General features: G+C 37.0%; 3 protein-coding genes and 1 pseudogene across 3 annotated transcripts in view; 1 reads left to right on the forward strand and 3 right to left on the reverse strand.

Moving 5' to 3' along the window:
- Positions 1–11,540: 11,540 nt before the first annotated feature.
- On the reverse strand, positions 11,541–88,297 carry LOC150090384 (tRNA (guanine(6)-N(2))-methyltransferase THUMP3-like). Its single transcript, XM_090390295.1, has 7 exons — positions 87,950–88,297; positions 54,060–54,598; positions 35,569–35,638; positions 30,861–30,976; positions 23,447–23,534; positions 16,843–16,980; positions 11,541–11,657 (listed from the first exon to the last, which is right to left on the reverse strand). Exons 1-7 carry the CDS (start codon positions 88,148–88,150, stop codon positions 11,541–11,543), a joined length of 1,269 nt encoding a protein of 422 aa, XP_090246421.1. The 5' UTR covers positions 88,151–88,297.
- LOC150090385 (5S ribosomal RNA) lies at positions 77,375–77,495 on the reverse strand (annotated as a pseudogene).
- LOC150090386 (ribitol-5-phosphate xylosyltransferase 1-like) lies at positions 88,278–175,133 on the forward strand. The gene is made up of 6 exons (XM_090390296.1): positions 88,278–88,416; positions 146,493–146,711; positions 153,276–153,375; positions 163,364–163,669; positions 168,865–169,035; positions 174,713–175,133. Exons 1-6 carry the CDS (start codon positions 88,278–88,280, stop codon positions 175,131–175,133), a joined length of 1,356 nt encoding a protein of 451 aa, XP_090246422.1.
- Positions 175,134–225,246: 50,113 nt separating this feature from the next.
- Positions 225,247–286,189, reverse strand: part of Gat (sodium- and chloride-dependent GABA transporter) — a 144,873-nt gene continuing 83,930 nt past the window's right edge. The window contains exons 2-13 of the mRNA XM_090389844.1: positions 267,262–267,393; positions 263,674–263,926; positions 257,126–257,258; positions 254,967–255,101; positions 248,909–249,012; positions 247,178–247,302; positions 243,879–243,991; positions 243,283–243,414; positions 240,333–240,435; positions 234,636–234,736; positions 234,109–234,276; positions 225,247–229,041 (exon numbers count right to left, since the gene is read on the reverse strand). Coding sequence (XP_090245970.1) covers positions 228,943–229,041; positions 234,109–234,276; positions 234,636–234,736; positions 240,333–240,435; positions 243,283–243,414; positions 243,879–243,991; positions 247,178–247,302; positions 248,909–249,012; positions 254,967–255,101; positions 257,126–257,258; positions 263,674–263,926; positions 267,262–267,393 — 1,598 coding nt within the window. The 3' untranslated portion in view covers positions 225,247–228,942. The remainder of the gene's footprint in view (positions 229,042–234,108; positions 234,277–234,635; positions 234,737–240,332; positions 240,436–243,282; positions 243,415–243,878; positions 243,992–247,177; positions 247,303–248,908; positions 249,013–254,966; positions 255,102–257,125; positions 257,259–263,673; positions 263,927–267,261; positions 267,394–286,189) is intronic.

Raw genomic sequence — 286,189 nt, forward strand, 5'->3', positions numbered from 1 at the left:
CACTGATGTTTCAGCACTCTTATGTGAATATTGCAAAGAGGATTACACACTGACACACAATGGCAGTCTGTTTATACATATATTTTTAACATACGAAATTCTTATTTCTTATACTAGCACTTTGCAACAGATTAAATATGAAACACTAAGTTCAGAAATTAAAATTTGAATAATATATTTTGTTTCCCCAACATATTTGGAAAAAAAACCTAACACATTTTTATTTTTACTTATTAAATTTCATTTATTAAATTCTGCTTTTTTTTTTAATAAAAAATAATATCAGTAAGACACAAAAACTAGCAGCTATTGGGTATAATTAATAACAGTTTTAAATATTTGAATCATTAAGTTATCTAGATTTTATGAGCAAATATTGGGTCAAGGTAAATATGATACTGTGGCTCTTGAAAACTTTCAAGGAACCACAGTATCACAGTTATACATGGAGATAAATCTTTAGTAGTATAAGTAGGACAAAGTTATATGCAGAAAAATGACGATATTAGTGGCTGTATTATTCTTAAAGTTAGTATTCAGACAATTCCAGCCATAATATGTCAGTACAGGTGGCCCTCATTTTGTGCTGATTCGCAATAGCACCGATCACTAACCACAATGCCATTTTTATTTATTTTTGCAATTTTTTTATAAATTGAAAGTTTCAAACTGTCATACAAAATTTGTCGGCATCGTACTGTGCTATGTATCATTCACGTGACAATCTGAGCCAATCAGCAATTAGCGCATTCGTATCAGAGACGAGAAAGATTCCTGCCTTCAAAGTAACCGCTCGTGGATGCAGGTAGTAAAGGTCCATGTGGTGAAGCATTCAGCTGGTTGTTGTTTACACTATTTACACGTGTTGGAAATTTATTACGCTAACATTTTTTTATTAATTGTGGTATTAAATAATAATAATAACAGTGATAGCCGTGTGCAGTTTTTTCCAATCGTGTTATAAAGTTTTTAATTTAATAGAATAAAGGCACGACATGTCTGTTAAAAGTAGTTAATTGAATCCTAGTGCAATATTTGGAGGATAGAATCTGATGAAAGTCACCCTGTGTGTAGGGCTATAAATATGCCTCCATAGACTATTACTACAGCTATGAAGAATGCTAATAAAATAAAACAATCAATGCAAAGTGGTAGGTAAAATTTTTGGTGCCCGGAACCTAACCCTGTGATTTCTGTTCGACTTCATTATATAAATGGTTCCATTTGCACCTGTCCCCCCCCAGGAACCTAACCCTGACATAAATTGAGGGCTACCTGTATACTTAATTTATAAATTGTATGTGTTCTAAATCAGCTTTTTTCTCGTCAGGCAGCAAAACCGGAGTTTAATTTGGGGGGGGGGGCTCCATTCTTCATCCAAGGCTGATTAATCAGCACTAGGTAAAAGAAATCTTAGAAAAATTTCATATCAACAGAATTCAAATCCAGACTTTTCCACTCAGCAAGTGAAATCACTAATTCAGTTACAGAAGTTGCTTATGCAGTGCAGGGGGGGGGGGGGGTTAGAAACAGATTGATATAAAAATGTTTTATATTGTACAAAGCAATCTAGTATTAATGCAATATGTGGAGGTGTGCCTCTAATATACAAGTGTGGTTTACTATTGTCAATAAAAAAAATTTAGTATGAAACAGTCAAAAATTGCTGTGCTAAGCATTTAACAAATTGGACATGTGAAACTTGATGTTTTCTTGTTCATACTGTAGCGCAAACACGACACACTAATAAATAGTATCCTACACTCATCTACCTTTCCTGGCCCTTACATGCTAAGTGCATATGTCCAATCCAGCCATTGACTACATGCATCTGCAGATGTCACGAATGCACAGACATGAAGATGCACAAAGGTCACCATTCAGTGGCTCTTTCAAAAGTTCTGAAACCTTTTGATTCTAGCACTCACACACATATTCTGGGCCAAGTTGTATACAGTTATTATTCACAACTGACAGAGTTATGTATATAGCTCTGCCAGTGGTTAAACTGAAGAAAGATTAATTCAATCGATAATTTTTTTTTTAACTTTTATTACTAAGCTTTTTTCATTTAAGTGAAAAAGTTTCGAACATATCAAGCTACAACCCCTTCTGGAAAGATACAGTATAGTCATGTAAATCTGCTTAGAATTCAGCAAATATTTTTATATTAACTAAAGCTATTCATTTTCAGTTTTTAGAATTTATTAGTGAGAGTGTTTTCACTCACATTTGCAAAATTTAAAGAATTCCACTAATCTAACATGACAATGTAATTCAATTGTTTAAATTTTTCTTAAAACATCTTTTCACTGTCAGATCTGAGCAATTTGCTTTGCTGCATTAAGAATTGCTATTTGTAAACAACATCTAAAAATATAAAACCATTCATAACAAATTCTTAGTGATATATGCAGGAAGATTACTTCACATTCATCAATAAAAAACAATATTGTGGTCATTGTATAATATTTATTAACATTAAATATTATTACAAGCTTCTGCTGGCATTTCACATTTAAAATGCTACCAGCTATTTTCCTGTTATAGTCATCTATATTTTAGTATCATAATTTGTAGATTTACAAAGGCTCAGAATAGATCTACAGACATCAAATGCATTACAGAATAATATTATTTGCACAAAGTTAAAAAAGACACTTCCCACTGCAATATGTTGGACATACATGTTAACTACTATGCCAGAACATAGTACTGCATCAGTGGGGCAATTTATACTATTAAACATGGTGATTTTTTTATTCATTGTACTAGTTTATTCATCTGAAGAACATAAAATATCGTTTAGAAATAGAAATTAAACTACATTTAGCAGTGTTGGGAAATCCACATCATAACATGTTCAATATATCCTCCACATTTATCAATAATGTGTTGCAGTCAGAGTGTGAAGTTGCAAAGAACATTTTGTCTTCAACCACTTTCTTCAGCAAAGGAATGGTTTGTGGATTATTCTGAAGCAGTCTTTGAGATAACACCAGATAAAAATCATATGGTTTTAAATTTTAAATCAGGTGACATTGGAGACCATGCCAGTCCTTTTATATACACCCCAGAATAGCAGCTATAAACCACCCTGTTGTCAAAAATTTCACCCTGGGACTCCAGGAAAACTCCTGCAGTATTCAATGTTGGCAAACAAATCTCCAAACCTTTCTAAATGACATTACTAGTACAAAACATTTGAAGCTTTCAAAACTGCAAAGAAAAGAAATAGTATAACGAATAAAAAATCACCCTGCACAAGAACAAACAGCAGGAAGTTTTTGATGACACATGTAGCGAAAGCAGTGAATATTTATCATTAGTTACAGGACACTTATCTGGATCTCCGTAGCCGAGTGGTCAGGAGCGGGAGTGCAGTAGCATACGCTCTTTGAGTAGATGGGGGTTCAAGCCCGACTGCTGAATACGGTCGATCTGCCAACCCACAATGGACCAGCATGGCAGATTATGTCCATTTCCCTCAGCATGAATTGTTGAGGAGGCTTCCATTCTGCAGTGGGTTGATAATGGCTGCACTTTACCTTTTTTACCTTATCTGGATCTGCAGATCTGATATTAAGCAAATTATTGGGAAAGTTAAAGAATTTTGTGTGTCTTCATTATGTTTGCAAACTGTGTGTTTATTACTGGTTGTCCATTTTCCAACAACTACAGGAGTGATGCCTTGTACCTTTTCTTGAAAGGGCTTTGATATGCTCCTTTCATCAACAGGATTCAAACCCAGATTGTTCCAACTGGGTGGTAATTAACAGTGCCACTATCTTGCCACAAGTGCTCCTACAGTGCCACTATAAGTCAAGACCCTTTTTATAGTAGATGCTGCAGGACTTTAGATATGCTGTCTCCTCTCAGTAAACAGTGATAAAATATTTGGGGTGATGGAAAAACCTAGAGTAGACAGAAGTTTCCCATTTTTTAGGGACATATCGCCAAGCTACTCAATTCTTGCATTTCATTTGTACCCTTATTAGTTCTGGTTATATAACATTTGATGTTATACAAATTATCTGGAAAAAAGTTATAAATTTGTCTTATGTTTGAAATTGGTAACCTACAAAGGAAGTTATCAACTACTTAGCTATAAACTGTTTTTAACCTCATCTTATTCATCTACATTTAAAAATGAGTCATGGTTGTATTTTTAACAAACCTCAAGAAAAGTTTTTTTTTCATTAAATGAAAAATTCACCAGGCAAATTATGTTTATCACGATCAAAAGTAATTAATTTTTAGGAACTAATTTTGATCCTTTTCATAAAATGTTTATTATTAAATAAGCATACGAATGGTATAGTTCTTTAAAATTAATGCCCAAAATTTAATATAAACTGATTATATAAAATGAAAAACAGTTCATTCTGTAAATATATTTTCTACAACTTCCTTTAGAAAAAGATTTTGGCACTGATTTCAGTGTGCAAAATTAAATTCCCTAAGTTGTGGATATCCTGAGCCACAATGTTTTTTTTTTTTCTCCAGATTGATCAGTGAAGAGTGAAACTGTCTATTTAGGCATAGGGCACAATAGCTCAGTGCATTCATATTTCAGTAATCACACCTCTGGTTTTAATTACCAATGTGTTAACTTGGTTTATGTGAGTGCATAAACTGAACATATCTGAAAAATAGTCACAAAACTGTTTATTTATATCAACTTATTTTCAAATAATTGAGTCATTTATATGGTCTCCAAATAAATGGAACAACCTCTATGATGAACTTTCAGATACACAAAGGCAAATCATAGTAATATCAATCACAATTTATGGCACCAGTAATTTCCTTCGAATGTTATATTTTATTATTTCAAACTTAGTCATACTGGAAAAAAAAACTGTTCACAATGTGTTTTATTAAAAGTTAAATTTACTAAGCCCAATAAAAAAGATTTGCCAAAAAGGAGTAGAAAAAAAAGCTCAATTAGTCTGTACAGTATATTTCTTGCACCCAGTCCAAAATTTATGAAGAAAAATTTTTGCTGATAGATGCTTTACATGTATGTATATATTAAGTGTATGTATGTTCATTTGTAATTTATATTTACCCCCTCGGAGAAAATAAATTTCTGGTACTTGTACTAATGTATTGCATTATTCACTGTAAGTTTGCTTATATATGTAAATATCTTTTAGAAAATTAAAGTTAGTAATTTTTTAAGTTTGCAGATGTTTACTTTTGCAAAAGTAAAACTCAATCACCAATTATTTAATGACATATTTTCTTCAAATAACTATACCATACACAACTGAGAAGAAAAGACAGCAAATAGACTGTTAAATTTTTTTTTTTTTGTATCAGAGCCAAGTAGTGATTAGATTCATCGACAGCAGTGCTTTCTATTAAGGCATACTAGATGGGGATCACAACTCAAAAATATCTTGGATGTATCCAACCAAAATAGTTTAAACACAAAATATAGTTTCAAAGAATTTATCTTGGAGGCTACTAGGCTTTGCATACCAACTGGGAGGTGTTCGGGCGTTTAGGCCTAAATGGATGTCAGATGAACTAAAAAGACACATGGCAGAGAAGAAAAATGCATGGAATACATATAAATTAATGGGTGACATGGAAGCCTATGATAGGTATAAGCTGGTCTGTAACCAAGTCACAAAGGAGATTAGGCAGGCAAAGGCAGATTATGAGAAATCTTTGGCAAAGGAGGCAAAGAAAAACAACAGAGTTCTTTACCTATGTAAACTCTAGAAGGAAAGGGATGAATCAGATTGGTCCACTGGATAGTGATGGTTCAACTATTGATGATCCTGCTCAGGTGGCTAACAAACTAAATGAATATCTGCATTGCATCTACATTCACCCATGAGGAGTTATTCAGAGAGGGGAATGCCAGAAGTGAGTTAAACTCTGACAGAGAGCTAGATGATTTTGTAATAACAGAGGAAAGTGGAGGAGAAATTGTTGAAGATAAACATAAAAAAGGCACCTGGGATGGATGGGATCTATCCAGTTATATTAAAGGAGGCAGCCAAGGAAGTAAGCAGACCCTTAGCCATAATTATGAGAGCTTCTTTGGACTCAGGGGAGGTACCCATGGACTGGAGATGTGCAAAAGTGACATTGGAGGCAAACTGCTGCTATGGAAAAAGGGATGGATGAGTGTGAGAAGACAGAGTGGTAATCAATGGACACTGTTCATCATGGAGTCCCTCAGGGTTCAGTGTTGGGTCCATTGTTGTTTTCTGTATTTATAAATGATATTGATGATGGTATATCAAGCTTAATGTCCAAGTTTGCAGATGATACGAAGATTGGCAGGGTTGTTAAGGACACTAATGACAGTGCGCTGCTGCATCAGTATCTAGAAAAGCTGAGCAGATGGGCGGAAAGGTGGCAAATGAAGTTTAACATTGACAAATGTAAAGTACTACATATGGGAAGCAGTAATCCCAGAGTAACGTATCAACTCTCTGGTACTACACTGACAGTGGTAGAGAATGAAAAGGACCTGGGGGTAATTGTGCAGGCAGATATGAATTTTTCTGAGCAGTGCAGACAGTCTGCAAGAGTAGCTCATAGTATCTTGTCAATGATATACAGGAATTTTTCTGGCAGAGATAAGGAGGTGATTATCCCCTTGTATAAGGCAATGGTCAGGCCACACCTTGAGTACTGTGTACAGGTCTGGAGGCCTCATTTTAAGAAGGATATAGAGCTGTTGGAATGAGTATAGAGAAGGGCAACAAGATTAATGAATGGAACAAAGGGTTGCTCTTATGAAGAAAAGCTTAAGTTTTGCAAATTACAGTGACTGGAGACTAGGCACCTGCGAGATGATCTGATTGAGGTGTATAAAGCTTTGAATGGTTTGAGCATGCTCAATGCTGATGGGATTCTTCCTCTTGCTGAGAATAATCACCTGAGAGGACATAAATTCAAATTGAGGAAAGACAGATGTAGGATTGATATGTGGAAGTTTGCCTTTAGCCAGCTGGTAGTTGGTTGGTGGAACAGGCTTCCATCCTTTGTTGTGGAAGTTGATAACCTAAATAAATTTAAGGCTGAGCTGGACAGGTATTTGGAACGAATGGAGGGGTGAAATGGGAGTGGTTTTTTTTTTTTTTTTTTTTTGGCTGACCCTGCATAAGCTTGCTTTCTTGCATCATATGCCTCTACTAATGCTAATATGTACTTAACTTATATATACATTATTAATTTTTAAAATTATGGTACTACTTGGGAGCATCAGGTTTGTAGTGACCCCAACCAATATCCTCATTTACACTATTTAAAAATTTAATATTCAAATCTAATTGTCATTAGAAATAATTCCCACACACACAGGGTGTTTCGTTACATGAACCATACTTTAAGATTGATAAAAAAAACAAAGAAACAATGGAAAATGTTTGTGTAAACATGTCTGATTCTGAACAGTTACAAAGCCATGGCTGTTTGAACTTTCAAGAATGGTCATCAAGTTTTCAAAAGTGAAAAATAAAATATGAATAAGCAAATATGTACCTAGCATCATGAATAAACATTTTATTAGGTATGTGTCTGCTCAATTCATCTAGATATGGCCCACAATATGAAGCACTCTCTATAAGAACAGACATGGCACAAACTAACTGGTGTGCGGATGGTGGAGACTTAATGGAAAGATTGTAAATGTTTATAAATAGAACCTACAAAATCCCATCCCCAAAACACCATGATTGGTTGCAGGCCTTCTGGTTTTTAGATTTTGGTGATCCCAAAATCAAAAAACCAGATCCCAGTTATATATGGGAGCTCTTAAGGTGCCCTTTGTAATGCTATTAGTTTTAAATGACATGGGAAAATCTGGCTGATATAATTGTCACCAGCATTGCTTCTGGGAAAGGAGACAACTTTTTTCTTTGTTTTTTTTTTTAAGAGATCCAACTTTATCCAGAACAGTCCAGAAATTAGTTACTGTCTATAGCATTCTTGGACTTTTACATTTTGATAACTAATTTATGCATGTTATACAAGGGCGGGTCAATAAGTAATGCACTATAAACTTACCATCTTTATTATCTGAGATACTGCAACCATACTTCACATACATAAAATACAGTCTTTCAACTTTGTGAAAATATCACCCAACGTAAGAACCACTACACTCACTGCATTTTCTCCAATAGGTCTTTTGGTTTTCAGAACTCGATTTTTTGTTTACTTTTTTAAAAGTTTCAGAACACTTTTTCAGTGACACACTAATTTAAATTGAAAAAGAATGTTGTAGATTCTCTGTGAAAAAATATTTTTCCTTCATTAAGAGATTATTAGTCAAGTGTGGGAATAAACTTGCATCTAAGTTTGTAGAAGCTTGAAAAAATTTAAAGGACTAGACAAATTATTAGAAGGTACTGTCAAATAAACAATTTTTTTTTTTTTTTTTGACTGATGCAGCTTTCTTCCTTGCATCATTTTGGTAATACTAAATGCTTATCAACACTGCATTCCCCAAAAAAGTAGAAGTATACTAGAAGAACATGGCATACAATGCAGAATATTGCAATTTACTGTTAATATTTTTTTTTCAAACAAATAGCTCTGTTCAAGTCTAATAAAAATGTCAACAAATTTCAGTGTAACAACACATCTAGCAATGGAATAAATAATACATTAGTTATGTAGTAATCAATAATAACTTAAGTAATAATCAATAGTTCAGCAGTTCAATAAATATGTTACTGTTAAGGATAAGGTTCGTTGGGAGAGATTTTGGAAGATACTGAAAAAACATAATGCTACAATTGTAGCTTCAAGAAATGTCTTAATTGTCACAGTTACTTACTTGAAGCAATTTATGCATGCTCTCATACAAAATGGACCTATGCCTTTGTTAAATATGATCTAGCTATTGCACCCTGAGGTGCCAGTTCTAAAGTAAGGCTCAAATTTTTTCAGCGATTTTTCTGATCACTACAGAGATAATTCTACATAGCAGATCAAATGTAGTTTACAACCAAGCACATATCTGCCTAAGTGAACCAATAAAATGTGATTTTTGGGAATCTGATTTTGGAAAAATAACAGTTTGGTGTGGATTTAGTACTTGAAGCACCATTAGCTCAATATTTCTGTAAAGAATAGTAACCAGTGCTTCCTATTAGCAGCTGCTTTATGATGATATAATTCCTGTCATTGAGATCTGAGAGAGAGAGAAGCAAAACATTTTTTTAACAAGATAGCACATAACTCCACGCATAAATGCCATCCTGGATGTGCTTTATGAACATTTTGGTTCTTGAATAATACTGAGCTACTTTCCACAATAGCATTAATGTGATTGGTTGCTCAGGCTGAAGCAAATGTTAAATTTTTTACATTCTACACTTACGATGTATAGAAATTAAAGGGAATAGTTTGGAAAGTACTTAGTGTATGATGTACAGCATGTTTAAAAATTGCACAGAAAAAAACCTAGGAGCATATTCAAAAATATAAAATAATAAAGAAAAGGTTCCTATTAACATATGTCTCAAGAATCTTTCCTTTCAAATATTAAACAATCTTAAATACATAATACATAGAAAGCTCTAAAAGGAAAACATCTAAAGTAGCTGTTCAAAGTGACATCAATTTTGTTCAGTGCAGCATTCAGTGTGAACAAATCCACAATTCCCAGGTATGGCTTATTATTTAAGAACAATGAAGGACTTAATGGATTCATCAGCTTCCAAAATGTAATTTCCCAGTTTTATCATGCAAAATTAACTGAGAAATTGCATTTCTGTTGAAAACATTTGAGTCTGTTTTGAGAAAACATTTGAGATAAATTCTGATATTGTTAATGGTTTCAGCAGCTTCCAAAATGTGATTTCTCAGTTTGTCAATATAAATAGGAAAAAACATGGATTTTGTGTGAAGGACATCGTACAGGGCTGTTCCAACCAATTTGTCAGTTACTGTACTCTGTATTTAAAAATTCAAAACCATCATGGGCAAAGTGGTCTGGTACACTGTTGTGCATAAACTTCATCTCCTGCCAATTTTTGGGAGTGGAGCATGCCTTCCAATAGTTTCCACAAATTATACCACAGAAAAATGTAGGTAAATCATTCCTGAAAGCACTGCTGGTAATAAATAAGAACCAATATGAACCCAAAGAATACTACACCAAACATTAAAGGAAAATGTATGTTGATAATCACTACTGACAACAGTGTATGGATTTTGTTTGGCCTAGGGATGAGTGCTTCAAGAGTTGAGAATTCAATTTCTTATAAAATACGATTCTTCTGTAACCAGCTAGCTGAGAAATTGAGGATCACGTGTATACTGCAAAGTGAGCCACTCACAAAAGTTTGTGTTTATGCATATCTTGTAACAATAATTCTTGTACAGGCATACTGTGAAATGTATCAATTGCTGTTCATGTAATCATCTCTATGTGCTTTCAAATGAAACATTTATGCAACCTGATAAGCTCCTGGTAGGAAGTATTTTCAGCATGAAGTATTTGCTCTTTAATACTTGCAGTTCATTGAAATCTTCCTCTATCAGCATATACTTATAATGGTTTCAGCATAACTGTTTCTCCAAGTTGTCTCTCCACAGCCGCAAATTTTTTATGATTTGGTACCTGTAGAGGTGAAAATTTTTTGGCATATCTATGAACAGCAGATATGGAATTCTTTTAAATCCTGCCATAATTTAAAATCATATCAACTTAGAAAAAGTAAAGAGATTTGTAGTGTTACCCATAATATCAGTTTGACAAATGTCATACTGTAAACAACAAGGCAATCGCCATTGAATCTGAAACAAGTAACAGTGACACTCCTAATATGTATTGTGTTACACTGGCTACTGAATAACTAGTATAATTCATGCAGGAGAGAGAGAGAGAGAGAGAGAAAAAGTCTGTCTTATGGTATGTATGTTTTGTAATTTATGGTTAATGTTTAATTATCTTGGAAATTAAGACTTTTGAGACATATTTATAGGAACTTTTAAGAAAATGCTTCTGGATTTGTTACATGGAATTTTTGAATGTTCTATAACTTGAAACCGTTATTGGTTGGCTGTTTAGAGGTTTTTTGGTGCATTGACTATATCAGTTATAGTGTTCAAGTTCACATGGCTCACTGTGTATTTTTGTAAAGAGGTACAATGAAAAAGTTCTCAAATGTCAAATATGCATAGTGACTTAAACTGATTAAACTTAAATTTTCTCATTACTTTAGACTGTTTCCTAACAATTGTCACATCTGCAATTTGTCAATCCACTTATGTTTTTGGCAGGGAAACTGGAGCAACACACAAAAACATTTAAAAGTTTATAATACTAGCAAACAGAGAATAATTCTGTTCCAGTTTTAAAAGTCAGAATTCTATACATGTGTGTTGAACAAGAAAAGTTGTATACACATTGGAGGAATAAATATGAAATTAAAAATAATCATAATAAAATAAGATAATGCTCAAACTACAAATATTTTATTGTTTCCAAAAATAAGTAACTCTGAGAAAAGAAACAGAACACTAATATTAACACTAATCAGAACAGAACACTAATAATATTATTCTTGTAAAATAAAATTAGTTCGACGAAGTACAAATACACATGCTGCAAGACCTCCTATGTTAACTCCCAACAAACGTGCCTGATGCCAAACCTTGCTGCACAGTCTTATGGCCTAAAAAAAAAAGTGGATATTTTTAAGATTATTACTTCATAAGCTTGAAAACTGCATTATAATAAAGATGTAAACTCTACATCACAATGATAGTTACTTTTTACATATACAGGCATATTTGTATAAAATGTTCACATAACAGTTATCAAAAAGAAAAGCAGTACATTTCAATGAAATTTTATTAATATTTCACTGAATGATATAACATAAGTGTCATCATCAAATCTGAAGGGTATTTCACAAGTTGTCAAAAGAAAGTGAAACCAATGCTAATTCAATATCAAATGCCCATTGGGAAAATAAATAGCAAAGTCTTGATTGTAGATCTCACAACAAGCAGTCTTGTAGGGAGATCTGAAGAATAATTTATTAATAAAAGAAAACAAATAACAATCTTTGTATTTGAAAAAGAATTTCATAGAAAAAGCTATTTTAAACAACTGAGAATGCATCAATTACAGAATGAATTCAAAACAAGAAAGTCTTCAGTCTTTCGCACACTTATCAGTTATCAACTATATAATATCAGTGTACATACACCATAGTTTACCCATAAATTTAAACTATGTATGTAGTGTAAAAGGCATCATTTTAATTGTATCTCATATTGTGGCTGCCTTTACAACGAGATACCAGGTATTGCACTACTTTGAATAAGTAATGCTTCTCTAGTAGAGAAGACTACTGTTATTTATTCTCAGTGGATACCACCACCCAGACAGCACCGTTTCAAAGCTGTTGGCCTATTATCGGTGGGTGGGCAGGTACCTTGGTAATGCAACATGCCATCAGTTGCGAAGTGATTCCACAGTATGAGAGATGCACAAGGCATAATTATATATCCACTGAGAATAAATAACAGTAGTCTTTCTCTACTAGAGAAGCGTTACTTATTCAAAGTAGTGCAATACTGGTATCTTGTTGTGAAGGCATCCACTATATGAGATACAATTAAAACAATGCCTTTTACACTACATACGTAGTTTAAATTTATGGGTAAACTATGGTGTATGTCTGTACACCGTTATTATATAGTTAATTAATTAAATAACCCATATATAATTATGCCTTGTGCATTTCATCTTTAAATACTTACCAGTTATAAACAGGGTTTTTCAAGAAATTACGAAAAAATGATCATATCACCTTTAATAATAATTATCTTATTATTTTCCTTCTAAAAAAAGTATATGCTCCAATACAAGGACCTTCTGTTTGGAGGCAAAGGAAAGGATCATACTATTTCAATGGATAACAAAGTAGAACCATTATTATATGTTTTCATCCACTTGTAAAGTAATTAAATTAGAAATTTAAGGGAGAAAAACCTAAATGAAACTGAGATTTTAACAGTAAATCCTTTGCAGACAAAAGGAAAAACAGTAATTTTTTTTCTTATTTAATTAGCTGAGAGCATAAGATAGAAGAGTCTAGAATAAATTAAGAATAAATGTAATAATATCAAGTTATTTAGAAAAGCGTTTAATACTGATTAATGACTGAAGCATAGTAGCAAAACAGGTGAGAATCAGACCAAATTGAACTAGGAATGCTGTCTGAGGATGGATGACTGCAGGAACTAACGAGATTTTGGCTGTGTTGAACACTAATTTTGAAAGCTACGAAAGAAATGTTACTGATGTATTCATTTATTCAAGGAAATTAAGAGGGTCCATCTTTGGCAATAATGACTGCTCCAATGTGTTTCAGAAGACATTATACTAATTTTTGGTAGTAGTTGTTATTTGGTTTTCAGGAGCATTAGCAGCTAAGGCCATATTGCTCCGGGGATATGCGGAAAGGTCATTCCCTGACCTTTCCGTATTTGGTGGTCACGGGCTCGAACCCCGGTCTAATCAAGAAGCGTGTGCTAGGCACTGCTGCTCCTGCCCACCTGGCTACGGAGGCGCCAATTTTTGGTAGAAAGCTCATGTAACTGTGCTCTGCATTTTCTTTAAATTGGGTTTGTGAGCTCTGCTAAGAAAGAGGACCACTTTAGTCTTCTGTATTCAAATTCATCCAAAAGATGTTCAATTGGATAAAGCTCAGAGCTCTGTTTTGGATGCTGCAGAATTCCTATGTTATTCTCTTCCAGCTATACATTACAATCCTTGCTTTGTGACATGGAGCATTATATTAGAAAACATAAGGGCCAATTCCCTAAAACTAACACAATTTGGGACTCAGGAGTTGTCCTAAACATCAATGTAGGATTCAGCATTTGTGGTTTTACATAGACTTTTACAAATGGACTTGGTCCATATCATGAGAAATGACCCAGACCATGACCCCCCCCCACTTTTCTTCACAACTTTGCTGCAATGGGCAAACACAGCTCAGTACTAAGGGTTAAATATATATGTAACATTTGTTGTGTTCAGTCAAAGGTTTTCTTTTCCTATACTCTGCATGGCTGCTCATTTAGAATAAATAAATTATTCACTGTTTTAACACTACTAATTGAGGAGTAATGGGAAATGAGCAAGTTTTGAAATAATCTGTCTTGGTGGTATATTGAAGTTTTTAATGAATAGTAGATTTGCTTCTTTTGGTGATTCTATTCAATTAAAAATGAAATAAGTAATTTTAGGTCAAGTTGTTGATAGCTATATTGTTCTAAAGTGAGAATAAGCCTAAGCTTCATCACTGTCAAAGGCAGGAATATGGCATCTATCGACAGAAAAAAAAAAAAAAAAAAAACAGAACACAGTAGTATATTATTATCATATTATAGATGCTTATTCATTAAACAAGTAAGAAATTACGCCAATCTTTTTCGTGGAATGCTTCCAGTCAATTCTCTCCCAAATGTGACAAATAAAATAAGATGAAAAAAAAAAAAAAAAAAAAAAAAAAACGAATTAATGAATTCCCTCACTCATAGAGATACGACCAAATCAGATGTGCAATGGAATCGAAAGCCTCAACCCAATCCCGAAACATATTACACCACTGCAGCAAGACCATGAGTGCGAGAAGACATTGTGTCAGAATAAATAGTTAAAACTGCTTCCGATAATAAATAATCAAAAACACTATTAAAATTAAAAGGATTAAAAGTTACTATTTGGATGTTTCCCTTCCTTAAGCAGACCACGCTTTTTGGTTGATCGCCGTCTTCACAGGATGGGAATTTTTTCCACGAAAAAGATTGAGGTTGTTGTTGTTGTTATTTGTTTTTTAGGAGCATTAGCAACTAAGGCCATATTGCTCCGGGGATATGCGGTGGTCATTCCCTGACCTTTCCGCATCCTCCGTATTTGGTGGCTCACGGGCTCGAACCCTGGTCTAATCAAGAAGCATGTGCTACACACTGCTGCTCCTGCCCACCTGGCTACGGAGGCACCAGATTGAGGTAATCTCTTATTCTTAACTTGAAAGCAGTTATCTGCTACTAAGTTGAAGAAAGGCATTCCAACCTGGTATGTATTTCAACTCATCACAATTATGTTCCATGCTCATCGTGGACTAATGTTATTAGTGGAGTCCCTCAGGGTTCAGTGTTGGATCCATTATTGTTTTCTGTATTTATAAATAATATTGATGATGGTATATCAAGCTTAATGTCCAAGTTTGCAGACGATACAAAGGTTGGCAGGGTTGTTAAGTACACTACTGACGCTATGCTGCTGCTGCTGCAACAGAATCTGGAAAGGTTGAGCAGATGGGCTGAGAGGTGGCAAATGAAGTTTAACATTGACAAATGTAAAGTACTACATATGGGAAACAGCAACCTCAGAGCAATGTATCAACTCTGTGGTACTACACTCACAGTGGTAGAGAATGAAAAGGACCTGGGGGTAATTGTGCAGGCAGATATGAAGTTCTCTGACAGTGCAGACAGGCTGCAAGAGTGGCTCATGGTGTCTTGTAAATGATATACAGGAATTTTTCTAGCAGGGATAAGGAGGTGATTATTCCCTTGTATAAGGCAATGGTCAGGCCACACCTTGAGTACTGTATACAGGTCTGGAGGCCTCATTTCAAGAAGGATGTAGAGCTGTGAGAACGAGTACAGAGAAGGGCAACAAGATTAGTTAACAGAACAAAGGGTTGCTCTTACGAAGAAAGGCTTAAGTTTTGCAAATTACTGATCTGATAAAGGTGTCTGATCTGATCTGATAAAGGTGTATAAAGCCTTGACTGGTTTGAGCATGCTCAATGCTGATGGGATTCTTCCTCTTGCTGAGCATAATCACCTGAGGGGGCATAAATTCAAATTGAGGAAAGACAGTTGTAGGACAGATGTGCGGAAATTTGCCTTTAGCCAGCGGGTAGTTGGTTGGTGGAACAGACTTCCATCCCTTGTTGTGGAAGTTGATAGCCTAAATAAATTTAAGGCTCAGCTGGACAGGTATTTCAAACGAATGGAGGGGTGAAGTGGAAATTTTTTTTTTTTTTTTTTTTTTGGCTGATGCTGCATAAGCTTGCTTTCTTGCATCATATGCCTCTACTAATGCTAATCTCTTTTTTAATATATTAAAAAGTCATGGAAGTTATTGAGCCCTGTAGCTCTGAATTTTTTACAAATTCTTATTTGAGATGCTTATTCAAGAAAAACAATACTGCCTTCTGAAATAAATAACATTTGCCTTTATAATAGCTGTAATTTATCTCTGATGACTATGGGAATACCTTCAACTGATTAACAGTACTAGGCAGCTGATATTTTTCTCCACTACTTGAAAGCAGTTATCTGCTGCTAAGTTGAAGAAAGACATTTCAACCTGGTATGTATTTCAACTCATCACAATTATGTTCCATGAAATTCCAGTTGGGTCTGTGTTGGTAGGAACAATTTTTTGGTGTCACCCCCTTAAATGACATGCCTACAAGTCTGACATTGTGGCTCAGAGCATTATTATGTAGGATATGTTTTCATCAAATTGCTATATATGAATTAAAGAGACAATGTTATGTGTGTGTGTTCACCAATTAAAATATTTACTGAACTACAATTTAATTTTGGAAAGATTAGCTCAAAGAATGTGATAACAGTTAGTTTAGTTTCTTTAGTGGGAACAACAAAAAAAAAAAAGAAAAACTACTCTAAGGAAAGTGAAGTTTTCATTTTGCCACTTAGTTTCATTACTTTGCTATTCCAACTGGCCATGGATAAGTTCTCAGCAATTATGATTAAAACTGGAAATGATTAAAAGATGTAAAATAAATAGGAAATGCTTACATTAAAGAGACTTCTCTTATCATGAGTGAGCAGAACAGCCCGGCCTGTTGAGGGTCGACTTACTCTTGCCATCTCTTTTAGCAACTTGGGGTATAAAGCACGGTTATCTGCCTTTGATCCAAGCCTTTTACCAAATGGCTAACAGCAATATGGAAAAATAATCAGAATTATATGAAAAACATAATGAAGAAAACAAAGGAACTAAAAATTATTTTTAATTATTTTACATAAAGTTACCTAGTTTAGTTATTAAAGATTGCATAAACTAAGAGGTTCCTATCTGCAACAGATTTTCACCACTAAAAATAATGTTTATGTACACAGATTTATTTATTATTTTCCTTCTAAAAAAAGTATATGCTCCAATACAAGGACCTTCTGTTTGGAGGCAAAGGAAAGGATCATACTATTTCAAAAGTTTACCATTTTATATATTTTAAAACAGTTATAAAGTTACTACAAAAAAAAAATAAAATAAAAAGCAGCACATTACGGCACACACTTGACTGTTTTCATAAAACAGTCAAGAGTTAAGTTCAATAAATGCTATACATTGTCTATGCCTATCCCATTTTTAAACTTTTATTTTTATCAATGCATTTATTGATGAATAATATATTAAAACTCAGAAATATAAAATTAAATTTTGATTGATGAATAATATATTAAAACTCAAAGGTTATTACATAACAATTTACTAAAATAAAACATACATAAACAATATTATTTTGTTTTTGATAACTAATTTATTAATCAGAGGAAGCGGAAAATCTTCATGTAATGGACCAGTTTCTAAAACCATTGTTCATATCACCCAATTTTCTCTTGAAAATTGGACAATCTGATTTTACAAAATATATAACAAATTATATTACTTGTGCATATGTCTGCTCTGATATTCCCCCTCAGAGACTTAGAAATTTGGAATTTCCTCTCTCCATTCTCTGGCTTAAAATCTCTCTACCTCATTTTGTCAAATTCATCTGCCTCTATCATTCTCTCAACTCCATTAAACACTTGGAACTCTTTTTTTTTTTTTTTTAATTCCTTTTTCTTTGAAACTTACTTTCTCTAGTCTAACTTTCCTAACAGTGAGGTAATTTTTCTTGGTGATTTTATTGTTTAAAATTCCAGCTTGTTTCTATTTCCTAGTCACACTGACCCAGCTGGTTGAGATGCTGCTGCTTTGCAATTAGTAATGACCTCACACAGACTTCATTTACCTATCAGAATACCAGACAAGCCTAACCACATAGCCAACATTCTCGATCTTTTTCTCACAGACAACATTTTCAAGTACACACTCAAGGTGAGTGGTCCTTTAGGCACCTCATATCACAACTTGGTGATGATCACTTCTCCAAAATGAGCATTTTGCTCATGGCCATTCTCAGCCTGGTCTTGTTTGCTACTATAAGAATGAAAAACAGAATAATCTGCAAGGTTTCTAATCTTTTCCTTGAATTACTGTTTTAAATCTCCCAATGTCAATGTTGGCTCAGATCATGTCAGTGAAATTATTCTTATAGGTTATCTAAACCTAGGTTTTCCAATAAATGTGCTAAGGTTGTTCAAGATATGATTGTTGCATATCACAATGGCATGCATGCAAATCTCCAGTTCATTTTCTGCCTATGTAAAAGTTTGCAGCAGTTGCAAAGCAATTATTAATAAGTCAAAACTAGATTTTGAACAGGCTAAGAGTAGAAAACTTGTTTCTTAGCCAAATGGTAGTCGAGTATTCTGGTCTCTTGCCAAAGCTATTATCCACACCTTTTTGATTATTGGTACTCCTATCTCTGTTAAAACTTCATGGTTCTATTGTCACCTCAGATAAAGATAATGCCAACTTGCTAATATATAACTATTGCACTGATGATCTTGGTAAACCACTTCTTAACCATTCCCAATACACTCCATTTAATGACTCCTGTGGTCTTCCATCAAAAGGAAGTCAGAAGAATTTTGAACAATTTTGATGCCAAGAAAGCTCCAGGTCCTGATGATATTTCTCCACCTTTTCTCAAAACCTGTACTCCTGTGTCATCATTTTACACTCTCTTATTCCACTGGGATTTTTACTTCTGCTTGGAAATTTACTCATATACAGCCAGTTGCTAAAAAAGGGTGACAAATTCCTCCCATCCAATTATCATCCCATTGTACTTATTTCTACTCTTTCTAAATTAATTGAGGAATCCATTAACAGCCCCTAAACTATGTAGAAACTTTCCTCTGCTCAATCTGCTCAATGTTGCCAATATGGATTTCATTCAGTGTTGACTGACTGGTGATATGCTGGCGTATGTTACCCATCTATAGATGAATTCAATGAAAAAGTATTAGCATGGGCATATGATGCAAGAAAGCAAGCTTATGCAGCATCAGCCAAAAAAAAAAAAACCACTTCCATTTCACCCCTCCGTTCGTTCGAAATACCTGTCCAGCTGAGCCTTAAATTTATTAGGCTATCAACTTCCACAACAAGGGATGGAAGTCTGTTCCACCAACCAACTACCCGCTGGCTAAAGGCAAATTTCCACACATCTATCCTACACCTGTCTTTTCTCAATCTGAATTTATGCCCTCTCAGGTGATTATTCTGAGCAAGAGGAAGAATCCAATCAGCACTGAGCATGCTCAAACCATTTAATGCTTTATACACCTTATCAGATCACCTTGCCAGTGCCTAGTCTCGGAGTCACATTTGCACATTTCCAGTCTATGGGTACCTCCCCTGAGTCCAAAGAAGCTCTCATAATTATGGCTAAGGGTCTGCTTACTTCCTTTGCTGCCTCCTTCAATATAACTGGATAGATCCCACCCACACCAGGTGCCTTTTTTATGTTTATCCTCAACAATTTCTCCTCCACTTTCCTCTCAGTTATTACAAAATCATCTAGCTCACTGCCAGAGTTTACTTCACCTCTGGCATTCCCCTTCCTGAATAACTCCTAATTGAATGTAGATGCAAAATACTCGTTTAGTTTGTTAGCCACCTGAGCAGGATCCTCAACTGTTGAACCGTAAATATCCAGTGGACCAATCTGATTCATCACTTTCCTTCTAGAGTTTACATAGGCAAAGAACTCTTTTCTGTTTTTCTTTGCATCCTTTGCCAAGGATTTCTCATAATCTGCCTTTGCCTGCCTAATCTCCTTTGTGACTTGGTTACAGACCAGCTTATATCTATCATAGGCTTCCATGTCACCCATTAATTTATATGTATCCCATGCATTTTTCTTTTCTGCCATATGTCTCATTAGTTCATCTGACATCCATTTACGCCTAAACCTTGAACAATATTTCTTAGTTGGTATGTAAAGCCTAGTAGCTTCCAAGATAAGTTCTTTGAATGCCTCCCATTTTGAATTTGCTGTTGGTAACATCATCAGTTGGTCCCACTGTATAGAATTTCAATACTGTCTCAGACCATCGCAGTTGCCTTTACAAAAGCAAAAACCCTTCCCTTTACCCCTGATGGTAGTTACCTCTTTGAGAAAATCCCACTTCAGCACACTGTGATCTCTGCCACCTAGTGGTTCCTTTATCTGCAGATTCTTAATGCATGAAGAATCACTACTGATAATCAGATCAAGAGTATTACTCCCTCTAGTTGCCTCCCGAACATGCTGATGTAGAAAACATCAGCATGTTCGGGAGGCATCATCCAATCATCCGATAAATACACAAAAGCCTTGCTAGTGTGTGAGTGATGAACCCACAAATTCTAGTCAATATCTGGGAAATTCAAATGTCCTTTATAAGACTCTCTGATTTACTGGCCCACTCTATTTCCGTGTTGGTTTCTTATTATACTCATCAGAGTCATTAGGCCTATAGCACACTCGTACTCTCAATTTTGATCTCCCAAAGATTATGTCACACCAAAGTGACTCGACATTGCACTGTTCAGCGATATCGACTGGCTTCACTTCCTTGGATTTTATGTGTTTCTTAACTAATAGCATAACCCCTCCTCCCTTCCTATCCTTGCTGTACACATTGTACTCCCCAATTTCCAGTTCTGCATTCCTTATATCTGTGTGACACCACGTCTCTGATATCCCAACAATATCTGCCTTTGATATTTTGAGCAATACCTCAACTTCATCAAATTTATTTACCAAACTCCTAGCATTGGTGTACACGCAAGTATACCTGCACCTGTTCCTATTCTTAGCTACTCTAACACAACCCATGTGTTCACTTGTACTGCAATGACTCCCAGCAGTCTCTGAAATATTCTGCATCTTGTTTTCCAGGCTGCTGTTCATTCCAATAGAAGCAGTGCAAGAATCACTTTCACCTCTGCCAGTGGCTACTGTTAATCTATTAGTCCTTGTATCCCCCCCCAAGCTAGCAGTTTTCCGACCCATCTAACACTGCCCCGATAGCATCAGCAAATATTCTTGCACCCTTTATTTTTAAGTGTATCCCATCTCTGTAGAAGCAGTCACTCCTGCTAACAAGTACAGATCAGGCTGAAAAAAATTCTACCCCTTGAGCCTTGCACAATCTTTCCAGGGCCGAATTGATCGACAAGGCTCTCATCATATACTGCCTCCTATTGTGTCTGGCCAGAATTGCAGACACTTTCAAATTCATCCCTAATTCACGGCTCTTTTTCAACAATGACTCATACTTGTTAAGTAATTCTGCTGGTCTCCTACTCTTAATATCATTAGTGCCAACGGGTACAACTATATCACCTTTTGTGCCCTTAAAAGATGATATCTGCTCTACTCAAGCAGTTGCTCTTGACATTTCAAAGACTTGATCATGTTTGGTACAACAACTTCTAAATAAGCTTCCATCATATGGATTGTCAAGTGTTTGTTGTAATTGGGCATCCAGTTTTCTCTGTGATTGCTCACTGCAGGTGATGGTAGATGAATCTCTGTCTTCTGACTTCACTAATATTGATATTCCCAAGGTTCAATTCTTTCTCTCTGACTGCTCACTGCAGATAATGGAAGATATTTCTCTGTCTTCTAACTTCTACACTAAATTGGTGTTCCTCAAGGTTCAGTTCTTTCTCCCACTCTTTTCCTCTTGCATTTTAGTGACTTTCTTCCACTGACTGGAAATCCCGTCCATAGTTTTGCTGATGATTGCACAATGCATTCCACCTTCCAGATTGAGAAACTTGCCCTGCAAAATCAGCTTCAACTTCTCAAATATTCACTACAAATTTCTTAAATGTTGATCTCCAGTGGAGCAAAGATAACTTAGTTAATTTCCATCCTTCTTAAACTCAGTCCTGTCATATCTCACAAATGTGATCCTTCTGTTCCTATGCTTATGTTCAATGACACTCAGATTTCTAAACAAGATCATGTATCTCTATTACAGATTACCCTGACTTCTAATCTCTCTCCCTCTCGGCATAAGCACATTGAAAATATAGTTTCTTCTACATCTAAAAAACTGGGTTTTCTCTTTCACTCTCAGTGTTACTTTTCTTCCACACAGCTACTCACTCTGTACAAATCTGAAATCTGCCTGACAATGGAATATTGTCAGGCAGAAGAGGCCCAGAAAGAGACAGTATTTCTCAAACTGCGATAGATGAACTTTCCCTTGGGCAGAGCATTTATGAAGATGAAAAGAATGATAAATTTAGTTTAGTATTGTTATTAATAGCGGCAAATGATTCAAGAAAGCAAGGTTATACATCATCATCCAAAAAAAAAATCCCATTTCACCTATCCATTCCCTCCAATAATCTGCTAGTTCTTCCTTGAATTTATTCAAACTATCCACTTCTGCAACAAAAAGTGGAAGCTTATTACAGTAATCAACCACCTTGTACAGTAATTACAATAATTACAGTAATCAACCACCTGGCTGAAGGCAAACTTCTGCACATCTATTCTGTAACCATCCTTCCTCAATTTGAATTTATGCCCTCTCACATGCATAGTCTGAACAAGAGGAAGACTCCCACCAGCACTGAGTTTGCTCAGTGCAGATTAGTTTCCCTATGCTGTAACTTGCAGAACGGAAGCTTTACTTGATAAGAGCACCCCTTTGTTCTCCTTCTCTGTACCCATTCCAGCAGCTCTACTTCCTAAAATGAGATCTCCAGACTTGCATGCAGTACTCAAGATGTGGCCTGACCACTGCCTTGTACAATGGGATAATCACCTCCTTATCCCTGCTAGAAAAATTCCTGTATATCATTGACAAAACCTAATGAGCTGTCCTGGAAGCCTGTCTACACTGCTCAGAGAACTTCATATCTGAATGCATGCATAATTACTCCCCCCCCCCAGTCATTTTCATTTTCTACTATCCTGAGTGTAGTGCCACACTGTTGGTACATTACTAGGGATTACTGCTACCATATGCCTAATTTTTCTAGATTTGTTGGCTTAGCATACCTTCATTACTGTCATTACTTCACACTGCCAACCTTTGTATCATGAATGTTCTCATGAATATCATTAATAAATACAGAAAACAACAATGGGAATCGCCCATTTAGATAAACTTGTCTGCTTCCTGGAAACACAAGCCTCTCATAATTATTGAATATATACATATAAGTTTACATAGAAATTTAAATTTATTCCTTGAGGGAAGGATAAAAGCAGCTTACCAAATCAGTAACGAATACATCTATAGTTCCATTTTGAAGTGGTAAGTTACATACATCCCACTGGAAAATGTCCAACTTGATCTCTGATCTGAAATAGTTATTGGATTATGAATGTTTATTTCCTTATCAGATCCACTAAATGGAAATATTTTTAACATGTTAATCACCATAAATGTAACAAAAAATATAATTACTGTGACCTATCAAAAAAAAAAAAGAAAAAAAAAAAAAAAAAGTGAAACTAAAATCATATCTGGGTCTGCCAGGCAATATAGATTCATTTTAAATTAACGTATTAGAAGATGAAATGCACAAGGCATAATTTAATTTAATATAGTTAATTTTACATTAAAGAATATGCTGTCTATGATGTTACAATAGAGTGATACTAATTGAACAATAAGGCAAATCATGTAAATTGTTTGCATGGCATAAATTCAATTAATTAAATTAGTTAATTGAATACAACTGTTAATTAAATTACATGTCTCATCACCATGAGACAAATGTTGTCTCATGGAGATTAACATGTTAAGGGAACAATCTATTTAAAGTAAAAATTGGTTCTCAAGTCATTGTGTACATTCTTCCAGTGGCAGCAGCTAACACTGCCACTTGATTTATCCTCCACTGCAAGGTCAAAAATAGTAGATAATACTATCAGGGAATGCCTAGTGCACTGAAGTGACTACTCAGGTATGGTGTCCATGCCACACAGTGGAATGAATGGCTGAGCCCCTGTGACACTAAGAAATATTAGATGGCTCTCAAAATGTGGTCCAATACAACTACTTTTCTTAATGGCTGGAAGTGGCAAGAGCCAAGTATAGCCTGTAGAGTAAAACTCCAGACAGACATTAAGTCTAATGTCTGGCAGTTTTACTTCTTTTCTATTATAAAGTGAACATGCTATTTAAAATCAATGTGCACAGAAAGGTCCAACAGTCCTTATATTTTGAGGGTACAGCTTAATGGTTTTTATAGATTGGCCTCCAGACCAACCACACCAATTGGTAACAGCCTAGAAGGCATCTGGATATTGCCTAATCTGCTGCTTCAACTCTTCCAACTAGAGGTAGTCAGATTATATATGCAAGGAAATTATCAGAGATTGATTGGCTGTTTTGTGGTTGTATAGCACAGAAGCATTCTGCAGCTATAATGTATCAAGTCCATGGTTACAAACAATTGAATTTATAGTATAATACCTAAGGGTAGAACAATAAATAACAAAAAGTAAAGAGATACATGTATAGGCTGTACAGGGTCTAAATGTACAAGTATAAACTGTATGCACTACCAGGAAAATTATGGAGTTGAATATATTTTCCCCAGAAGCATAATGTGGTCCTAGTTGTCTTAAAATCTCATATCTTCATATAATGCCCCCAGCATAACATTAACTCATCTATTTTAATATATTATGAATACATTAAAATCTAATCTGCAACAATGGTTGCAGAATAGATGTATAGAAATTTGCTTTACCCAACAGATGGATGACTGCTGGAACAAACTTTTGTCTGATGTTGTAGAAATGGACAGTTTGAATAAATTCAAAGAAGAACTAAGAACCAGACAAACTGTTGGAGGGAATGGATAGGTGAAAGGGGAAGTGGTTTTTATTTTATTTTTATTTTTTTGGCTGATACTGTATAAGCTTGTTTTCTTGAATCATTTGCCACAACTAATACTGAATGAACTAAATCACCCAAAACTATCCTACTTCATTTCACAGAAGTAAGTAGTGTAAACTTCTCAGTTCTATTCACAATGTCTATGAGTAATTTGCTACATCCCACTTTTCTGGCAGCATCTAAATCATCGGTTACCTCAATTTGTCACCCACATCATGTGTTGTAATTAATCAAGTTATGATTCCTTCCACTTTAACCTGACCTAAACTGCCATTTTGATCTCCCCTGGCTCAAAATATCTTTATACCATTCTGTTACTTTGCTTCTATTGCTCTTAATTCTACCCATTACGTCAAACATTTTGAATTTTTTTCTTTGAAACTTCACTTGTTCAACCTAACTTATCTAATAGCAAAGTAATTTCTTTCTGTGATTTTAATATTCACAGCTACTGCTAGCTTCAATTTTCTAGTTGCTTGTTTGTTTTTTTTTTTTTTGGTTTTTAAGAGCATTAGCAACTAAGGCTATATTGCTCCGGGGATATGCGGTGTTCATTCCCTGACCTTTCCGCATCTTCCGTATTTGGTGGTCACGGGCTCGAACCCCAGTCTAATCAAGAAGCGTGTGCTACGCACTGCTGCTCCTGCCCACCTGGCTACAGAGGCACCTTTTATAGTTGCATAACTTGGTGAGGCTTTTACTATTTACTAATAATCATCTTACACAACTTGTTAATTTTCATAATACATAAATAAAATAAGTACCAGAAAATCTGAACCACTCACCTAACAACTTTGAATTTTTCCTTACCAACTCGTGCATCAAGAACACAGTCAGATCATCAAAGGCAGACAACTATGGTCCCATAGGAAATAACTATTGCTGGTGACCATTGTCAAGGAAACAGGAAACATCATACAAAAAAAAGATGGCACTGGCATATGATACAACACCAGCCAAAAAAAATAAATAAATAATAATAATAATAAAATCATTTCCCATTTTGCCTATTCATTCCCTCCAAATTGTCTAGTTCTTCCTTGAATTTATTTAAGCTATCGATTTCTACAACAACAGATGGAAGTTTGTTCCAGCAATCACCCAATCACTGGCTAAAGGAAAATTTTTACACATCTATTCTGCAACATCTTTCCTCAATTTTTTTTATGTCCCTCTCTCCTGTGTTTAGTATGAGCAAGAGGAAGAATTCCATCAGCATTCAGCTTGCTCAATCCATTCAAAGCCATAACCACCTCAATCAGATCATCTCATAGGTCCCTAGGAAGAAAAATGGGATGCTAGCCGGTTAGCTTTATCCTTGGCTGAAGTGACAACAGAACCATCTGGTTTTGACAGATGTGGGAGCAGAGATGGGCAAAAGTTGCGGCCAATAGCTTTGGCAAGAGACCAGAATGCTCGGCTACCATTAGGGCAAGAAGCATGTTTTCTACTCTTAGCAAGTTCAAAATCTAGTTTGGACTGATTAATAACTGCTTTACAATTGTTGCGAGCTTTGGTGTAGGCAGAAAATGAAACTGAAGAATTGGAAACAAGCCAATTATGATATGCAACATTCTTCTTTTGAACAGCCTTAGCACATTTATTGGAAAACCAAGGTTTAGATAAAGGACGAGATTTTAAAGTAGAGTGTGGAATAAAGGATTCCATTCCTAGAAGAATAATTTCACTGACACGATCTGAGCAAATGTTGACATCAGAAGTTTTGAAACAGTGGTCCGACCAAGAAAAAGAAGAAAAGAAATCTCGCAGGTCATCCCATTTTGCATTCTTGTAATGCCAAACAATATGAGGTTGGGATTAGCCATGAGATAAAGGCTCCATTGGAGAAGAGACAATCATAAAGTTGTGATCTGAAGTATCTAAGGGACCACTCGCTTCGACTGTGTACTTAGAAGGGTTGTTTGTGAGAAAAAGATCAAGCATGTTGGCTGTGTGGTTAGGATTGTCCGGTATTCTTGTAGGTAAATGAACAATTTGTGCAAGGTCATTAGAAATTGCAAAAGCCTCAGCATCTCGACCAGCTGGGTCAGTGTGACTAAAAAACAGAAGCCAGCTGGAGTTTGTGAACATTAAAATCACCAAGGAAAATTACCTCACTGTTAGGAAAGTTGAACTGGAGAAAGTCAAGTTGCAAAGAGAGGAAGTCAAAGAGCTCCAAGTGATTAGTGAAGTTGGGAGAACAACAGATGAATCTGACATAATGAGGTAGAGAGATTTTAAGCCAGAGAAGATCGGAAAGAGGTGATTCCAAATTACCAAGTTTCTGACAGGGAATATCGGAATGGACATATGCACAAGCACTACCTTTGAGGCGAAAGGAATCATACAGTGAATAATTTGGGGTGATTATATAATTGAGCAGTAGTTGAATTAACCGATAACTGAGATTTTGTCAGAAAAAATACATGGGGTTTGGCAGACTGCAAGTGGAAATGAACTATGAAGTGTTTGGGAGGTTTTGATTTTTTTGCAATAATTGGCTTTGTTCTGTCTGAGATACTATGTTCATGAACATTTTGTACATTTTATTAATTTTGATCATTCTAGATCCTCTAGAAGAATGAGAACAAAGCCTGTAATTGCTCACAGCAGTAAGCATAACTTGTTTTGCTGTTGTCTTATACAAACTTATGTGACACAATTTAATTATTTTTTTAAAATTAAAGGTGAAAAAGAAGAAACGATTGAGCTACACAGCAATTTAGGCAAAAATAAAGTATTTTTCTTATTTGTTAAACTATGCAATTCAATTGTTTATTAGACTGAAGTACATATATGTAATTACCAATAGTTTCTGTTAATCCCCATTTAAAAACTTTATCCATTTAAGGTTTGCCTTTGGCCCAAGCCTATCCTTAAATGATAACACTGCTGTACTTTGGTGGTCTTTTATGATTTCCTAAAAGGTTTTCAATCATGGCCTTGAATGCATCCCTGGCAAGGAACTCTAAGATCTAGAGTTCTTTCAAATGTTACATCTTTAATAAGCTACCTGATCCACACACCATGAATATTCCTCTTTTTATTTTTACCTCACTTAATGACTAAAAAAATTTTCAATTTCATAGAGGTTATCATAAAATTCAGCTAGACAAATGGTGACAGATGCATTTTTTAATGAAAACTTTGGGAGTAAATGGAGGATACTCTCTCTCCCACCTGGAACTTGATCCCAATGCAGAATTCAATCATTTACTGTGCAGTCTGGATTTATTTTATAAATCCAAACTGCAGAGTCATCAAATAACTGGTGAACTCCACATTTCCAATGTATTGCAGTATCTATCTCTCCCTGATGTTTTGTGTACCGTTAATGTGTAACAATGTATGGACAGGGAAAAATATAAGTTCTGACACCATATTTCTGTCCACCTCTGTCAAGAGCACTGCATATCTAACTGCATAAAATAACAGACATTTTCATTGTATAGTAAAACTAAGTTCTATTTTGTAATTTTCATAAATTCCTTTGTAAGGAACTTATTAATAGCTAATTAATAGAAATTACGTAATAGCTAATGCTATTTTATTCTATTCAAAATTACAAAACCTGAATTTATTATACAGATTAAATCCTGTTGACCAAAAAAACACAGATGAGGAAGTCCTAAATTTTCATAAAAGAAATATATATTTTGAAGAACAACAAAGTTTGCTGAGAAGTTCAGAAAAACATTTTAGTGCCTTCAGCAAGAAAGTCACATTCCCGAAAGCCTGAGAATTTCTTTCTAGTTTTTGAATTAAAATTATTCAAAGATTATCAAGTTATAAGATGTAAATCTAAAGATGAAGACAAACAAAACTCTTCACCAGACATACTCCATGAAGAATATCACCAAGTTTCAGGAGGCTCTGAGATCCTGTGAATAAAATAAAGATGTACACAGGTATATAATATGATGTGCATTCTTGGTTTGACCAGAAACAAATCTTACAAAAGTAGCAGTTAATAATGTATCTCTGGGCTCCCTTTAAATCATGTAGAAATTGCAAAAGGCATTAATCTATGCAACTGATACAGTTAAAATGTGAAGCCCATTCCCGATCACCAATTTTGTACCAAAAATTAATCTCAGAAGCTATTTCCCACAAATTCATTTATTGTTAATTAAGGACAGGGGTCAATTCTTCGAAATTACATCTTCGGAAATATAATATCACATCATTAACTGTGAAAATAAAAAAAAAAAAAAGCACAAACATAGCACTATACAGGTAGTTCTTGACTTTACGAGTTAATTTGTTCCTCACGCGCTTGTAAAGCCGGAATTTATTTCCCGTAGATATAATGTTAAAAATAGGGGTTACGTTATCAACAATGAAATTAGTTAGCTAATTAGTTTATGTTTAAACAATGACTGATTTATCAAAAGAAATAAAAACGTAGCCTGTAAAATCAAGCAAATTATAATAATAGAGAAATTATTTACAATTTACAAATGTTTATTCTTCCTCATCATCGACTAAATGCACACTCGTTGATCACTCATTATTGGCTCGGCACTCGTTGGTTTGTTGCACAAGGAGCCATCTTCTTCAGGCGCCTCAGCAGCCAGGAGCGGCAGTGTGTAGCACACGCTTCTTGATCAGACCGGGGTTCGAGCCCGTGACCATCGCATATCCTTAGAGCAATATGGCCTTAGTTGCTAATGCTCCTAAAAACCAAATAACAACAACAACCATCTTCTTCGGAAATGTTTCAAGAGGCATTTGTTTCCAAGATCTCTTCTAATTATAAATTTCACGATTGCATGCATAAGAATTTTTTAATGGCACACACACAAATTGCAACTAACACGATTCGTGTGGAGTAACAAGTTTAGGAAGCTTAAAAAAAAAAAAAAAGGAATGAAGAGAAGATTCTGAAAATTTTTTGTTTTTTATACAATTGAAGATTTCAGTAAAGGGGAAACACATTTCACCATAATTACGTAAAAAACCACAAATTCCAACTATTGGTATTTTCACAATGCAAGAAGATCGAGTTTACTACCTGTTTATAATTGCTTGCACTAACAGAAAAACCCAATAAACCGGAAAGTGCAAATTGTTTTATGGTAGTGACCTCCAGAAATGTGCTTTAGAAAAATATCACAAAGGCATTTAAAACTGATTCTTATAACGGAACATATGATAACGATGAAAGTGTATTGCATTTTAATGATTTGAATTGGTAACTAATACAATTTACAAACCACGCTCATGACCTTTTATATGCCCTTAAGGTCACACTTGTGACCTTAAAAATAACATTTTAGAGAGATAAATAGCTTAGTTATACAGCAAAAATTTCAACTTCCAACATCTTGAAACGAATTACCAAAAAACAATGTGTTATTGGGTTCACATTACGATATGTTAACGATACGATGGCGTCTCTGGAATGGATTAATATCATAAAGCTGGGTACACTGTATTGTATAGCTACGCACGTGGTTTGAAATGCAGTATTTATGAATGTTTAGCATTCATTTTTTGCAATTAATGTTCATATTTTCGATTTTGTTGATACTTGGGGGAAAAAACTCTTAAACCCGAGAACTCGTAAAGCGAGAACTGCTTGTACCAAAAGCTATTATTAATATTGCTAATATCATTTTAATTGTCTAATAATTTGCTGCTTTCAGACTTGGTTTTCAAGTAAAGGATCTAAATTTATAAAATACTTTCATTTAAACTCAAAGTCACTAGTACAGTTAATTCTAAAAGTTTGAGGTATCAATAGTAAATAACAGAACTGAATGAAAGAAACCTACCTTCCTTGTTGATTTAAATTATTATTGACTGATTTCAAATTAAGGCTTATTCTGGAACAGGCCAAGTGGTGATTGTCTCCACACAAATAATAAGCTTCAGGCCAGTTCAAGGCTGCCTACTAAAATCAATATGGCATGTAACGAAACTGGATTGCATGATAGCCATTTAAATGAAATTCAGAAATGGTCAACTTATTCAACATCTCAAAAAACATTATCTTTAGTTAAATGTCAGTTTTCAAGCTTTAAGATTGGGGAAAAAAAAAAGCCTTATAATAATGAACTGGTCAATTCCACCAGAATTTTACTTTCTGTAGAAACAAAGGAAAAATGTATGAGTTGTCACTGTATAAGGCAGAACTTTGTCTACAGCAGGTGGAATTATCTCTGAGACGTGTAACAAGCAGTTTACTTGTTTGTGTGGAGAAGATTGGGGTAAGAAATTCTTAAATATCTTTGGATTTCACACTACCGATAATAATATATGCAACTATCAATAGTAATAATAGAGTTGGTAACTATCTGACTATTAGTCAATCCGACAGTGACAAATTTCCTAGAAGCAATCAGGCAAAATGGAGTACCATAATCAACGTTGAGAATATCACAACCGGACCAATCCCCATCACATAATGCCCTGAGCTCACTGTGGTTCTGTCTAGCACTCAACCCACCATGCTCAACAACAGCAAGTATGGATATAACCTCTAAGAAGAAAGGAAAAACCTGTACACCCTCTCCCACCTGATATACATGGAGGCATCAAGCTCTATGTGGCAACCGAGAAGAAACTCCAGGTCACTGAAGAATTCAGGAATGATATCACGATGGAATTTGGTCTAGACAAATGCAAGGCCCACAGATTGGATCAGGGGAAGTTATTCGGCCAAAACTACCAGCTGTAAACTGGTAAAAAGATTGAAGTCATGATGGGGGGGGGGGGGGGAAGAGACCTACAAATACCTGGGGACAATGCAGGCTCAGCAGTTAGAGTACAAAGAAATCAAGGCCTGCCTGACTGAAAAATACCATCAGAAACTCACAAATTTGCTCAAAGTACAGCTGAATGGAGGGAACATAGTTAAAGCCATAAATACCTATGCAGTCCCAGTGCTAACATACTCCTTTCGGATCATAGATTGGACTAACGTTGAGCTGAAGGATATCATGAGAAAGACAAGAACAATGATGACCAAGAGCTGCCAACACCACCTGAAGTCAACCGCGGAGAGATTGAAGATAGCTTAGAAAGAGGGAAGAAGGGGCATGATAGATGTCATCGAGCAACAGAAAACAGTGATAGCTAACCTGAAGGATTACTTCCAGAAAAACACAGCAGCACTCTACCAGGCCATAAGGAAGATAGACAAGTGGCATACTCCACTCAACCTAAGCAAAGAGTCCCTCCTGCCTGGATGGGGCAAACGAAGCTAGAAAAATGGGCAAAGAAGACACTCCATGGTAGATATTACAATGACCTCTATCAAGATCACAGATAAAATGGCTTCCAATGCATAGCTCACAAGCAGGGCACTAGTCCCCGAGACTGAAGGATTCGTGCTTGGCATCCAAGATCAGATAATCAACACCAGAAACTATAAAAAATACATATCCAAGGAGCCCGGAGTGTCTGATGACACACATCAACAATGCCACCTGGCCTCAGAAACAACCCAACACATCACCACAGGATGCAAGGTGATCAGCCAGATGGAGCAGACTCATAGACACGAGCAGATGGCAGGGATAATAAATCAGAATCTAGTGAGGAAATACCATTTGATCAAAGAAAGTATCATTTTACAAGTATGAACCCCAAGCAGTACTAGAGACCCTAATCCACCAGCTGTACTGGGACCACACCATAATAATAGACCGGACATAACCCTTATCGACAAGAAGGAAATGGTTACCTATCTGATTGACATAGCTGTGCCCAACACTGACAACCCCCAGAAAACTGACTAGGAAAAGATCAGAAAGTACATGAACCTAAGATAGGAGATCAAAGAGATGTGGCATATGCAACAAGTAATGACCATCACGATCATCATGTCAACCACTGGTACGGTGCCAAAGAGCCTAGATAACAATCTAGCAGCAAAAAGTTGCAATCCTGAACACCTGTAGGACAGTCAGAGTTCCTTGACCAATAGTAACACCAGACATAAGAACCACCCTGTGTGTTTGGCAGTACTATGTGCCCATCACAGAGTGGAACCCCCCAATCAGGAAGAAATAATAAAAGAGCAAATATTATTAAAACTGATTATTTTATGCAGAAAAACACTGATTGTTCTGTCCATTATGTTTTAGTGAACAGCAGATTTTAAACTGCTAGCTTCAAAAATATACACAGGTGGATAGAACAGTTCAAGTGCTTTTCTATATATTAACTAATTCATACAGTTTTTGCTATATTAAATACTGTAAATTGATTATCTTATTTTTGTTTTTATAGTATGATATAATTCTTGATATAGTTTCATGCAGGATATTAGTAATTTAATAGGATTTTTCCTATTAAATACCCAGTGTAACTTTGTGCATACTCGGTAACTGCAGTTTTAAGATTTCTGAAATTCTGGAACTTGAAGTAGCCTAATTTTTTAAAATGTAGTTTAATCTCAAAGAGAAGCTTGCTAATCCACACCTAACCCAGCATCTCTGGAGCCATTACATTGCCAAAGTATGTGAGTGTGATGGTTCATTTCTTGCTCTGTGCATTTCCACACAATTTTTTTTCCCCCCTGGAAGATCTTGGTTTCATCAGCAAGGAACAGTGAGTGAGCCCACTAAAGTATAAAATGAATGGGAAGAAGGTACCAGGGAAGTGGAATATAAACATGATGACAGACAACTGCTGGTCTTTGAAAAGACAGACATTTGGTTTAATACATAAAAGAAAAACCAAGAAACATTCATAAGAAACCAAAAGAAGTAAAATTTGTTTCAAGGAATTTGGAAAGCATGCATAAATGTTCACTTCTGTATGGATGTTCTTTTTTCTTTACTTTTACTGAGTCTCATTCATTTTATTACAAATGAAGTATACAAATTGTCATTTGGATAAAGAACATAAATTTTCAAAATCAGGAAAGATACGTTTTCCTTTTCCTCTGATTTGTGAAATATCCTTAAGTGATTAAAAAAAAAAAAAAAAATTCCAATTTTGATATCAATATAGCATTCCAGGGAAAGAACATAACAACAAGTCAGTTAATCTATGTGGTGCTTTACATTTCAGGCATGTTATCAAATAGTAATAATTCATGATTTATAACAAAACAAAAAAGAAAAAAAGCAGTAACTTATGTGCAAATCAAGAACATTTTGTTTCTATGCATCCATCACAGTGTCCATTCATTCCTCCAACCATCACAAGGCCATAAACATAATATCTAGTGCTTTAGCTACAATATACAGATAGCCTAAAAAATAATTTCTGGATTTTAATCAAAGTTGGGAAGATTCAGCAAATCATTCTAATACAGTGAAGAATAAAAATTTTATGAAAATCCATGCACTGAGAATTAAGGCATTACATGTGGATGGATAGACAAATAAATAATAAATGCCAGATTTCTATTAGTCTGATTTTAACGAAAATCGGGGTGGCCTGATAAATCTTTCTAAAATACCAAAATATGAAATCTAATGAAAATCCATTTACTAGGAGTCAAATTATTACATTTACATGAAAAAAATAAAATAAAATAACAACAATAAATAAATAAATAAAAAAATAATAATTGCTGGATTTCTATTGATGGCGTTTTAATAAAACTTGGGATGACTTCGAAAATCTTTTTAAAATGCCCAAATATAAAATTACATGAGAATCCATCCAACAGGAGCAGAGTTATTAAATACAGATAGATGGAGATGGTAAGACAATACATTCATTATGCATAATATGCTAACGCACCTAATAAATAATTGCCAGATATCTACTGGTCCAGTTTTAATTATATTTAGGAAAGCTCAACAAATTGTTCTAACAGAATGAAAAAAATTTCTTGAAAATCCACCACTGGGAGTAAGAGTTGTTATACATGGATGAATGGACAAAGAAATAATTGTTTGATTACAATTTTAATGAAATTTGGAATTGCTCCACAAATCTTTCCAAAAGGCTGAAAAATAAAATTTTCATGAAAATTCATCCACTGAGAGTCAAATTATTATATACAGATAGATGGTTGAAGAAATAATCTGATTTCTATTGGTCTAATTAAATAAAATATAAATTTGACCAATAGAAATATAAAATTTCATGAGAATCCATTCACTGAGAGTCGAGTCATCGAAGGGATGGATAGACATGGCAAGGACAATAGGTGTATTATGCATATATACTAATATGCCTAAAAATAGAAATCCCATTCAACAAGGGTTTCAATTTGCAGGCCTGTGTTATTTGTAGGCTTGTAACAATTGAAGATCAACAATTTTATTATTTTTTATCTTGCCAGTTGCAAACATAAAACAAAAAAATAATAAAATAGTAATGTAAGGGGGAGATTACTGATAAGTTCAGTAATCATTAATAGTAAGTTTCATTATAATGGGGATAGCTTATATAAAGGTGATAATCATATATTTTGATACCAGCATTATTTTAAGATTCAACTATACAACTCAATAAATTTTTATATCATTTCAAGAATGTTTTGCTATTTTTAAGTCATTCTGTCATGATACTTACCTCAAGTGGTATTGATCCTCCTCCACACATGGGATCACACACAATTTCTCTACACTTGATCGAGCAAAGCCTAGGAAAAAATTTTATTTTCAAAGATCTTCAAACCTTTTTTCTTAAAGAATATCGTAAAAAAATATCTAAATACTTAAGTATAAAATTAGTTTACATTAAAAATACAAAAAAAGAAAAAAAAAAAAGCTTTGAGCATGGTACCTGAAGTAATATCACAGAATAAGAATGGGTAAATTAGCACAGCAGTGTGACCTAAAATATCGGATACATAAGATGGAAAAAATAATAATCTGGAATTTGTATGAATATAACACGAGGTTTATACTACTGCTAACAGAAATATTTGCTACTGCATACTGTAGCAAATATTTCTGTTTAACTGAAACCATTTTCTATGGATCTCCTTTGGCTGGGACTACCTTATTGCTCCCCATCATGCACCTGTGAATAAATTCATTCCTAAATCCTAGTCGGCAAGGCAAATCATTTAGTATCCCCATTCAAAAGATTCATCTTCTATAAGGTTATTCAAGAATCATACCACATGCTTATATTCGACGTGCATATTGCATCTATAGTTTTAAAATGAAATGAAAATGTTTAATACATTTCTTTCTGAAATAGATTTGAGTAACTTCTGCCATCTTCAAGTTGAGTATATGATTTGATAAAGAATCACTTTTATTTTCTTCTTTGTTATAGCAGCCTGGCTGGGTAGAGCCAAAAGTGCCCTCCCCATACTGACTGACTAGGCCCCCACACAATTAGTTTTCCTAATAGTTAATATGGTCTTGTGTAATGACTGAACGTTATACTCAAGCATGGACAAATAGCCAACCATTTGGTGAAATGCAATTATAACAAAGTGATGCATGTGACCAAAATACAATAAAATCCAGTTACAACAATTTCCTTGGGGGGGGGGGATATGAACCATTTTGCTGTATTCAAATTTTGTTTAAAATTTTGAATTTTTAATATTTCTGAAAATTATTTCAAAAGAACCATTTTTTTCAAATAAACTCTGCTGACTTTTATTATAACATATAGAAATACTTTACTTAAATATTGACTTTAAAATTAATAATAAATAAATTGATAAAGTACATACTATAAAAGTAAAAGTATTTCTTCAGAGATGTTTTGAATGTATATTATATTTATAATTACTGTATTGTACAAAGTTTTAATAACCCCAAACTTTTAAATACTTTCAGAAAAATGGTACAGCAAATTTAACTTATAACTTTGCACATATTAATACACTGATTTTTGATTTTAATATCAAATGGTTTTTGTGAATTAATATGAAAACTAGAAAAATGGCCCAGAGCCTTAATATGAAAATTCAACTTTAGTGCAATCAAAAATATGTATTCAAGTTGCACTAAGTTAAAAATTAGATTAATTCTAAGATTTTTTATTTTTCCCAACAAGGAAGCAACAGTTTTCTTTGATTTCAGTTCCTTCCCCCGCAAAGGGGAAAAAAAGTAACTAGTAAAAGTATGTAGTTACACAAATTAATCGCATCTTGTAATTAGTACCTTGTAGTGTATTGCATGATAGTTGAATTGTAGTGTTTTCATTGTGATAAATAAGTAGCTGTTGTTGTTGTTATTTAGTTTTTAGGAGCATTAGCAACTAAGGCCATATTGCTCCGGGATATGCGGTAGTCATTCCCTGACCTTTCCGCATCCTCCGTATTTGGTGGTGACGGGCTCGAACCCCGGTCTAATCAAGAAGCGTATGCTACGCACTGCTGCTCCTTCCCACCTGGCTACGGAGGCGCCTAAAAATAAGTAGCTCAAAAGTTATAATCACATAGGGTGGCATATATTTTTTGTTTTTAGTTAAGATAATTTAATTGATAGCCAATTTTATTATCTATAACTACTTTATAACGTTATGAATATATTGGTAAATGGCAATACATACAAGGTGAACTTGCTAGCATAATACATATTACTACTACATAAACTGTGAATAGTGTTATAATTGCATTTAGCTATCTATTAGTTTAATGTAGTATTCTCAAATTAAAATGAATTTAATTGAAAATCATGCTTCTGACTACAGCAGCAGCAAAGGAAAAAGCTCAATGTAGCAGGAGTGCTATGGCTCAGGGAGCACTGACGGGGCAGTTCTATAAATCGCGGCCTTACAAAATGTGTTACTTGTTTGGCATTTGCAAATCTGAAACAGGACATGTAACAGCTGAGGGAGAAGGCTTTGTGCGTGTTCAGTGCAAAGAGTGCAAGGAAACTAAGCATGAACTCAGCATTGTAATGGGCATTTACGAGACCCTGAACAGGGTGAATACTCTCAAAGGCATTAAATTGGAAGGGCCATCAAGCTCTCAGGTACTCACCGCAATGACAGAGCTTACACTTGTGCATCGAACAACAGAAAAACAATCCCCAAGGCAGATTATGCTGGTTCCATGGGAGTGACTTTACTGTCAGTGAAATATATTGTGCAAAAAGGATGGGTGGAATAGGACCAAAGTATGTCTTCTGGGAGGGAGGGGGAGCAAACGTTGATGTTGTAGAGCAGATGATTCTTTTAAGGGCATGAAAGGTGATACTGTTGTACATGTTGGCACTAATGATATTCTTAATATCATTAGTGCAAACTACAGTACTGCCAGACCTTAAAGATCCAAATGTGCATGTCACATTGTTTAAGGATTTTCTTTTAATAAATTTTATTGCACTTAGATTTTTTCATAGAGGGATAAGATTTTATTACACTAAAGTGATATTTTCACTATGATGATATTCATTAAAATGAAGTATTTTTACATAAGATACCATTTTACATAAGATAAGAAACCAAGACTCCCTTGGATAGCAAAATTTTGGATAATAGAAACAAAACTTTTTCTGCTCTTTTTTTTTTTCTTTTCTTTATAGAGCTATATAATAAATACCATATATTAATTTTTATACAAAACTTATTACATATGGTAAATGCTATAAAAAAGTAGCACCTAAAGTACTTAGTACCATGCTTGGGTTGAAGGTTGAGAAGATGAAAAAAGACACTTGTTCACATTAGACTAATTTCTGTAGATTGTAATTTTCAGGAAATACACGTGAAGGGGGGTGGTTCTAGAAAACAGAAATTTAATGAATAAATGAGAAAAGCTGGTTCTGTGAGTTTAAGTTGGACAGTAAAAGGATGCTGACTGGTTGTGGCACATATTCAGACTGGTTTGAAAAAAAGAGAGCAGGAATTATTAGCATTAGCAGAGGCATATGATGCAAGAAAGCAAGCTTATGCAGCATCAGCCAAAAAAAAACGATCCCATTTCACCCCTCCGTTCATTCCAAATACCTGTCCAGCTCAGCTTTAAATTTATTTAGGCTATCAACTTCCACAACAAAAGATGGAAGTCTGTTCCACCAGCCGACTACCTGCTGGCAAAGGCAAACTTCTGCACATCTATCCTACAACTGTCTTTCCTCAATTTGAATTTATACCCTCTCAGGTGATTATTCTGAGCAAGAAGTTTGTTTGTTATTTGGTTTTTAGGAGCATTAGCAACTAAAGCCATATTGCTCCGGGATATGCGGTGGTCATTCCCTGACCTTTCCGCATCCTCTGTATTTGGTGGTGACGGGCTCGAACCCCGGTCTAATCAAGAAGCGTGTGCTACGCACTGCTGCTTCTTCCCACCTGCTGAGCAAGAATCCCATCAGCATTGAGCATGCTCAAACCATTCAAGGCTTTCTACACTTCAATCAGATCACTTCGCAGGTGCCTAAGTCTGCAGACACTGTAATCTGCAAAACTTAAGCCTTTCTTCGTAAGAGCAACCCTTTGTTCCATTCACTAATTTTGTTGCCCTTCTCTGTACTCGTTCCAGCAGCTCTACATCCTTCTTGAAATGAGGCCTCCAGACCTGTACTCAAGATGTGGCCTGACCATTGCCTTATACAAGGGAATAATCACCTCCTTATCCCTGCGAGAAAAATTCCTGTATATCATTGACAAGACACCATAAGTTACTCTTGTAGACCGTCTGCACTGTCAGAAAAATTTGTATCTGCCTTCACAATTACCCCCAGTTCCTTTTCATTCTCTACCACTGTCAGCGTAGTACCATAGAGTTGATACGTTACTCTGGGGTTACTGCTTCCCATACGTAGTATTCTACATTTGTGGTGAACCTGAAAATAAAACGATAAGATTTGCACAGATTGAAACAATACCAAATAAATTTTGAAAAAAACGTGTTTTTTTTGAAAAACGACCAAGGTGTTATATTTCCACCTTGGTCGTTTTTTCAAAAAAATTTTTTAAAATTTAATTGGTATTGTTTCAATCTGTGCAAATCTTATCGTTTTATTTTCAGGTTCATTCCCCCCCCCCTTTTTCTTTCACAACATATATCGCTCCCAGGGTATACAGTATATTCATTAGTTTTAATTTTATACATAAAGCTTGTTAACATGTTCTACCTACAATATTTTATACTTAAAATATTTTATATATACATACACAGGCACTCCTCGACTTATGTAAGGGTTGCGTTCCCCTGGAACACAACCCTTATTTTACGTCAGAATTTCCCTAAACGCTTATGCAGCACCTGCAACTATGCTTACTGAATTTGATTGAAGCAAAAAAGAAATGTTCAATGTACATGTAAATAGAATTATTTATTCAATTACAAAAATTTCGAAATTATAAAATTGTAAAAAAAGGGAGGGTACAGGCATAATGTCAGCAAGTTTTACCTTTCGAGCATCGTTGCCAGAATCAACGTTTCCAACTTATAAGTACACCACTGCAGAGGTTGAGGTCTGTGGAAATTTAGAAGGGGTTTTTCCAACACATCACAAAATTTCTCTGCTGCTGCAGAATAGGCACTGGCAACTTCACTGCATACTTAAATGTTGTTGAAACCAGCACAATGCTTGAACCTATTAAACCACCAATTGCTTACCATGAACTTTACTTGGGATTCGCTGTACTTATCCTTAATATCTTCATAAATGCTTGTTCCTTTTACTTCAATGGCCATTAGACTCAGGGGCACTCGCTTCTGAATCTGATTTTCCATCCATATTATTAATAGCTCTTCCATCTTCATTATAGCATGCTGTTTTGTGATCACCATTGATCTTAAATGCATAGATCCTTTAACATGATCTTTTACACACACACACTGTCCTTTAAAATAGCATTCACTGTTGAAGCAGAGAGACATAATTCTAGTGCAATAGATGACGAACTTTGTCCTGCTTCATACTTCTTTTTTTTAAACCAATTTTGTTTCGTTTCCTAGCACTGCCGCCACTTGCACTTTCCCTTCACCATTGTAATAACTAAATAGGAATGAAGAGAAGATTCTGAAAATTTCTGTTTTTATATGATTAAAGATTTCAGTGAAGGGAAAACACATTTCACCATAATGATGTAAAAACCCACACAATTCAACTTATCAGTATTATTGCAAATGCAATAAGATCGAGTTTAGTACCCGTTTATAATTAGATGCACTAACAGAAAACCCCAATAAACCGGAAAGCGCAAATTGTTTTTGTTTTATGGTTGTGACCTCTAGAAATGTTCAGAAAAATATTAACAAAGCCATTCAAAATTGATTCTTATAACGGAACATATGATAATGATGAAAAGGTAGCGCGCCATTATAAAAGTTACCTTTTAGAGAGATAAATAGTTAGTTATATAGTGAAAAATTCAACTACCGAGATCTCAAAACAAATTACAAAAAAAAAAAAAAAAAAAAAGTGTTATTGGGTTCACATTAAGATATTTTCACAGTACCTCCATTTATTCCTATGGAATGCAAAATATGTTTCAACAATTTTTTAAAGTTTGCACCGGCTGGCAAAAACTTACGTAAAGTCAAATTTATGGAAATCGAGTATTATGTAAGTCGGAGAGTGCCTGTATATATACATACACACACTTTTTTTTTTTTCAGGGCGTGACTTCCCTACTTGGGCACACTATTATAAGTATAGTCTCACAATTGCCTTATACAGTGAGATTATGACCTCCTTATTTCTACATTGAATGTTCAATAAATCATGAAAGGGAAACTATGGGAAGATCCATAGTGCTGCCTGCTTACACTGCTTAGAGTACTTCTTGTCTGACCACATCAGGCCAAACTGAGTACTGTGTACAGGTCTGTAGGCCCTCATTTTAGAAAGGATGTAGAGTTGCTAGAATGAATACAGAGAAGGGCAACAAAATTGGTGAGGAGAAAGAAGGGATCTTCATACCGAGAAAGGTTTGAGTCCTGCAAATTGCATCGTCTGGAGACTAGGCACCAGTGAGGTGTATAATGCCTTGAATGTTTTGAGCAGGCTCAATGCTGATGGGATTCTTCCCCTTGCTCAGATTACAACCTGAGAGGGCATAAATTCAAATTGAGGAAAGACAGACAGTTGTAGAATAGATGTGCAGAAATTTTCCTTTAGCCAGCGGGTAGTTAATTGCTGGAACAAATTTCCATCTGTCGTTGTGGAAGTTGATAGCTTAAATAAATTCAAGGAAGAACTGGATAAACTTTTAGAGTGAATGGATGGGTGAAATGGGAAGCGTTTCTTTTCCTTGCATCATTTGCAAGGAAAAGAAACATTGGAAGTGCTTCCTTGCATCATTTGCCTCTACTAATGCTAATGCTATTCTAACTCCTCAAATCACTTTCTTCCTCTATTGCTTTCAATTGTACGAGGCCTGTGCTTCTACATCAGGCATGCTGTCCCTGTGACCTTCCTGGGTATTACTTAATTATTATCAATGTCACTGTGAATTCCAAGGCAGAGAAAACATGCTGTTGGTATCTTTTGATACAGTGTTGGCAACACAGATGTCCTTTAAGGGTCTTGTTACTTTAAAGTTCATCCCTAAGGTTCCCTTTGCCATGTTAAGAGTCCACTCAGAAATGGTTTCACCCTGGTCTGTACACTCCCTGCTTACTCTCTGGTCATGGCTTTCTTAATGCCAAACTTGCAACTTTCAACCTTGCTGAATCATCACTCTGTTCTTGTGGCACCCCAGAAGACTGGGAACATAATTTATACCACTTCCAGCAATACCTAGATCATTGACAGAACCTTCTCTCCACTAGTGTCACTGTCCCTGGAAATGAGCCAGACTTCCTGAGCACCAGAGAAAATTTCCAGTCCCTGCAAGAATTTGCTGGTCATGCTTTTGATCACCAGATAAGCCTTCTCACCCAACTTCAGGATACCTCTTGCTTTCCTAGTGGAGACTCCTGCTGGCACTGTGTGGATTATATATATATATATATATATATATATATACAGTGCTTTTATTGGGATGGTACGCCATACTGGGACCTTTATTAACAGTGTGCCATTTTGATGTAATGCACTTCGAAAATTGTAATATTCCTTAAATTTGATATTCAAAAATGCTTAAAATTATTTAACTAAATTTGCATTTTTCACTGTCTATTGTTAAGATATTTTCTATATAAAACTGTATAACCATTTTTATAATTCTAAATTACTCAGTCGGACCTCTGTTTAACGAAATCCTTTTATAGCAAATTATTTTGAATTCCCCTTAGAAGCTACATTTCAAATACTTTCCGTTGAGCAAGAAAATTTTCATACAGCGAACAGATTAGGAGAGTATATACTCGGTACGCACTGTTCGCATTTCTGGCCTTCAGGCAATTAGTGCTGCTGCACAAATTAAGAGGGCTAAAGGGATTACCATTCTACAACTTAGTGGTACCTGGTAAAACCTATTCGACCACCTGTCCCACATACGGAGAAGTCGCACTGGTCAGCAGTGAGCAGATTAAGGTGTATTCCCAATGGGCTGTGGTCCACTTTCTATTGCAGTGGTATCAAAACTTTTCCTGTACAGGAGCCATATTAAAAAAAAAATCCGAGGTTAGATTTCTTTAGTGTGTTCCTTTTTCCATATCTTGTTGCATGTAAAAGTAAAACTGAAAATATTCGAAAATTTTATTAAGTACAATACACAATTACATTTAGTGAACAAAACTTTCCTGGTGGGCCTTAGGTTGGACACCGCTATGAATCAACTGTAAGCGTTCCGTTCGAGAATTAGGAGGGAGTGATTTTCTTTTACCCCGACAAATAATCATCTATTGTTTCACAAAGGTGTGTTATCCAAATTTTTTCGCAAATCTTCTGTATCTCTGTTTACATTTTCACAGTAAAAAAAATTCAAATTTAAGAACTAGTGACAATACCAATGACGAGAGAAGGAAAATGAGGACAGCGAAGGTATTAAACCTTCTAAACGTGAAATGATGGCATTTGGTGAAACTTAAGTTAAAAAATTGTCAATTAGGTTACAGTTAAATGAAAGAGATACAATTCGTGGATTTCAGGAATACCTAATTGAAAAGATGGTTTCAGAAGAATTGAAGCATTTGATGGATGCTCTGAATACGATACCAATTTCATCGAGTGAATGTGAACGAGGATGTTCACAAATGAATCTGATTGTCAGCCCAACCAGAGCTTCGTTGATGACAAAAACAGTTTCTTCACTACTGTTTGTAGCTCCCCCACTCTGACCCACTTCGTACCAGCAAAATGTCGATTCGTGGCTGTTCTGAAAACGTCATTAAGCAAGAGATACACAAAGAGGAAGAAAAGAAGTCGGCTGAGGGTGTCGAATGAGAACTTAATAAAAATTTGGAATATTCTACAAAAACTTTATTATGAAATTATTTTTATTTATGTTATTTATTTTTGCTTATTATTTTTAGGGGCTGTAGTCTAACGAAGGACCTTTATAATGCCACTCGGTTGTCTGTCTGTCCATCCGTCTGTCACAGCATTGTATCTCTGGAAACACTCAACCTATTGACTTGAAATTTTGCATTTATTTGTACATCATGTGGGCCAACATAATGCCATATTGATCATTGTTGAAAAAACATTTGTCTGAGAAATGGGATGGGGGTAACAAAAATGTCGTCAACAACCTATAGCTTATTATACACCGTTGGAAAGAGCTCAACGAGTAGGTTTAAAATATAATTTTAAAGTATTTTTAAAATTAAAAATGGTGGCACCAGACAAGAAAATGGAGTAATTTTTGTGTCCACCCCCTCTATTTCCGTCGCTAATGGAGCTAAAAATTTAAAAATCACATTAGCTATGCATTATTCGATGCTTATCAAGGGAAAACTATTCCGAATGAAATCTATTATTTAATTTTTGGGTTAAATTTAAAAAAAAATTATTGCACTTCGATAGTGCTCTTCTTTGTACTAAGCAACTCTCCTTTTGGTGACAAAAAGGTTGCTAAATAGTTAGTTATAAAGGTCATTTATAAATTTTGCGACGAGAAGTATTTTTTTAACAATTTTCAAAGCTGGAGTTGTCCCGGGAGGGAGGTACTCAGAGAGCCGTGTTGAGGCGGCAGTGGTGGGAAGGTGCCTTCGTGGAATCTTGCACGGCCCTCACCTGCCAGGTGCCTCCGTAGCCAGGTGGGCAGGAGCAACAGTGCGCAGCACACGCTTCTTGATTAGACCAGGGTTCGAGCCCGTGACCACCAAATACAGAGGATGCAGAAAGGTCAGGGAATGACCACTGCATATCCTTGGAACAATATGGCCTTAGTTGCTAATGCTCCTAAAAAACAAATAACAACAACAACTCACCTGCCAGTCGCTTCTCCCACCCTTGTCATTCACAACAACTGCAAAGACTCAAATAGACAACATTTTCGTTAGTTCCTCAGTTTTAGGCCAAGCCAGGGTACTAGAAACTTTTTTCAGTTACCATAAAGCTCTCTATTTGAGATACAACACTAACGACCATTCGTAACTACGGAAACTTCATCCCGAGTGCCTGGCATTCAGTAATTGACCGATTTATTTACTTATTTTACTCATATTTTTTTAATATACTTGAATAATAAATTTATGCTTAATAAACTGTGTTAATATACTAAATTTGTTCTTATTCCAAAAACATTACTACAAAAGTAACAATATCAGGAAAAAAAAAAACTTTTAGAGTACTTTTCATATCCTTTTAATTTTAAATTTTTCCTGATAGCAGAAAATGAGTACCGGCACCTATTTTTTTTTTTATTTCATATATAAAAATAATTTTATATATAAAATTATTTATTTATTTATTATTATTTTATTTCATTTTTTATTTATTTACTTATTCATTTTTGCTGGTACCTTGGGGCGGGACTTTTTTATTTAGTTATTTTTTTATTATTTACTTACTTTATTTTTGAATTCTTTGCTCTGATGCTAGGACAGTAAGAGCTGTAAACCAGAGGGTTCTGAGGGCGGCCGCGTACATGCGTAGTTGTGGTCTACCTTCCCGTGGTGTAGGCGGGCAACACACACACGGCCTTTTACAGAGGTCTGTATTCATCACTCACAGCGTACCAAGGCGGAGGCGAACTGATGTTCAGATGCTGTCCTACATAAGAAACCATACATGTCTACTGCTTTCAACTCACCAAATATATAAGTGATTTTTGGGGTTGCTATTCTTGAAGTGTAAGACCTTACATTTTGCTGCATGAAAACATAACTCACTTTTCTGACGATCCTTGAAGGCTGCATGGACGAGACATCATTGAAGATGCACTCTGCAGTGGGAGGCCTGTTCCCATGTTGACACCTGCAAATGTGGATGCCATTCATGACCTGATCATGCAAGACCACAGAATAACGCTGAAGCGCATTTAGATTTTGACAGCAGGTATAAGGAAGTGATTATTCCATCATATAAGGCAATGGTTAGACCACATCTTGAGTACTGCATACAGATCTGGAAGTCTCATTTTAGGAAGGGATGTGAATCTGTTGAAGTAGATGCAGAGAATAGCAAAAAGAATGGTGTGGGGCGAAAAAGGATGCTCTTACCAGGGAAGAGGCTTCAGTTCTGCAAATCATATCTGGAGACTAGGCACCTGTGAGGAACTGAAGTCAGACCGATTGGTCCATAGTTACCCACTTCAATCTCAGAACTGCCCTTATGTATTGGACATACACTGGCACTTCTCCAATTGGTCCTTGAGGTTGTCACAGACATTCTCTCAGATATGCCAGACAAGCTGTACTTGCTACCTGGGAGTCTAAAACGCTGATGGAACTGATATTCGGGTGACACTCAAGTCAAGTGGACCCAATTTCGGCGAAGTCCGGACGGTCTGTGACAGCCAAATCCTCTGCTTGCACCTTCACGATGGTGGGACTGTTAGTAATCCTGGGTATAACCCCCATGCACAAGTACATGGTGGGTGACCACCCAGGTGTGAACCAACGTAAGCAGGGGTCGAGGTGTGGCGCCCACACCACATGGAGGAACGCCGCCCCTCTATGTTACCAGGCAGTACTAGGTGGAAGATGACTCTCATCAACCGGTGAAATACCACCACTTTGCTTATTGGAGGCTTGAAGTGGTGGAACCCATGTTTAGTCTCTAGAGCTAAGTTCCGGTCAACCCTTCCCTATCTCTTCCATCATGCAGTATGATTGATGACTTTTGAGGTTATGATAAACGTCGTGGCGAGATCCAATATTCCTTACATTTCGAGGGTACAGCTCTAAAACGGTTTTCGCAGGCCGGCCGCTAGTTAGTACACCGGACCGGACCTATTCGTAACTCTCTAGGAGGCTTCCGGATCAGCTAGTGTATAATCTTGCTACCTCTACTCTGCCAGATAGTGACTGGAGGGAGTCCGAGTAGTGTGTATGCGGGGAGCATTGTCAAGGCCACGTTATGTCAAGGATCTGGGTATATTCTTACCACACGTACGCCATATCCAAAAATTTCATTACTTCATACAGCATGTCCCACCCACTTTTTCTTACTATTGAATACACCATGAATTGTCAAACTAATAGAGCAAGCTTATCTGCGAAAAGATCTAAACCTCCCAAGGACTTCCTAATTCATTTCACAAATATACGTGGTCTCAATTCTAATCTCAACGATGTCCATTTCCACTTGTTGCAGTCTGCCAAACTTCGTGTACTTTTTCTGACAGAATCTCAGTTATCGGTTGATTCAACTACTGCTCATCTCAGATGCCCAAATTATTCGCTGTATGATTCCTTTCGCCTCAAAGGTGGTACTTGTACATATGTCCGTTCTGATATTCCCTGTCAGAGACTTGGCAATTTGGAATCTCCTCTCTTTGATCTTCTCTGGCTTAAAATCTCTCTACCTCATTGTGTCAAATTCATCTGTTGTCTCTACCGTTCTCCCAACTCGACTAATCACTTGGAGCTCTTTGACTTCCTCTCGTTGCAACTTGACTTTCTCCAGTCCAACTCTCCTAACAGTGAGGTAATTTTCCTTGGTGATTTTAATGTTCACAACCCCAGCTGGCTTCCGTTTTCTAGTCACACCGACCCAGCAGGTCGAGATGCTGAGGCTTTTGCAATTACTAATGACCTAGCACAGATTGTTCATTTACCTACAAGAATACCGGACAATCCTAATCATACAGTCAACATGCTTGATCTTTTTCTCACAAACAACCCTTCTAAGTACACGGTCGAAGTGAAAGCTCCTTTAGGCACTTCAGATCACAACTTGGTGATTGTCTCTTCTCCAATGGAACCTTTATCTCAAGGCTATTCCCAACCTCGTGTTGTTTGGCATTACAAGAATGCAAAATTGGATGACCTGCGAGTCTTCTTTTCTTCTTTTCCTTGGTCGGATTACTCTTTCAAAAGTTCTGATGTCAACGTTTGCTCAGATCGTGTCGGTGAAATTATTCTTGCAGGAATGGAATCCTTTATCCCACACTCCACTTTAAAATCTCGTCCTTTATCTAAACCTTGGTTTTCCAATAAATGTGCTAAGGCTGTCCAAGAGAAGAATGTTGCATATCGTAATTGGCTTGTTTCTAATTCTTCAGTTTCATTTTCTGCCTACGCCAAAGCTCGCAACAATTGTAAAGCAGTTATTAATCAGTCCAAACTAGAGTTTGAACAGGCTAAGAGTAGAAAACTTGCTTCTTGCCCTAATGGTAGCCGGGCATTCTGGTCTCTTGCCAAAGCTATTGGCCGCAACTTTTGCCCATCTCTGCTCCCACCTCTGTCCAAACCAGATGGTTCTGTTGTCACTCCAGCCAAGGATAAAGCTGACCTGCTAGCATCCCATTTTTCTTCCAGCTCATGTATTAATGATCTTGGTAAAACACCTCCCACCATTCCCAACACACTCCCTCCATTCAATGCCTCCTGTGGTCTTCCGTCAAAAGAATATCAGAAGGATTTTGATGAATCTCGATGCTAAGAAAGCTCCAGGTCCTGATGGTATTTCTCCACTTGTTCTCAAAACCTGTGCTCCTGAACTTACTCCTATTCTTTGCCGCCTTTTTTCACTTTCTTATTCTAAAGGTGTTTTTCCTTCTGCTTGGAAATTTGCTCATATCCAGCCAGTTCCTAAAAAGGGTGACAAATCCCTCCCATCCAATTATCGTCCCATTGCAATTACTTCTACTCTTTCTAAAGTAATGGAGAAATCAATTAACCGCCAACTCTTAAACTACCTAGAAACCTTCCATCTGATCAACGATCACTAGTATGGATTCTGTCAGTGTCGATCCACTGGTGATATTCTGGCTTATGTTACCCATTTATGGACTAATTCAATGGAAAGGTTCGGTGAAACACAAGTAGTTGCTCTTGACATCTCAAAGGCTTTTGATCGTGTTTGGCATAAAGGTCTTCTAAACAAGCTTCCATCTTATGGTTTGCCAACTGTTTTTAGTAATTGGTTATCCAGTTTTCTCTCTGATCGCTCACTGAGGGTGATGGTTGATGGCTCTCTGTCTTCTAACTTCTCCACTAATGCCGGTGTCCCCCAAGGTTCAGTTCTTTCCCCCACTCTTTTCCTCTTGTATATCAATGACCTTCTTCCATTGACTGGAAATCCTATCCATAGTTTTGCCGATGATAGCACATTGCATTCAACTTTCCATTTTGAGAAACCTTGTCCTGCTCAATCAGCTTCAACTTCTTGAAAATCTGCTACCAATTCCTTAAATGCCGATCTTCAGGTAATTCTCCAGTGGGGCAAAGACAACTTAGTTGATTTCAACCCTTCTAAAACTCAGTCTTGTCTTATATCTCGCAAAAAGGATTCTTCTGCTCCTATGCTTATCTTTAGTGACACTCCAATTTCTAGGCAAAAGGATATCTCTCTTTTGGGGATTACCCTGACTTCTAATCTCTCTTGGCACAAGCACATTACAAATATTGCTTCCTCTGCATCTAAAAAACTTGGTTTTCTCTTTCACTCTCGGCGTTACTTTTCTTCCAAACAGCTGCTCACTCTGTATAAATTGCAAATCCGCCCTGCCATGGAATATTGTTCCCACATCTGGGGTGGTGCCCCCAAAACCTCTCTCAGGCTTCTTTATTCCATTCAGAAGAGGGCAGTTAGGTTAATTAATGATTCATCTCTAACAGAGTCTCTCCACTCGCTGTCTCATAGACGCACTGTTTCTGCTGCATGCCTCTTCTACAGATACTTCCATGGGCACTGTTCTTCTGAATTAGCTTCTATAATTCCCGCTCTCTCTTTCAAAACAGTCCGAACATGTGCCGCCACCAGCCAACATCCATTTACTGTCCAACTTCAAACCCACAGAACCAACTTTTCATCTTCCTCATTTATTCATTCAACTGCCGTTTTCTGGAACAACCTTCCTTCATACGTATTTCCTGAAAATTACAATCTACAGAAGTTCAAGTCCAATGTCAACAAATATCTTCTTTCGTCTTCTCAATCTCCAACCCAAGCACGGTACTAAGTACTATAGGTTCTAATACCTCTCGTGTTTGGGGTTCACATAAAAAAAAAAAAAAAAAAAAATCCAGAGGAATCTCTCCAGAGTCCAGTGAAACCATAATTAATCTTAACGGTTGAATGCACTTTCTGGTGGCCTCCTTCAAAATCACTGGGAACATGCTATAAACTCCAAAAGCCTTAATGCACAAAAGTTTTTCTAATAAATAATCATTTAATTTCACACTTGTTCAGCCTCACTCACCAAGTCTCTTCTCACTATGAGGGGTCTTTTGTCTGTAAAGATCAATGCAAAGTACCTGTTCAATTCATCAGAACATCACTTAGGTTATCTAAGGCTTTTTCACACCCAATTCATTTTCTCCTTCTTTGTATTTACATACATGAAAATGCTCCTTGTTCCCATTCTTTGTTCTCTTAGCCAGTGATTTCTTTGGCCACAAATTGTTTCCATTACATGAAGATTTACAAATTATAATGAGCAACAATGTATACTTGTGTAAAAATATATAAGTAATAAAATTACCCCATGGGCTCACATCTGGTGAGTATGGGCTTGGCACACCCAAGGTCCTGAGCTGGATATCATCATTCTTCATTATTCTTTTCTTTCTTGGTGATTCCCTTCTACTTCTCTCTCTCAGGGTAATTCAGAAATTTTTTTTGGCTGGTGCAGCATAAGCCTCAAGCCTCCTTGCACCATATGGCTGATATGACATAATAATAAAAATTGTAAATACAGTAATATTAACTCATATCTTTCTAATCCTAAATATGCACTTTTAATTAAGTTTAAGATTTTATATTTGAACATATAAGATGACTTGCAAATTTTAGATGATTTGTGTGCAGCAGAAATTATAAATCTCATAATGATTCTAACATTTTATAATTTTCTAGTAACAGAGAATTGTGTAATGAGCACAAATTTCAAAAAAAAAAACCAAACCACAAGAATGTATATTGTGGGGGGGGGGAGAGAACGTTTGCAGCCCAATATAAATCGCAAAGCATTTCATAAGAGACAATATTGCCAATCTGTGCTGTGACCCTTCTTGTGTGTTCACAGAAAATTTCGGTTATGTTATGTTATTTGGATTTTAGGAGCATTAGCAACTAAGGCCATATTGCTCCGGGGATATGTGGTGGTCATTCCCTGACCTTTCCGAATCCTCCGTATTTGGTGGTCACGGGCTCGAACCCTGGTCTAACCAAGAAGCATGTGCTACGCACTGCTGCTCCTGCCCACCTAGCTACAGAGGAGCCAGAAAATTTCAGGTTTGTAACTATATTCTTCTCCGTTACAGAGGGCATTGAAGTGTGGAAGGTGAATGAAGATGGTGACTGTTAAGAGCATCATGCAGTCATTGAGTACCTTCATTTAAAGGGAATGTCACTGAAAGAAATTCATGACGATATGCAGCAAATGTTAGAGGAACCTTGTCCTTCATGTGCTAGTCAAAAACTAGGTTGCAAGATTTAAGTGTGGATGAAAGTGTTGAAGATTCACGCTGCAGTGGGAGGCCTGACACCTGCAAATGTGGATGCCATTCATGACCTGATCATTCAAGACCGCAGAATAACAAATTTAGCACACTGAGAAAACATGCAACATCTCCCAAGAGTGAGCTCACGATAATGTGGTGAATGTTTTAGGAATGAAGGTTTTTTTGATGTGGGTCTCCAAAGCACTGAATCCATATCAGAAGCAGAGAGAGAGAGAGAGAGAGAGAGAGAGAGAGAGAGAGAGAGAGAGAGAGAGAGAGAGAGAGAGAGAGAGACAGAGAGAGAGAGAGAGAGAGAGAGAGAGAGAGAGAGAGAGAGAGAGAGAGATGTTTCCATGAGATTGTGCAGCATTTTTAAGCTAACAAAGCTCAGTTTTGGGGGTAGTATGTTACTCCGTATCCAAGTGGTCAAGAGCATGAGTGCAGTAGCACACGCTCTTTGAGTAGACTGGGGTTCAAGCCCCTGACTGCTAAATACAGTCGATCTGCCAACCTGCACTAGACCAGCATGGCAGATTATGGTCCATTTCCCTCAGCATGAATTGTTGAGGAGGCTTCCATCCTGCAGTGGGTTGATAATGGTTGCAGTTTACCTTTTTTTTTTTATGTTACTATAGACAAAATATGGGCACCACTTTGATCCTGTAATGACATCCATCTTCTGGAATGTAGAAGCCGTGACCATGGTTGATTTCCTGGAACAAGATGTCACTATCAATGCTGGGTACTATACTAGACTACTGACACATTTCTGCAAGGAACTAAAGCCTCCAGAGGCAAGAGAGATTGGCCAAAGGAATCATCTTGCATTTAGACAATGCACTGATGCACATGGTGTTTGCAACTCAGGCAACACTGAATGACTGAATTCAAGCAGTTACAGCATCTGCCTTACTCATCATATTTGGCTCCATCAGAATATTTTATATTTCTAAATCTCAAAAGGACAGGAATTTGGCAGTGACAATGCTATGATGTATGGATTGAGCAGTCTCAATGCTGATGGGATTCTTCCTCTTGTTCAGATTGCAAACCTGAGGGGGCATAGATTCAAATTGAGGAAAAACAGTTGTAGAATAGATGTGTGGAAGTTTACTTTTAGACAGAGGGTAGTTGATTGCTGGAACAAACTTCCATCTGTTGCTGTGGAAGTTGATAGCTTAAATAAATTCAAGGCAGAACTAGACAAACATTTGGAACGAATGGATCTGTGAAATGGGAATGGTTTTTTTGGTTGATGCTGTATAAGTTTGCTTTCTTGTATCATTAGCATTAGTAGAGGCATATGATGCAAGAAAGCAAGCTTATGCAGCATCAGCCAAAAAAAAAACAGAAAAAGAAAACCCACTCCCGTTTCACCCCTCCGTTCATTCGAAATACCTGTCCAGCTGAGCCTTAAATTTATTTAGGCTATCAACTTTCCACAACAAGGGATGGAAGTCTGTTCCACCAACCAACTACCCGCTGGCTAAAGGCAAATTTCCGCACATCTATCCTACATCTGTCTTTCCTCAATTTGAATTTATGCCCTCTCAGGTGATTATTCAGAGCATAGAATAATCTTCAGGTGATTATTCTATGCTAAATGCCCATCGGTATTGAGCATACTCAAACCATTCAAGGCTTTATACACCTCGTGTGCCTATGCTAATGCTAACTGGCTTGAGTCAAAATCTTCTGAATTTTTTTGCAGTGGGTTATGAAAGCTAGTGGAAAGTGTGTTGAGTTAAGGGAAGGACTATGTTTAAAAAAAATATGTGGGTTTTCGTAACTTTCCAGCATTCCTTTTCAACTTCCCCTCATACATAATCTTGGCATCATTTCTTGGAAGCTAACTGCTCATTACATGTGGGCAATCTCCTATGTAGACTTTCAAGTATGGAAATGCACTTCATTTAATTGACATACACACAAAAAACTAGTTACCATGGGAAAAACATGAAATAAATCCAGAAAAGCCCACAACAGCTTTATTAACTAGCTGGGATGAAACATAATTATTATTTGAGCTTTCTAAATTTTTATTGTATTTATGGTACCATTATGTAATAAAGTTCTGATGAAATATGAAAATAAATTCTGGAGATTAAATAGTTAAATATTTTAAGACTTTAGATGTAATTTTTCTTTCATTTTAATATATACTTTTTCAAATATTACCAAAGAATTTTTTGTTTACCTTACTAAGTTGTGGGCAATTGTTGATCTAAGTGAGGTAGGTCCAAAGTGTTTTAGATTCCTCTTGTGCAAACTTTCTTTGGTAAGAGCAATACATACATACATATCATCATTGTCAATATTTAACACTACTTCAATGTCAAACTTGGTCATATCCACTTTCCAGTGAAAGCTATCATTCACAGCACCTCCAAAATATGCTGCTGCCTCCATTGATGTAAAACAGTGATTTTGCCCACTTCTGTAACATGTTACTCTAAACTTTGGCATTCTTGTTTTTATTGATTCTATATCATCTCCTTGTTCATTTTCATTATCTTTTGCTTGGTAATACAAAATATTATCTTTTATTAAGTGCAGTGGTACAGTATGATTATATCCATATATTTCCTTCCATACTTCTAATCCTGTAACCCAATCAATAAATGGAACTTGAGATGTTAGCTTTTCACTCACAGAAGTTTTATCCTGTGGAAAGGCAAAGTTTTTTATGTTTTGTATCACAACAAAGACATTGTCTACTCCTTTAAGTTCTAAGACCTACAGTTAAAAAAAAAAAAAAAAAACATAAATAAATAAATGGTAAAATAATAAATATATTCAAGTTTTCAAAATAATGAAATTAAGTGCCTGTGCGGCATTGTGTAAAGTGGCTTAAAAAGTTTGTGAACAAGGAATGTATAACCAACCTGGTAGATTAAGCTCCTAAACACAGTAACCTTCAAAATATTATCCTTCAAGCATATAATAAGTTTTTAGAGATAAAGTTAGCAAAAGTCTTATCAAATACTGTTTCGGAATTAAATAATTTTATAATATAATTTTATAATCATTTATAATAACAGAAAGTAAGATTGCAGAGAAACAGCTGCACATAAAAGTGAATGAAGCACGTGGGGCTGAGTAACCCAAGAGAATCTCCAAGCATATTAAGAGAAGCTGACCTTTGGTCATAATAATGAGAGCATCCCTAGATTCAGAAGTACCTAAAGATTCGAGATGTACAAATATGAGTATATTCCCTATTCACAGGGGTGGTTCAAAGGATCAAGGAATTGCTTGCTATATATAGCAGTTTAACCTCTGAGAACATGGAAAATAATGGAATTAATAAAAGAAGTAATGCAAGAACACCTTGACAGGAGTGGAGTCATAAGAGAATTACAAAATGGGTTTTTTAATGGGAGACCATTAGCAGAGGCATATGATGCAAGAAAGCAAGCTTATGCAGCATCAGCCAAAAAAAAAAAAAAAAAAAAACACACCTGCTCCCATTTCACCCCTCCTTTTGTTCCAAATATCTGTCTAGCTCAGCCTTAAATTTATTTAGGCTATCGACTTCCACAACAAAAGATGAAAGTCTGTTCCACCAACCAACTACCCGCTGGCTAAACGCAAACTTCCGCACATCTATCCTACATCTGTCTTTCCTCAATTTGAATTTATGCCCTCTCAGGTGATTATTCTGAGCAAGGGGAAGAATCTCATCAGCACTGAGCATGCTCAAACCATTCAAGGCTTTATGCACCTCAATCAGATCACCTCGCAGGTGCCTAGTCTCCAGACATTGTAATCTGCAAAACTTAAGCCTTTCTTTGTAAGAGCAATCCTTTGTTTCCATTCACTAATCTTGTTGCTCTGCGCTGTACTCATTCCAACAGCTCTACATCTTTCTTAAAATGAGGCCTCCAGACCCGTATACAGTACTCAAGGTGTGGCCTGACCATTACCTTATACAAGGGGATAATCACCTCCTTAACCCGGCTAGAAAAATTCCCCTATATCATTGACAAGACACTATGAGCTACTCTTGCAGACCATTTGCACTGCTCAGAAAACTTCATATCTGCCTGTAAAATTACCTCAGGTCCTTTACATTATCTACCACTGTCAGTGTAGTACCACAGAGTTGATACGTTACTCTTGGGTTATTGCTTCCCATATGTAGTACTTTACATTTGTCAATGTTAAACTTCATTTGCCACCTCTCAGTAGATCTGTTCAACTTTTCTAGATCCTGTTGCAGCAGCGTACTGTCATTAGTGTCCTTAACAACCCTGCCAACTTTCATATCATCTGCAAACTTGGACATTAAGCCTGATATACCATCATCAATATCATTTATAAATACAGGAAACAACAATGGACCCAACACTGAACCCTGAGGGACTCCACTAATAACATTAGTCAACAAAGAGCAGTGTCCTTTGATTACCACTCCCTGTCTTCTCCCACTCAACCATCCCTTTATCCTTAGCAGCAATTTGCCTCCAATTAGTATTAGCCACATGGTGCAACCAGCCAAAAAAAAAAAAAAAAAAAAAAAAAAAAAAAACCAGAATAAAACAATGATAAAAAAAAATAATAAATAAATAATAATAATTAATAAAAAAAAAAAAAAAAAAAGGAAATTAAACCTATCATCCTATGTGCTTCCCTGACCCAAAGGTACTAATCCAGATGACCTTTGAATTTCCCCAAACTGTCATCCTCTACCACCCATGTAGGCAACTTAATCCAGTAATTTATAACTCACTGGCTAAAAATAAAACTTCCTGCAGCCCAATCTAAACATCTCCCCCCATAACTTGAATTTATGTCCCCTAGTTCTAGCATCATTTATAATCTTGAAAATTACGTCCTCATTCATTTTACGGATGCCTCTCAGAGCTTTAAACACCTCAATCAAATCTCCTCTAAGGTGTCTAGTTTCCAAACTCTGCAACCCACATATTCAAAGTCTTTCTTCATAAGGACGCCCTTTTGCCGATCTCACCAGGTGAGTTACCCATCTTTGCACCCTTTCAAGAAGCTTGATGTCTTTCTTTAGATGCAGTCTCCATACTTGAACACAGTATTCTAAGTGTGGTCTAACAAAAGCCTTATATAATGGGATTATCACGTCCCTATCTCTACTTGCAAAAGTTCGATAGATCATCGATAGGACACCATGGGCCTTCCTTGAAACCTGTTTACAATGCCCAGAGAATTTCATGTCTTACCGTATCGTCACAGCCAAGTCCCTTTCTTCCAGTACTGGGTTTAGTTGAACTCCAACAAGTGAATAAGTTATTTTGGGATTACTGTTTCCCAGGTGTAATACCTTACACTTTGTTGGATTAAAGCATAGCTGCCATTTTTCTGACCATTCCTGAAGTCTATCTAGGTATCTCTGAAGAAGCTCAGCTTGACAGTGATCATTAACTACTCTAACAATTTTAACATCATCTGCAAATTTAGACATCACGCCCTCTATCCCTTCATCGATGTCGTTTATGAAAATTAAAAACAACAGTGGTCTTAATACTGATTCTTGGGGAACCCCACTTCTTACATCAACCCAATCTGGGGAATAGCCATTTATCACAACCCTCTGCCTCCTGCCCTGAAGCCATCCTGCTATCCATCTAAGGATTTTCCCAGTGATTCCAACCCGTTCCAGCTTATAAGCAACCGCTCATGTGGGACTGAGTCAAAAGCTTTGCTGAAATCTAAATAAACAATGTTGAAATTATTCCCTAAATCCAGCTCGTGAGTGACCCTTTTGAAATAGCGAACCAGATTTGTTAAACGTGATTTTCCCTTTACAAAACCATGCTGAGTATCCTTGAGAATTTCAATTCGATCCAAATGATCTTGAATTCCACCCTTGATCATTGCCTCCATGATTTTCCCTACCACTGAAGTCAGACTGACAGGTTGTTAATTTTCCACTTCACTCTTAGAGCTACCCTTATGTATGGGAGATACATTGGCACTTTTCCAATCCAAGGGAATCTCCCCAGAGTCTAGTGATGCTCGCGTAATTAGCCTCAATGGTTCAATTCACTCACTTGCCGCCTCCCTTAAGATTATAGGGTATATTCCATCAACTCCAGGAGCCTTACTGGCCTGTAGGCTTGAAAGTTTTTTCATTAAATAATCTTGCGAAATTTCAATATCATTAATTACATATTTTTGAACTTCACTCCCACAATTTTCCATTGCCACAAAAGGTTTTTCATTTGTAAATATCGATGCAAAATAACTGTTGAGTTCATCTGCAACTGCAGCTGGTGTATTTAATACTATCCCCCTTTCCCTTACGTAAAGGTCCGATCTGGTTTGTCCTGCTCTTCTTGGCATTTATGTATGTGAAGAATTCCTTATCCCCCCCCTCTTTGCTCTGTTTGCTAGTGATTTCTCATAAACTGCCTTTGCCTGTCGAACCTTTTCTGTGGTTCTATTACAGATCATCTGGTAGCTGTTATAGGCTTCAGTACTTTTTATTGCTCTCTAACTTTTCCATGCCACCTTTTTCTGCTCAAGTAATGTGGCAACTTCACTATTCATCCAACTTGGAACCCTCCTCGTGGAGTATTTTTTTTAATGGTATATACGCATTCAAGGCATCTGTGATTAATGTTTTAAAAGCATACCACAGTTCAAATGTATTCATTCTCTGCACGATATCTACCCAGTTAATAGAGGCCATGTAGTACCTTAAGGCATCATAATTTTCTTTTCTGAAATTAAAACCCATTCCTTTGCCTTTTACTGCTGCTACCTCTCTCATCATCTTCCACCGTAGAACTCCATGATCACTTCCTGCTACTGGTTCCTCTACTGTCAGCCCTGTTATGTCATCTGATTCATGGGTGATGATGAGGTCTAGGACATTCTTTTCTCTAGTACTTTCCCTGACACACTGATACAAATAACAGTCATCTAGTTGATTTAAAAATTTTGTTCCCCATGTCGAGTTTCCTTCCCATTTACTCCAATCAATTAGAGGCAAATTGAAATCACCCATAATAAGACATTGACGCTTACTTTCCCATTCCATTTGCATGTAGAGGCTTTTGTCATAATCTTCACAATCACCTGGTCTGTAGATTACTCCTACTCGCATTATACCTTTGTTTCCAACTATCTCACACTATACAGATTCTATACTAGCATGTGAAACATCTGAATCCGGGAAAGCTATCGTCACACTCAGGCTGCTTCTGATAAGAAGCATTACCCCACCACTCCTTCTATCTACCCTATCCTTCCTAAATACATTATACAAGCATTAGTGAAACTCATCATCCCAAATTTCCGGGTGGCACCACGTCTCTGTAAGCCCTATTATGTCTGCGTTACTTGTTTTAACCAGCAGTTTAAATTCGCTCATTTTATTGACGACACTTCTAACATTACTATATAAACAATTACAACTTGCTGTTCTTGTATATTTAACAACCCTAACAAAACCCTTGAAGTTTTTTAGGCTCTCTTCCCTGGCATTAGCTACCCACTCACTTGAAATGTTTCTACCTCCAGAACATCTAGATAATATGCCCAGTTGGGGTAGCAGATAAGAACTCTTAAGGTATGTGCAATAGTTACTTTGACCAATATTATCAGATAAACACATGTCAGGATTATGCACATCCCCCCTAACTAGAACTAGCAGTTTCCCTGAACCTTTAAGGTATCCTCAATAATACTGGCAAAAACTTTTGCACCACCTTTGTTTAAGTGTATCCCGTCTCTACAAAACAAATTCCTTCTACCTACAATGCCACACTGCTCCAATTTGTGCAGAAGTCTTTCATGTGCAACAGTATCAAAAGCCTTTCTAAGATCCAAATATATGATATCAAAGTTATTCTCTGCATCCAGTTCCTTCGTGACCACATCATAGGAACTGGATGCAGGAAATAACTTTGATATGGGATTTACTCAAAGATCCAACTACCATCAGGGATAAAGGGAAGAGTTTTTGCTTTTGTAAGGGTAACTACAATGGTCTCAAACAGTTTTTAAATTCTATACAGTGGGACTGACGATGTTACCAACAGAAAATTCTAAATGGGAAGCATTCAAAGAATTAATCTTGGAAGCTATAGGCTTTTATTCTTCTCCATAGGTGAAGTGTTACTTTTTCAAGGTAGTGCAATACCATAGCAACTCATTGTGAAGATATTCACAATATGAGATATAATTCAAACGGATGATTAAAACTACCATGGTAGTAGAAATGATGTGTGTAAATTACCCATGCATAATTAAACTCCATTAACTACACACTTTGAAGAAAATGGTGAGGAAAAGTTCAAGAATGTCAGCGTATGGGTAACAAACTGACATTCTAGTTGATAAATGAATAAGTTTTGTAAGGTCCTCATTAAGAGAATTTATGCATAAAAAAGCCCCTAGATTTATGTATGAATCTATAATCTAAAAATAATTAAATTTGCATTGAAATTCTTATAGAGCTAATTAAAATGACCTGTTAGTATTAGAGTAATATATTCTAATTTTTTTCTGTTATCAGAAGTGAAGGTGTGCCTTCTGTAAGAAAGAGAATTAGTTTACAAGAAGAGAAAGATCTTTAGAGAGAAACACCTTTAGATGTAATGTGATCATACAGTATTTGTTGCATAATGCCAATGATGGAGAAATGGATATACCAGAAGAATTACACATCCCATCCAGATACTTGAATTATTTTGCCAATCTTGCTTGTTATTTTGTCATAAACTTGCCCACATATCAGTCATCATTTATTTCTAGCCATACAAAACTTTTAGCTATCCTGGTAGGCAGATCACTTGTTCAGTTATAAACTAAACTTAAACATAATTTGTGTAAGGTAAATTCTTAAGTTTATATTATTACATGTGCAGAGGAACTTCAGAAAAGTTTTCTTGATGGATTAAATCAAATTATTCATATTGCTGAACATACATCGTATCTTCTTCAAAACAATTAGAATGTAGACCAAACAAGTTGTGACTCAGGTTTGGATAGAACACTTAGCATTAGCATTAGTAGAGGCATATGATGCAAGAAAGCAAGCTTATTCAGCATCATCCAAAAAAAAAAAAAAAGCACAACCACTACTCCCATTTCACCCCTCCGTTCGTTCGAAATACCTGTCCAGCTGAGCCTTAAATTTGTTTAGGCTATCAACTTCAACAACAAGTGATGGAAGTCTATTCCACAAACCAACTGCCCGTTGGCTAAAGGCAAATTTCCGCACATCTATCCGACATCCCTCCTTCCTCAATTTGAATTTATGCCCTCTCAGGTGATTATTCTGAGCAAGAGGAAGAATCCCATGGGCATTGAGCATGCTCAAGCCATTCAAAGCCTTATACACCTCTATCAGATCACCTCGCCGATGCCTAGTTTCCAGACTCTGTAATTTGCAAAACTTAAGCCTTTCTTCATAAGAGCAACCCTTTGTTCCATTCACTAATCTTGTTGCCCTTCTCTGTACTCGTTCCAGCAGCTCTACATCCTTCTTGAAATGAGGTCTCCAGACCTGTATACAGTACTCAAGGTGTGGCCTGACCAATGCCTTATACAAGGGAATAATCACATCCCTATCCCTGCTAGAAAAATTCCTGTATATCATTGACAAGACACCATGAGCTACTCTTGCAGCTCGTCTGCAATGCTCAGAGAACTTCATATCTGCCTGCACAATTACCCCCAGGTCCTTTTCATTCTCTACCACTGTCAGCGTAGTACCACAGAGTTGATACGTTGATCTGGGGTTACTGTTTCCCATATGTAGTACTTTACATTTGTCAATGTTAAACTTCATTTGCCACCTCTCAGCCCATCTGCTCAACCTTTCCAGATCCTGTTGCAGCACCATAGCATCAGTAGCGTCCTTAACAACCCTGCCAACCTTTGTATGGTCTGCAAACTTGGACATTAAGCTTGATATACCATCATCTATATCATTTATAAATACAGAAAACAACAATGGACCCAACACTGAACCCTGAGGAACTCCACTAATAACATTAGTCCACGTTGAGCAGTGTCCATTGATTACCACTCTCTGTCTTCTGCCACTCAACCATCCCTTTATCCATAGCAGCAATTTGCCACCAATGCCACACTGCTCCAATTTGTGCAGCAGTCTTCCATGCGCAACAGTATCAAAAGCCTTTCTAAGACCCAAATATATAATATCAAAGTTATTCCCTGCATCCAGTTCTTTTGTGACTACATCATAGTATCCAATCAAATTGGTCAGACAAGACCTGCCCTTAACAAAACCATGCTGTGTCTGAGCTATAACTGAATTCTTGTCCAGATGATCCTGCAGTGCTTCTTTAACCAGTGCCTCCATTAATTTTTCTGGAACCAAAGTTAAACTAACAGGTCTATAATTACTTGTGTCAGCCTTTGATCCTCCTTTGTGAATTGGGGTTACATTTGCACATCTCCAGTCTATGGGTACCTCCCCTGAGTCCAAAGAAGCTCTCATAATTATGGCTAGGGGCTTGCTTACTTCCTTTGCTGCCTCCTTTAATATAACTGGATAGATCCCATCCACCCCGGGTGCCTTTTTTATGTTTATCCTCAACAATTTCTCCTCCACTTTCCTCTCAGTTATTAGAAAATCATCTAGCTCACTGCCAATGTTTACTTCACCTACAACATTCCCCTTCCTGAATAACTCCTCATGTGTGAATGTAGATGCAAAATACTCTTTAGATTGTTAGCCACCTGAGCAGGATCCTCAACTGTTGAACCATCAACATTCAGTGGACCAATCTGATTCATCCCTTTCCTTCTTGAGTTTAAATAGGGAAAGAACTCTTTTCTGTTTTTCTTTGCATCCTTTGCCAAGGATTTCTCATAATCTGCCTTTGCCTGCCTAATCTCCTTTGTGACTTGGTTACAGACCAACTTATATCTATCATAGGCTTCCATGTCACCCATTAATCTGTATGTATCCGATGCATTTTTCTTCTCTGCCATATGTCTCATTAGTTCATCTGACAACCATTTAGGCCTAAACCTTGAACAATATTTCTTGGTTGGTATGTAAAGCCTGGTAGCTTCCAAGATTAGTTCCTTGAATGCTTCCCATTTTGAATTTGCTGTTGGTAACATCATCAGTTGGTCCCACTGTATAGAATTTAAATACTGTCTCAGCCCATCATAGTCGCCTTTACAAAAGCAAAAACCCTTCTCTTTACCTCTGATGGTAGTTACCTCCTTGAGTAAATCCCACTTCAGCACACTGTGATCACTGCCACCTAGTGGTTCCTTTATCTGCAGATTCTTAATGCATGAAGAATCACTACTGATAATCAGATCAAGAGTATTACTCCCTCTAGTTGCCTCCTGAACATGCTGGTGTAGAAAACAATCATCCAATAAATCCACAAAAGCCTTGCTAGTGTGTGAGTGACGAACCCAGAAATTCCAGTCAATATCTGGGAAATTAAAATCCCCTACTATAAGACTCTCTGATTTACTGGCCCATTCTATTTCCCTGTACAGTATCTTATTATACTCATCAGAGTCATTAGGCCTATAGCACACTCCTACTCTCAGTTTTGATTTACCCATGCTTATGTCACACCAAACTGACTCGACACTGCCCTGTCCATCGATATCGACTGGCTTCACTTCCTTCAATTTTATGTGTTTTTTAACTAATAGCATAACCCCTCCTCCCTTCCTATCCTGTCTATCCTTTCTGTAGACGTTGTACTCCCCAAATTCCAGTTCTGCATTCCTTATATTTGTGTGACACCATGTTTCTGATATCCCAACAATATCTGCCTTTGATGTTTTGAGCAAAACCTCAAATTCATCAAATTTATTTACTAAACTCCTAGCATTGGTGTACACGCAAGTATACATGCACCTGTTTCTATTCTTAGCTACCCTAACACAACCCACGTGTTTACTTGTACCGCAATGACTTCCAGCAGTCTCTGAAATATCCTGCATATTGTTTTTAAGGCTTCTGCTCATTCCAATAGAAGCAGTGCAAGAATCTCTCTCACCTCTGCCAGTGGCTACTGTTAATCTATTTGTCTTTGTCTCCCCCCAAGCTAGCAGTTTTCCAACCCAAAAAGATTGCAGCAACTATTGTTATTTCCAGCACTTTGCAAGTTAGAAGTCTAAGCTAACCCAATTCTTGAACACATAACTTACTATGCAATTATGTTATTTTTCTATAAACCTGCCACATGCATCAGTAGTTTCATTTACTGTTAGTGATATAAAATTGTCTGCTATTTATTGGTGAAAGATTGCATCCTTGTTGAGTCATAAACCAAATTTAAATATAATGTCTATAAGGTTATTTCATCAGGAATTGATCAAAAGGGAAAAGAAAAATGCATGGGATGCATATAAATTATCAGGCTACACAGAAGCCTACGGCAGTTTATGAGAAATCTTTGGCAAAGGACGCAAAGAAAACCAGCAGAGTTCTATACTTATGTAAACTCTAGTAGGAAGGGGATTAATCAGATTTGTCCACTGAACACAGATGGTTCGACTATTGATGATCTTGCTCAAGTAGGTGATAAACTGAATGAGTATTTTGCATCTACATTTACACATGAGGAGTTATTCAAGAAGGGGAATGCTAGACATTTATCAAACTCTAACAGGGAGATAAGTGATTTGGTAATAACTGACAGCAAAGTGGAGGAGAAATTGTTGAAGTTAAACACAAAAAGAGGCACCTGGGGCAGATGGAATCTATCGAGTTATAATTATGGAAGCAACAAGGGAAGTAAGTAAGCATTTAGCAATAATTATGAGAGCCTCCTTAGAGTCAGGGGAGGTCCCCATGGACTGGAGATGTTCAAATGTATCCCCAATTCACAAAGGGGGTTCAGAGGGTGACACAAATAAAGACCTGTCAGTTGAACTTCTGTTCCAGGGAAAATAATGGAGTCACTGGTTAAAGAGGTGATACAGGATCGCCTAGACAAGAGAGCAGTAACAGTTCACACACAGTGTGGGTTTGTTAAGGGGAAAATCCTGTCTGACCAACTTGATTAGATACTATGATGTGGTCACAAGGGAACTGAATGCAAAAAATAATTTTGATATCATATACTTGGATTTCAGGAAAGCTTTTGATACTGTTGCACACTGAAAGCTGCTGTACAAATTGGAGCAGTATGGAATTAAGGGCAAGTTACTGCAATGGAATTAAGGGCAAGTTACTGCAATGGATAAAGGGATGGTTGAGTGGGAGATGGCAGAGAGTAGAAATAAATGGACACTGCTCTATGTGGACTAATGTTATTAGCAGAGTACTCCAGGGTTCTGTGCTGGACCCATTGTTGTTTTGTTTATTTATCAATGATATCGATGAAGGTATACTGTATAGTAATAACAGTAATAGTAATTATGGCATGTGATGCAAGAAAGCAAGGGTATAAGCTTATGCAGCATCAGCCAAAAAAAAAAAAAAAAAAAAAAAAAAAAATTCACACAACCATTCCCTCTAAATATTTGTCCAGTTCCTCCTTAAATTTATTATTTAACCTATCAACTTTCACAATGACAGATGGAAGTTTGTTCCAGTAATTAATCACCTGCTGGCTAAAGGAAAATTTCCACACATCTATTCTACAGCTGTCTTTCCTCAATTTGAATTTATGCCTCCTTAGGTTCGTAATCTGAAGAAGTGGAAGAATCGCAACAGAATTCAGCATGCTCAACCCATATCAGGTTTAATGTCTAAGTTTGCAGACGATACAAAGGTTGGCAGGGTTGTTAATGACAGTAAGCTACTGCAACATCATCTATAAAAGGTAGGCAGATGGGCTGAGAAGTGGCAACTGAAGTTTAACATTGATAAATGCAAAGTACTCCATATGGGTAGCAGTAACCCAAGAGAAACATACCAACTGTGTGGTACTACACTCACGGAGATGGAGAATGAAAAAGACCTGGGGGTAATTGTGCAGTCAGATATGAAGTTCTCTGAGCAGTGTAGACTGGCTGCCAGAGCAGGTCGTGGAGTTTTGTCAGTGATATATAGGAATTTTGCTAGCAGAGACAAGTGGTTGAGCCGACGGGGCTAGCCAGGTGGGTAAAGTGCCTGCTTGGCAACCCAAAGGTCGCGGGTTAGAATCTCGCCTCGGGCTTGGATCAGAGTAAAATGCAAAAACTTTGGGAGGTGCATTATGGCCACAGAAGCCGATGCACCAACAACTAACAAAAAAAAAAAAAAACAAGTGGTTGATTATCCCTTTGTACAAGGCAATGGTTAGGCCACACGTTGAGTACTGTATACAGGTCTGGAGGCCTTATTTTAGGAAGGATGTAGAGTTGCTAGAATGAGTACAGAGAAGGGCAACAAGATTGGTGAGAGGAACAAAGGGGTGCACTTACAAAGAAATGGCTTAAGTTCTGCAAGTTTCAGCATCTGGAGGCTAGGCACCTGCAAGGTGATCTGATCAAGGTGTGTAAGGCCTTGATTTGTTTGTTATTTAGCATTAGCAACTAAGGCCATATTGCTATGGGGATATGCGGTGGTCATTCCCTGACCTTTCTGCATCCTCCGTATTTGGTGGTGACGGGCTCGAACCCCGGTCTAATCAAGAAGCGTGTGCTACGCACTGCTGCTCCTTTCCACCTGGCTATGGAGGCGTCTTGTAAGGCCTTAAATGGTTTGAGTAGGCTCAATGCTGATAGGATACTTCCACTTGCTCAGATTAAGAACCTGAGGGGAGGCATAAATTCAAATTGAGGAAAGACAGTGTAGAGTAGATGTGCGGAAGTTTGCCTTTGGCCAGCGGGTGATTGATTGCTGGAACAAACTTCCATCTGTTGTTGTGGAAGTTGATAGCTTGAATAAATTTAAGGCTGAACTAGACAAACATTTGGAGAGACTGGATGGGTGAAATGGGTTTTTTTTGGCTGATGCTGTATAAGCTTGCTTTCTTGCATCATATGCCTCAACTAATGCTATAAACAATATTTCACAAAGAAGGAAGATGGTTTATGCAGTTTTGTCAATGATAAATTCAAGATTTAGAAGATGTGGGCTTAATCTCAATCAACATAAAAACTCTTCCTTTCTTCTCTTTCACAGTCTTATAAGTAGCTTCTTTTGAACAAACCTGACAAGATATCATTATTATTATTACTAGCCATATAATGCAAGGAAGCCTGAGGCTTATGCTGCACCAGCCAAAAAAAAAATTTCCGAGTTACCCAGAGAGAGAGAGAGAGAAGTAGAAGGGAATCACCAAGAAACAGAAGAATGGTGATATCCAGCTCAGGACCCTGGGTGTGCCAAGCCCATACTCACCAGATGTGAGTCCCTGGGGTTTATTTCCTTCTCTTCAGAAATCATGTTTCTAGTCACTCACTGAAGACTAGACTAGGTATTTTTCTCCATAAACTGGTCCAATAATTCAAAAGGATTAAATATTTCACCAAACTATTTAATGCTTCAAAAAAGCTGTAGATGTGTCTTGGTGTTTTGTTTTGAAGGAGTATGGTAAACATAAATCTGATCTACTTGCAGAGAGCCATTTGTACCTTCTGTATGCAAAGTTTGAAAAATATGCTGAGTTATGCAATTTAGTTCAAATTATGCTCTTGAAAATGAAACATCTTCAAAAACATATGATGGATCAATTTTTCAAAAAATCTTGTCTCTCTAGTCATTAAGTAACAGCAAAAATTTCAGCATCTCTACCAACCGTGTCTGTACAACTAGCAAGCTGAACCTGAATAAAATCAAAATTTGTACACATTATCTGCATTCAGTTTTGATCATGCAGAGATTTACTGCTCTTAATGTGTTGAGTGCTGAGTGCTTGGCACCAAGACTTGGGCTTATGTTAAACTTAGAGCAAAATACCATTGTTGTTAATACCTTCATTAAATTTGAGAGCATCACCAGAACAGGTGACTCTGCTTTACATTTAAAAATCTGAGACCGAGATTGCAAGGGTATTTCAATACAGTTGAAATAAAATTAAAATTCTATGCTAGTACACATTACCTGCATTCAATTTCAATCAAGGGTAGGCTTTCTGCTCACACAAAGATCAAGTGCCAAGTACTTGATGCTAAGGACTGGATGCATTGAAATATCCCTGCAATCCTATAGTATTGTACTGCATAGATCAAACATGGCCCCATTCTATGGGTTAAAGATAAACATGGCTATCACCATGTTTTTAAAATGGAAGTTTTATTTTCCTACACCATTTGTCTGTTCATTTCAACAAAATACTTTATTCACAGTTAAGCATACATTCACTATCAAAGGCCGACTGCCAGCTAATAAGAAACCAGCTGCTTCGAAACAGCTATCCCACTGTCTCAGATTTTTAAATGTATAGCAGATTCACCTATTCAAGTGATGCTATACAATTTTTATTTTTTTATTTTTTTTTTGTTAGTTGTTGGCGCATCGGCTTCTGTGGCCATAATGCACCTCCCAAAGTTTTTGCATTTTACTCTGATCCAAGCCCGAGGTGAGATTCGAACCCGCGACCTTTGGGTTGCCAGGCAGGCACTTTACCCACCTGGCTAGCCCGGTCGGCACTATACAATTTAAAAATATATTAGGAAGAAATGAAGATAATGGTATTTAAGCCTTAGTGCTAAGTACTCAGTGGTCAATATTTAGTGAGAGCTTGCTGATTTTATTTCAACTACTGCACTGAAACAGCCGTGAAATTCTACAGTATTAAACTGAAACCAGTTGGAGTTACAAACATTAAAAAGCTCTATGGAAAGTTACTTCACTGTTACAAAAGTTATACTAGAGAAAGTTAAATTTCAAAGAAAGAAAAAAGTTCTTTCTGAGTGACAATGTCAAGTTGGGAGAGTGAAGGTCACAAATAAGTTTGACTAAATGGCTAAAGAGATGTCGAGCCAAAGATCAAATGTAGGACATACTATATTAGGAAATCACTGAAAAATAATATCGGAGTGGACTTATGCATAAGTGCCGCCTTTAAAGTGAAAGGAATTCCACAGTGACTCATTAGGGCAGATAAGTGATGGTCAAGGAAAGTCATAACCAAAATTCTGTTAGAAAAAGTACATGGGGCTTAGCAGATTTTATATAAAAATGGACATTACATCAGTAAGATCAAGTATATATCTGTGAAATTACTATTATTATTATGGGCCATATGGTGCAAGGAAGCCTGAGGCTTATGCTGCAACAGCCAAAAAAAAAAAAAAAAAAAAAAAAAAAATTCTGAATTACCCTGAGAGAGAGAGAGAGAGAGCGAGCAACGGGGAACTAGAAGGGAATCACCAAGAAAGAAAAGAATAATGATATCCAGCTCAGGACCCTGGGTGTGCTAAGCCCATACTCACCAAATGTGAGCCCCTGGGGTCAATGAATTAGGAAGTTCAGGAATTTTATTCTTTTTGCAGATAAAGGAAGAGAGTTAAGTATTTAAAGCCCTAAATGAAAAGGCTTTTAAGAATTCTTCTGGTCTTTGATGAAACCACTATACCATCATAGAGGACAACTATGACTGCATGGTATTTGCAAAGCTTTGCTATACCATCTTTCACACTTCTTTATGATTTTATACTATTCAGTTCAGATCTTGACAGAGGTTGTCTTCTTCATTGTGAACCCTATGAATGGTGAGTGATGGTAAGCTTCTTAGGTACATTTTTCAAAATAGTTCTGAACTTCATATCATCCTGAAACAAGTCCAAACCCAAAACCAGAAATTTCAGGTTTATTTTTCCCTGATCATGATTTTCCAGTGAGGCAGTAAAATCACAACAACAGAAGGAATGCTTGGTGGAAAAAAAAAATTTCTCTATGTTTAGTTTTGCGAGTAATTCACACACAACTAAACATAGATGATGAAAAAGCTTTGTACAGAACGATAAATAAATCAGATATAAGTGGTTATAACCTTCATACTTAGAGGAAGGCAGTAAGCAGAGATTAAACTAGACGTTATGGAAATACATAATTTTTATTCATATTCTTGCTTTCCCAATACTATTCAAATAAACAGGCTTCACTTACCATATTCTTAAATGGTTTGTCACTGTTGGGTGTTGTTATTTATATAGTGCAATAGCATATAAGAGTACATTGCACTGAGTGAATTCATAGACCAATTTGTTTTGCATACTGAAAAACAAGGAATAATTCATTGGGGGAACCTACTCCTTCCACCTGAGAATAGCCCCATATGAAGCCTCAATTAAAGTCCCAAAAGGTGTTCATTCTTGAAGACCTTTCCAATTCAGGATGGAATTTGAACTCACACCTATCTAAATAAGTGATAAGTGGCAAATAACAAAATGAAAATGGCAAACCATCCTCTGCCATACTGTCATGGAGGAGAGTGCTATTCTGCCTTTTTACCATTTGGGCTAAATAAGGAATAGCAATCACTGTCATAAAATCCCAAAACACAGGCGCGAACAGAACACTAAGTAACAATCATGGATTATAAACAAAGGTATCCCAAAAGGTTCAAAAAATGCACCCCTCCCCACCCTGCTGTTTGTAGTGGACAGCATTTGTATATGTAATGTTCAGTTCTTAATGCAGTTTTCTCAATTTACAGCCAAAGTCCTAAAACACTGTTTCTGTCATTGGCTAGCTTAATTTTTAAGAAATGCATGTCAGAAAGTAAACAATCTAACTTTCCTAACAGTGAGAAAGTTTTCCTTGAAGACCTCAATGTTCACAACTCTAGTTGGCTTCAGTTTTCTAGTTACATAGATCAAAATGCCCAGACTTTTGCAATTACTAATAACTTCACAGCGTTTATTAATTTATCTAATTGTCAATGAGAAAAAGATCAAAGATCTTTTTCTCATGTTTGTTTGTTTGTTATTTGGTTTTTAGGAGCATTAGCAACTAAGGCCATATTGCTCCGGGAATATGCGGTGGTCATTCCCTGAACTTTCCGCATCCTTCGTATTTGGTGGTGATGGGCTCGAACCCCGGTCTAATCAAGAAGCATGTGTTACGCACTGCTGCTCCTTCCCACCTGGCTACGGAGTCGCCATCTTTTTCTCATCAACAATTCAAAGTATGTAATAGTCAATGTTAGTAGTCCTCAAGGCAATTCATTTCACAACTTTAACATTGACAAATGTAAAATACTGTATATGGGTCATACTACCCCAGGGGCTCCATCTGGTGAGTATGGGCTTGGCACATCCAGTATCCTGAGCTGGATATCATCATTCTTCACTCTCTCTCTCTCTCTCTCTCTCTCTCTCAGGGTAACTCGGGAAATTTTTTTTTGTTTTGACTGGTGCAGCATAAGCCTCAGGATTCCTTGCACCATATGGCTAATAATAATAATGACCATAAAGACCATTGCATCAAGTTTTTTCAAAACTGACTATAGTTATGTAATAAATACAAGATCAAACTTTTAGCAAGACCATTCTAAAAAAATAATACAATAACAGAAATTTGTTGTGAAGACCAAGTTTGTTCTACTGTAAACATAAAGAATAGTAGTATACACTGTCTAGTTATTTAAAGAAATCTCCTTTTTTAATAGATGTTCTGTAAATATCAATGTTTTTAACAATGAATATGAAAACAGAAGACAATATTCACTAAGGATTGATAGCAGACAGACAGAACGCTTCATGGTGTTTCAAATTTGAAATAAATTATGAAAAAAAAAAAAAAAAAAAATTGAAAACTGAAGTAAATAATTCTATCTAATATATGTGCATTTATTTAAAAACTTTTTATAAACATAATAAGCAGAAATATATGCACATGTATACATTTCAAATTTTGTGCATTCAATGATTTTTTAAAACTAGAAAATGGAAGAGACTAACAGTTTCATCTTTATATTTAATGTTTATAATGCTATTTTTTTTTTTTTTTTCATTTTCAGCAGAATTAATTATTTTTTTTTGAAAATAAAAGATGTAAAAATCACAGCATTTTTTAATAAAATGATTCATTAAAAAATAAAAACTTGCATCCAAAAAAGATGAAATATTAGTATTGTCAACAGAATTCAAAAAACCTAAAACCCTTTTCAGAAATTAAAAAGAAAATTAAATTTTTTTTAATTTCTGAACCTCATTTGTAACACCTGGGGGCATCACCAATGTTGGGTTAAATATTCTTTGTTGACTTCTATCACAGACATGGTGTCACACAGATATAAGCAGTGCAGAATTGGAATTTGGGGAGTACGATGGATACAGAAAGTCAAGACAGGATAGGAAGGAGGAGGGGTTATGCAGTTAGTTAAGAAACAAAATCTAAGGCAGTGCATCCAGATGACATGGGTGGACAGTACAATGTACACTGGGAAAGCAAAAATGAGGGAAGAAGTGTGTTATAGGCCTAATGACTCTGACAAATATAATGAACAACTGTACAGAGAAATAGAGTGGGCCAGTAAATCAGAAGACGTATAAAGGAGAATTTTAACTTCCAAGATATTGACTGGAACTTGTGGGTTGTACACTCACCAGCAAGCTTTTGTGGATTTACTGGATGGTTGTTTTCTACAGGAGCATGTTCGAGAGGCAACTAGAAGGAGTAATACTTTGATGTGATTATCGGAAGTGATTATTCATGCATTGCAAATAAAGGAACCAACTAGGTGGCACTGTTCGCAGTGTACTGATGTGGGATTTACTCAAATATGTAACTAGCATTAGGGGTAAATGGAAGGGTTTTGCTATCGTAAAGGTGACTACAGTGGTCTAAGACAGTTTTTAAATTCTATACAGTGGAACCAACTGATGATGTTAAATGGAAAGAATTCAAGGAATTAATCTTGGAAACTACTAGGCTTTTCATACAAACTAAGAAATACTATTCAAGGTTGAGGCCTAAATGGATGTCAGATGAACTAATGAGACATGGTAGAGAAGAAAAATGCATGGGATGCATATAAATTATCAGGCGACACAGAAGCCTATGGTAGATATAAGCTAATCTATAATCAAGTAACAAAAGAGATTAGGCAAGCGAATGCAGATTATGAGTTGTTGTTATTTGGTTTTCAGGATCATTAGCAACTAAGGCCATATTGCTCCGGGAATATGCGGTGGTCATTCCCTGACTTTTCCGCATCCTCTGTATTTGGTGGTCACGGGCTCGAACCCCAGTCTAATCAAGAAGCGTGTGCTACACACTACTGCTCCTGCCCACCTGGCTATGGAGGAGCCCAGATTATGAGAAATCTTTGCCAAAGAATGCAAAGAAAAACAGCAAAGACTTCTTTATTTATGTAAACTCTAGAAGGAAGGGGAGGAATCAGATCGGTCCGCTTGATAACAATGGTTCAATTGTTGATGATTCCTCTCCGGTAGTTGACAAACTGAATGAGTATTTTGTATGTACATTCACACATAAGGATTTCTGTAGGGAAGTGAAGGTCAGAAGCTTATTAAGCTCTAATAGGGAGCTTAACAATTTTGTAATAACTGAGAGCAAACTGGAGGAGAATTTGTTGAAGTTAAACATAAGAAAGGCATCTAAGGTGGCCAGGATCTATCCAGTTATATTAAAGGAGGCAACAAAGAAAGTAAGCAAACACTTAGCCATGACTATAACAGCATCCTTGGACTCAGGGAAGGTTCCTCATCAACTGGAGATGTGCAAATGTATCCCCAATTCAAAAAGGGGATAAGAAGGTGACGAGTAATTACAGATCTGTTAGTATAACTTCTGTTCTGGGAAAATAATAGAGTCATTGGTTACAGAAGCACTGCAGGATCATCTAGTTCAGCATTCAGCCTAGTATGATAGTTGATTGCTGGATGGTATTAAGATTTCAGTTATAGTTCAAACACAGCATGGATTTCTTAAAGGGAAGTCTTATCTGACCAATTTGATTTAGATTTCAGGAAAGCTTTTGATACAGTTGAACATAAAACACTGCTGTACAAACCTTGTTGATCTGTATTTCTCAGAGTGGCTAAATTTTCTTTCAGTATGGATCCTGAGAACAGATGCCTCTTTTATTTTGTACTGCTGTACAAATTGGAGAAGTATAGTATTAAGGGTGTCAAGACTAAACTCAGGATTTCTAAGAGATACAAACTAAAAGTTATAATGATTTATGCACCAACATCGAGCCATGATGATGAAGAGGTTGAAGAAATGTACACTGAAATTGAGTTTTTTAGATGAGCAGAAAACCCACTACACTATTATCATGGGGAACTTCAATGCTAAGGTTGGAAAAAGACAAAACAGTGCAGAAAGAGGAACTATAGGAAATTTTGGAATTGGTGAAAGAAATAAAAGTGGTGAAAGACTTGTGGAATTTGCAGAATCTCAAGGATTGTTAGTAATGAACACTTTTTTCAAGAAAAGAGTGAACAGAAAATGGACATGGCAGAGTCCAAATGGATTAACAAATAATGAAATCGACTTCGTCCTCACTAACAGAAGATATATTGTGAATGATGTTACCGTCCTGAATAAGGTAAATGTTGGAAGTGATCACAGAATGGTAAGATGTACACTTGATATAGATGTAGGAAAGGAAAAAACTGACTCGAGTAAATAATACAAAGGTCTTTGAAATAACAGAGGAGGAGAAAAAGCAGTATGTACTGGAACTTAAGAACAAGTTTGAGCTTCTGCAGACTGCTCAGGACCAAGATATTGACGAGGAATATTACAACTTTCTGAAAGTGATAAAGCCCAAGAAACCTATAGGGAAACAGAAATCCAAAGAAGAAAAAATTAGTCAAGAAACACTTGTCATGATGAACCGAAGGCGAAAAATGAAGAGCAAGATAAACACTGACAAGAAGAAAATTGAGTATACTGAGTTATGCAAAGCCATTAGAAAGAGACTCAGAGAGGACATAAGAAGATTTAACACAAGAAAAGTAGAACAAGCATTAAGGGAAAACAAAGGATTTAAATCAGCAGCCATGAGCAGTAATACAGAAAGACAAATGATACTAAAACCGAAGAATAGCGATGGTGTACTTATAAACAGCAGAGAAGGCATAATTCAAATAGCAGAAAACTACTATAGAGAATTATACAAGGAGCGAGGGAATGATGCCAGCAGTGGGGAAGATGGATTGCAAACTAGCAACACATACGACATACCCGATATTCTTCCTGATGAGGTAGAACATGCATTGAAGAAAATTAAGAATCAGAAAGCCCCGGGGGAATATGAAGTTACTGTAGAGTTGTTAAAATTGGGAGGAAGAGACAAAACAAAAACTGGCAAGGCTCTTCACAAAGTGCATTAGAAAAGGTGTGACGCCTAAGCAGTGGAATAATGCAATCATAGTTTTGCTGCATAAGAAAGGAGATAAATCAGAAATTGGAAATTATAGACCAATTAGCTTGTTATCCCATATCTACAAGTTGTTCACAAGGGTTATTACTAACAGATTAGAAAGAATACTTGATAAGAATCAACCAAAGAGCAGGCTGGCTTTAGGACAGGATTCTCAACTATGGATCACCTTCACGTAATATCACAGCTAATGAAAGCAAATGAATATAAAACACCATTAATGCCTGGCATTTGTGGATTATGAAAAGGCATTTGACTCCATACAGCATAAGGCAATGTTTCAGGCACTGGAAAGACAAGGCATTGATTCCCCACATATTATGATTTTGAAGAAAATATATGAGAATGCTACCTCCTTTATTAGACTAGACAAAGACAGTAGGAAATTTAAAATCGAGAAAGGAGTTCGACAAGGAGACACAATATCTCCGAAGCTGCTTACTGCTGCCCTTGAGGAAGCTTTCAGAAGATTAGACTGGTCGCAGAAAGGAGTCAATGTGAATGGAGAGTACCAAAACCATTTACGATTTGCAGATGACATTGTGGTCATAAGCCACGATCCCAAAGAATTAGAGGAAAATCTTAAATCAGTTATGCAGAGTTAGTAAGGATTTTGGACTAAAGATGAATATGGCTAAAACAAAAGTAATGATGAACAGGTATGTCACAGAAAAGGAAATAATGATTGAAGGAGCAGTAATTGAAAAGGTGGAGTCATATACTTATCTGGGACAAGTTATTAGCTGTAATAATGATAAATGGCTGGAAGTCAAGAGAAGAATAAATTTTGGATGGATAGCATTCAGGAAATACAGTCACATACTGAAGAGCAATATAACAGTTTGTCTGAAACGTAAAATAATGAATCAATGTATACTCCCCACCATGACTTATGGAAGTGAAACTTGGGCACTCACCAAAAGAATGGAAGAGAAGCTGAGAACTACACAGCAAAGAATGGAACGAATTATATTGGGAATCAGACTGTTAGATAAGAAGCGAAACACATGGATTAGGCAGCAAACTCAAGTAAAGGACATTCTTATCAAAACTAAAGAACTAAAATGGTCTTGGGCAGGACACATAGCTCGAAGACATGATGACAGATGGACTAAGAAAATAACAGAATGGTACCCAAGAGGAGCTAGAAGAAAACCTGGAAGACAAAGGCGGAGATGGATAGATGAAATTCATGAGTTTGTGGGTAGTAAATTGATGGCCAATGCTCAAAACAGAAGGAACTGGAAAGTTGCTGGAGTGGCCTTCATCCTGCAGTGGATTGAAAATGGCTGATGATGATGAGTATCAAGGGCAAATTGCTACAATGGATAAAGGGGGATTGAGTGGGAAAAGACAGTTGTAATTAATGGACAGTGCTCTTCGTGGATTGATGTTATTAGTGGAGTTCCCCATGGTTCGGTGTTGGGCCCACTGTTGTTTTGTATATTCATCGATTATATTGATGGTTATATCAGGTTTAAATGTCCAAGTTTTTAGATGATACAAATGTTGGCAGGGCTGTTAGTGACAGTAATGATTGTAAGTTACTGCAAAAGGATCTAGAAAAGTTGGGCAGATGGGCTGAGAGTGGCAACTGAAGTTTAACATTGACAAATGCAAAGTGCTGCATATGGGTAGCAGTAACCCCAGAGTAACATACCAATTGTGTTGTACTAAACTTAGGGTAGTGGAGAAAAAAAAAGACCAGGGGTAATTGTGCAGTCAGATATGAAGTTCTCTGAGCAGTGCAGACAAGCTGCCAGAGCAGGTCATGGAGTTTTGTCAGTGATATATAGGAATTTTGCTAGCAGAGACAAGTTTTTGATTATCCCTTTGTATAAGGCAATGGTCAGGCCACAACTTGAGTACTGCACAAGGGTCTGGAGGCCTCATTTTAGGAAAGATGTAGAGCTCCTGGAACGAGAACAGAGAAGGGCAATGAGAGAGGGGAGTGGAACAAAGGGTTTAGCAAGAAAGGCTTTAGTTCTGCAAATTGCAATTTCCGGAGACTATGCACCTGCAAAGTGATCCGATTGAGGTGTATAAGGCCTTGAATGTTTAGGTAAGCTCAATGTTGATGGGATTCTTCCTCTTGCTCAGATTATGCACCTGAGGGTGCATAAATTCAAATTGAGGAAAGACAGTTGTAGAATAGATGTGTGGAAATTTGTCTTGTAGCCAGCAGGTGGTTGAGAATCTATTACAACAATAATAATGAGATGTACAAAGTACAGTTTGTTGCAACCTACCCATCACAGCCACAGGCCAGTGGTTAAATATTCAACTACACCTGGTATTCCCAGTTTTGGCCACTCTCCCAAGTACTAACCAGGCCTAATGCTGCTTAACTTCGGTGATCGGAGGAGAACCGGTGCATTCAGCCTAGTATGATAGTTGATTAGCATTAGTAGAGGCATATGATGCAAGAAAGCAAGCTTATGCAGCATCAGCCAAAAAAAAAAAAAAAAAAAACCCACTCCCATTTCACCCCTCGGTTCATTCGAAATACCTGTCCAGCCGAGCCTTAAATTTATTTAGGCTATTAACTCCCACAACAAGGGATGGAAGTCTGTTCCATCAACCAACTACCCGCTGGCTAAAGGCAAATTTCCGCACATCTGTCTTTCCTCAATTTGAATTTATGCCCTCTCAGGTGATTATTCTGAGCAAGAGGAAGAATCCCATCAGCATTGAGCATGCTCAAACCATTCAAGGCTTTATACACCTCTATCAGATCACCTCGCTGGTGCCTAGTCTCCAGACACTGTAATTTGCAAAACTTAAGCCATTCTTCGTAAGAGCAACCCTTTGTTTCATTCACTAATCTTGTTGCCCTTCTCTATAATTGTTCCAGCAGCTCTACATCCTTTTTGAAATGAGGCCTCCAGACCTGTATACAGTACTGAAGGTGTGGCCTGACCGTTGCCGTATACAAGGGAATAATCACCTCCTTATCCCTGCTAGAAAAATTCCTATATATCATTGACAAGACACAATGAGCTACTCTTGCAGCCCTTCTGCACTGCTCAGAAAACTTCATATCTGCCTGCACAATTACCCCCAGGTCCTTTTCATTCTCTACCACTGTCAGTGTAGTACCACAGAGTTGATATGTTGCTCTGGGGTTACTTTTCCCATATGTAGTACTTTACATTTGTCAATGTTCAACTTCATTTGCCACCACTCAGCCCATCTGCTCAACCATTCCAGATCCTTTTGCAGCAGCATACTGTCAGTAGTGTCCTTTAACAACTCTGCCAACCTTTGTATCGTCTGCAAACTTGGACATTAAGCTTGATATACCATCATCAATATCATTTATAAATACAGAAAACAACAATGAACCCAACACTGAACCCTGAGGGACTTCACTAATAACATTAGTCCACGACGAGCAGTGTCCATTGATTACCACTCTCTGTCTTCTTCTCTTCAACCATTCCTTTATCCATAGCACCAATTTGTCTCCAATGCCACACCACCGCCCCAATTTGTGCAGCAGTCTTCCATGTGCAACTTTATCAAAAGCCTTTCTAAGATTCAAATATATAATATCAAAGTTATTCCCTGCATCCCGTTCTATTGCGACTGCATCATAGTATCCAATCAAATTGGTCAGGCAACACTTTCCCTTAACAAAACCATGCTGTGTCCGAGCTATAACTGAAGTCTTGTCTAGATGATCCTGCAGTGCTTCTTTAACCAGTGCCTCCATTAATTTTCAGAAGTTAAACTCACAGGTCTATAATTACTTGTGTCAGCCTTCGATTTTCCTTTGTGAATTTGGGTCACATTTGCATATCTCCAGTCTATGGGTACCTCCCTCGAGTCCAAAGGAGGTCTCATAATTATGGCTAATGGTTTGCTTACTTCCTTTAATATAACTGGATAGATCTCATCCACCCCAGGCACCTTTTTTATGTTTATTCTCAACAATTTCTCCTTCACGTTCCTCTCAGTTATTACAAAATCATCTAGCTCACTGCCAGAGTTTACTTCACCTCTGGCATTCCCCTTCCTGAATAACTCCTCATGTGTGAATGTAGATGCAAAATAACTCATTTAGTTTGTTACCCACCTGAGCAGGATCATCAACAGTTGAACCATCAATATCCAGTGGACCAATCTGATTCATCCCTTTCCTTCTACAGTTTACATAGGTAAAGAACTCTTTTTTTTTTTTTTTTTTTTTTTTTTTGTTTGTTTGCATCCTTTGCCAAGGATTTCTTATAATCTGCCTTTGCTTGCCTAATCTCCTTTGTGACTTGGTTCCAGACCAGCTTATATCTATCATAGGCTTCCATCATATTAATGTTACCCATTAATTTATATGTATTCCATGCATTTTTCTTCTCTTCCATATGTCTCATTAGTTCATCTGACATCCATTTAGGCCTAAACCTTTAACAATATTTCTTAGTTGGTATGTAAAGCCTAGTAGCTTCCAAGATAAATTCTTTGAATGCTTCCCATTTTGAATTTGCTGTTGGTAACATCATCAGTTGGTCCCACTGTATAGAATTTAAATACTGTCTCAGACCATTGTAGTCGCCTTTACGAAAGCAAAGACACTTCCCTTTACCCCTGATAGTAGTTACCTCTTTGAGTAAATCCCACTTCAGCCCACTGTGATCACTGCCACCTAGTGGTTCCTTTATCTGAAGATTCTTAATGCATGAAGAATCACTACTGATAATCAGATCAAGAGTATTACTCCCTCTAGTTGCCTACCAAACATGCTGATGTAGATAACAATCATCCAATAAATCCACAAAAAAAAAAAAAACCTTGCTAGTGTGTTAGTGACCAACCCATAAATTCCAGTCAATATCTGGGAAATTAAAATCCACCATTATAAGACTCTGATTTACTGGCCCACTATTTCCCTGTACAGTTTCTTATTATACTCATCAGAGTCATTAGGCCTATAGCACACTCCTACTCTCAATTTTGATCTCCCAATGCTTATGTCACACCAAACTGACTCGACACTGCACTGTCCAGCGATGTCGACTGGCTTCACTTCCTTGGATTTTATGTGTTTCTTAACTAATAGCATAACCCCCTCCTCCCTTCCTATCCTTTCTGTACACATTGTACTCCCCAAATTCCATTTCTGCATTCCTTATAACTATGTGACGCCACATCTCTGATATCCCAACAATATCTGCCTTTGATGTTTTGACCAACACCTCAAATTCATCAAATTTATTTACCAAACTCCTAGCATTGGTGTACTCACAAGAATATATGCACTTGTTCCTATTCTTAGCTACCCTAACACAACCCATGTGTTTACTTGTACCGTAATGACTCCCAGAAGTCTTTGAAATATCCTGCATCTTGTTTTCCAGGCTGCCGCTCATTCCAATAGAAGCAGTGCAAGAATCACATTCACCTCTGCCAGTGGCTACTGTTAATCTATTAGTCCCTGTATCCCCCCAAGCTAGCAGTTTTCCGACCCACCTAACACTGCCTTGATAGCATCAGCAAATATTCTTGCACCCTTTCTATTTAAATGTATCCCATCCCTGTAGAAGCAGTCTCTCCTGTTAACAAGTACAGACCAGCATGAAAAAAATTCTCTACTAATGCTAACACATCTATTCATAACAGTAAACTGCTTAAAATAGTTGTCTTCTTTCAAAACTTGCCTTATCCAATGATGGTTCTGTTTTAACTCATTATATCCATTTGGCCAGTGACATTATTATTATCATCATTAGTTATATGGTGCAAGGAAGTCTGAGGCATTTGTTGAACCAGCTGAAAAAAAAAAAATTCCTGAGTTACTCAGAATGAGAGAGAGAGAGAGAAGTTGGTGGGAATCACCAAGAAAGAGAAGAATGATGATATCCAGCTCAGGACCCCTGGGTGTGCCAAGCCCATACTCACCAGATATCAGCTCCTGGGGTTGCATGCTCTCTTTTCTCTACCATTTCATATAGTTTTCTCTTAATACTTGCATTAACAGTTAACTTGTTGACTTCATCCTGTGTGTATGTTTATTGTTTTCCTGTTTGTTTCATAAAATTGTAAAAACAGTTATTCTAAAAGTGTCATGTCTAAATAGTACATATCTGCAAGGGATGCACAATGTATGGCACAATCCTCCTAAAGTGCTGGCTCCACCAGGCACTAGAGCAGAGCCAGTCCCACATAGGAGCCCCTGTGATCAAAATAATATAATTTTTTTTACTGCTACATAATGATTACAGCTTATGTGATTCCTCAGAACATGCTTTAGTCCCCCCCCACAGAAAATCATGGGACTGCTCCTGCATTGGGAAGAGGGTTACTGAGCTGAGAAAATCACTTGGTATTGATGTTGAAGTTTTCTTTGTATTGAAATTGCCATTGTTGTTTAGTTAAAAAAAAGGTTAGGTTTTTACGGGACTTTGGGAGGGATTCAAGCAAAAAACGCACTTGTTTTTAAAAATTTGCATTTCAGTGTTGTTGAAAATCAGAGTAAAGAAGTTCTCCTAGACATCATTAAGACTTCCATTTAACCCAGTAGTAGTATAGGGCCGGATTGCTGGAAGTCATATGTTTGTCTAGGTGATGAAGGATTTCAGCATACAGCTGTTAACCACTCGTTTCACTTCAGCGAGGCTGAAACTGGTGCTAACATTAACAGTATAGAGCAGCGTTTCCCAATATTTTTTGAGTTGCGACCCCCTTTTATGATAGCCAAGTAACCTGCGACCCCTGCTACATTTGCATAAAAAGGCATTTTTAATAGGGTAAAGAAAACACATTAAAAATAGATTTTTCAGAATATAATTCTAACCTAATATTTAGTGCAATAGTTGTACTTGCATCTGGGCAACCAGCTTCAAAATTTGCGGCTGAGTGTTAAAGCCAACCTCATGTCATCCTCAATGTTCAGTCTGTTTCTTGCCTTTGTTTTGATATCAAGAAGTGTTGAAAATCCACTTCAGATATGTAGTGGATAGGCAGAGATATGTAGAGGTAAATGGAAGTGAAACTCGAAAGGCAAGCATGGTGACATTTGGATATGACTGATACATAGCACACAAGAACTGAGTCAGCAATTTTTCATAAAACAAATTATATGCCGAGGAATTGTTTGGCAGATCCAAGAATTCATCCTGTGCTTCATCAGGAAGCCTGGCTACATTCAGGGAAGCAGAGAATGGGTTTCGTACCAGTGCAGCTTCTTTTTCTGTAAGCTCAGGGAAGTACTGGGCACCTTGAAAAGGAATTTCAGCGGTAATCTCCTCCTTCAGATTCTCATCCAGTTCATCTTCAGATTCCTCTACCAACACTGCAGAGTTTTTCAAACATGGCAATGTTTCCAAGATTTACTTTACGATGCCAGTTTTGCAGTTTGGATACAAATGCCTGAAGATTGTCATGAAATTGGATAATGTGTGTTTCCTTTCTCCGAAGTTTCAGGTTCAGCTTATTTAGTTGATCTAAAATGTCTGCTAAGTAAGCAACTCTTTTCTTCCAAGCTTCATCATTAAAGTAATCCAGAAGGACATGTTTCCCTTGCACTTCATGAATTTGATTTCATCTTTCAACTCAAAGACATGATTGACAACATTTCCCTTTGACAACAAGCATACAGCAGTGTAGAAAAGAAGAAACTTGTGATCAGAATTCATATTTTTACAGAGTTCTTTAAACAGACGGGTGTTGAGGGCTCCAGATTTGATGTAACTCACAATTTTGATCAGAGAATCAAGTACTTCTAGCAGAGGAGCTGGAAGAGTCTTACTGGCAAGACTTGCCAGTACGAGCACCCAGAATCATCTGTCCAGGTGACTGATGCTTCTGAGTAGTCAAGAGGCCAGAACATAACAACAGAGGCGCCTCCGTAGCCAGGTGGGAAGGAGCAGCAGTGCGTAGCACACGCTTCTTGATTAGACCGGGGTTTGAGCCCGTCACCACCAAATACGGAGGATGCAGAAAGGTCAGGAATGACCACCGCATATTCACGGAGCAATATGGCCTTAGTTGCTAATGCTCCTAAAAACCAAATAACAACAACAACAACATAACAACAGAGCACACAATACACACAAACATACGTCACACACATATCTGGCCCATTTGCAGTGATACTGTTCTTCACAGAGATACGAGGCAGAGTTGAACAAACTTTCTAGGTGCCACCCTTACATATACACATGTCCACACATTGCCAGTAAGTGGCTGGTTTCTATCAGCGAGCGGCTAGTATCTATCATGGCAGCAACTAAAGGTGGTTGACTATTGGCGAACTAAGTTTGTGCCAGTTTGCATCAGATGGCCCATCACGGACATTATTGAATTACATCATTGCAAACATGGCGGTGTCAGCAAAACATATAGGGTGACCTTCAACTGCGCTAAGAGAGCAACTCACCTTTATTTGACAGTTCGTAATTCACACATTGAGACACCAATTAAAAATGAATTTTGCATCATAGTGAATATTTTTTTCAGTTTACTATTTGTAACAGAATTTTATTCTAATGATAACACTGCATTTGCATATTTTATTTTTAGGGAGTGAATCAAGTTCTGCCGCGGCAAAAATTTGAAAAAATATTAAAGGCCTGCCATAGCAAATAATTAAAACAATATAAAATGCTTAATATGTATGAATACGGTGGGCTTTTAATATTTTTTAAGTATCTGCTGTGGTCACTTCCTTTCATTTATCAAAAATCAGTGTTACAACCACTAGTAGAATATTGCAGTGTAGCCATATGCCATATTGAAATAAATAAGCTTTGAAAAGCTTTGTGATGAAATTTCCTATAAAAATAATCGCAACTAAAAATAACAGTGGGGTTTTCAAAGCTTATTTATTAATAAGCTTTGCAACCCACAGGTTGGGAACCCGGGGTATAGAGGGTACACAGAGTGGTATTAAATGGCTACTGCCATCAAGAACAGTAGATGGTCAATTTGGCTCCTACCTCGCAGAGTTTGTGGCATTGTAGGCACTCTTTCAGCAGTGATATTAGTATGAGTTTTATCAATGCAATTTGTGAAGTATACCAGCCGGCATGTGAGGACTGATGGGGCGAGTTTTCTTTGTATTGAAGTAGCTATTTTTGTTTAGTAACAAAAGGTTAGGTTTTTATGCAACTTTGGGATGGATTCACGCAAAAAACCAGTCGTTGGCCATGGCTAGGAGTCACCACGTGAGTTTTCTTTGTATTGAAGTTGTCATTTTTGTTTAGTGACAAAAGGTTAGGTTTTTACGTGACTTCAGAACGGATTCAAGTAAGAAAATGGAATTTTTTTTAAGAATTCTTATTTATTTTCAGCTATTTTAGTTCTGCATTGCCGTTTCTGTTTTTCTTTGTTTAGGCTGCAACGTGTTGGGATGTCACATGACTTTGCAGTGTCACATGCGGGCGAGGAGGAGGAGGAGAGCAGCAAGTGGCACCTGCCAATCACTGCCTTCTTCCTGTCTTTTTGTCGAAGTACAGAGGAGTACTCACGATCTGAAGTTCCAGCCAAGGTTGATTTACAATTTAAATGTCATCTTGGTTTGCGTGTACAACTTTAATTAGTAGATTGAATACATGGTGATTGCATTGTATTCCATTCCTCCCATTTACAATCTCTGAAAAGTATGTTTCAAACTGTTTTTGCAAGTACGATAAACTTACTTATACATCACCTAATTGTTTTTTGCTTTTATAAGTTTATTACATTTGTATTATATACAAATTTTAACTAACATGTAGGTTAATGCAAAAGCATCACTTTAACATAGCCATCTACCAAAGTAGGTAAATTAATTAATTAAATTGGCATCGTTTTGGTTATATTTCATATTGTGAATGCCTTCACAACGAGTTGCCATGGTATTGTACTATCTCGAATAAATAACACTTCACCAATGGAGATGACTACTGTTATTTATTCTCAGCGGATACCACCACCCAGACGGCACCGCTTCAAAGCTTTTTGGCTTCTCTTTGGTGGGTGGGCAGGTACCCTGGTGTTGCAATAGTGATATAGACTATTTTATAATCTATCACTGCACACCATCAGGCATCTCTCATATTGTGAAGCTATACTACATAACTGGGTTGCCACTATTGTAACACCAGGGTACCTGCCCGCCAGCCCACCGACCGACCGAAGAGAAGCCAACAAGCTTTGAAACAGTGCCATCTGGGTGGTGGTATCCACTGAGAATAAATAACAGTAGTCTTCTCCATTGGTGAAATGTTATTTATTCGAGGTAGTACAATACCATGGCAACTTGTTGTGAAGGCATTCACAATATGAGATATAACCAAAACGATGCCAATTTAATTAATTAATTTACCTACTTTGGTAGATAGCCATGTTAAAATGATGCTTTTGCACTAACCTACATGTTAGTCATTCTACCTCGTAGCATGAGGCCTTTGCCCTTAAATATTCATCATCATCATGAACTTGGTCCGGCTTAGGTCTTTTAAGACCTGTTCCATTGTAACTCTTGGAGGTGGTCTTGATCTCGTCATCGTTGTCTTGGTCGACCACCATCTCTCTTGCCTGTAGGTTTTGGGATCCGGTCTGGGTTCATTCTTTCTATGTGGCTGATCCATTTTTCCTGATACCGTTTTATGTCATTTACTACGTTATCTACTTTTAATTTCTCGCGGATATCTAAATTTCTTTGGTAGTCTAGTCTTGTAAAGCCTAATAATGGTCTTTAAAATCTCATTTGTGCTGCTTCTAGTTTGTGTGCATATTTCTTATTTATGACCCAAGTCTAACAGCTGTAGAAGAGGGCTGGTTTTGAAGTGATATTGTGCAGTCATAATTTTGTTTCAGTTGTCATTTGTTTTCCGAAGAGGCATTTAATTGTTCCATTCATTTTATTATATTTTTGTAGTTTAGTGTGGATGTCTTTCCCTTCATTTGATAATAAATTTCCCAAATAAGTGAAGTCAGATATTTGTTCTATTATTTTATCATAAATAACAATTTTGACTCTTTGTATGTTTTTTCCACATAATCCCACTGATTTTGTTTTTGAGGTGGAGATTTTCATCTCGTACTTTTTACCTATTTTATTAAGTTCATTTGCTGCTATCTGTAGTTCATCTTCAGATTTTGCAATTATAACTTGATCATCAGCATATGATATAGTTTGGATTTTATTCCTGTTGTTCAACTGTATTGTTAATTGTTTGTTTCCATTCTTTAAGAATTTTATTGATGTAGATATTAAATAAATTTAGTGATAGTCCACATCCTTGTTTCACTCCTTTCTTGGTGTTAATTGGGTCTGATAGTTGGCCATTAGAATATTTTATACAGACTTTTGAGTTTTTATATAGGCTTTAGATCGCTTTCCGGAGTTGGGTTGAGATATTTTCTTCACATAGAATCTGTCAAAGTTTTTCTTGGTTTATATTGTCATATGCTTTTTCATAATCAATAAAGAGCAGAAATGTTGGTAGATTGAATTCTCCTCTTTTCTCCAAAATTTGTTGTAGTGAGAAAATGGCATCTGTTGTTGTTGTTATTTGGTTTTTAGGAACATTAGCAACTAAGGCCATATTGCTCCGGGGATATGCGGTGGTCATTCCCTGACCTTTCTGCATCCTCCGTAATTGGTGGTGACGGGCTTGAACCCCGGTCTAATCAAGAAGCATGTGCTATGCACTGCTGCTCCTGCCCAAAAATGGCATCTATTGTGCTTCTCCCTTTTCTGAACCTACATTGTTCTTCTTCTAAGAATTGTTCACTGTATTTATTAAGTTTATTCTGTAGTATATTAAAGTATAGCTTTGTGGCAGTTGACAGCAGTGTTATCCCTCTGTAGTTGTTAGGGTTATTTCTGGAGCCTTTTGTGTAAATTGATTACTATTCCTGTTTCCCAATCTTTGGGTATCTGTTGCTTATGCCATACGATGTTAAATAATTTCAGCAGTGTTTTTTAGTAAGGTGCCCCCATATTTAAATAGTTCTACATTCAAGTTGTCTATGCCTGGGCGTTTTCTGTTTTTTGTAATATTAACTCTAGTTCTTCCATTGTTATATTTTCTTCATCTTTGGTTACCACAGATTCATCTTCCAATTCCGTAGTGCCTGGGTTGTACCATAGTTTGGAATAGTGTTGCTTCCATTCTGCTTGGGAGATAGAGTTGGTTTTTATTTGATCATTTGTGTCTAGTTGTAATTTCTTAAAAATTTTAAAACCTCTTCTCTGTGGGCCCGTGATATCACATTCTAAAGATTTAACAAATTTATCCCAGTCATCTCGTCGGATTCTTCTGGTTAGTTTTCTGACTTCTGCTCGAAGCTTTTTATATTTTATGCGTAGATGTAGGTCTTTAGTTTGTGGGAATAGTTTATAGGTCATTTTTTTCTCATTGATTGATTGTTTCAATTCTTCATTCCAAGTTCTTAGCCAGTTTTTATTTTTTATAGGTTTATATCCAAGACTTTCTTCAGCAGCTCCCAGAATTGATTTTTTCATGTTTGACCAGAATAAAATATTAAATAAATATTTAACATTTAGAATAAAACCTTAAATATTTTATAATACAATTTTTAATAATTTTTAGCTGTGTTGTCAAATAAATCAGTCATAAAATCGATTCTGCTGCTTTAAAATTCGTTGTAATTTATAGTAAATATTTCAATTTCCTCATTACAGTTTAGTGCAGGGACATATTTATTAAGTTAACTTAAAAGAACAAGTAAAACAGAGCAACAAATTCAATTTACCCCCCCTCCCCCCCAAACACTTTTCCTGAGAAATTCCGAAAATTGGATAAGGCAAGTTTTGGAAAAGGATGCCTCATGCATGGCATACAAGTAATAAATAAGTAAAAATATATGTATAAATGAAGTCAACTTAATGGAAATGTGAACTTACCTCTGTCACTCTGTTCACAGGAATATCAAAAAATATTCTTCCCTGTTTGACATTTGCTGTAGTCTTTAACTTTTCCTCGCATTCTTCTTTTGCTGTCGATTCAAACCCTGTAACAACGGTTGCTTCTATTGTACAAGCTTCTGCCGGCGTAAGATTTTTTAACTCCCAGACATTATCTCCACTCGCGTTAGCAACTGCCATTTAACTTATTACCAGCTGTAAAAAAAACTAAGGTTCATTTAACTCACTTCATGAAACTTTTCCGAATATTCCATTCTGCTTCTACATAAGCGCCCTCTAGTCACCATTTACATCTCAACATGGCGCTATGCCTGTCACGTTGAAAAGAGTTACTGTGGCGGTTTTTGCCATCTATTGTATATTGACATGTTATACAGCATATGTATTGCTTGTGAAAAATTCTTTTAAAACCAAGAAGACTACACAACGAGTATGGTCGTTGCCTGGTAAGAATAAAGTTAAAGTTGATCATTATAGCCCTCTAGTGTGCAAAAGGAATAATCTCATACTGTACTTGTCAAACCGGCTCGGCGTACCTTTGCTTATTCTTTAAATAACAGGAACTTATGCGTGATTGCATTCCCGATATGGGAAAATCCACGTGCTTAAAATTTTACTTCATTTTCGTTTTTTCATATGCTGCGTGAATATAGGCTGATATTTTGTTTAGAAAAAGTCCAATGGAAATGTTGTTTTCATTTCAGTGACCAGTAATGAATCAAGCAATTTTTTTATGTAGATTCAGATATACACACATATATACAATTATTCTCAAACTGATTTGTAACATCTAGGTTTACTGTATTAAAGCATCACAAGATAAGCCAAGGATTCAAATGTTTTGAATGAATAATTTTTCTGTTCAGTTTATTTCCTCAAAATTAGCTCACGTTTTAATTTAAGTAGTGCGGTTTCAGACTAAGGTATTCATAATCGGAAGTGCTGTTTATAGATCAAATGAATGGATTTGGAAGTAGGACGTCTAGACGTTCTACCGAAAATAATTTGTTGGTCTTTAAAAATATGTATTAATCAAAAGACCATGCGTATATGATACGGTAAATAAAGACATTTATATTTATTTATTATTTCTACTTATCACAGAATTAAATGTGAAAAAAAAAAACATTTGGCTGTACTCCAGTGATTTTACAATCCGTTCTTAATTAGGTTGCACTCTCAGTACATAGAGAATATCATAACATATCCGATTTTTAAGATTTTTTTTTTAAATACCTGATATTCCTTAATTTTTTTTTACAAAGTTCATTTTCACATTTAATTCTTAAAAACTGATTTAAAAAATTCATTCTTTCTAAGAAACAACCTGTAATAAGTTATTATCTTTAATGAAATATATATTTGGATAAACATTACTATCACATAATTTTAAAAAATCTAGCTTATTGCAACTGATGTTGAGGCAAATGAACTTTTCTTTAAAATGATCTTTTCAATTACTATCAATATGTAACCTGAAGTTAAGGTGCATGCAGTCTTAAAAATTTGCCATCTTTAAAAAAAGTTTTATAGATTTTTAATTGTTTCGAAATCCAAATAAATCATGATTTTTGCAAGGTTTACTCTATAATTTATATATATCTTCAATTTTATAAGATTCTCCTGTATCACTAATTTGTTTGTTATTTATGCATAATAAAAAAGTGGAAGTTTCTCTTAAAATTCTTATTTTAAATTGCAAAGTATATTCAATTCTTTGTATATACCTGAGGCTGTATTTAGCAGCATTTTCGAAACCTGACCATTCTATAAGGCAATGGTCAGGCCACACCTTGAGCATTGCGTACAGGTCTGGAAGCCTTGTTTTAGGAAGGATGGAGTTGCTAGAACGAGTACAGAGAAGGGCAACAAGATTGGTGAGAAGAACAAAGGAATGCCCTTACCAAGAGAGGCTTAAGTTCTGCAAGTTACATGCAGTCTTGCATCTGGAGACTAGGCACCTGCAAGGTGATCTGATTGAGGTGTATAAGGCCTTCAATGGTTTGAGCAGGCTCAGTGCTGATGGGATACTTCCGCTTGCTTAAATTAAGAACCTGAGGGGGTACAGATTCAATTTGAGGAAAGACAGTTGTAGAATAGATGTGTGGAAGTTTGCCTTTAGCCAGTGGGTAGTTGATTGTTGGAACAAACTTCCATCTGTCATTGTAGAAGTTGATAGCTTAAATAGATTCAAGGCAGAACTAGACAAACATTTTGAGCACGTAGATGGGCGAAATGAGAAGGGTGTTTTTTTTTTTTTTTTTGGCTGATGCTATATAAGCTTGCTTTCATGCATCATGTACTTATGCTAATATGAAAATCGTTATCATCAAATTAATTATTATAAATGCTTTTATTATTATTATTATCTTATGGATAATAATAATTATTTTTATAGTTTAATTAAATTCATGAACACAAAGATGCATTTCTGTTATTTAGCTTTAGGTGTCAAAATGCCAAGCAGTTGCCCTCAGCATTTCAAACGCTTTTGATTGTGTGTGACATAAAGGTTTTTCAAACTTCCATCTAATGAATTTCTGCCTGATTTTTGTAATTGGCTATCCAGTTTTCTCTCTGACTGCTCACTGTGGGTGATGGTAGATGGCTCTCTGTCTGCTAATTTCTCCGCAAATGTTGGTATCTGCAAGATTCAGTTCTTTCTCTCATTCATTTTCTGTTGCATATTAATCACCTTTCTTTGACTTGAAAATCTATCCATAATTTTGTTGATGACAGCACATTGCATTCCGTCTTTCAATTTGAGAATGCTGCCCTGCACAAAGAGCTTCAGCTTCTCGAATATCCCCTACCAATTTCTTAAATGCTGATCTCCAAGTAATTTTCCATTGGTGCAAAGACAACTTAGTTAATTTCAATCCTTCTAAAATCAGTCCTGTCTTATATCTCACAAAGGGATTCTTCTTCTGCTCCTATACTTATCTTCAAGAACACTCAGATTTCTAGACAAGATCACATATAACTTATAATATCCTACGTAACTTTTACTTTTCCCAATTTTTAAATCACATGTATAATTATTGTTCCTAGTACTTGTATTGTACTTAGCAGCAATAAAGAAATTTAATTAATATCTCTATTAGGGATTACCCTGACTTATAATCTCTCTTGGCATAAACACATCACAAATATTGCTTCCTCTATATCTGAAAAAAAACTGGGCATTCTCTTTTCACTCTCTGTGTTACTTTTCTTCTATACAGCTACTCACTCTGTGCAAATCTCAAATCTGCTCTACCGTGGAACGTTGGTGGCGATGCCCCCGTAGCCTCGCACTTTCAGGCTTGTAGACTCCATTCAAAAGAGGATAGTTAGGTTAATTTATGATTCATTTCTTACACAGTCTCTCTGCTCTCCCTTTCATAGATGTTTTCTTTCTGCTGCATACATATTCATGGGTACTGTTCTTCCAAATTGGCATTATAATTCTTCCTGTCTCTTCCAAACTGATCTGAACACATGTCGCAACTAGTCAACATCCTTTTACTGTGTAGCTTCAAACTCACAGAACCAACTTTTCTTATTCCTCATTTATCCCTTCAGTTTTTGTTTTCTGAAACAATCTCCCTTCACACATGGCAATTTCCTGAAAATTGCCATCTACAGAAATTCTTGTCAACAACTGTCTTTTTATCTTTTTTTTTTTTTTTTTTTCTTTTACCTTCTCAGCCTTTAACTCATGCATGGTACTAAGTACTGTAAGTTATAATACCTTTCATGTTTGGGGTTTTCATAAAAAACCAAAACACACACAAACACAAGCTTGAAAAATTAGGCAGATGGGCTGAGACATGACAATTGAGGTTTAATATCAACAAATACAAGATATTGTATATGAGCAGCAGTAATCCCAGAATAATGTGCCCAATTGGGTGGAACCATACTCAAGATCGTGGAGAATGAAAGAGACCTAGGAATAATTGTACAGTCTGACATAGAATTCTCTGAGCAGTACAGACATGCTGCTAGGTTCGTGTGGTTTTTTCAGTGATATACAGGAATTTTGCTAACAGGAATTGTCCTGTTGTATAAAGAAATTGTTAAGTTGCATCTTGAGTACTAACTGTTCAAATGGGTGCAGAGAAGAGCAACAAGATGAGTTAGCTTTAACATTAGTTGAGGCATAGGATACAAGAAAGCAAGCTTATATAGCATCAGCAAAAAAAAAAAAAAAAACCTTCCCATTTCACCTATCCGGTCACTCCAAATGTTTGTCTAGTTCAGCCTTAAATTTATTTAAGCTATCAACTTTCACAACAACAGATGGAAGTCTGTTCCAGCAATCAACTACCTGCTGGCTAAAAGCAAACTTCTGCACATCTATTCTACAACTGTCTTTCCTCAGTTTGAATCTATGCCCCTCAGGTTCTTAATCTGAGCAAGTGGAAGTATCCCATCAGCATTGAGCCTGCTCAAGCCATTATACACTTCGATCAGATCACCTTGCAGGTACCTAGTCTTCAGATGCTACAACTTGCAGAACTTAAGTCTTTCTTTGTAAGTGCACCCCTTTGTTCCTCTCACCAATCTTGTTGCCCTTCTCTGTACTCGTTCTAACAACTCAACATCCTTCCTAAAATGAGGCCCACCAGACCTGTATACAGTGCTCAAGGTGTGGCCTGACCATTGCCTTATACAAAGGGATAATCACCTCCTTGTCTCTGCTAGCAAAATTCATATATATTATTGACAAAACTTCATATCTGACTGCACAATTACCCCCAGGTCTTTTTCATTCTCTACCTCCCTGAGTGTAGTACCACACAGTTGGTATGTTTCTCTTGGGTTACTGCTACCCATATGGGAGTACTTTGCATTTGTCAATGTTAAACTTCAGTTGCCACTTCTCAGCCCATTTGCCTAAATTTTCTAGATCCTGTTGCAGTAGCATACTGTCTTTACTGTCATTAACAACCCTGCCAACCTTTGTATCATCTGGAAACTTGGACATTAAGCCTGATATACTTTCATTGATAAATACATAAAACAACAATTGCCCCAACATCGAACTCTCTGGAATTGCACTAATAATTAGTTAGGTGGGTCGGAAAACTGCTAGCTTGGGGGGGAGACAAAAACTAATAGATTAACAGTAGCCACCGGCAGAGGTGAAAGAGATTCTTGTACTGCTTCTATTGGAATGAACAGAAGCCTGAAAAACAAGATGCAGGATATTTCAGAGACTGCTGGGAGTCATTGCGGTACAAGTAAACACATGGGTTGTGTTAGGGTAACTAAGAATAAAAATAGGTGCATGTATACTTGCGTGTACACCAATGCTAGGAGTTTAGTAAATAAATTTGATGAATTTGAGGTATTGCTCAAAACATCAAAGGCAGATATTGTTGGGATATCAGAGACGCGGTGTCACACAGATATAAGGAATGCAAAACTGGAATTTGGGGAGTACAATGTGTACAGAAAGGACAGGAAGGGAGGAGGGGTTATGCTATTAGTTAAGAAACACATAAAATCCAAGGAAGTGAAGCCAGTCGACATTGCTGGACAGTGCAGTGTCGAGTCAGTTTGGTGTGACATAAGCATTGGGAGATCAAAATTGAGAGTAGGAGTGTGCTGTAGGCCTAATGACCCTGATGAGTATAATAAGAAACTGTACAGGGAAAAAGAGTGGGCCAGTAAATCAGAGAGTCTTATAATGGGGGATTTTAATTTCCCAGATATTGACTGGAATTTGTGGGATGGTCACTCACACACTAGCAAGGCTTTTGTGGATTTATTGGATGATTGTTTTCTAAATCAGCATGTTCGGGAGGCAACTAGAGGAAGCAATACTCTTGATTTGATTATCAGTAGTGATTCTTCATGCATTAAGAATCTGCAGATACAGGAACCACTAGGTGGCAGTGATCACAGTGTGCTGAAGTGGGATTTACTCAAGGAGACAACTACCATTAGGGGTAAAGGCAAGGTTATTGCTTTCGTAAAGGCGACTACGATGGACTGAGACGGTATTTAAATTCTATACAGTGGGACCAACTGATGATGTTACCAACAGCAAATTCAAAATGGGAAGCATTCAAAGAACTTATCTTGGGAGCTACTAGGCTTTACATACCAACTAAGAAATATTGTTCAAGGTTTAGGCCTAAATGGATGTCAGATGAACTAATGAGACATATGGCAGAGAAGAAAAATGCATGGGATACATACAAATTAACACGTGACACAGAAGCCTATGATAGATACAAGTTGATCTGTAACCAAGTTACAAAGGAGGTTAGGCAGATTACGAGAAATCTTTGGCAAGGGATGCAAAGAAAAACAGCAAAGAGTTTTTTACTTATGTAAACTCTAGAAGGAAGGGGATGAATCAGATTGGTCCACTTGATATCGATGGGTCAACTGTTGATGATCCTGCTCAGGTAGCTAACAAACTAAATGAATATTTTGCATCGACATTCACACATGAGGAGTTATTCAGCGAGGGGAGTGCCAGAGGTGTATTCAACTCTGGCAGTAAGCTAGAGAATCTTGTAATAACTGAGAGTAAAGTTGAGGAGAAATTGTTGAAGATAAAGACAAGAAAGGCACCTGGGGTGGATGGGATCTATCCAGTTATATTAAAGGAGGCAGCAAAGGAAGTAAGCAAACCCTTAGCCATAATTATGAGAGCTTCCTTGGACTGAGGGGAAGTACCCACAGACTGGAGATGTGTAAATGTGACCCCAATTCACAAAGGAGGATCAAAGGCTGACACAAGTAATTATAGACCTGTGAGTTTAACTTCTATTCCAGGAAAATTAATGGAGGTACTGGTTAAAGAAGCACTGCAGGATCATCTAGACAAGACTTCAATTATAGCTCGGACACAGCATGGTTTTGTTACGGACAAGTCTTGCCTGACCAATTTGATTGGATACTATGATGCAGTCACAAAAGAACTGGATGCAGGGAATAACTTTGATCTTATATACTTGGATCGTAGAAAGGCTTTTGATACTGTTGCACATGAAGACTGCTGCACAAATTGTTGCTATGGATAAAGGGGTGGTTGAGGGGGAGAAGACAGAGAGTGGTAATCAATGGACACTGCTCATCGTGGACTAATGTTTTCAGTGGAGTCCCTCAGGGTTCAGTATTGGGTCCATTATTGTTTTCTGTATTTATAAATGATATTGATGATGGTATATCAAGATTAATGTCCAAGTTTGCAGACGATACGAAGGTTGGCAGGGTTGTCAAGGACTCTACTGACACTATGCTGCTGCAACACGATCTGGAAAGGTTGAGCAGATGGGCTGAGAGGTGGCAAATGAAATTTAACATTGACAAATGTAAAGTAATACATATGGGAAACAGCAATCCCAGAGCAACGTATCAACTCTGTGGTACTACACTGACAGTGGTAGAGAATTAAAGGGACTTGGGTGTGGTTGTGCAGGCAGATATGAAGTTCTCTGAGCAGTACAGACCGGCTGCAAGAGTAGTGTATTGTCAATGATATTTAGGAATTTTTTTAGCAGGGATGAGGAGGTGATTATTCCCTTGTATAAGGCAATGGTCAGGCCACACCTAGAGTACTGTATACAATTCTGGAGGCCTCATTTCAAGAAGGATGTAGAGCTGCTGGAACGAGTACAGAGAAGGGCAACAAGATTAGTGAATGGAACAAAGGGGTGCTCTTACGAAGAAAGGCTTAAGTTTTGCAAATTACAGTGTCTGGAGACTAGGCACCAGCGAGGTGATCTGATAGAGGTGTATAAAGCCTTGAATGGTTTGAGCATGCTCAATGCTGATGGGATTCTTCCTCTTGCTCAAAATAATCACCTGAGAGGGCATAAATTCAAATTGAGTAAAGACAGATGTAGGATAGACGTGCGGAAATTTGCCTTTAGCCAGCGGGTGGTTGGTTGGTGGAACAGACTTCCATCCCTTGTCGTGGAAGTTGATAGCCTAACTAAGTTTAAGGCTCAGCTGGACAGGTATTTCGAATGAACAGAGGGGTGAAGTGGAAGTGGTTTTTTTTTTTTTTTTTTGGCTGATGCTGCATAAGCTTGCTTTCTTGCATCAAATGCCTCTACTAATGCTAATGCTTGACCACGAACAGCAGTGTCCATTGATTACCACTCTCCGTCTTCTCCCACTCAACCATCCCGTTATTGATTGTAGCAACTTACCCTTAATGCCATACCTTTACAATTTTTACAGCAGTTCGCCATGTGCAACAGCATCAAAAGCTTTCCTGAAATTCAAGTATATGATATCAAAATTATTTTTTGCATACAGTTCCTTTGTGACCACATCGTAGTATCTAATCAAATTGATCAGACAAGATTTCCCCTTAACTAACTCATGCCATGTCTTAACTATTACTGCTGTCTTGTCTAGGTGATCCTGTATCACCTCTTTAACCAGTGACTCCATTATTTTTTCCGGAACAGAAGTTAAACTAACAGGTCTATAATTATTTGTGTTACCCTTTGTGAATTGGGGATACATTTGCACATCTTCAGTCCATGGGGACCTATCCTGACTCTAAGGACACTCTCATAATTTTGGCTAAGGGTTTGCTTGCTTCCCTTGCTGCCTGCTTCATTATAATTGGATAGATTCCATCTGCCCCAGGTGCTTTCTTTATGTTTAACTTTAATTTCTCCTCACTTTGCTCTCAGTTATTACAAAATCACTTATCTCCCTGTTAGAGTGTGATAAACGTCTGGCATTCTCCTCCTTGAATAACCCCTCATGTGTGAATGTACATGCAAAATACTCATTCAGTTTGTCAGCTATTTGAGCAAGATCATCAATAGTCGAGTTAAAGATACAAAAGTATATTCGTACCATGAAAGGCATTAAATGAATTCAGAAAACTAAATGGCGATCACATCCTCATCTTCCTTGGATGGTTGAGGATAGATGTGTGAAAATCTGCTTTTAACCAGAGAGTAATATTTTGGAACAAACTTCCACCTGGTGTTGTGGAAGTGGGTAGTTTAAATAAATTTAAGGAAGGCTTAGACAAATTATTAGAAAAGTTAGACAGGTCAGATGGGTAGGTTATTATTATATAAGTTGCCAACCTCTACTATGACAGATTGAAGTTTATTCCAACAATCAACCACCCACAGGCTAAAGGCAAATTTCTGCACATCTTTTCTACAAGTGTCTTTCCCCAATTTCAATTTATGTCCCCTCAAGTGAGTAATCTGGGCAAGAGGAAGAATCCCATCAGTATTGAGCTAGCTGAAACCATTCAAAGCCTTATACACCTCAATCAGATCACCTTGCAGGTGTCAAGTCTCCAGATGCTGCAATTTGCAGTACTAGTACTTAACCCTTTCTTGATAACAGCAACCTTTTGTTCCATTCACTAATCTCATTGTCTTTCTCTGTACTCGTTCCAGCATCTCTACATCCTTTCTGAAATTAAGCCCTTTCGACCTGTATGCAGTACTTAAGGTGTGGCCTGACTATTTCTTTTACTAAGGGATAATTACCTCCTTATCCCTACTAGTAAAATTCTGGTATATCAAGACCCCACTATGTGCTCTGGCAACATGTCTGCACTGCAGAGAAAACTTCATATCTGACTGCACAACTACCCTCAGGTCTTTTTCATTTTCCAGTACCTTGAGTGCAGTACATTTCTTTGGGGATACTGCTACCTATGTGCAGTACTTTACATTTGTCAATGTTAAACTTCAGTTACCACCTTTCAGCCTATCTGCTCAACTTTTCTAGATCCTGTTGCAGTAGTGTACTGTCATTAACAACTCTGCCATCCTCTGTATCATCGGCAAACTTGGACATTAAGCCTGATATACCTTCATCAATATCATTGATAAATACAGAAAACAACAGTGGGCCCAACACTGAACCCTGGGAGACTCCACTAATAACATTAATCCACAAAGAGCAGTGTCCATTGATTACCACTCTATCTTCTCCCACTCAACCATACCTTTATCCATAGCAGCATGAATAAGAAAGTGTTGCCTTCTTCATATATAAGTTGAACATTGTATACATTCTTTGTAACATTCCAGAAATTGTCATAGTTTGTAACGATTTTATAATATCCTCCAGAATTAAATTTAAATTATGACGAGCATATGGTGTATAAAATTCACATGGCTTTCCTTGTGATATTAGAGCTTGTACACCCTGCCTCTTGCTTTTCATATTTGCCCCAATATCATGTTTTACTTTTACAGTTCAAAATAAACCTGAATCTACAAGTTGTTGTTTTTAATATTCTAGTTACATTAGGCTTTAGCCCTAAATGCGTCTTATTCTAGTTACATTATTTAACTAGTAGCATTCTATAATTTTTGAACACCGTGGTTATCCATTGGGAGAAGACAAAAGATTACCGATAACTGCTCTCTCTGTGAAATATGTTTAAAGTGTTATCTGAGAACTGAAAAGTACTTTATTATTTATGACTAATTAATTAATCATTCATGGAATGACTTGAGGTTATGTGTTTCTCCTTCATAGACAAAATCAAATTCAAATTGAGGTTGGATGGTTGCAGAATAGATATGTATGGAAATTTGCCTTTAAATAGCAGGTAGTTGATTGCTGGAACAAACTTCCATCTGGTGTTGTTGTTGTGGAAGTTGATAGTTTAAATAAATTTAAGGAAGAACTAGCAAACTATTGGAGGGAATGAATAGGTGAAATGGGAGGTGTCATTTTTTATTTTTTTTGGCTGTTGCTGTACAAGTTTGCTACTCTGTATCATTTGCCACTGCTAATGCTAAGCTTAATAATACATTCTTCTAAAACTAGTTCAGATTTCAATACCAGTTTAATTAAAACAAGATTTCCATTTTGTAGTTGGATTATGTTCATTATTGAATGCTAAATTTTGCCTATACAGATGTGGTGAAAACTGTAATAACTTTGATTTTGTGATTATGTTCAAGCTTTGATTAAGCTTGAACATAGAAATTATAATAACTGATAAACTTGATGAACATTCTAGTTTCTGAAGCAGAAAAAAATAGAATATTATAAAAATGAAACACTAATTACTACAAAGCAAATATAACAAATTTGCTGCATTTGTTTATGGTAATTAGTGTTTCTTGTGGTTTTTATAATAAACAGGGATATATTTGAATGAAACTAAAATGAAGGCTATAATGATAAGTAGAAACTTGAGTAGCAGCTTCAAATATTTTTAAGTAGGTACACAGTTCAAACACTCATAAACAGAGATGAAAAATATTGCAAATTATATCAGATGTGCAGATTGGGCCGAAAACAGAAAACACTTGTTGGCTATCAGTTTACATTCAAGAAATTCAAGTGAAACAAGGTACAGGGTGAGCATGTGTTATTCATCACATTACAATCCACTGTAAAAAGAGATATACATCAGATTGAGAGAAGTGGTTTATTTTATTTGAAGGAATGACTCAAGTTTTGATATGTATTTAGGTTTGATATGGGCTCTATTTGTGACCTGAAAGATATTAAAACTATATTCACTTTCATGCTAGCTGTTTTCCAGCATCTGTGGCATCAAAGGACAAGACTCCATTTTTAATGTGTGCTTGGTTTCATTCACACTTTGAACTCTACTGCAATGTACTTGTTTCTTAACATACTCCAGAATTAAAAAATCCAGAAAAATTGTATTTGGAGAGCAAGGAGGCCAAAAAGCAGGCCCTCCTTGTTCAATCCATCAGAGTGAATATGTGTTATCCAGGAATTCTCTAACTTCTTTTGGACTCCAGTTTGGACGAGTATCTCCTGTTGAAAAATAACATTTAGTTGCAATTTTTCATCTGCTGTATAGTGCAGTGCAGAAGCATATTACGTTAATTGATCATGTGACAACAAATAGTGCACCTCACATTCAACTTAGGACTATCCCTCTCAAAAAACATGGGTTTTCATTACCCCAAATTCTACAGTTGAATTAATCAACTGTATTAACACAGTTCAAAGATTAACTATTAATCTTTCTAATTATATGAGTGTAATGGAATCTATCAAAGATATTTTTCATAATCGAATAATAGGACTAATCAATTATTCCCATCACCGTTGACTTGTTTTTCACACTAATTAAAATCTAAACCACGCTAATGTTTTTGCAATATTGTGAAGTTTTCACTTATTAAAATGACATTTCCTACTTTAATGTTTGCAAACGGATTGAATTAAACTAAATATGGAGTGTTACTAATTTTAATCGTTACTGCATATAAATTAGCCACAATAGATATTTAGCATTAGCATTAGTAGAGGCACATGATGCAAGAAAGCAAGCTTATGCAGCATCGGCCAAAAAAAAAAAAAAAAAAACCACTCCCATTTCACCCGTCTGTTCGCTTAAAATACCTGCCCAGCTGAGACTTAAATTTATTTAGGCTATCAACTTCCACAACAAGGGGTGGAAGTCTGTTCCACCAACTAATTACCCGCTGGCTAAAGGCAATTTTCCACACATCTATCCTACATCTGTCTTTCCTCAATTTTAATTTATGCTCTCTCAGGTGATTATTCTGAGGAAATGGAAGAATCGCATCGGCATTGAGCATGCTCAAACCATTCAAAGCTTTATACACCTCTATCAGAGGTGTATAAAGGAGATTAGGCACCTTGCCGGTGCATAGTCTCCAGACACTGTAATTTGCAAAACTTAAGCTTTTCTTCGTAAGATCAACCCTTTGTTCCATTCACTAATCTTGTTGCCCTTCTCAGTATTCGTTCCAGCAGCTCTACATCCTTTTTGAAATGAGGCCTCCAGACCTGTATACAGTACTCAAGGTGTGGCCTGACCATTGCCTTATACAAGGGAATAATCACCTCCTTATCCCTGCTAGAAAAATTCCTGTATATCATTGACAAGACACCATGAGCTACTCTTGCAGCCCGTCTGCACTGCTCAGAGAACTTCATATCTGTCTGCACAATTACCCCCAGGTCCTCTTAATTCTCTACCACTGTCAGTGTAGTATCACAGAGTTGATACGTTGCTCTGGGTTGCTATTTCCCATATGAAGTACTTTACATTTGTCAATGTTAAACTTCATTTGCCACCTCTCAGCCCATCTACTCAACATTTCCAGATCCTGTTGCAGCACCATAGCGTCAGTAGTGTCCTTAACAACCCTGCCAACTTTTGTATCGTCTGCAAACTTGGACATTAAGCTTGATATACCATCATCAATATCATTTATAAATACAGAAAACAACAATGGACCCAATACTGAACCCTGAGGAACTGCACTAATAACATTAGTCCACAATGAGCAGTGTCCATTGATTACCACTCTCTGTCTTCTCCCCCTCAACCATCCCTTTATCCATAGCAGCAATTTGCCTCCAATGCCACACTGCTCCAATTTGTGCAGCAGTCTTCCATGTGCAACAGTATCAAAATTCTTTCTAAGATGCAAATATATAATATCAAAGTTATTCCCTGCATCCATTTCTTTTGTGATTGCATAATAGTATCCAATCAAATTGGTCAGGCAAGACTTTCCCTTAACAAAACCATGCTGCGTCCGAGCTATAACTGAAGTCTTGTCTAGATGATCCTGTAGTATTTTAACCAGTGCCTCCATTAATTTTCCTGGAACAGAAGTTAAATTCACAGGTTTATAATTACTTGTGTCAGCCTTTGATCCTCCTTTGTGAATTGGGGTAACATTTGCACATCTCCAGTCTATGGGTACCTCCCCTGAGTCCAAAGAAGCTCTCATAATTATGGCTAAGGGTTTGCTTACTTCCTTTGCTGCCTCCTTTAATATAACTGGATAGATCCCATCCACCCCAGGTGCCTTTTTTATGTTTACCCTCAAAAATTTCTCCTCCACTTTCCTCTCAGTTATTACAAAATCATCTAGCTCACTGCCAGAGTTTACTTCACCTCTGGCATTCTCCTTCCTGAATAACTCCTCATGTGTTAATGTAGATGCAAAATACTCGTTTATTATTATTATTATTAGCCATATGGTGCAAGGAAGCCTGAGGCTTATGCTGCACCAGCCAAAAAAAAAATTTCTGAGTTACCCCGTGTGTGTGTAAGAGAGAGAGAGAGAGAGAGAGAGAGAGGTAGAAGGAAATCACCAAGAAAGAGAAGAATGATGATATCCAGCTGAGGACCCTGGGTGTGCCAAGCCCTGGGTGTGCCAAGATCCTGGCCACCTGAGCAGGATCCTCAACTGTTGAACCATCAATATCCAGTGGACCTTTCCTTCTAGAGTTTACATACGTAAAGAACTCTTTTCTGTTTTTTTTGCATCCTTTGCCAAGGATTTCTCATAATCTGCCTTTGCCTGCCTAATATACTTTGTGACTTAGTTACAGACCAGCTTATATCTATCATAGGCATCCATGTCACCCATTAATTTATATGTATCCCATGCATTTTTCTTATCTGCCATGTCTCATTAGTTCATCTGACATCCATTTAGGCCTAAACCTTGAACAATATTTCTTAGTTGGTATGTAAAGCCTAGTAGCTTCCAAGATAAGTTCTTTGAATGCTTCCCATTTTGAATTTGCTGTTGGTAACATCATGAGTTGGTCCCACTGTATAGAATTTAAATTTAAATATAAATATTGTCATTTAAATTTAAATTTAATTAAAATTAAATTTAACATTTAAATTTAAATGTTAAATTTAAATATTGTCTCAGACCATCATAGTCGCCTTTACGAAAGCAAAAACCCTTCCCTTTACCCCTGATGGTAGTTACCTCTTTGAGTAAATTCCACTTCAGCACACTGTGATCACTGCCACCTAGTGGTTCCTTTATCTGCTGATTCTTAATGCATGAAGAATCACTACTGATAATCAGATCAAGAAAATTACTCCTGCTAGTTGCCTCCGGAACATGCTGATGTAGAAAACAATCATCCAATAAATCCACAAAAGCTTTGCTAGTGTGTGTGACCAACCCACAAATTCCAGTCAATATCTGGAAATTAAAATCCCCCATTATAAGACTCTCTGATTTACTGGCCCACTCTATATCCCTCTACAATGTCTTATTATACTCATCAGAGTCATTAGGCCTATAGAACTCCTCTCAATTTTGATCGCCCAATGCTTATGTCACATCAAACTGACTCGACACTGCACTGTCCAGCGATGTCGACTGGCTTTACTTCCTTGGATTTTGTGTTTCTTAACTAATAGCATAACCCCTCCTCCCTTCCTGTCCTTTCTGTACACATTGTACTCCCCAAATTCCAGTTTTGCATTCCTTATATCTGTGTGACACCGCGTCTCTGATATCCCAACAATATCTGCCTTTGATGTTTTGAGCAATACCTCAAATTCATCAAATTTATTTACCAAACTCCTAGCATTGGTGTACACGCAAGTATACATGCACCTGTTCCTATTCTTAGCTACCCTAACACAACCCATGTGTTTACTTTACTGCAATGACTCCCAGCAGTCTCTGAAATATCCTGCATCTTGTTTTCCAGGCTGCTGCTCATTCCAATAGAAGCAGTGTGCATATTTGCATATGCACACATTGTAGTAATAACAGTATGTTTTTTTGGAAGCATTAGCGACTAAGGCCACCGTATGTACTGTCTGTAAATTGCATGTGTTGACGTCGACTTTCTGTTTGGACGAAAACTCTAGTTTCCGGGAGAAAAACCCATGCTACTCTCGCCTGAGACTAACTAACTCAGCCATGTTATGAAAAAGGCCTGTGAAAATTACTCCCGTCATCGATGGGACTCTAACTTGGGTCTTTTCCACCCGGTGTGGGGAGGAGGCGATCCTACCAAATATGCAACCCACATATGCAAATGCATATAATTTGCATATGTGAAATTATTAGAAACAATGCTGGTTAGGTGTCCTTTTTGTTTCCATTTAATGTTATTTTCTTGCTGATATATTTATTTCGTGTTAATTTTTTAAATTATTAAATCAGTCTTGGACGTGGTAATCGTCACAAATGGCATCACTACAATGACTCTTTTGGCAGGTTTTTCAGAATTCTGTCGAACATTCCGGTTTGAAGATTCGAAATTTGGCAACTTACAGTGGTGGACAAAAAAACTGCATCACCTTAAAATAAATTAACATTTGTCATGAAACGTATAAGATATTGTTTGATTTAAATCATTTTGTTTGTCGCAAAGTAAAGGCATTGTGTCACATAACGCAACTATTGTATCTGACAGTAATTGCAAGGTTCTGCATCAGCCGTTTCTATAAATATGATGTTGGAAAGGTATACACGCTCATTAGTATCCTGTTTTGCGGAGATGTAGGCATGGCTCCATATGTTCAGTTGACACCAAGAAAAAAAAAAAAGAGTTGCTGTTGCTCTGCCCCAGGGAGGGCTTTCTACACGTGCTATCGCTGATAAAATAGGCTGCCACCAGTCAACAGTGTCCCGAATGCTGAAATTATTATTATTATTAGCCATGTGGTGCAAGGAAGCCTGAGGCTTATGCTGCACCAGCCAAAAAAATTCCCGAGTTACCCTGAGAGAGAGAGAGAGAGAGAGAGAGTGTCAGAAATAGAAAGGAATCACCAAGAAAGAGAATGATGTTATCCAGCTCTGAAACGTGTTTTAGCCCAAGCACGTCGCTTGCCCCTCGTTTGTTGGGTCAACAAAGGCTTCTTCTTGGGCTGATAGGCATAGCTTGAATGTGAAGTGATATGTCAGAACAAGAAAATCTGAGGCATACCATCCTGACTGCATAATACCGTCTATAAAGTTCTCCGCCAGTCAGATGGTGTGGGGATGCATAACAAGCAAAGGGGTGGAACGAATTAAGTTTATTAATGGAACGAAGAATGCAGAAACCTGTACTGCTATCTTGGAGGAGTGCTTGAAACCTGTTATTAAGGATCACCACACAGACGTCCAAAACTGCATTTTTCAACAAGACTCAGAACCTTGCCACACAGTAAAATTGGTAAGTTTTATTCTGTTTAGATTTAATGAGTTTGTCTTCTTGTCTCACAAGGCTTAAAACATACTTACACCAATGTTTGCCCTCGTTTTCACCCTTAAGGTGCAATCATACCTCAGAAATGCTAGCATTACAGTGTTGGATTGGCCCGGCCCCCAATAGTGTAGATTTGAATCCTATTGAAAATTGCTGGTACATAATGTCGTCTAAAATTGCTCAGAAGAAGCCAACAGGTAAGATTTAGCTGCAAGAGAGCATTGTAAGGTTGTGGTACCACGAAAATCTTCAACCCTATATCGAGAAGTTGATTAACTCTATGCTAGATCGTTCCAAGGCTGTAATTGCAGCTCGAGGAGGAACAACAAAATATCGAGGACTTATTTTGCTGATTTACAGTACATAATACTATTACGTTAACTTATCATTTCAGTTTGTAAACGTAAATGGAATAAAATGTGTTTTACTTGTCATGATTTCTCATATTTCCATTAATTACACATTTTACTCTTTGAGAAGATATTTATGGCAATTAGGTATATTAGGTGGAGTCTCTTTATTGGATTTCGTTCATAGAGATATATAACCCATCTAACAAATGTATTTCGAACATTTCTGCAACCCACAATGCAGCGCAAAACACATTACACAGTATTTTGCAAAATTTACAAGTGATGCAGTTTTTTTGTCCGCCATTATATGTTATGGCTTTCTTTATAGTAATACCCGACAGGTTACCTCCCGTTTGTGGATTGGTGCTAATATCGAAAAATTTCCAAGCTTAAAAAGATTTTTGTTGATGTGGGGGTTCCAAAAGACTTGTTAACTTCCGGAAGGGGGAGTTTTTTTTTTTTTTTCCATGCCAGAATTAGGGATAACAGTTTCCATGATTGGTCCACATGTGTTGGTTATGTTACAAAAAAATACATTAATGACTTTAAATATAAATTAGCATTCAACAAGTATTAATAATAGTAAAACAGTATAGTGGTTAAAAAGAGTAGTTAAAAAAAAATTAGCAAATGTAATAATAAAATTGATGTAAAAACATTTCAAGCGTAATTCTTTCGATTAGAAATGCCTATTTATATAGGCATTTCCATGCGCTTTGAATTAATATATTGTTTATATGTTTGAAGTGAAGGGATCGTTTCAGTTGGCGTCTAGGACTTTTAAAGTTGACTGTGAAGTTTCGATGAAATCCAATGCATCCGTAGCGAAATGAAATTTCTTTACATCTAAGCACAGGCAACTATGGATAATGGAGCTACAACTGGAAATTTTTAACAACCGGGGGGGGGGGCGGATTCTGTAGACGGGATGTACTTTCCTTATACAAGGAAGCCCATCACCATCTGCCACTCGTTTTGAGAGGTCTGTGGTCGATTCTCATTGGAGACTGGAGGAATTTCTGCAGTCGCATAGATAGCACAAGACTCAAATGAACCGTGAACACACTTGTATAAACAAAATAACACGTACGACTACTGTATGAGTAATAAGCTTAGGTCAATTTTATATATAGGATAGCTCTTTCCATCCCTTGGGTTGTCGATTATGGCTGCAGTTTAAGATAAATTTCAGTTTGGTTAGAATTTGTGTTATGCAAAATGAGATTCTAAAAGGAACATGACCAAATATGATTTAAATGTAAACATATCGCTTGCTTAATGTAGGTGTGCATTAATACTGTTATCCGGAAGTGTTTACTTTGATGAGTCAAGGCCAGCTTAGTACACGCGAAACTCCATAATCAAATATACTGCGCAACAGTTTCGTTTCATCACTGTTACTGGCTGCTAGGATGTTTTTTTATTTATTTCTGCTACGTGTTCTGTCGTCAATGTACCTTCCATCATACTTTTCCACGTCTTAACTGATAAATTGCCCCTTCACTTAAACTTGAATGAAATTACCCACATTGCAATGAATATAGTACTTAATACAGTAGACTTTCAGAATAATGGCACCTTCGGGGATTCGAAGTGCCGTTATTTCGATTTTTCCGTTTACTAAAAAGTTTTATTTTTAATATACAGCCACTCTCCGGTTACGTAATACTTGACTTACGGAAATTCAACTTTACGTAAGTTTTTGCCGACCGGTGCAAACTTAAAAAAATCGTGGAATTGTATTTTGCATCCCGTAGGAATAAATGGAGGTATCGTGATGTGGACCCAATAACACATTGTTTTTTTTTTTTTTTTTTTTTGGTAATTCGTTCCAAGACCTTGGAAGTTGAAATTTTCGCTATATAACTAAGCTATTTATCTCTGCAAAATATCATTTTTATAATGGAAATTGTACAACACTTTCATCGTTATCATATGTACCGTTATAAGAATCAATTTTGAACGCCTTTGATATTTTTCTAAAATACATTTCTGGAGGTCACTACCATAAAACAATTTGCACTTTCCGGTTTATTGTGCTTTTCCTTTTACGCAATCTATTATAAACGGATAGTAAATCGGTATTATGGTGAAATGAGTTTTCCCCTTCACTGAAACTTAAAAAAATCGTGGAAGCGTATTTTGCATCCCGTAGGAATAAATGGAGTAATTGTGAAATCGTAAAAATATCTTAATGTTAAATATCTTAAAACATAAATAAATTTTCAGAATCCTCTCTTCATTCCTATTTACTTATTACAATGGTGAAGGGAAGGGAAGCAACGGCAAGTGCTAGGAAACAAAACAAAATTGATTTAGAAATGAAGATGATTAATTAAGAAGTACGAAGCAGGACAAAGTTTGTCATCTGTCGCGCGTAATTAGGTCTCGCTGCTTCAACAGTGAATACTATTTTAAGGGAGGGACAGTGCGCTATAAAAGAACATGTCAAAGGATCAATGCATTTAAGATAAACAGTGATCACAAAACATTGTTCAGGTGAAGATAAATAATGAGTACATATTATTAACTTTCCATCCATATTAATAATGTGGATGGAAAATCAGATTCAGAAGCAAGTGCCCCTGAGTTTTCAAGCAAAAGCAAGAAGTATTTATGAAGATACTAAGGATAAGTACGGCGAACTCCAAGCCAAGTTCGTGACAAGCAACTGATAGTTTAATAGGTTCAAGCATCACGCGGGTTTCCAAAACATTAAAGTAAAGTATGCGGTGAAGTCGCCAGTGCCGATTCTGCAGCTGCAGAGAAATGTTGTGATGTGTTGGAAAAAAACCCTTCCAAATCTCAACAGCCCTCAACTTCCGCAGCAGCGTGCTTATCAGCTGCATAGTTAATTCTGGCAACAATGCTCAAAAGGTAAAACTTGCCGACGTTTATGGCTGTCTCTTTCTTTTTGTAATTTTATAATTTTGAAATTTTTGTAATTTTTCCTGTGCATGAGATAAAAAAATTGAATAAATAATTCTATTTATATGTTCATCGAACATTTCTTTTTTGCTTCAATCAAATTCCGACTTATGCAGAGTTCCACGGAACACAACCCTTACTTAAGTCGGGTTATGGCTGTATTTATGCAGAAATAATGAGGCTAAATAAGAAATAGAGACATTAAGAATGCAATTTTATTAACTGCACATAAAAAACAAACATGTTGACGATCAAAGGTTATATTCTGTCATTAATTGTTATGGGCCTTTTTCACAGCTTGGCTGAGTTAGTCGGTCTCAGGTGATGGTAGAATGGTTTTTTCTCCCCTAAACTCTGGTTTTTCGTCCAGCAAAAAGAATATCGACTTCAGAACACACGCATTTGACAGACAGTATATACGTTGTAATATGGCCTTAGTTGCTGATTCTCCTAAAACCACATACCACACACCCTTTTTTCATAAGCACATCAGGTGCTTCCGTAGCCAGGTGGGAAGGAGCAGCAGTGCATAGCACACGCTTCTTGATTAGACCGGGGTTCGAGCCCGTCACCACCAAATACAGAGGATGCGGAAAGGTCAGGGAATGACCACTGCATATCCCGGAGCAATATGGCCTTAGTTGCTAATGCTCCTAAAAACCAAAATAACAACATAAGCACATCACATATTGTGTGACATCACACAAACCATATGTGATGTGGTATCGCGCTCAGCATTACTTATCTGAACAGTCAGCCAGTGCAAATCTCAAATCCGCCGTACCATGAAATACTGTTCCCACATCTGGGGTAGTGCTTAACATAATTTGTCTCATGCTTGTAGATTCCATTCAAAAGACGGCAGTTAGGTTAATTAATGACCAATCTCTTACAAAGTTTCTACAGTCATTGTCTGATAGATATTGTGTCTATAGATACTTCCGTGGGCACTTTTCTTCTGAATTGGCTTCTATAATTCCTCCTTTCTGTTCCAAACCACCCGAACACTTGCTGAAACCAGTCATTTATTAACTGTCCAACTTCATACTGACAGCGCCACCTTTTTTCCCCTCCTTATTTATCCCTTCAGCTTCATTTTTCTGTTATGACCTCCCATTGACGTATACACTGAGTGATTACTGAATTATGACCACCTACCTAATACTTCGTAAGCCCTCCTTTTGCCCTCAGTACAGCAGCTATCCGACGTGGAATCGATTCAACAAGATGTCGGAAGAGTTCGGGAGGTATGGCTAACCAAGCTGTGTGTGTAATGTGTTCAGCAATGGAGGTGATTGGTGTATCTAGACGCCTGATATGCCTTTCCATAGTGTCCTACAAGTGCTCTATGGGATTGATATCGGGGGAGTTCGGAGGCCAATCGATATTCCGGAAGTCAGAACTGTGTTTCTCAAACTATTCTTGCATAACAAGTGCCCAATTGCTCGGCTCATTGTCATCTTGGAAGACACCATCGCTATTCGGGAAAAAGGGTAACATAGCGGGGCGTACACAGTCAGCAAGCAGTTGACGTTAGCGGAGAACACTGATACGGTCTTCGACATGCACTAGGGGTCCAAGTTCCTGCCAGTAAAACATGCCCCAAATCATACAACCACCTCCACTGGCCTGCACTTTTGATACCATGTATGATGGATCAAGAGCCTCATGTTGTTGATGCCAAATCCGTACATGACCATCCACGGTGTGGAGTAAATAACGTGACTTATCTGACCAGCACACCTTTTTCCAGTTTTCTAACTTCCAACTTACATACTCTTTGCACCAGGTGAGTCTTTTACGCCGATGAACCTTAGTTAGGAGAGGATGCCGTAGAGGTTGTCTGCTGCATTCAGTGCGAGCATGCGTTGCATGGTCATGCCAGAAATTGTTCCGGGTTGGCCCATGTTGTATTGGGTAGTCAACTCTTCAACAGTGCTGCGCCTGTACGAGTCGTCGGACCTGACACTCACCTCAAATATCAACCTTTCGCTGACCTTTGCAGTTTTGCCGTCGGGTCATTGTTTAACTATTTTGACGCCAGTTCTGGTACACTTTAACTACGGCGGCTCTCGAACACCCCACCAGTTCAGCCGTTTGGGAAATTGAGGCACCAGCTTGTCAAGCAACCACTATCTGTACTTTATCAAAGTCCGATAAATCCTTCCTTTTGCCCATCATGCTCGGAATTTTACTATCTACTGAACCACTGACACCTTATTCACCAAGCAATAAGATAAAGAATGTCAACTCGCTCAATTACTCCCAGTGCCACCAATTTCGGACCTATAAACTAACGCAGCCATCAAAATCCACAGAGTGTTAAAGCGCATGCCCATTGCTAATAAAATTGGTACTGGTTTGAAAAGATTAATTCGTTGAGCGTAGCGAGTTCATTTTCCTTTGCATTTTGGTTACTATTATTATAATTATTTGTGTATTATTATTAGCGTAGCGAATTAATTTTTCATTACATTTTGGTTACTATCATTATAATTATTTTTGTGCATTATTATTATCTTTTTTTTTTTTTTTTTTTTTTGTATTTGTCTGCTGACATTATGAACGAGAAGTGCCTCTCATGCTGACGTTATGAAGAGAAGTGCTTCTCATGTAATAAATCTGGAGTGTGATTATACTGATTTCCGAAAGAACGTTTAATAGCTAATTATTAACTAATTCCAAACTAATTACATTAATTAATATGAATAAGAGGTAAGCAGCAGTCATTATCAATCCGCTGTACGAAGGAGCCTCCTCAAACAATTCATATTGAGGGAAATGGACCATAATCTGCTATGCACTGGTTAGCAGATCAACGATATTTAGCGGTCAGGAGCTTGAACTGCAGTCTACTCAGTGTGTGTGTGCTACTGTACTCCCACTTCTGACCACTCAGCTACATTAATATGAATAGTGTTATTGATATTAATCAAAGTAATAGTTATAGTAATAGTAATATTGAATAATTAAATAATTTGAATTTATAGATGTAAAGGCATAATTGGGTTGGGAAGTTTACTCTTCCCTTATAAAATGTGCAGTTCTACATACTGTATATGCCATTCCTGCTCATATTAACCTTTTTTTTAAAATTATCATCCATGGTTTTAACTTATTTTTTTCTGAGTTACTGACTGGCTGAAAGCAGTTGGTAAGTATGATAGTATTTGACATCAAGATAATTATGCATCATTATATGGGCTGAGAAGTGGCAACTGAAGTTTAACATTGAAAATTGCAAAGTACTGCATATGGGTAGAAGTAACTCCAGAGAAACGTACCAATTGTGTGGTATTACACTTAAGGTGGCAGAAAATGAAAAAGACCTGGGAGTAATTGTGCAGTCAGATATGAAGTTTTCTGAGAAATGCAGACAGGCTGCCAGGGCAGGTCATGGCGTGTTGTCAATGATATACAGGAATTTTGCTAGCAGGGAAAAGGAGGTGATTGTCCCTCTGTATAAGGCAATGGTCAGGCCACGCCTTGAGTACTGCGTGCAGGTCTGGAGGCCTCATTTTAGGAAGGATGTAAATTTGCTTGAGCATGTACAGAGAAGGGCAACAAGATTGGTGAGGAGAATGAAGGGATCTTCTTACCAGGAGAGGCTTAAGTTCTGCAAATTGCAGCAGCTGGAGACTAGGCACCTGCGAGGTGATCTGATTGAGGTGTATAAGGCCTTGAATGGGTTGAGCACGCTGAATTCTGATGGGATTCTTCCACTTGTTCAGATTACGAACCTAAGCGGGCATAAATTGAAATTGAGGAAGGACAGATGTAGAATAGATGTGCGGAAGTTTGCCTTTAGCCAACGGGTGGTTAATTGCTGGAACAAACTTCCATCTGTCGTTGTGGAAATTGATAGGTTAAATAAATTTAAGTAGTAACTGGACAAACATTTAGAGGGGATTGTTTTGTAATTTTTTTTTTTTTTTTGGCTGATGCTGCATAAATTCACACACTTTCTTTCTTGCATCACATGCCACCACTACTACTATTATTATATAATAATGCTAGACTGTGTGGAGCTCATCTTTATGATTGGTGTTTTACAAGCACTGAAAGGGAAAAACTTATCAAATTTGCTTGGCCAAATACTGAGTTTCTCCTTCAACTGATTGTGAGGCATTCAGTCCATGTTTTTCAGCCATGCTCAAGGCTTTTGCTTTTAATGTTTACCTTCAAAGCCCAAGTACTTAAGTTATTGAGAAGGAAGATGAATTTACCAAGCAGAAAAACCCTGAAGCATTTAATGTTGAACATTGCTAATAAGCCAGGATTCTGCCCTGTTTTGCTGAATTGTTTAAGGAAACAAATAACAGCTATGCAGAAAAAAGACAAACTGCGCTTGCAATGAATAAACAAAGTGCATTATCTAATTGTGAAAATGATGATGCTGCTGTTCTTCTTGGCTTCTTAAACCATACTGATACTTTGCTTGAATTGGTACACCAGGATGCTAGTGAACCAGTAAGTCTCACTGACAAAGTGAAAGAGTCAGAATCAACCAGGTACAGTCAGGATATGGATATTTTTGATTTGATGAAAATGTACTGGCATATGTCTCAGGTTACCTAGCCAGAAATATTTTAAAGAGCAACAATTGTGAAACTTACTATTAGGCCCAAAAGATCTTGATATTGAAAAAATGTTGTATTTTAAAGATTTTAATGTGAGGAGTATGGATTGAAATGGCCATCAAAGGAATTGTTGAATACAATGATATGTGTAACAAATATCTTTTTTTTTCTGAAGTTGATTTGGTATTTCATAAGGAAAATTTTGTAAAAAAAACATGTTTGTGATAAAACATGTTTTATTGACCTTGAGTGGATTGGGAACTGCAAGCACAAAGATAATATGCAAAAAGTGGTGATTCAATCTTTCTTGAAAATTATGTTAAAACAAAAAGTGAAAAATGTGAACTTGGCTTACTGGTCTAGTCCAGCATCAAAATCCCTTAAAAAAAAAAAAAAAATTGAAATATGTTAAACACATGTAACTGGGAAATGTTAAACATGTGCTGTGAAAGCTAGAGGGAAAAATTGTGTCATGATTTTTTTATTAGAGATCAGTTGTATCAAAGCAATATTAACTGACTTATTCTGAACTACATAAACATGACAAATCCACAAATAAGATGCAATTTCATTTCAATTGGATGGAATTCTATTGTCTGGTGAACTCCAAACCACTGAGGTGTCTTCTTCTGGTTTTCAGAGACATTCCAAAGTAATCTTCAGAGTGTCTCTGAAAGCTGGACCTGAAGGTTATTGTAAATATGAAAAATATCTGTTCCTTTTTTATTAAAAAAAAAAAATAGTTCAGAATTGGCATCATAGTTTAAAAAAAAGTTCTGATATTGTTGAAGATGACAGCTGCCACTTGTTTTAGTCTAGTGAACTGTCCACAAGAAAGTCTTAAGCATGTTTCAGAATCTTTATCTGTATCAGTATCTTTCTTACAACTCCAGTATGAAAATTATCTGAATTTTGATGCTGGAGTTGTAAGAAAGATACTGATTTTAGTATTTGCAAAGGAAGCAAAGCTTATCTCTCAGTAACAGCATATCATAGCATCTTAACGGTTTATGAAATCAAGGATTGTATTGAAGACTGTAACACAGTGCTTTATTCTTATTAATTTATTTGTCTATGTTGCTTGCTTGTACTGGGCATATAAGTCTTACTTTTAATTTTATGACAAATCAATATGCTTTGTCTGAATCAATATGAACTGGCCTGTAATATATATATATATTACAGGACAGTTCATGTGATGATATTACCATTTCTATTTACAGAAGACAACATATAATTCAAATCTTTCATACGTAATGAGAAACTTTATAAATTAAAGGAATTTGAATAATAAAGTGTGAAGTTTGTCATTTTTTTTGTTGTAAAGCTAACTCAAATAAATAGTCATCTAAATGAAAGAATGCTAAATTTTGTTAAAGAAAATAACTAACAGCAATAAAACAGTCAAAATTTAGTGACATAATTTTATTCCAAATTTTTCACTGATTCCAGATTCTTTGTATTTTTGTGTACTATACCAAAAAAAAAAAAAAATTATTAGTAACTATGGTTAGCAGCTATATGATGCAGTGTTCATTTCACAGGATGCCATAATAAAAGTAATAAATAAATAAAGGAAAAGAATTAAATAAAAAAATCGGAAAACATACGTAAATTACTATGTATATATACTTGAGAAAAGAATTTAAATTATAAAAGGGGGAGGAAGAAAAAGGTAGTGGGGTGAAAACAGGTTTGAACTGAGGAGGAAGAAAATACCCGCTGTTAGCGTTACCACGCAGCTATCATACCCGATATTTTTACTTATGTTATATTTTGTTATTCTTCCGTCTTTTACACTGCCTTTTTTTTTTTTGTATTGAAACAATAATTAATTGTGAATATTTCATACTAGGGCTTGCATAAAACCGAGAAATTTCAAAACCGAGTTTAACCGAAGTTTACTCTTAAAACCGGTTTTAAAACCGATTTTCTCAGATTTAGGGAAAATAATTAAAAGCTTATAACACAGGTATTTATTTTATCTTGGGTAGACTGTACAAATCGTAATCAAATATTTTAAACAAAATCTATCACCTCTTATAGTAAAAAAAATAAAAAATTAAAATTAAAATGCTCCAAAAAAGTAACCAGCTTGAGATTATACAAAATTACAAATTGTATTCAAATCCTTTGAATAAAAACTATCTTCTCGTATAGTAAACAAAAAAATAATAAGCCCTACAATAATAATAATAAATAAATAAAAATAATGTGAAAAAAACAGCTTGGGGAAATTACTATTTATTGCTCAGCTTTTTGCTGAAATGATCCTTTAAAAAACACAGTATATTAAGCATTTTTCCTGATAGACTTGACCTTATTTTTATGTTAAAGAGACCAGTGATCGAAAACACTCTGTCAGATTGGACACTTGTTGGTTTAATGGTCAGCAGTGCTCTATAAACTTTCTCCAGATTTTCATTTCTACTGCTAGTTGCCTCCAAAATTTTAAATTCTTTGCTGATTTCCAATTCACTCGGATATTTTAGGCTCTTCAGTTAATTTCTTTATTACACTATCATACTCTCGCATGAGTGTATCTCCAACATCGGAACTAGACGAGTCTTTGTTTTCTTCTAAAAGAACAGTTCGTTTATTTTCAGTTTCTTCTTTCAACGCTAAGACTCCTTCGGAATGTTTTGCAAATAATCTCTGATAAATCTCTTCAGCATGCTTTTTCAAAACTTGCTTACTTGGAAAATCAAAAGTTTTTGAACCTGAATCTTCTTTCCTAAACTTTTTGGGGTTGTGTAGATAGCTCAGCAAAGCCACAGTTTGGCAGTTTCGTCTTGCATTGTAACGCTGCAAAGGGCTTTGATGAAACTTTAAAGCAAATGAGTTTTCTGCTGTATCAAGCTTAGCAGAAATTCTATTGAAGACTCGGCTTTAAGTAAGTCTATCTTCTGAGGTTGTAGCCTTCAGAATCATTTCAACTGGTCGCTAAGTTTCACATAGCAATTCAAGTGTTTTCCAGTCATCGTCAGACACAGCTTCAGTTGACAGTACTGCATATAGAGCATTTGGAATGCAATTTTTCAATTTCAAAAATTTCTCAATCATATAGAATGTGCTATCCCATCTAGCCTTGCAATATAATATAAGTTTATATTCTTTAAAATTTGCTTTAACAAAATTTTGTAATGTCATTTTTGGTAGGCGATTTTCGAAAAAGCTTGCAATTTTTTCTGACTTTGTTAATAGTTTGTGCAGTATTGGCCATTGGATTGAAGAAATAAATGAGCTCATCGGTAAAGTCGGTTTGATAAAGCATGCCTTGCTGTCTTTCTTCAACATCACTACTTTCTTCATTATTTTCATTTTCTTCGGGAGACTCAGAGACTGTGGAACCATAATTGATTGCTTTTTCATAAAGTACATCTTTTTTTTTTTTATGAAAACCCCAAACACGAAAGGTATCAAAACCTATAGTACTTAGTACCGTGCATGGGTTGAAGGAGAAGTATGGGGGGGGGGACGCCGGAAACTTTACTCTAGAGACTAAACATGGGTTTCACCACTTCAAGCCTCCAATAAGCAAAGTGGTGGTATTTCACCGATTGATGAAAGTCATCTACCACATCTATAACTGACAGATGTATACAATGGGCTATACATTGTTGATGATTAGGCGTAATTTGCTTGCCAAACTTAATCATCATTGCTGCTTCATCGGTGGTGCAGGCAACAATATCGTCATCCAAGTTCAAACCAAATTCCTTCAAGTGTCCATTCACAATTTGCTCAGTTCTTCTGCTATCAAGTGAACCATTAATCTCAATAAGACCTAACGACCAATGATTGTCTTTTGAATGCACATTTATATTCATATACAGTTTATTTTGTATAGACGTATATTCGTCAATGAATACCGTGCACCCAAAACCAATGAATTTTTGAAATGCTGAATGAGTTCTTCTTTCTTAGTTTTATAATAATTCAGAACCATATTTTTAATTCCATTCACTGAGGCTGGTGGTAATTTATCGTATTTATTTCTCTGAAGGTGAAGGCTTGATTGTATAAACTCACTCTTGGCAATTGAATTAACAGAAAATCCATCTAAAGCAGCTAATTTTGAAATATCTTCTTCCATAGATTTTTTTAACGATAAAGTTTTCCAATGTTCTTACCATTTTTACGGGAGGTTCACTGTTATCTTGTTTAATGTCAATCTGATGCATTTTCTTTAAATGCAACATCAAAGATGATTTAGATCCTTCAGACGACTTCATTATCTTCTGACATTTCGAACATTGTGCTTCATCTTTGCTTTTTCGAGCAAAATAATTCCATACATTTGATTTCATCTTAGACATCTTAAGAGTAATAAATATTAATTAGTAGGAATTTATATCACCGCAATTTTAAATAAAAATATTGAAGATAACAAAGGCACAATACTATGCGTCACTCCCGCAAGCACTGAATGAAGAGTCTAAACGAGGCAAGTTTCAAAATTTTCAAAAGAAATTTTTTATTTATTTACTTGCAATTTTTTTCCCCAATTAAATCTATTGTATTTTCAAGATTACATAAAAGCTAAATTTGGTGACGCTGCTTTTTGGAGAACATTTGATCGCAAATTTAATAGGAATAAAGAAGCAAAAAACTTTCTACGATTGAAATTTGATGCAGTATTCAGCGAATCTGTTTCTAGTGGGTAACCATCAATAAGGCGCGTTCCACAACTCACTCAGTCGTAAATGAGTACACCTGCATCGTGCCATGATACAGGTGGGAAGATAAAAGGTACCCCTCCTAGATTTGGACCATTGCCCATGAAATTCGTACCTAAACATAAAATAAAATAAAAACATGTTTAAAACAAAGCAGTTGAACGATCCAGACAAACGAACAAACGAAAGAAAATGTGCGTAACAAAAAACTATATTCGAGGGCTAACTAAAAAAATATTCGAATCCGGTTATAGAAGCTCGGTTTCGGTTTTAACAACTCAATATGAAAACCGGATTTAACCGGTTTATAAAACCGGTTTGCAAGCCCTATTTCATACTAATAATCGGTGAATTGATATATTGTCCATCGCAATTAGAAAGCTGTAGAAAATTCTCCGCGCATTCATTGCAATGTTCCAGCCTGTTTCTTAGGTCCTAAATTGGTGGCGCCACTTTCTATGCATTTTAATGTGTAACCGGAATTAACATTATCGTCTATGGGAGTTGACACTGTATCTTGCTACTCTGTGACCTTATCTATGCTACGTAGGTCGACTACTCCGCACTCTCGTACTTCACGTGGTCAATGGGTCGCATTCAGTTTTCATACCGGTGGTCATAATTCAATGATCACTCAGTATATATACACTGAAAATTGCCATCTACAGAAATTCAGTTCTAATGTCAAGTATTTTCTTTCACTCTGCCTTCATCCCACGTTCGGTACCAAGTAGTAGTAGTGGCATGTGATGCAAGAAAGCAAGTGTATGAGCTTATGCAGCATCAGCCAAAAAAAAAAAAAAAAAAAAAAAATCACACCATTCCCTCCAAATGCCTGTCCAGTTCCTCCTTAAATTTATTCAACCTATCAACTTCCACAACGACAGATGGAAGTTTGTTCCAGCAATTAACCACCCGCTGGCTAAAGGCAAATTTCCGAACATCTATTCTACATCTGTCTTTTCTTAATTTGAATTTATGCCCCTTAGGTTCGTAATCTGAACAAGTGGAAGGATCCCATCAGAATTCAGCGTGCTCAACCCATTCAAGTACATTAGGTTCTAATACCTTTTGTGTTTCATAAAAAAAATCCTTCCATTTCCCCATTTGATTCCATCAATTTTTGAGATTAAATGTATTGAAGTGTAAATTAGACTAGTTAAATTTTAGGGAAAAAAGCCTCAAGCTATGTAAAATTCTAACTGACATTGTTGCATTTGCGTCGTGTACTACGTAGTGGAATTTTAAGACAAATCGAAGTTTGTACATTAGGCATCATTATTATAACATCTCATATTGTGAAATCCTTCAGTACAAGTTGCCTTCCTTTTATACAAGGGGGTTAAAAAAAAAAAAAAAGATTTGTATTCACCCAGAAGTAGTTGTGATATAAAGTTGACATTTTTTGTAGATAAATGGGCCTGTTGTACTAGATTCCATAGTAGATAAATAGACAAATTCTGTATGATCCAGTAAAGTTTAAATAAATGATAAATGACGTAGCTTTCAGGGTTAAATGGACCCCTTCTTGAGCAAAATTCTAACGCGGTAAAGACGTTAGAGACAAATTTAACAGATACTTTATCGCGTTAGAATTTTGCTGAAGAAGGGATCCGTTTAACCCTGAAAGCTACATGTCATTTATCGTTTTAAAACTTTACTGGATCATACAGAATTCGTCTATTTATGATTTTTTTTTTTTTTTTTTTTGTTTGATACCTTGAAATCTCTATAGCGATTATACACATTTTTGTTTGGATCTGATAATTCTTTTTTTTTTTTTTTTTTTTTTTTTGTTTGCAGCTCTGAATGACTGATCTGTATTCCACTTTATCTATCACAATAGATAAAGTGGAATGTACGTATGTATGTATATACATACTTCGGTGGCCCCTAGAGTAAGGCCAAATCCATCTAGTATCACTTTCTAGTGTTATTTGAACTACACAGATAGTCACTATAAGGTATGTTCGTGTCAGACGGCACCTGGGATTTCTCCCATCTCCGCGTGTGTTTGCTGTATCGAGGACAGTGCACTGTCAAGCTCCGTAGCCAGGTGGGAAGGAGCAGCAGTGCGTAGCACACGCTTCTTGATTAGACCGGGGTTCGAGCCCGTCACCACCAAATACGGAGGATGCGGAAAGGTCAGAGAATGACCACCGCATATTCCGGAGCAATATGGCCTTAGTTGCTAATGCTCCTAAAAACCAAATAACTAACTAAACTAAGCACTGGCAAGCCAGAGATTTGAAAGTTTGTGGGCCATGTCTGTGATGTGTTGTGCCCATTGTTTGTCTGGTTTATTGGCCGCCAGGCCCTTAGTGGTGGCGAAGGGGTGGGAGAGAGACATTTACTTCATTCATAATCTGCATTCTCACTCCACTTGCATTTTTTTTTATTACTTTTTTCTTATTTTATAATTTTTTCCCCCAAGTTTTATATATATGGTAACCAGAAGAAACAGAACATGACAAAACAGAAAATGAAAAAATGGAACATGACAAAACAGAACGGCGTAAAATAAAAACATTTATTTTTGTCGTATCTCGATATGTCGTATCTATTTATTTATGAAATATCTATATAAAACAAAATACATGTATATAGATATTTCATAAATAAATAAATAGATACACAACACTGCCATGATTCTAATCCACAAAAAGCACAGGCAAACATTTTAAAAGCTAGGACGAAGCAAGACATGAAGGCAGTTGGTGCAACTCCGAGGAATGTTATGGGAAATATTTTATCAGAAGTGAATAGGGATGTTTTGGAACACTTACCAAAGCAATCCTCACTCACGCGAAGTCTTTTTAAACATAAAGAAACTACTTATATTCCCAATCCAGTTACAACTGATTTTCCTATCCCACAGAAGTATGCTCACCTCATTTTGCATGATACGGGAGCTGATGACCCAGAAAGAATATTGGCAATCGGGAATGATGATCTGCTCTCAGAATTAGACAAGGATGTCATTTATGGAGACGGAACATTTGATAAAGCACCTAGCATGTTTCAGCTGTATACATGGCATTCTAAGATTGGCAATTCGTATCCTCCATGTATTTATTTTCTTTTGCAAAAAAAAGAATATGGATACATACAACAGAATGTTTACCATATTGCAACAATTGGTGCCCAATATATCATACCCCAAAAGATTCTGCTGGACTTTGAAAAAACATGTATGTCTGCTGCTCAAGTTGCTTTTCCACAAGCAGAAGTAAAAGGGTACTACTTTTACCTTTGCCAGAGTGTTATTAGGAAGATCAACAGTGTTGGCTTAAAGGAAGTGTACGAGCCTGATATTGACATGAAGTTGAAACTGAAGTCCCTACCTGCTCTCTCCTTTGTGCCAATACAAGATGTAAGAACTGTCTTTGACCAACTAGTTGCCACATTTCCGGATGAGGATAACTACAATGAAGTTCTCACATATTTCTTCTCAATCTACATCGAGGGAGTTGCAGGAAGATCACCTCTCTTTCCAATTAGAATATGGAATCATTTTGAGGCTGCTGCTGAGAGATGTCCTAAGACTACAAATTGTTGTGAAGGTTTTCACAACGCCTTAAACTCATTGTTTCATTGTAGTCACCCAAGCATTTGGAACCTATTTGATGGATTAAGACGAGATATAGCTTGCCAGCGATTATTATTAGCCAATGCCCATACAGGTCGCCCAAAAGTCAGAAAAAAGAGGGATGATACCCTTAGTAATCAAGTGGCAATAGTTGTGCAGAAATATCAAAATCAAGAAGATAAATTTAGGTTTTTATGCCGAATGGCCAACCTGCAGTGATTGAATTTTTTTTTTTTTATATATATTTCTTTTATATTTTGTTTTATATAGATATTTCATAAATAAATAGATACGACATATCGAGATACGGCAAAAATAAATGTTTTATTTTTCCCCTGTTCTGTTTTGTCAGTCCTCTTTTGTCACAGTTCTGTTTCTTCACTGTTTTGTTTTGTTACTGTTCTGTTTTTTCATGTTCTGTTCTTTCATGGAACCTACATATATATATATATATATATATATTTTTTTTTTTTTTTTTTTTCACTCGCACTTATTCATCTTTTTCTCATACACCAGGGGAGGGATGCAATGATGTGTAATGTAAATTTGAATACTAATTAAAACTAGGGTTAGTGTGTACTTAACTGTAGCATTTATGGTTTGTGTTATTTTTCTCATACACTTACACTTTCATTCATTCTTCTAGCTCTCATTTCATTTATTTGACTCTTGCTTAGTCACCAGGGAGCAGTCAACACATGGACAACTGGTACCTGTCCCTAAGAACACCGAATCGGTCCCTGGTCCGCTCATCTGTCCGTGCTATCTGCACCAAAGTCCCGCACCTATCGGTACAAGTGCTAGACAGGTGGGTGCCAGCAATCCTGCTCCCAGGTTGCCCACGCCTAAGAGCCAGCCAAAAAAAAATAATAATAATAATAATAAAATAAAATAGAAAAAATCATAAATAAAAACAATAATAAAAAATATATAATAAAATAAAAATAAAAAACCTCCATCCCCTAATACACCGACCCGACCACCTAATCCAGCGTCAGCAAAAAAAGGATAAAGTGGAATACAAATCAGTTCCTCTTTCTGCAAGGTAAAATACCCAAAAGTCACCCAGCGACATTTCATTAACGAAGAAATGGTCGCTGTTTATGGAGAAGACAGAGAGAGAGGATCTTTATTGCAACTAGATGAATATAATATAGATAATGCTGCAACTATCCTGTCACGACCAAAGGCCAGGGACTCACTACAGAATTAAATAATTAATTATGAACATACGATATAAAAGTAAAAAAATAAAAATGTAATATGCCATGATGATTCCTCACATGATACAAGTATTAACTGTATTTACAACGTTACATCACGTAAGGTTATGTTTACAATATATAGCATACGTGAATGCCATTCATATCTTCTATGAGTATATGCATCGATGTCCTCTTGTTTACAGTAGTATCGGCGTGGTGAGACACGTAAAGTGTGTTTAGGGTCAAACGGCACCAGGGGTTTCCCCCATCTCTGCATGGTATACATTGTCTTGTGATACAGAACACTGTGAAAGCCAGAGATTTAAAAGTATATGGGTATTGTTTACTTGTAGTGTTGTGTACCATTGTTCCTCTGGCCATTTAGCCGCCACACCCCTACTGAGGCCCGACATTGCCCGCACTTTGCCCCGTGGTGGCAGACCAGGTACACGAGTAGTTTAGTCACTCTGGCAGGTCCTGCCACCTAATTTCCTGAGATTTCAAAGGCTAGGACCTAAAAAGAAAAACACGTAGCAAACGAATTTCGAATTTTATTATAGCACAGGAGAGCTTGGCAGGTAGTGTGGAGAGGAGCATGAGCTTGCTCTTATTGAATTTGGGATTTTCGCTCAGGTTACAACATTATTGCACCTTGGTATAAACAATTCTAATGTGAAAGAACTTCATTGCATGATCAAGAAATCCCAGGACCAACAACTACTGTAACAGAAGAAAGTGTTGCAAAAACTCAGGCATTAATCTTGAAAGATTGCTATATTAGCGTAAAAGAGCCAGCTGCTTTTGTCTAGTGATTGAAAAAGTGTAATAGATGGTTTGTTTCAATCTTTAATCACAAATTCTTCTGGGTGAATACAAATCTTTTTTGAACCCATCGTACTTCGAATAAGTAACACTTCCCCATTAGAGAAGTCTGTTTTTACCCATTCTCAATTGAGTACTGTCAACCACCGATGAGAGGCTAGGTAGTATGGAAATGGCCCCTTCTGGGAGGTAGTACTCAACTGAGAAAAAGTAAGGGCAGACCCTCCGTAATGGGAAATTGTTACTTATTCGATAGGCAGTTCCGTAGCCAGGTGGGAAGGAGCAGCAGTGCATAGCACACGCTTCTTGATTAAACCGGGGTTCGAGCCCGTCACCACCAAATATGGAGGATGCGGAAAGGTCAGGGAATGACCACCGCATATCCCGGAGCAATATGGCCTTAGTTGCTAATGCTCCAAACAACCAACAAACAAACAAACAAACTTATTCGATGTATAAGAGGAAGGCCTTGTGAATGGTTTCACAATACGAGATGTTATAATATTGATGTAATGTACTGTCCTAAAATTCAATCATGTAGTAATTGGCAACAAAACATTATGGAAATCCTATTGTCTCGAAACTTGATACTACGACTTGTTGGACAAGACAACTTTTGTAATCGAAACACGCTAATATCCGTAAAATCGGAAAAATTCTAACTCATTGTGATTTGCTGTTGTGTAGGGTCTGTGACCACATTATAAATTAATTTTTTAAAAGGCAATTTATTTATATTTAATTATATTAAAAAAATTCATCCTGAGACCTTAGATTGCCTTTTAAAAAAATTAATGTAAAATGAGGTCACAAATCCTATACAACAGCAAATCACAACGAGTTAGCATTTGTGCGATTTTACGGATATTACCGGGTCTCGATTACACAAGTTGCAAATTTGCATCAATAATGATGCAAATGGACAAGACATGATGGGGTATATTCATTTATAAAATTATGTATAACCATAGCTAAATTTTGCCAAATCTGTTTATATGCAGTTGTCCTAGAAGGGGGGGGGGGGCACGTTAAATTTTTGAAATATTATAAAGGTGAGCAAGATATACAAGTTTTGAACCTTCTGATCTAGGATGTCCCCCATCCTATTGCTCCCGAGCACCGTTAACGAAAAATTATTTTATCGACAATCGTTTACTGCTTCTTTGACTACGTAACAAAGTTCCATCTATGTTTCCGCTTTCCCCCGCCGTCTTACATGAGAGGAGAAAAAAAAAAAAAAAAACTATTATATTAGGATGACCCGGTAATTTCTTACATATACCCGTATTTGTGTGTGTAAATTGCGTGTGTTCTGCGGTCGATTTGCCTGTTTTTGCTGGACGGAAAAAAAAAAATAACATTTTCTGGGGGGAAACCTTGCTATCTACGCCTGAGACCGGCTAACTCAACCACGGAGTGAAAAAAAAAAAAAAATCATTAAAGTTCCTCGCGTCATCTACGGGATTCGAACCCGGGCCTTTTCCACCCGGTGTGGGGAGGACGGTGACGATACCACTGTGCTATCGCGCAGACACATGAAAAATAAAAAGAATTTTCGGGACTGTCAAAAAATCAGCTATTTACTGCTTGACGAAGTAACAAATTTCGATCTTTGTTTCGCCTTTTCGCCACCGTCTTACATGACAAATAGAAAGAATTTGGGGGACAGTTACAGAATCAGGTAATTTTCAAGGTAGACTGTAATAGTACTGTAATTCTTCCTTGGCCTCCTTTCATCATTGAGACATATAATACTAATTCATGATGTTTTAGATTCGTGCACGCATTACATAGTACTTGGCTAGGATTAAACAAAATGTTATTAAAACAATGCGTATTGCAGTGAAAAAGCCGTGTGAGAAAGGCTTATATTCGAATCCTGTGAAGACGGGTCGATCTTGGGTGGAGTTTGAATGCCCACCGTCCTGTAAACTCGGGTTTTTCTCCAGCAGTACAGTCAACGTCCATAGAATACCCAATTTACAGACACGGTACACTGATACCTCATAGCCTTATTTGCATAAATGAAATATGCAAATATTTCAATACATAAATGAAAGCAACACTCCTATGGAAAGGGTGCAGTGCACGCGGAGCGGATCTCAGATACAAAGCCCCCCCCCCCCCCATGATCCTGGCAGTGACGACTGGGAATCCCAAATATTAATTTTTGCACTTCCCTTGATGATGTTGTTTTTTTGTGGGTTTATGGCGCAAGAGCTGCTTCGGCTATATTGCGCCCACTTTCCCTTCCTGAACTGTATTATGAGCCTTATACCAAACTGTTGAGAGAGTTAGGGTTTATTATTTTCCTAGCTGCATTCCGCCAAAAATTCATTGTTCTGTTATTTTTAAGCCCTCCACGCTGCACATTAACATCTTCATCCGACTTCCTCCTTACTCTTGGTATAAACAGGCTCTCTGTCGTCTCACACTTCAAAGCTTCTTGTGCCCCATCCGTTTTAAAGCGATCTATGGTAAACTATTTCGTTGCAAGAAACGCCGCTCTACGGCCGCTGATATAAATGAAAGCAATACTCCTATGGGGGAGGGTGCAGGATCCAAGCAGGTGGCGCACCTAGTGGTAGCCAGTCAATGTCCCACAGTCCTCTTCCGCTCAAATAAGGTAAAACTGGGTAAAACATCGTGTAAAACCAGGTTTACACGAGGTGTGAACCATGGTTTTAGAAACTGTTGTGAACGCGACTTCAACAAAATTCCCAAACTGTTTCGTGCTATATTTAATCCTGTTTGATGAACTAGTCTTGAAGCTTCTCGCTAGGAGTGAGTGTATTCTGAATGTTCAATTGCATTGAATGCTCTTAAAACAAAGTCTTAATTTCAAAATGAGCGACGATCTGATATTTCCATTATTTACATGTGTATAAAGTTCTATAGAATACTCAGCATGAAAAATATCGAATCTGTACAGGGAATTGAGACATCATTAAATATTGAATATTTCAGACCAAAACAAGTTGCAATGAAATTTAAAAATTGAAGGAGTTTTACGTTTTGAGAAATTGTGGGTTCACTGAAGTTATGTATATGCGGCATTCTCAATATGTTTATAAAATTGTCTTGTCAAGAATGTAATCTCTTAGTTCTTAGCTTATGCGGAAACTTCACAATTTTGGCTATGATTTGATTGCAAATAGTGAATAAAAATTGGCTCGAACAGTTGTACAATATTGTAGGCTATAGGCTTTGCCATTCACGGTTCTGCCATATGGCGTCGGTGTCACTGGCCAGTCTTTTTTTTTTTTTTTTTGCGCTTTCTGGTTTGTCTATTCGATGTGAGATACGAAAAAAAAAACGTAATAAGCTGCTTCGGGAAGCAAACCCTATCTTTAGCAAGGTCAGCACCTGATACACGAGTTTCCGCGTTCTTGCCGACTGTGCCAATTACTGTGTATATTGGTTGTGTCTTGTAGGAGTAAAGACTTGATTATATGACGGCATTTTGTTATTGATGGAATCAGGAAATAGCAGCAGCAGCGAAGTTTATGGCTACTGAACGCAATCGGGGCTCGGAATGGACACCAGCGTACTGGTACGCTGTTTCAGTTCGTCACATGCATCGGTAATGTTATCTATCAGCTTGATTATTAAAACAAAGCGCCTTTTTGATCCAGCTGCTTCTGTTTTCTTCATTTGGTTAGAGGAGACTAACCCTCTAATGAAATGAGCCGAGTGGTCAAAGCCATAGTGTAGAGGCACGCGTATTTGAGTGAGTCGTAATTCAAACTTCGCAGTTGGATTCAATCCAACTGCGATGTGTGGATTATGTGCTGGATTATGTTATATCCAACGGCAATGTGTGGAATAACTCGTTTGGATTTTGACTAGTTTTGGTGTTCAACTCTGTCTTCACCTGTTTTCTGTTTATGTATACATTTAGTATTACTGGATTTTTTATTTGCATGAAGGCTATTTGCCCTGATTTTTATGCATTAATTCGAAGATTTATCTAAAATCTACGAATTAACTTCAGTGGCTTGCTATTAATTGCCTTCGTGAGAATATCCACAAAATTTTTCCTTGTACATAGAAAGAAGTACTCACAGAGTGTTTGGCCGATTGCTACTATCACATTTATGTTGTCGCTGTATGGAAAAACACCGTATCCATCTCTGCTTTATTCTGTAGCTCATTTTGTATATTCTTGAGTGTTGCGAGGTTTGTAATCGTAGACCTGCCTTCAAGAATTGCGTGTAGGTGCTGTTGGCGATGTAGTGCTTCTCCAGAGTTGAATTAATTGATTTTTCTGTGATTTTTGGCAATGCACTATTTGTTGAGATTGGTCCGAGATCTCTGGTTGATTTAGGTTTCTTTAGCTTCGGTAGCAGTCTATATATCAGGATATCAGTAATGAAACGGCTGCAGATTTCGATTAAAAGCGGTATCTTGTCGAGTCCTCTCATTTGCTTATTTGGTCATCATCATCTTCAGCCATTTTCAATCCACTGCAGGATGAAGGCCTCTCCAGCAACTTTCCAGTTCCTTCTGTTTTGAGCACTGACCATCCATTTACTACTCAAAAACTCATGAATTTCATCTATCCATCTCCGCCTTTGTCTTCCAGGTTTTCTTCTAGCTCCTCTTGGGTACCACTCTGTTATTTTGTTATTTTCTGTTATTTTTTGGTAGTTTATTGTGACTTTCATAACCAAATATTCTAGCTTATTTGGTAGTTTATTGTAACTTTCATAACTTTGTCCTTATTTATTTTTATGCAGTCTATTATATCCGCGTTCCTTTTGTTAAATGAGGTAACTCGCCATTTGTTATCTCCTAGTTTTTTCTCAGTTGACTTGTTCTACTCAGTTTTACCAGAGTGTTGTCTGTCTATACAAGCCTATATGACAGCGTCGCGTTGCCCAAGAACCAGGTATCTCATGAATTCTGTCCTTTCAGCGCACATAAATTCCCTGAATGATATAAAAAAAAAAAAAAATCACTGTCTCGTGAGTAATTTTATCCGCGTCATTTACCTCTAAATTTAAAATGTGAGCCAAGCATGGTACGAACCTGGCACGCGGATTTATATATATTTAAAATTCTTTTCTGTAAAACTGCATGTTTCTGTGGTGTGTTTGCCCTATTGACCCCTTATATTGTGAATATCTAAATTAAGCGTTTCTAATTCTTTTAATAAAAACATTAAAAAAACCTTCTCCCTTTGTATCTGTAATAGGGGGCAAATCCCAAAAGATATTCTGGTATTTTGTATCAGTAAATGACAGAAACATAATGACCATGGTTAATTGTTCGACATGGTCAACGTCCGGCGTGCGTGAAATAATATTTGTTATAATAATTTTGCTTCTTTTTACTAAACCCATTATTTTTTCTCTAATTTTGTTAGCCAATCAAGATATTATTTCATTTTGGAATTTATTACCTGAATAATGAGGTGTGCGACGATTATTGGTTTATCGGTTTTTGATTTAGGCAAATAATTTGCAAATGTTATTGCAAATAACACTATCAAATTTTTGAAAGCATTTCAACAGCCTTAAAAAAAAAAAAAAAAAAAAAAAAATATATATATATATATATATATTTTTTTTTTTTTTTTTTTTTTTTTTGTTCCCAAAATATATATTTGCATTGTGGTCACAGAAGCGATGCGCCAACAACTAACAAACAACAACTTCATAGCAGTGTTGTAGATCAGAGTATTTTATGTAATTTTCTTCTTTCTTTCATTATTTGCTAATACAAAAGACAATTGATTGAATTCGCAGAATCTTTTTGGATCGGTTAACTTCATATTCGTTTTACTAAATACTGTACTTTGCAACAGAAACAAAATACGCTGTTTAATTTAACAGAACAATTTAGCCATTTGTGTTTATAATAATTGATCGAAAAACATTTTTCTGTATTGGTCTCTTGCAGTAGCGTATCCAGGTATCATCTTAGGTGAGCATGCGACCAGATCCAGGGTTCGTCATAAGGGGGGGGGGCATGCTGAGCAGTTTTTTCCTTTCAGAACGCCCCCTGCATTCTTTTTCTTTAATTTCAAATTTTTGGTTAAGGGGGCATATGCCCTCTCTACCCACCCCTGAATACACCCCTGGTCTCTTGGAAAATTAAAATTTTTGTACTGGACCCTTTGCAATAATTATTTCAATAGTTCTATTCGTGACCATAGGTTAGTACGAACCTATGGTCACGTACCCGGATCAGTGATATCAAACGAAATAGGTTCGAATTCAATTTTGTCGTCTTCCATATCAATTGATTTTTGAATTGTATCTTCGATATTACCATTTATAGCTTGAGTTTTTGTTGTATTATCTTCAGGTTTATCATCTATGTATAATTATTATTATTATTTATTTATTAGGGTTATCCGGAATGTTATTTCATCTCTCAGTGTGTATTGTGTCTGTAAATTGCATGTGTTCTCTGATCGATTTGCCTGCTTTGCTGGACGAAAAATCCCTGGTTATGGGGAGAAAACCTTGCTATCTACCCCTGAGACCGACTAACTCAGCCACGGAATGAAAAAAGCCCATAAAAGTTCCTTGCTTCATCGACGGGATTCGAACTCGGGCCTTTTCCACCGGTGTTGGGAGGACGGTGACAATACCCCTGTGCTACACGCATGGACGGTTTATCATCCATTGCATCTTGTTGTCCATTTTCGACATCAATAAATTTATTAATTGCATCTTTATTTTCTTGATCTCTGTTACATCTTGATTGTTTTCCAGCATTCTCCTCGGCTTGGAGTTGGTCTACTTTATTTTAGCTGCTACATTTAAAATATTTGTTTACTGAACTAAATAACTTATTTCCTTCATCTTTCTTTTCTAGAACAACAGGCAAAATTTTATGATTTTGTTTTCTTGTGGGTTTTTCCCTTTTACTCTCAGACATCTATTAAAGTTAATTAATCTTAATATTTACCTTTAGCTAATGAAGCCTCGTTAACATTATTCATTATGTTCAAAAGATATTTTATTTAAATATTTTAGTAACTATTAATAAAATAGTTATTTCACTTGTGACAAAACTATAAAAGAGTTTTAAGATGGAATAGTGGAAGCGACCGCATTCATGTGTCAAAAAAAAATGGACAGTATCCAGTGGTACTTATTTTCGTGTAGCGAGGAGTAGTGGCAATATTAGTCAAGTATAACTGGGACTTTTTCTATAGTGGGGAACAGCATTTTAATGTGTGCATTCAGGCACTTCAAAGGCTACACGCCTTGAATGCATGACGCTTGGAAGTATTGGCAAAATAGTAGTGGTGGTGGTGGTTTGGGTAGGGATGACTCAAGATTTCACACTCTCAAGTATGTAATCTTGAGTCTCACTCTCAAGTGCGTTTCTAGGGTTTTCTAAAGGAACCCAAAACAGTATTCTGGGTTTCCGGAGAATCATAAGCTTTAACCATCATGTAGCACAAAAACAAACATTACTTTAATCATAGTGCGCGGGGAGGGGGGATTATAGCTCTTTTATCTTCTACCTGGGACCACACCTATACTCTATTTATGTGCATCATTAACAGCACACATAATTATAATTTTTTTTTTATTCTTATCCATTAAAAGAATGGTTCTAATTATTAAATTTAAAAATTTCGATTTTAAAAATTCAAATATTTGTTACTAGCAATGCGTGTAATCCGGAATTCTGTGGAATGCCTAAACTTACTAGACAGTGTAAAAAAGATAACACTTCATACATTGTTTAGGCGTTTTATATAATTCCGGGTAAATTTTGGACTATATGTGAGATGAGAGTTACATGAGCCTGTTCATTCCTGGCACCTGTCTGCCGGCTCCCTCACCCCGCCTGTTTGATCCAGAAGTGTTTGAGATGGCGGAAAAATCAGATAGTCAAGTACAAGTACAATGAAAGAACGTTTTTACACTGGATTAGCTCTAAAAGAATGGAATTTAAAAAAAAAAAAAAAACAGTGTTTTTCTTACGGATGAACATTACCAGGAATTAGTGAGTGAAGTATGTCATGCTAAAAGCGAAATAAAGGAGCCTCGTCATTACTGGTTGTTAAAAAAAGTATGTCGTAATAGTGGTTCAGCAGAAACAAAAGCTCATACAGCCTACAAAGGAAGTAAATAGTGCTGTTGTTTTTGTGTGTCTGAGAGTGAGTTGTTTGATCTGCTTCATGAGACACATCAGTCGATCGGGCACGGCGGGCAAGATCGTATGATTAAGGAACTGTCTAACAGGTACAAGAATATTACTCGCTTTGATATTGGACTGGTATATCCAGCTGTGCGAACCTTGCCAGCAAAAGCAGAAGGACTGTAAGGAAGTAGTTGTGGTTATGCCAGTAATTTCTTCTGAATTTAATTCTCGTTGTGAAGTCGATCTAATTCACTTCGACCCACCCCGACGGTGAGTACAAATTTATAATGGTTTACCAGGATCATCTAACAAAATTTGTAGTGCTTAAAGCTCTGTCAAAAAAGAAAAAAAAAAGCTGAAGAAGTAGCGTACATCACCAGTAACACCTACACTACTTGTATAATGCGCTACCTGAGCAACAGCTCATCCGCGCTTAAAATCTTTAATTTTATCTTTAATCGATCCTTAGCCGTGCCCCCTACTTGACAAGTCGAGTTTTGGGGACGCGTTATCGTCCCTTCCCCCTTTTGTGTGTCTGAGAGTGAGTTGTTTGATCTGGTTCACTTGCTTTAATGGCAAACGTAAAAGCATTTAACTCCAAACGATTGTGATTCTTGTTAGCCAACATAACTAAAAATACAAAATAAGAGGTAGCGTACAATCTGAGACATTTTTACGCAATATGGCCTTAGTTGCTAATGCTCCTAAAAACCAAATAACAAACAACAAACAAACATTTTTACGCTTATTGGTGCACATTCGATCCGATAATGGCAGGGCGTTCGCCAACAATGTTGTTTCCAGCCTTAAGGATTACTGGCTCCAACTGTGCATGGGAAACCTCGCCATGGCCATAAGATATAGAAAACATGCTCGATACATGGTTGAAGGATGAAAAAAAAAAAAAAAAAACTTCCCATTGGAGTTAAAGCATACGGATTTGTACAGTTAATGAAAAATAGAACCTAACATGCCGGTATCAAGAGATCACCGTATGAGGCTCTATTCGGCTGCAAAGTTAAGGTTGGGTTGACATCAAATCTTTCTCAGGGAGTCACACAAACCAATGAAGACGAAGAAGGCTTGGAAAATATTATTAATTCAATTGAAGTAAACAAGAATGAAGAACAAGAGATATAACAAAAACGATACCATTTCACCAGTTTACTACGAACAACCACAGCATTTCAACTCAAGTGTCAGAATCCCTTGACGATTCTTTATCACTTCCTTCCCCTATAATGGAAACATCTTCACTTATCTGTTATGTGTGTTCTAAAGCTACGGGTGGGGCTCACCAGTGCCCAGTCTGTGTGAACATTCATGTCATCTGTGGCAACTCTACTGGAGGCGATGACGAGGAAGAAGGATATGGGGCAGCCATTTTTTGTCCTCTTTGCACTAAGAACAAAAATGCTTCTAACGGTCGACAATATATGCACAGGATAACCTAGAACAACAGGCGGTGAAGAGACTGTCTGACAACAAGTTTCCGTCAGTTGAATAAAGAATCACGGCTCGAGTTCCTGTACCTGAGATAGATTAAAGGTCGAGGAGATGTTCACAATATTTTGGCCGTCTTAATGGAGTGAAGGTTTCTCTAAGTTGGGGACATCACAAGGAGTCTTAAATCAATTATACATAAGATCACAGTTTTCATTATGCTGAAAAAACTTAATTTCATTGGAAGACATCTCTGCTGACAAGGAAGTCTCACTAAAGTCATGCCGACCGGGCTAGCCGGCTGGGTAAAGTGCCTGCCTGGAAACCCAAAGGTCGCGGGTTCGATTCCCGCCTCGGGCTTGGATCAAAGTACTGCGAAAATCTTGGAAGGTGCATTATGGCCACAAAAGCGTATGCGCCAACAACTACCAAAAAAAAAAAAAAAAAAAAACTAAAGTCATGTGCAACTCAGTAATCTACCGATACTGGCTAAGGATTTTTGAAGTGCATATGCAAAACCAAGTGCCAAACAGTGAAATGTTTTTGTATAAGAAAATAAAGATACTATGTAAGTGTCATTTTAGCGCTGCTTGCTGTAATAAATAATACCCGAAAGGCACTTATCAAGAATAATTTTTAATATTTTTCTTGTTTTTGTCGGATCCACAATTTTTTTTAAATCAAAACATCAATACATTGTTTTAAATGATTTTATTTATTTGTTAATAAATGTCATTTAATGAAGTAAATTTGTTTTATTAATACCTCTACCTAAAATATTCTCGGCAATAGTATATGTAATGTATATTATATATTAGTATATAATATACATACACGGCAATAGTATATGTAATAGTATATTTACTCTATGCTGCTGAAATTTGGGCGTCAGCGGCACCATCAATAAAGAAACCACTCTTTGCCACAGAATTCTGGCTCCTAAAGTGGGCCAACAGGAAGCACAACCTTCCAGCTCTGATTCACACCACGCAGCTTGCCAACTCTCTCGGGATTCCACGGCTTCCCACCTTAGTCGAAGACCAACGCCTCCTAGCAACAGTCAAGATGATAACAGGCATAATCGCAACACCTTCATTCTGGGATACCTGTGGCTGGAGGATCCCCCCTGCTGCCCTTAGGGCCAATCCTGAGCTCTACTCGCATTCAGCGCGACTCCATCTCTCGGACAGGTTCCTTCCTCAGCAGATGTTCAAGCAAACCCAGGCACTTGACGCCGACCTGAACAAATTCGCTATTGACCGGACTTACAGGAAAAAAATTATGTCTAGTAGGACTAATCTGCATTGACATGTGTACCTTGCATCTGTTCCTGTCTGATTGAGCTGGTGCTCTTATCTCGATGTTAAGTCAGCTCAATCAGACCTAACTCTCGTAAGGAGTTCTCTCCTTTGTATAAAATATGTTTTCTTTTGTAAAATTACCTGTTTTTGTAAATTAATTGTTCTATTTTCCCGGAAGTTTCGGGAAGTTGTACAAATGTAAACCCCTGGCTTTTTGGCCGTGAAGGGCATTAAAGATTATCTCTCTCTCTCTCTCTCTCTCTCTCTAATGGCTAGATATTATATACATTTCCTAGGCAAAGTATGAAATGCAAGAGTAAAATTTATTTATTTCATACTTGCCTAAACCACCTAGGAACTGTGTACAATGCCTGAATTACACACGTTGCTGGTAACATATTCATATATAGCGTAAGATGAATTTTAACTTTTTGAGCTCAGTCCGTATTTAAAATGACAACAGACTTAAATTCGCCTGTTCGTACTAAATTACACATAAAATACGAATGCCATTTCAAAACTTGTTTTATAGAATTCTACTTTTGTTTTAAAACTTGCAATGTCCAATGCCAATATCGTGCTCTCTTTTCTCTGAATGTCCCAATGGTCAGGGCAGTGAAGTTTTCACCTGTCCCAGAGAATTCGTGGTTTCCGCGAATTACGACGTGTGTTTTTGCTTTTTTCTTTCCCTCTTTCTTTCTTTCTTTCTTCTTCTCTCTCAAGGTTCCAAGAATTTAACTGCCTTTCTAAATTTCCACGAATTTTTATAAATTTTTTTGCCTAAAATTTTGTTTGTGACGTCACAATTTTTTGTTTTGAATTTTCCGGCTGTTTTTAGGCAAGCGAATCATAGAATGGCCTAAGAGCAAAATTACTACTTTAATAACTACAGTACAATGTATTTTACTAAAGAGTTTAGGGCTGAAAACCTCAGACGACGGCGGGAGATTTACTTGACGAACAAGTTAGTGCAAATCATCATTTTAGTTTGTATTAAATCACTGAGGTAGGTGAAATGGCATCGTTTTTGTTACATCTCATACTGTGAACGCCTTCGCAAAGAGTTGCCTGTTATCGCACCACCTCTAATAAGCAATGCTTCCCCAGTAGAGAAGACTAATGTTACTTATTGTGGGTGGTGGGCGGTTGTTTTTGGTGGTATCCGCCGAAAATAGTAGTAGTAGTGGCATGTGATGCAAGAAAGCAAGTGTATGCAGCATTAGCCAAAAAAAAAAAAATAAAATAAAATAAAAAATTCACACAACCATTCCCTCTAAATGTTTGTCCAGTTCCTCCTTAAATTTATTTAACCTATTCCACAACGACAGATCGAAGTTTGTTCCAGCGATTAACCACCCGCTGGCTAAAGGCAAATTTCCGCACATCTGTCTTTCCTTAATTTGAATTTATGCCCTCTTAGGTTCGTAATCTGAACAAGTGAAAAAATCCCATCAGAATTCAGCGTGCTCAACCAATTCAAGGCCTTATACACCTCAATCAGATCACCGCGCAGGTGCCTAGTCTCCAGCCACTGCAATTTGCAGAACTTAAGCCTCTCTTGGTAAGAGGATCCCTTCATTCCCCTCACCAATCTTGTTGCCCTTCTCTGTACACGCTCAAGCAAATCTACATCCTTCCTAAAATGAGGCCTCCAGACCTGTACGCAGTACTCAAGGTGTGGCCTGACCATTGCCTTATACAGAGGGACAATCACCTCCTTTTCCCTGCTAGCAAAATTCCTATATATCATTGACAAAACCCCATGACCTGCCCTGGCAGCCTGTCTGCATTGCTCAGAAAACTTCATATCTGAGTGCACAATTACTCCCAGGTCTTTTTCATTTTCTACCACCTTAAGTGTAGTACCACACAGTTGGTACGTTTCTCTGGGTTTTCTTCTACCCATATGCAGTACTTTGCATTTGTCAAGGTTAAACTTCAGTTGCCACTTCTCAGCCCATCTGCCCAAATTTTCATTAACAATCCTGCGAACTTTGTATCATCTGCAAACTTCGACACTAAGCCTGATACACCTTCATCAATATCATTGATAAATATACAAAACAACAGTGAACCCAACACCGAAATAAGTAACATTAGTTTTTCTACTGAGGAATTGTTGCTAATTCCAGGTAATGCAATAACAGGCAACTCGTGAAGGCGAACCTCTTTTCTGATCCATCCTGACAGATCATAGTTTATTTTAACCTACAAATAGAGTGAAAATTATCGTAATATATGTTAAATATTTCTGTCAAGTTTAGTTCGGGGGCCAACAATTTGCCTTAAAGAACAATTAAAATAATGTAGCAAATAAAATTGAAAGTTTTCTTTCGTTTTCTGAAAAAATGTGCAGAATAGATAAGACGAGTTTTGGAATGGTACGCCTCATATTATATATTCAATTCCGAAAACTTCTTAATACTTCATTTTTATGAAGTATTAGTATATTTTTACTGACTTTTATGTTCAAGTGAGATTTTAGCTGAATTATACGGTAGGCTGGAAACACTTAAAATTTTCGCGTTGGTTTCATAAAACTCTAGGTAAACCTAAGTTCCTACTTATCGTTTATGTGAAGATGCTGTAATTATAGATAATGTTTTCCTTCTGTAAATCAATCAAGAGAAGACAGTGTGGTAGTCTTCGATAAATTTTTCCTACTATCAGACTGGCTGACAGATTTACTATTGACTACCAAGCTCCAGTGTGTCTTCTAACGAGCGCCTGTCAGTTGTGATAAGGGCAGAGTTTCACGGTGTTCTGGCTACGGTCGCCTCACCCCGACACCCATTAGAACCCTCCTTTGTTGGTGGAACGAGTAGGTCGTTTCTAAGACTGGAGAAAATTTTAGGATCGCCTGCTGCTCCTTTCTGTCTGGTTTATATCTCTGGCCTTTGCAGACAAGGACTGACGGTTATGATTATAAGAAGCGACAGTTTTCTATGCCGTCCTTTCACCAGTTAGGAGAATCGTTCAGTAAAGTGCGATAAAATATTTCATCGTCGTATATTTGTTGACAGAAAATTGCGTTAACCATATGAAACCACAAACATGGAGATAAAAATAAATAAACCATCGCTGATCGAGTGGTCTTGAGGATTATAAAATTAAAATGAAACAGATACAAAGTCTGGAATATGTACAGTACGTCAGTTATCAAACTTATTCGCGAAGAGAAAAGAACACACAAAGTAGACATTATGTCACAAACTGGAGTGGTCATGGAAAGAGGACAAGTGGTTTTATAAAATATTTCTAAGAAAATGAATTTTTTATTAGAACTTTGAAAATATAATAATTCTTGGTTAAAGAATTAGAAACAGGAACGGCTTTTTATGTACTACTACCGAACAACCTAAAACCGACTGGAACTTGGTCATGAAATCACAATCTGTGATTTTGTCACAGCTACGGGCATACCACAGTTGAAATGTGTGAAACAGAAACAACATAGTGATATTTGTGAAACATGAAAATTCCACAGGTATTATCAGTTTTAAAATTTTTAATGCTGAATCATTAAAAATCGCAGAGGCAGATTTATAAATTTGTAAATACACAAGCTCTTTGAACCCTATGCAAGGATTAATTTCTTTGAGGGAAGATTGTTGCCGGCAATAAAGGCTCCGCCAAAAGATGGATTCCTGAGCTGTAATTTAAATTTTTACTTTCTTATATCAGTGTTCTGATGCAGAAAGAAAATAGTGGTTCGTTTAATTATAACTTAAATTAATTAAATAGATATGTATATATATAATATTTATAACTAATTGTACAAATTTTAAAAATTAAAAACGAGAATGATTGTTTTTCTTGACATAGCCGAGTGCACTGTGTCCGAGTGGTTACTGCGCGAGTGCAATAGCACACGCTCTTTTTTAGTGGACCGGGATTCAAGCCCGTGACTGCTAAATACGGTTAACATTTGTATTGTTTGATTTATTGTAAACTCCACTGACTTGGTGGTCTTGCCGGAGTATAAATAAAAACATTACTAAAAAAGTTACATTATCATCTAAATAATGTAATAGGTTACATTATCATCTAATATTTGTTTTCAGTCATAAATTATAAGAAATTGGATGATAGATAATTCTGATTAAACCCTTTTTTTTTTTTTTTTTTGTAGTGGTATCAGTTGCAACTGTTTTAAAATTCCAAAATGTATTTTCTTCTGTGTTAAATGAACATGCAAAATATATTAAAAACTGTTTACAGTTGCCTACAATTTATTATTCTTTATTGAAGAGGGATACATAAGACTGCACAAAGGCATCTTATAGGCATGAGTCTTTCTTGTGCTTTTCTTAGAAATTTCAAATTAGAAGAAACCAAAAGAGATAAAAATTGAAACAGATTATAGTCATCCTCCATCCCTTCTCCTAGTGTTTACTCTGCACCCCCTCCCTCCCTCCCCTTCTCCTTTCCCCAATAAAAATTGCCTTGTTTGCAGTCATCATCCATATTTGCTATGCCCAATGGGGGTACAGGTCACTGTGGTACTAAAAAGGTAAAGTGCAGCCATTATCAACCCACTGCAGGATGGAAGCCTCCTCAACAATTCATGCTGAGGGAAATGGACCATAATCTGCCACGCTGGTCCAGTGCGGTTTGGCAGATCGACCGTATTCAGCAGTCAGGGGCTTGAACCCCGGTCTACTCAAAGAGCGTATGCTACTGCACTCCCACTCCTGACCACTCGGCTACGGAGGCCTTATCAGCCTCTAATTGACTATTCTCTAACATACTTGGTGATTCCCTTCTACTTCTGTCTGGGAGTGCACTCAGGGTAACCAGGGAATTTCTTCTTTTTTTTTGCTGGTGCAGCATAAGCCTCAGGCTTCCTTGCACCGTATGGCTAATAATAATAATATTATTATTATTATCCTGTTCCATGTTTGATTTGTCACCATAAGAGTTAGCCCTCCTTCATATAATGCACAAGTCACCAATTAGTTTTCTTTGCAATCCATAAGTTAAAAAACAATGGAGCTCATCATGGCATTGGTTAGACCTGAGCAACCTGCCCATATAGATGGATTAAGCAGTAACTTATGGTGCTAAATTCAATGAAAAAAGCAAAGGTAAAATGAAGTATAAAATAAAAATACAAATAAAATGATGATGTTATTTCTATTCCGATTGCTTACTGAGGAATTATGAAACAATTAAGTTCACCACATTTTTGAGAATTTATTAATATGTCAAATATTATATTTAATGAAAAAATAAACATTTTAGCAAAATATTTTATTACATACACACACACACATATATATAAAATTTTATTGTGTAGAAAGTGTGAAGAAGAATTGTTTTAAACCTATTGAATCTACAGTATACACCAGAAGTGAACTCGACTAAATGGATAAGGAACGTAGCAATATATGATATGAAAAAGAAAGAGACAGGAAATTAAAAATAAAAATAAGAAGTGAATAGGCGACCAAAATAAGCTTACATTGCAGTGTTTTCACAATTTCAGTGTCTTTATCAGAGGTCATCCACAGAAATTATGAGAAAGACGGCAATGTTCTTGCTTCTGTTTCCGACATGTTCTGTATGCTGTGGTACACGTGTGCTGTACCCACGTGTTGAGAACGAAATTTAAAAAATTTTTGCGGTAAGAATAAGGTCTAATAAATTGTGCCAATAAATGTAATTATATTAGGTAGGGCATACAGATCATGGATGACCTTAAAGAAGCACGTAAAAAGAATTGAAAAACTAAAGTAATGAATAGGCAGGAAGAAAGGAACTTACTGACCAAATGACCAAGATGGCGGCGTGCAGGTATGCTACTGGCTCCTAGCATTCTTAAAAAAAATATATGGTATGGTGTCTGTATAAATTGAAATGAAATGTGTGGTGAAGAAGAATGCTGCTAAATACATAGTGCCCAAACTGCCCAGGATAGTTGAAAGATATAATAGCATACAAAGTAGCAGTGAAAAGTAGCTAAACTTTATTGAGGCGAAAAATAGATTGGGTAAAGGAATAAGGTAGTGTCCCGCATATTGCGTTCGGTAAATTAATGGCTCACAGGACATAAGAAGTAGAGGCAAGTAAAGCAGAAAGATGACTGAAGTAGAGATAAGTAGTTGGGCTCGGGTAGTTCAGGGTTGCAAACCCTTTCGTATAGTTAGGACCCGGAACGATGGTCTGGGAGTGAGTGCACTCCCAGACCATCGTTCAGGGTCCTAACTATAGGATGTGATAAATACATGATGCACTCACTCCCAGACCATCGTTCAGGGTCCTAACTATAGGTTTGCAACCCCGAACTACCCCAGCCCAACTACTTATCTTTACTTCATTCATCTTTCTGCTTTACTTGCCCCTACTTCTTATGTCCTGTGAGCCATTAGTTTACCTAACGCAATATGCGGGGCACTGCCTTCTTACTTTACTCAATCTATTTTTCGCCTTAACAAAGTTTAGCTGCTTTTCACTGCTACTTTGTATGCTATTATATCTCAGCGTTCTTCTTCACCACACATTTCATTTCATTTCAATTTATACAGACACCATACCATATTTTTTTTTTTTTTTTTTTTTTTTTAGGAATGCTAGGAGCCACTAGCGTACCTACACATAAATATACCGGCATGCCACCATCAGTTTTACAAGGTAACGGTAAGTCCCTTTCTTCCTGCCTATTCATCACTTTAGTTTTTTCAATTCTTTTTACTTGCTTCTGTAAGGTCATCCATGATCTGTATGCCCTAACTAATATAATTACATTTATTGGCACAATTTATTAAACCTTATTCTTACTGCAAAAAATTTTAAAAATTAAAAAATTTTAAAGTTTTGTTCTCAACATGTGGCTACAGCACACATGTACCATAGCATACAGAACATGTTGGAAACAGAAGCAAGAACATTGCCATCTTTCTCATAATTTCTGTGGATGACCTCTGACGAAGACACTGAAATTGTGAAAAACATTGCAATGTAAGCTTATTTTGGTCACATTTTTAATTTCCTGTCTCTTTCTTTTTCATATCATATACTGCTACATTCCTTACCCATTTAGTCGAATTCACTTCTGGTGTATACCGTAGATTCAATATGTGTAAAACAAATCTTCTTCTTCACACTTTCTACATACAATAAAATTTTTTATATATATACATATTCTGGTTGTTGGGTATGTTTTGCAATTCAGTGTCTCTGATCCATAATCAATGTTATCTTCCTTTTCATACTGTTACATTCCACCCTCCATGATTACTTAGCTTCTTAATACAATTATTCTTTTATTATATATATATAAGTGCCTATTGTCTTCACCATGGCCTTCTCTCTCTCTCCAGCTGTCTGCCCACATGTAATAACTCTGTTCCCAGTGGATGGAATTTCATGAAATTTATATTTGGGTCTTTAGAAAGATTTGCCAGGCCATTTCAAATTTTGTTAAAATGGACTGATTGGAGGAATGAATGGGAAATATGGTGGATGTGCAGAAAGGAAATGTTCTTGGCTTGCACATAGAGGTTGCTTTTAAGAAGCTCATTATTTTGTTATAAGTTTGCTAATTAGAAGAAGAACAATAACTTTATTGAATACATAAAGCACATCATCATGCTTTATGTATGTAATAGAACACCCTTCACAGCTACAAGCCAGGAGTTTTATTACTATTTGCTTATTATATTAATCACAGTAGAAACATGAAACATGTTTTGTTTCCAACTGAAATATTTCAGTTGGAAATAAAGTGCAGTGTGAAATCGTAGTAGCAACCTATTACAATCTGAAGCACATTAGGTGTTTGTTTAATTTATCACATCACAGAGTATGAAATATGTATTGCATTTCATGTGTTGTGATTACAATGTATTATAAAATATTGAGGATTTTTTTGGCTGCGAGGTATGTGCAGTGAAGTGAAAACATTTCTTTCATATATTATTAACTCGTAACCAGCTGCACAAAAAATTGAAATCCCTTTCTGCTCATGGGAATTTGAAAAATCAGCAAAAAATATAGTAATTTAAAATTGTTCACTATTTTGACGCCACCTTTATTTTAAATCTATTCTGAAAAATCCATTTTTATATTAATTAATTACTAATTAATTGGCAGCAAGGTAATTAGTTATTTACTTACTCAGACTCAGATATAAGTGATGCTGAATTTGAATATGGGGAGTACAATGTATATGGGAAGGTACACAGGACAGGAGGGGTGGAGGGGTTATGCCCTTAGTTAAGAAGCATATTAAATCTGAGGCAGAGCATCCAGTTGACATGGGTGACCAGTGCAGTGCTGAGTCAGTTTGGTGTGATATAAGCACTGGGGAAAACAAAATTGAGAGTAGGAGTGTGTTATAGATTTAATGGCTGTGATGAGTGTACCAACAGCTATACAGAGAAATAGTGGGCCAGTAAATCAGAAGGCCGACCGGGCTAGCTGGGTAGGTAAAGTGCCTGCCTAGCAACCCAATGGTCGTGGGTTCGAATCCCGCCTTGGGCTTGGATCAAAGTACTACAAAAAACCTTGGGAGGTGCATTATGGCCACAGAAGCTGATGCGCCAACAACCACCAAAAAAAAAAAAAAAAAAAAAGTAAATCAGAATGTCTTATAATGGAGGATTTTAACTTTCCAGATGTTGACTGGAATTTTTGGGTTGGTCACTCACACACCGGCAAGACTTTTACAGATTTTTTTGATGACTGTTTTCTACAGCAGCACATTAGGCAACAAGAGGAAGCAATACTGTTGATCTGGTTATCAGCAGTGATTCTACATGCATTAAGAATCGGAAGGTAAAATACCCACTGGGTGGCAGTGATCACAGTGTACTAATTAAAGACATCAATATTGTGAAGAGTAAAGGAAAAAGGCTTTTGCTTTCATAAGGGTGACTACAGTGGTCCTAGACAGTTTTTGAATTCTATGCAGTAGGACCAACTGATCATGTTACCAGCAACAAATTAAAAAAAATGGGAAGCATTGAGAGAAGTAATCACAGAAGCTATTATGCTTTTTATACCAATGAAGAAATACTGTTCAAGGCTTAGACCTAAATGGATGCCAGATGAACTATTGAGACAAGTGGCAGAGAAGAAAAGTGCATGGGGTGCATATAAATTTTCAGGTGATTCAGAGAAGCCTGTGGTAGATATAAACTAGTCTGTAATCAAGTCACAAAGGAAGCTAGGTGAGCTAAGGCAGATTATGAGGAGTTTCTGGCAAAGAATGCAAAGAAAAACAGCAAGGACGTCTATGCTTTTATTAACAGTAGAAGGAAGGGACTGAATCACATTGGGCCACTTCATGTCAATGGATTAACTGTTGATGACCCTGCTCAGGGTGCTGACAAATTGAATAGGTATTATGCATCTGTATTCACACATGAGGAAATCTGGCTTCCTTGGACAACATGACTTACATTAATGATAATTTTCTTAGCTATTACTGTTAAAAATAGTAGTTGCTTTATAAAGGTGTTATATAGCAAGTGTTTTGAATGTAATGACATAACTGCAGCTTCATTGATGCTTATTGGCTTGCGTGAGGTAAACAACCATAGAAATTTACCTGGGCACAGGTATTTATTTCATGATTTTATTATTTTAAATCATTTACTACACCTATTATTTTATTTTGAATTAATTTTTTCCCGTGAGTACAAATGAACAAAATTCAAGATAATCCAATGGCCTCACTTTACTAAGTTTTTAATAAATACCCACTAATCTGTGTTTACTCTCTTAACTCTCTGACTATTCTAGAGTGGTGGGGGATGGAGGTTCAAATTATTGACAGTCAAAATATGAAAATGTTTAGATGTCTCATTCTTTCATCCTTACCTCCATGCAGTAAGCTGTTCATTTGATTATAGCAGTGTTTATTGTCAGCTGATAAGGAAGATGTTTTCACATCTCAAGATGTATGTCAAGATTTTGGATTGCCTTGTCCAATGGTGTGTGTATGTCTTAAATTTTGCTTTAAAATTAGAAAAATCTTGAGTGAAACATTTGATGTTAAAGTTGCATATAGGGACTCTGCTATTGGCTATACACAGGTTTCCAACTGGCACCATTGTTTCAAAAAGGATTGGAAGTCTGTTGAAAGTGATCCATGTTCTGAATGATCCTCAACTTTGCAAATTATAAAATTGTCTCAGGTGGGAACTTTGATACAAAATGACATAATTAACTATTTAACATGCAATTAATGACAAGACATTTTTGAAACTTATAATAACCGGAGATGAAATATGGGTATGAAGCAGTGGTATAGAATAGGTTTATGGGTATGATCCCACTGGGAGACTTCTCCTTCCCCAGAATTGAAATGCATATCAAGTTCACAGCAAAATGAAGGCCACGTTGTTAGCATTTCATGACCATGGCTTTGTTGTCCACCAAAAATACATTACACAGGCACAATTCACCAGATATGACTATTTTTTTGTTTTTTTTTGACTGAAAAAAAAAAAAAGAAAAAAAAAAAGAAACCCACAATCCTCAAAGAGTGTCTCCTTGATGACATACAAACAATAAAAAAACAATGGTTTAGTTTTCAGCAGTTTTGAAATTGACTTTACAGAGTTTTTCCAAGAGTGGGAAAATTACTGGGCTAAGTTCGTTGCTGAAGAAGGACACTGTTTCAAAGTGGATTAAGTTGCCCACCTTAAACATTCTTATTATATTGTAGAAGTATTTTTGAAGAGAGCTTGTAGTGTCAGCTGATTGCATTGTTGTAATGGAAAATGTACCTATTATTAATAATTTAATAATACTAATAAATTATAATCATTTAATAAATGTAGCAACTGCTACATTTGAAAAAGTATCTGTAAAATTGTTTTTAAAAATATATTGTAACACTTCAAATGGAGTAACATTGTCTTTAATATAAATTTGAAGTACTCTTAAGTTCTTCAAATAATGCTAACCCATCAATATCAGACTCGTTATGATCGGTGTCACCTAATTTATTACGTAAATCTTTGTAAAGATTTAAGAAATCTTATTACCATTTTTTTAATTCAGAAATATTATAAAATATTTTAAATATTTCTACATGTTCTTTCATATTTGTAAACCATTCAGTAAATGAGAAAATTGTTGTGTCCATAATTTGAAAGAAAAAAATAATTTTGAAATTTTGTTGCGGATCCTGAATAGCTTCCTCTCTACTTTCATAATCGAAATGACATCTTTTCTATCTTTTCCTTACAGTGCTTACTTCTGGAAATGAAGCGGCAATGCCAGTAATAGTAGCCATATCATTAATTTTTTTGAATGCTTCCTCTTTTCTATTTACTTGAAAATATTCCATGATTTCCCATTGGTAGGGGTGTAAGGCAAGGATGTGTCACGGCCCTGTACTATTTGATTTATACGCAGAAGCACTGATGAAAGAGTTCAAAGAAGAGCAGAAAGGAGGTGTAAAAGTAGAAAGGAGGAAGATAAAAACAATAATATTTGCAGATGGCTAGATAGATTGCTAATAATGAAGAATTACAGAGCTCCTTAGACATTTTGAACAGCACAATTTTTTATTTATTTCGTATGATGTGATCAATACACGAAGGAACTAGTTTTTTCTTGCTTCCTTCGTGTATCGTGGCCGGGATATCCAACCAACCGGTTGGTTCGGCACCATCGTGATATCCAGCCCGAGGCGGGAATCGAACCCGCGACCTTTGGGTTGCCAGGCAGGCACTTTACCTACCCGGCTAGCCCGGTCGGCAACAGCACAATAAAGGAGTAAAATATGAAGATTAACAGCAATAAAACCAAGGTAATGTTAATTTCAAAGTGGCCGGAAAGAAGAATCAATACAACATTAGATGGAATAATATTGGAACAGGTCGACAGATACTTGAAGCATAATGACAGAAATTGGGAAAAGCCTGGAAGAAATAGAAACAAGAATTGCAATGGGAAAGAAGCATTTAGTAATAGAAAAGAACTATTGAGAATAAATTTCAAGGGGAATTAAGAAAGCAAAGTTTATAAGGCTGTGGGAGGAGTTAGCAAAATGAAAGAAGCCAGAATTTTCACTGTTATAGATAATTCCAGAACTTGGGGTTATAAATTCAAATTACAGTAGAAGAAGTTTAGATTAGATTAGATTGTAGACAGTTTTCTTTTAGCCAGCAAGTCGTTGATTGCTGGAACAACTTGCTTTTACAGGTATTGAGGCCGATAGTTCGAATAAATTCAAAGGTCCACTGGATAGTTTCCTATGTGAGGAGGGAAACAAATAATTCGTATTTTCTTATCTACTTTTTTTTTTTTCCTGCCAGTGCAGCAAAAGCATGTGGCTTTCTTGCACTATATAGCTATTATTTTTAATAAGTTCATGGTAAATAACATAAATTAAGATGTTTGCAGTTAGTGAGGATTATATCCCGTTTCAGGATAATGTAATATGAATTACACTATCATCTAAATATCCCATATTCATCTTTCTGTTTTGATTAATAATCATATAATATTCTCTGCCATTAAATTTAAAGAGAAAATGAAATTTTTTAATATTTGTTTGCTTTTAAGAATGACAAGTATATTAAATTAAACTTTATTTTTTAATGTTTCTTAAATAGAAGATGAAGAAGAAGAGTGGAATCCATGGGGAGAAGAATTTGAACACGAACAGCAGCATCAACAGAATCCATTAGTACGAAAAACCCATGATAGGTGGTGGAACAATCGTAGTTTAGACTATGGTAAACAGTTTCATCGACCTAAGGCTGAAGACTCAACGAAAGTGGACAGTCAAACATATAGTCTCAGTGTGGAAATATGGGGTAAAGCAGCAATTGGTGAGTATTTCATAAAATAAATTTTCAGTTTATACTATGAGGGAAGTTTGAAAAGTTAGTGGCTTGAGCATGCGAGCCTATTAGTCTAATATTAAAAATTTCTGTACTTAACGTATAACACTTCAAATAGTAGTAATCCACCAAGTTTCATGCAGTTTCATTAATATCTTTTTTTAATTACAGTTCCTGAAGTCAGCAAAGTTCTGTGAATGAGGAACGATGAACAAAATTGTTCACCATGCAGTTTTCCAATAATTGGGAAAAATGAGACTAACACCAAAGGCAATTCATGAGGATATGGTTAAGCACTGGGGAAGGATGCCCTTCCTAATCCATGATTAAGAAGTGGGCAGCAGAATTTAAACAAGGAAGGGAGAGCCTGGAAGATGGCCCACAATGTGGGAGACCTACAATGTACATCACTCCAGAAGTTACTGACAGAGTGCATGAACTGGAGATGAGTAATTAATGAGCGATAGTTCTGTATATTGTTGTGTCTTAGGCATCTCATCTGAATTTGTACTCATAATAACAGAGGTTCTCACTATGAAAAAGTCATCAACATAATGGTTAAGTTGTTTAAAGTACATTAAAAATGCACAAGAGTTGTCAAGTCAAGTGAACAGTCGCATCATTTTCAAGCAGATCTGGCAAGATCACTGGGATCTTGTCTTAGCAAATCCATGGGGTCACTTTCCTATAACTGCATTCTTGTCTAATTGTCCTGCATTACTTGTTTAACCAGTGATTCCATTATTTTCCCCGTAACAGAAGTTAAATTAATTCTGTAACTTAAATTAATCTGTAATTACTCATGAAATTACTTGTGTCACCCTTTGATCCCCTTTGTGAATTGGGGATACATTCGCACTTCTCCTGTGTGTGGGGATCTTCCATGAATCCAAGGATGCTCTCATAATTATTGCTAAGGTTTTGCTTACTTCCTTTGCTGCTTCCCTTAATAAAATTGGATAGATCCCATCCACCCCAGGTGCCTTCCTTATGTTTAACTTCAACAATTTTTTTTTTCCACTTTCCTCTGAGTTATTACAAAATCATTTAGCTCCCTGTTAGAGTTATAAATTTGTGGCCTCCACTTCCCTAGAGAATTCCTCATGTATGAATGTAGATGCAAAATACTCATTCAGTTTGTCAGCTACGTGAACAGGATCATCAACAATTGAACCATTGATATCAAGTGGACCAATCTAATTCATCCCCTCCCATCTAGGGTTTACATAAGTAAAGTCTTTGCATTCTTTGCCAAAGATTTCTTGTAATCTGCCTTCGCTTGCCTAACCTCCTTTGTGACTTGATTACAGACTAGAGAGAGAGATATAATCTTTAATGCCCTTCACGGCCAAAAAGCCAGGGGTTTACATTTTTACAGCCTCCCAAAACTTCCGGGAAAATCGAACAATTAATTTACAAACACAGGTAATTTTACAAATGAAAACATATTTTGATACAAAGGAGAGAACTCCTTACGAGAGTTAAGTTTGATTGAGCTGGCTTAACATCAAGGCGCAATATGGCCAAAGTTGCTTTTGCGCCAAAAAAAAACCCCTACAACAGCTTAACATCGAGATAAGAGCACCAGCTCAATCAGACAGGAACAGTTGCAAGGTACATATGTCATTGCTGATTAGTCCTACTAGTCATAATTTTTTTTCGGTAAGTCCGGTCAACAGTGAATTTGTTCAGGTCGGCGTCAAGTGCCTGGGTTTGCTTGAACATCTGCTGAGGGAGGAACCTGTCTGAGAGATGGAGTCATGCTGAATGCGAGTAGAGCTCGGGATTGGCCCTAAGGGCAGCAGGGGGGATCCTCCAGCCACAGGTATCCCAGAATGAAGGTGTTGCGATTATGCCTGTTATCATTTGCGATCATGTTGCGATTATGCCTGTATATCTACCATAGGCTTCTGTGTCACCTGATAATTTAAATGCATCCTATTCATTTTTCTTCTCTTTGACGAGTCATTAACTGGCGCCTCCGTAGCCAGATGGGAAGCAGCAGCAGTGCGTAGCACACGCTTCTTGATTAGACCGGGGTTCGAGCCCATCATCACCAAATACGGAGGATGCGGAAAGGTCAGGGAATGACCACCGCACCGGAGCAATATGGCTTCAATTGCTAATGCTCCTAAAAACCAAATAACAACAACGAGTCATTAGTTCATCTGACATCCACTTAGGCCTAAACCTAACAGTATTTCTTAGTTGGTATGAAAAGCCTAGTAGCTTCCAGGATTGATTCCTTGAATGCTTCCCGTCTAGAATTTGCTGTTGGTAATATCATAAGTTAATTTCATTGCGTAGAATTTAAAAACTGCCTGAGACCACTTTAGTCACCTTTACGAAAGCAAAAATCCTTCCCTTTATCCTTGATGGTAGTTACATCTTTTAGTAAATCCTACATGGATACACTGTGGAAGTTCATAATCTAATAAGTTTGATAATTCAGAATTATGCATTATGGTGCAATTATCTTTCAGTCCGTGCCAATAGTTCTAAAGAAATTGGTACATTAAAATTTAAATTGTACTTGGACATTAATTCTAACAGCATTAATGAAGTTGGATGTTCGCTGAAGTTATTTGCACTAGGCAGCAGTTTCCTGCTGTTGCTTTAACAGATCCTTCTACCTATGCAATAGGGTATTTCATTGAGAAATACCTATTTCACAGGGGGGGGGGGGTCACAATAACATTGAAGATTTCAGTTGTATTTAGTATTGCTATATCAATCTCTCTTAACATCAGTCTGTTTTGGACAGCATATCCAAAATACTAGTCTGGTTCAGGCTGAAGCACTGTTATAATAAGCTAAATGCACTCCACATAAGTCCTGCAGCAATACATTGATTGTTTCATTAAAACCAAACAGCAGTAAGACATTCTTCAAAACTGTGTGGAATGTGATTAGTCCTAGAATAATTCTAATAACAGAGTACTATTCCTGGAAATGAACTTCAGCAACAAAACACATACTTGGATTTCATTGATATAAAGTATACCAGTGATATAGTGCATGAGATAGTTAGCTCAAATATGCCAGTAGTCAGGACTGTTTCCTGACTACTGGCACATACTTACATTTCTCGAGGCCTGAGGTGCTAAGCTCTTGCAGGGCCCCCTTTTAAAGATACCAGAGTCCAAAAAAAAACAATTATTTTTACTGATCTGTTTAAACACAAATGTTGCAATACTGTGAATTATAAAGAACAGTACTGAACTAAACTGTGTGTTGCAACAGAGTTTAGTTTCAACTCAGAGAAACTATAGGTGGTCCAATTAAAATAGTTTCCGTAGGACGAATAAAATTTCCATATAACAAATGGATTTAGAGAGACGTGGGTACACGCTATTCGCACCTATGGCATTTCGGCAATAGAGCTGCTGCTGTAGAATGCACGAATTAAGAACTAAAGGTACATTTCACAATTTAGTGGTGTCCATAACACATTTACAACCAACTCCTATGTACTGTACTGAGAAGTCTCTCTGATCAACTGCTTTCTTGTTGAAGAAGGGAGCTGACGCTCCCGAAAGCTTCAGGTTTTTAACGCTTTTAATGTTTTATATTTTAGCAAATTTTATTGTAAATGATCTTTTATTACAGTTTTTAGCATTCCGCAATAGTTTATTGTAAATATTTTTGTGTAAAGATTGTAATCATATTAAATTTTAAATTTTATTCAGTGGTCGGTGTATGAATTTATATATTTTTTAGACATGCTTTCTTGTGTTCGTAGCCAGGGGAAAAGATTAAGGCATATTCCTGATGTGCATAATATGCTGCGGTCAACCTGTGTTCTACTGTTACACCCTATTAGAGAATTCGGAGAGAGTGATTTTTTTTTATTCTGGAAATTAATCTGTTCTTTCACAGAAATGAGTCATCCACACTTTCGGTAAATTTCACCTGTCTCTGTTTACATGGTAGGTACAAGTATTTAGATCGTTAAAAAAAGAAATTGCTTTAAAACTTTGAGATTACAGAGGCCAGGATCTGTAATCTCTAAGCGAGGCTCCCCTCTGTGGTGAGGCCCGAGGCTAGCATCTCATGCAGCTGTTCATAAGTATGATCCTGCCAGTAGTATGCTGCTTGAAGACTGTTTACTTTGAAATTATTACTGTGAACACTGCATCTGCAATCAACAAAAAATGTTCCTGCATAAGAAAGCAACTTTCATGCCATGAATCTCATCCATGGCATGAAGGTTGATCAAGATATTTACTTCCAGCTAGTTAAACATTGAATCACTGAAAGCAGCTGAGTGAGTAAATTATCAGACAAAATGAGGATTATTTATTCCTGCAGAAAACATAATTTAGAAGTTGCACAAGTACATGTAATAATCACAGTGCAAATATTGATCTGGGATTCATAACCTATTCAGCTACAGTAAATTGCATTGCAGCATATTGATTCTAACAAAAGATAGGTGGAACTGCGCCATGGAAACATTTAAATGCATTTAAAAGAAGTTGATAAAAACTTTTTCTTTGTTAAAACTAGTTAAATTTCTAAGAAGTAAATAACTAAAGACAAAGAAACATACTCAAAGTTAAACATAAGAATAAACACAAGAGAAATATTCAGTCAAAATGCATATTTCAACTGAAATCAGAAACCTGGCTGCTAGTCCTAATGAGTGAAATACACAAATGAATAGTGTGGCTCAAATGATAAATAAAGAAAATTAAAGTAAAAGAGAAAGAGAGAAAGACCTTCAGATGATGAGGTAGGACAAAGTCCTGCTCAAGAAAAGAGGGAAGGAATGAATGGAGCTAGATCTAAGATGTTTAATTGCAATTGTTTTAGCTTTCAAGTGTGGTGTAAGTGAGTGTCATCACAGGTCAGCTTGTGGTGGACCATTATGCTGAAAATACTGAGGTTGGTAGATTTAAAGAGCATCAGGCATCCTAGTCAAGGCGCCTCCGTAGCCAGGTGGGAAGGAGCAGCAGTGCGTAGCACACGCTTCTTGATTAGACCGGGGTTCGAGCCCGTCACCACCAAATATGGAGGATGCGGAAAGGTCAGGGAATGACCACCGCATATCCCGGAGCAATATGGCCTTAGTTGCTAATGCTCCTAAAAACCAAATAACAAGCATCCTAGTCTAATGGTGACCTTATCAATCTTTCAGTTGATTGGGAGGATAAGTTTTAAATGAGGAAGACATATTTTCTCTTGACAAAGTATTGGTGATTGGAAAATGTGGCCTTCAGTACTTCTCAGCAGCCTCCAACATGGTGGTATAACTTAATCTCAGTTAAGGTTGTGTCTTCTGTAATAAGGGCTGTATACCATGTGGACTAGACTACCATAGGAGCTGGCACACTATGAGCAGTGTGTGAGCATATATCCTTTTTTTTTTTTTTTTTTTTGGTACTATTTTCTGTTTTATTGTTATTATGAGGGATAAATGTGAAGGAAATACAATAGGATGAAACTCTTGGGCATGTGGAATTGACCACTCTGGATGATTATGTGTATTAGATAATGATTCCATGATGATGATCCCAGATGATTCCAGATTTTATGGTTGAAATGGAAATTCTGATATTTCCAAATGTCACTGGGCTTGCAGTAGACCATGATAATGAATGATAGTGTAATAGCACTTTCATCATTCTCATGATGGAAGTGCTATTATAGTGAACGGAAACATCTAGAAAGGGGATTGTCCATCATTTTCAAGTTCAAACTTAAGAACTTAAGTTTATGAGACAATAGTATGCCAGTGTGCTTATTTCCAGTTCAAGTTCAAACTTGAATGAAATCCTAGGACTGTTGCCTGTTGAGGTGAAGGTTGAAATCTTTCAGGATATCAGTGCTGGGCTACCAAGCCACTAAATTATCATCAACAGATCTCAGCCAAAGTTTGAGTGCAAAAAGATGGTGGTATTCCCCCCCCCCCCCCCAAGGCCTTGATCTTAATCATAAAAACTCTTGAACTAGCTATTCACATTGAAAACATCCAGTTCCCATCAGATCAACTTGTTGATTTCAATATTAATGATCTGTTTACCAACATGCTGCTTATCAAATCCAAAAACTTGTTTCTGCTTTATTCATTCATTACATTCATTCATTCATTACCCTGCTCCTCTTTGGTCACGTCTATTTTCAATTTCTAGCGATGTTCTGTGTTCAAAAGAAAGGGGGAACTGAACTTTTCCGCTCTTCTCACTTTTGAAATTTTCATGTCTGCAATTGTACGTATATTTGTAATTGTCATAGTATCGAATTTTTGTGTTCTTTATCTGTTAATCAGTGAACAGTTTTCCTCCAAAATTTTAAAAATTGCAAGAAAATTTCTTGCAACTTAATTTTGGCTTCTTTTTTGTAGTATTTTCATTGCATGCTTTGTGATGTTGAAGCAAAAGGAAATATTTGTAGGGTGTTACTTAGATTTTTTTTTTTTTTTAATATTCAAATGGTAGTTTATTTGTCATGTTAGTAATAACAACTGTAAAGGTGATAATGCTAATAAATATATTTCTGTATTTATGCTACATAGATATATCTGACTATTCCCTTTTTATTTTTTACAAGGCCTATTCTTATGGGAACATATTTTCAATGGAAAATTGGAGAAAAAGATGGACGGTGTATGGAGCTATGGCTTCAAAAAAATTGATAATGTTAAATTCAAGTAAGTTTTTCTTTCTCAATGTAATTTACTCTCCAGTGGACAGCAATAAGCTGGTTATTGTTCTGGTATAATAGTGTTGAAAAACAACATCTTTTCGGTTGACTAATTTCTGCAGCACCTTTACTTTTTTGCATAACTGATGTAAATAAGTGTTCATTTGCTGAACAAATTTCAGAGTGCAAAATATTTTGTACATGATTGGTTAACCAGTTGTTGCACATATAATTTCTTTATGTTAAATGGATTCATGGGGCTAGCTGCTACACTAAAATTTAATTGCTTATCACAGGGGGGGGGGTCTCACTTTGTGATACCACAGCCCTCTAAAATGTTGAATGAATTTGTGTAAAAACCTCTCCATGAATAAAACTAAGACTTCACTTGGTTAGAGTTGGGCATGAAATAAATATACCACTACTTTTTGATAATTATCAAAATACTTAATGAGCAATAATGTGCATGCTAATCTATTTATCTATATAATTAATTTAATCTATTGATTAAATATAACATAAAACAATGATAGAACTTTTCAACTTCATAAAATAACACCATTTCATTGGAAATAAATAAAATTTAAAACCCAAGGCAAACTTTTTTTATATGTATTATTTATTAATTTTTTCCTTATTTACTGTCCAAACAACAGTATATAGATTCATAGGAAAAATATTATTTGCATATTGTTAGTAGCTATTGTTTAAAAAATATATCATAGTATTTTTTTTACATGGAAAATTTAAAAGTCTATAATGCTGTCATGAGTTGATATTTCTTAAACAAAATGACATATAGTTATCATTGGCTAATGATAATATAATAGCACCATCATTCTCATGATGGAAGTGCTATTATAGTGAATGGAAACATCAAGAAAGGGAATTGTTCATCATTTTCAAGTTCAGACTTATGGACTTGTCTTAGATTTATGAGACAATAGTATGCCAGTGTGTATATTTCCAATTCAAGTTCAAACTTGAATGAAATCCTAGGACTGCATAGTGTGCATAGTATTAGGGTCAGGCACCACCTGTGGTTTCCCACATCTGCGCCATATGTTCGCTGTGAAGGAATACAGTTCTAATGTAAATGCCAGAAAAGTGTTGTATGCTGTATATGACATATTGCATTAGGTTCTGTTGTGTGTCCTGGCATTTGGCCGCAGGGCCCCTGGTGGGACTCCACGTTGCCCGCACACACCACTAGGAGGTAGCCAGTACGCCCATTATTCTCTGGCTTGTCTCCACCAGGGTTGCCAGAGCTTCCTGGACGGAGACAAAAAAAAAAAAAAAAAAAGGTAGAGTCGGGGAAGTACAGAGTGTACGCAAGAAAGGAGGGTATAGCTAGAAATATGGAGGATGTAGGCGAAGGCATCCTCCATGTTATCGATGGAGCAATAAGCGCCATCAGTTGAAAGGGGAACCTGGGAAGGACGATAAATAAGACAGCAAGAGAGCCGTGTGCAAGTTGCCACTGAGGAATGAGGTGGCCCATACGCCAGTTGATCTTATCCAGGTTAAGATCGGTTGGCCAGTTAGGTAAGGATCAGATGTTTGGGTTGTTCCTATTTTGTGTTGGCAATAGGGTGCTCCGGCTTGTGAAGAGGGCTTGTGCAAACTTGGTAAACTCATAGTAGTAGTTTTCTTCTGTGATGAATAAGTGTTCATTTCCTTGATGGTTATCTTGTATACGAGTAAACAGGATGCTGCGGAGGTCCTCATAGTGTTGACAGGTATATACTAGATGGTTCCAGTCTTCTATTTCACCACATGCACAGTAGGGGGTTGTCAATGATTCCCATGGATGTTAATTTATGGTTTATTGATCCGTGTCCAGTAATGAGGTAGGTGGTATAAAGACCAGGAGAAAACCAATTTGGAGATTTAGGAAATACGGCATTCACATAAGGTATAAATTTCTTGGTGATTGGGCCCTTGTCGGTAGCAGTCCATCTGTCCTGCCAGGTCTGAAGTAGTAGGATGGCAATTTTTTTCTTTTCCTGCCTGATTTCATTCAGGTTATTGATGGAGTGTCCAAGGATAGTTGCTGGTATACCCCTGGATAGACAGTAGTGGAGGCCCTTTCGAATAACCTCCGGATCAAGCGGAAAGACGCCCGCAAGAACCTGAAGGGCTGGGTTGCTAACTGTGCAGCATGCCCTTGTAATAGTAAGAAGAATGATGCACTGCATGGTTCCCAGTTTACGTTTGTAAACTGGGAACCATCAAACTGTTTGTGAACTGCAAAACAATCCACGTATTTTGCAGCTCTAGCGAACGGGAAGTTTTTTAGCTATATTTAGCCACTTTATTGACTAATTGTTATATTAAATTATTTTCTATAAGTAGCTTATAGACCTAGTCAAGGTCCTTGGTTTATTCTGAATTGAGACAGTGAAATTTTGGAAGTTAATTAATACTTAAGTGTCAGTAGATTTACTGATCGTAACTTGCCGCCATTGTTATACAATACAAGTTATATCCTGTACCAGATAGCATTAGCTTAGTATAATATATAGTATTATTGATAAATCAGTAAAATTTATTAATCTTGTTAAACTTCATTGTCAATTAAATTGTACTTTTTAACTAAATACATATAACACTTAGATTTACAAACGTAACATAATTAATTAATACATAACTTGATATGGAAGTTATATAATGGAACTTGGAGATAATATTCGATACTGAAAAAAATGTATAGATATATAGTGTTATAACTGCGTTGGGATACAAGTTTAGGGTTATAATTTTGTACTGTAATTGAAATTGAATTGAAATCATGACTCGGACCAGAGCAGCAAAGCAAAAGGCTCAAACTAATGGGAGTGCTGTGGCTCAGGGGAGAACTGAGGGGGGCAGTTGCCTTCTGAATTACAGCCTTTTAAAATGGACTGCTTGCTTGATGCTTGTGGAGCAATCAGGTACGGGACATGATATTGCCAAGGGGAATGTCTTTGTGTGTGCGCGATGTAAGGAGTGTGAGGAAATCAGGTGACAACTCAGCATTGTTATGGGCCTGTATGAAAGCTTGAAGGACAGGGTGGATGTCCTTGATGGATCTAAATTGAGGGGCCCATCAATCTTTGCCCCTCAGCTGCCCACATCAACACCAAGGCTTGCACTTGGTCATCATGCAACACAGCGGCAACCCCCAAGGCAGAATGCACTGATCCCACAGGAACTAGTAGTTGTTGGTGACTCTATTGTCAGGGAAACGGGGAACATGGTATGTAAAAAGGATAGGTGGAACAGGACCAGGGTATGTTTGCCAGGGGCAAAGATTGATGATGTTGTAGAGTGAACATCATCTTTAAGGGCACAAAAGGTGATATTGTTGTACACGTTGGCACTAATGATATTAAGAGTAGTAGACCGGCAGAATTACTTAACAAGTACAGGTCACTGTTGAAAAAAATCCGTGAATTAGGGTTGAATTTGAAAGTGTCTGCAATTCTGCCCAGACACGATAGGAGGGAGTATATGATGAGAGCCTTGTCGATCAATTTGGCCCTGGAACGTTTGTGCAAGGCTCAAGGCGGAGAATTTTTTTCAGCCTGCTCTGTACTTGTTAACAGAAGAGACTGCTTCTACAGGGATGGGATACACTTAAATAAAAAGGGTGCAAGAATATTTGCTGATGCTATTGATGCTATCGGCAGTCTTAGGTGGGTCGGAAAACTGCAAGCTTGGGGGGATACAAGGAGTAATAGATTAATAGTAGCCACTTGCAGAGATGAAAGTGATTCTTGCAATGTTTCTATTGGAATGAGTAGCAGCCTGGAAAACAAGATGCAGGGTATTTCAGAGACTGCTGGGAGTCATTGCAGTACAAGTAAACACATGGGCACATGGGTTGTGTTAGGGTAGCTAAGAATAGAAACAGGTGCATGTATACATGCACATACACCAATGCTAGGAGTTTGGTAAATAAATTTGGTGAATTTGAGGTATTGTTCGAAACATCAAAGGCAGATATTGTTGGGATATCAGAGACATGGTGTCACACAGATATAAGGAATGCAGAACTGCAATTTGGGGAGTACAATGTGTACAGGAAGGATAGACGGGATAGGAAGGGAGGAGGGGTTATGCTATTAATTAAGAAACATATAAAATCCAAGGAAGTGAAGCCAGTCGACATCGCTGGGCAGTGCAGTGTCGAGTCAGTTTGGTGTGACATAAGCATTGGGAGATCAAAATTGAGAGTAGGAGTGTGTTATAGACCTAATGACTCTGATGAGTACCATAAGAAATTGTACAGGGAAATAGTGGGCCAGTAAATCAGAGTCTTATAACAGGGGATTTTAATTTCCCAGATATTGACTGGAATTTGTGGGTTAGCATTAGCATTAGTAGAGGCATATGATGCAAGAAAGCAAGCTTATGCAGCATCAGCCAAAAAAAAAAAAAAAAACTCCACTCCCATTTCATCCCTCTGTTCGTTTGAAATACCTGTCCAGCTGAGCCTTAAATTTATTTAGGCTATCAATTTCCACAAAAAGGGATGGAAATCTGTTCCACCAACCAACTACCTGCTGGCTAAAGGCAAATTTCTGCACATCTGTCCTATGTCTGTCTTTCCTCAATTTGAATTTATGCCCTCTCAGGTGATTATTATGAGCAAGAGTAAGAATCCCATCGGCATTGAGCATACTCAAACCATTCAAGACTTTATTAGCATTAGCATTAGTAGAGGCATTTGATGCAAGAAAGCAAGCTTATGCAGCATCAGCCAAAAAAAAAAAAAAAAAAAAAATTAAGTAACATAAATAAATAAAAATAACCACTTCCACTTCACCCCTCTGTTCGTTCGAAATACCTGTCCAGCTGAGCCTTAAACTTATTTAGGCTATCAACTTCCACGACAAGGGATGGAAGTCTGTTCCACCCACCAACCACCCGCTGGCTAAAGGCAAATTTCCGCACATCTATCCTACATCTGTCTTTCCTCAATTTGAATTTATGCCCTCTCAGGTGATTTTTCTGAGCTAGAGGAAGAATCCCATCAGCATTGAGCATGCTCAAACCATTCAAGGCTTTGTACACCTCTATCAGATCACCCCGCTGGTGCCTAGTTTCCAGACACTGTAATTTGCAAAACTTAAGCCTTTCTTCGTAAGAGAACCCCTTTGTCCCATTCACCAATCTAGTTGCCCTTCTCTGTACTCGTTCCAGCAGCTCTACATCCTTCCTGAAATGAGGCCTCCAGGCCTGTATACAGTACTCTAGGTGTGGCCTGACCATTGCCTTATACAAGGGAATAATCACCTCCTTATCCCTGCTAGAAAAATTCCTATATATCATTGACAATACACCATGAGCTACTCTTGCAGCTCGTCTGCACTGCTCAGAGAACTTCATATCTGCCTGCACCACCACCCCCAGGTCCCTTTCATTCTCTACCACTGTCAGTGTAGTACCACAGAGTTGATACGTTGCTCTGGGGTTGCTGTTTCCCATATGTAGTACTTTACATTTGTCAATGTTAAACTTCATTTGCCACCTCGAAGCCCATCTGCTCAACCTTTCCAAATCCTGTTGCAGCAGCATAGTGTCAGTAGTGTCCTTGACAACCCTGCCAACCTTCGTATCGTCTGCAAACTTGGACATTAAGCCTGATATACCATCATCAATATCATTTATAAATACAGAAAACAATAAAGGCCCCAATACTGAACCCTGAGGGACTCCACTAATAACATTAGTCCACGATGAGCAGTGTCCATTGATTACCACTCTCTGTCTTCTCCCCCTCAACCACCCCTTTATCCATAGCAGCAACTTGCCTCCAATGCCACACTGCTCCAATTTGTGCAGCAGTCTTCCATGTGCAACAGTATCAAAAGCCTTTCTAAGATCCAAGTATATAATATCAAAGTTATTCCCTGCATCCAGTTCTTTTGTGACTGCATCATAGTATCCAATCAAATTGGTCAGGCAAGACTTCCCCTTAACAAAACCATGCTGTGTCCTAGCTATAACTGAAGTCTTGTCTAGATGATCCTGCAGTGCTTCTTTCACCAGTGCCTCCATTAATTTTCCGGGAACAGAAGTTAAACTCACAGGTCTATAATTACTTGTGTCAGCCTTTGATCCCCCTTTGTGAATTGGGGTCACATTTGCACATCTCCAGTCAATGGGTACCTCCCCTGAGTCCAAGGAAGCTCTCATAATTATGGCTAAGGGTTTGCTTACCTCCTTTGCTGCCTCCTTTAATATAACTGGATAGATCCCATCCACCCCAGGTGCCTTTCTTGTGTTTATCTTCAACAATTTCTCCTCCACTTTGCTCTCAGTTATTACAAGATTCTCTAGCTTACTGCTAGAGTTGAATACACCTCTGGCATTCCCCTCGCTGAATAACTCCTCATGTGTGAATGTCGATGCAAAATATTCATTTAGTTTGTTAGCTACCCGAGCAGGGTCATCAACAGTTGACCCATCGATCTCAAGTGGACCAATCTGATTCATCCCCTTCCTTCTAGAGTTTACATAAGTAAAGAACTCTTTGCTGTTTTTCTTCGCATCCCTTGCCAAGGATCTCTCGTAATCTGCCTTCGCCTGCCTAACCTCCTTTGTAACTTGGTTACAGATCAACTTGTATCTATCATAGGCGTCCGTGTCACGTGTTAATTTGTATGTATCCCATGCATTTTTCTTCTCTGCCATATGCCTCATTAGTTCATCTGACAACCATTTAGGCCTAAACCTTGAACAGTATTTCTTAGTTGGTATGTAAAGCCTAGTATACACCTCTATCAGATCACCTCGCCGGTGCCTAGTCTCCAGACACTGTAATTTGCAAAACTTAAGCCTTTCTTCGTAAGAGCAACCCTTTGTTCCATTCACTAATCTTGTTGCCCTTCTCTGTACTCATTCCAGCAGCTCTACATCCTTCTTCAAATGAGGCCTCCAGACCTGTATACAGTACTCAAGTTGTGGTCTGACCATTGCCTTATACATGGGAATAATCACCTCCTTATCCCTGATAGAAAAATTCCTGTATATCATTGACATGACACCACGAGCTACTCTTGCAGCCCGTCTGCAGTGCTGAGAAAACTTCATATCTGCCTGCACAATTACACCCAGGTCCTTTTCATTCTCTACCACTGTCAGTATAGTACCACAGAGTTGATTCATTGCTCTGGGGTTACTGTTTCCCATATGTAGTACTTTACATTTGTCAACCTTAAACTTCATTTGCCACCTCTCAGCCCATCTGCTCAACCTTTCCAGATCCTGTTGCAGCAGCATAGGGTTGGTCACTCACACAGTAGCAAGGCTTTTGTGCATTTATTGGATGATTGTTTCTACATCAGCATGTTCTGGAGGCTTCTAGAGGGAGTAATACTCTTGATCTGATTATTAGTAGCGATTCTTCATGCATTAAGAATCTGCAGATAAAGGAACCACTAGGTGGCAGTGATCACAGTGTGCTGAAGTGGGATTTACTCATAGAGGTAACTACCATCAGGAGTAAAGGGAAGGGTTTTTGCTTTTGTAAAGGCGACTACAGTGGTCTGATACAGTATTTAAATTTTATAAGGTGGGACCAACTGATGATGTTACCAACAGCAAATTCAAAATGGAAAGCATTCAAAGAATTTATCTTGAAAGCTACTAGGCTTTAAATACCAACTAAGAAATATTGTTCAAGGTTTAGGCTTAAATGGATGTTAGATGAACTAATGAGACATGGCAGAGAAGAAAAATGCATGAGATGCATATAAATTAATGGGTGACATGGAAGCCTATAATAGATATAAGCTGGTCTGTAACCAAGTCACAAAGGAGATTAGGCAGGCAAAAGCAGATTATGAGAAATCTTTGGCAAAGTATGCAAAGAAAAACAGCAAAGAGTTCTTGACCTATGTAAACTCTAGAAGGAAAGGGATGAATCAGATTGGTCCACTGGATATTGATGGTTCAACTGTTGATGATCCTGCTCAGGTGGCTAACAAACTAAATGAGTATTTTGCATCTACATTCACACATGAGCAGTTATTCAGGGAGGGGAATGCCAGAGGTGAATTAAACTCTGGAAGTGTGCTTGATGATTTTGTAATAACTGAGAGGAAAGTGGTGGAGAAATAGTTGAAGATAAACATAAAAAAGGCACCCGGGGTGGATGGGATCAGTCCAGCTATATTACAGGAGGCATCAAAAGAAGTAAGCAAACTCATAGCCATAATTATGAGAGCTTCTTTGGACTTAGGGGGAGGTAACCATGGACTGGAGATGTGCAGATGTGACCCCAATTCGCAAAGGAGGATCAAAGGGCAACACAAGTAATTATAGACCTGTTAGTTTAACTTCTGTTCCAGGAAAATTAATGGAGGCACTGGTTAAAGAAGCACTGCAGGATCATCTAAACAAGACTTCACTTATAGCTCGGACACAGCATGGTTTTGTTACGGGAAAGTCTTGCCTGACCAATTTGATTGGATACTATGATGCGGTCACAAAGGAACTGGATGCAGCGAATTACTTTGATATCATATATTTGGTTCTTAGAAAGACTTTTGATACTGTTGCACATGGAAGACTGTTGAACAAATTGGAGCAGTGTGGCATTGGAGGCAAATTGCTGCTATGGATAAAGGGATGGTTGAGTGGGTGAAGACAGATAGTGGTAATCAATGGACACTGCTCATTGTGGACTAATGTTATTGGTGGAGTCCCTCGGGATTCAGTGTTGGATCCATTGTTGTTTTCTGTATTTATGAATGATATTGATGATGGTATATCAAGCTTAATGTCGAAGTTTGTAGATGATACGAAGGTTGGCAGGGTTGTTAAGGTCACTAATGACAGTATGCTGCTGCAACAGGATCTAGAAAAGTTCAGCAGATGGGCTGAGAGGTGGCAAATGTGTTTAACATTGACAAATGTAAAGTGCTACATATGGGAAGCAGTAACCCCAGAGCAACGTATAAATTCTGTGGTACTACACTGACAGTGGTAAACAGCGAAAAGGACCTGGGACCTTTTCGTTCATTTTCATAATTGTGCAGGCAGATATGAAGTTTTCTGAGCAGTGCAGACGGTCTGCAAGAGTAGCTCATCTTGTCATGATATACAGGAATTTTTCTAGCAGATATAATGAGGTGATTATCCCCTTGTATAAGGCAATGGTCAGGCCACACCTTGTGTACTGTATACAGGTCTGGAGACCTCATTGCAGTGATCAGGCCACACCTTGTGTACTGTATACAGGTCTGGAGGCCTCATTTTAAGAAGGATGTAGAGCTGTTGGAATGAGTACAGAGTAGGGCAACAAGGTTATTGAATAGAACAAAGGGTTGCTTATACGAAGAAAGGCTTAAGTTTTGCAAATTACAGTGTCTGGAAACTTGGACACATGCAAGGTGATCTGATTGAGGTGCATAAAGCCTTGAATAGTGTGAGCATGCTCAGTGCTGATGGGATTCTTCCTCTTGCTCAGAATAATCACCTGAGAGGGCATAAATTGAAATTGAGGAAAGACAGATGCAGGATAGATGTGCAGAAGTTTGCCTTTAGCCAGCGGGTAGTTGGTTGGTGGAACACACTTCCATCCCTTGTTGTGGAAGTTGATAGCCTAAATAAATTTAAGGCTGAGCTGGACAGGTATTTTGAACGAATAGAGGGGTGAAATGGGAGGTTTTTTTTTTTTTTTGGCTGATGCTGCATAAGCTTGCTTTCTTGCATCATATGCCTCTACTAATGCTAATGCATTGTGAAGATATACCAGTACAGTAACAATCACATCTCATTCACTATACTAGTTTTGTTGTTGTTGGGTGAATCCATTTTTAGGATATTCACTAAATTTATAAATTAATTTTTCTCATTGACATGGACTTGTTAATTTTTTTTTTTTTTTTTTTTTTATATGGGCAGGGTTTATCCCTGATGATATCCTCGATTAACTTTTGTAACAGTAGACCTATCATAAATGCTATATTTTTTATTCCTTTTTACTTTATTCTGTGTTCCAGATTTCGTACTGGACCTGGGGTAATTACTACAAAAGCTCCTTCTGATGTTGAGAACCTCATCCTTGTTCTCAATGGCCGTAGTGAAGATAAGGTGGCCTTTGCGAAGATGTGGTTAGAGTACTTACCTCAGTTCAAGCAACTGCAAAATGTTGCCTTACTTCTTTTGGGCAATGAACAGTGTCAAAATGACTGGATCCTTCCATATATGGCCTTTAATGGGGGCCGTGTGAACTTTACATTCCTAGTTTATGATAGTCCTTTGGTGGACAACGTCCATTTTTTTCAGTGGCCACTTGGAGTAGCAACGTAAGTCAACCTTTTTTAAACAGAAGTAGTTTTAATTCTTTTATAATTTTATTTTACAATTTGTTAATCTGAAGCACCTTTAAAATTTTCACATAATAATCTGTTAATTGTCATGTGTAAGAACATGATAATTAATAGATTACTTGTTTTCTTGTTTTCATTTACCATTAAAACATTCTATAATTTCATCATTACAATAGTCTTATATTGTAAAATAACAAGAAAAACACATATTCAACAGATAAAAGGTATAATTAGCAACTATAAAAATTTAATGCATTTGAGTAAATTTTTTCATTTTACTTTTAGACAAAATACTGATAATAAATTATAATTTTTTTCTTTTTAAAGTTTTCTAAATTATGTATATACAAATTTCATCTAAATTGAATAAAATGGTTTTATAGTGACTCAAAAAGGTTAACCACAAGTTACAGCAAAAATTTTATTAGAATCATAGTGCATTAGTATGGTGCATAGATTGAGAAACAAGATAATTGCCGACTTGTTGATAATTGCACTTTAATTTCTGTAGATTATAATTTTGAGGAAATACAATGCTACTCCGAAACTAATGCCTTAAAATTTTTTTCCCCATTATGTGTGTTGTATTCAAAATGTAATGGTATTACATAAAAATTTAAACATTACTGCCAGTATCTGCAAGTTTCAACACTGCATGCCAGGTTGCAGGGCAGTGGTGAGTTATTGAGTTCCTGAATGCAGAGAACGTTGTGCCCATTGAGATTCATTAGTTTTAAAAACATTTATAGGGATATGACAGGTGATGTGAGTAGATTTAGGCATGTCAGTGATGGTAATATTGGTTTGAAAGATATGCTAAGGTCAGCCCATCCTTGCACTGCAGCAACAACACAAAATTAAGAGAGAGCAGATAAACTGATTTGCGCCAAATGAATTAAGACCATAAAAAGAAATATAGGAAAACCACCAGATTAGTGACATCATTGGTTATAGATCTCTTACCTGATCAGTGTTAGAATTATGTATAGTACTTTCATTACATTTGCAAGCATATCTCTCCACCATGAAGCACATTCTTTACAATGACTGTTCTAAAAGAAAAGTAACACCTTTAATTTTTTCAAATCTTATTTGCTTGTCAAAACAAAAATTACACAAAAATGACTGGTGACATGGCCACTGTTTTTCCACAGTTTCCATGTGTGTTAAGACACTTTACCCTGGTGTGAAATAAGTACATATGTTCATCATGAACATATCACATCAGTGTTGGGTCCGTTGTTGTTTTCGGTGTTTATGAATGATATTGATGATGGGATATCAAGTTTAATGTCTAAGTTTGCAGATGATACAAAGGTTGGCAGGGTCGTTAAGGACACTACTGACGCTATGCTGCTGCAACAGGATCTGGAAAGGTTGAACAGATGGGCTGAGAGGTGGCAAATGAAGTTTAACATTGACAAATGTAAAGTACTACATATGGGTAACAGTAACCCCAGAGCAATGTATCAACTCTGCGGTACTACACTGACAGTGGTGGAGAATGAAAAGGACCTGGGGATAATTGTGCAGGCAGATATGAAGTTCTCTGAGCAGTGCAGACGAGCTGCAAGAGTAGCTCATGGTGTCTTGTCAATGATAAAGAGGAATTTTTCTAGCAGGGATAAGGAGGTGATTATTCCCTTGTATAAGGCAATGGTTAGGCCACATCTTGAGTACTGTATACAGGTCTGGAGGCCTCATTTCAGGAAGGATGTGGAGCTGCTGGAACGGGTACAGAGAAGGGCAACAAGATTAGTGAATGGAACAAAGGGTTGCTCTTACGAAGAAAGGCTTAAGTTTTGCAAATTACAGAGTCTGGAGACTAGGCACCGGAGAGGTGATCTGATAGAGGTGTATAAGGCTTTGAATGGTTTGAGCATGCTCAATGCCAATGGGATTCTTCATCTTGCTCAGAATAATCAGCTCAGAGGGCATAAATTCAAATTGAGGAAGGACGGATGTCGGATAGATGTGCGGAAATTTGCCTTTGGCCAGCGGGTGGTTGGTTGGTGGAACCGACTTCCATCACTTGTTGTTGAAGTTGATAGCCTAAACAAATTTAAAGCTCAACTGGACAGGTATTTCGAACGAACGGAGGGGTGAAATGGGAGTGGTGTGTGTTTTTTTTTTTGGCTGATGCTGAATAAGCTTGCTTTCTTGCATCATATGCCTCTACTAATGCTAATGCTAATGCTAATGCTAAATCACTTTGAGACCTAGCATACAGCTTTTCTGAATTCAGAGTTATCATGCACAGTTCTACAGTTAAGAATATTAGCAACACCAGTGTGTGTGCGTGTGTGCGTACTACCTATCTAATATCTCCTGGGACCACCTTTTGCCTGTGATATAGTCTATATACATCTTGACATGGACTCCACAAGATGTTTTAGGGTGTCCTGGTAGTGCTACCTGTTTGTTGCACACTGTGTCCAGTAATGCCCGCACGTTGTCAGGTGGATGGTCATTGCATCAAATGTCCTTTTCTAGTAGGTCCTAAACATGCTCATTTCAGTTGAGGTTGGGTGAGTTGGGCAGCCATGAAAAGGCAGAGAATTCATTGTCGTGTTCCTGAAACCAGTTAGCAATCTGCTGAGTCTTGGGGCATGGCATGTTGTCTTGTTGATAAATGCCGGAGTTGTCTGGATACACTGTCATCACAAAGGGGGTGTACTTGGTTGGCAACAGTTGAAAGGTAGGCATTCCCATCGAGCCATTGATTAAAAGTGATCAGAGGACCCTAGGCATGCCACAGAAACAGTTCAAAACCATCACACCACCACCTCCAACCTGCCAAATACTAACAGTGCATCCAGAAAGCAATGCACTAACATTGCTTTCTTCATATGCAGATATACCCATTAGCATGATAGAGTTGGAAACTGGATTTATCAAACCACGTGACAGATTTTCATATGGTGGTGGTGCTGATGTGCCCATGAAAGGTGCAATTTCTTTTGTCTCATAGCGAGCATGGGTATCTGTGATGGCTGTTGACTGTCATAGCCTACACATTAATGCCCAGTGCATAGTCCACATGGATATTGGTCTTGCTCTTTCTATATTGTATTGGGTGGTTAGATGGGCTGCTGTGCTGTATTGCTGTTATTTTATGAGACAAGACATAATGGTGAGTCATGAAGTGCCCTTGGTGAGTGCATTGACGACTGCACGTGGCTGTCCCACATGTCACCTCTGGCTGGTTGTTCAACCACTGTTGAGCCAGTCATGGTAGATTTGTGATGGCACAGAACTGGGATGCTTACTTAGCCATTGTTGAGATACTGGCATCTGCATGCCTTGCCCCCACAATCGTTTCACGTTTGAAGTCAAAAAGATTTCGACACCGACCCATTCTTCCTTGCAAACACTCAAAAACTGATTGCTGCATATAAAAACTGCAATCTTATATTTAGCCATTTCCAACTTTCAGCCTTCATCAGTGTCAGAGATGACTAGTCCATTCCCACACATGGAGGCGTTGTTAATGCAAAGTGAACTCAGCTTATATATCATTGTTGACTTACCTAACTCATTTGCCCATGCTGCCTTAGAGAGTTGCAGGAAACTTTACAATAGTCATGTTTAATAATTATGCTAATTACTATTAATACTATTAATTTTATTAACACAGTTTATACTATCACAAATTTTCTTTTTCTCTTGCTCTCTGAAGCTTCGAATGTGGCTTCAGAAAAAATTTCCCAAAATGAGAAATTTACTATGAATGCAGTAGTAAATTATTGCATACAGCTAGGCCTCGCATAACACAAGTTCGATTAATGCGATATTCAGTTAACGCTATTTGAAAAATGATACCACTTTTCACTTTACACAATGCAAATTTCCAGTTAACGCGATCTTTTTTTTTTATGCGATAGTTGAAAAAGATTTGAATCGCACATTAAGCTTACCGCGAGTCATATGGTCAATAAAGAAACATTTGCCTGCTGCCAACCTCGGTGTGTTCCATCAACCATTGGAAGAAGACGTGTTTGTCTCCTGCTAATAAAGTCAATGCAGACTTGCATTTAAAAATTCAAATTTTCAAATTAAAAATTCAAATTTTTAAATGAGCCAGATGAAAATGTTACCGCGAAGGAGATAACGGTAAAAGAATTAGATGAAATCTTTCGTATCGCATAGAACCTCAAACAAAAGGTTTGATGTTCTCTGCGATATTTATTTCGCCAGGGCACAGAGAAGATTGTTGTCGGCTATCGGAAATTGATTGATGAAAAGAGAAAGTCAACACTGTTCAAATATTTCCGCAACAGTAATTTCTTCATTGTGTATTTTATGTCAGAGATTCCCAAAGTTTCTCGGTTCACGGCGCCTTTAATGTCTCAGTAATTTTTTCAAGGTGCACCCAGACCAAAAGAAATATCTAAGTTTCGTTTAGTAGTTAGGTCCAAACAACTTAATAAGAAATGCTGAAACTGTGAACTACCTTGAGCTAGTAGTTCGTGCGGTGTCCGACAGATGTCGAGTATCGCTGTGTTTCCCTCGAAAATTTAAAATATTCCGCGGCGCACAGTTTTAGAACCGCTGTTTTATGCAATAAACATTTAATTCCATAATTATTTTCATTATCTTTTACATTATATACAGTTAAAAAGTTATTTAAAAGGTATTTTTAAAATTCTTTATGGACATTCCAGAAGGTCAAGGACCAATTATAATTTTTCCTATTGGTTATGATATTCGATTAACGCGTTTCCATTTTGCACGATGCGCTCACGGGACGAATTAATCGAATTAATCGAGGCCCGCCTGTAGTCTTTGAATACCCTTTGAAGATCTCTATATTTTTTACTAACAGAAGATCCATAATGTATTAGATTTTAAACATCTAGTAAGGGTTAGCATGGTTTAAAATTTTTTCACTCAAGCCTTTTTTGATAAAAGGGCTTGACCTTATAATACAATCCACCCTGCAATCAGTTCATGGATATTGTTAATATGTGATGAAAGATTTCACATCTAGTTGAAATGTTGTATTACCTCCTTAAATAAAAATTATATTGTTATCATCCATTTTGCATATAAGTTGTAATAATATATTATTGCATGTAACTGCACATGAATAACATACCTAAATGAATTTATTAAAAGATAAAAATGCAGGAATGTATTGGATTTGTCGTATTATGATTTTAATTTCACAGATATAGAGGCTTCCCCAAAGTGGATCCAAAAAAAGCAGACCTCGAGTCTACTCGTCCATTTATGTGCAACTTCCTTGGAACTGTATACCCTGATTCCTCTCGAAAGCATCTTTTGGAAGTGATCGAAAACAATAATTTAAGTCATTTCTGTTTTATAAAAGTTAGGCATGAGTAAGTAACTATTCTCAGATCATAGATTTTTTAATGCAGCCAGTAATTTGAATGCTATTTTTTCCCTTAAAGCTTTTTTATATACACTCAGTGATCACTGAATTGTGACTACCCCATCCGTAATGGGCTATGTCTGGCAATATAAAAAGTCAAACAGCTTTGTACTCTATAGCAGCAGTAATTTACATCTGGTAGTGCAAGTCAAAGTGATAAAGTAACAGTTATGGGATATAGTGAAGTTATCATGGAGTTTCAAAAGGGCATGATTGTGGGAGCTCATGTGTGGAGTGCTTTCATATTGGAAATGGCACGTCTTGTCATTTGCTCATGGCCAACTGTGGTTTAGGTGTACAAAGAATGGTGTCAAACAGGTCGAATCACCAACAGAACTGTAAATAATTACTCAAGGTGGATGTTCACGGTGAGTGAAAGGTGCAGCATGTTGTACAGGCTCAATGGCAGGTCACTATGCAACAGTTGACATTATAACGCAATATGGGGAATGCAAGAACAATATCCCAAATGATGAGGTGTTGCACACTCAGATGTTTGGGGTTCCACAGTATATGACCTAACAGACACCTTAAATATCACTGATCATCATTGATGATGAATGTTGGTGGTGTCAACAACACTCTGGTTGGACACTGATGGATTGGAAACAAGTGTGCTGGTCAAATGAGTCCAAATACCTGGTGCAACACATCAGTGGATGTCTTTGTGGCCCAAGAAACACAAGTCCATGGACCAATTGTGCATGGTGCCCACTATCCAGGCAGGTGGCATGCCAGCATGGCTGCAGAGACCTACAGATTTCAGACATCTAGTGGAGTCAATGCGTAGGTGAATAGCAGATGTTATCTGTGCAACTGGTGGCCCAACATTATATTAGGTGGGCGGTCATAATTTAGTGATCACTGAGTGTACAAGTATATATATATATATATATATATTTATGAAACCCCAAATACAAAAAGGTATGTTAGAACCAATAGTACTTAGTACCACAGAAATTTAGACTTAAATTTCTGTATATTGTAATTTTCGGGAAAACATGTGAAGATTGTGAAGGGAGGTTGTTCCGAAGAACAGAAGTAGATGGGAGAAGTGAGGAAGAGAGAATATTAGTTCTGTGAATTTGGAGTTGGATGGTGATTGGTTGTTGAATAGTTGAGGCACATGTTCAGACTGGTTGGCAGAGAGCAGTGGAATTACAGATGCCATGTATGTTTCTCTGGTAGTGCATTATTTTAAAACAGATTGCCTCACCAAAAAATTAATTGGCCATTTGTTTAAAAAAATGAGACATTGCTATGGCTTTCAGGACCAACTCCCTTATCAGATACTAGGCAGTCTTTAGTAACAACACTCAAATAAAACGGTTTTAAAGAAGTTGTTTGATGTGCAGCACCACCACATGGTATTTTAAATCAGATCTGAAAAGTTGTTCTAATATACTAGCTGAAGCTATCTGTTTTGTCCCTAGAAAGTACCTGCTGTGTGATAAAAAAGTTCTAAATCCATAAACACTAGTATGAGGGTGCTTTAAATTTTCCCGGGTAAGAATTTTTGACCCAGTCCACCTCTGTCTATCAATATTGCTTTTCTTTTTCTCTCTGAATCTGTATTGTCTTCACCAGGATGCTTCCTTTTCATACCTTTTAAGTATTTTACTCATTTTTAGGGAATAAAGCACAGTTACAAAATGGATAACCTGATGAAAGGTGTAAACCCTTTCACACCTTAAACACCTTTCATCAGTATAACCTGATGAAAGGTGTTTAAGGGCTTGAAAGCTTTGAATAAATTAAATTCTGAGGAAACTTTTATGTTTATTAACATGGCACACAAAAGCGGAAATAAATTTAAATTGAGAGGGGAATAATGGTAAACTAGACCTCTGAAAAATTTCCTTTAGTTAAAGAGTTATTGACTGTTGGAATAGACTGTGGAAATTGGGGATGATGAGTTCCACTATGATATGTAGTGGTAGTAGTAGTAGTAATGGCAAATGATGCAAGAAAGCAAGCTTATATAACAGTAGCCAAAAAAAAAAAAAAAAAACAGTTCACCTATCCATACCCTCCAAGAATTTGTCTAGTTCTCCTTTGAATTTATTCAACCTATCTGCTTCCACAATAGATGGTAGCCTGTTTCAACAGTCAATCACCCACTGGCTGAAGACAAACTTCTACACATTTATACTGGAACTGGATCTCAAATTGAATTTATGCATATGTATAAATGTATTTAGGGAAGATAGAAAGGGGTGGAGGGTCATGCTTCTTATCAAAATCAGCCTGAGCACAAAAAGAGCTTTTGCTGAGTCTGAAGTTAACTTCCAACTAACTCACTCTACACAGATTCTATGCCAGCATAGAATTTGTGTAGAGTGAGTTAGTTGGAAGCAAAAAAAGATAAAATAAATAAATAAATTTTCTGTTTATACTCCGGCACGACAACCAAGTCAGTGGAGTTTACAATAAATCGTCAATACAAATATTTATCGTATTTAGTAGTCACGGGCTTGAACCCCGGTCCACTCAAGGAACGTGTGCTATGCACTCTCGCTCCTGACCACTGGGCTACCAGACCAGAAGATTGTGAAGAATATGACGAGAGTCTTTATATGCAGATGGAATGGACAAGCAAGCATGAATGTCTTATTATGGGTGACTTGAATCTTCTCCAGATTGATTGGAATAAGTGGGAGGGGAAAACAACCATGGGGAAAATTTTTTTTAAATAAACTAGATGATTATTATTTGTACTAGCATGTTAGAGAAAGTACTTGGGGTGAGAATATACTTGACCTCATCATTACTAATGAATCAGATGACATCATAGGAATTAAAGTACAGGAACCATTGACAGGAAGTAATCATGCAATCATCAATTGGAAATGTTGTAGTGGTTAAAAGTAAAGGCACAGGTTTTAACTTCAGAGGAGGGGACTTTGACAATTGAAGGTGCTATATGACATTTGTTAATTGGGTGGATTGCCAAGGGATGGCAAATATATTTGAATTATGGAATACTATTAAAGAAAAAATCACAGAAGCCATGAATGCATTCATATCTTTAAGAAAATATTGCAGGAGGAGGATGCCGAAAGCATTGGCTAAGAGAGCAAAGAATGGGGATAAGGAACTTTTCCTGTATGTGAATACAATGAAGAAGAAGAAAGCCAATCAGATCGGACCCTTGTGCACTGGGTGTGGGAAAGCCTTAAATAACTCAGCTGATGTGGATGAATTGAATAGGTACTTTGCATCGGTCTTTACTGATGAAAGACCTTCATGATGAGAAGAGGCTGAGCTGTATGAAATTAGTGATGTCATAATTGCAGATGGTTTTTTTATTGGAAAAACTTTTGAGCATAAAGGCAAGTAAGGCTCCCGAAGTTGATAGCCTATATCCTGTAGTTTTGAGGGAGAGCACCAAGGAGAGTATTGAACCACTTAGGTTAATTATGAGGGCATCTGTGGACTTGGGGGGAGATTCCTTTGGATTGGAGAAGCCTTTATGTACTGGCAACATATTGCCAGTACATAAAGGCAGTTCTAAAAGTGAAGTTGGTAACTACAGACTGGTTAGTCTGACTTCAGTGGTAGGAAATATCTTAGAGGCAATGATTAAGAGTGAAATACAAGAACATTTAGGTAGATATAGCATTCTGAAGGACACACAACATGGTTTTGTCAAAGGAAAATCACAACATGGTTTTGTCAAAGGAAAATCACAACATGGTTTTGTTAAAGGGAATTCTTCCTTTTGAAAGGGTCCAAAGACTGGAAAAATGCATGGTCATGCATTTTGCCAAAAGGGCAACCATACAAGGAAAGACTGCGTATATTTGGGCTGCAGAGTTTAGCAACTAGGCACTTCAGAAGTGATCTGATTGAGGTTTATAAGGCTCTGAGAGGGATTAGTAAAATGAATGAAGGTGGAATTCTTACTGTTATAAAGGATTCCAGGACTAGGGGTCATAAATTAAAATTACAGGGGTTGAGGTTTAGATTGGATTGTAGGAAGTTTTCTTTTAGCCAGTGAGTTGTTGATTGCTGGAACAAGTTTTCCTTGCAGCTACATAGTTTGAAGAAATTCAGAGGTCAACTGGATAGTTACTTGTGTGAGGAGGGAAGCATATAATTTGTATTTTCTTATCTATTTGGTGTTTTTTTTTGCTAGTGCAGCTAAAGTCTGTGCCTTCCTTGTACTATATGGCAAATACTATTATTATTACTCCCACTTACCCATGTGGTGGTTTGAAGTTTAAACTTATTCAAACTATCCACTTCTACAACACCTAATGGAAGTTTATTCCAACAGTGAATTACTCTTCTTGCTGAAAGCAAACTTTCACACATCTATCTATTGCCATCCTTTTCCAATTTGTTTATGTCCCTTTGTACGTGCGTGTGTGTGTGTTGTTTGAGAAACAGTAAAGATGGCATTTAGTTTACTCGATCCTAAAGCCTTACATACTAATATTGGGTTGTACAAAAGCATAATTTTAATATGCAGTAAGTTCACAAGAAATGTAAAGATGGAATCATCATAATAACATCTCATATTATGAAATCCTTCACAATGAGTTGCCTAGTCATGCATGTTTGAATGAATAGTGCTGTTGTTATTGCTTTTTGTGCACTAAGTATATGGTTAAAAGAATCAATGTAAAGACTAAAATTTCATTTTACACGTGAGTGACTAAAAATATAAAGGCAGTTTTGCTTTTAAAGAAAACATTAGAGGGAAAATGTTTTTAGATGCTTATACATTCAATAGCTTCAACATGTCTGTTCAGTATCCACCTGACTACATGACTTCAAGTTCTAATGAATGGACCTTCAGAAAATTTCATATTTGGCTCTTTTAGAAACATTTGTTTGGCCATTCTAAATTTCATTAGAATTGGATAAATAGAAAACAAAACTTATTTTTTTAGTACATATCTCAGGGTTATATGTTTATTTATTTTAAGGATATCTTGGATTATATTCAGAGGATTTTATTTAAAGTTGATAGCACAACTATTTAAAGTGATGCCACACAAAATAATTAAATAAAAATCATTCCAAAAATTATTAAAAATTAAAAAATTTTAAAAATTAAATGTTCTTGAAATTTAATGCAATATGTGAATTATTTGACTTGTTTAAAATGTCCAAAATGCTAAATATCCAAAAGAGCAAGATCAGATGATGGGAGAGGGGAAGTTATATTCAAAGTTTTGCAATAATACCAGTAGTAGTTTCACAGGCTCAATGTCTTTTCAGATGAAGTATATATTTTCTATCTGAAAATATATACTTTATCACACTTAGCCTCTATCCTTTTATAGATTTCTGAAGGGGTTATGCTTTTAGAAATCTATAGAAAAATAAATCATAAAGAATAAATTTAATCCCTTCAGCTTTTTAAAAATAAATTACTGAACAGTGTTCACTCTTGGTGTAATCTTGTAAGAAAGACACTATTTTTATAAATAAACTGTTCATGCTACATGCCAATGCAGCAAATTCTAAAAATTTACTTTGGAACATTGTTTATTAGTTATTTCATTACTGAAAAAAAAAATAAAAATTAATGCATTTTAATGACCATAAATTTTAATTATATAAATTGTACATTGTCATTATTACTAGTTTTATTAAAGTTTTTTTTTTTTTAGATGGCAGCCCCAAGAAACAAAAGATACATTAGACACTTACGTCCAAAGTCTCCGACTTAGTGATCTCACACTGAGTCCTGTAGGTATGAACACAGAATGTTATCGTATCTATGAAGCAATGTCGTTTGGTTCTGTGCCAGTGGTAGAAGATATAATGACTCCGGGTAATTGTGCTAATCGGGACAAAAATTTTGTAGTTGCTACTCCATTACGCTTATTCAAATTATTGGATGCACCCATTATCTATATCAAAAATTGGTCAGAGCTTCCTAAATTAATTCATCAAGAAAAACTACTTTCCCAAGAGGAAAAGGTGGCCAGGAGGATTAAGGTGATACAGTGGTATGAAAATTTCAAGGTTCATATACGAGAACATTTAATATATATTTTGAAGGAAAAATTTTTCAAGATTAAAAGGTGACTTATTGTTTATAGTGAGTATCAAATATGAAGGAAACTGTTGTTGGAAATTAATTCATATTACCTGGGAATCAAACAGCATTTAAGGTAATTGGTTTACTGTTGGTATACTAGATTAGTATATTATTTATGTGAAAATGTGATGAAAATGTATTTTTTTATCATGTGTTAAATAGAATATATAATTAATCATGTGTTTAGAGACCCATGATTCTTTTAAATTTGTTGTACAAGAAAAATAATTTATTTTAGAAATATAGCTAATGAAATATGTCCATGCATTTTTAGTCATGTGTAGATAGCAAAGAACTAAAAATCTTTTTATAATTATTTATCAAATTAATGAGAGTATGTATGAATCAACAAATTGCTTTCTGAGAAGTCCAAGAGTAACCTCCGCTCCTTTTGTGTGGTCCATGTCATTTTCACTTTAATATTCCATCCTTGATTATGTGAACAATAAGGAAATAAGGAATGTTTTTTTGTTTATTTATTATGCTACAGTTAAATATCTTTTTCTGTGAAACATTGATTAAAATGTTAAATTGAACGAAAAACTGATATATTATTTTCTTTATTGTAATTGATGTTTCCAATATGCGCATTTGATAACTTAACTCTTTACTTAATATAAAGTTACTTAATATAGGTACATTGCTGTGAAGGCAGAATCTACACATTAGAAGGGAAAGCTTCATATCAAAGAATCTTTCTAATGAGAAGAGATATAACTTATGTAAGATAGCTTCATGTTATATTCATGTTATTTCTTCATAATATCATATATTATGATTTCTAGAGAGAAAGAAAAGAATATATATAATTATCCATGAACAAATAAATGAACTTTCTTGCATTAGTATATTATGTCAAAAAACAAACATTGATTGCATGAGCAATAAAACATGCTATATAAATGATATAGACATTAAAGAAATACGGCCGCTCCCCGACTTACATAAGAGTTGCGTTCCGCAGAACTCTAAGTAAGTTGAATTTTACATAAATCAGAATTTCCCTAAATGCTTATGCAGCACTTACAACTGTGTACGCTGAATTTGATTGAAGCAAAAAAGAAATGTTCGATGAACATGTAAATAGAATTATTTATTCAATTTTTTTATCTCAGGAAAAATTACAAAAGTGTACAAAATTACCAAAATTTCAAAATTATAAAATTACAAAAAGGGAGAGGAGATGGCATAATGTCAGCAAGTTTTACCCTTTAAGCATTGTTGCCAGAATTAACTCCCAGCTGATAAGCACGCTGCTGCGGAAGTTGAGGGCTGTGGAGGGGTTTTTTTCCAACATGTCACAAAATTTCTCTGCAGCTGCAGAATCATCATTGGCGACTTCACTGCATACTTAAACATTGTGGAAATCAGCACAATGCTTGAATCTATTAAACCACCCATTGATTGCCACAAACTTGGCTTGGGGTTTGCCGTTATCCTTAATATCATCATAAATACTTCTTGCTTTTGCTTGAATGGCCATTGGACTTGGGGCACTTGCTTCTGAAATTGATTTTCCATCCATGTTATTAATAGCTTTTCCATCTTTGATATAGCACCTGAATGCTATTTTTTGGTCACTGTTGATCTTAAATGCATTGATCCTTTAACATGTTCTTTTATACATGCACTGTCCCTTAAAATAGTATTCACTATTGAAGCAGCAAGACCTAATTCCGTGCAATAGATGACAAACTCTGTCCTGCTTTGTACTTCTTAATTAATCATCTTCATTTCTAAATTAATTTTGTTTCGTTTCCTAGCACTGCCACCACTTGCACTTTCCATTGGTCGCTTCCCTTTGCCATTGCAATAAGTAAATAGGAATGAAGAGAAGATTCTGAAAATTTATTTGTTTTTTTTATGATTGAAGATTTTAGTGAAGGGGAACTCATTTCGCCATAATACCTTAACGTAAAAACCCACAGAATTCCAATTATCGGTATTATCGCAAATACAATAAGCTCTAGTTTACTACCCATTTATAATAGATTGTGCTAACAGAAAAGCCCAATAAACCGGAAAGTGCAAATAATTTTTATTGTTTTATGGTAGTGACCTGCAGAAATGTGTTTTAGAAAAATATCACAAAGGCATTCAAAATTGATTCTTATAACGGAACATATGATAACAATGAAAGTGTAGTGCAATTTCCATTATAAAAATGACCTTTTAGAGAGATTAATAGTTTAGATATATAGCAAAAATTCCAACTTCCGAGGTCTTGGAACAAATTACCAAAATAAAAAACAATGTGTTATTGGGTTCACATTATGATATTTTCACAATACTTCCATTTATTCCTTTGTGATGCAAAATACATTTCACAATTTTTTTAAGTTTGCACCAGCCAACAATAACTTACATAAAGTAAAATTTCCATAAGTCAAGTATTATGTAAGCCGGGGAGTGCCCGTATAGAGTTTAATAAGGTTTCTCTTTCTTCATTCTCCCTTTTGCAAATTAAGAGCAAGAAAAGATTTCTGTAATCATAATAATTCACATCTGGAGCTTTTAAAGTATAAGGCATCTACATCCTGTGCAATTTTCAGTTTACCAACTTTAAAACAAGAGTTTTAAAGATGGTAAACTGAAACCACAAGCAGTTGTAATATCATATTGATGGTGTGATAGTATGAGAGAAGTATTACTATGAAGAGATCATTTAATCACCATTGATAAGGAAGTAGGAAGAAAGTAATCTGGCATATATGTGGTTAACAAAAAAGTGTAATTATCAGTATTACATTGTTGCTGTTAACAGTTTATCTGTATTCCTATTTTGCCAAATTTTTTGGACTGCTTTTTAATTATTGAAAAGAGTGACTATGGCTATCATACATACTATCTTTAAGAATCTAAATATTGTATATTAAAATGTAGTTTATGATAAAGGTTTACACTCTGTAAATTTAGATTGCTACAACATATCAATACATATTTTATGCTGCCAGATCATCTGCATAAATATATTTGACACTCTCCTTCTAATACATATCTAATTATTGTTTTCTGTCATCTTAACTGAGAAGTTCATTGTGGAATGTTGTGTTTATCATAGAACTTATCTTCTGTTGCTTGGAAACACCATAGTAATATAATTTCAGAAAATAGGACAATGATTTTAATTTTAAATGAGAATAAATTGCAACAGAAAATGAAATACCCCACCTGTTAAGAAATTTTTTTTTAGATATGGGTTAAGAAAACTTTTATCTGTTAAGGAAACATTTTTTTAAAGATAGGAGTATTCTAATATATAAAAGAAATAAAAATACAAGAAAACTTAAGTTTAATTGATTTATTAATTATGAAATTTATACAACTACAGTAAACCCCCACTATTCGTGGGGAATTACGTTCCTGAGAAATGTCGCAAATACCAAAAACGCGAATACTGAGTTATGGCTCCCATAGTAATAAAGGGGTTCCGTTCCAAAGCATGAAATATATAAGAAAAACTAGTTTAAAATTTTGTCTATGTATGTATTATATGTACCTTCATAATATGACTATGTACATAGACAGTACATAGTGAAATACAAGCATAAGGCATCGAAATGAAAATAAGAAACAATTTAATATTAAATGTAATATTTATTAGAAATTTCAAACAATCTTTCAATCCAGCGCCTTTTCTATAGCTAAAAAACTTATCCCGCCAGTGCTATCACCAGTTTTGCTAAGTGTTGATAAAGGTGTTTTGCCTTTTCATGAATGATAAGTGAACTTAAGGGAATTTTATTTTGAGTTCGGTCTTCTATCCACAGATTTAAAGCCTTTTCCATTTTTTCTAATTTAACATCACGAGTTACAGAGCAAATTTTTGAAGAAATTAGTGCGTTTTCACGGACACTACAGCGGATTTTTTCTTCTGATTTCTTGATTGATCGTACCATTGACTTATTGATTTTATAATGTTTTGCCACTGAAGCAACACTTTCACCATTAGAAATTTTGTCTAATAACTGAATTTTATTTGCTAATGTCATCACCTTCTTTGATCTTTTCACAATTCCCTTGTTATTCATAGCCATATTTTTGTAGGGGTTAGAAAAGAACTTGTCCACAATAAAGTCACTTTCTCCCGTTAACACACTCGAAAAAGTCTGTTTACACTAACACACTGCAAAATGGTAGAATTTTCACTTTTGTAAGCATATCAATTTATAAATTGATAAATTTATTCAATTTATAAGCATATAAATTAAAAGTAAATGACGAAACCTTCCATGACAAGTGCATAGCACATACTGAACAAGGATTAGCGAGAAACATCCACGCTCATGATTTTGTCACCCCTCTGCCCCCACCCACTGAGCGCTGTTTTGGCCGGGAAAGATGATTTTAGCCACGCCCATGTTTTTTTATGGCGGAAAATGTTCACGGCGATTTAAAATTCACATTTTTTTGGGTTTCATTTTATATTAAATCAGCGACTGTGAATACGCGAAACCACAAATACAGATACCGCAAATAGCGGGGGTTTACTGTATTTTCAAAAGATAATTCTATGGCATCTTTGATTAGATAATTTTTTATACTATTTCTTTTATTTTGTTTTTTTGGACAAAAGTATTGGTAAGTATCAGAACTGTTAATCATACTTTATCCATATTATCAAACTATTGTTTAGTGTTCAATTTTTACTAATCAAAATACTTTTGATGATTATTGAAGATATGACTCAGACTTGTCTTATAGAAATATCCCTCATATATGTATCATCTTTATTCATGCGTACAATTATATGAGTAATATTTAATCATAATTTATATATTAATGATCGATATTTAAATTAAGCTTTTTGTTTCATATATTTTCTAATAGGAATTTCATTTTAAAATTCTTTTCCTTTTTCCAAAAGGGGAAAGGAAAATCACTGTGATTTTTAACTAATTTATTGGTTCATATGCTTCCTAAATGATGTCACACAGGTTAATTAAATATAATAAGAAATAATAGGAATCACCATGTTGCAAAAACACCAAATTGATTATATTCAGTTTAATATTTTATCATATTAAAAATTATGGTGGGCATACTTTTGCTTCACATAGATGGCTCAGCGCTGCTCCCATTCATTTATAAGTATAGATAAGGTTTTCTTATAACCATCAAAATTACTAAAGGAAAGAGTGAGAGCTTGAATTTCAAGAGGGAGGACTATAACCAACTTAAGTAGTCCAGACAGCTATATGGTGTGGGATGTGAAGGCATTATGTAAGGGACTTGTCCTGGAAGCCAGTAACACATTCATTCCAGTGGAGAAGTGCCACAAAAGAAAGATACCAAATTGGATGACAATAGAGCTTAAAGGCTTAATTGGTTAAAAGAAAACAGTTACAGATTATTGCCAAACACTATTTTGTATGATAATTATAAGCATATTCATAACAAAAGAGCTGATGAGGTAAGAAAAATATGAGAAATCACTAGCAATGAGAATTAGGAATGGGGACATGCTTAGCATCAGAGCAGAACACAAGGCAGAGTTCTACTGCAATATGAATATAAGAAAGTAGAGTTGTCAGGTAGGCTCCTTACAGGATGGAAATGATGGATTCGTAAATGAAGTTGCAAATGAATTGAATAGGTAGTTTGCAGTTATCTTTACAATTGAAAGTATGTGTGAACCAGGAGGAAATAATGAAGAGAAAAGTCAGCTTTCTATAAAATAAGGATATAATGATCTCTGAGAAGCATATATTGGGAAAAGGCACTGAGACTGAGGATGGATAATGTCCCAGAGGTAGATGGTATACACGTATAGTTATACTAAAAAGGTGGCATGTGAAAATCATATCATTAGTAATGTTAATGAGATTGTCATTAGACTCTGAGATGAGCCTCTTTGGACTTTAAAAATGCTAATGTTCTCTTCTAGTCCCTGAAGGTGATGGGAAACAATAAACTGGTGATTTTAATAAAGCTTTTGATACCTTTTTCATTAGAGGTTATTGTATAAACTGGTATGACATGGGATTACTGAGAAGATTTTAGTTGGATCAGGGAAACAGGGGAGGGTGGTCATGAATGGATATTCTTTGGAGTTGAGTACATCTGGGATTGGTGCTTGGGACCTCTCTTGGTTCTAATATCTGTAGATGATATTGATGGGAGAGCTGTGAAAATTTTATGTTGAATTTTTGAAGATGGTTAATGATTAGAACCAGTGGATGCTGCTTCAAAAATTATTTGTACCAGTTTAAAATATGCTTTGAAAATGGTAACTAAAGTTTAACATCACTAAATGTAGGATATACCTTAGGAACAGAAACCAAGGACTAAATTACAGACTGGGTGGGGTGGGATGGTTTAAAAAGTTGGTCGCAGAAGAAAAGTACCTTGCTACAATCAACAGTTTAAACAGCCTGCCAACAGTATTTTTAGCCTCAGAGTCATAATTATGGTAGTTATTGTGTTCCAAACAAATGAATTTGTCATATATTTCATGCTTGTATCTTGTCAACCTGTTCTTTTTAATTTTACAAAAAGAAACAGTGCTTTATTTCGGAACATATATTGGGCATTTCACCTGCTGTTGAACTAAACAAAAAGTTCTTCTGCTCTTCTTTTGAGAGCTTGCAGTAGGCTGGTAATAGTTCATCTTTTTTTATGTGTTCAGACATTTTTTCACTGATTCCTGCTATATTCATTCAAATGCCATTCTTGAAATATACATGTTTATGCTACATATCATGCTTAATTTATTCAGATGTGCTGAGTGCAACAGGTTCTCTTTTCAAGAACTCATCCCCTTCCCAAGGGGATGAGTAATTAACTGTATCATCTAATACAAGAAACATTCAAAAAATATCTGGCAGTTTGTGTATTCTAGTTGTCAGTTTTTGAAGGGAAAGGGGCAAAATTCAGAATTAAGAATAAAATTTGCAAAAAAAAAAAAAAAAAAAGAAGTTTCCTGATTGCAGTAACAGCAAAATCAAAGGAGAAAACAAAGCTTTCTCGACAACTTGCTGGCATCTCACAGATGCCATGCGAGAAGTGGAGTGGACTACAAAATATATAGACAATATCACTCACCCAGCATCTGTTAAATGCCAGACGAAAAATTTATTTCTCGTATATTGCAAACAGAAAAGACTGTATAATGATTTAGAGAATATTGGTGGGAGAGATATACTGGAAGATTTTATTTTATTTCCATATTTAAAAAATTAACAGGAAAAAAAAAAAAAAAAAATGGTGTCCGTCAGATGCCATGCTAGCAGCGGGAGGTTACATTCACAAATTATGATCATTACACTTCGGATTTGTTATTTGCAGTAATGATAATTTTTTTACATGTGTATCTGGTAACCTGTATTTCCAGCATACTACCAAGTTGTGCGATTTCTTTTATGAGAATCTGAGAATGTGAAATGTTTTGAATCTCTAGTACTTTATTACAGCTTATGGCAAGGCAGAAGATATGATACCTCGTACTTACATTTCTTTAGGCTCTAATCTTCTAATAATACATGTAAGTGTAGGTTGTTACAAAGAACAGAAGCAGACAGAATGAATGAATTTTTAGTTCAGAATTGAACTGTCAAGTGTTATTATGGATAAACACAGATTCTGCTTGGTTTTCCTACTGAGAAGTTCTTTAAAAATGCAAGAATTACTGTTCTAATGAAGTTGCCTTCCAACAGATTATATATATCAGTGATTATTTTGATATTAGGCATGGTATGAGGCATACCTAATACAAGAAAGACCTGATAAAAAACAACTTCATCATTACAACACAGGGGCAAGGGCTGCTATTATAATTGTTTACTAGAAAGACAAATATTACGTTGAAATATGTATACACTGTTATCTACAACCTGACAATAAGGAGGAAGCAGCATTGATGTAGATGAAAGAATTGAAATCGAAAAAAGAACTTCTCATGATAATTCAGAGTTCAATCATTTATTCTAATTGCTGGACATTATAAGAAACCATTGAAGAGTAATTTAAAAAAAAAAAGGGATAAAAATGTCAGTATAAATACATTTGAAGGCAAAGCTGCGACCTCATTGTAAACCAGCATTGAAATTGGTGAGATCCATAAAGATCAAAGTCATGAGTCAATATTGTGCTGAGTTTTATCTTGATTTTTTCATCATTTGGATGTATTCTTTTTAAATATGCATGCTTCAGTTAGTAGCATAATTCTCCCCATACTCCCATTCTGTCTATGTGTGCATTATATATATCATATTCCAGGGGTGGGCAACCTTTTTTGAATAAAAGGCCATATTCATTTTCACAAATAGTGGAAAGGCCGCACCGATCCTTCGAACCACTACTTATGAAGTAAAAGATACTTAATTATCAGTGTTAAATTTTATTACATATAACTATACATATAACATATAACTTTATTACATATAACTATAGAAAAGGCAAATAAATTTCAATTAAACCTACATATGTACAATATTCTCATCATAATACATCCACCTACATTTTATATGAACACAAAATTTAAAAAAATATAATTATAAAGATAATAAATTATTTTCTAAATTGTTATTCAAATGAAAATTTATAGCAATTATTTAACATTCTCTCTCTGTGTATTATACAAGAATAATTAGAAAAAACTGTACTATTGTAAAAAATAATTTAATATGAGTTATGAGTTGAAGATTTGATGCTTTGGTGGTTGAGTTGTTTACCAAAAAAGATGTCTCGGCTGAAACCACTTTGATTGCACATTTTGAATGAGCTGAACTCATCAGAATGCATTGGTTTCAGCCGAAACATCTTTTTTGATAATTAACTAATGAGATTTTTGGGTTTATTTTTTATTAGATAACAACTGGATATTAGGCTCCATCTTAGTTGTACGCAACTTGAGTTGGTCTTCTTAATGAATATCAGATATCTGAGTCCTTAAATGACTTTTAATTTGTGTAAGGTATGAAAAAGTTGATTCGCAACAATACGTAGTTGCAAAGCAAAACAGCAGTCGACGAGCATGTTGACGTAAACGTGGGTATTCAACTGCATTTTTCCATATTTCAATAGGATCTTTTTTGTATCAAAAAAAGTCTTTATCATATTATCTTCTCCTAATTCAATTAATTGCATCTGTAGTTCTGTGGGTGCTGTCAGGATATCAACTAAATGTGGCTCATACGCCAATTTCATTTCTAAAGTATGTTCTTCTTCGAAATCAGAAAATCTATCATTGTATTCTTCAATTAGCGTGTCCAGTATGGTTATGTAGTCTTTGAAAGTGTCACATACAACATATTTCTGCTCCTTTAACATATTTTTTAAATGAGGGAAATGTTTCCCAGATATTTCTGATTTAGAGAAAAGAGTTTTTTGTAAAAAATTAATTTTTTTCGAAATACCTGAATTTTTTGCCACATGTCATATATATGTCTTGTTTTTCCCCGCAAATAAACATTTAATTCATTTTGCTTTTCTATAATATCACACAAAAATGCAGCATTTCTACAAAATTCTTCATCTAATAAATCACATTCTTGTTGTACCTTGTAAAATTTTTTAATTTGCTCTCGCAAAGCCAAAACTTTTACTAAAATTTGTCCTTTTGATAACCAGCGCACTTTACAATAATATGGCAAGTTGACATTATATGTCTCATCATCCAATATAAGCATGCTTCGAAATTGGCTATGTCTTAAAGCATTTACTCAAATAAATTTAACAATTGCAATAATTTTGTCCAAAGTATTGCTCAATGTGGAGGATTTAGCACAAAGGTTTTGTTGGTGTAATATACAGTGGAATGAAATTAACTTTTTTTAAATTGGGCTTTTCTTTTTTTAACAATGAAACGAATCCTTCTTGCTTTCCTCTCATAGAAGGTGCACCGTCCGTGCATACACTCACCAGGTTACCAAGGTTTAGTCCTCTCTCAAGACACATTTCTTTAAAGTTGTTAAAAATATCAATTCCACGAGTCCTTCCATTGAGCGTACCCAAAGCCAACAGTTCCTCGTAACAATGAAAATCTTCAGTTATAGCACGAATAAAATATAATATTTGAGCAGAGTCATTTCTATCAGTGGTTTCATCTAATGCTATTGAAAAATATACATCTTTAGAGTGAATTATTACCTGAAGTTGTTCTCCTACATTCTGAGCTAATTCAGCTAATTGCCTATTAGTTATAGTTTTTCTTGAGAGAGATAATTGTTTGCATTTGTCAACTTTTTCCGGATCTAAACATCCTACTGCTTCAACAATACATTCTTTTATCATTTCGATGTCACTAAATGGTTTGCCTTTTTTTCCAAGTACATGCGCTATTTTGTATGTAACATTGGTTGCAGAAGTTCCTTGCTTAATAAAAGCACCAAAAGCCTTTTCCTGGTTCTGTTTTTCTTTCTTCATTTTTTGAAGTGCAAATTTACAAGCTTCTCCTTCTAATTTTACATATTTATGGTCCTTGTGAGATAGATAATGTTGATTTGCATTGTATTTTTTTAATGTTGTTAGTGCTGTATTACATATCAAACACAAACTATTTTGTCTTTCACAGAAATAAGAAAATACTGCATCTCCCAATCTTCTTTAAATGTTCTGTTTTCTTCATTCAACTTCCTTTTAACTTTTTTGGACATGATGGGCAATCTAAAAATTAAGCAGTTGTGAAATCAAACATAAGAAATTACAGAATTACAAAATTCAAGACAAGAATACATACGGTTGTCAAAATATTCACAGTTACAAATATGCACATCAAAGCAACAGATAAAAAATCACGATGTAACAATTTAAATTTTAAAATAAAAAACTATTTTCGTCAAATTATTAACTCTGTTAAAATATTTTTTTTATTTTAACAAACTTAACAGAGGATTAGAATTTTTCTTTTATTAAATAGCTTTCATTTTTTATCATTTGTGGTACATAAAAATGATTTTTAAATAAATAGAAAAAGTTAAACATGATATATTTTACTTTTTAGATCAAAAAATTTGTATTTTCCTTTTTTAATTATCTGAATAATGTTTCTATATTGTGAAAAAAAATATAAAGCTTTTTATTATTAAAACGTTTTGAATATTTAATTTTAAAAAATATTAGTTTAAAAGTAGTAGGATTATTTAATGATTTTATTTCATCTTTGTGTGACAAAGGCCGCACATAAGATCTTAGAAGGCTGCATGTGGCCTTAAGGCCGCGGGTTGCCCACCCCTGTCATATTCATTGCATATGTTTACTATGAGGCTACTGTGATGTTTCTCTTATAAAGGCCTAAGATGTGTTTTTATAGTTTTTTTTTCAGATGTAAAGAAATTTATACTGCAGCTTTTACTCTGATTTTATATTTTTCCAAATTATCCTCTAAGATTTGCTTCTATTGTATGGTAATTAGAATGAAGCATGAAACTCCAAAAAAAAAACCCAATTTTTTCTTCTTATTTTAATTCTGTTATAAATTATTTGGCTCTGTCTGATACAGAAGATATGTAAATGTAAGTGTTAATCAGGAGGATAAATTTTATCTATTCTCCATATTGTTAGTTTACAAGTTTTACTACACATTTTCACGTGTCAATACCAAATCCCTCTTTCTGTGAGCCGTTTGTAATTATAGCCACCCTAAATAACTATTGATACGTAATCTATCATAAGTTAATAGGTACTAATGCTTATATTTTCATATTATAAGCTGTCAGCTGGCATTATGTTTATTATTTGTTGGGTAAATACTTTACAAATATTTATAAATCCTCTTGTCACTGAATTTGTTACATATTGTATCTTAAAGGACAAAGCCAAGTATAAGATCTGTTTGCAAAAGTTAGGTTGAATGCAATATACTTAATACTAGGCAAAATACTGGAAGTTTCCTTTCCTAAAATAGTGAGTTTTAAAACTTCAGTGTAGTTCAGTGTAGTAAAACTTCATAAGCTGAATTACAGAAGTAATCTTAACAAATCTCTATCATTACTAAGAGCCCACTTCTACACATTCTCCCTTCATAATTATTCTTACTTTGAATTTTCTTTATTTTTAGTTGTGTTATTTGTCTTTTTTTTTCTTTTTTTTTTTTTTGCTTTGTCCCTGTGCATATTATTTGGTTTAGTCATTTATCTGCAGAAGGGGATAAATGATCTGTAAAATTAACTTTTCATTCTTTGTGCAATAATCACATTATTTCAGTGATTTCAATAGTGTAAATTGCCACTGTTAATTACTATTGTATCACTTGCTACCCATTTGAGAAAAGATCTGGGTTTGAATCTCATTGCTGAAGAGGACCCTTTTCTGTATTTTTTTAACATTTCTAAGCAAGTCTGTCTCAGATGGTGGTTGTAGGGTGTCTCACTTGAAAACTCTTACATCTGCAGATGTAAGAAATAGTTTCCAGGTGAAATTTAAGTGTGATTTGATTTTTTATAGATTGTTGTGACATTATATTGCAAGTGCTCTGTCTGTCTGTCAGCTCCATCAATTTCTTTCCCCAAATGTAAATTAAAATTAAATAAATGAAATGAACTAGACAAATATTTGGAGTGACCGGATGGGTGGAATGGGAAGGGTTTTTTTTTTTTTGGCTGATGCTGTATAAGCTTGCTTTCTTGCATCATATGCCTCAACTAATGTTAATGCTAAATAACATGTGGTGTTATTTAATTCATTTTATATGAAATCTACTAATAAAAAAGGGTATAATGATACTGAATAGTTTCACTTTGAAGTTTTACACCTTTGCCATTTGTATTAATTTTTTAATTTTTCTATAGTCAGAATATATGAAGGTCACAAAGTTTTATTTCTTAATTAAATTTGCGATATTACCCAAGTCTGCAAGTGAGAGTTGGACCAGAAAAAAATTTAGATTATTGTTGTTCTTGTGACTATGTGAAATATTTCACCAAAAAAACAACCAAATTATTTTTTCCAAGTCTAAACATTAATCAGATACACTATCCTAAAAAAATATCCATTGTCCATTGTTGGAATTGTCTACCCAGGAGGGCAGAGTGTGTTACAGCAGCCAAAGGATTACTGGCATGCTATTGAAGTGAGCGGCACTGATATTAATGTGAAACTGTGTCCATATCTGCAGTGAGTACAGTTCTCCATTTTTCCTGCAGAGCTGCAGACTGTTGAGCTGCCAGTGTGAAGTGTGTTGGTCTGATCCTCACCTAACATTCCATTTCATCCTATATGTGTTCCAATTGGGACATTGCACCAGCCATTCCAACTTTTGTACATTCATGTCCATGAACCATTCCCAAATGGCACTGGTGATATAGTACAGGACATTACCTTGTTGGAACAAACCGAATTATTCAAAATGTTAAATATTAGAATTCATGGTTCCTCACACAACCACCAAAATTCCGAGACTGTACCATGAGAAACAGCTCAATACTTTCACCCTGTCATCTCTGAACTTCATTTTTGCTGCACTGCACTCCTGCAGCGTATTTTCCTAGCATCATCCACACCTGCATGATCAGAATAGAGTATCGCAAGATTCATCACTCCATAAAACCAATTTCCACCACTCTGTAGACCTTGCATCTTGTTCATTGCACCATGCAAGGCAGGACTGCTAATTAAGATTGGTCATATTTTTCGTATGCATTGCCACTCTCTCTCTCATGAAATTCAGGCTGTGGAGCACTATACATAGTGTTTTAGTGAAGACCTCAACTTCATTTAATGCCTAAAACTCCAATTGATGTTTTGCAGAGATGTCTGGCAAGATTGTTGTGCTACCCTTCTGTACCCTCTGGTCACAGGGAGTAAGCTTCTGTGGTCTTCCTGTGCATTGCAGTTAGTACCATCATGCTTCCATTTTGTGATAACATCATCAGCAGTTAACTTTGGATGGAGCAGGCCAGTAGCATGAATCAGTGTTGGCCTAAATCATGAAAGTGGGCATGCAGATACTTTGAGGGTAGTGTATCAAGATATTGCCATAGAAGTATTCTGTGAAGTTTGATGTTTTGTCCTTATATGAGTTGGTTGTTAGTAAATTCTCCTCTAAACAGATCTAAAATAGTTTTCCTTTCCATCCTGTTGTTTGTTAGTTTTGAAATTCTCTCATTGAAACTCACGTTTAAACAATGTATTAACACACCAGAGCTCTTTTTCCCGTGTTCTTTCTACTTATAGTATGACTTAAACAGTTTCAACATTTATTGTATTCATTCAATTAAGATCATTGAAGCTGTTATTGTCAGCTATTGCAAAATGTAAAAACCAGTTAATTTTGAACTGATCATAAATGGATTTTTAAATCTTGATTAAGCTTTGAAGATTACCCGTCATGATTTCTGTGTATGGGCCTTTGTCCCATCCCTCAGCTAACCAGACAGGCAGAAATTTGCACAGGAATTATATACGTATATATATTATATATAAATATGTATCTGTATATAGCACGCGCTGACACACACACACACACACACACACACACACCTCTTCATGCAGTTGCAGGTCTGCCTTTTTTTTTTTTGGAGTGAAAACTCAGATTAAACCAAGGCAATAAACACTACACTTTATTTTTGCTCCAAAGCAACTAAGTCAAGTTTCCTCTCATCTTTGATAGAATTCAAACACAGGCCTCTTACCTGTGTTGTGGAAGGGCAGTGATTGTAATTACTTGCAGTGAGACTAATTAATCCATCCTCACAAGGACTTTACAAAGCCTTACAGAATTACAAAGACCATAAGAAGTTCCTCCAGTCTGTGGCAGGAATCAAACTCAGACCTTTCCAAATGAATAGCAAGCAAGAGGTGTGGTTACTACCACACCTCTGGTAAAGTGGGTGCTGCTGTCATTTTTCCTAAAAAAAATTGCCAAAATTTTTTAATTTGAAGATTATCTAAATAAGACTATCACTACAAATGTTTGCCTGCAAGTGTTTTGGCAATTTATTTTGCAACAATGTAATATTCAGCCACATCTATTGTTACTTAAAAAAAGAAGTAAAGGGTAAACTGCCGCCATTATCAACAATTCATGTTGAGGGAAATGGACCATAATCTGCTACCTGGTCCAGTGTGGGTATACATTTTATCCTGACTACTAAATATAGTTGATCTGCCAATAATTGGCAGATCAACTGTATTTAGTAGTCAGGGCTTGAACCCCAGTTTAAAGAGCGTGTGCTATTGCACTCCCATTCCTGACCACTTGGCTACGGAGGCCATTATTGTTACTTAGTATGCCTTAAAATCTAAACTAATGGTGTTGCCATGTAAAAAGAAAACCTTTTTTTTTTTTCTTTGTTTTTATACATTTGTTTCTTTATAAGGGTGGCTCTAAGAGTGAAGTGGGAAATTATCGACCTGTCAGTCTGACTTCAGTGTAGGGAAAATCATGGAGGCAATGATCAAGGGTGGAATTCAGGATCATTTGGATCGAATTGAAATTCTCAAGGATACTCAGCATGGTTTTATAAAGGGAAAATCATGTTTAACAAATCTGGTTTGCTATTTTAAAAGGGTCACTCACAAGCTGGATTTAGGGAATAATTTCACATTGTTTATTTAGATTTCAGCAAAGCTTTTGACTCAGTCCCACATGAGCGGTTGCTTATAAGCTGGAACGGGTTGGAATCACTGGGAAAATCCTTAGATGGAGAGCAGGATGGCTTCAGGGCAGGAGGCGGAGGGTTGTGATAAATGGCTATTCCTCAGATTGGGTTGATGTAAGAAGTAAGGTTCCCCGAGGATCAGTATTAGGACCACTGTTGTTTTTAATTTTCATAAACGACATCGATGAAGGAATAGAGGGCGTGATGTCTAAATTTGCAGATGATGTTAAAATTGGTAGAGTAGTTAATGATCACTGTCAAGATGAGCTTCTTCAGAGAGACCTAGATAGACTTCAGGAATGGTCAGAAAAATGGCAGCTATGCTTTAATCCAACAAAGTGTAAGGTATTACACCTGGGAAACAGTAATCCCAAAATAACTTATTCACTTGGTGGAGTTCAACTAAACCCAGTATTGGAGGAAAGGGACTTGGGTGTTACGATACAATCAGACATGAAATTCTCTGAGCATTGTAAACAGGTTGCAAGGAAGGCCCATGGTGTCCTATCGATGATCTATCGAACTTTTGCAAGTAGAGATAGGGACGTGATAATCCCATTATATAAGGCTTTTGTTAGACCAGACTTAGAATACTGTGTTCAAGTATGGAGACTGCACCTAAAGAAAGACATCGAGCTTCTTGAAAGGGTGCAAAGACGGGTAACTCGCCTGGTGAGATCGGCAAAAGGGCGTCCTTATGAAGAAAGACTTCGAATATGTGGGTTGCAGAGTTTGGAAACTAGACACCTTAGAGGAGATTTGATTGAGGTGTTTAAGGCTCTGAGAGGCATCAGTAAAATGAATGAGGACGAAATTTTCAAGATTATAAATGATGCTAGAACTAGGGGACATAAATTCAAGTTACGGGAAGAAATGTTTAGATTGGACTGCAGGAAGTTTCATTTTAGCCAGCGAGTTGTAAATTACTGGAATAGGTTGCCTACATGGGTTGGTAGAGGCTGACAGTTTGAGGAAATTCAAAGGTCATCTGGATAGTACCTTTGGGTGAGGGAAGCACATAGGATGATAAGTTTAATTTCCTTTTCTTTTATTAATTATTATTATTTATTTATTTATTTTTTTTTTTTTTATCATTTTTTTATTCAGGGTTTTTTTTTTTTTTTAGGCTGGTGCAGCATAACCCATAGGCTTTCTTGCACCATGTGGCCATTACTAATACTAAATACTATAATGCTAATGTTTCAATGAATAGTAATACCATAAGTGACTTTTCAGTGCTGAAATAGTGCTGCTGCTAATTTCTTTATTTGAATTGCCTGATGGAGGCAGTTTTTATTTTCTGCTTTCAAGAGGTCAGTGTTGAACCATTGATATCAAAAATAATGTTTAGTTGTTTTTATTCTCTTCTGTCTGTATCTTTGAATAGTTATCCCTTCTGCTAATTTTGATCATTATTTGAGATTAGCAATTATCTGCATAAAAGAAGAGTGGACTTTTGCATCATGGCCTTAGTCGCTCATGCACCATAAAAGCCAAAACCAAACCAAAAACCAAACTAAAAAAACATAAAATAATTAAAAAAAAACAAAAAAAAAAAACATATCTGTGACATATACAAATATTATATTAATTGGAATTGGAATACAGTAGTTAAGTGTAGCTTGTCTTAAATTCCCCTTTTGTTGTGTGGAAGTTTGAGAAAGAACATATCCAAATACTGTTTATTCATAAATATTACTATTTATTATAAATTGAACTTTCATACCTTTGTTGATTTTGCTTACTTTTTGTTTATTCTTCTTAACGTGTATATCATTTCAAGCTTCCTTGTTGTTTAATGTGTATAAAATATTGTAACAACAAGAATGTTGTTCATAAGGTAAGCAGCTAGAATTTGTAAAGAAACAATTTTGTACTTGACTGTTTCTAATAATTCTTTTGTAAATTTGTGTATTTACTTCTTAAACTTGAATTGCCAAAATAAGTGCATGGTGATAATTATATTTTTATATGTATAAAGTTATATTTAGCGTTAGTGTTTTTGTTTTTTTTCTTTCTCCATCCATATCTTGCATTTATTTATTTATTTAGTTAATTATCTTGTAAGGTTTTATAAACTGAGTCAAATATGAATTTGTTTATACTTATCTGTCTTTACCATTTGTATATTGGTGCAGTAAAGAAAATTGAAAGGTAATGGTAATGATAAATGTTAATAATGTGCCTAGGTTAAAAATTTTATGTATGAAATTATTAAGGTATGTAGCACAACCATAGTTGCATTTGTTAGTCATTTCAATTAATGAGCTGTTTAATTTGCACAGAATGATTTCACTGATATGTTTTATTAATATCTGTTTGTCCTCTGATTTATGACAGTGAGGCCTTTTATAAATACAATAACCTAATTGTTGATGTTTCTTATACAAATATGTATGTTGAAATGAAACAGTCATATTATGAATGCTAGTGATTCTCTTCTGCATCTAAGAAAGATGCCTTAATTAAAAATAAATAAAAAAGAAACATCAAGAATTCCACGAGTGGTAAAATGAACTGATGTGTCGTGGAAAGAATCTTTCGTGGAATCTGTGGATTGACAAAAATTGCCATGAAAATGCGACACAAAATGATTAATTTTCAAGCTCACTTTTATAGATATAATAATAAATTGGCCTGCATTCAAATTTTAGTCTGTTGTTTCATAAAATAGATGGTACAAATCTCATTACATAGCAATACAGTTCTAAAATTGCCATACTGGTTACATTTCTGGAATATCCTCTTGGTATTCTGTAGGTCATCCTTGGAATTAGAGCAGCAGTACTGAGTTATCATTGATTACTGAGTCATTAATGCAAGTATAGAAATGTGCCCAGTATGTCAATTTTAGAATTATGTTGCTATAGTGGGATCTGTGCCTTTTACTTTATGAAACAATACATTTAAATTTTGAATATCATGGAGACTTAATGTATTTCCTCACATAAAACCTAAAACTGAACTACTGGCAAGCAAGTTTCCCCAACATACCAAACAACTAAGAGTTTAACTAACATGCTTAACATTTATATTCTATTTTAAACAGTGGCATTATGAGAAATCTTGAAATCCACTTATATATGTTTATAGTAATAAATATCAGCTAATATAAGTGTAGCTAGGTACCATGTGTCAATATAACATGCCATTGCCCTGTTAAAGTCTTATTTCTCATTTTATTTCCTGTCTACTGCATTTATGTATTATTGAAGTGAAACTTCTTTAGGCATGCTCCGGGCAGTTTTCACATGGGAGTAACTTGCATCTGTGGATTGACAAAAATTGCCATGAAAATGCAACACAAAATGATTCATCGCCCTCCCAGCCATTGTACCACCCTGTACCAGGCACGATCGATGCAGCATCATACATAGCAGCGACACACAATGCAATCACTACCCCTACGTGGCCATGGTGTAACTTGCACAGATGTTGCATTTATGTTTTAAATTGCTATATCTCGGCTTCTAGCAGCCCGATTTTAAAAATTTAAAAACCAAAATATTTCTTTCATCATTCATTCTCTACCATATTTCATAAAAAATTTTGATGAAAAAAAATTTGTCATTCAACATGCTGAAGACAAATAGTGAGTGTTGTAAGGTGTAGAGAGCATGTATACGTGCAATGCGACCACCAAAACCACCTCCAATGAGTACAAAGGAGAGATCTAAGCTATTTTGAAAAGATTCTGAAGAAGTTTCACTTAACTTCCACTAGGTGCACTAGGCACACACAATATTTTTATTCTTCTAAATATATGTCACCTAACTTTATAGTATTTTGTGTGTGCATATATAATTATTATTATTTTAATTAAATTTTTTTTTAGTAGTGGATATTTGGAGTTACCTGTTTGCCACAGTCAGGTTATTAAATTTTTACACAGGTGTGTTTTAGACAATGTCTGGATGTCTTGTGACCTATTTTTTGCAAATAATTGTTCAGCTTTTGAACATTAAAGCATATTCTTTAATGTTAACTACAATTTAAAATGCCTGACTTTATTCATATCATTATTTAAAAAAAAAAAAAAGACTGTTTATAAGACACACAAAAATTACATAATGTTTAAGTCCATTTTCTTTTTTCAGATTATGTCCAACAGTTTTTTATATCTACTGCCAAAAGTTTTAAAATTTTGAAAGTTGAATGTTGTAAATGTTAAATACATTTTTGAATAAAAGTAATAATTTTCAGTCTGCTCTTCATTTATAACTGTACACACAATTACACAACATATATAAGTTCATTACATATGAATAATTAGTTTGAATTAATAATATAACCCTACATGGTTACATTTAAGGTTAAAATTTTAATCAATCATTGTTGAAATTTGGTCAAAAATTGCCAAAAAATCATTTTCAAATTATATTTTTGCAACAGATCTATGAACCAGACTTAAACACTTAAGTACAGATATGCATTGAACTGTTCTGCTCCATTTAGTATAAGTAAAAAAAGATGACAGTTGTTACAGTGAATGCCCATGTGGCTGACAGTGGCTAGGATGACCTTTTTTTAACAAGCGGAAAAGGCCTAGTCTGGAATCCTCTTGAGACAGAATTTTTATCGGATTTTTTTACACCATGGCAGGGTGAAGAGTTGCCTGGTTTTATATTGTAGAAACTCGGGTTTTTCAACCAACAAACAAGCACAGTGGCCAAATAACACACACACAAATACAATTCCCACAGCCTATCTGCAAAACTCCATTATTGGCATCTTATAAGGCACCTCTACCCCTAAACAAAATTCCTGTTAGATTTTTGTGTAGGAGAGGAGGACCAAAACAAAATTATGCCTGTGTAATACAAACCATTAATGATGTACTTAACTATTAAGAGTATTTAAGAGATAATTTGTTTATTTTCTGTGATATTTAATAACTATTTAAGTGACTACATATTATATTCCAGAAAATATCAAAAGAGGTTCAATTGCAGTGGTGAAGCTCCTTTGCTGCATGTCAAAACAAGCTGAAATAAAAATACAAGTTTTCGCATGCTATAGGAAAAAAATTACTAAAATTAGTGAATAGTTTTCATTTATTATTTTAAAATAGTTTATTATTACCATGTTGGCCAAGATTTTTGCAGCTCCTGCGAATGCTAAGTTTACTAAGTTTTTGTATATATTTAATCATTTTATTGACTTAATTGTTGTACTAAATTATTTTCAAAATAGCTTTATAGTCCTAGTCAAGCTCCTTGGCTTTTTTGAATTTAGATAGTGATTTTGAAAGTTAATACTTAGTGTCAGATCTTACCATTTGTAACTTCCAACTATTGTTATACGATACGGAATAGCGTAACATAAATCCTGAACTTCATAACGTAAGGTTTAATGTAAAACCGTATAGCGAAATATGTAGCACTGTTTTAGAAATCTGTTAGATTTGTATAGTATTATCAATTAATCAGTAAATTTTATTAATCTTATTAAATTTCATGGTTAATTAAATTATACATAAATGGAATCATGGCCCAGACTAGAGTAGCAATGCAGCAAGCACAAAGTAGCAGTAGTACTGTGGCTTGCGGGAGAACCGAAGGGGGCAATTCTACAACGCATCACAGTCTAAAAAAATGTGCGAAATAATGTGAAATGTTTGCAGACCTCTAGAACAGGACATGATCTAGCCAAGGAGGATGTCTTTGTTGTGTGCTAGGTGCAGAGACTGAAGAAATTAGCTGCCAACTCAGCGTTCTGATGGGCATCTATGGGAGTTTGAGGTATAGGGTATATGCCCTTGAAGAAATTAATGAGGGACCCCACCAAGGTCAGCTGCCTAACTCAACACCAGAGCTCACTCCTGTGCACTAGGCAACACAGCGGCAATTTCGAAGGCAGAATGTGCTGGTCCCACAGGAACTAGTTATTGTTGGTGACTATTGTCAGGGAGACATAAGTGGAACAGGACCAGGGTATGTCTGCAACGGGTAAAAGTTGACGACGTAGGGCAGATACAGGTCAATGCTGAAAAAAAATTGCGAGTTGAAGTTAAATTTGAAAGTGTCTGCAATTCTGCCCAGTCACAATGTGATGAGATGAGATGAGAGCCTTGTCAATCAATTTGGCCCTGGAGAGATTGTGCAAGGCTCATAGGGTAGAATTCTTTTCAGTGTGGTCTGTGCTTGCTAACAGGAGAGACTGCTTCTACAGGGATGGGATACACTTAAATAGAAAAGTTGCAAGAATATTTGCTGATGCTATTGAGGTGGGTCGGAAAGCTGCTGGCTTGAGGGGGTTCACAGACTAAAAGATTAACCATAGGCAGAGGCGAAAGTGATTCTTGAACTGCTATTGTAATCAGCAGAAGCCTAGAGAGCAAGTTGCTGGGGATTTCAAGAGCTGCTGGGAGTCATCATTTGGTGCTGGGCCCATTGTTTTGTGTATTTACCAATGATATCGATGAAGGTATATCAGGCTTAATGTCCAAGTTTGCAGATACAAAGGTTGGCAGGGTTGTTATAAAGACAGTATGCTACTGCAACAGGATCTAGAAAAGTTAGGCAGATGGGCTGAAAAGTGGCACCTGAAGTTTAACATTGACAAATGCAAAGTACTGCACATGGGTAGCAGTAACCCAAGAGAAACGTACCATCTGTGGTACTACACTCGGAAATGGAGAATGAGAAAGACCTAGGGGTAATTGTATAGTCAGATATGAAGTTCTCTCAGCAGTGTAGATGGGCTGCCAGAGCATGTCATGGAGTTTTGTCAATGATATATAGGAATTTTGCTAGCAGAGACAAGGAGGTGATTATTCCTTTGTATAAGGCAATGGTCAGGCCACACCTTGAGTACTGCATACAGGTCTGGAGGCCTCATTTTAGGAAGGATGTAGAATTGCTAGAACGAGAACTGAGAGGGGAAGAACGGCTTAAGTCTGCCAGTTGCAGCATCTGGAGATTAGGCACCTGTGAGGTGATCTGATTGAGGTGTATAAGGCCCTAAATGGTTTGAGCAGCCTCAGTGTTGATGGACACTTCTGCTTGCTCAGATTAAGAACCTGAGGGTGCATTGATTCGATTCGAATTGAGGAAAGACAGTTGTAGAATAGATATGCAGAAGTTTGACTTTAGCCAGTGGGTAGTTGATTGCTGGAAAAGACTTCCAGCAATCAACAAATAGCAAACAATATTTTGCTATTCATGCCTCTCGCAGCAAGTGAGCCATAGGTTTCCCATTGCTATTATTCAACGCATTCTATATTTTTTTCATAAAAATGTCAGCTCTAACAAAATAATCTTTTCAAAAAAGAAGAATAATAACAGTTTTCAACATCTTAATTCATTTGTTTTAAGGCAACGTCAGCTTACTTTGTCTTCAGTGTTAGCCAGTGGTGAGCTATGAATATGTTAACAATGGGCTCGCAGTTTTTCCGACTTTTTACCCAGTTAATTTGATAGGTCACGGAAGTGACGTCATCCGTGGCTTCCACCAGAGGCGCTTCCCACGCTCGCACTACTAGTAGTGTGATTAGAATGCGTGACACATTTTTTGTGACCGGTATGATATCTCGATTTAGGGGGGGTGGACAGATGCGGCTTATAACACCCTTAACCATGCATATAAGAATGTAAAACGTTCCTAGGTCTATCCAAAAAAAAACTTAAAAACCTGGTCGTCATCTCTCGCCTTACGATGATAACTTGATACGACAGTGTCTGGAGTTCTAAGTTTTATATAATATCTTAGTTGCCTCAATCCCCCCATTCTATGTTGCTACTGTCACTAGTTGTTTGAATACTGTGCAAAATGTCAGGATCACACGAATATTCAGCTATTGTGACAAAGTAAACACAGACAAGAAATTTACCGGAAGGCGTGGATCACTCATTTCTCCGAAAAACATGCCCGTAAAGGGGAACCATAACACAGGTTGACCAGAGGCTATCATCCGTGTCGGGAATCTTCTTAATCCTCTGACTGGCTGTGGAAAGCAGATTGACGAGCGTGACTTCTCGGTATGTGACTGCATAGGTTTTATGGACACCTAACATTTTTTAACATTATGACACGGTAAACCCCTTCACCCTTAATTCGCACTTTCACAGTGGTGTCGTCACCGTCCTCCCCACACCGGGTGGAAAAGGCCCTGGTTCGAATCGCGTCGATGACACGGGGAACTTTAACGGGCTTTTTTTCACTCCGTGGCTGAGTTAGTCAGTCTCAGGCTTAGATAGCAAGGTTTTTTTTTTTTTTTTTCCCAGAAACGGGTTTTTCGTCCAGCAAACAGACAAATCGACACGAAATTAACAGACAAGACACAGCACGGCAGATGAATTTAATTATTCGTGTGGCCTATATATAATAGTTTTAGTTTTTTTTCTAATTACCTAAAGACCAGAGGTGAGAACAATGCATACAAAGTTGTCTCTCCTAATCCGTTCGTTACATGGAAATTTTCTTCGTTCAGCAGAAACTATTTTAAATGTAATTACCAAGGGGAATAAAAAAATTCGCTATGAAGAAGTTCGTTAAACAGAGGTCCGACTGTAATTAAATCAAAAATGAAGAAATTTTGATCAGATAAGAGCACTCCTTTGTTCCCCTCAACAATCTTGTTGCTCTAATCTATACTCATTTTAGCAACTCTACATCCTTTCTAAAATGCAGCGTTCAGACCTATGCACAGTACTCAAGGTGTGGCCTGACCATTGCCTTATACAAAGGGATAATCACCTTATCCCTACTAGAAAAATTCTTGTATATCATTGACAATACCCCATGACCTGCTCTGGCAACCTGTAATAGTAGCAGTTTATCAATCCAATAGAATGCATCCTTGAACAACCATAGGCTAGGGAGGTGCTAACACTACAACGGAAGTGAAAGTTCTCAAATGCATTTAGGTTTACAAATACATGCACACTCCATCTGCTAAAATATTTAAATGAGTCTTATGTACAAAGCCTTATTTATACTTTTGCCTTGTTATTGCACTACTCTGAAACAAATAACATCACCAAATGCTTTTATGGTCTGCTTTTTTGTGTCATTTGTTTAAAAGAGACAATCTGATGCCTGACGAGAGACGGGCACATCCTGAAAGACACTATCATAGCAGTGTCCCATGCATTAAATAAATGGCACATGTCATTTGTTTGAAAGCAGTGCAATATAGGGACAACTCGTTGAAAAATTATTGTTGTTTTGGTTTTTAGGTGCATTAACAACTTTAGTTATATTGCACCATTGTATATACAGTCGCGTACAAAAAACTGCTTCACTTGTGAATTTTGAAAATAATGTGTTTTGAGCTGCATTGCGGGTTGCAGAAATGTTCGAAATGCATTTGTTAAATGGAGTATATATCTCTGTGAACGAAATACAATAAAGACTCCACCTGATATAATTAATTGCCATAAATATTTTCCCAAAGAATAAAATGCTTAATTAATCAAAATATGAGAAATCGTGCAAATGGTAATTACGACAACCAACATACATTTTATTGCATTTACGTGTACAAACTGAAATGATAAGTTAACATAATAGTATTAAGTACTCTAAATCAGCAAAATAAGGCCTCAATATTTTGTTGTTCCTCCTCCAACTGCAATTACAGCCTTGCAACGATCTTGCATAGAGTTAATCAACTTTGGTTAAACGGTAACCCAGTTTCGTGATACCACACCCTTACAATGCTCTCCAGCAGCTGAATCTTACTTGTTGGCTTCTTCTGAGCAATTTTAGACGACATTATGTACCAGCAATTTTGAATAGGATTAAAATCTAGACTTGCCGGGACAATCCAACACTGTAATGCCAGTGTTGGACTCCCTTAAAGTGCAGTCAATACCGCAGAAATGCGGTATGACTGCACTTTAAGGTAGTCCAACATACTTGAAACATACTACAGTCATACCGCAGAAATGCGGTATGACTGCAGTATGTTTCAAGTCTAGTGAGACAAGAAGACAAATTCATCATTAAATCTAAATAGCATAAAACTTACCAATTTTACTGTGTGGCAAGATGCTGAGTCCTGTTGAAAAATGCCGTTTTTGACTGTGTAGTGATCCCTAATAACGGGTTTTAGGCACTCCCCTAAGCAGTGTAGGTTTCTGCATTCACCGTTCCGCTAATAAACTTAATTCGCCACACCCCTTTGCTTGTTATGCATCTCCAGACCATCTGACCAGTGGGGAACTTTACAGTCGGTGTTATGCAGTCAGGATGGTATGCCTCCGATTTTCGTCTTCTAACATATCGCTTCCCATCCGAGTTATGCAGGTTGAATTTTGATTCGTCAGAAAAGTTGACGGTGTCCCATTGCTCTTTTTTCCATGAAACATGTGATTTAGCCCAAGAAAGTCGCTTCTTCTTCATTTGTTGGGTCAACAAAAGCTTCTCCTTCTTGGGCCGATAGGCATGCAGACCACATTCCGAAAGCCCTCTTTGGATAGTTCGTGCACTTGTTTCAACACCAGAGGCTATCTCAAAGTCCAGTTTTAGATCAGGAGCACTAGTATGGCGATTCCGAAGGCATAGACATTTAAAATATCGATCTTGGGAAGGCGTAGTTACTCTCTTACGCCTGACCCAGGTCTTCTCTTCACATAATCGGTTTCACGATTTAATTTCTTCACCAGGGATACTGTTGACTGGTGGCAGCCTATTTTATCAGCGATAGCACGCGTAGAAAGCCCTTCGTAGGACACAGCAACAGCTACACTTTATTTTCTTGGTGTCAATTGAACATATGGAGCCATGCTCCATACGATTTTTAGCGTCGTATTTATAGAAATGGCTGATGCAGTGCCTTGCAATTACTGTCTGATGCAATAGAAGCGTTATCTGATGCAATACCTTTGCTTTGCGACAATCAAAATGACTGTAATCAAACAATATCTTATACGTTTCACTACAAATATTATTTTTTTTAGATGATGCAGCTTTTTTGTCGGCCACTGTATATTGTCTGTAAAAGTGTGTATGCTCACTCACCAATCTGCATGTGGTGCGGGCGGAAAAACCTGAAACTATTTAGCTGGAGAAGAGGTAAGAAAAATACGCACCCTCTCCTGATGAAACCGACGAAATAAACTTATTGAAAACACCTTTAGAAACCGCTCCAGTATATGGTGCAATTCAAATCCAGATCTTTACAAACGGTTGACAGTAAATTTACACCTACTGCAAGTTGAATAAATACATATCTCTTTATGGTTGTGGAGAAGGAAACGTTTGTTGATCCCAACTGTTAAGCATAAAACTATAAAGTACGAGTTACTATTTTTAAAAATTAACTATACAAATTAGAACTTCAAAATTATAAAGCAGCTGATGCTATCCAAATCATATAAGGCTAGAAAGACTACCTTATCCTTTCATGTGTTCCTTCAGGCAGCAGGATTTAAACTGTTTGGTTAATGCAATGGTTTTATTTCTCACAGTAGCCATATCCCAAATTGAAACTGGGCCACCAACTGATACCATTACATGGACAACAGGGCATTTATTTTAGAATTATTAATTGATCATAAACTGACCCTCCTCAAACAGTTCAGAAACAAACGAACCACCACAAAGCAGTAATTGCTTTTGAACGTACAGTAGGTAGTAGCATGAAATCACTTATCTGGACAGATCTGGGTTCCAATCCGTTATACGAATTTCTAAAGGCCTCTTCAATCGGGGCTATGGTTAGCAAATGCAGCTGCAGGGGTGGTTTTTCCTTGTGAGTTGTTCGGGGTTTTTCGGCCCACACAACATGCAGATTGGCCGGTGAAACCTTCTACAGATATAGTACAAACGGCTCTATATGGCCTGTTGTTGTTGATGCGCCTAAGAACCAAATGAACACTAACTGCAATTAGTTCTGATATTACACTGCTTTCATAGAATTCACCGGTGCTGGTGTCCCTTTGAAGGAAGAGAGTGCTTGAGGTTCATTTCTATTTTTTTTTTTTTTTTTTTTTTTTTTTTTGTAAGTAGCATTCATTCTTTGGTGGTGTGGATTTGTCTCCTTTGGTTAGGAGCAACCCTTTGTAACCCTCACCAATCTTGTTGCCCCTCTCTGTACTTGTTCCATCAACTGTATATCCTTTCTAAAATGAAACTGTAGGGAGTACTCCAGATGTGGCCTGACCATTGCCTTATGAAGGGGATAATCACCTCCTTATTCCTGCTGGCAAAATTACTGTACATCATTGACAATCCCCATGAGCTGCTCTGGTACCCTGTCTGCACTGTTCAGAAAACTTCTTATCTGCTGCACAATTAACCCCACGTTTTTTTTCCTTCCCCACTTCCCTGAGTGTAGTACCGCATAGTTGATACGTTTCTCTGGAGTTACTGCTACCCACATGCAGTGTCTGCAGAGGTAGCACATTTGTATCGTGACCGTCTTCCCCACGCCGGGTGGAAAAGGCCCAGGTTCGAATACCCGTCGACTACGCGATGAACTTTAATGCGCTTTTTTTCACTCCGTGGCTGAGTTAGTTGGTCTCAGGCGTAGATGCAAGGTTTTTTTCCCCATAAACGGTTTTTTCGTCCAGCAAAACAGAAAAATCGACCAGAGAACACAGGAAATTTACAGACATATTATATAAACGGGTATATGTAAGAAATTACCGGTAACCCTAATATAATAATTTGAATTTGAATACCCATATGATGTACTTTGCATTTGTCAATGTTAAACTTCGGTTGCCACCTCTCAGCCCATCTTCCCAACTTTTCTAGATCCTGTTGGATTAGCGTACTGTCATTAGCAACCATGCCAACCTTCGTATTGTCTGCAAATTTGGACATTAAGCCTGATATACTATTCTTTCATCAATATTATTGATAAATACAGAAAACAATGGTTCCAAAAACCACGCAGGAGTGTGCTGCGCATAGTTGATACGTTTCAACTATTGTTTAACAGAGGATGACCCTTAGCTGAAATTATTTTCGAGAAAGCCACCCCTTTTAAGAAACTGAGCAGCACACCCATGCCTACACACTAGCTTTACAATGTCCTTCCCAGCTTCAGATTATATGCATAAATAATAACATCGTTTCCTCATGACTCCAAATTTACTTTCGCGTATTTCCATACCCTCGTAAGCAGCAGAGTTATATAATTAGCATCTTCACCACCCCGGGTAGAAAAGACTTGAGTTTGAATACCGTCAATGGCGCGGACATCGTATCTTTGGTTGAGTTAATGGAGGGGGTAACATGAGTTTTCTCCTGGGAACTCGGATTTCCATTTTTTTCTCATACAATATGAATACCTTACAAAAATTAAAAATTCATAATTTAAGAAAGATAATAAGTGGCATAAATTATCTGAAATATTAAGTATAAAAAGACACTGAACAGCCACATGAATTAGAATTATGAGTTTATTGAGGTTTAACTATATATTACCTAAACTATATATTAACTACGCGTATATATTACCTTTTTTTCTCATCCACTAGTATAGCACTCTCTTGTAGATGAACCTTCTTAGTGCGAATAGGCACTACAAGGTCCCATATTTTTCTTTCAGTACTTAGGCTTTGGCTACCTGAGTACGGGGATGACTGACTCCACTGGCAAGGCATTGCCACCAGTGGATGATGATTTAAAAGACAGGGGACACAGGCCCGTCTCCACATGCCAGTGGACAGTCACCAGGGAGCAGCTGCCCAGATGGCGTCTACTCCATGGTGGCAAAGAGGCCTGACATAAATAATACTTACTACAGTACATGGACTATCACATCATTAACAACATGTCAGGACTGTTTTACAAATTTTCTATATTCCATCACAGGGACACTAGTCGGAGATGGACATATGTTTGGGAGCCACCACAGATAGGTTACACGTACATACATACGTCCATAAATATTACCTAAAATCTGTCTGTGTTGGTAGCACGGTGGAATTATCACGGCCCTTCCCACACCGAATGAAAAAAAGGCCCGGGTTCGAATTAGGAACGTTTATGGGCTGTTTTTAGCAATGTTCCCCCACACCTCGGAAAGTCTGATTTTTGTCCAGAAAACAGGCAAATCGACTAAAGAACATGCAATTCACGAACATAATACACTTGGGCAGATGAAAGTAAATTCCGGGTAACCCTATATGACCATGACACTTATGATTACCCAAATTATATTAAATGTTAAACAAAGGCAATTATTTTGCATGAAGCATGGGGCTACGCTTAAGATTCACTATTGAACGGGTCAGTGCATTTGCACCATATTTCGTTCTGTCCAAGTCAATAATTAGGTTGTCACTATTGCAATAACAGGGTACCTGCCCACCCATCGATCAGTAAGCCAACAATATTCGAAACGGTGCCGTCTGCGTTGTGGTATCCTCCGAGAATAAGTAACATTAGTTCTCTCTACTGGTGAAGCGTTACTTACTCAAAGCAGTGCAATATCTTGGCCACTCGTTTTGAAGGTATCCACAATATGAGATACAATTAAAACGGTGCCAATTATCGACTTGGACAGTGCACTACGAACAAAGCATGCAAAGGCACTGACCCGTTCAATATTAAATGTTAAAATATAATAATATGAATAACGTAACTGGAAAATGTAAGTTTATGACAAGACACCCAACTAATTAATGTCCTGTCTTTCTATTTATTAGAAAGATTCGATTCCTCTTTGGGACTTATTTTCATATCTGGTGGAATGCTATCGATTGTTTCAAGGACCTAAAGAAAATTAATTTCATTCATTCCCGTCTAAGTTACTTAGTTAAGTTGTTGGTTTTTAGGCGCATCAGCAATGTAGGCTATATTGTACCATTGTGTATTTTGTCTGAACAAGTGTATCCGTGGAGATTGTAAGTTGTGTAGGTTGAAATATAAATTATTGTTGTAGTAATGTTTTAGGAGCATTAGCGACTAGGGACATATTCCTCCATATATACTGTCTGTAAATTACATGTGTTCTGAGGTGGACTTTGTTTGCTGGACGAAAAACCCAAGTTTCCGGGAGGAAAAACCATCCATGTTACCCTCGCTTGAGACTGATTAATTCAGCCACCTTGTGAAAAAGGCCCATAAAGATCCCTCACTTCATCAACGGGATTCAAACTCAGGTCTTTTCCACCCGGTGTGGGCAGGACGGCAATTTATACTAACTGTACCGCGAGGACATTATTTTATAAATGGATGACCGAGATCCATCCACATTTTGAATGGTTAAAGAAAATCGGGAATAATTAAGTACAGTAGTCGATTGTGAGAAAAAAGGTAGTACGACATCAATACGAAAATATGCTGTGTCCTACTATTTATTATTTTCACTTGAACATACCTCTAATTCTTCTCAGTTTTTGTCTCAGCAGATTCATAAACGCTGTTCTGAAAGGTCTGATGGCCAATCCATAAGTAATAGGGTTTAGTGCAGTGAAGAATGTTGTAAGAGTGGCACACCCAAACTGAACCCGATGCGCTTGTTCCAAGTTGGTAAATAGCACGTTCTCTAATGCAGCACAGAAAAACTGTGGTATCCAGAGAGCAGCAAAAGACAAAATTATATAAAAAGCCCTTTTGGTCATCTGCAATTGTAAACGACGCTGGTTCTTCTCACGATGTGCACCAAAAGAAGGTTTACCCTTGAACTGCCTTTTAGCTGCTCTGTCACTTTTCTTCCCATACTCACTTTGGGAATTGAATACAGTTGTCTGAAAATGTATATTTTGAACTGGAATTTCAGAGTGATATGATGTTATATCCATTAACACGGTATCTTCGGGTTGGACTTTATCTGCTTCTATCCGCTGTTTAATACGAAGATGTGAGTTAGGACTGGCAGGTGATATTCGTGCTCCTATCACTTGAGAAGCTTCTTTCCTGGGCTGTTGAAGTAAAGAGTGAACTGCAGTATCTGATGGTGGGATAGATGAATTTGTGAATGTTTTTGGACATTTCGCATTGTCTATTGATATCGTTGGAGGCACTGCTAGTTCTCTGTCGTAAGCATAATTACTGGTTGCACTAATTCTCTCTTCTGCTACTTCCACCGCTGATGCGAGGTGTCTAGAAATTACACGGGCATGCCTCCGGACTGTAGAGATGATTTTTATGTAGCAAACGGCGACTAACAAGAGACAGAGAGTGCTATAAGATGTCACAATATAGAAGATAGCCAAGTGAGTCACATTTTCATGATTCCTCGTTTGTTGGCAGAAATCATTGATAATACTATCGGGAAAAACAAATGTATTTATCAGCCCTATCCCAAAGCCGACAATCCACACACAGATAACACTCATCTGAATGCGAACCTTTCTATGCTTTCTGTCAAAAGGCTTCGAAATTGAGTGTAAACGCTCATAAGCTACAGCAACTAATGCTGCCCCTTGGGTGGCACTGGGAAAAGCATGGAAAAACAGCTGGGAAGAGCACAAATATTTGGATAGCAAATAATGGAAATGATTCCCCAATAAAACAACCAAAGTAAGCGGGATATCAATTACTGCATCAAGTAGATTGGCTACACAAAGACTGACGACTAGAAGGTTGACAGAAGTTACTCTAAGTGAGCGAACGCTGAGGACAGTAATTATAACTAGCACATTTCCTATGAGACCGATGATCATACCACTCCATAAAATAAAGCTGGTGATCACGTACAACATCCCTGAGATGTGAAAGGAAGTACGAATCTTCAGGATTTGTCCATCTTCTCCCAAGAAAATATGTTCAAAAGGAATCCAAAATACTGAGTTGTTCATTATTGTTAGATAACTGCGCCTATCCTCATTAAATATATGCCTCTTAAGCAAACAGCCTCCCTACTTGCAACCCACCTTTCCTACAGTGAATCGAAATGCCCTAACGACGCCTCTGTTAGCCTAGAAACGGTACCTTGACACCAACAGCTTCACAATACGTAATACTGCTCAACGATAATTATAGATATTCAAAGTGGTCGAAGAAATAAGCCGCAGGTGGTTGACATTCAAAAAAGAGAAGTTGTGACAGGTTTTTTCATACAGTTTGTGAAGTGGAAACTATAGCATAAATGTTCGCATTGGACAGATTCAATAGAAAATACATATTAACACTTCAGCTACTATATACCTTTACTGATAAATTGGCCTATTCGGATTCTGACGATTTGACATTCTGACAATCAATAGAACTTTTACTCATAAGAAAATGTGTAGAAGACCTCTTATTTGTGAGAAGTATCCTGGCATGTGATGCATTTATTTCTCTAAATATAAGAAAAAATGTATGTTTTAAAGAAATATTTAAAATAAAATACTTTCCACTTGAAGTACTTAAATTAGTTTATCGGTACGCAAAAGATAATTAGACATTTAGGTTTGGGAGGAGTTCTAAATTTAGAAATTTCGAAGTTTCTCGCTGTCTTATCATTTCATCGTTATTCTGTGGTAAACCACCATACCAAATTTTGTCCCACTTCATCCCAAGCTGCATGAGTCTCGCCACGTTTTCTACGTGTTCTGTTAATTTTGTAGAGCAGTGTACTATTACTACTACCACCGCCATTGGTGTCAACCCATTTCATGGTGGAGTCGGGAGGAAGTTTAGATTCGAATCCTGGCTTGACTGGAAAATTTTTTACTGGTTATCACGATCCAATTAGTCGGTCTCCTGTGCAGGTCACATGGTTTTTACTCTCCGAATATCGAGTTTTCATCTAGCAACAGGCTGGATAAAAACCTATTGTTTGTCAGTTGTGGGAGGTCTATATTCATTGTATAATAATTGTCCTCACCACACCTGGTGGAAAAAGACCTGAGTTGGAATACCGTCAATGACGCGAGGAATTTTTATGGGTATTTTTCACAACGTGGCTGGGTCAGTCGGTCTCAGGCAAGCCGGGTGGTTCATTTTGCGAAAACTGGTTTTTCTTCCAGAAAATAGGAAAATCGATCATAGAACACATGCATTTACAGGTATAGGGTTCAATATTCTCCTATATGCAGCGCAATATGGTCTAAGTCGCTGATTTGCCTAAAACCCCACAACAACCAATAATAATGTGTGCATACCTTTTAAATGCGCTTAGTTCTGTAAGGTTCGAGTTTCAGACACGTTCATGTAACGTTTCAGGCTCAAAATCACTTAACTACTTTCTGAAGTGTGGATCTTATAAAAAAAAAAAAAAAACACAGAGAACCTCATCTGCCCATGTGTATTATGTTTATAAGTTTTGCATGTTTTGCTGGAGGAAAAATCTAGTTAACCTCTCCTAAGTTCGACTTAAACTCTGCCATGGAGTGAAAAGAGCTCATAAACGTTTCTCGTGTTATTATTATTATTATTATTATTATTATTATTAACTATATGGTGCAAGGAAGCCTGAGGCTTATGCTGCACCAGCCAAAAAAAAATTTCCCCGAGTTACCCTGAGAGAGAGAGAGAGAGAGAGAGAGAGAGAGAGAGAGAGAGAGAGAGAGAGAGAGAGAGAGAGAAGAGAGAGAGAACTAGAAGGGAATCACCAAGAAAGAGAAGAATGAAGATATCCAGCTCAGGACCCTGGGTGTGCCAAGCCCATACTCACCAGATGTGAGTCCCTGTTGACGGGATTCGAACCTGGGCCTTTTCACTAGTGTGGAGAGGATAGTGATTACAATCACTGCTGCTTTTGATAACAAAAGTGGTTCTTGTTTCACAGAAACCCAATATATCTTTGAAAATTCCATGGTAATTATTGTTTAAAGCATGTCTACAGTCCTAAATTTATGACAATATGCTTTATCTTTTAAAAACAAAATCTTCGGAGGGTAAATCTGATAAATTCGATATCCATTCGATAAGACAGCTTACAGAATGGAGCGCCCTTAAAGGAGCGTTCTTTCCTCTGTGATTACAGCAGGATTCATTTAACCTATAAGTTTTTTTTATCCTTCTAACAGTTCAGTGCTGAACAACGCTTCTCTGTAGACCATGTTATGTTTGCTAGAGACAAACAGTACCGCCAGAAGGCTCTGAAGGAAGCGCTGAATACTCTTAGTCCCTCTAATCCAGATCACAGCTCTTCCCTCTTGACCTTTCTGGCTCTGAGTGCGGTCTCCACTGCACTTGATCTCCCGGTTTCTCTTGCCGTGTCCTGGGGGAGAGCATCATTTTCATCATCGTTTCCTCGCCCACGTATGATGCTGACATCTCAGCAGATTTCAGTCCAAATCACTGTAAACAACACCACTCTATTTTGGCGCTTTTACTGTCTGTCATCTGATTCCTGCATGTTCTCTCAACTAAACTGCCGCAGTCAGCTAATGGACACGAGGATTGTTTATTCATCTGTAATATGTGCTCCTGTAATTTGTCTTCGGGTAATAGCTTATATTTACTTTCCAAGTAAATTGCTACACATTAATACCTCAGCTGTAATTTTCACTTAATTTTGTATTGTAATTGTAATTTTTAAATTTAAGCTGTTGTTTGTAATGATGTTGTTTTAGGTACTTTACGTATAATAACTTCGCATTGTTTTGTACCCCATCTGCCCACGTGTATTATGTTCATATGTTTTGCTGGAGGAAAAACCTAGTTATCCTCTCCTGACACTGACTTCAATTCTGCAATGGAGTGAAAAGAGCTCATAAATAATAAAATATATCAAATTTAAATTATATTAAAAAACAAAATAAAGTAAAGTGACCAATATCATCTACCTTCACTTCATTTATCTGTTTCTTTCAAGTATTTATCGATAGAATAATGTAGGTCAATCAGTCAATCTTTCATAAAAGGAATATTTTACAACATCTAGTCTACAGCTATCCCCACTCAATTAAAATTTATATCCCCTTATGTCACGTGACTAAGCGTAAACATTCTCTCGGCATTTAGTTTACTCAAACTTTTCAAGGCCTTTCCGACTTTTAATTTTTTCGTCAGCCTTGTAGGAGCATACCATTTGTACATATAAAGCACCCAAAGATACTTTTTCCACTTCCTGAAAATATGGGAAGAGATTAATGAGAAAATATGGGAAGGATTATGACCCTAAATGGGACGGCTTCTTTTTGCTGGTTCTATCACTTCTTTCCATTTTTTTTTGCACCAATGATGTGGTGGAAGCGTGTACCTCACGAAGCTATGCTTCCAGACTGTCTCGTATCCATCACTCAAACTGCTGGAGGTGGTATCATGGTATGAGGGTATGTTCTGTTGATATGGACTGGGTCGATTCATATCATTAGAAGGTCGCGTTGCCTCCAAGGAATATCGTTAGGTCGAGTCGGATACCCTCTAGTAATTCTAGTAATCCCCTAATTTTTACAGAAATAATGGACTCTGATCGTTATTGCTTTGCAGAGCATGGAATATGATCATTCTTGGAGGCACAATAATGTATTCCGGGCTTTACTGTTTGTGACTGGTATTTCCATTTTATTAATTGTCTGACAAAACCTTTCTTGATGTATCATTAATGAACGATATTAGAGACCCGAAACCTTCAAATTATTTATTTAGACATTTTTTTAATTTTCTAAGATCGTTTCGATAATACTGTGCTACACATCTCTACAAGTTGTGTATATGTATAGAATTATCTCTTAGCTTTCATAGTGTATCAAACTCCCATACATGCACACGCCCTCGCGAGTACCACCGTTGGTAGGATCATCGTCCTCCCCACACCTGGTGAAAAAGTCCCGCGTTCGAGTGCCGGGAGGAATTTTTATGGGCCTTTTTCGCAACGTGGCAAGGGCAGCACGGCTTTTTTCTCCCCGAAACTCGGGTTTTTCATCCAGCAAACAGAAAATCGACCTTAGAGCACACTCAATTTATAGACAGTATACAAGGAGCAATATGGCCTTAGTTGCTGATGCTCCTAAAACCAACAACAACAGCACGCACACACACACAGAATTATATATACTGTATATAAAAATTTGCTTAGTCCCTCTGTCTGGAACGTTCTTTGAACTCGTATAACTCAAATTTTTAATTTTTACTTCCCTGAAACGGGTTTGGTGAAATATTCGCCAAGGGTACACTAGTTTTATATATTTTTATCACGAGACTTTTTTGTTTTGAAGATTTTTTGTTGCTTTTTTCATTTACCGCTCTTGTTTGATATAAATTGTGAAAAATTACCACACGACTGCAATCACTGAGTCTAAAAACTGACCTTGAGCTTGCTTTGCGCGATGTGTGCTAACTTTATTTCTTCATGCAGCAAGTGTGAAGTAACTGTGAAATTTAACTTCAACCATTTGTAAAATTAAAACTCAACACGGTCTCAGGTTTAATATATTTGTATATTTTTATTATTCTTTACAAGATCTGGAAAGTCAGATGTGCTTTTTTTTCTCTCTTTTGAACATACGACGTAACAGATTAAACTGATCTTGGATGAAAATTTTAAGTAAACTCTGGTTTAAACGTAAACAACTTTGAAGGAATGGTTAATAGAAAAATCGAATTTCTCTAAAATTACCTTCGTTTCGTGAATTATTGGGCTGTGGGAACAGTTTTTCCCTTCTTTTATTCACAGCATAGCATTAACGTTGCCTTCTAGCGAGGCTCTGTATTGTCACTGTATTTTAATCATTGTCAAAATTAATAAAATGATGTTAGAATTGCTCTTTGCCTAACTGTTTTGAAGTTAATTAAATTAGCAGAACTTGCGTCCACTTTTTATAGAATAGACTAATAGGAAGCTGAAGTCTGTGAATAGAAGGCCCTCGTGGGTAGCACGGTGGATATAATCACCGTCCTCTCCACACCGCGTGGAAAAACCTGACTTAAAATCCCGTCAATAACACGAGGAATTTTATGGGCTTTTTCACAATGTGGCTGAGTTAGTCGGTCTCCGGCGAGCGTAGCATGATTTTTTCTCCCAGAAAGCAACAAATCAACCATAGAACACACATAATTTACTGACATATTATATATGGCACGATATGGCCTAAACTGCTGATGGGCCTAAACCCTACAACCAAACAAAAAAATCTCTCCAGGTCTGTAGTCTTCAGTCTTCAGCCCACGATATATACCCGTTTGGATCAAATCATCAACATTCTAATTGTCCTTCCTCTCAGTTTCTTGTCCATCACTTTCCCTTCAATTACATCTTTCTTAAAGCTCTCATCCCTCAGTGCATGTTCAATCCAATTTTCTTTCTTTACTTTATAACCTTCACCCTACTTCGATTCGATTTTCTCCCATTCTACGCAGTACTTTCTCATATCTAATCATATAACCTTGCAAAGAAAATCGATGAATTTGAAGTTTTGATTACGTCATCAAATGTTGGCATTATGGGTATAAGAGAAACATGGCATCACTCTGATATTGGCGGTGCAAAATTTCATTACACCGAGCACAATGTGTATAGAAAGGACAGACTTACAGGAGGGAGGGTAATTCTCTTAGTCAAGAACAACCCATATGCTAAACGAGCACAGACTGTAGACACGAGTTACTGATTTAATACAGTACTGAGTTAATCTGGTGCAACATAAGCTGCAGTAAGTTCATAAGCTCCCTGCAATGTGGCAGGGAATATGATAATGATGATGTTTTTGAACTTGTTATCTCCTGAAATGTTAAGGCAAAATGAGTTAACCTGTGGACCGTAATTTTGTTTACTACGGATGATTTGTTCTCTCAATAAAAAGACTGAATTTTCTACTTGTAGTAAAGAAATTGTATCTTTAAATATGAAGGAAATATCATTTAAGAAGAGTGTATGGCTATCTTTACTGGAGCGGCCCATCAACTCAGTGTTATGGGTCCTACCAAGGCATAAATCCGTTTCATGTTCCACCAAACTGCTTCTGAGAGGATGTTCCGTTCTTTAAAAGAGCAGATTTAGACACTCGCGCGGGATCATCAGATGACACTTGTAGGGTGGGAGATTTCTTTACTCTAATCGTTCCAAAGCCAGAAGTGTCATCTGCTGTATCCCATGAGAATGCCAAAAAGTGTTCGTTGGACAAACGGGACACCTTCCCAGAAGCCATTTGGGAGAAAATGAAATGGATTTGCGTCGGGACCCATAAAACTGAACTGGTGGTCCGTTCCAGTAAAGTTAGCTATACTCGCTTCTTAATGATTCTATGATACCTAAAGATGGCATTTCTTTGCTAGAAAATTCACGGCGTCTTCAACCTTTATTCAGGCAAACAAATCATCCGTTCTAAACAAAAATACGGTCACCAGGGGCAGTCCATTTTTGCTTAATATCTTCGGAAGACGCTTTTCTTGTAGATACATTTAGGGTCTGCGCGGTAGCACAGTGGTGTGGTTACCATCCTCCCCACATCGGGTGGAAAAGTCCTGGGTTCGAATCCCGTCGATGACGCGAGGAACTTTAGTGGGCTTTTTTCACTCCGTGGCTGAGTTAGTCGGTATCAGGCGTAGATAGTAAGGTTTTCCCCCCAGAAACTGGAGTTTTTTTCGTCCAGCAAACAGGCAGATCGACCAGAGAACTTAACTTAACTATGAATTGGGGAACATTATCAGCTCCTGCAACAGCAGTGGGAACCAATTAGTTGATGGCTTTTATAAGTTGAGGTGAAGTGAAATTATAGCTGTGAAGGATATCCAGATAAGACATGTGATCTGGCATGTCAAGTTTTGCCAGCCAGCACACTTGACAGTTGAAATCTGGTAATGTGGTCCATCCATTGGTCAGGATCAACCAGGATTTGGTTGCTGAGGCACCTATGACGGTAGGGAATTTTTCCCATATGAAGTTGAGCATTGAAGAAATTAGCAATCGCTGATGATTTTTGTCTGTTGAAATGGGTCCGTGCTTTTGAGTGCAAAATTCGATCAAGAACATCGTTTGTTTCTTTCCAAATTTTGTGCAGTTGTTGTTTCAGTTGAAAGGCTGCATTGGGATCCTTGTTCCACCACACATTCTAACCTTCTTGGAGGCGGAAAACTGATTTTAACCTTCTTGGAGGCGGAAAAGTTTGCGACAATATCAATCCAGTTTGTAAGAATGGTTGTTGAATGGAGGCCTAAAAGAAAACGTTCTTTGCAGCTGACATCAATGCATTGCAGCATCAGTGAAAAAAGTGTATTACTCCAAAGGGGGGACTACGTTTAAAAGTAACAAGTCTTACGTGACCTCGCACCCTTCGAGGACATGCTAAGGAATGAGTGTAGCAGCCTTAAGGCATTTTTCAGTATTCAAAAAATTTGGGCTGATGATTGTGAACGTTTTACTCCGCTTATAATTTTTTTGTTTGCATCAAGTTACTTAGGTACTGCACCATAGTATCCAATGAGATTGGTCAGGAAAGATCGCCCCTTAACAAATTCATGCTGTGACGCAGAAGCGGCCCCAGATCTATCAGCGCCCTGTGCGAGATTTTTTGGTGCGCCCTCTTCGACTTTAAATTTACAGAAAATCAGTGAATTTTCGGGGAATTTTGGAGCCCCTAAATTTTGGCGCCCTGTCTGGGGAACCGCTCGATCGTGCCTTAAGCCGGTCCTGCTGTGACGACAGTATAAGAGCATTCGTCTCTACATAGTTCTGCATTCGTTCTTTAACCAGTGACTCCATTATTTCCCTTGGAACATAAGTTAACCTAACAGGTCTGTTATAACACATATCACCTTTTGATTCCCCTTTGTGAATTGGTGACAGTTTTGCATATGTCCAGTCCATAGGGACCTCCCTTAAATTCAAAGATTCTCTCATAATTATGGCTAAAGGTTTGCTTGTCGCATCTGCTACATTCCTTAATATAATTGTATAGATCCTATCCTCCCCGAGTGCCTTTTTTATGATTAGCTACAATTTATCTACCACTCTCCTCTCAGTAATCACAAAATCATTTAGTTCCGTATTAGAGTTTTTTAATAAACTTCTGGCATTCCTTCCCTAAAGAATTCTTCATGTGTAAATGTAGATTCAAGATTCCAATTCCTTTTGCCTGCAACCAGAGAAGGATGATCAACAGTTAAATAATCGGTATCATGTGGACCAATGTAATTCAACCCCTTCCATCTACTGTTTACATATGCAAAGAAGTCTTTGCTGCTTTTGCTTGCATTATTTTCTAGAGACTTCTCGTAATCTGCTTTAACTTCCTAACCTCCTTTGTGACTTAATTGCAAACAAGTTTATATGTACTGCAAGCCTCTGTATCACTCCCGATCTGTATGCATCCCATGCATTTTTCTTTTCTTCCACAAGTCTCACCGGTTCATCTGACATACATTTAGGTGTAAGCTTTTAACAGTATTTCTTTGTTGGTCTGAAAAACCCAGTAGCTTCTTCGATTTAGAATTTCTGTTGGTAACATCATTGGTTGGTCTAAAAGCAGAGAATTTAAAAACTGTTTGAGAACACTGTAGTCACCCTTAAGAAAGCAAAAACCCATTCCTTTACTCTTGACAGTAATTATGTCTTTATGTAAATCCCACATCAGTCCTGTGTGATAACTGTTACCCAGTGGGTCATTTACCTGCAGATTTTTAATCCGTGAAGAATCGCTGCAGATGATAATATGAAGAATATTGCTTCTTCTTTTTGCCTAAGATGCTGCTGTAGAAAACAGTCGTCCAATAAATCCACAAAATTCTTGCTAGTGTGTGAGTGACTGACCCACCAGTTCCAGTCAATATCTCAGAAGTTAAAATCCCCCATTATAAGACATTCCAATTTACTGGCCCTCTATTTATTTGTACAGTTGTTTGCTATACTCATTACAGTTATTGGGCCTATAGCACATTCTTACACTCATTTTTGTTTTCCCAGTGCTTATATCACGCCAAACTGATTTAAAATTGCACTGACTACCCGTGTCGACTGGAAGCCTTAGCTTTAATATGCTTCTCAACTAAGAGCATAACTCCTCTCCCCTCCTGTCCTGCCCCATCTTTTTGTACACTTTCTACCCTCCATTTAAAAATTCTGCCTCTCTTTGTCTGAGTGACACCATTTTTCCGATAACCCTACAATGTCTGCATTTGATGACTTAATCAGTACTTCAAATATATTTACCAATCTTCCAGCATTAGTGTACATGCAGGTATACATGCACCCGTTCTTACTCTCAGTTATGATTTTTTTTAAATAGCGTTGATTAGTTCCTAAGTTGATTATTGCAGGTTTCAATATTGGTTGAGGACAAATTTATTAAACGGCAGATATCATTGTTTTTAAATTGGTTATATTTGATTTTTAATTACCACTGTAATTGTTATCATGTTTGCTAATTAATTTCAGGTTCCATTTAAGGATTTAGAAATATACACTGTGCAGCCATTTTATTAGGTACACCTACCTAGTAGCGTTGAGCCTAGTTTAGCCTTCAAAACAGCCTGAATTCGTCTAGGCATGGATTGAACAAGATGATGAAAACGTTGTGCAGGAATGAAGCACCATGCAGACCATGAGTGTATCACGTAAGTTCCTTGAGATTCGACGGAGGTGTAGGTCTGCAGCGAACAGCTCTTTCCAGCTCATCCCAAAGATCTTCAATAGGATTGAGATCCGCGGACTGAGTGGGTCACTGCAACAAAGAAAAGCCATTGTCATGTTCCTGGAACCATTCCATAGTGATTCGGGCTTTGTGCACCGACGCATTATCCTGCTTGAAGTAACCATCTGACTGAAGATAGACTGTCAACAAGAACGGATGCACTTGGTCAGCAACGATGTTTAGGTACGATGTGGCATTCAGACGTGAATCTTTGGGTATCAATGTACCCAAAGTGTGCCAAGAAAACATTCCCCACACCATAACACTGCCCCCACCACCTTGCACTGTATTCGTCAGATATGACGGATCCATGGATTCATGTGGTTTTCGCCAAATTCTGAGCCTTCCGTCAACATGATGCACCAGGAATTTCGACTCGTCAGACCAAGCAACTGTTTTCCAATCCTCAATAGTTCTTTGCTGGTGTTACTGTGCCCACAGGAGGCGTGCTCTCTTGTTCTTCATTGATAACAAAGGTACGCGATGTGGCCGTCGGCTGTAGCCCATTCGCTACAAAGTGAAACTAGTGGTTCGTTGCAATATTTTGTTCTGCGCACCAAGGTTGTATTCTGACGTGATGTGCGACATTTTGGTCCGTCTGTTTGCTTGCACGATTTTCTTCCACAGGAGTGACATTGAGAGGATGTTTTCTGTTTGTTGCACCATTCTCGATACACCCTTGAAACTGTTGTGCGTGAAAAGTTCAGGAGAACTGCCGTTTCAGAGATGCTTTGTCCAGCACGTCTTGCACCTACTACCATGCCACGTTCGAAGTCCGTCACTCCTTTTTCCCATTCTTGCTACGGTTTGTACGCTTAACTGATACTAGAAGATTGTTCTGCTGCACTAATATCCACACCTGTGGTCATGTGACTTGCAACGTTGTGGGACAAACCATTTGTGTGCACAGCAGGGGTGTACCTAATAAAGTGGCAGCACAATATATATATATATATATATATATATATATAGATAGATAGATATCATTTGCCCTTTTCTTTAGATTTCGTTTGCAGAACTACTGTGACAGGTACAATTTGGTCTTTAGCATTAGCATTGGCATTAGCATTAGCATTAGTAGAGGCATACGATGCAAGAAAGCAAGCTTATGAAGCATCAGCCAAAAAAAAAAAAAAAACACGCTCCCATTTCACCCCTCAGTTCGTTCCAAGTACCTGTCCAGCTCAGCCATAAATTTATTTAGGCTATCAACTTCCACAACAAAGGATGGAAGTTTGTTCTACCAACCAACCACCCGCTGGCTAAAGGCAAACTTCCACACATCTATCCTACATCTATCTTTCCTCAATTTGAATTTATGCCCTCTCCGGTGATTATTCTGAGCAAGAGGAAGAATTCCATTAGCATTGAGTATGGTCAAATCATTCAAGGCTTTATACACCTCAATCAGATCACCTCTCAGGTGCCTAGTCTCCAAACACTCTAATTTGCAAAATTTAAGCCTTTCTTCGCAAGAGCAACCCTTTGTTCTATTCACTAATTTTGTTGCCCTTCTCTGTACTCGTTCCAACAGCTCTACATCCTTTTTAAATGAGGCCTCCAGACCTGTATACAATACTCAAGGTGTGGCCTGACCATTGCCTTATACAAGGGGATAATCACCTCCTTATCCCTGCTAGAAAAATTCCTGTATATCATTGACAAGACACTATGAGCTACTCTTGCAGACCGTCTGCACTGCTCAGAAAACTTCATATCTGCCTGCACAATTACCCCCAAGTCCTTTTCGTTCTCTTCCACTGTCAGTGTAGTACCACAGAATTGATACGTCACTCTGGGGTTTTGCTTCCCATATGTAGTACTTTACATTTGTCAATGTTAAACTTCATTTGCCACCTCTCAGCCCATCTGCTCAACTTTTCTAGATCCTGTTGCAGCAGCATAGCGTCATTAGTGTCCTTAACAACCTTGCCAACCTTCGATTCGTCTGGAAACTTGGACATTAAGCTTGATATACCATCATCAATATCATTTATAAATACAGAAAACTGCAATGTACCGAATACTGAACCCTGAGGGACTCCACAAGTAACATTAGTCCACGATGAGCAGTGTCCATTGATTACCAATCTCTGTCTTCTTCCACTCAACCATCCCTTTATCAATAGCAGCAATTTGCCTCCAATGCCACACTGCTCCAATTTGTGCAGCAGTCTTCCATGCGCAACAGTATCAAAAGCCTTTCTAAGATTCAAATATATGATATAAAAGTTATTCCCTGCATCCAGTTCCTTTGTGACCACATCGTAGTATCCAATCAAATTGGTCAGGCAAGACTTTCCCTTAACAAAACCATGCTGTATCCGAGCTATAACTGAAGTCTTGTCTAGATGATCCTGCAGTGCTTCTTTAACCAGTGCCCCATTAATTTCCCTGGAACAGTAGTTAAACTCAAAGGTCTATGATTACTTGTGTCAGCCTTTGATCCTCCTTTGTGAATTGGCGTCACATTTGCACATCTCCAGTCCATGGGTACCTCCCTTGAGTCCAAAGAAGCTCTCATAATTATGGCTAAGGGTTTGCTTACTTCCTTTGCTGCCTCCTTTAATATAACTGGAAAGATCCCATCAACCCTGGGTGCCTTTTTAATGTTTATCCTAAACAATTTCTCCTCCACTTTCCCTCTCAGTTATTACAAAATCATCCAGCTCACTGCCAGAGTTTACTTCACCTCTGGCATTCCCCTTCCTGAATAACTCCTCATGTGTGAATGTAGATGCAAAATACTCGTTTAGATTGTTAGCCACCTGAGCTGGATCCTCAACTGTTGAACCATCAACATCCAGTGGACCAATCTGATTCATCCCTTTCCTTCTTGAGTTTAAATAGGTAAAGAACTCTTTTCTGTTTTTCTTTGCATCCTTTGCCAAGGATTTCTCATAACCTGCCTTTGCCTGCCTAATCTCCTTTGTGACTTGGTTACAGACCAGCTTATATCTATCATAGGTTTCCATGTCACCCATTAATTTATATGTATCCCATATATTTTTCGTCTCTGCAATATGTCTCATTAGTTTATCTGACATCCATTTAGGCCTAAACCTTGAACAATATTTCTTAGTTGGTATGTAAAGCCTAGCAGCTTCCAAGATAATTTCTTTGAATGCTTCCCCCCCACAAATTCTAGTCAATATCTGGGAAATTAAAATCTCCCATTATAAGACTCTCTGATTTACTGGCCCACTCTATTTCCCTGTACAGTATCTTATTATACTCATCAGAGTCATTAGGCCTATAGCACACTCCTACTCTCAATTTTGATCTCCCAATGCTTATGTCACACCAAACTGACTCGACACTGCACTGTCCAGCGATGTCCACTGGCTTCATTTCCTTGGATTTTATGTGTTTCTTAACTAATAGCATAACCCCTCCCCCCTTCCTATCCTGTCTATATTTTCTGTAGACGTTGTACTCCCGAAATTCCAGTTCTGCATTCCTTATATCTGTGTGACACCACGTCTCTGATATCCCAACAATATCTGCCTTTGATACTTTAAGCAATACCTCAAATTTATCAAATTGTTTATTAATTTATTTACCAAACCCCTAGAATTGGTGTACACGCAAGTATACATGCACCTGTTCGTATTCTTAGCTACCCTAACACAACCCATGTGTTTAATTGTACCGCAATGACTCCCAGCAGTCTCTGAAATATCCTGTATCTTGTTTTCCAGGCTTCTGCTCATTCCAATAGAAGCAGTGCAAGAATCTCTTTCACCTCTGCCAGTGGCTTCTGTTAATCTATTATTCCTTGTATCCACCCAAGCTAGCAATTTTCCGAAGCACCTAACACTGCCTCGATAGCATCAGCAAATATTCTTGCACCCTTTCTATTTAAGTGTATCCCATCCCTGTAGAAGCAATCCCTTCTGTTAAAAAGTACAGTCCATGCTGAAAAAAATTCTACCCCTTGAGCCTTGCACAATCTTTCCAGGGCCGAATTGATCGACAGGGCTCTCATCATATACTCCCTCCTATCGCGTCTGGGCAGAATTGCAGACACTTTCAAATTCAACCCTAATTCACGGCTTTTTTTCAACAGTGACCTGTACTTGTTAAGTAATTCCGCCGGTCTCCTGCTCTTAATATCATTAATTATGTTGCCCTCAGTTACCCTTGTGCCAATAAACCCCCATTAAAACCAACCAACCGTTTTCTTAGTATAATTTGGTTTTCTCTAGTTGTCTAGATTCATATACCTGAAAAAGAAACGTTGTACCTTTCCCAGTATCGTTGTTCACGTTGAATTTTACTTCACAGGTCCATCCGAAGTGTCGTGTTACACAATTCCTATTCTTGCTGTCCTCCTAAAAGAGCGATTTTCTGAAAATTTTACAATAACAGAATGATATTCTATAAATATTTATACTGAATTTGCTGTGTTCTGGTTTCCGCGCTTCTCGGGTGCAGTTGTGTTCATTTTAATTAGGAGAGCAATATAAAGGCAGATTGCGATCATGAATATCGTCCACTCTGAGGATGGAAACATCTATTTCCCAAAACCGTTAATCATAGTTAAATTATTGCTTTGTAACAACGTAGTGTAATTTGTATCCTTACTATTAATCAATCTGAAGGCACTTATTTGGAGTACTGTTATATGTGGAATATTAAGCAGGGTATTCGAAATACTTTGACTTAGTTTTGGACCTTACCTCATAAATTTGACTTAGTTTTGGTTAAATAATCTCGCGACGAGTTAAAAAGCAGGTTTTTCTTATCCAAATTAAATATTGATCACCCATAAAATAAGTTGTGATGAATTTAGTTCGTTAGAGAATTCTTAAAGCGTGTGTTCTCATTCTTAATGTCCCTTCTAGGTACCTCAAGGTACCTTCTAGAATTAAAAATTTGGACAGATTTTTTTTCCATTTTAATAGATAAAAATACGTTTTTAATCATCTTGAAATTAATTTTGATCTTGACATTAAATATAGAGAATATTTAAATATTATTAGTAAACAAATTTTAGTTTTGTTTGTTCAGTCATTTTTTTTTGGTCTATTTTAATTCTTTTTGTTCTATATGTTCCTTTGTGGTGTACATTCTTCTATCTCACAGTAACGTTAGTGGATTTATTTGCTAATAAAAATTATTTTATAAGCAAATTATAATAACAATTTTTATTATAATCAAAATTGTTATCATAATATACAGTACTTCCAGATTGAGTCTTACTTGCTGCAGTACCCTCATGGGTTGCACAGTTGGTGGGATCGCCGTCCTCCCCACATCAGGTGAAAAAGACCTGAGTTCGAGTCTTGTCGATGACGTGAGGAATTTTTATGGGTCTTTTTCACAAGGTGGCTGAGTTAGTCGGTGTCGGGCGAAGGTAGCATGGTTTTTTCTCCCGGAAACTTGGGTTTCTCGTCCAGAAAACAGAAAATCCACGCAATTTACAAACTATACACGGAACAATATGGCCTTAGTCACTGATGCTCCTAAAACCCAACAACAACAACAACAACAACTGGCTGCAATCATTTATAGCCGAGTGTATATTAGTGTATATTAGTACACGTATTTCACTTTACCCTGGTTCGAGCTCTTATGAGTAATAAATACGACAATGTTCTTGTGTTCGCCACTTTATAAACTCCTCTGACCTTATGGGGCTGCCCCGATGGGTAAACAGATGATTTTTATTGCACTTTTATGATCTGCGCCTTAACTTCTGTACATTAATGTATCTTCGAGACTCAGGTGATTGTTGTGCCGGGATTTTATTAATAAGATTTTCGATATGAAGCCAGGAACTCTCACGTAGATCATGCTGAAAAACAGTTCGTTGGATTAATTAATCGAATATCTTTGTATTACTTTCATTATGGCTACTATTTGCTACTTTCCTCTTCCAGTTAAATTTTTAAAAAACTTTTATTAAATTTTTCAATATATATTTTAAATTCTCAGGCTAACTTTTCAAATTACTTTAGTTTTTTAATTTCTACATATTTCATACACTGGTTCCATTAGATTAAAAGCCCAATTTGTATTAAATTAAGTTAGTACATGAAAGAAATAGTCCCAAAATTTGAAGCTATTTTTCCAGTTGTAGTCAACCAGTATTATTGAAGATATTGATCGTAATTTTTCTAATGCTCATGTCCTAATATGGTCTTCACTCATCAAGCAAATATGGTCTTCACTCATCAAGCTGGTATAGCCCGTACGGGCTATACCAGCAGACGACCCCTACGGCATCCTCTCATAACCAAGGTTCATCGGCGTAAAAGGCTAGCCTGATGCAAAAAGCATGCAAGTTGGACGTTAGAAGACTGGAAGAAGGTGTGCTGGTCGGATGAGTCACGTTATTTACTCCACACCGTGGATGATCGAGTACGGATTTGGCGTCAACAACATGAGGCTCTTCATCCATCATTAATGGTATCAAAAGTGCAGGCCGGTGGAGGCGGTTGTATGGTGTGGGGCACGTTTCACTGGCAGGAACATGGACCCCTGGTGCATGTGGAACAACGTGTCAATGGTCTCCGCTATCGTTAACTGCTTGCTGACTGTGTACACCCCGCTATGTTACACTTTTTCCCGAATGGCGATGGTGTCTTCCAAGATGACAATGCACCGAGCCATCGGGCACTTGTCGTGCAGGAATGGTTTGAGGAACAGTTCTGACTTCCAGCATGTCGATTGGCCTCCGAACTCCGCCGATGTCAATCCTATAGAGCATTTTTGGGACACTATGGAAAGGCATATCAGGCGTCTGGATAAACCAATCACCTCAGTACCTGCACTGCTGACCGCATTACGCACAGCTTGGTTGGCCATACCTCCCGAACGCTTCCGACATCTTGTTGAATCTGAATCAATGTCACGTCGGATAGCTGCTGTACTGAGGGCAAAAGGAGGACCTACGAAGTATTGTGGTAGGTGGTCATAATTCAGTGATCATTCAGTGTATGTGATATATATTTTTCCCCCTGGAATGAAGTAGTTAACACAGGAACACCCAGGAGAATTGGTAGACGTCATCATGCGTTAATTGATATTTGGTGGTATCACTTTTTTGATTTTTATTTACGTCAAAATATGAAAGTCAGGACATTGCAAAGCACCACCAGTTATGCAGAAAAATATACATTTCTTAAGTAGAAATATAGCCTACGTTCGTAAGCTTGAAAAGCGTAGCCCTGGCAACTTGCTCGCAAACAGTATTCGTAAAATATAACATGCATGGATTCAGAATTCAATGGATATTTTTGAGTGGGGACAACACTTTCACTAAACTTGGAGTATGAAAGATTCTAAAAGAATTTGGTTTAATAGTTTCAAAAACATAAGTGAAAATCGAAGGTTGAAAGATGCCAAAGAACACCATCCATGATTATGGAAGCTGGAATTCGTAAAGTACCTACTCGTGATACGATGCAATCTACGGGTACGAAATATTTTACCAAACTGGCGTTACTATCCTAACGACAAGTTTGCCACCGTGGTGAGAGGCGAAGGGTTGAGTAAATCCTGGATAGTAGGTTTGAATTGGTTGTTAAAGAGAATTCGCGAATATCGCAGTGGGGAAGCCTAGGATTCGTGATATCGTCACTGTTCTCAACTGTAGGATTTACATTCTTTGCACAGGGCAGTAATTAACCATGTTCTGATTTGATAATACCAAGTTTGTATATTTCTGAATAATAATTTTCTTTTTCTTTGCATTTCTTTTATCACTTAAATTAACTGGTAAAATGAAAACTCAACAAAATTGTTTAATCTATTAAGAGTATTTGTGGGTCACAAGACATAAATCCAATACAAAGACATACAGGTTCAACTCAGTCAATATCAGTTTCCATAAATGATTCGCGTATAACCTAAAACGAGTTTAATACCACGCTTTGAAATATTCCACAGCGGTTATTGCAGTTTTAATTCCTCGTTTAAGGAGTCCACTGGGTACCTCATGGAGTGACAAATCCCTTAACTAATGTGCCATATCAGGAGTGTTTATGTGTATTATGTCTAAGAGGCCCTATTTATTGGTGGCCTCCTTTTAGTATTTTAAAAAATCGTTTCGAGCCAGTCATGTCCAAGTCACATTCTTCACACGTTGCCCAGCTCACTTTCCATATTGACTTACAGAAGTTTCTTTATGAGAATGAAGGACACCAGGGTGAGAGCCATGATAGCAAACTTTATTTCCAACCAAACGAAATGCCAGTGGTTACAAGAAGTACAGAATTTACAACACCGCGTTTTATTTTACAGTTATCAGGGCTCCTAAATGGGCTACATCTCGAGCACACAACTGCAGAAAACACCATTTACATCTCACAATGGAACAATTTCAATACTTTTGCTAGAAAAGAGAAAAATGAGTAGGTAGAAATATTTTGATTATATTTCTTCTCCGAAGAAAACTGCTCTATTTTGATTTCAGCTTAGAACAGATGGTTTAATCTTAAACAAATTTAATTTCGGAACTATTAAAAATACACATTAAATTTAAATAACTATCAGCATGATGAAACTTTAAAGTTTTTTAATCTCCGAACCTGGTTTGATTCGATCCCTCTGGGATTTCAGCTAGGAATAAACAACATTTAATGAGATGAAGTGCCGGATCAAATACGAGCCCTTTGGAAAGGATAATTTTTTATTTTATAGGAACTTTTTTAAAGAACACGAAAAGAGATTCTTTTTTTGAGCTGTGTAAAGCACGTGCTCACAAATGTATCACTTTTAAAAAATGAATACTCAACATTTTATTAAGGTTAAGGAAACTGAATCGAGTAGCATTGAAAAATTTTCTTCTTTATTGACATATACAGTAGATATTATAATCGCATGAAAAATAGTTAATTTTCCAACAAAAATGAGAAATATTAAAATCATACATACACCCAACTATCTAAATAAATGAAAAACGCTAAGTGATCCATATAACTATATACAATTGTCATGATGTGGACATCAAGAAAGACAGAAACTCCGGTGAAATAACGTAGCTTGGGAATGTTTGAACGTTAATCTGAGATTTTGTCCAGAGATAAGTTTTAAAAAGACAAAATTGAATTCATTTAAGTGGTAAGAATAAACAAATGGCTAGCACGCCTGTTTTCGAGTTTCCAGCAAGGGTGGGATTCAGCTCGCTTGCATTTAAATAAAGTTTCCTAATGCAGTGGGCGTAGTAAGTGATAAGCGAAATATAAATTTTGTATAATGGGTGATTTAATTTCCTACATTAAAGGCTGAACTATATATTTATTTACTTAGGACGTAAATTCTCATACAAACATACATAACGTACACCTTATACTGTAGGAAAATAATTTAGACTTAATCATGTAATATGCCAAGTCTCTAAGGCTTGTTAAATCTAACTAAATTCTCTAAATACGGCCTAGATATTAATCAGTACAACTGACACCATTATTATGTACACACACCAAATGGTGAAATATTTATGAAAGCAAATATTCCAAAATTCTCTGATGAAAATAGCATAAAGAGAGAAATTAATATCAGAACGAACAGTTCTGGTTGCGAGACCTGAGGCCAAAATGTCATTCTACTTACTTTCAGTAGTAAAATGTTGTCTTAAGTTAAAAAAAAATCAAAAATACAACATGAATATACAGGTTCATGTACGCACTCTCACTCAATCTAACATACACGTGCATTCATACGTACACATACATCCAGACAGCACAACATCGCTCTACGTTTACAGGTATATTTGAAATGCAAACTTTGCAAAATGTAACCCTACAGCAATTTGGACTAAAGCGTGTAAGAACCTGAACTAAAGCGTGTACAATGTGAACTGAAACGTATCGGAGCAAATCATATAGAAGGAAGCCAACGAGCAGAATGAAGAAAAGCCATCAGGAACTCACATATCTGATACTTCACTTTAGACAGTATACTTTGCAATGAATTGATTAAACTTAAAAAAAAACGAACGATCAAATAAAAATATGAGGTATACCGAGAATCAATCACATATTTATAAACAACGATTCCCAAATTGGGTCCGCGGCATTCCAAAAAGTTTCCCTAAGGGTTCTGCAAGTATCTCATTCGTCTCCAAACATGCCCCGAGTGGAAGAAGTTTGGGAACCTCTGTTGTCTGAGTTTAACAGAATTTTACAAAGTTATAGAAGAGAGGTCTATGCGTTTATATTCGTAATATGCGCATAGCCAATTAAAATGAAAAATCATTTAACAAAAATATGTGGCTGATACATCCTTTTTTTTTTTCGATGGTAACGTAATGAACTGATATTATTATTAATTAAAACGATTAATAAAGATCATCAAACATTTCTCATAAGGCATTTCATGTAAGATCAGATATATTTAAGTTTCGGAAGAGTATATCGAAGGTAAACTTAGGCTATCATAAAAGCTAAAATATGCGTTATTTAAGGCTCTAAGCCGATGCCATTATTTCTGATGCTAAACTGAATGACAGAAATGGCCTACTGGAAGACGAGATTGTTGTTATTCTTTCATTTTAGTAACAAAATGGGCTTTTAGATACTACCCAATAGTAGTTTAGTACAGAATTGTGCGCTTAGCACATTGAATTCTAAATCTACTAGTACACGTACTACATTGGGGATTCAGACAGAACTGCAAGTACACACAGCTACTAAACTGCCAAACTAACTCTATTTAGGTTTCCAATTGCTAGGGTATGCCCCCACCCACGCTCTTTTTCATTTCAGGGGAAAAATAAAACTCGGTTTAACTGAAAATTTGTTTTATAATTTCGAATAGAACAGCAGCTTTTGATAGGAGCGAATGTTTTTCATACTAGTACGCAATTGAGGTGTTTTTATCTTAATGGTAACTCAGAAATTCGTCCAGAACACAACATTGTCTTTAAGGAGAACAGTACATCTATTAAATAGACGTGAGTTCGAAAAAAAAGCAAGCTTTACGTACCATTTATATACAAAAAAGCCAAAAATACGTCAATTAGTTTCAATTAGTTCTTCAGGTTTACCCAAGCAATCCTGAATCCTAAGTAGATGTATGTGGATTTACCTCGTAATCCACTTGATATGCAGTTTTCGAAAAGGAAGACAAGGATTTTTTGTCAGGGATGCACTCAAGTGCTTTCCTGTTTGTTTTAGAATCACACACAGCTGTACAGAGTAAAAAACTCTACAGCTAGAAATATTACAGTTCAGAATGAAATTCTGTACAAGCAGACTGGTTTTACAATAAAAGCTCCACAATGGTCGATTAGGCTGACAGACATTGATCATCGCTTGACAGCTCTACACAAAAACGAGATTAGTCCATTTTAATATAAAAAATGCAAGCACATTCACAATATACACGAGCAAAACGTTAAGCCTAATATACCTGTCAAGAGTTTCATAAATATTTTCTAATTAGAGTACTCGTGTAATGAATTACCATTTAGATGATGCCTAAATGACTCGGTGACTGCAGGTTGAGTTATTAATGGAGTTACTGTCGAAGAGAATTCTACAACTGTTGCTTAAGAGCATCCGTGGCTAGGAAAAAACTGCCGAATAATGAGCGTGTGAAAGAATGGTCTACAGAAAAATCAAATATCAGTCTACAGGTGATGTGGTATCCCATAATACTTTGGTACATAACTATCGCGATGGCATCTTCCTGCAGCGGTTGATTTCCATACAGAGTTCAGTTGGCGAAATATCAGAACCCCCATTTTTTAAGACCATGCATGGCAGTCCTCTCGCTTGCACTGTCGTTGCCCAATCTTCTTTCTTTGGCATCAGATTCCGAAAAAGGTGAATAACGGAGTGGTAAAAGTGACAAGGTAATGTTTGAAGTGGAAATTACGGAATATCTACAGTGCGGAATATCTACAGGGTTGTGACTGTGGTTATGCCATCTTCTCGAAGTTTTCTGGCCCGAATCTCTTCTTGAATGTTGATGTCTGGTCGGAACAACTCTTTACAGCGCTGAAAAAGACAGGTGTACAGTTCTATTAGAATTTATTAGAAATATTTTGTTTTGTGCACAATCATTTTAGAACAGTTTCTTTCTCGAAAGAATTTCTCAATAAAAATACAATATTTGAGAAAAGATGCTCTGGAGCAATGTTTCTTACCCTTCTACTTCCGAAGATTCTTTTGAGAAAACTGAAATATGGCTTAAATGGTTATAAAATTTTTAATTCTCTACTTAAGTGGTTCCCAAACTACTGAGATGTATAGACCCTTTCAAAAATCAAAAAAACTTTGCGGACCCCTATTATAACATATGCACATGTTTTATATATATGGTCACCCACCATTTCGCTGACCCCAGTTTGGGAAACGCTGCCCTACTTCGTTCTCCCGGTTAGCACAATATTCAGTCTTTCCCCAAACGGTGTGGAAAGGCCTGAGTTCGAATCTCGTCAACGACGGGAGGAATTTTTATGGGCCTTTTTCACAACGTGGCTGAGTTAGTCGGTCTCGAACGAAAGTTGCGTGGCATAAGAGTGCTTTCTTTCCTAATTAAACTATAGCTACAGTGATCTGTAAATCAAGGGCAATTCCTTACCATTGATTTATAGATCACTGACTGATTTTTATTCCATTTTTTTCTGGTTTCTTGGTCTGCCAAACAAGCAAATCGACCACAGAATAGATGCAAGCTACAGACTCAATATATAATACTGTAGCTTCAATTTCTTTAGCGGTTGACGCACACGCTCACTCACTCACGTTGAAGGTTTTGTTTTGTATTTTCCCTTTATTATTTCTTTTCCTGTTTCACCCCAAGTCCTGATAGGGGTGGCAGGGGAGATCACAACGTAAACAGTAACACTGAGAACCACTATTCTAGACAATAATTATCAAATCCATCTTCTGTGAAACGATGTACCTATTGCAGCAAATAATATGTTTTTTTAATTTCTGAAGTGAAGGCAGAGGACTGTGCTGATGAATGCGCCTTTCCACTTCATCCCCAGATGCCTAATGGGATTGACTCCTGTCTATAGGAGCAAATATGTAACATTACCGGTTGTACCTAATCCACACCGATGTTCAGATATGTTTTTCTGTTCAAGCTTCCATCAGGGTTCCACGCGTATATCTCGAAAACAAGCCCTATACCAGTGCATCTCCTCCAAAAATCTGCACTGTCGGTACACAACAGGATGATTCCAATGCTTAGTGTGGCTTCCTCCATATGTACACTCTTCCATCGGTGCCGAAAAGCGTAAATCAAGATTCACAGGACCACAGACTCGCCTCAATTAACCCGATGTGTCCATTCTTTGCGTTCATGGCACTAATAAAGTTGCATTTTCTGGATTGTCTTCGAGATCGCTTCTGTGAAGGTTTCGTACTCTCTAGTGCATAGTTTTAGGTTCTTCGCATAGTGCAAGCACCGTTCTCTTCTGATGTTCCCTCATTAAATTCAGTGGTTAGTTCCCTGTCGTTTGGAGATAATTACACTTGATAATCTGTTCCAGACAGTATTAGGTGCAGAAAAATACAGTCACTAATACGTTCCGCGTCAGATATGTCACCGATACCTGCCGGGCGCTTTTTCATTCTTTGTCTTGGATGGCATTGCCCGTGAATTGACCTGAAAAGCAATGAGTCAATCATATGATTTTATGGCGCTTTCCTACACACGTTACCTGCTCCTAATAAATTAGCCAGGCTCTTTATATATACACTATGCTGCACTTTATTAGGTACACCTACCTAGTTACGTGTTGAGCCTCCTTTAGCCTTCAAAACAGCCTGAATTAGTCTAGGCATGGATTGAACAAGATGCTGAAAACGTTGTGCCCGAATGGAGTACCATGCAGACATGAGTGTGTCACGCAGTTCCTCGAGATTCGACGGAGGTGTAGTGTAAGGACCCGTCCTTACATTAATTAATAAAAATTGTTAAATATTATGAGAATTTAACTGTAGTACGAATAGTGGTTTTCTGGTACAAACAACATGGATTAAGAAACACTGGAATTCAAAAATACCTTCCAGTCGCTCTCTGTTTAGTAGTAGCTTGTTTGTATAGAAGTTCTTTGACGAGTCAGTGAAAGTAATATACCATGACAAATCCCCCATTAAGACAGAGGCAGATGCACCATAGAAAGGGCCAAGAGTGCTTAAGCTGGCCCTCTTAAAGATTTCACGGTGAAACGCTATTAGAGGTGGGCGACGTCACCAGGTGTGCGCGCGTGAGGTCACGGGAGGAGCTGTGACGCTTCTCAGTTGACCTGAACTTCCGCCTCTCTTTCTAGATTGTTCTCGTATATTCTAGGCCATGGAAGTTGGGACACAAAGAGTAAAGAAGACCCGCCCACGGAAGAGGAGAGGAGACAAATGAGAACACAGTAAAAAGGATGTGCAGATCTCCTATTGGCCAGGAAGAAAGGAGAGGGAATTTTGAGAGGGAGATTCTGAAAAGGTTTTCGAGGCATTCTGGAAAAGTTTTCGTGAGATTCGGAAGAAGTTTTCGGAGCGGTCTGGAGGATGATTTGAAGGAGTTGGAGAACGATACAAAGCAGAGCAGCAGTCTAGTTTGGGTGATAGCTGCAGACCTGAGGTAGATGGAAGCAGTGATAGAAATTCTGCATATCCTGACAGCCAGTAGGAATGTTCACCTGTAAACATGGAAGCCGTAGTGAGGAAGAAGGAAGAATCACACCCTGAGAATCATATTGGCAAAGCCAGTCGAATGAGTGGTCGAACCATTGACCTACTCGAAAACCCCTCTATCCACGGAAGAAGAAATGCTGACCGGTAAAGAGTATGCGACACTGATTGATTCCAGCCGTGCAGTACCCGGTAGGGAAGCACCATAATCACCGAGGTCCCCAAATGAGCGCCCCCGCATTCCAGTACCTGAATGACCGATATGAAAGGAAGCCGAGCAGAGAGGGAAGTTCCAGGCCTAACACGTAAGTGCTAGAGAGTTTACCGAAATAGGTGTACTTAATTTATTAAGGAGAGGACTTTAGGAGAAAAATGTGTATATTTAAGTAATGAATATATGAATAAAGGGGTAATGTATTTAAGACGGACGCAGCCTATAATTTGAAGTGAAGCTCCTCATATAAATGCTTGCTGGAAGGAGAGGGTATGATAGTTAACTGAGAATTGTTTAATGTTGGGAAAGGTTTTTATAATATGTATGAAATTGAAGGTTGAAATTTCAATTTATTATGAGTTGATTGGTGGGGAGTATTTCTGATTTAAGTAGGGGCTAATTAATAAGTGATATTATAAAGGTATAGAGGATTAACTGTTCAGAAGGGTAATGTTAAATTGAATTGATTAATATTTCCTGTTGACCTGATTGCAGAAAAGGTGTCTTATTGAATAAATGAAATTTTCTTACAAATTGAGACACGAACTCTGAAGGTTTTTGTGAGCCAGTTCATTGGCAGGTAGTAGTTGGTTTATTATACAGACTGTTCAGAAGAAGAGTGGGAAGAATCTATGTAAAGTGTATGACACGACCTATTGAAGTCCCTGTAAAGAACATGAAGAGACACCATGTCATAATGAATAATAATGTGTATTAGAATAGAATATCTGATGATGAAACAATTGAGTTTGAACAAGATATTTACACATATAAAGGTTAATGAATTAACAAGTCACCAGCCAAATATAGTTTGACCAAATACTATTGCTAATTTCTGTATGATATGTTAATAAACATTGTTTTATTTTACATTCAAGTGTTGGAGTCTGTCATTCCAAAACTCAGCCAATCCTGTGGAGAAATACTTAAAATAATTAAGGTCCCCTACGAGTCAGGTAATCTTCTGAGAACAAACAAGTCAGATGCTAAAGTGGGAGGATTGGACTACGGGGATATACATATAAAAAAAGGGGATAAATTACAATAATTAAAATATAAAGAAAATTAGGGCAACCAAGAAAAACAATAATACCCACGTACAACCCCCACAGTAGGCCTGCAGCGAATAGCCCATTCCAGCTCATCCCAAAGATCTTCAATAGGATTCAGATCCGCTGGAATGAGCGGGCCACTGCAGCAAAGAAAAGTCATTGTATGTTCCTGGAACCATTCCATAGTGATTCGGGCTTTGTGCACCGGCGCATTATCCTGCTGGAAGTAACCATTTGACTGAGGATAAACTGTTAACATGAACGGATGCACTTGGTCAGCAACGATGTGGCATTCAGACGTGAATCTATGGGTATCAATGGACCCAACGTGTGCCAAGAAAATATTCCCCACACCATAACATTTCCCCCACTACCTTGCACAGTAGCCGTCAGACATGAGTGGTCCATGGATTCATGTTGTTTTCGCCAAATTATGAGCCTTCCATCAACATGATGCACCAGGAACTTCGACCAGACCAAGCAACTGCTTTCCAATCCTCGATAGTCCAGTGCTTGAGTTGCTATGCCACAGGAGGCGTGCTCTCTTGTTCTTCATTGATAACAAAGGTACGGGATGTGGCCGTCGGCTGTTGTAGCCCATTCGCGACAAAGTGCGACTAGTGGTCCGTTGCGATATTTTGTTCTGCGTCAGAATACAAAGTTGTATTCTGACGTGATGTGCGACATTGTGGCCCGTCTGTTTTCTTGCACAATTCTAGCCATCCTCCTCTGACCTCTCTCATCAACAAGCGATTTTCTTCCACAAGAGTGCCTTGAGAGGATGTTTTCTGCACCATTCGTTGCACCATTGCCGATACATCCTTGAAACTGTGGTGCGTGAAAAGTTCAGGAGAACTGCCCATCTTGCGCCTACTACCATGCCACGTTCGAAGTCCGTTAGATCACTCCTTTTTCCCATTCTTGCTACGGTTTGTACGCTTAACTGATATTAGATAGGTTGTTGTGCTGCATTTATATCCACAATTGTGCTCATGTGACTGGCAACGTTGTGGGACAAACAATTTTTGTGCACAGCAGGGGTGTACGTAATAAAGTGGCAGCACAGGGTAATTTGCTATGTGATATTATACAAGATATGATTTAAGTAAAAAAAGATATAATTTGTTATTTATTATATTTTAAAGAGAAAAGGGTTACCTGGCGGAAGTCTCCTGGTGTGGTGACATACTTGTAGATGGCGTAGAGAGGAATGCACAACATGGAAGACAAAGCTAGCAACCAGCCGATAAATTCACCCCACCAGGGATAGATGTAGCCAATATAGTCCAACCGTTTGTATTGTATCAGACTGAAAAAGAATACCCCCTAATGGAAAATAAAATAACGTTAACATTCTATCAAAATTCGAAGCTTTATATGATATTAAAATCAATTTTCTTGATTTTTGAATCACTGACTAATTTTTATTATTAAAAATCCCTTAGTAAAAAGAAGTCGCCCTGGATCCTACCTTATCCTAACCTCTCGTAGATTTTGTAACCATAGTTGCAGAACCCAGAATGACTCGGGATAAGGTAGTAATCTTTCTCCCCAATCTATCCTCCCCGAAGAAATATCCTATGATAATTCTGAATTCTGAATGCAAAATTATCCTAAATTAAATCTCATTCAAATTTGAAATCTTTAACGACATGTCCAAATTCTTTAGTCGAATATTTGCTTACCCCGCAAACCATGGGAGTGAACACGAACCAGCAGAGTTTCCACCATAGACAAGGATAATAACCGAGTATATCATGGAGGTTTTCATAATAACGGTTGACCCCTGAAAAGAAAAAAAAAAAACAAAACAAAACATAAATTGTAACTTTATTGGTATCTTCGTTATACAACTGATTTATGTATAGAATTTGTTTATGAACATAGAGTTTTTAGTTTCAGAACATCGGACATATTCACCAACTGGGGAGGAAGGAGATAATTCACGTTCCTCTATTATCTTTTTTGGAAATTAGCATTTATTTTGAACAGAAAAACAGTGTGGATAGCTGCTTGAATATAAGGATGAAAAACGGGATGGAAATTGAATACCATCAATTTTTGGGGTCAGATTCTACATTGGCCACCGTTGACCTTGAGTATTACAATTTTGCTGCAGTGGCACTAACAGATTGCTAATGTAGCATCCTGTGATGGCTTTTATATCTATACCTGACACGTACATAGCTGGTATGATTAATTTTTCCCAAAAGAATAATACTTTTTGGCAGTATAGTGTATTTATTTATGGTGAGGGCCATTATCCACACTGATCGTTTAGGTGATTATTATCTCTTCGACAATGGATACCTTTAGCCAAGAGTTCGAAGTGTTGGGTGTACTCTAACGAGTTTAGAAAAAGCTGGAGAGAAAATTACAGTAGCTACACTGCTCGACAAAATTAACAGAACGCATAGAAAACGTGGGAAAACTTGAGATGAAGCGGGACAAAACTTGGTATCATTGTGTACCATGGAATAACGATGAAATGAGGAGACAGCAAGAAACTTCGGACAGTATAAGGGATTTTAAGCGGTTGTATAACAATTACCAGAAAGGTCACATTATAGAAGTCGATAGAAGATGCTCGAAAATATGATTACATGATACAGCGCATGATCCCCTCCAACGGCTAAACTGGCCCGAGAATGGTGAACCACGCTCGATATAAGGGTGTCTATAAAACTCTGTGGCAACAAATCCCATTCTTCCATCAGCGCAGACCTTAAATCACCAAGTGGCCGAGGACTTGGTCATCGACATGTAATGCGATGCCCAAGGGCGTCCCACACATGTTCGATCGATTTAAGTCTGCTGATCCTGCTGACCACGGCAGTCGTTGGATATCTTCAGTTTCAAGATATTCCTTTTACCACTTAAGCTCTATGTGCAGTGGCGTTGTCGTGCATGAAAAGAAAATCCGCACCCCTAAAAAGTCGCACATAGTTTTCGACGATCTGTTCTCGGTATCTCTGCACAGTTACGGTACCCCTATCAAAAACATAAAGAGGGGTGCAGCTGTTGATCATTATTCAGTCCCATGCGAGAACACTGCCTCCACCGTAAGTGTGGAGGCACTGTTCTCGCATGGGACTGATGTTGGTTTCTCTCCAACATCAGAGAAAGGGAATTACGAGTGTTCTCGTAATTCCCTTTCTCTGATGTTGGAGAGAAGGTACCGCATTTCTCGTTGTCTCCAGATGAAATAATGTCTAGAATCTGTTTGTAGACTAAAACGGGACTCATCAGAGAACAGAACTGTACCCCATTTGACAGGGCTCCAAGTCATATGTTGATGGTATCAGTTTAGACGAGCTCTACGGTGGTTTGTGGTTAATGGAATACAAACCACTGGCTTCCTTGTGTTGATTCCACGTGAATTAAGCTTTCTTAACACAGTCCGGTTGGAAATGTTTTCACCTGTGTCCGCAACAATCAGAAAAGAGAAGAGACAGTTGATGGCAGGACAGTGTAAGGTTCCATCTTGCTGTTCCAGCCAGATAACGGATTGTTCTGGTTGACGTAGCCCTCGGGCGACCTTGGCCAGCTCTTCTTGTAATGGTACCTATCTCCCGAAACTGCTTCCATAGTGCTGAGACGACGCTGCGTGACAGATTAAAGAAACGTACCAACTCCGCCTGCGACTGCCTAACTTCAAGTCATCCAACGGCCCGCCATCTCAAAGACTCATCTAAACGACGTCGACTCTATCCTAAGTACTGGAGATGTGGCTGTCCCACTGAGCAAACCAAAAGGAAAAAAAAAAAAAAAAAAAACGGCAATGAAGTGATGTGGTCACAACCCGTGATTTTATAGGCATAATTAATTTGCATAATGAAAGGTGATTGTTGGATTTCTATTGAATACTCGGAATTTGCACGCCAGAAAGGCTATTATATCAAATATTCGCCTTCAGCGGCACTCTTCACAATAAAATATTCACGAAAAACATTTTGTTCTGTTAATTTTGTCGAGCAGTGTATAGCAAGCGGTGGAAGCAAGATGCTTATGAAGATAACCCACACTGAGCTACCAAAAGTCATGGGACATTCCTCTGATTGCAAGAAAAATTGTGACTACTACGAATTATGCAAATATCTTGGCCTTTAAAGGTGATCAGTGGTTTTGAAGAGACCATGTGGGGAAAAAATAAAAGCAGTTTGCACGTTGTTCCTTATGAATCGCACATTTCGAAGTCGATGGTTGACAACGCGCTGAAGAAATAAAAGTTCAGTAGTAGCATGCCCCAAAAAACAAGACCTAAAATACTGTTTGACAGCAGCCGACATCAGCAACCTCATCTCGCCATCAAAGTCTAGCGAATATGCGTTTGAAACTGCGATTATCCTCAATTATATTGAGGACAATCGCAGTGTATTATATTGTGTAGGTTCCCCACTGCCAGCTAACATATCCCACCCCCAGAGCGGGATGGGCAGCTGGACCTTCATACCGGATTCGACACTCCTTGGACATGACACCGACGAAGACATTCTGCGGCTTTGCTGCCAACACGCCATTGGCGATCCGAACTGGGTACTCTAACCTGGTTCCCTTTAAAACCCCATCCCCAGGCAGGGAGTGGAGGAGACGGATCTCTGTCTCCTCTCCTCCCTGCCTACCATGGCATTATATTACAAGGCTATTTTCTTGCCCATAGTCGCATATGCCGCCGGTGTATGGATGGAGGCTGTGACCAAGGTTAGAATCAGTAGGCAGCTGATGTCGTTGCAGAGATCCATATTGTTGGCTTTTCTGCATGCTCCTAGGACTGTTTCAACGGTTGCACTGCAGGTGCTTGCAGGGACTATACCTGTAGATTTGTACATTCTATATCGTGGCATGCTGTATGCTCTACGAAAAGGTATCTCAGCTCAATGTTTGGGTATCTCGGTTGATCTGACTGCTAATGCTAAGGACGAGAAAGTCAAAATTTGGAACTCCCTGATTGCTATGTGGAGGGCTCGTTGGAGCTCTTCTAGTTTTGGCGAGATCACAAGGAAAATTATTCCGCTCGCGGATTTTGCTACATCGAAGACAGTGTCGTCCTGGTTTTGTCCTTCGATGTCTACAAGCTATATTTTGACTGGCCACGGATCATTTCGTGATAAGTTGTATTCAAGAGGATTGGAGCCTGACCCGTGGTGCTCGTGTGGTGAGACGGAAACCTGGACACATGTGTTGTTTGATTGCCCCTGTTACGGGTTGGAACGTCGTCGTCTCTTTGATGAGGTTTCTCCCTTCGCCGAGGACAACGTAGGAATCCTCTTGAAAGACGTTTCTAGTTTCCAGGCTTTACAAAGGTTTGCAGCTGCGGTGTTCGCCAGAAGAACTATAATCAGAAACTTTTCAGATCTAGAGTTGGCAGCGTATTTGCATCATGCATGATTGCATCTGGGTTCGGGAGCTTCAGTCCGGGAGGCTTTTTGTTCGGTCTGGGGCTCCTGAACATGTACCACTACGGTGGTTTTTTTTTTTTTTTTTTTTTTCTCTTCCCTGGTTCTTGGGTTTGGGCGGCCTGAGACCAGGGATGTTGGCACCCAACAGTATTGCACTTCTTCTGTTGGGTGCATGTTTGTGCTTAGCAGCACTCTAGAGTATAATAGTAGAAGCAGGTCCGGCTCCACGTGCCGGGGACGGGCATCAGGTTGCAGCTGAAGTTGTCAGCTGCTTCCTGATGGCAGAGTGACCTGACATAAACAACACATTAAGCTCACAAACATTCCTTCAATACTATTGTAATCTTTCCTATTCAAATTTTGGACATTATTATTGGATGTACTAGTGTAAATTAATTTACACATTAAAAATTCTTGTTCTGGAATTTCAATTTCTTAGCTATATTTCAGGCCCACTTTACAGTTTTCTGTAAAATAAAGAATTAGGTGGAGATGGGCATTTGCCTGGGAACCACCCCGACACAGTTTACACACACACACACACACACACCTCCCTGCCTACCCCCCATATTTCGCCTGGTGGGGCTCGTCTCCACTGACCTCTTTGGGGATGCCTACTCTATCCGTCCCTATTCTTCTATCTGTTTCCTCCCCAGTCTTCAATCTCCCCCCCCCTCTCTCTCTCTCTCTCTCTCACTAAATCGACCTAGTACACCCCTTAACAATGCCGCCAAATTATAACCAACGTCTAAATTCTACCGGTTTTGTGCAAATCTCTAAGATATCTAACACTATCAGCTTTTATCTAGCGTTACATGTCTAAATTTAATAACATCAAAATTTTGCCCGACCTATTTGGCCTTTAACATATCTCTTTAGTGTTCAACCCTAACCAGCGATTTCCTAACAGCAATCCCATTAAGCATTAATGTCAAATGCATAAAATTTTTTTTTTTTTTTTTTTTTAAATAGGCCCTAGCCACTGAAATCCCAGGAAACTAGGTGGCAGGACCTGCCAGAGCAAATTGTTGTGATACTGGATACACCCGGCTAGCCTCCACGTGGCAGGGTATGGGCAACGTCGGGCCCCACTAGGGGCCTGGCGGCCAATTAGCCGGATAAACAATGGGCACAACATATCACACTGCACAGACACGACCCACACACTTTCAAGTCTCTGGCTTGACAGTGTACTGTCCTCGATACAGTGAAACACACGCGGAGATGGGAGAAATCCCAGGTGCCGTCTGACACGAACATACCTTATACCTTATACCTTATGTATTATATTGTGTTCAGGTATGTAGAACGCTTACTACCTGAGTGCCTATGTTGCCACAAGTATGAAGGTGAGAAGAGGATGCATCATGGTCTGGGGGTATTTGTAGTGATATGGACTCGGGCTCCTGGTCGCAGTGTATTGCACCGTGAGTGCTGCGTCGTACGTTGATGTTCTGTACAATCCAGTGTATCCTACTTTGTGCAAATATTATGGAAGCAGTCCGTACCAATCTTCCAACACGACAACGCTCTACATTACAAAGCAATGATTTTGAACGAGTGGTTTGAAAACAATAACATTGGAACGTTGCAGTTGCCAGCACAAAACCTACGCTTCCACACAAATGAACATTTTGGTATAAATTGGAACGTAGAATTAAGACAGGACCAAGATGATATTCTTCATTACAAATGATTTTTGTTCTCCTCGTCCCTTTCCACGGAAATCTTGTCTGACATGGTGCAAACAATACAAATATTTCCAGGTTGATAAAACCTTTTCACACAAACAAATACCCTGCTGAATTCCATGAATTCCATGTATTCCATCCTGCTTACAGCAATTATCCCGCTAAGGTACATCGCTCGCCGATAAAAAAAAAAAAAAACCACATCTCATGTCTATGTACAGTAATGTAACGAAAATTTACCATTACCTGCATATTTTAAAAACAAAAGGCGCCACATCGACAATGAACTTACCGTAAGACCAAGAAATAGAAACAACTTCAAAGAAAATCAAAAAGAGAAGGGAGATTCCACTCGCTGCATAGTAATCGAAGAGCTGGAAGACGTACATTCCTCCCTGAAAAATTAAAACGATAACGTCAAAATTTCGGTAGAAAAATGTATTCATTTTATTTTTTTAGACTAAAATTATAAAATTATTGGTGCTACTCATACGCTTTATCGAAAAGTATTATTAAGTATCAATTTTTTTATTTCCTCTTTTTAAATTATGTATACAGTTCAGGTCAGGGGCACGCAAAGTGGATTCGAAGCAAAAAAAAGAAGATTCTGAGTTGTTGATGTTTCTGTACCGTTTAAGGCCCATCGGCGACTCTAAAGGCGCTAATGCGCCTTAAACCATACAGTGCATCAAGGCCATATTGCTTGCTCCGTATGTACCGATTCTGATTGTAAATTGTGTGTTCCGTGATCGATTTTCCTGTCAGCTGGATGAAAAACTGGAGTTTTTGGGACACGAAAACCATGCAACCCTCGCCTGAGACCATCTAACTCAGCCACGAGATCAAAAAGGCCAATAAATATTCTTCACGTCAAAGATTCTGAGACGTAAGTTGCTGAGACTTTTTTTCTATAGAATTTCTGGAAGTCAGGATAGAAGCAGGGGATCGGCAACCTTTTCGTACCCGCTGTCTGAGCATGTAGCACAATGGTATCGTCACCGTCCTCCCTACACCGGGTGGAAAAGGCCTGGGTTCGAATGGCGTCAATGACGTGAGGAACTTTTACTGCTTTTTTCACTCCGTGGCTGAGTTAGTCGGTCTCAGGCGTAGATAGAAAGGTCTTCACCCCGGAAACTGGAGTTTTGCGTTTAGCAAAACGACCAGAGAACTCACGCAATTTGCAGACACAATACATCTACCCATATGTAATAACTCTCCGGGTAATACTTTTTTTTTCTTTCTTTTTTGTTAGTAAGCGCTGGCCGCACTGTTATGCAGTGAAGTGAAGTGGGCCACACGCAAGGTGCGGCTAAAATTTAACAAGAATCGTTGTTACCAAAGCCTTACTACTACTGCACATGTCAACAATGTTTTGTAGCTTGTTTTTTCCTGTCCAGATCAGTTTTTGTTACTTTGCAATCGGTTAAATTTTGGTCGAACTGTACCTCTTTAAGTGAATCAGTGTTTTAATTCAAAGAATGGGTGGGCAGTGCGACGTTTATTATTTAATTTAATAATAATAAATTATTAAATTTAATAATAATAAATTAAATATTTATTTAATTTATTATTATTATTATTTATTCATTTATTTATTTATTTAATTTTTATTATTATTATTATTATTATTTTTTTTTTATTATTTTATTTATTTTTTTTTTATTTATTTATTTATTTTATTATTATTATTTTTTTATTATTATTTTTTTTAATTATTATTATTTTTATTTATTTATTTATTTATTTATTTATTTTTATTTATTTTATTTATTTATTTATATATATATATATATATATATATATATATATATATTTTTTTTTTTTTTTTTTTAAGCTCTGGATTGGGCCCCCAGAGGATTTTTTTTTTTTTTTTTTTAGGTGTTGTTGTCTCATAACCTGAGACCTTATGCGTCCCATCTACTGGAACTGGCCCACCTTCCCGTGGTGTGGACGAGTATCTAGAAGCAGCCTTCCTGGTGATAGCTGCTTCTGGGTAGCCAAGAGGTCAGCATAACACAACAACATAACCTGCATTAAACTACACGAACATTGCACTATATTACACGCTGGCCTGTTTTGCAGAGTCTGTTCAACGTACAAAGAAACGAGGTGGATTTGAACGGACGTTCTAGGAGCCACCCTACCTATACACACACATGTCCACATGTACCTCTTTAAGTGAATCAGTGTTTTAATTCAAAGAATGGGTGGGCAGTGCGACGTTGAGTCTGTTTGGTGCGACTAAACACTGGGAAAGCAAAAATGAGAGTAGTCGCACCAAACTGACTCAACATTGCACTGTCCACCCATTCTTTGAATTAAAACACTGATTCACTTAATGTGTTATAGGCCTAATGAATCTGATGAGTACAACGAACAGAGAAATAGAGTGGGCCAGTAAATTAGAATGTATACCAGAAGTAAATCAAAATACACTACTTTGCATTTGTCAATGTTACGCTTCAATTGCCATTTTTCAGTCCATCTGTCTAATTTTCTAGATCCTTTAACAGTAGCACACTGTCATTGGTCATTAACCACCCTGCCAACCTTCGTATCATCTGCAAATTTAGACATTAAGTCTGATACACCTTCATCAATATCATTGATAAATACAGAAAACAACAATGGACTCAGCACCGAACTCTGGGGGAGGCCTACACTAATAACATTACGCGAAGAAGAGCATTGCCCATTTATAACCACTCTCTGTCTTCGACACTAACCATTCCTTTATCCGTAGCTGGAACTTGCCCTTAATGTGATACTGCTCCACTTTGTACAGCAGTCTTTTATGTGCAACAGTAACAAAAGCTTTCATGAACTCCAAGTATATGATATCAAAGTTATTTTTAGCATCCAGTTCCTTTGTCACTGCATCATAGTGCATCATCTATGATTAATTCCTTCAATGCTTCGCATTTAGAATCTGATGATGGTAACATCAGTTGGTCTCACTGTATAGAATTTTTTAAAGGCTGTCTGAGACGACCACTGTGGTCACCCTTGTGAATGCAAAAACCATTCCATTTATCTCGGTTGAGAGGACTTCAACAATCACTTTCGCAATTCCACCTACCATAAACTTAATATATTAATCAATTGAGTATGACAAAACGCATTTAAGGTTACCAAACAGTTTTATTATTAGTATATTTAATTAAACAATTTTATTATTATTACATTTAATGGACGATTGTTGAAAACAAAATTCGTAGGAATATAGAGAGTTATTTAGTTACCTGCGTGACAAAACAAAGTCCCATGATATAAGAAACAACGCAGACGACTGCGATGAAAATTTCTTTGTGGGGGCGCAACAGTCGCGGCCATTCATCTACTACCGCTGTAATGAAGCCTTCCATTGTGCAAAACTAAAAGTAGAAAATTACCCTCATAACAAAATTGTTACGATAATAATAACTACAATAATTCTAAAATAAACAATTTTATTATTTTCTAACAGATTTTGGAAACATTCTTATTTATAATAAATATTTAATAAATATTCTTTATAAACAAATTCTGAGTTGTAAATTTTAAGACTTCAAAATTGGGGAAAATATAGACTGTACTGTATACTTTTTTCACTTTTTTTTTTTTTTTTTCTTTAAGAAAATACTATTGGTGTTTCTAAGGGAATGATCACTCAAAAATTTACATTTGAGCGAATTATTAAAAGATATTGAACTTTATTTTAAAGTGGTTTTTTTATACAGAAAACACAAACGACAACTTTAATGACTAAATACTCGTATCACGTCAGTTTATTTTTACACGCTATGTTATTCCCCACTTTCGCGCTGACACCATGAAATTCATCACAGGGGTCACCTACCTGACTGTCCAGTCCCAACATGAGTATCATAAGGAAAAACAACACGGCCCATAAAGGAGAAATTGGAAGCTTTAATACAGCTGATGGATATGCCAGAAACGCTAACCCGGGTCCTGAAAATAACGTACGCAAATTGTTATTAGTTCATTTTATAAGAGGTCTTACTTATTTATATCAATATCAATTTAATTTAATCATCAATGGTTTCACCTTCAAACATCCACTTGAATGGAGCGTGTACAATCAATCACAAAATTATTTGCAGAATTTATAAACTTATTTGGTGACGTTGTTAAACAGAAAATTGCAGATATTTTTTGGGTGGCACGATGCTTACGTGAACTGTGTTGTTTGAAGATAAAACACTCAAAACTTACGTTGGTATTATCATGTTTATTTTCGATAAAAGATGTACATAATGGAGTCAAACGTTTCTTGGTCTTTTCTTCCCACTTCTTCGGTGACAGCTGTCTTGCAATATCACCTCAGAACTTCATGTCTTGATGGATAACCCAGGCGAATAAATAACACTTGTTGTTGCATGTTTACTGGAGTAATACTAAAAACAATAAAAAATATAAAAGGTATTCATGAGCTGAATTTATGAGGGAAAAGGGATGTACTTGTCACATTATGCAGATTGGTTGAAAAGTGACACCAGCGCTTAAACTGTGACAAGCTGCTGTAATGGGCTCGAGTTTGGGGAAAATTCGCCTCTCGTATGCCAATGCATAAGGCATCCAGCCGTGAAACGCACGTTCGGTTCTGGTTGGAGAAGTTAAGGGAGGTTGTCATCATCTACTCGATACTTCTACGTCGACAACAGTCAATCCTTAACGGTTATGCCTTCTCCGGGGTGTTAATGGTGCACCTTTCCCTTTAATTTGCTTCTAATCTGTCATTCTTTTAAGCTTTCTAATTAACTCCCGTACAAAATTATTAGAAGCAAGATTTGTATCCAACAACTTCTGGAACAACTAACTTTTATTCCCCACATTTCTTACGAGGAACAGACAGACTTTCCATAATAGGAACATTAAGCCTGCATTACTATTTTGAACAGACGGCAGCCGTAGACGAGTGGTCAAACATTAGGGTACAACAGTACACGCCTAAAGCTCGATTGAGTGCTAAATACGACGGTGCTGTCTTGTATCTTAATCTTATCTTTATAAAGATTTATCTTATCTGTACCTTGCCCTTAAGGAGCAAAAATAGAAAATTCATTTTAGACTTTTCATTTGATTTTAGCTTGGAGAATGTATGCTTCTCAGCAATCAATACCTGTTGCGATCCAACCACAAGGACCGTGGTATAGTTCTTGACTGCAAATCAGTTTTATCGATATACTAAAGTCATTGGTGATATTTTATCCAACTCCAGTTTTGAGAGTTCTATAGCAGTACATCTCTGCAGCCTTCAACACTCTATGGTGCAGAAATCTGGACGTCCGCTTCAACTGCACTTCAATCTTTACAATCAGCTGAATACTGGTTATCGGAACTGAATACTGATAACTAAAAAAAGGCGTCTCGGTCTGAAGAATGAAAACTCAGAGGAAACCCTACAGACCAGAAAACCAAACAAAGAAAGCTGACGTCTTGGTTTTTGGGAAGAAAAAAAAAAATGTATCAACCCGAACTCATAGAACGCAAGTTCTCTGGAAAGCGAAAGGAGGACCATATAAAAATTCTTGATACGATCAGTAATATTCCAGCAAATGGCCAGCTTAAAAAAGTGGCATAGTCGAGGATCGGTATAACCTAAGACTGATGTAATATTCCGTGTCAGCGATTCTCAATTGGCATACCACAGCAGTTTGGGGTGTTTCTAAATGATTATGATTGATTATGACCATCAGATTATGAGGTTTGACGTAGCCGATTGGTTAACGGGAGTACAGTAGTGTATGCGTTCGAGTTGACCGTGTTTATAAAGAAAAATTTATTGATTTATTTAAATCCTCTGTTCAGACTAAGTTTCGTGTACATAGATGAACATTCAGTAATCCATATAAATAAAATTCATTACATTATAAGAGTATAAACTTTTTTATTATGCTTAGACAGAGATACTTATCGCAGATTACATTATAATTACTCAGAAAGATCAGAAAGCTTTGATTACTGGGTTGTTGTAGTTGAGTTTTAGGAGCATTAGTGACTAAGGTCATATCGCTCCGTGTATATTGTCTGTAAATTGCGTGTGTTCTGTGGTCGATTTTCTGTTTATAACAGGAAGAAAAACACGGGTTTCCGGGAGGGACCGACTAACACAGCCACGGTGTGTAAAAAGGCTCATAAAAATTCCTCCTGGTGGTGCTGTACTATCATCGACGGGATTCAAACTCAAGTATTTTCCACCCTGTGTGGTGGAGGATGGGGAGTCTACCAACTGTCCTACCCACGAGTGTACTATTATTGGGAGTAATCCTGTTATATGGTGCAGTTTCCACTGTTTTATTTTAAATAATATATAAAAAATGGAAACTGCACCTTGGGTGTACTACGAATACAATATTTTTTGACTCTAGGGGTGACAAAAGTTTGAGAATTACCATCCTGTAAATCATTATGTTTATGGTGGCACCTAGACTCCCATCTATCTCCACCTGATAAACTGAATTTGTGCAGAACCTCTGCAAAACAGGCATGTATGGCAGGCTTCTTCGCCACCAGGGAGCAGCCTGGTGGTACTGTACTATCCTATATACTACGGAAGAATGGCACTTTGGGGTAGCACAGCAGTTATTATAATCACTCTTCTTCCACCCTTTGTGGAAAAGGCCTGGACTCGAATCGCGATTGATTGGGGCGAAGTTTTATGCACTCTTTTTAAACCGTGTGTGTGGGAGGGGGATGAGTTAGTCGGTTGCGGGCAAAGATTACATAGATTTTTCTACCGGTTAGTCTGAAACATGTCAAAACAGGCAAACTGACCACAGAATGCACGTACAATGTATCAGGTGTAGCTGAAAAGTTCCGGAAAAGTAATGGTGATTCCAGGAAATTTTCTATAAATATTACTATAATTTGAATAACTTTTTATCATTTTCTAATTCACTAGCAAGTCACTGAAAATAATATTGTTTTTCACACATGAACGTGAGTCTTTGTTTTCTCATTTCCAATTGGCTTTCCTATTTTATATAATTTCTAGAACAAATAAATGGTTTTTAAAAAAATTATTTTTTTTCAGGTTGAATATTTCATACACACTTTTGAATTCTACATCTTGTTTATATCTACAGATTCACATTTAAAAAAAATCCCCCATTAGAAAATCAAAGCTATAATTACCTGAGGCTGCAACTTCACTAACAGGTTTGTTTTGTTCATGCGCCATGAAACCAACTACGGAGAAAATTACAAAACCAGCAAACATGGAGGTTCCACTGTTGATACACGATACTATCAAAGAATCCCTGAAAAAGTAAATGTGAGGGATAACAAAGAAGGTGAAATAGCAATAATTTCGAACTAGGTTGTTATATAAGGTTCTAATCTACGATTTATCGATTAACGTGAAACATATCCAAATATTTGCGCTTGTACCGGTTACATGTGCATTATTTCTGCACTCAAAGTGTTGGATGAACGAGATTTCTATAGAAGACCCATCGTCCAAAGTACCTTTCATCATGAAGGATAACGCATAGCAAAGAGGGTACAGTCGTTCTGGCTTTGGCCTGCTTTTTCGTGGTATGTTGTTGGGTCTGTGTCTTGCAGATGGAACGCTATTTTACATAGCCTTTGTGTTCGCTGGCCAAAAAACTCAGTTTCCTTCTCCTGAAATCGATTAACTAGAGCCTCGACTGAAGAAACCTTTTTTTAAGCATTCACATACCCACACCATCCGATGGGATTAGAAAAAATCCTCTCCAAACGAGGGAGGATTTTTTTCTAATGTGATAAGTGGTAAAACCACTATACTGTCATCGAGGATATCATCGAAAAAGCTGTTTTTATCAACACCAAAAAACTTGATGGCACAGGACCTTACGTTTTTGACAAGGATGGTATGTGGCGGCGTGGATGGAAAAGAATAATGTGAAAACTGACTTCACGATGGCAGCGTTGCAGAGCATTAAGGTAAATTCTGATGACGGTTATTTTAAACTGTTTTTCGAACCAGAAGACTGAGCAATAATAATTCTTTTACTAAAGGAAGGTAATTTCTGCGAAGAGCGCGATTATTTTAAAAATGAATAAAATTTCAAAATAATAGATTTTTTGATAGATTTCCAAGAATCAAAAGCTCCAAATAAATCAAAATAAATCTTCCGGATATGAAAGAGTTTGAAATATACCACAGTTTGCAAGTTCTGACATGTTTAGCAGTTGACAGATGACTGGAAGTTGCAGTCCATGTTGCAGATGCACAAAGTTTCTCTCGCCCTGGTTTAGGCGCATAATATAGGTAAAATGTTGAACAGCATACCAACTGCAGACTTAAAACGTGCTTTTAAAAAAAATCTTCATAAGTTTAAATTGCCAAAGCGATATGAAGTTGTTTCAATGAATTCGAATGTGATGAGAATTCGTCGAAACACAGCCAGATGTATTGGTGGCATAAGTTTCTCTGAGGATCGAGGTGTTAGTAACGATTCGCAAAATACGTATGAACAACATCCAGTTTGATTAAACAGCGCTTCTTACTCGCCCTCGCACCATTCGATTTTCCTTTCTTTTTCCGTGGTAAAAGAATTATTAAAATGTTATTATTTCAAAGACATTGAAGAAGTGCAAACTAAAGACAAAAGGGTTACAAAAAATAACTTTCTGAAATGTTTCCATCGCTGTAAAAAATGGGTTGCCGTTCAAGCATGGTAATTTAATAATAACATTCTAAAGTTCTTTAAAATGAAAGAATTCCTTCAAATCCCAAAATCATATAAAATATTAAAGTTTATTTTTACACTCAGAAACAGTTCTCCACGGGCTAGAGGAAGAAAAATTGTATTCATAATTCTGTATCAACTAAACAGTACATCCTGGTTATGAGTAGTAAAAATAATTGTACCATCTTACCTGTAAACGTTATTGTGGTACTTGTTGTAGCTGCCAAGGGCTATTAAGGAACCTAGCCCTAAACCATAGGAGAAGAATATTTGAGTAGCTGCATCTATCCATACCTGAATTAACAAAGAATAGGTCTGTAAATATCGTTCATTCTTCCTTTAGAATAACTATAAATAATCATTCCAGAATTCATTCATTCGTACGATTATATGGGCATTAAGGAATTAAATGGGTAGAAATTAATGGATGGAAATGGATAGATTGAAGATTACTGATGACAATACACTGGTGTGTTAATGAGCTAAGGAAAAAACTCAAAAACGCGAACATTTTTAATATTTTTAAATACAAATAAAAGTGGACCCAAATATTTCTAATTTACGAGACAAACCCCGTAAACGAATCCACGCATAAAGGTTACAGCGGTGGTGAGGACTTTGCGTATAAGCAGGCACGTGGCGACTTTATATAAAAATATATTTTCATATATGTTAGTAAAGCGGAATAAAATCTGAAATTGAAAATAAAAATTATTACGTGTATATTAAAATTAAAATTATTATTATAACTTTTGGAATAGGAGTATATTCCCCATTCCTTTGTTTAAAAATTGGAAAAGTGAATGAATCATTAATATGGTTCATTTTATGAATGGTTTTACAACTAAGAAATTTTATATTGTAGACTTTTAATCTCGAAGAATTATAACATTAGATAAACCAGCAATTGCTCCTATATAGATATTTTTTTTTGAAATTTAACTTGCTAACTGTATAGTTTTATTTAAATGTGTTGGAAAGTTGGAAAATTTCAGCTTTCCAACACATTAAACTGTATGGTTAGGAGGCCCTCGTGGGTAGCACAGTTGGTAGGATCGCAGTCCTCCCCATATCGGATGGAAAAGACCCGAGTTCGTCGATGACAGGAGTTGGCCGAGTTAGTCGGTCTCAGACGAGGGTAGCATGGTTTTTGCTCCTGAAACTCTGGTTTTTCGCCAGCAAAACAAAAATTCGACCTCAGAGCACACGCAATTTACAGACAATTTACACGGAGCAATATTGGCCTTAGTTGTTGACGCTCCTAAAACCCAATTACAACAACATATCGTATGTAAAGTCCCCATAAACTCTTATAACATGCAAATCATGCACTTGCACATTACACCCCATATAGAAACCGCCTGTTTTTGGAGCGCCAGTATTTGGCGTTTATAGCCGACGCTATCGATTTCAAGTTATCCATTACCGTGAATATACGAAAACTGGGTGAGTCTTTCAGGTGGAAAGCAATATGCGGGAGGATGGAAGCAGGACGAAGACAAACTGAAGTGATCAGGAGGCTGAATGTGGAACTGTGGAAACAGTTCTAAAACAGTCAAACTATCGCTAAAACTTGTATAAGATCGTCTTTATGTCACCTCCACTCAAGATGATCATTGTGTGGCCCAAAATATGAGACATCATGGATCCTTTATAGCAGGCAACTTGCTCCAGAGCGCTTACCGAATCCAGAAGATGATTTGTATTTAGGCATAATATCTACAGAAGGTTTGACGAAAGCGGTCTTTGTGCATAATGATCAGTGTTCTCTTAACAGCTCTGTTTGAATTAGTGCTGACAGCTTCAGTCTCTTAGATACAGCCTTCAACTGGAATCTCAACACACTTCATTCTGGAGGAATGGTGAATCAGATTCCATCTAGCGGAGATCGCGGAAAGACAGTTTTGGAGAAGGTGGTTTAATGAGTTGTGGGCTAAAATCAATGTCAGTGGCCGTATTATCCATGATTTCCTGCGAGGAATTTAAGACTGCAATGGGTCAAGACGAGACAGTTGATTTTCATGTTCATCCTTTTGCAGGAACAATTGGTCCGGACGTTTTTCAATGAAAAACGATTCATGTCTTCACAGAGTCTTTTTAGTGAATCTCAACGTACGAGGATATTGATTAAAAAAATCATGAAGTACAATCGTTAATCGTACTGTACTACTGAACTGTTGCTTATGACTACTCAGCTACTTCAATTACCCCCAGAGTAAGCATATAGCTGAGACGGAACGATCAGTCAGATCCAGACCTTAATTCGATAGTACAAGTCTGGTATCAGGGTTGCCAGTCAGTGGTTCTCTCCCAGAAACATCACTGACTGAACTTGAGTCAGCTTTTTCGCAAGAAAAAAAAAAAATTGATTACCTGAGATAATTAATAGTCTCTTTCTCAGTAGGAAGAATCAACGTCACGCCCACAATGCTACTTGAGGAGATCATATGCCTTAATATGGTGTTTCTATGGGTTCTGGACGATCAGCATTTAGTCCTTATGAACTCTTTTGCGTAACTGTAATTTCAGATCGAAATCTTTGTGCATTTAATGTATCTGAACAGATACATTAAAATGAATGTCTGAAACGTTTTTTCATAATTATTCTAATAAACGGATTTTTTGACATGTTTTTTGTTTGTTTCTTAACACCAGTCTATTTATTTTATAGGATTTACTGCAGAAAATATACAATATTATTTTGCACAAGGTCATAGCACCAAATAAGGAGGAGGGAATCGTAGTACTTTAAGGTATTTGCTCTTATTGTACTGTATATCCATACGGACCGGTTTCACGTGAAATCAGGGTGTTTCACGTAAAACCGGTCCCAGTTACTGGCAAAATAATTAGAGAAATCTAGACAGGAGTAAAATGAAATAAACTCAGTCAAAAGTAACTTTATTTATTCTCTCCGAATGTACACACAGTTATAAGAGATGCTGAAAATTATGTCCTTGTGCATCCACACGCTTTTGTGCAAGTGTAACCATATTCAAGGTTACCCGATGCAAAACAGTGACGTCGATAGCCTGGATATTTCTTCGAATGCTGTCCTTCAATTCATTTATTATGTGGGGGTTGTGCTCGTAAACCCTTTCTTTCAAATATCCCCACTGGTAAAAGTCACACGAAGAGAAAACTGGAGAACGCGGCGGCCACACTCCTTTGCCAACTGTGCGTTCCTCTGTGCAAATGTCATGAACACGGGCCAGTGATTCACGAGATGCGTGACATGTAGCGCCATCCTGTTGAAAGTAGCAGTTTTCACGCTCGTGTTCTGTTAACTGAGTGTAGAAGTTCTCAAAAATCTGAAGGTAAACTGCTGCGTTCACTGTAGTGGCAAAAAATATTGGGCTAACCATTCGATTGCCAGAAACTGCACACCATATCCTTTTTTTTGGTCGTGATGCGGTTTCTGATGTAAGTTGTTAGGATTTTCGGCACAGCAGTATCGAGTGTTATGAGAATTCACTTGACCAGAAGGATGGAACCATGCCTCATCATTCATGAAATAAAACGGTGGGTCGAGTTCAACGTCTTGTTAAGAGCTCACAATAATTCAGACGTTTTGTTCACAATAGTTCAGAACTCACAATAATTCAGACGTTTTGCTGCATCAGATGGCAGTAATTTTTGGACACACGTCGCGCAATAGGGTTTCAATTTGAGGTAATGAAGTACACGAAAACAAGAAGTTTCACTCCAGTTTGCTCTGACGATTTCCTGATAGATTTTCCCGGGCTAGCTAAAATTCTCTTTTGAATGTTCAACACCGACTCTGGAGTCTTAACAGAAGGTAGACGATTTCTCGGTGCGTTTACAACGGAACCTGTTGTCCGCCATTTTGCAAGTTGGCTGGGATGGTGGGTGTTCCTCGGCTTCCTGAATCTCACCAGGGAGAAAAGTTAAGTTCTCTTTCAAGATGGTGACTGATATAATCTGTGAACTCTGTATATGGGATACATGCTCGTGGAGACTCTCTCGTTTCGGGTCGCGTTCTACATTAGCACCTTCCTTCAGACTGAAATGTTGACTGCGACCTCTGGAAATTTGCCACATGTAAAGGTTATAGGTGGAAGGTTCTCAGTGTTGCTGTTGCTTCTGATCTGCCTGAATGGGAAAGAAGTTGCTCCAGTTCGCTGTAATTCCTGTGGATGTCATGCTTTGCCTGTCTGTCTGACTTTTTTATGTAGGCGATCTAACTCTTGACTTTAGAGTTCTTTGTCAATGGAAGCCTATTCAGACTTATTTCTATAATGTTATTTTACCATGCTGCCATTCTTGAATGCTTTTTTCCCCCTGGCGTAATGCCGTGAAAGATCCTATACCAATTGTATTTTTCGTGCTTTTCTACTCTTCCGGTTGGTACGTTAAATAAGCAGCGTTAAACACCACTGATGACGATGAATTTTAGAGTACCTAACTATGATATGGATGCATATCTCTCATCAAGAAAGTAAAACATGTTACTTTGCAGCCTTCATTTCGTGTTTGGTTCAAAGTACAGCGTGTTTGTTAAAGAGTGGAACAGGAAAAGTGTATGGATGACTAAAAGGAGAAATTTGGAGAAAACCCAGTTAACTAGTCCAAATCTGTTATTAGTGTCTTATTTATTAGTGTCTTATATATCAGAGAGGCCGCCGTAGCCTAGTGGTCAGGCGCGCGGGTGCATAAGTACACGTGCCTTGAGTGACCGGGGTTCAAGCCCCTGACTACTGAATATGGTGCTGTTTCTTGTATTCTCTTCTTGTGAACTCCTCTGACCGTTTGGTCGTCCCGGAGTATAAACAGAAAATTTATTTATTATTATTTATTACATATATATTTAATATGTACATTATCATTAATCATACTTCTGTAGAATATTTGGAAATGGTTGCAAACATTCCAAATTGCTCGTTTGTTGCTTTAAAAACTGATTGCCATTAGGTAAACATAAAAACCGTTGAGGAGAGAGATGGAAAAGCAAGAAAATGAGATAAGTCTCACTTTCATTTCACATTCGACCTTGTTGCGAAACTTCTAATCTCCTACTTAAGTGGATATTTCGATATTAACACTTTAAATACGTCAAGGTTTCTGTCAGCAGCTCGAAGCTAATTCCAGTCGCTTTGATAAAGTCGAAGCGTGTTGTGGTTGCGGAATCCTTCTCCTGTAGGCTTTTAGAAAGCTTTCAGACTGTTGTTGGGCAGAAGAAGAAGAAGAAAAAATATTTCACATCGTTAAAAATCAATCTGGATGCTATAGAAAGAGACCCGAGTTCTAGCCATGACTGGTGGATGTCGATAAATCATTCTGGTTGACACATTTACTTTGATCCCACGTACTTGTTAGCAGCCGCACTCTTTTTCGTTGTGCTTTTCGACGGATCACTTTAAGAAAAAGAAAAATATCTGCATGCTGATGATGCCACAAAATTTAAGAAACATCTTAAAACCAGGTATTATTATTATTATTATAAATTTATTTCTCGATTGAGGAAGCACGTCCAAGACACCAACTGGCTAAATGGGTTTTGGTTAAGGGCATAAGCATGAAGCAGACTTCGACGAGCACGAGATTACATTGTCCATGGGGTGTTCAACCTGATTGATATTTAGAATGAGCAGAAAGATAAAGTTTTAATAAAATTACTGTAGTCCCAGACAAGATCTGTGGACAGGGTAAAGACAAGAAAGGTGATTTTGAATGTCTTTACCTGTTTCTTTTTTGACCGATTTCGTTCGGTACTATTCAAAGTTAGAATAGAAGACCCTTTAAGAAGACCCTTCCAAGGTACATAACACAAGAATATTACCGTATTTACCGGTCACGTGGACTCTAATCACAGTCAACTCAAACAAGTGTACTTGATCTTAACCACTGCGCTATATCAAGCCTGTGATGGGGCATTTATGGCTACTAAGTCAACCAGATTAACAGGATTAATCACAATAAGGCGAAAAAAAAAAAACCAAACACAACATATCTACAGTATGTATAAGTGACACAGAAATTTTAGCCAATCAGAACAGTTTTTATTTTCCTGATTCGGTTGAATTTTCATAAGACCCCAAATATATTCTTAACAGAAAAACAAGAAGCAATTTATTTTTTATCAAGAAACAATAATAAGAAGAAAAGAGGAAATTTGTTATATGCATGATTTTAGATATTCTTTCTTTCACAGAACTATTAAACGAAAGGAAACTATTATCTCTGGCATGCAAATGTGATTATTCGTTCCTGTCCTCTCTGTTACTTACCCTTGAATCAGCTAGTCTGTCAATATCCGGCCAAATGTAAAACCAGATTCCATCAGAAGCTCCTGGAAGAGTCAGCCCACGAATGAGAAGGACCAGTAGAAGTACGTAGGGAAATAAAGCCGTAAAATACACCACCTGTAATGCAACACAACAAAACACCATGAAATTCATTAATGTGTAATATGTGGTATAAGTTATACCACGCAGATTTCTATGAAAGATATTTAATCTTAATTTAAAGGCAAATTTGCGAACAATATAATAAAATACAATTAAAATGGAATAGATCATGCACAAAAATTATGCTCATATTAAATACAGTTGCCAAAGTTAGTCGTGCTGACTGTCATATTGAAATGATACCAGTAGACGTATCGTCCACTGTCATACTATCAGTTATACCACGCATCGATTATGTACACATTGCATTCCCAATTAGTTCATCACGTTTCACTTATGACAGTGCTTTTGTTAATAAATAATTGCTGTTCTTCGAAAATGCTAATATATAGTGTCAATAAATAAATAAACAATTGTAGTTACATTTATCAAGGTGTTGGTGTCACATAGTCCAACTATGTAAATACAGGGTGTCTCAAAAAGGTGTAAGGTGTAACCAATTTTAAATGTTTGTAACAAATGTAATTTTAATGATAGACACACAAAACCTGCGCTAAATGTGAGAAAAACAGTTGAAGTTTTTACTGACATTCAACACTTGTCACACGAACAATATCTAATCGGTAATAAAGTTCATCCCATGTTTTTTCAAGGATGTCATGCTTAATCATGGTAATTGCATTTGTAATCCTGCGCTTTAAGTCTGCGATGTCTGCAACAGGGTGTCTTGTAGACTGTCTTTGATGAATCCCCATAAGAAGAAATCACAAGGGAATAAATCTGGTGAACGTGGTGGCCACGCAATGGGACCATCACGCCCAATCCAACGGCCAGGAAATTTGTCATCAAGAGACCTCCTCACACTCAAAGCCCAATGTGGCGGCGCGCCATCCTGTTGGAAAATAACCCCATTTGGCAGTTCATCCAATTGAGGATACACATAAAGCTGAAGCATGTCTTGGTAATTATTCGCTCTCACAGTCGCTTCTTGAAAAAAAAAAGGGTCCAATAACACGATCAACCATGAGGCCACACCACACATTCACCTTTGGGCTATCTCGCTGATACGCCTGCGCGCAGTGTGGGTTTTCAGTCTCCCAAATTCTGACATTTTGCTTATTCACCTTTCCCGAAACATGAAATGTGCACTCGTCCGTGAAACAAATCCGTGTCATTACACGTTCATCTTGTTCCATTTCTCCAACACGTCTTCTGCAAATTGTTTAAGTTTCGCACGGTCATCCCAGGTTATGTGCTGGAGAATCTGCAGTTTATAAGGGTGCATTTTCAATTTTCTTTGCAACACTCTATGCACTGCAGTCTTGGGGATGGCCAGTTGCTGTGCTGCTGTTCTAACGGATTTTCGAAGAATGCGTCTCTCACAACTTCCACTCTTTCCTGCATCAATGCTGGTTGACCAGGGCTTTTCTTAGGATGGACGCTACCTGTTTCCTTGAATAGCTGATACAACTTTCTGATGCTGTTACGGGTTGGTGGCTTTATCCTGTATTTACTCCTGAAATTACGCTGAACCTGCGTTTCGGACCGGGCTTCAATAAACCACTCCACTACCTGTGCTTTGGTCACGGGATCCATTTGTTACCTCTCTACTTAAACTTCAGGACAACCGTCACAATCTGCAAAAGAAAAGAACGGATTATTAGTTTCCTATTGTTTGTATTTCTCATTTAAAATTGGTTATACCTTTTTGTTCGCGTGACAAGTGGTGCACATGTTGAATGTCAGTAAAAACTTCAACTGTTTTTCTCACATTTAGCGCAGGTTTTGTGTTTCTATCATTAAAATTACATTTGTTACAAACATTTAAAATTGGTTACACCTTTTTGGGACACCCTGTATCTCGAGGGCATGCTTAATATAGAATCATTCCAAAAATTCATTCAACTCTCTTCAACATATATTTTGAGAGATATAAGATCTTGAACTAACTGCAGATTTTATTTCACAATCACTCTATATATGCTTTACTCTTAAAAATTATTAATTTTGTATCCACTGTATATGAAACTAGAGCTTACCTTGCCAGTCCACTTAACACCTTTCCAGATGCAGAAATAGCAGAGGACCCAAGCTAACGCTAATGTACCTGCCAAAGGCCAGCGCACGTATCCGGGTTCTCCTAAACCATGAGTGATTTGTAACACGTTCCTCCTAGAGAATAAACAGAAAGGCAGAGTGGAATAAATCCAGATTTCATACACAACTGGAAAATTAATTTTTAGAACCATGAAAATTGTTTGACTTTTTAATTTTTTTTATTTGATATGATTTGAAAATATATCGAAAAGTAATGAAATCAATCAAACTAGTTGTACCCGGCGTAACATACGCCACCTTTTTGATTATGGAGTAAATAGTTTAATCTAGATCCTTCAGTCTTCACCACTCTTGTTTAGCGGTGATATAATTCTACAGCAGTCATCTGTGAGATATATGCATATGTTTCTATTTGCAGGTGGTTCACCGTCTTCTTCAATAAATATTGCAGCAACCTCCATTTTGGATGTAGGTGCATTATATCATCTCTTATCTAAGTTCATTGTCGACTGGCCTGGGTAATTTGATGCATTTGTTTATATGACTCAGCGAATGGGTTAACTTGTCGCAGCATCTCGTCCAACTGTTGCATTACTTCGGCCATACATCCTTGGTTTAATTGTTTTTCAAGCCATTTTGTTGTTGCTTCAGCAGAATCGAAAATATAAAGTTGTCCGTATCCTAGCTTATTTGCCTCGTTTGGATATAGCGGTGAGACGAAATGGTGAATCTGGCCGTGTATTCTAAAACAGTATGGACCATCTCCAGGCGTTGATTTAATCTCTGCGCCCATTGATGTAAACGCCTTTGCTGAGTTGTACTCTCGTATATGTTCTCTGTAGTTATTTGCTTCACGTGTATCCCCTGTAAGCAGCTCTCGTAATAGAGTAGGTGTCTCAGACAGTGGGTCGAGTGAAACCTTTCCATCGTGACAGCATTTAGCGTATTTATTCGATGTGTTCAACTCATGTCCCCATATCCGTCTTCTCATTTCCAATCTTGCTTTTCTTTCTTCAATGTTTCTGTCCGTCTTCGCAGTCGTAGAGTCTCGTTTTGGTCTCTTAGCCTATTAGATCTCTCCTTTAATGTTTCTTGCACTCAAATCTAGATTTCTTCCTGCCAAACTGTGGTCTGTCAGCGACTAATATGGTGAGCGCTTCCATCAAGACATCACAGCGATGGAACAAAGATACAAAAGCAAATAGAATAGCCGATTATTGTCGGAAGGTGAAAAGGGATGCTCCCGAAGCTGAATACAAGCGAAAGGCAAAAAGGTCCCGTGTATCAAACACGGGACCTTTTGTAATTTGAGAATGCAGATTCTGCTAAATATACTGAACCAAAACAAAAATCCGTTTTTTTGAGCTATATTTGTTAAAGTAAGACATTTATCCTTTGTGCATTTCCAAATATTTTCTTTGTATTTCAAATATAAGTCACTTTGTATTTTAATTACTGTATTTCCACATCAAGTTCTACTTGATTTGCAACAAATAAATGTGAAATTTGTAAGTTGAAGTATTTGTTGCATTTAAATTATTTTGGAATGAATTTTTAACAAAAACTGTTCAATTTTATTAAAATCTTTAAATCTTGAATTAATTTCACATTCAACCATTTCAATTTAGTAATAAATTCCATTGGATTATAATTAGCCGTTTCAGGATTCTTCTCAAAAAATATTAGCATGGTTTGAAAATGGTTTGCAATCTTCTAAATTTGACTTTAACATTCTTAGACACTTGTAAAGTTCTTATTGGACTTGTCTCTACTAAATTTTTATTTTTACCTTGCAACTCAACATTTAAGTCACTAAGTTTTGTAGTAAAGTCTGCCAAGAAACAAATTAATTAACCACTCTTTGATTTTTATTTGTGGATAAAAATCGCCTCCTTCATTATGAAATTTTTTGATATCATCAAATAGTTTGAGAAATCTCAAAAAAAATTGCATCTACTGAGTCAACAAATGTTAGTGTATAGCAGATGTTCTTCGTCATCATCTTCATTTTGTAAATTAAATCGGCGTCTCTGAAGTTCTGTTCAATGGAATTCTATTCCATTGAATAGAATTGACCATTTTAAATGTAATGCCCATAACGCCTTCTGTAGGGACTCTCTTCCTATATAATACTTGTTGATTAATAATGCAGCGATATGTTAAAAAGTTTGTAAATGTATCATAATTTTTGCACAAGGAAATGAAAAGATAAGGCAATCTGCTGTAATAGAAACTAATTTTAAAAAAAGGCAGATCAGTATCTTTAACAAAATTATCAAAAGCAGAAAATATATCTTCTCCTTTTGTCCTTCCTAGTAATGGTGTAACTTTTAAGAAGTTCTTTACTTGTACAGTCCTCGATGAATATTATTAATTGTGCAGTATCAGCAACATTGATGCGATTCATCAAATTGCAAAAAGAAAGCAAACATTTATGTCTATCATTCAAATTATTGAATTAGTTATACTAAAATGTTTTCCGTTTTCAGATGTCAAGAAAATATCGAGGGTTTTTGTCATATTACAGTACTACACGATGTCCCAGAAGTCCTGGAAGGATTTTGATTGGCTCTAACGTTTTTGTTTACATTTTTCTCCAGGCGAAATACCATTTCTGTGCCTACTGAGAATGGAATCCTGTACTGTTGAACTGTGTTTCTCAAATAACTGCTCTATCCTTGGTACTCTGAGATATATTTTATGAATTAAACACATTTTGCTCTTTCTGGTCGAAAACATTCGATGGTATGGGTTTTCCAGCGGATTTTTTTACGCTGCAACTCAAGAATAAAGCCATTAAGCTCCCTCAAATAGCTACAGATACAATGTCTGAAGAAAGTTTCAGACATCATGTTTATGACGCTCATTGCCCTATTAGTGAATGAAAGTGATGATACAATATCATACGCAACGAATTAAAAATACTAATGACAAATGAATAATAAATAAAGTATTTGTTTTACGCTCAAGCTCAGTCCGAGAGTCATTCAGTCCGTGCACGACTGGAAAATGATCCCAAGAAGTAGTACGGTAACCTTGACTTGGTCCTCGAGACCCAGCTCCTGAAAAACGAGGAGGAAATGATAACTGATAAAGCAGCATCTTCTGCTGCTTTTTCAGAAATTCCTTGATCAACCGGAGTAGTCCATAGCATCATGAATTTTAGAGCTCTGCGAGTAAGACTACCCTAAAACCACATTTGAAGAGTTGTTATACTAAATTCGCAGTATGCAGTACAGTTTTGGTTATTGAAGTGGTCACATGGAAGGCCTTCCTTCATCTTCATAGCAGCCAAGGCCAAGGCCCGTCTTGGAAAGTTGCTAGTGATGGCTATAGAGGACATCCAAGTTTCATTGCAAAATATCCGCGTGAAAGGTCTCCCATCATCGGAGGATGAGCTAAAGAGTTATCTACCTGCACTGAGAATGAAGCCATTGCTGTGATAGAGCCATGGGAGAGTGCGAATGTTTGTATGTATTATGGTTTTTTAGGAGCATCAGCGAGTAAGTCCATATTGCTCCTTATACACTGTCAGTAAATTTCGTGTGTTCTGTGGTCGATTTTCTATTTCCTGAGTTTCTGGAAAAAAAAAAAAAAACCATGTTACCCTCGCCCGAGACCGAACAACTCAACCACGTTTTCAAAAAATCGCTCATAAGAATTCCTCACGTTATCGAGTGGACTCGAACTCAGGTCTTTTCCACCCGATGGGGAAAACGATTATACCAACTGCGCTACCCACGAGGGCAAGTGCAAACGTCGATCGCTTTTTTTCACTCAAGTATCAACTATGATGTAATCGCCGGATATGGACCTGAACTAGTTTGCGTGTCTTAAGCTGTATAGGAGAAGAATAATAAAGAAGGTAAATGACCCCCCCATCCCACCCACTGTAATTTGATGATGAATGAGAAAATGAACACATGAATGGAACCGAATTAACGTTGTTCTTCTTTTTTAAAGAGCATCGGTATCTCAGGCCACGTTTGTATGAGTTGCTGCGTATAGTGCATCTTGTATTGCGTTTACCGCTCGAACGTTTTAGTGATCCTAAGTAATAGCATTGCGTATCTCAGAATAATAAAGTAATTTCTGCTTCAAAGATGCAAATATATCTGAAAAATCTATGAAAAAAAAATAGGCGAAATTGAAATTTTTGCTTAATTTGAGGAAAGATCCAATCGTTTATTACGAAGTGTTACAAAAAGTTCATAACTGTTGAAAAATTGTCGGAAAAATGTTCATCCAATCGAATAATGATAATAAAAATGACAGCAAAACAATCGGGATGGATAAAGAGAGCTTTCTTCAAATTTTAATGCCAATCTAGAAATGAAGAATGGCTATGCAAAGATGGTACCAAAAGAAACAACAACAACAACAACTCACGACCAACAGACCTGCATCGACCTTTTAGGTAAACAAGAAGAAACCAAACTTTTCTTGATCATATAATTAAAAGATGTGGCTATTTTAGTATGATCCCGAGACATAAAGGTGGAACAGTAGAGGAGGACATATCTTGAGAGTTCAACAAGATCGATAAAAGCTAGGGTGTGCAAATCAAAATGCAAAACAACATTCATCGTTTTATTTGATAAAAATCAGAATTTCCCACTTAGAATTCGTTCATCAAGGACAAACTCAATCAGACATTTCGTCTCCAAGTTCTGAAGCATTTGAGGGAAAAGGTGATGCGGAAAAAGCGCGAATTGTGAGTGGACAAGTTTCATCACGAATGGAAATGCGTTGCCGATAATGCTAGCTCACACCGCGTTATCGGCGAGGCATTTCCTGACAGAAAATCGGATCTTTCAGATGGAACAATCTCCTTCCCCCTCCCCCATTTGACTCCATCTGACTTTTCTTTCTCTTTCCAAGTATCAAAAACTTCACTGAAAGGGTCCTTTTTAGTTTTTTGGAAGAAGTTCAGCAGCGTATGTCGAGGACACTAAAATCGATATCAGCAAACGAGTTTCAGAAATGCTTCCAATCGTGGCAGAAAAGAATGGCTTCATATAGAGCTGCCGAGGGAACCACTCTGAAAGTGACAAAAAACAAATGACTGATAGGTGCAGTTTTAGGTTACGTATAAGTCATTCCTGAAGCTTTTCTAGCTATATTTGGTATTGTCTGTACAGGTGTTTATTTACAGGCCAATTGACCGTAGACTACATACAATCTGTTAATTGCGTGTGGTCTATGGTCGGTATGCCTGTTTTGCAGGATGAAAATCAGAGTTTCTTGGGGAAAAAACAACTGTGCAACCTTTGGCCATAATACACAAGTGTATTTTAAGCTTATTTTTTTCCATTTTTTTCCCTTATAAATACCTTAAAAGTCGACCTGCATCTTAGAAGCCGAAAATGGCAATACAGTATACGCGCAAAACCGAGAATTAACGTATAGTGGTTAACGGATAGTTAACTACTATACGTTAGTACACCTTTCAGTAATTACAAGGCTGTTGTTGAAGTAACAAGTGAAATCCAGTTATTAAGCCCCAATCTGTGGCAGACTCATCAAGAAGGAAAAATTATACTATTGGATTTAAAGCTAACAGGAGTACAATATGCCAAAGTACACGGGAACAGAGCAGCAGGACGAAATTTTGGACCACCGCCTACTGGGAAGATGATTTGTCAATGGAGGAAGCAGGAAGTTTTATTAAAACTGATAAAACAAAGCACAATCTTCGTAAAATTCCACATAAAGGGACAAATTTGAGGGAAAAAACTTGTGTAGTTGGATAATGGAACTTAAGACGGAAACGAGCAGCTGATATTGGGGTACACGACTTTAAAGGAACTGAATCTTGGTGTTATCGCTTCATGAAAAGAAATGGGTTAAGTTTACGAACAAGGACTACAATAGCCCAGAGAATATCTGCTGAGTACGAACAGAAAATATTTCCATAAAATTGTCCTTAATGCTAGAAAACGAAGCAACTACGAACTTAGCCAAATCAGGAATATGGATGAAATTCCGTTGACTTTTGACGTGCCATCCAATAAAACCGCAAATCTGAGAGGACAAAAACAATCTATAACTATTAAAACCACTGGACATGAAGACACACTACACTGCAGTTTTAACTAATGCTGAAAGATAAACAGTTTATCTTTAACCGACATTCACACTTTCTTGAGCTTAAATGGCATACTGGATAAGACATAGCATATTTCATATGTACTATGCAATAAAGATTATTAATTAATTATCCTTATTAGTTATGTGGAAATTAATTCTCATTAACTAAGGTTATATTCCCATCGTATTAAAACAACTGTAGTTAATAAAAGGAAGGAATAGTCCATGGTCTGCATCGAGTCTGCTAAGTTTATAGAGCGTAATGTACCAAAGATGAGACTGCAGTTGTATAGAATTGCTTATAATTCAGAGAAATTGAAAGAATTAGTTCAGTTAATATATTTTTATTAAATCCAGGAATGTCTAGATTTCTTTGAAGGTTACGACCTGTAATTAAATCACACGCCAAAAATATTATTTTAAACTGTTATATACTCACTCCCAATATTCTTTGACGGGACTCTTGTAGTTCTGCAATGTGGTAACGTTCGCGGGGCACGATGCCCCTGTACAATTACTTAAAGGATTATCGTATTCCGAATGACAGAGACGGGTGTTCCACCAGCCATCGCAGGTCCTCCATGGCACGTCCCAAGTCAGGGAGTTGCAGATGTAGTATAGGGCCCAAGCCAGCACCACAATATAGTAGGTGTTGAGCCAAAACGCCATGACTGCCGCCGCATATCCTACACCTGCATAAAAAAGAAAAAAAAATGTAAATAATTAAGAGACTTATCAGCAACCCGAATCTCACAAAGAGGTCAGAAAAACCATTTCGATTTTGAAATATCGAAATGGTTTTTATTGGAGGCAAATTATTGTTTTTCTTGATTTCTGAATAAACAGCAGTTTATTCAGCAATAAATGAACAGCAATAAATTCTGTGGTAGAAGATCCAACAAGAGCTAACTAATCAGAGAGCTTCTCCTATCTTACAAAACCATTGGAGAATTTTGTGATACGAAACGGATCCTCCATAATTGTTCCTTCTGATATAAAAAAAGTTGCATCCAGGTTGTTGTTATCGTTTTGAATTTCCTTTCTGGATCCTTGCGTACTGCTTATAGGTCAAGAAGAGTTGTAGAATATAAAACAATAAATACAAAAGTGAGAAAATTTGTTTATCGATAAAGTTGCTCAATAGATCACGTTGAAATCGCTTGGCATCCGGAACCTTACATCAAAGAATTTTATAATAGCTCGTTTTTCTGTCCCTTAGAACAGCCAGGTATGGACCTGGTTGTTCTGTTCTACAAGCATCCAATTGCACTACTCTGCATGGTTCTCGATGTTTGTAAACTAATCGCTGTTTGTAGCTCAGTTTTGTACTCTGATTTCAAAAAAGTTATCCGTTTCCTATCACTATTTTATGAGAAAACAGATTTTTTTTTCAAAATTCACAGTGGCGTTATCCAAAATTTGTACGTTTTGCACAAATAAAGGTAAAAATAAAGTAAAATTAAGTAGAATACTTTTTACTTTATTTGTACAAACCTTCCAAATTATAGATAATTAGATGTTTCTACAAACATAAATAAATTAATAATTAATTGTAACAATTTGTTTTTCTATCCTTTAGTACAGCCTAGTATGGGCTGATGATGAGATCCGGAAAGGTTCTCGAAACGTTATCTAATTATATAATACATTTAGTCAATAAAGCTAAATAAACTAAAGCTAAAACTAAATAAAAATTTGTAATTCGTAACGCACATTTATTGAAATATTTATAGCTGTGTGTGAAATGTTTGAACAGTTTCTTTCTTTATGTTTTCTAGAATGACTGAAAAAAAAATACTAATGATGATGTCGAACAAACAGGAGCCATATTTGAAAATACTAACGGGAATGCTAATATTTGTTTTAAATATATTTTTTTCAAATTAAATCTAATTTCGTAGAAAAGTTATAGCAGATTGAATATTTGTATAAATGAAGCTAAATATTTATAAAACTTTTTCACAGATATGGTTTTATTCTGAAAGATCACAAAAGTGAAAATTCCACTCTGGAATAAAGTGGAAATTAAAGTTAGTTTGTTCAAGTCCAGAAAATAATTTCGAAGTTTTGTTCGAAGAATTCCAACAAATGAAGAATTTTATTCATTTTTGCTTGCCTCTGTTTTGTAATAACTTATAAGAGCCACGAGTGTACAGGGAAGAAAACTCGATAGATATATACAGTCCGCATCTGCGAACTTTCAAAATGTCCTCGATTTGTTTTAGTATTCATGCAAAATTGAAAGCGTGCGCATGCGCATTCGATTGCGAACAAAGCGACAAAGGAAAGTAAATGGGGTGTATACCGTCTCTATATCTTTTTTTCGAGTTGAAGATAAGGCGATTTCTTCCGAGTTATTGATTTCTCGATAAGCTCTGAAATGGGAAGGGAGGGGAGGGGAGATGGGACCACATCAAGAGGAGATGTGGATGCTTTCTATTAGAAAAGACATTGAACTTTTATGGGTATCTCTTTCAGAATGATTCTTGGTAATAGTTGGAGAAAATATAAAAAAATGCATGATTAGTCGATTCTTTTGTATATGAATCGTATCCCAGCCCTCCATCCATCTAAACCTACTGATAATTATTGCGATAAAAGCTTCTGTCCTTATCAGGAAAGCAGCGGTTAACTCCTAGATCCGCTGATTAGTTTCTGTAGACGTTTAACATCTACGACATCCCTTTAACATCCTTTCCAGATACACACGCATGCACACACACACACGCAGTGTACTTGTCCATTCACTCACTGAGCGGGTAATTACAGTGGACATAATTGGAGTGATGTTCTGTGGACACAGCATTTTGGGGTTAATTATCACACTGACGTTGGTTAGTTTATTATTGCGTCGTTGACCTGTACGAGTTCATTTCCAATACTGAAACTTCCAACTGTTAGCAGACACATTATTCAATATCACCGGATCGACTGTAGATGTCACCTTCATTAATAATGTAATTGTGCTTGTTTCCTAGTAGTTTCGTGGGAATCTTTCACATCAGCAGCTACATCATATTGATCTATACCTCGGAAGACAAGTAGTGTACTCGTATCTAGGTTAGCAACTAGTCAGTATCCAGGGAAATATTTACGACTTAACAGAATGATTCCACTAATGGAATAACTTCACTGTGGCACACCAGCAGGCTCAATGTCAGTTTTAAAAGTACCTCAGGACTTATCTCTGTACCACAAGAAAGAATTCCCTACCGAGTTCTACAATCCATCTTCTCTCTACGATACGATCATCTGTGTCCTCAATAATCGTCACATTTGTACCTGAGGCTCCTCAACTGTCAGTCATAGTAACAATCAAGCAGGTGAGTTTTAATCCTGCCAAACGTAGAATCCAAGTCCCAGTTCAATCCTCTCTTTATCCCTTAGCACATACAACTAGAGTCTTTCTAGAAGCCCGGTCTAACGTCATCGCATCTTCTCTATGCGTAGATTTAACTCTTGTTGTCCACAAGAGAATTGTTCTTTCTTCAGATCTGCAAAGAACAAACTATAATATATGGTTTCTGGATAACTATAAAATAACTTTAAAGGATTTTTTACTTTATTTGTGCTTTAATTTTGGTTATAAAGTAAACTGTTTTTGATTTTGGCGTTGGTGCAAAGGTAATGTAAATATATTAAAATAGGAATGAAACACTTTAATCTACTTGAGTTCTAAATATCTTTTTATTTCCGGTTGTAAATTAAGTGGAGATGGATATCAGATTTGTTGTGGTATATTCCTATTTCATCAGACTGCAAAGACAGCACATAAATGGGGAAGACAGAGTTATACTGTTATAGGTAACAAATTATTGTACATTTATAATAATTTGAATCTTACGAGAAAGTTAAATGTCCAGTGAAAAACTTGCTTCAAAATGAAGACCTTCATTTTACGAAGGGGCGTTTATGAGTTGGTAAGAAAGTTGGCGAATCGAATTTGTTAATCACGATGGATTAATAAAACCTTTCAGTTTTTTGTAATTTCATACTAATGGGAAAATAAATGAAAGAGAGCACTTACCTTTGAATATTGGACATATCTTCCAAACTCCTAAGCCCCCGATACTAAGAAACTGCCCTAATGAGGTTTCCAAGAAAAAAGTAGGAATTCCAGCGAGGAATAGGGTCAACAAATAAGGAACAAGGAAAGCACCTAAAGAAACAGAAATATGAATTAGCCAAATACTTAAAGAAAAATAGTCATTAACAATAACATTTACTATTTAAAGATACAGTATACGTTTAATGAAAAATCCTTTTTTTAAAGTGATAAAATTTTTTGTTCTAACATACCTGGTCAGTGAAAATATTGTTTTATTTTAATTCATTTTAATTAAAAAGGTATTTTCCTCGTTGAGCAGTCATAAGATAAACAAAATATCCGTACTGCTTCCATTCCCACAAGGTAATCATCCAATTTTCCTTAACGAGACCCAGTGCCTCTGCCATGTTGGGAGGTAAATTATTCCAGTGTTTGACAACCCACTGCCATAGGTGAACTTCATAAGATTCAAGCTTCTGTTATTTGTTGGGATTTTATATTTGTGTCCCCGGTTCTTCTCTCATCTACAAGTGAGCACAAACCTTCCTTGTTTATTTTACTCAACCATTTCAGTGCCTTATACACCTCAATCAGATGTACAGGTAAATATTTAGTCTAGTTGTTAACATTTTCAATCCACACCTTCTAAGCTCTCTTCATATATGCATCGATTTGCACTAATCTGGTCGCCCTTCTTTCAACCCTTTCCAGTTCTTCTTCTTGTACATGCGGTTTCCAAATCTAAATACAATGTTACAAATGCGGTCCCACCATCGTTTTGCTTGCAGGGATAATTACGTCCTCTCTATTAACAAGGGTTCTACAAATCATAGACATGACACCATATACCTTTTTAGCCACATGTTTACACTGCGAGGAAAATTTCATGACAGGTTGAATTAGTTACCCTTTTAGTTCCTCTTCCGTAAGCTTACAATTGAGTCTAGGTTTTGTGATCCCCAAATGAACATTTAAGGATCACAAAACCTAGACTAGACCCTTACATTTAGAAGCATTAAACTTTATTTGCCATTTTTCGGATTTTTTAATGGGCTGGCCCGAACTGTTAACCGCCTTTCCTACCTTCTGATCATCAGCAAACTCTGACAGCTTCTCTTGGATACACTTGTCATTATTATTTATAAAAATTTAAAATAGGAGAAGATCCAACACCTTGCTGAGGTACCCCACCTGTTACACTGGTCCACCCCGAAGACTGATCATTTATGACAAACTTTTGTCTCTAATCTTTTACCTGGCCTGCGATCCAGCGCATGATCTTACCAGAAACGCCATCTTCTTCCGCTTTATATAGCAGGGACGGGTTTAAAAGCTTTACTAAAGTCTAAGTATATAATGCCAAAATATTCGCCTACATCCAATTGTTTAATGAGCAGAGCACAGTAATTTACTCAGGCATGACCTCCTCTTAAACACCCATGCTAAGCTCTATTCAAGGTATTATTCTTGTCGAAATTGGTCCTGAATCGTATCCCTAACGGCATGATTTTCCCTACCACAGAAATCAAACTCACTGGCCAATAGTTACTCAATTCCTCTTTAGCACTACTTTTGTGAATTAAGGGGCACATTTTCACTTCTTATATGGAGATTCGCGCTTGATTTTGATGGTAAATATTGATGAGAAGTATCTGCTAAACTCATTTTCTGTTTCTACTGGGCTTTCTACGAACATTCTATTGTGACCAGTTAAGGAACCCATTTGATGTACTCTCTTTTTATATATATATATTCACATATGAAAACAATTCCCGATCTTGGCTCTCTTTGCTAGTTCTTTCTCGTAATCAGCTTTCGCCAGTCTTACCCAAACAGTGGTTTTGTTACATATTCTCTTCTAATGCTCACAGAAATTGGAATCACTTGATTGTCTGTAACTGGCCCATGCTTGTTTCTTTCGCTCACTCATATTCTTAACCGCACCTGTCATCCGTTTTGGTATCATACGTTTATGGAACTTGACCATCCGCAAGATTCGCAAGAATCCATAGAATTGCAGAGTGTAAGGCTATGGAACAGAGTGAATAGTAATTTCTTATATGGGTTAGGATGGATTAAGCGTATAATTAATGTCACGTTTATTTATTACTTGAAGGAAACGGAACATTCAAGAAGGGATGAAGGATCAGTAATAGAATTTATGATATTGTCTACCAAAAGAGATCCACGGACTCATACCCTGACCAGAAACCTAGAAAAAAAAAATAAATATAAAAATGAACGTGTGGCTAATGCTGCCATCTAGTAACATCGCACTGAACTACTTATTTAAGCTCGTTTTTCTTTCTAGAAATTAAGGAAATTATTTAGAAGAATATTCCTCAACCCACAACATTTTCCCCCTAAAGTCGATAATTAAATCGTAATACAATTCCGTTTACAGTTTGTTTGTTATCAGAGGAATATACTTAAGTCTTAAAATTTGTAGGACTTCCTTACGATGTGCCAATTTTTAATTTTATTTTTCCAGCAAGTTTAAAACAGTTGCTTAAATTACACCTGGATTTCTTTTCCCCCCATCACAGTAGAACCTCTAAAATATACAAAAAGTAAAAACAACAAACTTTTAAGTCACTTTTAACACGAATACATCGCCGTCCTCCCCACACCGGGTGGAAAAGATCAGAGTTCGAGTCCCGTCGATGACGTGAGGAATTTTAATGGGCCTTTTTCACAGTGGCTGAGTTAGTCGGTCTCAAGCGAGGGTAGCGTGGTTTTTCTTTTGGGAAGCTCGGGTTTTTCGTCCAGCAAACAGAAAATCGACCTCAAAACACAAGCAATTTACAGACAACATACATGGAGCAATATGGCCCTAATTGCTGATACTCCTAAAACTCAACAACAACAACGAAAGCCCTCTGAAGTAACAATTAGATTTAAAATTAAGGAACTAAAATCAATCGAATAGAGAATTTTAATTTCTATTTACCATGGATTAAAATTTAAGTTTCGTGCGGGGAGTTCCAATAGCAAGTTGCTGACATACATATAGTTTTCGGACTTCAGTGGCATTGGGGAATTAAATTATTCTGGAACGAATATTTAATGTAAAGGTTGCGAAGAGGATGCATACACATTCTGTTGTGCCGCTATGTGCTGCCAGTAGGTAGTCTTAGCTGATCTCAAGAATACAACTGGTAGAGTTGCCAATAAAATAAGTGACATCAGATTGTCTTTGTTTGTACCCTCAAGAGACTTTGTTATCGTCGTCTAGAACAGAAACTTGGTTTCTGATCGGAATAGAGGATTACTGCAATTCATGTTAGGGAACGAAAAGACCACACGTGCAGAAAGAGAGAGAAAATTCCTGGTGTTGACAGTGACAGCTGTTTTCAGTAATCCATTCTGCAAGAGAGAAATAAAATTTAGTGCAGTGACAGCATATTAGGTTACTGACTTGGCACCGCTACTCCATATTTCTCGCATTTAAGACGTCAATCCTTTTCTTCTCACCTTCCACGATTTTTGTTTATCGAACTTTGTGACATTTGCTTTAATTTTCGAGAGGAGAATGTTAAGAAAACTATCAAGGATGTATCAGATATAAGGAATACGAAAAGGTCCATTGTTTTTATTGCTCTGCCTCTAAGGATTGTGCGCTAACTCCAAACAGAAGATTTCAAGCTTGTTTCAAGTTTGGAAAGATCTTGTTCAATTTCCATCAATTCAGACTGTTTCAAACGGAATCGGGTTATTTGATTTTTGTTGAGATTTGCCTTTTTGCATTCCATAAACTAGTAGTCGAATAATTTACAGACATTACTATGAGGCCATATCCGAGTTGTCTTGGCGATAATTTAAAATAACTACAACTCGGGCTCTGATAGAAATTTGTAACTGGGTTAGATACATTTTTACGTAATGGTCTTGCACTCCAGTATCGTATGTGGGTTGAAGGTTGAGAAGATAACGCATTTGTTGACATTGGACTTGAACTGACTGCTGTAGATTGCGATTTTCAGGAAATACGTAAAGGGCAAGGTTAATATAATATTTCAACGTTAACGTATTAATATTAATTCAAGAATTAATGCAATACTTCAACGGAATGTAAAGCTTAGACTCTATCTATTTATTGAGCAGTTTCGTAATTCAAGGAAGTTTGCCCCAAAGAACATATGTAGAAGGGATAAACGAGGAAGAGAAAAAGTTAGGTCTGTGAGTTTAGTTATGATACTGATGCACGTGTTCTGACTAGAAACAGAATTGCAGATTCAGAAGTGGCAATGGAAATGTCCAACAGAAATTAAACGCCTGTGTGATAAGGAGTGGAATGAGTTTTTAGTAAAGAATTGACACTAATTCATTCGTTTTGGATAGAGTCTAGGAGTATAAGAAAGAGGTTTTTGAGGCACCACCACCACCACCACCACTCCAGATGTGGGAACAATATTCCACGATACAGCACTTTTGTGATTTTTACTAAGTCGACAGCTATTTAGAAGAAAATTACCGATGAGAGAGAAAGAGAAAACAAACCTAGTATCGATGCAAAAAAAGCAATATTTGGGACATGCTTATGCTAGCAATGATTATAAGTTAGGGTTATGTCAAGTAAATAAATACAGTTTTTCCCTTTAAATCTGAATATTGTTGAACATGGTAATGGAAGTAGAAGACGCTCCTTTGTGAGAAAAAAAATAATAAAAACAGGAGAGAGTTTTTAGAAGGACTGAATTTAACTAAGTATTCTTCTTCTCACTGGGAGAATCACTTGGTGGTGGATGTTAAAGAAGCTGTAGCTGTTTGAAAAGAGCACAGCGTGTCGAACTGAAAAGTGTGCTATCATCTAAGTATGCCATCAGCAAAATTATGGATAGAATTTCTAGACGGTTGAAGACGATCACTAATGTAGGAACGGCATAGAATGGAGGAAAGAACAGTCTTGAGAAATTTCAACATTGAGAACTTATAAACGGGCCATCTACCAATACATGCAACGAGAGGTTAGAGAAAATGAGTGCCCAATTGCATAAAAAAGCAGATGTAAGTTTGTTAAAATTCCATTGGGCCAAACATGATCGGAAGACACAGAAATATCGAGTTCAATGGGCTTGAGTTTATTCCAACTTTTCCAGAATTTGTTTAAAGAAGCATAAGATAAGCCAAAATTTGACTGGAGAGAGAGACTTGGTACTGGGGTAAGATTTGTAGATTTGTAAGATTTGTTGGCGGTTAATAGATTTCTCCACTATTTCTGGAAAGTGCTGAGGTTGTATATGCAATGGAATGATAATTATAAACGAGAAATCTCTTTTTATGAATGGCTATAGCTATGAGCAATTTCAAAGAATTTTTGAAATTTCCTTACATCTATTGGTCGTAGAGAGAGAAAAAATGAAGTACCAGCAGTTCACTGGTTTCGAAAAGGAATTAACTTTAATTAATTTATCTTAATTTTGAACAGCAATTCTAGAAAATGTTGCAATTAGTGTTTAAAATATTATCAGACCCATATTTAACACATGGGCAAACGATGACACAAAGGACTAATTGACCACAGTGTCCCGATACTAGCATTATCTTCTTTTCAAGGAATAAATATATAAGAAAGATATATTGTTTTACGTCTGGCAACTTTAGTCAGAATTTTAATAGGCCTTTTTCACAATGTGGCAGAGTTAGTCGGTCTCAGGCGAGAGTATGATGGTTTTTCCTCCCGGAAACTCGGTTTTCCGTCCAGCAGACAGATTTTCTGTTTGCTGGACGGAAGTTCTATGACCACCGGTTGGGAAACCCTGCTTTACCGAGTACAAAATATCTTGTTTGGAAAGTAAATTAAAATTAAATGTCGCGCGTAAATTTCTAGTGGGGAACTAGAAGACCTGTTTACAGTCTGATGGAGTCCTTGTATGCGACTCTATTACAATTATATTGCATTAGTTTCCACTGGTTGAAGCAGAGACTTGTTGGAAATTGAATAAACTGTAACTGATCCTAAAGTTTTTGTTTCAAATGATATTTTAATGTTCCCATTTATTGTTTTACCACTTCAAGAACCAGTTAACAATCACACAAGGGTTTTCCATACAGAAGAATTAAATATTTACCTCTCTTTGGCAATATGGATTAAAAGAAGTGAGCTAAGAACAAGTTAGAGTAAAAGCAGTCTTTGAAACAAATAATACGTAAGACGTTCACCGCAAAGAAACAATCGATTAAACACGTCAGCATTATGGAGATGACTTATGCAGCAGCTGGGTAGAAGGCGTTTACTTTGGACTGATTGCCCAGTTTGTAAGGCAACTTCCAGATAATGTCAGGGAAATTGCGAAGTGCAATTGATTGATTCTCCAGATATACTGCCAGAAGAAACATTTGTTTCTTCTGGCAGTCCTCTGTGCGCATGCTCTCGCACACGTATACAACAAACTACGTGGCGTAACTACTAGTAGAGGATATTTTTTTATTATTTTTTATCTCCACCTCATGAGTGAGTGAATTTGGGCGCCACGTATTACGAAAGATAACTTCATCGTCTGCACGCCGAAAGACATCCGAACGGCAACCAGTCCGATCGAATGAATAGCAAGATCCTGGCGCCGTAGGTAGCGTTCAGGAGATCCAGTGACGGAGTTCTGGTTCCAAGAGGTCGATTTGAGAGCTAAGTTGCTCTTTATCACTTTCCCGTCTATCGTCTGGCGCTCTTGTGGTACATCTTTGTTGACGACAACGTTAAGTACTTTGGGTATGTGCTCCTGCGCGTGCGCGTTCCGTGATCGGTTCGTCTATCAAAAGAATGTCAAACAAGGAAAAGGGAGCCTTTTTTCCCCCAATAATTTTAAGGCACTACTTCATTTTGTAAAGGGAAGAAACAGTTGTCCTATTCTTTGGCACAACAATTGTCTTACATGGAAGTAGAATTGTAGATGCAATTGTAGAATTGTCCATTAAACATTAATTGTTGTATAGAGCAGTGGTCCTCAACCTATGACCCGCGAGAACATTTTGTTGACCTACTTTAGAAACTTTTTACACTAATTTGTTGAATTTGAATAACGACCCACCTTGACGACCACTGATCTAGTATATGGGAGATGTTTTTCTTTCTTCAGCAATTGGACCCTTTACAGTTCTTCCATTCTACTGAGATTCTGTTATTATACTAAATATAAAGAAATTTCATATGGAAATACCTCATGTTAATGACCTCAAAGTGCTTGTCAAGCCAAGTTCATTAGATAGAAATTAACAAAATGAATGGTAAATTATTTACCGTTCATTACCGGACTCTGTACTGAAGGAATTTCAAGCATTGACAAATTGTTATAAGGATTAAACATGTGTTTCTCTCTTAATTGTAAAGATTCTGAATAAACTTGATTCACCTTCTAAATGGAAAAGATGTTCAACAGCAGAAGTAGGCAAATATTTCAAGCTGGCCCCAATTTTCATTACGATTGGACATGCTTCTCTGCCTATTTTAAAAATATCCCAAAATTCGGATGTGTTATTATGAATAAATCGAATCTAGTCCCTTCAATTATTTGCATTGACTGAAGTCACTGATCTCGGACCTACCGGAAAATATGACTGCGTGGACGTAGGACTGGAGGAAAATCGTGTTTCCCTGGGTCCCGATTTACGCTTTTCAGCACCGATAGAAAAGATGGAAGAACCACATGGATACTGGAACCATAGTCCCATCCAATAAGGCTTCGCTGTCATTGAAATGGCAAAAATTAATTTTTTCCTCGCCTTCAAATAAAAATATTCCAACGTGCTGAATTTATAAGACAACTCAATTCCGTCGTAACTTTTCTGATTAGGGTACCAATAAAAATGCGTTCTTTAATCTTTTGCTCACTAATTTTGTGGGGAATGGAAACAAAAATTATTCAGCATTGTAAAATTTTATTCACTCTTTTAAAGCACAAAAATCGCATATGAAATCGTTTAAAATCGATTTTATGGTTATTGTCGTTAGCTGATATCCGGACCTTCCCTAATTAGGATCCAGTAAGTCAGCCAATAGGGAGTATCGGATCCATCGTTGGATGGACAGAATCATGGGCGTGCCATTCATTATATCTGGATACATCCTCCACATGAATGTCAGCACCAGCCCATGGAACCACTAAAATCTCTCCAAGAACCTGTACGCTCCTTCTCTCTAAGTTAATCGCTATAAGAACCTAGTCCGACTACCTTGTCCGCGGTATGGAAAAAAGTCAATCAAAGTTCCTTATGTCGAAAGGGATTCGAATTCTGCTTCTCCCTTTCCACACGGTGTGGAGGGACGTGGATGATCGCAACTGTTGTGTTAACCGAGAAGACGCATCGGCATCTTTTCCACAGACATCATTTTAAGCTTTAAAATTGCTTAAAAATTGGGCAGTCGCTGCTTTAAAAGTTTTCCATGGTGCTTTTTTCAAGATCATATAAACTGCCAATATTATGCGTATTATGCGGTCGATTAGCCTGTTTTTCTGGACAAAAAACCTGAGCTGGAAGAGAAAATCGTGCCATCTTCACATGAGACCACTTAACTCAGTCACGTTGGGAAAAATGCCGATGAAAATTCGTTGCATCATCGGGTTGGAATCTAGGAGAGATCTCTGTATGCGTGTAAAGAGTCTTTCGTATTTAAGGCTTGAAAACCGCAGGGATGAAAAGCACAGCGAAGAAAGTGCCACAGCAAGTATCGTAAGATCAGTTCAGTGGTTTGATTCTCTGTAGTTGAAGTTTTCATTTTACCTTTCATGTGCACGATTTTTGATTCTGTAACAAGGGTATCGTATGTTAATTAACTGTGTGTGGGTTTCGATTTCCTTATTATGGATAACATCTGATTTATAATTTTTATTTTATCATGCGATTGGTCGTATAACGTAGCAAGGCGAAAATCTTAGCATGTTTTCGTGAAATATCGCTGGATTTGAAATTTGCACATCAAAGGATGTGCCTCTAAAGCCTTACGACAGTAATAGGCAAATCTAAATTTTAAGTGCTTGATAAATTAGCAGAGTCTGGCTCAAGTGGGGTATATCTCTATAAAATAGAACAGACAACGTCTCGTCAAAGAACTCCCTTCATCTTTTTCAGAAGTTCGTCCGGTTTATCCTTCTGGACGCTAAATAAAGCAGACTTCTGAAGAGTCAGTCAAACTATGCTATCCTTCGCTAATGAACGTAGTGATGTGTACCCTTATTGTACACTACCCTCAAGAATGGAATGCGAGCAGACGTTAATAATCAGCTGTCAGTCGACTGCTGAGAAAATCCAGAACCACAGAGCGAGTTGTTCCTCTCTGCAATATTTAAGTTACGTGAGTCCAAGATCGTGTTCAGCTCAAACGACATCCATCAGAACTATTTGTAGCATAACTCTCATACTGATCAAAATAGCTGCACGAAATGCCAAACTAGCTACACTTTTAGAATTGTGTACACACCCATTGCCGCTTCATATACAGCAGCATCGTGTGATTACTGTGAAGTGGTCTAGAGCTGTTTCGTGTTTTGGGTTGCGGGTCCCTGAACATATCCTCGCATCTGCATGGCTGTCGAAGTAAAAACATTGATTTCGTTACTTCTGAGTGAAACAATTTAACCACAGACATTCCCCGTCTGCCACACCGCGTGTTGTTCAAACTTCTGTTAACTCTGGTAATATCGCTTCCCCCTTCCTACTTCAGACGTCAAACTTTCCTCCATAGTATACTGCAAGGTTGTTGATTCTTCATGCATGACGAAAAGCTTCCTGGTCAAACGGAGCGCGCAGGATGGAGTATGACAGCCGCACATGTTACCCAGAAACCGACTCGACAAACACGTATCGGTAATTACTGACGGCCTGCTTAGGTGATGTCCTGTCACAGGGGTGGTAGCAGTTTCCTCCAAGGTTTGTTCGTGTCACAACTGGCGAGCGTGTGAACTGATGACGTAGATAATCAGGAATTATGTAAGAGAATGCGATCCACACTTCCCATATGGGCTTAGATGGTGATTGACTGTTTTCATCATCGAAGGCAATCTCAGTTGTGCCAGGTAATCCTAATTATTTATTTTAAAATCAAGTGGTTAAAATATTGTATCTCGCAAAAGAAATTTTCGAAGAAAAAGAAGAATGGCTTGATCACAAATGTAAAGAAATTGCTGTTGTAGAGTTTTAGGAACATCAGCGACCAAGGCCATATTGACCCGTGTATTTTGTTTGTAAATTTTGTGTTCTGAGGTTGATTTTCTGTTTACTGGACAAAAAAAAACCCTGGTTTCCGGGAGAAAAAACCATGCTACCATCCCCTGAGACCGATTAACTCAGCCACATTATGAAAAAGTGTCCATAAAAATTCCTCCCGTTGTCGACCTCAGGTCTTTTCAATCGGGTGCGGGCAGAACGGCGATTCTACCAACTGTGCTACCCACGAGTTCTGTAAAAAAATGGGAGAACTACAGAAAATACACAATACAAAAGAAGTACAGAAAATAATCAAAGTAATAACTGGTAAACACATATTAAGGGCAGGATGTATAATGAATAAAGGAGGAAAGGTAACAACGGATATAGAATGGAAGATTATATGGCAAGATTATTTAAAAGAATTATACGATTACTAAAGGGGTCATCCAGATACAGATGAAGAGATAGAAGTACCAGAAATTATTGCAGATGAAGTAAGATATGCTTTCGAGAATCCCAATAGAATTGATTAAAAATATAGGATTCTTAGTAATAAAGGAGATAATAAGCATTTATGAAACAGAGAAAAATACCTGAAGAAATGAATACTTCTATCATAGTGCTGATACCAAAAAAATCTAAACACACTAAAGTGCGCTGAACACGGAACCTTTCCCCTCTTGAATCATATAAACGAAATTCTTTTAATGATCATACACAATCGAATTTATAAAAAAGCTGAAATGGTGATTGGCAATACACAATTTGGATTCAGACCTGGAATATGAACAAGAGAAGCTATTTTCCTATTAATTGAAATAACAGACAAGCAAAAGCTATAGAAATGAAAATTCCTTTATTCACATACTTTGTAGATTATAAAAAAGCATTTGATTGAATTAAACACGACAAGGTAATGGAAATCCTCAAAAGAACTGGCCTTCACTCAAAAGACATCAGACTTATAAAAAACTATTCATTAAAATCAAAGAACGAAAATTAGAGTTGGAAGAGAAATCAAAAGAGATTTAAGACAAGGACGTGTCTGCTCTCTCCTATTGTACAACATTTACTCAGAAGAAACAGTCCAATAAGTCCTGGAAAACAGGAATTATTATAAACGGAACAATAATCAACAATTTTAGATGTGGTGTTAATAATAACCACTTCCAAAATTTGTTAGAAGCAATAGAAAAATAAACTGAAACCCTCGGCCTTTCAATAAATACCAAAACAAAGCAAAAATTGTGTGTGTATATAGAGATGAAATTACATTCCAATTAAAATGTAAAAATAACCCCTTAGAGCAAGCAAACAACTACTGCTATCTGGGAGAAGACTTTGTCACAGACGATAAACAGACTAAAGAGGTCGAAATTATGATCGGACTAGCCAAAGCAAGCTTCAACAAAATGAAGAACATACTGTCTGAAAGAAAACTATGCCTTAAAACAAGACTAAGAGTTTTAAAGTGTTATATATGGCCAATTTTAATGCAGATGTGAAACGTGGACCTTTAAGAAAGATGTACTAAAAAGAATAGAAGCATTTGAAATGTGGACGTTGAGAAGAATGATAAAAATAAAATGGACAGACAAAATATCCAATAAAACAGTCCATCAAACGAATGGACCGAAATAGAACTATTAAACAAAATCCGCAGATTCAAAATGGGTACTGTGGCCACATTATACGAGGTTCAAAATATGAAATATCCAAATTGACTTTAGAAGGGAAAATTCCAAGCAAAAGACCCAGAGGAAGGAAGGAAAATAAGAAATTGGATAGATGAAATAAGACTGGATGGGATGTTCCACAGAAGGAATCATTCATAGGAGTAGAGAAAGATACTACTAGTGTTTGATGGCCTCCAACTTCCAAGATGGAGATGGCACATGAAGATCTCGCAATCAGCATTTTAGCATTAACGATAGCGAATCAGTAATTGGGATATTTTTTAATATTATAATATGAAAGACTCCTTCACTTACTGACAAACATTCCTTTAAATTTCACACCAGACAAAAAGGCACATATTTTTTTAATTTATCGCTTTTTTTTGCTTATTCACATTATGGGATGAAAATAAAGAAATAAAAGTGTTTCACTGTCTTCAGTTACAGAATAGTAGCATTTAAATAAATAAATTTTCTGTTTATACTCCGGGATGGCAACATATGGTAGGTCAGAGAAGTTCAAAATACAGAGAGAGAGAATACATATTCAAGGACAACGTCACCGTATTTAGCAGTCACGCCAGTTTGAACCACGGTTAACTCAAAAAGCTTGTACAAATGTACCTTCACGATTGGCATATTAAGATAAAACAGATGTTTACTAATTTCATTTCACCTGAAACTCATCACAAAACTCTTAACCGCATGATCTGAATCACAGAAAGTGCTGCAGTCATAATGGGTCAATTCAAGAAAGTTTACAGAGTTTAATGGGTCGCTCTGACCGGGTGCTATCTCCGAGAAATTAATCTGTCAGAACAATTAATCGAATACGGCTGGAGCAGGCGGAGAACACAGCTATTTAAGAGCATTTCACAACAAAGTGTCAATATTGAAATGCTATTGCAGGTGTGCATCGTTTCAGTTGCAGCTGATTTTAACATTAGCCATCGTGTTAACTTCATTTTGAAGGGGAACTATGTAGCAATATTTTAATTGCATTCTTTCAACTTCTGCAGGGTTTTTGTCGCTTGACGTAAGAAAACTAAATGCTGCCTAAAATGACTACGCTCCTAAAAATTCCTAAATGTCGCCAGTTTAAGGCAACAGCTCCTCCAAATCATCTCATTCCTGCGTAACAATTTATCACTGTCCAGTGGAAAGATGGCGATAAACGATGTTTATAGTCCACAATATCTCTCTGAATGTTTATGATGTTGATGTTCAGGTCTTGCAAATATTATAAAACTCTTTCCAACGCATGAAGACACTGATCTTCGTTGCCTTTCATCATCTGGAGAAACGCAACCTGTCTGAATCAATGCATATGAACTTTACAGAAGAGGCATTGGCATTACTCACTAACATAGTCGGAAAAGTACCTGAGTATGATGAGAGATTATGTGAAAAAATAGTAGCTAAATATGCCTTCATTGATGCTGTCCTTAAACATGTACTGGGACAATAAATGAAAAAAAATATCTGGTTACAAAAAGAAAGGTTTAATATTATATACGGCCTCCATGAGATCTAATGATATCAGTAACCCTCTTAAGTGTTTGTCATGTGGAGACTGGAAACTTACTCCACTTCTCTCGTAAACCTGCGGCTAGTTTTGTGCTTGAGCTAGGACAAAATTCTGGATAGTTTATTCTGGCTCTCAATTGTTATCCAAACTATCCCAAAGGTAGTAATTAGATTCCCATCTGGGCTCTTCACTGAAAATGTGGTTTCGCCACATTATTCTTCTGAAATCTCTATTTGCACTGACCGTGCTTTCTGTCAAGTAGTACTGTCACGCTGATACAAATACGTCCCAAAGAATTGTTCAGAATATCACAACAGACAGCTGTATGTTCATGGTTTCATCAACAGTGAATCAAATCCAAACCAAGTAAAATAAGGCATCACACTACCCAAATCCAACTTCACTGTTAGTGCCATACAATTGGATAAAATCATTCTTTGAGCATACGCCACATTCCCCCTCATGCCTGGACTGTAATGGAGCACTGAATGAAAAACACATCCGGTTTATAACTTTGCGTCAGCTTCTGCCACTGTTGTATGTCCAATGTGTCTGTCCTCTACATTAAGACAGGTATATGATGAATATCGATGTACTTATACTTTGTAAAAGTGTACTTATTATTATACGCCGGAATACACGGCGTATAATAAGCTAAACATATACCAGATGGGTATAAAGAGATATTTATAGGGGTTGTATAAGAATTACCAAAATGGTTGCATTACAGAAGTCGATACAAAGTGATCAAAAATATGGTCACATAACATCAGTACGACGTATGATCCCCGACAACGGTTAAACTGGCCTGACCGGGGTGAATCATGCTCAATATAAGGGTGTCTATAAGATTCTGTGGCAACAAATGCCATTCTTCCACCAGCACAGACCTTAGCTCACCAAGTAACCGGGGAGTTGGTTGTCTGCGTGCAATGCAACGCCCAAGGGTGTTCTACACATGTTTGATCGGATTTAAGTCTGTGATTGTACTGGCCATGGCAGTGGTTGGATATCTTCAGTTTCATGGTGCAATGGCATTGTGGCGCATGAAAAGAAAATCTGAGCTCACTGCACCCCTAAAAAGTCGCACATGCGACTCGAGGATAAAGTTCTCAGTACTTCTTCGCAGTTACGGTACCCTTATCAAAAACCTGAAAAGGGGTGCGGTTGTTGATAGTTATTCCGCCCCACAGGAGAATACTGCCTCCATCGTAAGTATCAATTTCTCTGATATTGGTGGGACGATACTGTATTTTTTGTTGCCTCCAGATGAAAACGTCTGTTTGCAGGATAAAACCACATTCATCAGAGAATTAGCATTAGTAGAGGCATATGATGCAAGAAAGATGATGCAAGAAAGCAAGCTTATGCAGCATCAGCCAAAAAAAAAAAAAAAAAAATACACTCCCATTTCACCCCTTTGTTCGTTCGAAATACTTGCCCAGCTGAACCTTAAATTTATTTAGGCTATCATCTTCCACAACAAGCGATGGAAGTCTGTTCCACCAACCAACTACCCACTGGCCAAAGGCAAATTTCCGCACATCTATCCTACATCTCTCTTTCCTCAGAATAATCACCTCTCAGGTGATTATTCTGAGCAAGAGGAAGAATGCCATCGGCATTGAGCATACTCAAACAATTCAAGGCTTTATACACCTCAATCAGATCACCTCGCAGGTGCCTAGTCTCCGGATACTGTAATTTGCAAAATTTAAGCCATTCTTCGTAAGAGCCTTTGTTCAATTCACTAATCTTGTTGCCCTTCTCTGTACTCGATCCAGCAGCTCTAATTCCTTCTTGAAATGAGGCCTCCAGACCTGTATACAGTACTCAAGATGTCGCCTGACCATTGCCTTATACAAGGGAATAATCACCTCCTTATCCCTGCTAGAAAAATTGTGGTATATCATTGACAAGACACCATGAGCTACTCTTGCAGGCCGTCTGCACTGCTCAGAGAACTTCGTATCTTCCTGAACAATTATCTCCAGGTCCGTTTCATTCTCTACCACTGTCAGTGTAGTACCACAGAATTGATACGTTGCTGTGGGGTTACTGTTTCCATATGTAGAACTTTACATTTGTCAATGTTAAACTTAATTTGCCACCTCTCAGCCCATCTGCTCAATCTTTCCAGATCTTGTTGCAGCACAATAGCGTCAGTAGTGTTCTTAACAAACCCTGCCAACCTTTGTATTGTCTGCAAACTTGGACATTAAGCTTGATATACCATCATCAATATCATTTATAAATACAGAAAACAACAATGGACACAACATTGAAACCTGAGGAACTCCACTAATAACATTAGTCCACGATGAGCAGTGTCCATTGATTACCACTCTCTGTCTTCTCCCTCTCAGCCATCCCTTTATTCATATCAGCAATTTGCCTCCAATGCCACACTGCTCCAATTTGTGCAGCAGTATTCCATGTGCAACAGCATCAAAAGCCTTTCTAAGATCCAAAAATATAATATCAAAGTTATTCCCTGCATCCAGTTCTTTTGTGACTGCATCATAGTATCCAATCAAGTTGGTCAGGCAAGACTTCCCTTAACAAAACCATGCTGTGTCTGAGCTATAACTGAAGTCTTGTCTTAACGATCCTGCAGTGCTTCTTTAACCAGTGCCTCCATTAAATTTCCTGGAACAGAAGTTAAACTAACAGGTCTATAGTTACTTGTGTCAGCCTTTGATCCTCCTTTGTGAATTGGGATCACATTTGCACATCTCCAGTCCATGGGTACCTCCCCTGAGTCCAAAGAAGCTCTCATAATTATGGCAAAGGGTTTGCTTACTTCCTTTGCTGCCTCCTTTAATATAACTGGATAGATCCCATCCACCCTGGGTGCATTTTTTATGTTTATCCTCAACAATTTCTCCTCCACTTTCCTCTCAGTTATTACAAAATCATTTAGTTCACTGCCAGAGTATACTTCGCCCCTAGCATTCCCCTTCCTGAATAACTCCTCATGTGTGAATGTAGATGCAAAATACTCGTTTAGTTTGTTAGCCACCTGAGCAGGATCCCCAACTGTTGAACCATCAATATCCAGTGGACCAATCTGATTCATCCCTTTCCTTCTAGAGTTTACATAGGTAAAGAACTCTTTTGTTTTTCTTTGCATCCTTTGCCAAGGATTTCTCATAATCTGCCTTTGCCTGCCTAATCTCCTTTGTGACATGGTTACAGACCAGCTTATATCTATCATAGGCTTCCATGTCACCCATTAATTTATATGTATCCCATGCATTTTTCTTCTCTGACATATGCCTCATTAGTTCATCTGACATCCATTTAGGCCTAAACCTTGAACAATATTTCTTAGTTGGTATGTAAAGCCTAGTAGCTTCCAAGATAAGTTCTTTGAATGTTTCCCATTTTGAATTTGCTGTTGATAATATCATCAGTTGGTCCCACTGTATAGAATGTAAATATTGTCTCAGTCCATCGTAGTCGCCTTTACGGAAGCAATAACCCTTCCCTTTACCCCTAATGGTAGTTACCTCTTTGAGTAAATCCCACTTCGGCACACTGTGATCACTGCCACCTAGTGGTTCCTTTTTCTGCAGATTCTTAATGCATGAAGAATCACTACTGATAATCAGATCAAGAGTATTACTCCCTCCAGTTGTCTCCCGAACATGCTGATGTAGAAAACAATCATGAAATAAATCCACAAAAGCCTTGCTAGTGTGTTAGTGACCAACCCACAAATTCCAGTCAATATCTGGGAAATTAAAATCCCCCATCATAAGACTCTCTGAGTTACTGGCCCACTCTATTTCCCCATACAGTTTCTAATTATGGTCGTCAGAGTCATTAGACCTATACCACACTCCTACTCTCAATTTTGATCTCTCAATGCTTGTCACACCAAACTGACTCGACACAGCACTGTCCAGCGATATCGACTGGCTTCACTTCCTTGGATTTTATGTGTTTCTTAACTAATAGCATAACCCCTCCTGGATTCCTGTCTTCTCTATCCTTCCTGTACACATTGTACTCCCCAAATTCCAGTTCTGCATTCCTTATATCTGTGTGACACCACGTCTCTGATATCCCAACAATATCCACCTTTGATGCTTTGAGCAATACCTCGAATTCATCAAATTTATTTACCAAACTCCTAGCATTGGTGTACGTGCAAGTATACATGCACCTGTTCTTTTTCTTAGCTACCCTAACACAACGCATGTGTTTACTTGTACCGCAATGACTCCCAACAATCTCTGAAATATCATGTTTTCCAGGCTTCTGATCATTCCAATAGAAGCAGTGCAAGAATCTCTTTCACCTCTGCCGGTGGCTATTGTTAATCTATTAGTCCTTGTATCCCCCAAGCCAGCAGTTTTCCGACCCACCTAACACTGCCTCGATGGCATCAGCAAATATTGTCGCACCCTTTCTATTTAAGTGTATCCCATCCCTGTAGAAGCAGTTTCTCGGATTAACAAGTACAGATCAGGCTGAAAAAAATTCTACCCCTTGAGCCTTGCGCAATCTTTCTAGGGCCGAATTGATCGACAGGGCTCTCATCATATATTCCCTCCTATCGCGTCTGGGCATAATTGCAGACACTTTCAATTTCAACCCTAATTGACTGCTTTTTTTCAACAGTGACTTGTACTTGTTAAGTAATGCTGCCGGTCTCCTATTCTTAATATCATTAGTGCCAACATGTACAACAATATCACCTTTTGTGCCCTTAAAAGATGATATCCGCTCTACAACGTCATCAACCTTTGCCCATGGCAGACATACCTGGTCCTGTTCCACCTATCCTTTTTACAAAGCATGTTTCCCGTTTCCCTGACAATAGTATTAGTATTTAGTATTAGTAATGGCCACATGGCTTATGCTTATAGAGTCACCAACAACTACTAGTTCCTGTGGGACCAGCGCATTCTGCTTTGGGGGTTGCCTCTGTGTTGCGTGATGCCCAAGTGCAATCTTTGGCGTTGATGTGGGCAGCTGAGAGCTTGATGGACCCCTCAATTTAGATCCTTCGAGGGCATCCACCCCGCCCTTCAAGTTGTCAAATAGGCCCATAACAACGCTGAGTTGTCGCCTGATTTCCTTACACTTTTTACATCGCGCACACACAAAGACATCCCCCATGGCAGTATCATGTCCCGTACCCGATTGCTCCACAAACATCATGCACGCAATGCATTTTAAAAGGCTGTGATTCAGAGGGCAACAGCCTCCCTCAGTTCTCCCATGAGCCACAGCACTCTAATTAATTAATTATGTTACGTTTGTAATCTAAGTCGTTATATGTATTAGTTAAAAAAGTACAATTTAACTGACAATGAAGTTTAACAAGATTAATAGATTTTACTGATTAATTGACAATATTATATTATATACTACACTAAGCTTACACTATCTAGTTCGGGATAGAACGTTGTATCGTATAACAATGGCGGCAAGTTAAGAATGGTAAATCTACAGACACTTAAGTATTAATTAACTTCCAAATCTCGCTGTCTCAATTCAGAAAAAATTAAGGATCCTGACTAGATGTGTAAGCTACTTATAGAAAATA

The sequence above is a fragment of the Mastigoproctus giganteus genome, chromosome 2 (genome assembly GCF_048544385.1).
Source record: "Mastigoproctus giganteus isolate SK-2022 chromosome 2, ASM4854438v1, whole genome shotgun sequence".
NCBI lineage: Eukaryota > Metazoa > Arthropoda > Arachnida > Uropygi > Thelyphonidae > Mastigoproctus > Mastigoproctus giganteus.

Coding starts and splice junctions, on each gene's coding strand:
- LOC150090384 (XM_090390295.1), bottom strand. CDS start 88,150: ATGGCAGTTGCTAACGCGAGTGGAGATAATGTCTGGGAGTTAAAAAAT. Junction 35,639..54,059: donor ATTGCCCACAACTTAGTAAG/GTAAACAAAAAA, acceptor ATTTTTTCCTAG/GCTTTGCTCGATCAAGTGTA. Junction 23,535..30,860: donor AATTTAAATCAACAAGGAAG/GTAGGTTTCTTT, acceptor TAACTATTTCAG/ATCAGAGATCAAGTTGGACA.
- LOC150090386 (XM_090390296.1), top strand. CDS start 88,278: ATGCCTGTCACGTTGAAAAGAGTTACTGTGGCGGTTTTTGCCATCTAT. Junction 88,417..146,492: donor ACGAGTATGGTCGTTGCCTG/GTAAGAATAAAG, acceptor TTTCTTAAATAG/AAGATGAAGAAGAAGAGTGG. Junction 169,036..174,712: donor TTTATAAAAGTTAGGCATGA/GTAAGTAACTAT, acceptor TTTTTTTTTTAG/ATGGCAGCCCCAAGAAACAA.